The sequence below is a fragment of the Myxocyprinus asiaticus genome, chromosome 43, assembly GCF_019703515.2.
Source record: "Myxocyprinus asiaticus isolate MX2 ecotype Aquarium Trade chromosome 43, UBuf_Myxa_2, whole genome shotgun sequence".
Taxonomy (NCBI): domain Eukaryota; kingdom Metazoa; phylum Chordata; class Actinopteri; order Cypriniformes; family Catostomidae; genus Myxocyprinus; species Myxocyprinus asiaticus.
In genome coordinates, this window is record NC_059386.1 from 14,438,578 (window position 1) to 14,726,935 (window position 288,358).

The following is a 288,358-nucleotide window of genomic DNA, read 5'->3' on the forward strand; positions in this document are numbered from 1 at the left end:
AATCTTACTGATAAAAATCACGCCAAAATCAAACAAAGGGAGTCCAAAACAGACTACAAATCCATGAAGCCTTGCTCACTAAAGGATCGAACTCTCAACTCCTATTGGATGAGGCACACAACAGAACATCACCTCAAACCATGACATCATCAGGAGTTGAAATACCTCTGAAATGCTTTCGAGATTTGCTTCCAGCGACTTTGTTTGCAGCGTGTGGACGCAGTTCAAAGCTGCTCTCCGGTGCAACCTCGTGGCACAAGGAAGTAACTTCCGACTTGAAACTGTGGCTATACAATCTCCATCTCACTGGACGAGTTGAGATTACTCTGTGTTCAACCGAACACTCTAACGGATCCGAAGGAGACTGCCGAGCAATTCTCATCTTCATCTGTTTGCCTACAGAAGTGAAGAGATTAAAGATTTCTCTTCCATCTTCAATCAAGTCAACATTTCTGAGTTCTCCGCCAGCCCGCCGAGAATCAATAGCCGTACCGCCTGCCGACAGAGTGAGGAAACGGCCTCCTGTCATCACCCGAGCCTCAAGGAACCGGGTCAGAGTTAAAGGACGGAGAACAACACATTCTACCTGTGTCCTCATGCGATTCAAGTAAGAGGTTTACGTCTGGGCAGAGATAGAATATTATAGTGTGTTATTCTTGTGTTTCAAGGTTTTTGCTTGTACAGTTTACGGACCGCCATGTCCGCTCATTATTAATACTCAGGGTATTAATTATCACAAATTTGTTTTGTTGTATTGTGGTCCAACCAATTTGGATTGTTGTGCAATTTCACCATCGCGGTTGAGACAGCAACTGAGTTCATCCATTAAAGAGTCAAATAACGCGGGACTGTTTATGAGCCGTCCACCGCGTCTCTGAGCGATGAACTAACAACTGTTTGCTCTCCCACGATCGCGAAATCGGCTTTAGGGCCATCACTTCTCTCTCTCGTACTAACCACACACGCACACATACACGCACGCGACCCCTCACAATCATTCTGGCACACATTTATGGCTCGTAGATAGCTTAAATGCTAAAGCCCAGCTTTGTCCCTAAGCTATCGTACAAGCGGATACACGCGGTAACTGGTAGACGCCATCTCCGCCCCCATTCACGGTCATATTCCCTGGCCGGAAGTCTCACGTGACATACTCTCCACGAGAGTCGTGTCTGCCATTTTGTGCGCGTCCCTCCTTACACACACACACACTGTCACACACACACCTTATGTGTTACAGGATTATTTTTATTTCCATATCTAATCATATCATTGTTTAGTTTGTAGTTGTAAGTCGGAAGTTTATTGACTGCATTGTATTAATTATTAATTGATATTACCGCATAAATAAACTTTGTTTATATTACAAAGAGAAGTGTTTTGGTTTGTTTTGCATACGCCTGTGTCATGCTGACGGGATGTCAGTGCTCGGATTCAAACCTTCATTCATTGTTTTTTTTTCCCGAAAATCGATATTCTTCGGATATCGATTTTCCTAAGAAAACAATCTAATATTGAGACTGTTTTACTATTTGGTTATTAGTCCCTGATTTCAGGGTGGTGCCCCGTCAACATTAATCCTTATTAATATTCTATTGATTTTTGATAATTGATAATTATCTTTGATGATTGAATTTGAATGATCAATAAGCTAGTATTAATTTTAATGATTGTTTCATCGATGTTAATAATTAACGATTATCTTTGATAATTGTTGATTTAAAGGATTTAAAAAAGCTAACATTGATTCTCATCAATGTTCTATTGATTTTAATAATTAATCATTATCTTTGATAATGATTAATTATTGATTATAACCAAACTTTCTCCTAAACGTAGCACACTACATTTACTGGAGCCCCATATGAGGTTTTAATGAGTTAGAGTCAATTAATTAATTTAAATATTAATTAATAACTACATAAATAATTATTAATTATTTCTGATAGTAACACTGATCTAAACAACCAGTAAAGCCCTACAATTAATATGTAACTATGCAGGAATTAATGGAGGACACATGAATAGTACTACTATAAATTAACCCTACTGTCACTATTAACTAATCAGTAAGTAATAGCTATGATGACGGTGGTAGATCACTAATAAAAAATCAGTAATTACTGAATTTGATTTGCCTCATTGAGAACTATTAATTAATATGGGAAAATGTAAATAGCTACTAATAATTAGTAGCTAATTAGTAGTTAATTTTAAATTAGCCATAGTTGGTTAATAGTTCTCCGTGAGGCAATGAAAATTCAGAAATTAGTTAACACTTTACAATAAGGTTCCATTTGTTAACATTAGTTAATCCATTAGGTATCATGAACAAACAATTAACAATATATTTTCTACAGCATTTACTAATCTTAGTTAATGTTAGTTAATAAAATACAATTGTTCAATATTAGTTCATGTTAGTTCAGTTGATTAACAAACAGTGAACTACCACTGTCATCAGTTCTTTATTACTTACTGATTAGTTAATTGTGTTTCCATATAAGTTAATAGTAGTTACTAAAGTGTTAATGTAGTAATACTAATTTGCTCTGCAACTATTAAGTACGAAACAGTATTCTAAAGTGTTCTCTTCAAATACATCCAAACATCAGGATGACACAAGATAATGGCACTTGACACAACTGACATCAAAGCTGTCATCACTATGTAAGATTTATTTGGTGAAAAATGAACATATTTCTATTATTGATTGAGTACATAAATAATCAGTGTTTAAAACAATGTCCTTACCTCAATTCACTATGGTAAGCCTATAAAAATGATTTGTATTTTGAGCTGTTGGGTTCGATTTGCCACGAAATTGCTGGCTTATGATGTTCATCCTTGAGTCATTACGTCATGTCTGCACACACAGGAAAGAAGTACCAGCTGTCTCATGTTCCGGCTGGAGAAACTAATCGTGCGTTCCATTTGTCTTGGAAGTCAGAGCTCCGAGTTATTTTCCGAGTTCCGAGACCAGAACTGACAAATGGAACGCCCCCCGATATCGGAATTCCTACTCGGAAAGTCGGAAGAACTCAGAGGACCCCGAGTTCAGAAAGCAAGATGGCTGTGAAGAGCATCGACTGTAGTATGCTGTGGGTTTAAAGTTTTTTTTTAGCACTGTCTTTTTTGTGTCCAATTTAGTAAGTCGTATACACAATACTGTTGCCTATAGGCATGATGCTACGATCCTGTTATGCGTGAATTACCAAGTAATGTGTTGTTTATAAACTGGTTCAGCTAAAATTGGCTAGGTCGCTGCTGCTAACAATAACAATGGTTGCTGCTGCTACAAGAACAATGGTCAATGTTGCTACAACAACACTGCCTAACATTATAAACCGTAAAACCGTTTATACATTAGGCAAATTTATATTGCAAATATGCGTTTGTACTTCCATAGGGCATTGCCCTTTGTTTACACTGCTGGTTCGATTAAAATGTGGTTAACATGTTTTGATACAATCAAATACACGGAAACATTAACATACCTTCTCCGCTTTCTGTCATCTTCCTCGAGGTCTCTTAGGTGAAGGGCATACTTATTTTGTAGCTCTCTGTACTCCAAAAGAGCTAGTGCAACAATTACTTTCCTGGAGGCGTCCATCTTTTTTTACGACTTGTCGTGTTGTGTGAAATGGAACGCATCGAACTCGGATTTCTTGTTTTTTTTTAATGGATATGATGTCGATCCGAGTCCTGAGCTCCGACTTCCGAGACAAATGGAATGCAGCATAACTACGTTGTTCAGCTCAGTTCAGTATCACTTACACAGTTCAGGACAGCATCGTTGCAGTCTAGATGGATGTTTATCTGTTATCCGTTTGCCGAAGTTGTTTACCTGCTATAATGCTTTCTGGTATATATGTTTTCTGGTAGTGTCACATTTAGATGTGTTTTTGTTCATGTTTAGTGTTCATGTCTTTTATTTTGAAAGTTTAGTTCCTGTTTCATGTCATGTGGTTTCCTGGTCATGTGATATCCAGTTTCCCTCCATGTTCATGTGTCTTGTATTCATTGGTTTATTGTCTTGTTAACTCGTTATCAGTCTTGTTGTGTCATTGATTCATGTTTTAGTATCTTGTTATCATGTTCAGTAGTTTAGTCTCATCATTGGTTGTCTATGTCATGTGGTTACCCATGTCCATGTATTTAAGCCCTCATATTTGCCATTGCACAGGAGTGTTAACTTGCCATGTCAAGTTAAAAAGGACTTCAACTGATAAAAACGCGTCTCGAGACACCTGCGTTCTGCTCTGTTCGTTGTGGTGCATTTTGCTTTTTTTGGAGCGAGAACGCGTTTGTTCTGAACGGTTCCTGGAAGATATGCTTTTGCCAGTAGTTAGATAAATGCTACTGATATTTGTGAAAAAAAAAAAAAAATGCTTCTCTCAAAGTCACCATAATTGAATGCTTTGGTGCTGTTTTTGCAAAAAAATTATCACAGGGGAACATACCCCTGGACTCCTCTATATAAGGTTGTATTATGCAGATTTCTGTGCGTACCCTCAGATGAAATCCTGCAGGTGCCCATTGAATATAGTATACAAATAATAAAGTCTTCTATTGAACTCGTATCAGCCATATCACGAGATTAACCTCTTAAATTGAAAATTGTAGTACAATTCAGGTTTATTATAGTTTTGGATTTTTTTATGTACTTTTTAATTCTGTTTTATATTCAATTTGTCATTACAATTTAGTTTAGTTTTTGTTAGTTTTCACAGTTAGTCTGTTAGTTTTAGTTTAGTTTTCATTTTCTCTGTTTCAGTTTAGTTAGTTTTTATTTTAGTTTTAGTTTTTTTATGTATGCCAAAGCTGAGAGTTTACTGATGTAATTTAAAAAGTCTAACATCATTAAATTTCTCTGGGCATTCTTGTGTTACCTCTATCTAGTGGTATGTTCACGTTTAATGTGGATTGTAAATGTTGCAAATTTTGTTCCCCATTGTATCCATATATATTTCCTTAATTATTATAAATCATTACTAAACTAATATTTGGGGAGTAAACAATAAAAAGTCTAGTTCACCCAAAAATTCTCTCTTCATTTACTCACCCTAATGCCATCCCAGATGTGTATGACTTTCTTACTTCTGCTGAACACAAAATGAAGATGTTTAGAAGAATATTTCAGCTCTGTAGGTCCACACAGTGCAAGCCAACAGGGTCCAGAACTTTGAAGCTCTGAAAAGCACATAAAGGCAGCATAAAAGTAATCCATAAGACTTCAGTGGTTTAATCCATGCCTTCAGAAGTGATATGATAGGTGTGGATGAGATTCAGATAAATATTAAGTCCTTTTTTACAGTAAACCTCGACATCAGCAGTCTCCTTGGCAATTATGATTTCAAGCTTGATTATATTTTCCAGCACTATCTAGTGCTCTACAAACTCTACTAGTAAGTATAATTGAGCTTGAAATCATGATCCTTCCTGTATACTGCAATTGCAAGATGTACAGTGAAAAAGGAGTTACATTTTGGTCTGTTTTCACCCAAAACAGATTAGATCACTTCAGAAGACATGGAATAAACCACTGGTGTTTTATGGATAACTTTTATGCTGCCTTCATGTGCTTTTTGGATCTTCTAAGTTTTGGACCCTGTTGACTTGCATTGTATGGACCTACAGAGCTGAAATATTCATCTAAAAATCTTTATTTGTGTTCAGCAGGAGAAAGAAAGTCATACACATCTGGGATGGCATGAGGGTGAATAATAGATGAGACTTTTAATTTTTGGGTCAACTATCCCTTTAACTTTTTGAGGTTTTAAATTGATGATTTTATGTGTGGCAGAGTTCATTTCATGACCACTCATGGGAAAAGCAATAGTCAAGAAAATGACAGAAATTTGAGGTAAATCTTGTTTAAGTTAACTTAATGTTATGTTGTGAAAGTGTAGAAGAAATATAAAAATTAATTCCAAATACTGTTCCACTTTACCAGTACTGCGTAAAAAAAAAAATCTGGGATTTGGTCAAAAGAGGGTCTTCAAAGGTTCTACTTCTCATAATTGAATATTTCTTCATTTTTCTTTTGACTAAGGTAGAAGACATCCTAAGCTTTCTTCAAAGGTATAATGTCAGGTTATGTGGCGTTTGGATCATAATTCAAAGTGTCAATAAATATAACATTTCCAAAAGTGTCCCACTTTGCCCACATATTCACCCTAGTATATCAAAAACTAAAATGAATTTGAAATCATTTTTATTTTATTTTAGTTCGTTTTGGAGTTATGAAAAAGTATTTTAGCTTAGTTTTAGTTTTTTCCAATAATTTTAGTTATTTTTTAAAAAATTTAAGTTAACAAAAATTATTTTAGTTTTAAATTTCGTTAGCTATAATAACACTGATACAATTCAAACATTAATAGTAGATAAGACACTTGAATAAACATATTTAGATATACTGGTGGTGGTTGAGAAGAGTCCCCTGTTCTCTATTTAAAAGTGCTTTGAGTGTAGTGTCAGAAAAGTGATTTAAGTGTAAAATTCATTCAAATATGTAAATAAGAGTGTTGTTTATCTTCATCAAAGCAAGTAATATTTCTGTTTCAAATGTTTAAACATATAACATAATATCAACATGAAAATAGCACATTATGATTCCGGCTCCAGTCATGATCACATACAGGTGATTTCCAGGTAAGCTCAAATTGGGAGATTCATCCGGCAGAAGACCAGTGCCAGAACACGACTGACGTAACGTATTCTTCTGCAAATTGCTTGCAATTTTAAGCTTCAACCACAGATGTCGCTTGAGAACACAAAGTTACGTAGTGCAGCTTAAAATGAGTGCAGGATTTGAGTGTTATGGCAAATGGGACGATGATCGTTGCATTAAGGCTTAAATTTAGATCTGTTCTTCACACAATGGCTTTACATGGCATCAAAAGATCCAGAATATAGTGCAATAAAAGCATGGATTACTTTTAAAAAGTGATCATATTTATGGAGCTTTTTATTTTTTTGAACCGCATCTCATTCTGAAAACTCCCTTTGTGTCCCACAGAAAAGTTAAATAAAAATGTTTTGATAAAGCAATAAATAAATGAAGACTGAATTTTTCTTTTCCTTTTAATGAAAATTTTTGCCTTGGGTAACGTATTGAAATCCTCTGAAATGAGTTGAATATAGCATTAAAATACGGACCAAGGGTGATGTTTTGGGGGTGCAGGCAAATCACTACAATGATGTATCCATCATTATGAGAGTGTGTTGGATATTCAGTACAATAGTAGCCTTGCTTGTGGTATATTGCTTAATCATTTTGCTTTACAATTCCCTTTAAAGGGAATATTTTAAAGAAATGAACAGGCAGATCCAGCATAGCTAATCTAAGTTTGAATACATTTTTTCTGCTTTGCATAGTAATTATTAGGTTTCTTGTGTTTGTATCCGTTGAATTCCAGACAGCTTTACTACTTACAGTATGTCCAGTGCTAAGCATGATTGGGTGTCTGTGATTATGGGATTATGCAATGCAATATCCGGAAGCAGTGCCCCTGCGCAACATCTCAGCACGTAGTGTTGCGGAGGCACTCTTCAAAATAATCTACTGGGTGGGGATTTAGAAAGAAATCCTCACCGATCAGGGCACGACCTTTATGTCACGGACACTACGCGAGCTTTACGAATTATTGGGCATTAAATCGATCCGCACCAGCGTTTACCATCCACAAACAGATGGCCTGGTGGAACGATTTAATAAAACCCTTAAAAACATGATTCGTAAGTTCGTGAACCTTCAAATGAAATTCAATACGTTCTTGATCTTAGAGCAAAACTCCACACTCTGGGGCAACTAACACAGGAGAATTTGCTCCAAGCTCAAGAACGACAGAGCCGACCGTATGACAGGGGAACTCAGCTGCAGGAATTTGCACCGGGAGATAAGATACTCGTATTACTCCCCACATCGAGCGCCACATCGCCAAGTGGCAAGGACCCTTTTAGGTCACACGACAAGTGGGGGATCTCGATTATGAGGTAAAGTGAACCGATAGAGGGGGCGCATGTCAAATATATCACCTCAACCTCCTGAAATTGTGGAGGGAGGCAGTCCCTGTGACGTTGGCTTCGGTAGTTCCGGAGAGGGCGGAGCTCGGGCCAGAGGTGAATACAAAACACAATCATTTTACCCCGGTCACTTGCGGAGACCACCTCTCTCCGGGGCAACTCGCAGAGGTTGCCAAGTTGCAACAGGAGTTTGCAGATGTGTTTTCCCCTCTACCAGGTCATACGAACCTTATACAGCACCACATCGAGACAGAGCCAGGGGTGGTGGTATGTAGCCTTCCCTACCGGTTGCCCGAGCACAAAAAGAAAATTGTCCAGGAAGAACTGGATGCAATGCTTGATATGGGGGTAATAGAGGAATCCCACAGCGACTGGTCCAGCCTGGTTGTTCTAGTTCCTAAGAGCGACGGGTCTGTACGGTTCTGTGTGGATTATAGAAAAGTCAACGCGGTGTCTAAATTTGACACGTACCCAATGCCTCGCGTTTATGAGTTGCTCGATCAGTTGGGCTCTGCTCGATTTTATTCAACACTGGATTTGACAAAGGGTTATTGGTAGATCCCCTTGACACCTATTTCCCGTGAAAAAACAGCCGTCTCCACGCCGTTTGGATTATACCAATTTGTGACGTTTCCGTTCGGTTTGTTCGGAGCCCCGGCTACGTTTCAGCGTCTCATAGACTGAATCCTCAGACCGCATACGGCTTATGCCACTGCCTACTTAGATGATATCATCATTTACAGCAATGATTGGCAGTGGCACATGCAGCATCTGAGGGCAGTTCTGAGATCGCTGCGACGAGCGGGACTCACAGCAAACCCCAAGAAGTGCGTGATTGGGTGGGTGGAGGTACGGTATCTAGGGTTCCACTTGGGCCCGAGGCCCAAGACCAAAAAGTGGGGGAGACAGTTCCTAGAGCTGGCTGGCTATTATAGGAGATTCGTGCCTAATTATTTGGATGTCACCAGCCCACTGACTGATCTCACCAAAAAGGGGGCTCCAGACCCGGTCCAGTGGATGGAGCAGTGTCAACAGGCGTTCATGCAGGTTAATGCCACACTTTGCGGGGGGCCACTTTTACATTCACCCGATTTCTCTCTCCCTTTTGTCTTGCAGACGGATGCTTCAGACAGAGAGCTGGGGGCCGTACTCTTGCAGGTGGTGGAGGGGGAGGAGTGCCCGGTGCTGTACATCAGCTGCAAGCTCTCGCTGAGGGATACTAAGTACAGCACCATAGAAAAGGAGTGTCTCGCCATCAAGTGGGCGGTCCTCACTCTCCGGTACTACCTGTTGGGGTGGGCCTTCACCCTCTGCTCGGATCACGCCCCACTCCAATGGCTCCACCGCATGAAAGATACCAATGCGCAGATCACCTGTTGGTATCTGTTTCCCCAGCCTGAGTTGGGCGGTGGGGATATGTGGCAGCGGGGGCATGGTCAAGCGTCTGTCCGGAGAGAGAGAGAAAGCGGTAAGGGCACTTGCACCTGAGCTAGATTATGTGTAACACCTGTCTCTAATTCCAGTGAGCATGGGGAGAGTGGCATATAAGCAGCCACGCCACAAGCAGAGAAGAGAGAGTGTCTGGCACAAGGAAGGCCACGGTGCTCCTGAAGCTGTTGCGTTCATTCTGTTGTATTTGTGAAGCTGATGTGTTTAAGCGACTAAGTGCCTGTGAAGCTGATGAGTTTGTGAAGTTGTAAAGCACTGAAGCGGCCGATTAAAGGTCTTACCTGAGCCTGGAAAACCCGCTTCCCTGTGTCCTCCTTCCCTTCTGGTGTGAAGTTCGTTACAGTGTCCTTGATGCTATTATAACATTCTCTGCTAATTAGATAAACCTTAATGACAATTCCTCTCACACATCCATGGCTGTATTTTTTGGATGATCTGTGGGTAATTGTCATGCATAACCTGTCATGGTTACAAATGGATTTACGGGCTCTCTGGGCAGTTGTCTTGCAATTAAAACAAAATTACTATGTAGAGTGGTGATTGACTGGGTGGCCGCACAGTACAACAAGCAAGGTAGTTTAATGGCATGGTAGTTATTAAACCTATTTCAGGAATCACTGGGGGAATTGCTAGGGGCGTGAAATGGAAAAAAAGAAAAGAAAAAAAAGCTATTTAACTTTATCTGACAGTTAGAAAACAACTTGTGGGTCTTGTGCTTACACTTTTATACAGATGTGCATTTTTAAAGGAAACAACTTTCCAAGATAATAAGTAACTATTATCTTGTCATTTATGTAACATTTACAGTCAAAGTCTCAGACCATTAGTGAAAATGTATCTATTTTGCATTCTTATTTTATTTTATTTTATTATCATAAGATTTTGAATGAACAGTTGAATTGTTGAACAGCCTTTTGCTTTAACCATTTTGGTTTGGAGAAATTTCTAATCAACCATTTTGCCTGCAATCAAGAAGAGCTGGTAGAGAACAGTAAATATACAACACACCTCCCTTTTAATTATAAACATGAACATTTCCATTTGCTTGGTTTTAACACTAAACCCAAGCTTTTTAAAATAATATTTCACCTGGAAAAAGTGCTGCCTATATATCAAAGGTGGCACTATTCTTTTACAGTAGATTTTGAGTAATAAATAAATAAATATGATAATTAGAATACTTACAAATTGTATCAGTATGAAACAAATGTAAATAAAAAAATAAAAATAATCACCCCAAACCACTGAAATTTCATAAAAATAATAAAAGTATCATAAAAATACAATATTTTTAACTGTTAATTTTTTTTCATTTTTGTGGAGGATCGAAAGACATTTTGACCAAATCGTTTTTCCACTTTTAACTCTGAAATTATCCATGTTTTATTGGTGTGATTTGAGAATGTTCCAAACTTGTGTGCATCAGTGTAAGCAAGAAAATCTGACCTTTCGTTCTAAGGAGTTAACACAGTAAATGGAACAAATTTGCTTATTTGTTTGGTGACCTGGAAGAAGTGCATAATCTTATTTATTTATTTATTTTTATATTTTATGTCATAATTCTTCTTAATAAAACTTTGTTTTCCAGGTTAAAATGAGATTTGGAATTCCAGATTTTCGATGTGGACTTTTGGACCCCTATACGTACTATTCATACTGCAAGCACAATACGCGCAGGCCCGGTTCCAGATCAAAATCTCTGAGGGTGCATCTGAAAATAATGGGGGTGCTCTTTATAAAGTAGAGATGTATCATAATTACACATTTGTTAATAGATTAAACCATGTTTGAATGCTACTAAAACAACGTAAAGAAAAGGGTTTTTTTAACGTACAAAATATTTATTGCTTCGATTTTCTTTTCACATGATCTGTCGCTGAAAATGACAGCAAAATTCTGCGCCTGCAGATTAGGTCATACTGATTTGCAAAATCATTCACGTTCATAAGTTTTGATGCAGCATTTTGTGCATTCACAAAATGCAGGGATTTTTGTGTGTTTGCTGGGATTCAAGGAAATCTGCTTGTCCATTTACAGTATTAGTCTTACATATTCAATTGAGCAGGGGTGTGCAATTATTTTGGTAAAGGGGCCACATCAGCCGTAGAACATGGAAGAGAGAAGATAAAAAGCCCAGAAGTAGTAGTGCACTCATGCACTCAATGAATGATGCACACATTTCTGAAGTGTATACTGATGGGACCATTCTGTGATTGCTTGAAATTTTGCTGCTACTTTTGTATCATGTGTTAGTAAAACTGAATAAAGGTTGAATAAAATAATTAATTGTTTATTTTCCCATACTTCACTGCAGTGGTAATTTAGTATTCAATTTAACACTCTACATCAGGAGTCTGGTTTAATAGTAAAATAAAATATTCAGAAATTATAGATTCTAAAAGCTTATTTTAATGTTGGCTGCAAAGTGGACAAAGATGTTTTATTCTGAAAACATTATCAACCTGTTTTCACGCTCATGGGTCATGATGTGAGTCTCGTCAATGGTATGTTTGGCACCCCATTCAGCACACAACTGAATAAAACAGGCTGCATAACACTGATAAATGATTACTGCCAGAGTAACATTCACATACAGGTGTGATTGTGAGGGACTTCAGCATTTTACAAATAATACAAAGAACAAAAATGTTCCTCTCTTGTGTGTCCCCTCTGTGTGCAAATGATGTGAAGATCTATTGAGATTTTACTAAAATCATCACTGAAAAGGTTTGCTCGCAGATTTGGCACTAAACAACAGACGCAGCCTCACGAATGGACACGGAGTGGCTGCGTCACACTTTTCTTTGAGCATAATATTGCACTGTTGAATGCAGGGTTGCCATCCGTCCCGTAAAATAAAGGATCGTCCCAATTTTAAAGATGAAATGATGCGTCCCGTATCGAATCAATACGGGACATGATTTGTCCTGTATTTAAGATGGTCAGATGGTGTTACAGTAAAATTGTTCCAGAATATCCAGGAAATTTGGTTTGCAGTACAGTTTTGAGAAGACACCATAAATACAAAAAACACGCAATGGTCACAATCATAAAACACACCACATATAAAATAATAATAATAATAATAATAATAATAATAATAATAATAATAATAAAATATATATATACTTATAAAACAATAATACAAAAATAAATAATAACATACTACCCTACTTCCACTATTTGTTCTGCAAGTTCAACATGGTGTAAATCACACCAGGACACAAAATCATCCAGTTTAGCACCATGCTCATCTTCCCCTTCTTTCAATAGATGCACAATGACACAGACATCAGCAAACTTAATAATATGCCTGTTATCATAATGGCTATTGCAATCATTGGTATACATTATGTACAACAAAGGCGAAATTACACAACCTTGGGGAGAACCAGTAGATGACACTGCAATCTCTGAAAAAAAACACCATTCACAATTACACGTTGATACTAATTTGTTAAAAAATCTACTATCCACCCCACTATATTTGGTTCCAACTTAAAATGGGACAACAGTTTCTTTGCAAGTATATGTATGTATTGTGTTCAAAGCTGAAGGAAAATCAATAAAAAACAAAATCAATAAAAAATAAAAACCCTAGCATGGGAATGTGTCCCCTCCAAGGGACCATACACAAAATGAAGTAAAGTAAGCAGAACATCCTCCACTCCCCAACCAGATCTGTAGGCTAACTGCAAGGGATCTAAAGCCCTTTCTACCTGACTTAAAACTGAATTTTTAATCAGCTTCTCAAAGGCCTCCATTATCAGTGATGTAAGGGCTACTGGCCTAAAGTCATTTAGTTCTCTAGGGGTGTTCTTCTTTGCAACTGGTACAATAGTTGCACTTTTCCATTGTGCTGGAATCTTCTGAAGCTGCAATGATAAAAAAAAAAAAAAAAAAAAAAAGATAGAATAAAAAAATACAGCTCAACTGACACAGTATGCACATACACTTAAAACCTTACCACTTATCTTGTCCGGACTTGGTGCTTTTCTAAACTTCGTGCTTTTTAGTAACTTGGCAACATCCTGCGTATTAAAATCTATGGACACATCCACCACAGTCCCCTTAAAAATCTCTTTAATTTCAGCACTAAGTTCATGACAAAGCGACAATAAATTCTGTTTAATGAATTTGCCAACTGTATATCTGAATTAAAACCACCTAGAATAATCCTCTTTTTGCTCAATACATCCTGAGCGCCAGATATGGTTTTCACACCCTTCCACACGGCCCTTAGATTGTTACTGCTAAACTCTGTCTCCATCTTATCTTTATACTTTAATTTGGGCCTTTTGATCTCAGTTCTAACCTCTTTTTTAATTTCTCTATAAAGAGACACATTTCCCTCAAGAAAAGCCACCTTCTTCTTGTCCAGTAAATTCTTTAGTGAGTTTGAAACCCAAGGTTTGTTATTGGGATACATTTTTACCTTTTTAGTGGAAATTACAGAATCAGCGCAAAATGATATATAATTACAAACAGTTTCAGTCAGTTCATCAATACTGCTAGCTGATTCTTCAAACACAGTCCAATCCGTGCAATCAAATCAACCCTGCAATTCCATTGTGTTATCTTCTGTCCGAGTTAACCACTGGCGCACCACTGGCTTTTCTCTCTTTAACAAGTGACTCGACATGGAGGAGAAGGTAGAATCCAAATGCAGGAAGTTTAATAAACTCAGCAGACAAATCCAAAACACAAGGCAGAGACGTAGTCGATGAAGCAGGCAAAGAAGTAATGACAGGTAATCAGTCCAACCGGGCAAACAAAGCAAAACAGTAAACCAACAATCGGTAATCCAACAAGACAGGCACAATGGTCATAACAAGAAGGCAATGAAACAGGCAATGGAAAAACGCTCGGTAAGGCAGTGAAATAAGTGGAAATACTTTGCAAAGTAAAACTGTTCATGGCTAGTATTCGGGAGAGGGCTTCCTCTGGTGGTCGGCTGAATGGATACCAGCCTCATTTGTTACAACAAGGTTGTGTAAGTAGGCAATAAATAAACAGTACTGTGGTCTGAGGACCCTAATGGAGGACCCGCCTTTTTATGCCCCCTTAATTAAACCATAGCACAAGTCCAGGGTCCTATTCTTGCGTGTAGGACGTCACATACTGAAAAAATAATAATAATAATAATAATATTTAGGGACAGTGAACAATGGTTAAAATCCCCTAAAATAAAATGTGGTGCATCAGGAGAAATTGATTGCATCTTCTGAACAACAGAAAATATTTTATATAACCACAGTAATAAATATTTGAGAAAATTCTCATGGAAGATAAAAGGTCTTAATGAGACAGTCAAAAGTTAGATATCGGGCAGGCATAGCCGTTCCCTTACAGTAACATTCCCAGCCCATATTTGACTAATGTACAAGCAGACTCCCCCTCCAAGTAACTTCCCCGTTATCTCTGAATCACGGTCCAACTGAAAGGGTAGTCCAATGCTATCAGTTTCTAGGGAAGAATCCACGTCCGAGCCACTAAGCATACATCCCTGAACTTGTGTAGATACTTCACGTTTGCCTGTAACTCATCCAGTTTATTCCTTAGTGACTGAACGTTGGATAAGATGATAAATGGTAAGGGAACGTGGTTTCTTCTCAACTGCTTTCTTAGTCTTTGTTGAACACCACCTTTCTTGCCAAGTTTTCTTGTGTACACCGAACGGTTCTTCCTTAGTATATGCTCAGTAAAATCATCATCCTCTGGAAAATGGGCCAAAGCTCCATCACTGGGAGATGGGAGACTCCACCGAAATCCTTGTAGGAACTCACAAGAAGTTGTGACTTGTGTTGATCAAACAGCCCCGCAGTCAAGTCCAAAGATGTATTAAATATGTGTTAAAAATATCTCAAAACATTATTATGAAAAAATGAGGCATCAATAAATCTGCAAAACTTTTGTGAACCATACTAAGAAAGAGCAAAAGAAAAACTAAATATTTCTCATGTGTCTCTCAAATATGCGTCTTATCCTTTAATTATCAATTTTCTTTAATTTTTCTGTTGACCCTGTGACCGCACACCAGCTCTGGTGTTAAAAGAGTATGTTGTGGTAATGAGCTGCATAGCTATAGTTGATTCAGTGATCTTGCCAACGGATCTTGCTGATGTGAATTTGCAGATGCAAACCTCCAATGTGTTGCTCACTGTCTCTTATCACCAGTGCAGCCTTCTAATCAAATAAACAGCAGATAGGTTGAAAGGGCCTGCCGTGCTATTGGCCCAAAGGAACTGCTCCAATTCAGCTCTGCAGTAGACCGATGCCTGTGAATCAAATAGCAAAAATAAACTTTTGATATGGTAAAACCTTGTACAATTGATTCAGCATTTAAAATAATCTCCCATTGTTTTTATGCTCTACAAGATCCAAAAACAGCCAAACTGAAATGGTCAGTTATGCTTAATAATTCTCATATATGCTCTGTTACAGTAAATTGGAATATTTTGATGATATTAGTTAAAGGGATAGTTTACTGAAAAATGAAAATTCTCTCGTCATTTACTCACCTATCATTTATTCACTCATGCCTTCTGCTGAACACAAACAAAGATTTTTTGAAAAATATTTCAGCTCTGTAGGCCCATAAAATGTGAATGGCAGCCAGAACATTGAAGGTGCAAAAAGCGCAGAATAAAAGTAATCTATATGACTCCAGTGGTTAAATCCATATCTTCAGAAGACATATGACATGTGTGGGTAAGAAACAAATCAATTTAAGTCTGTTTTTACCATAAATCTCCACTTTCACTTCCACATTCTTCTTCTTCTTTTGTTTTTGGCTATTTGTATTCTTTATGCATATCGCCACCTACTGGGCAGAGAGGAGAATTTATAGTAAAAAAAGGACTTAAACATTGGTCTGTTTCTCACCCACACCTATCATATCAATTTTGAAGATACAGATTTAACCACTGGAGTGATTTGGATTACGTTTATGCTGCTTTTATGTGCTTTTTGGACCTTCGAAGTTCTGATCTTCACTTGCATTATATGGACCTACAGAGCTGAGATATTTTTCCAAAAATCTTCATTTGTGTTCAGCAGGAGAAAGAAAGTCATACACATCTGGGATGGCATGAGGGTGAGTAAATGATGAGAGAATTTTCATTTTTGGGTTAACTATTCCTTTAATGAGATACATTTATTCTATACAATAAGTTATAGCACCTTTAGTGCCTGTAACATTTCACGTAAATGTAAGTAATTGTACATCAGAGATCATTGTTGTAAATGGTGTTCAGATTGCATGGATGGGAAATTCACTCTAAAGGACATGCCTTAAGAACTAACATGAGCATAATTATTATTACAGAAAATGTTCATGTGGAAATGTCATCATGCCCTTACATAATTTTTCAGCTCTTCAAAATTAAACATTCAAACTACACTATCTTCAGGCTGTGAAATTCTTATGTTACAAATAATCACATAAACCAAAACACATAAGAGACTTTTGATCAGCATTACTTATTACGGTCTTTTCATAAACTGGGTTTAAATAAACACTGCAATGTAGTTTAGTCTTAGAGTAAAATAGTTTTAGTGCCTCAAAAAATATTATTGCAAAAAATTGTATAGCACTATATTGAAACTATATTGAAGTGCATTTTCAAATAGGCTGCCACAGTAATTAATGCCTTTATAAATGTATTATTTCTCATCTAATGGTGCATTAGTTAATTAACTGAAAGCATTAGTCATAAAGCATGTATTGTGTAATATTTTAGCAGTAATAAGCAGATCTTAGAGATAGTCTTACAATTTATTAAAAGTTAAAGACAAAGTGTACAATTTATTCAGTTCAGTTTGAAAAAGTGTAAACACTGCGGCGCTTTCAAAACATTGCTTTGTTTGAGCATCCCGACCAATGGCGTGAGATTGGGGACAGGACAATTTGTTTGTAGACCAACAGCAAATGGGGGAGTGCTTGGGAAATCTGTTTGAAAACAGAAATCTTTTACTTTCATTCTGTTTGTTGAAGCTAGTGGTGCAGAAATTGCACGCTTTACCCTTAAATTTTTGAGTCCCTGTCACGCATGAACACTGAGAGGGATGCAGTTTGAACCCAAATGCAGAGTTTAATGATGAACTGCCGACAAATATATATATATATATATATATATATATATATATATACACACACACACACACACACACACACACACACACACACAGAGAAATATAACTAGGAAGATGATAGGTAAAAGAATAACTACAACAATGAGACAAATGTTACATGCTCTTATAGATGAGACTAGACCAAGAGTGAGGAAACAACAGAGAATATATACAGACACAGGCAATATCAATACAAGGAACAGCTGGGAACACTGATGGGAAACAAGTGAATGTAATAATGATACCTGGAAGGTACATGCTGGGAAATGTAGTGTGGGTAAAAACTACAACATAAAAGTCAATGAAAGTATCAAACTAAGAGTCCGTGAACATGAAGGGATGATGACGTGACAGTCCCTAAAAATTAAAGCTTTTTTTGAACAGATCCCAGTCAAAAAATAAAGAAATAAACCACTGATTCTTTTTTACAATCCTCACAGACACCAAATGATACTTTTTCCAAGCTCTACAGAATGAATGAGATGAGATGAAATCAGAAACCAAGGTCGAGCTATTTGGAGACTCAGTGCTTAAAACACCTGTTGTCAATATTTCATCTTTCAGTTTCTTTCCAGTAGTAAATGATACAATATGACATTAATACAAAAACGACTTACCTACCTAGACCTACCTCAGTGCAAAACCTCATCTGTGTTCACAGGATCAGGGCTGGGACTAAAATTCACGAGGCACAGGACAAAATATTTATGGGTCGACAATGAACAATCAATGAGCAAACAAACAAAATTAAATTATTGCAAGTTAACTGAGTCATATGCTTGCTATAAGTCAAATCAGAAAGTAAACTGTACTACTTTTTTGTAGACTTTGAATGTATACACAATACTTTGTTTAGTTTATTTTTTGGTATGACAGTTTTTCTGGCAAACATCAGAAGGGCACAATTGTGTTCAGTCTCCCATAAGTGCTTTATTTTTTTTATAGTAAGTGCTTTATTTCTTTATTAAAAATATTTCTGCCTCTGTGAGACTGTAGTCTAATACGCAGGGGTTCATGAAAGAGTTGCAAGTGCACATCAAGTACTTGCGTTAGAAATAATCTAACGACTCTAAACAGATCATAAATCTTATACAAAACAGGACATGCTCAGTTAGAATTGCTGATTGAGGGATCATATAAATTGGCCAGTGTAGGCCTTCCTCTTGGGTTGTTTCTTTTTATCTTAATTTTTCATTCAAGTTAAGATTAGACAGACTGGATGTGATTATCTACAAAGCGCTTCACCAGGCTGAAATAATACAGGAGTCAACTCATTGTGCTTCTTGTTGAGGTCAATTAGCTTCCCACTGGCTACAGAATTATGTTCATAACACTTGCTTGCCTCTGAATGGGGAATTTAGTTTCCCTCTTTCTAAGAAACGATTCTATTTTTGTTGATAATCTTTAGTCAGTTGTTCATCTTCTCCCAAGGATATGAAAAGACCACAAAGAATCTGCTTGTACTTTTTTTTATACTGTACTGTATGCACAGAAAACACACTGTATGTTTTATTTCTAAATGTGTACCTTATCAACTTTATTTGAATATATATGGTATATGCTGCCTTAAAGTTCTCCTGGGAAGTTCCTACTTACGAGTTCAGAAATTATATTCTGCCTTTAGTCAGAATGATTGTAATTATGACCATTGTTATTTGTACCTTGGTATGTAAAACCAGTTAATTGACAGATGTGCTTTATTTTTTTTTTTTTTGCATGACTGCATGTGCTTTAAGATAAGTCAGAATAGTGAAATGCATTGTAACTGTTAGCAATAACACAAATATGATGAAAAATAAAGGCAATCCAATTGGATGCCAATTTTTATTCAGCTATGACTGTTTAAATACATTTTGAGGTTAAAAACATAAGTATTTCTATAGTATTTGCACTTCTAGATCTCAATAATTTCTGGCCTTTAAACACTGAATGATGAATGTGATATTTTTCAAGCATTAGGTCTTACAATAGGATCTTATAACAGCCAATGTTGGTGTGAAATGACAGCAGAAAGGGACTTTTTATATGGTTTAAACTAGGGATGCACCGATATGAAAATTGTGGGCCAATGCCAATACCGATTTTAACAAAAAAAACAAAAAAAAACATAGGCCGATACCGATACCAATGTGCCACTTAGCCTATTTTGTCATTAGATCACTGTTTTACTTTGGAATTATGCTTTACAAATGTACAAAGAGGTACAAAAGCTTTTTCACTGTTCTAACAATAAATCATTTCCATTGATATCTGTTTTTAAGACAGCCACAATGAAAGATAAATAGAAGATAAAAATATGTTTTTTAAGCAAAAATAAAAAAAAATAACTAAATATGATAACATGATGATTGATATGAAAAAGGTTATTTTCTACTGTTTTTATTTTGTTAACATTTTTGCATTTCTGTTTTTGTAGTTCAAAACAACAGAACTCACATTTTACATGTACTGTACTGTTCTGTATATGACTGAATATTAAAAATTAATAATATGCATATGTTGGGAAATTCCACAAAAATGTCAACCACATCATGGAAAAAAAAAAAAAGTTTAAACCAAAGGAACGATTCTGATTCTGTTCTTTTAAATTCTGTATTATATTGGTATAATGGACAATGCATACTGCCATTCAGACTGCTAGAGGGTGCCACTTGCTCACACATTGCTGACTGAAGCACCTAATGCAGAAACGCAAGGTTTAATAATCAGGCATGGCCATATTGAGATTGAATTCTTTATTCATTCAATCATGCAATATTAAGTGATATCATACCAATGTCTCAGGAGTCAAAGTCTGCTGATTTGAAAGCATTTTAGATGGTTCCCCCCATCATTTAGCCTATAGGTAAGTGCCGTTTTCACAACTGTCACGTCGGTTTATGGTGTGCCACCCCTTCTACATATTGTGGCTATTATTATTTCTGGATTGTGCATTTAAATTCACAGAGTTTTTACAAAGTGTGTTCATGCTTATAACCGATATGCGATGGTTTTAATGTGGTCAATAATTGGCAAATGAATATCGGCGCATCCCTAGTTTTAACCTTTCTTTTAATTATATCTCAAAATCATAGCATTCTATGGGAAACATTTTTTTTAATGTATTTCTTAAATGGGCAGACAGCTTTGGATGTCTTGTGTGATATCGTTTTTATTCGGCCTACGTTTGATGCACTCATTTTCTTAAAACAGTCTGTTGGAGTCAAGCCCATAAGAAACTGTACATCTGAAGGACAGGGGATAATGCAAACATCCAACATCTTTTGAAGCGAGCACAATTAAATAGGCACTGTATCTATTTATTGTGTCTCTTTGATGTATTACCTGTATATGTAAACTCATTTTTCTTGTCACTGAAAGCAAAATTCATACATCATCTTTCTAGACCTACATTCTATCTTATAATTGCCTAATTCTTTCACGTGAATATTGGGCATGGGATATGCCCATATCTACTCCTCAAGCAGCTCTTAAAAATGTGATCACCCCAGGCTTCTTCAATCATCAAGCAGAAAATGCATGCATACTGAAATATTTCTGTGTTTTCCCCTGTTATTAAATCAAAGAAAGCCCCAGTTGGTGGGCGTGAATTTTGTCAGAGGCAATGGGAGTGGTCAGGACAAAAATAAGGGAAAAGAGCAAATTATTATTGTATACAATTGTTATAACAGGTGATTGAACCAGCCAATTGTGTGGCAGCAGTGCAGTACATAAAATCATGCAGATACAGGCCAGGAGCTTCATTTAATGATCACATCAACCATCAGGATGGGGAACAAATATAATCTCAGTGATTTCGAGTGTGGCATGATTATTGGTGCAAGACGGGCTGGTTTGAGTATTTCTGTAACAGCTGATCTCCTGGGATTTTCATGCACAACAATCTCTAGAGTTTACTCCGAATAGTGCCAAAAAAAAAAAAAACATCCAGTGAGCGGCAGTTCTGTGGACAGAAACGCCTTGTTGATGAGATCAACGGAGAATGGCCAGACTGGTTTGAGCTGACAGAAAGTATACGGTAACTCAGATAACCACTCTGTACAATTGGGCATCGATATGCAGAAAAGGATAGCAACTTTTGGGCCAGTTAATTTGTAAAATCCCAGGCCAATTTCTCTTCCCAATCCACCCCTGCTAGCACGTGTAAATATACCCTTCTTAAACGTGTGGTGAAATCCAGGAAGATTTTGCTCAAACTCAATATGAAGCAGTCACTATTTTAATTATCTGTTGAATAATGCTTTACAAAATGTCTGGAAATTGTCTCCAGCACTTTTCAATTTAGATGAAATCTACTTGAAACATTTATGTTCAGACTGATCTGTTCTGAGTGACATAGTCACTTTCACTTCTTATTGAAAAGCAATCATTACCCATTTAATTTTTCAGCTCCAAACTGTTCATACAATTGGACAAATCGATAAAAACCATCAGATGACACATTCAGAACCATAAGTAAAGGTGGGTTGCCTGTCTATGCCATCGAACAGCAGAGTACTTACTGTGGCCATTTAGATAATCTTCCTTTATATAAGGTTTATGCTCTGCAGATTGTGCAGACAGAAAGAGCTATTTTACACAAATATGAAATCCTCTAATATGTGACACTGTAGTCCAGGCCTTTTGTGGCTTTGTGCTTTACAGAAAGGTTGATGAAAAGACTAGATCAGTGTTCATTTTGGTAATGCCTTCAATAACTTTTCATTTTTAAGACATGCCTTGTGTGTCCATTTTTTTTTTTTTTTTTTTTTTTTTTTTTTTGCAGTTTCAGACAGCATATGCATGAAAGAATTCTCTCTTTCCACACTGACAGCTAACTTTATTAGTATAAGAAAGTCTTTTGGCATCATGCTTACACTTATATCATAACTAAAGCAACGAATGTACTGTAGAGACACCAGATATTGACTACACTGTCTGAACAAATGGATCAGATTTCATCACTTGCCAAATGACAGTGTGGACTGTCAATCCTGTAGATTGAATTTGAAAACCAAATTGGATTTGTGTGCATTGTGAGCAAAGATTTAGAGGGAAATTGCGCTAATTTTTTCAACAGAATTAGCGTAGAATGACTACGTTTACATGGCCACAGGAAAGCAGCTTTTTGCGAGAAAGTGGTTTATTGTGAGAAAGCAGTGTTCCAGTTTACAGGCACTGTATAAGTGGCGTACTCTTTACTCCCATATACTGTACATGCGGCTCGGTCAGTAAGAATCTTTCTCCACAGCAAGTTAATTTACCCGCAATGCTTGTGTAAATAACAATTTTATTGCTTTTTTTCCCCCATTGCTTCGCTTTATTTCCAGTTATTCCAGAGTTGTTGTTACATTTGTTTTCTTAACTTTCTATTGCGAACTGCAGCGAAATTGCACTTCAATAGTGGAGTTTCCTCTTACGTAAAAATCCGGGATTTCCCAATGTACAAGCGCATATACGCGAATGAAAGGGAGAGTCGATATTTTACATTGGTGTATATAAATGGCTATAGTCAATAGTGTATGTGGATTTCACACTGTACTCCCAGAAATTTTGAATTCTTTCCACTGTGTTGACTTGTTGTTGGGCTCCATCCTAAGACGTTTGTTATCCGGTCTGTTCACGCACATGCACACTCTTCAAACACCCATCAGGACGCTGCTTTTGTGTTTACATGGCCACATTAAGCAGCGTTCTCTGGGAGAAACATGGATGTGTTCAACCGCTTTCTCTTAATCCCTTAAATGGCGAATGGAAATCTGTGTTTTTTTAACCTGACATTTCAGAATGCCGTTTTCTGCAAAAACCCTGGAATAAACAGTTTTCTTAAGTGCAGGTAAACGTGGTGTATACTATGCTAAGACTATGCTGAATAGTTTCTGAAGTGAATGAAGGGCAGCCACTAACACTTGTTAGAAACTCTCTGCTAATCAAACAAATGACTCAGTGTAGGTGGATGTGAGAGTGATTTTTTTACATATATAAATAGAGAACTTATGAGAGCAATTTCTCATCTTAGTTCCATAACTCATGTATAAAGTGTTAATTTGTTGCAGAGAGCTTCATTAAATTTGAAACGTAAATGTCTCCAGAACTGGCTCTAAAATTGATTGTTTGGGCTTTGTAAGTTTAGACCTCATGGAGTGTTTTTGGTGTTTAGTTATGACGTTATGGTGGCTTTGTGACAATGTGGTGGCCAAAGGCTTTTTATTTCAATTATTTTCCCACATGCTGTGTATTTGCCTCTAATCAGCATCCAGACTTATTAAGCACACATTTCCGTAGCTAAAGTTTAGTGTTTGTTGGATGCGAACCAATCCATTTTCTACTGTTTGCAGAGTTCCCTTTAGCTGGCAGCTAAATGTGGCATTTTGACTCCTGCAGGCGGTTTATTCATCAATTAGTCATTAAGTCCAAATTAATTAATGGAATTAGCAACCCATGTAATCATTGTGTAGTGGGCAATCAGGTTGTACAGAACGACCAATGTGATCTAATTAGTATTCATAGGTATTTGTATGTCAAATGTGGTTCTATCACTCATACACTATTGTATCTATTGCACTAAATGAACAATTTTAATGTATTAACAGCATCTAAAATGGAAATTTTACATTCGAAGAACTTAGTACAAATATTTACAAATCCTTTGGGGTTCAAAGAATCATTTAGGAAATTTCAAAACAATTGTAAGAGCACACACATACTGTAGTCTCATGACAATAATTAGTACAAGATGACGAAATCACAAGATATCATATGCCTTAGCTCTTATGAAATGGTATGACTTTTATTTTCATAGAGACCAAGCAATCACCAAACATTATTTCAAATTGATACAATACAGGCATTACATTTTAGTTAGCCTCCTATCCAAAACTTTATTTTAAAAAAGGAAACGTCAGTGAACAAATTTGGTTACTCTATATTTATTCATGCCATTCTAATGACTGCTGTAACTATGTCAGAAATCTGTAAAGCGCTTCCCTCAACTTGTTCTAAACCTCGATGTTTTCTTGCTTCCGTGGAATACAAAGTTACTTTCCTATCATAATTATGGTAAGGATTAGGGTTTGGCTAAGGGTTTAGACAGTTTAGAGCTCGAGTCAAGCCTCTTCTTCGAGCCCCCCCTTTGCGGACAGCAAGCCACATACGTTTACCCTTTATCACTCAAAGATTATATGGGCAGGCGAACTTGTGAATGCTATTTTAAAACACTGAAATTTTGCACAAGATTTCTTTCCATCCATGTTTCTGGATAAAGCTAACAGACCATTCTGAATGCGTTTTGAAAGTGAGTCACTGAAAAGTCACAAGAGCACTTCGGGTAGTGCCTGTATGCTAAATAAGAGCATAATTATAGCCTTAAAGTTAGCAGTATAGGCTTGAAATCCTTGGCATATTCAATAATAATAACCATAATGAGTAATAATTTTTGACGTCATCGTTGAAAGCATGCTGACATTTATAAAATCGGTTTGTCATTCCTATCAAGAATCAAAAATCCTAAGGGAAAGAAGACCTTCTCCCTTATTAACACCTTTTCACTATAATCAACTCTGACGGAGCGACTATGTGCAGTCTACAGCATCCGGCATCAAAGGACTGCAGAGGATCAAACAGAGTCCAAGGCAAGCGAACCAACACAATCATAACCAGCTCTGCAGGGAGTAAAATAAAGAGTCTCAGCAATTTGCTGATGGAAAAAGAAAAACTCGCCAAATTCCAAATTCACTGTTTAAGTTTGGGGAGATAGGGATTTTTTTTACAAGTAATGTGTTGTAATAAGTTAGGAATGGCATGGGATCAATTTGATTCAAGCTGTTTGTTCCCTTAGTGAGGCTCATTAAAGGGGAGCTGCATATTTGGGCCCATATGCTTATATTATGTAGGTTTACAACTCTATGCTGCTGCAGTTGGCTTTGGTCAGATGAATTATTGAATCGGTTAACAAAACTCATTAAAGCATGCTAATATATTTTGCTTCATCCTCTGAGCTGTTTGAATAATGAACAGCAGAATCTATCCAGAAGAGCTTGTAAACGAGTGAGTGTACAGGATGCCAAGGACTACTCAATTCTTGTTCATTTCTCAACTTTATTGCTTTGAAAATTGTCCTTCTGTATGTTCCCTGCTGCCTATAAGTGCAGCAAGGTCATTCCTACTATGTGGAACATTTTCATGTCCCTATCCTTTTTTACTATAAATGTCCACTTTCAGTTTCTTTGAATTGTTTTTAGCAATTCACATTCTTCATGCACATCACCAACTACTGGGCAGGGAGGAGAATTTAAAGTAAAAAAGGACTTAAAGGAATAGTTCACCCAAAAATGAAAACAGGCCATCCAAGATGTAGAGTTTCTTACTTCATCAAAACAGAATGTAAGATTTTAAGGATTTCATTTCAGGCCTCCTCCTCTAAACAATGCAAGTGAATGTCCTCCATTTTTTGATGGTCTAAAATGCATATTTAGGGTGCATCAAAATAATCCACACGACCCCAATCGACAAATAAAGTTCTTCTGAATGCAAACGTTTGATTATTTTTTAGAAACAAAACAATACTTATATACTTTTTAACTACAAATGTTCACTTCCGTACATCTCTGTGACGTGCGCTCATGAGAGGGATGTCGTAAGCTTGTTGGTAAGGTCACACGTCACGTGGAGGAGGAGTCAGGAAGTGCGTCATTGTTTACAAGAGAAACTTGTGCTGTTCACAAACCAAAACAGTCCAAAACAATTTCAAAACAATATAAAATAAAATAAAAATAATTTCCAAATAATAATAAAAAAAAAAAACAAAAAAGAAAACAATGTAAACAATGACGCACTTCCTGACTCCTCCTCCACGTATGGTGAGTGTTTTGTGCCACGATTACCTACTGAAGGAGACAGTCGTGTACTTTTACGTGAGAGAAGGATACGCCGCTGCAATAGACGTGTGACTCCAACGTCATGGATAAGTACATCGCCGCTATAGAAAGTCGTTGGTAGGTACATCAACTTAATGCAAAGCTAGTATCAGAGCTTTCTAACAAAGGGTTTAGTTGAGGTTGTAAAAAGAGTGACAAAACTCAGAAAGTGTAAATGTATTGACAGCTGAATGGGTCATGGACTTTTATTTCATTCAGGAGGCTGGAGTTCCTGTCTTATTTGTAGCCAGAACTTATTGATATTTTATTTTCGGTTTTCAGTCGCAATTTGGTTAGTTTTAGGTACTAGACCCTTTCACAATTTCAACCATGTGTTAGAAAGTCTTTCTGCTAGAAAGTCCTGAAGGCAAACTGATGTGCTATTGTCACATCTGGTATATACTATAAGTATATACTGTACATAGTCACAGGTGACATTGCGAATTATACATCTTCAGCAGAGCTGTAATTTTACTAAGTAATATACAGTAATTAATATGAGCCCATCATTACTAGCAACAACTTTAAAGATGAACACATAAATTCAATAATTATAATCCAGTAATATATAATATTCTGGAATGTGCCATTCTGAACTTTTACTCTTGATGTTTTAAGTATATGATGCTAATACTTTTGTACTTTTACTTAAAGGGATAGTTCACCCAAACAAGACGATTCTGTCATCATTTACTCCTCTTCATGTCGTTCCAAACCTGTATGACTTTCTTTTTCTGTGGAACATATATTTTGAGACTTATTATACAAGACTTTTCCAAGTCTCTCAAAGATATGATTTTTGGCTTCCTTATGATAAATACAATGGCTAATTTCATAGATTTATAGGAAACTATCAAAACCATTAATATTTATAATACATATCACATATTTAACAATTTTCAACCTCTACCATGTCAAATTTATTCGTTTATCTATTTTATTGTGTCTTTTTTCCCCCAATTCTAATTTATTCTTGTTGACTCAGTATTTTGCTGTTTTTAAATGTCATCACTTGAAGGCACTGTTTGTACTCTTCTTGCTCAATTTCAGGAATAATGTTAAGAATGAAAATAATGAGTGATTCTTTTTGCTATTTTAACTGTAAAAAGTGGTATATAAACTGCTGCTGCTGTACTTCCACATTCTGGATCCTTTGATGAGGGTTTATTCAATGAATAGTGCATTCAGTGAACATGTATGAGTAGGTTTAGCATGCATTTAGGGAAAATAGTTTTACAAAATCTTTACTCTTTGCTCTGTAAAAGACTGCCTTCAGATTTCAAAATCCAAAAGTAATTCTCCTTATTACAAGAAAAGAATAATAATAATAATAATAATAATAATAATAATAATACAAATAAAAGCATCTTGCCTTTAAGTGAAAGGATTTTAAAATACTCATATATAGGCTTTCTCAAAGTGCAACTTGAAATACTTGTTGGCTGTGTTACAGTATATTTGTTTCAAGTATGACCATGTTACCATGTCCTTTAAATACTGATATTTTTTTGAAAAACTGATGCATTGTTAGCTGCTTTTTTCCAATTTAAAGGAGGCAGATTGCAAAAGAAAGGGACTGCTGATTTGTTTTTCTTCAATTATTTCAAGTTGCACTTAGAGAAAGACAGAAGTCAACGAGAATACACTTCAAAAGTCCACAAAGAGACCACACAGATTCCAAGGGTGGTCTTGCGCATAGAGGTTAGGGCTTCATCATAGGAAACATCCTAAAAAAAAGGTCAAATACAAATAGAAAATTAACAACAGACCAGGGGTGAAAGGGGGAGTTTGTTTTAGGGAAACATACAATTTTAATTTAAATAACTTACCATGTACTCCTTCACGAGTTTTGAGGGGACTTCATTCAGGTAAGCAGCAAGTGTTCTCTAGACGCATTCACATTTTCTTTTCGATGGTGGCATTCTGGAAATGTGACAAATGAGCAGTGTTCAGCGGAGTTAACACACAAGTTAGCATTTTGATTTTCAGACTTACACTAGGGGATGCTTTCTTTAAATAGCATCTCACAGAATATCCCACTGCGTTATTTCTACAATAGTCAAATTTGTCAATCTATTCATTGGCTGAAATTAATTCTACAACAGCATCTTTGATGGCCCCAAAATACCAGGAACCAGTACAAGAAAACAAACAAATGGTCCTAAACCAGAAGCTTTGCTACAGAAAAGCTACAAAATAATCTTGGATGTCAGAGTTGTGCCTACTGCATGAATGACAACTCTGATGCTTCTGAGAAATGCCGTAAATTTACAAACAGGCCCTGAAATTAAAATGGTATGAATCATGTGCATATTAACATTCCATTAACATCTGATGGAGGGAACGAGACGTTGTGTCAATGTAGTGACACTAGGGGTCACTCTTGGGAGCCCCAAACACATCTACTTTTTTGAAAAAAGGCCAATACGAATTGGTGAGTGGAATTTGCATGCCACTCCCCCGGACATATGGGTATAAAAGGAGTTGGTATGCAACCACTCATTTAGGTTTTGTGCTGAGAAGCCGAGACCAGGTCCCGGCCATTTCAGTGGGTAGTTCTGCGTTGTGTCAATGTAGGGACACTAGGGGTCCCTATACAAAATGCCACAACTCTCTGAACTGTGTTACATGAACTGGCGGTGTGTGACGGGCAGACCGCAGTGTGCCTCGTAACCAGCGCAAAAGGCCATCACGTAATCTCCCCCAACGCTCTTATGAGCGTCGAACGGCCCTTCAGGAACAAGTCGACTGCCCAATGATAGGGACAGGCTAGCCCAGCCGAGGCCTCTTTTCCTCTCTTTTCTCCCCAAAAAGAGTGGAATTTGTTAACCGACTGGGAGCCATAAGTGTCTGCGTTGGTGGGTGTCCCTCCCAAGGGGAAGACACCGCGGAGACCACACCCTGCCCAAAAAGAGGGTGGGGGGGGGGTATTTTGAGTGGAATACGTCACATGGTCTTACCGAGTCTTGTTGGAAGTTTGTCATGTGGAGAGGTCCCATGGTAGGTCCTAACCAAAGGGGGAGGAGTTTATACCAAGCATGGCGACCGGGGGCAGAGGGGCCACCAGACACAGCAATGCCAAGGCTGGGTTTGCCTCCTCCTGGGGCAGCGCTTGCAGGTTCACCACCTGACACCTAAAAGGGGTCGTGAGAACCTTGGGCACATAGCCCGGTCGGGGTCTCAGGATCACGTGAGAGTAACCTGGACCGAACTCCAGGCACGATTCTCTGACAGAGAACGCCTGCAGGTCCCCTACCCTTTTGATGGAAGTGAGTGCAGTCAGGAGGGCAGTCTTCAAAGAGAGTGCCTTAAGCTCAGCTGACTCTAAGGGCTCAAAGGGAGCTCCCTGTAGACCCCGAAGTACTACAGAGAGGTCCCACGAGGGGACAAGGCGCGGTCTGGAGGGATTCAACCTCCTAGCGCCTCTCAGGAACCTGATGATCAAGTTGTGCTTCCCCAAGTACTTACCATCTACTGCATTGTGATGAGCCGAAATAGCGGCTACATACACCTTCAAGGTGGAGGGGGACAGCCACCCCTCCAGCCTCTCCTGCAGGAAGGAAAGCACCGATCCGGCTGCACATCTCTGGGGGTCTTCGCGTTGGGAAGAACACCACTTAGCGAACAGACGCCACTTCAAGGCATACAGGCGCCTCATAGAGGGTGCCCTGGCCTGAGTGATCGTGTCTACCACCGCGGGTGGTAGGCCACTTAGGTCTTCCGCATCCCGTCCAGGGGCCAGACATGGAGATTCCAGAGGTCTGGTCGTGGGTGCCAGATGGTGCCCCATCCCTGAGAAAGAAGGTCCTTCCTCAGAGGAATTCGCCGGGGGGGAGGGGCTGTCGCAAGGAGTGTGAGATCCGAGAACCACGTCTGGGTGGGCCAGTAGGGTGCTACTAGGATGATCTGCTCCTCATCCTCCCTGACCTTGCACAGGGTCTGTGCAAGTAGGTTCACTGGGGGAAATGCGTATTTGCGTAATCCGCCTTCAGACAGTTCAGCACCGACTGCACGCGCTCGTTCGTGAGGCGCGCTGTCATCGAGACTGAGTCCAACTCCAAACCGAGAAAAGAGATGCTCTGATCCGGGGAGCGCTTGCTCTTTTCCCAGTTGACCCGAAGCCCCAGTCGGCTGAGGTGCCGGAGCACAAGGTCCCTGTGTGAGCAGAGCAACTCCCGAGAGTGAGCTAGGATTAGACAGTCGTTGAGATAATTGAGGATGCGGACGCCCACTTCCATTAACGGAGCAAGGGCTGCCTCTGCGACCTTCCTGAAGACGCGAGGGGACAAGAACAGGCTGAAGGGGAGGACCTTGTACTGGTACGCCTGGCCTTCAAAGGCAAACCGCAGGAAGGGTCTGTGTCGAGGTAAGACCGAGGCGTGGAAGTATGCGTCCTTCAGGTCTACCGCCGCTAACCAATCTTGATGCCGGACCCTCGCTAGAATGCGTTTTTGCATCAGCATCTTGAACGGGAGTCTGTGCAAAGCCCGGTTCAGTACTTGCAGGTCCAGGATTAGTCGCAACCCACCGCCTTTCTTTGGTACGATGAAGTAAGGGCTGTAGAACCCTTTCTTCATCTCAGCTGGAGGGACAGGCTCTATCGTGCCCTTGTGCAGAAGGGTAGCGATCTCTGCACGCAAGGTAGCGGCGTTCTCGCCTTCACCGAGGTGAAGCAGATGTCGCTGAACCTGGGCGGGTGCCTGGTGAACTGAATCACGTAGCCAAGTCGGACGGTTCGGGTCATCCATCGCGACAGGTTGGAAAGCACGAGCCATGTGCTCAATATCCAGGCGAGTGGGACCAAGGGAATGATCACGTTGGACGTACCGGCGGGTGGGGCCTCGCAGCGGGGCAGAGCTTGAGGTGCCACGTCGAGGGGATTCGAGCCCCGTGGCCATGCTGAGTCCAGGGACATCGAAGCACTTACCTGGCTCCTGCCACCCACCATAAGATTGGCCGAGGAGGGGGGAGGAGGAGTCTCGTCCCCGTAGTCCACCGGAACCAATCTCGTGTGAGTGTGTTTGTGTCACAGCTGGGCACACAGGGGCGGGGGGTCTGCCGCTGAAGCGCCATACCTGCAAAAATGGGACGGTGGATGGTGGTCGTGACGACAGCCGTGCGTACCGGACATGTGACCCAGGAAATGAGAAAACCAATCTTTTGTTGAACTTTTGGGTACCGCAGCCTCTTGGGCATGCGGCAGAAAATAAACAAAGGAGTCTCCTCCTGGCCCTCCACTGGGGGATGGAGTGGTCTGCTCACCAGCTCCAGAGAAGCAGGTCTCCTCGCCCCTGGGTTGCCTGTCTCAGGGGTGCTTCGAAGCCTTCCTCAGATTCTTAGTGACCAGCCGTGAGACGGGTGGCGTCTGCTTCCTGCATTGGGATCCAGGCCTGGGCCGGGCCACGGGGGTAGGCTGCAGCAGAGCCAGTGTTGTTGCTGCAGGAGGACGCCCTTGGTGACAAGCAGATGGGGTGCGGGGTCTTGAGCCACGCCAGGGCAGGATGTGTTGTATGGCCTCCGTCTGCTTCTTCACCGCCGAGAACTGCTGGGCAAAGTCCTCGACGGTGTCGCCGAACAGGCCAACCTGGGAGATGGGGGCGTCAAGGAACCGTGCCTTGTCAGCCTCTCACATCTCAACCAAGTTGAGCCAAAGGTGGTGCTCCTGGACCACCAGGGTGGACATCGCCCGCCCGAGAGACCGTGCCGTGACCTTCGTCGCCCGGAGAGTGAGGTCGGTCACCAAGCGCAGTTCCTGCATCAATCTCGGGTCAGAACTACCCTCGTGCAGTTTTTTTAGCACCTTGGCTTGATGTACTTGCAGGAGAGCCATGGCATGCAGGGCGGAGGCAGCTTGTCCAGCGGCACCATAGGCCTTAGCCATCAGGGACGGCATAAACCTACAGGCCCTGGACGGGAGCTTCGGGCGCCCAAGCCAGGTGGCGGCTCTCTGCGGACACAAGTGCACCGCGAGCGCCTTATCCACCTGGGGGATCACCGAATACCCCCTGGCCGTTCCACCATCGAGGGTAGTGAGAGCAGGGGAGCTGAAAGACCGGGACCGGGCAGTAAAAGGTGCCTCCCACGATCTTGTCAGCTCCTCATGCACTTCCAGGAAGAAAGGAACGGGGGCGGGGCATGGCTCGGCACCCCAAGCCCAGGAACCAATTGTCGAGCCGCGAGGGTTCAGGGGAGAGTGGAGGTTTCCACACTAGCCCGATGCTTGTGGCCGCACGGGAAAGCATGTCCGTCATTTCCGCGTCGGCCTGGGACTGGGCGACCATTCCCGAAGGAGGAAGCCCAGTCGAAGCCTCTGTGTCCGACTGAACGAGCCCGCTCTCCGATGCTGCGCTTGATAACTCGTCATCTTCCCGGGCTCTGAAGAAGAGGTCGAACTCGCCCTGAGATGAGCCAGCGGTCTTGTCCGAGCGCCGAGCCGGGGCAAGCGAGCGTGCTGGGGAATGGGAGGTCCGTGGGGGGATACCCGGCAGAGGTGGTCCCATTGATGTCCCCAAATCAGAAGAGGGATAAGCCGCTGAAATGCACCGTAAAATCCAGCAGATGAGGTGAATGAACTCACGGATGAATTCAGCTTCAATGTATAGAACCGCTCGGCTCCGAAGAGACAATCTGAATGAGTGGTTGCATACCAACTCCATTTATACCCGTATGTCCGGGGGAGTGGCATGCAAATTCCACTCGCCAATTCTCATAGGCCATTTAAAAATAAAGCAGAGGTGTTTGGGGCTCCCAAGAGTGACCCCTAGTGTTACTACATCGACACAACATCGAGTGAGTGACAGATAGGGAACCAAGGTTTAAAGGGATAGTTCACCCAAAAATGAAAAGTTCAGAGGGATTGTTGTAATTGTACTGAATTCCACAGATACCTAATAAAATTTAAAAATGACAAATCAAATTGGTTGCTGATAAATTTGTTTAAATATTATCATATACCACAGTATTTCTTTATCAGCACTCACACACAAATGAAATACAAAATTGTTACAGATGAACAAACCTGAATTACATCCAAAGGACTTCAATTCAGAATTTGGATTTACATACAACAACCATCACAGCTGACATTACATCACAAAGATTACCTCTTGCTCAGTAAAGAGTGCTGGTCATCTGTTCTTAAATTCCACGAGGAAAGGCAGACCTCACGCCTCCTGTGTGCAAATGCAGACTAGTAAAATTATGAATGATCTAACCTACAAGTTTAGTAAGCAAGATGACATCTTATTCAAGAGTCCAATGTATTTATTGCGATATGTGTAGTTAGAGATGCCAAAGTTGGAGTTAACATTTGATATTAAATAAAAATGCTCAATGCCATTATTAGTATGCACTATTGCCACTTGTTGGGAAATAACTAAATAAAAGCAATAGCCTATAACAAATAAATCTAATGCAAACTTCACACACACAAAACACACTGACGTAGCTACCTGGAGAGTACGTATGTGCCAGATGTGTTTTAAGGCGACGTACCTGGAGACGACGTACTTAGTACACATATAATTTTTTTAAATACATTTCTGATATACGCCGCCGTTACGTCGCCACCGGTAGATGTTCCTTATGTGCACTCGGCGTGACGTCGCCTCCGGTCTTACGTCAGCAGTCCCAATCAATCCCATTCAAAACTCAACATGGTCTGATGGCGACAGAAGGGTAGACTGCTCCTTCTCCCGGGAAGCCTTTAAAGTGGCACTATCCACTCGCCATACTCCACGTGACGCGTGACCTTACCAACGAGCTTACGTCATCCCTCTCATGAGCACACGTCACAGAGATGTATGGAAGTGAACATTTGTAGTTAAAAAGTATATAAGTATTGTTTTGTTTCTAAAAATAATCAATCGTTTGCATTCAGAAGACCTTTATTTGTCGACTGGAGTCATGTGGATTATTTTGATGCACCCTAAATATGCATTTTGGACCATAAAAAAATGGAGGACATTCACTTGCATTGTTTAGAGGAGGAAGCCTGAAATGAAATCCTAAAAGTCTTAAATTCTGTTTTGACGAAGAAAGAAACTCAGATACATCTTGGATGGCCTGAGGGTGAGTAAATTATTAGCAAATTTTCATTTTTGGGTGAACTATTCCTTTAAATATTTATTTGTTTCTCACCCGCACCTATCATATTTCTTCAGAAGACAAGACTTGCATCACCAAACAACACTGATCTAAGCATAGCCAAGCATATCTAATAGGATTCGCATCTTTGACGTTTAGTGAAACACAGCGGGCCATGTCATTTCAACATGGGAAAACACATTGAAGGGGGTGACCCGCACCATGTATAATAAAAACCTATTTATAGAAAACTTTTATGAGTATAGTCTTTTTCTCATGTGCATGTACACCATTCAGATCACTCTTCAAAAAAACACAATTAATTCGATAATGTGTAAATCTTTTTAAATTAGCACAAAATTGCGGCTGGGGTAAGGGAATGAAGTAGGGGGGGCGTTCATCAAAAAAAGGCTGAGAACCACTGCTCTAAAACATTCAAACCATTATGAATATTACAGAACTCAATATAAATAAAAATTTGCAAAGACAAAAAATTTACTTCAAGGTGACACCCTCATTTAAGCTAACTGTCAATCCATCACTGAGTAATGACTAAGTCTACTTTAGGTCTTGTTTTCATCCTTTTAGGCATCTTGTTAATTTTCTTGCCATTGTATAACTAATCAAGTTATAATTAATACATATTAATGCCAATAAATTCAAGTGCTTGAGCTTGACCAGAGCATGAAATTCTGTTATACCATTTTAAATACTGACTTATATTACAACAAAAACAAAGTGGCAAAGTGTAGATCTGTATGATGACCTGTGCTAGATGTTGACAGTGAGTGACAAAAGAGATGAAGCTCAACAAGACAAGTGTTCAAGCTGATTGCATGACACTGCAGCAGAAGTACTGAAAAGTCACCATGACACACTCACCTCAACAATATTTGGTGAATAAATGCTAATATAATTGATGAGCTAACCTGATGTGTGGAACATTCATGCCTACTAAAAAGCACTGTAATTACGCATGATTAGCATTACAATTGCTTTAGCTTTTTTCACTATATTGCCAAAAGCACCCATATGTGCTTGTGGAGCATTACATTTGAAAAGGTGAGTGTGTTATTTCTGCCTCATGGTTATTAAATGGAATTGCAAAAATACTGGCTTTTTCAAACAGGTTTCCCAAAAACTCACCCCATTTGCAGTTTGAAAAACAGGTAGTCCCATACCAAACTCACACAAACAGAATGGCCAGACTGGTTCGAGCTGACAGAAAGGCTACGTTAAGTCAGATAACCACTCTGTACAATTGTAGTGAGCAGAATAGCATCTCAGAATGCACAACATGTCGAACCTTGAGGCAGATGGGCTACAACTGTAGAAGACCAGGTTTGGCACTTTGTTAGGACCATAGTTTTCCTAATAAAGCGCTTAGTGAGTGTGCATATATATATATATATATATATATATATATACATATATACAGGTGCATCTCAATAAATTAGAATGTCATGGAAAACTTCATTTATTTCAGTAATTCAACTCAAATTGTGAAACTCGTGTATTAAATAAATTCAATGCACACAGACTAAAGTAGTTTAAGTCTTTGGTTCTTTTAATTGTGATGATTTTGGCTCACATTTAACAAAAACCCACCAATTCACTATCTCAAAAAATTAGAATACATCATAAGACCAATAAAAAAAAACATTTTTAGTGAATTGTTGGCCTTCTGGAAAGTATGTTAATTTACTGTATATGTACTCAATACTTGGTAGGGGCTCCTTTTGCTTTAATTACTAACTCAATTTGGCTTGGCATGGAGGTGATCAGTTTGTGGCACTGCCGAGGTGGTATGGAAGCCCAGGTTTCTTTGACAGTGGCCTTCAGCTCATCTGCATTTTTTGGTCTCTTGTTTCTCATTTTCCTCTTGACAATACCCCATAGATTCTCTATGGGGTTCAGGTCTGGCGAGTTTGCTGGCCAGTCAAGCACACCAACACCATGGTCATTTAACCAACTTTTGGTGCTTTTGGCAGTGTAGGCAGGTGCCAAATCCTGCTGGAAAATGAAATCAGCATCTTTAAAAAGCTGGTCAGCAGAAGGAAGCATGAAGTGCTCCAAAATTTCTTGGTAAACGGGTGCAGTGATTTTGGTTTTCAAAAAACACAATGGACCAACACCAGCAGATGACATTGCACCCCAAATCATCACAGACTGTGGAAACTTAACACTGGACTTCAAGCAACTTGGGCTATGAGCTTCTCCACCCTTCCTCCAGACTCTAGGGCCTTGGTTTCCAAATGAAATACAAAACTTGCTCTCATCTGAAAAGAGGACTTAGGACCACTGGGCAACAGTCCAGTTCTTCTTCTCCTTAGCCCAGGTAAGATGCCTCTGACGTTGTCTGTGGTTCAGGAGTGGATTAACAAGAGGAATACGACAACTGTAGCCAAATTCCTTGACACGTCTGTGTGTGGTGGCTCTTGATGCCTTGACCCCAGCCTCAGTCCATTCCTTGTGAAGTTCACCCAAATTCTTGAATCGATTTTGCTTGACAATCCTCATAAGGCTGCGGTTCTCTCGGTTGTTGTTCATCTTTTTCTTCCACACTTTTTCCTTCCACTCAACTTTCTGTTAACATGCTTGGATACAGCACTCTGTGAACAGCCAGCTTCTTTGCCAATGGATGTTTGTGGCTTACCCTCCTTGTGAAGGGTGTCAATGATTGTCTTCTGGACAACTGTCAGATCAGCAGTCTTCCCCATGATTGTGTAGCCTAGTGAACCAAACTGAGAGACCATTTTGAAGGCTCAGGAAACCTTTGCAGGTGTTTTGAGTTGATTAGCTGATTGGCATGTCACCATATTCTAATTTTTTGAGATAGTGAATTGGTGGGTTTTTGTTAAATGTGAGCTAAAATCATCACAATTAAAAGAACCAAAGACTACTTCAGTCTGTGTGCATTGAATTTATTTAATACACGAGTTTCACAATTTGAGTTGAATTACTGAAATAAATGAAGTTTTCCATGACATTCTAATTTATTGAGATGCACCTGTATACTGCTGGCCAAAAGTTTGGAATAATGTACAGATTTTGCTCTTATGGAAAGAAATTGGTACTTTTATTCACCAAAGTTGCATTCAACTGATCACAATGTATAGTATGGACATTAATAACGTGAAAAATTACTATTACAATTTGAAAAAAAATATATATATATTTTTTTAAACTACTTCAAAGAGTTCTCATCAAAAAACACTCCACATGCAGCAATGACAGCTTTGCAGATCCTTGGCATTCTAGCTGTCAGTTTGTCCAGATACTCAGGTGACATTTCACCCCACACTTCCTGTAGCACTTGCCATAGATGTGGCTGTCTTGTCGGGCACTTCTCACGCACCTTACAGTCTAGCTGATCCCACAAAAGCTTAGTGGGGTTAAGATCCATAACACTCTTTTCCAATTATCTGTTGTCCAATGTCTGTGTTTCTTTGCCCACTCTAACCTTTTCTTTTTGTTTTTCTGTTTCAAAAGTGGCTTTTTCTTTGCAATTAGGCCTGCACCCCTGAGACTTCTCTTTACTGTTGTACGTGAAACTGGTGTTGAGCGGGTAGAATTCAATGAAGCTGTCAGCTGAAGACATGTGAGGCATCTATTTCTCAAACTAGAGACTCTGATGTACTTATCCTCTTGTTTAGTTGTACATCTGGCCTTCCAAATCTCTTTCTGCCCTTGTTAGAGCCAGTTGTCCTTTGTCTTTGAAGACTGTAGTGTACAACTTTGTATGAAAACTTCAGTTTTTTGGCAATTTCAAGCATTGTATAGCCTTCATTCCTCAAAACAATGATTGACTGACGAGTTTCTAGAGAAAGCTCTTTGTTTTTTGCCATTTTTGACCAAACATTGACCTTAAGACATGCCAGTCTATTTTATACTGTGGCAACTCAAAAACAAAGACAATGATAAAGAGCACCTATTATGGTTTTTCAAATATTACGTTTCATGTAGTGTGTTATATAGCTGTTTGTGAATGTAAAAAAAAGTCTGTAAAGTTTCACAAATCAAAGTGCACGACAAATGGAGTTATTGACTCCCAAAAGAAAGAACCGATTCTGAACACCTGAAACACGTCGTTAGTAATTCCAGACTTACTTCCTGTACTAACCTACGTAATTTGGGCTATGTCTCGTTTGGAAGGCTGTGTCCTACGAAGGTCGCGTTTGTCGGCCGCATACGTCATTGAGGCTGTCTCGTTTCAGAAAAGCGAGTAGGACACTTCGAAAGCAGCCTTCGAATGCGACCTTCTTTCACGGGAATTCGGAGGATGCATGATGTGTATCCTTTGTGGGCACTCACAACCCACAGTTCTTTGCTTCAACAGAAATGTCTAAAAAAAATTACACTAATTTGCCCATAAATATGATGTTCAAATGCAAGGAATGTTAATTCCCAAGTTGAAGTACCTCAGTAGATGGGTGCAGAGTATACAATATGTATAATTATATTAATATATAATTAAAATAAAGTATTAGACTAACAGTACACCTGTATAATCTATTTTCTTTTCTCTTTACATCATTATAACTCTCCTAAAATGTACCTCATGCATTCCCTTCCAGAGGGACTTTGTTCCCTTCTCACTCAAAGTGCTTGCGCTTGTTAAAGAGTGGTGTACTCTCATAGCAACCATGTTGTGTTACGTTTCCATTTGTCCTACGAAGGCTGTCTCGTTTAAACGAGGCTTGTTTTTTTTATGATTTACATTTTTATTTATTAAAACACAGGAAAACAAAACATAATTATAAATACACAAAATCAACTTTTAACACCCACTACCACCCCTCCTCCTCCCCAACCCCACCCCAAACCTCAACAAACAACCCTGTGGTCTTAGATGAACACATATAAAAGAATACAAAAACAAAAACCAAACAACTAAAAGAGGAAAAAAGAGAATAATAATAATAATAATAATAATAAAAAATACATATATATACAAATATAAAAATCACACAAACTGACAATTACCCCTCTCTCTCCACTATTCCACCCAAGAACCCTCCAAGAATGCTAAATATCCACCCCATTTTCCCACAAACAGATCCGGATTCCCCAGTCTTCTGTAAGACCCCTCCTCTAAGGCCGCCACTCTCCCCATCTCCGAGCACCACTCCTGAAACGGGGGTGCTCCAACCGACTTCCAACCCCTCAAAATCACCTGCCTGGCGACCATAACACAGGTCAGGACCCAATCCTCCACATGTTTATTCTCCACATTAATTTCTGCCCCATCTCCCAAAATACAGAGTCTGGGGCAAAATGAAACCCGAGTGCCCAAGACCTCACATACAAAATTCTGAACTCTCAACCAAAACCCCTGGATCTCAATGCACCCCCAAAAAACATGGGTTATATCTCCATCCTCCGATTGGCATCGCCAGCAGGTAGGTGTGTCTTTAAGACCAAGCCTATACAGTCTAGAGGGGGTCCAATAGAATCTATTTAAAATCTTGAACTGAATAAGGTGAACCCTTGCATCTCTAGATACAGACTTGACATTTTTCAGAATCTTAGTCCACACTCCATCCTCCAATACCAAATTCAAATCTTTCTCCCATAATCTCTTAATAGAAGTTAAGGCTCCATCCTCCATACTCTGAATTAACAGGGTGTAGTACACTGATGCCTCATGACCTTTTCCAAAAGCCGCAATCACCTCACCCAAAGCATCTGCCTCCTTAGGGGGGTGTGTGCTACTCCCAAAAATAGTACAAAGCAGGTGGCGCAATTGTAAATATCTATAAAACTGAGGTCTGGGGATCCCAAAATGTTGGACCAAGTTTTCAAATGATCTCAACACTCCACTTTCATATAGGTCACTGAGTGTAGCAACCTCCCTCACAATCCACTCTGGCCAGCAGAAAGGGGACTTGCCAATACGTAATCTTGGGTTCTGCCATATACTCGAGGCAACATTTAAATAAGTGTCCAATTTAAACAATCTGGACACTTTAGTCCATACCGAATGTAAATGCGAAATAACGGGGTGTAACTTAACTTTTCCGATTTGTTTGATAGAGATATTTTGTAATGGCGAAATAGGGGCAAGAACTGCCTGTTCAATAACAAACCAGGGAGGGGCTCTCTCAGGTGGAAGTGACCAATGAGCCAAATGTCTGAGACTGAAAGCATAGTAATAAAGCAAAATCTTGGGTAGGCCTAGCCCTCCTTTGTCAATCGGCCTATGTAACTAATTAAAATGCAATCTGGGACATTTACCATTCCAAATGAAGGACTTCACTATGCTATCAAATTGCTTGAAATAAGAGAGGGGGACATTTACAGGGATAGATTGTAGCAGGTAGTTAAATTTTGGAATACAATTCATTTTGATAACATTAACCTTCACAATCATAGATAAATGTAATGAAGCCCACCTGCCCACATCGCTCAAAATCTTTTTATTAAAGGGTCAAAATTAACACTAACTAAATCAGACAAATTTGCTGGGAATAAAATCCCCAAATACTTAATGCCCTGTTTGGGCCATTGGAAGGTGCCCGGCTGAAAAGCCGTTACTGGACATTACGCTGTCAAAGCCAAAGCTTCGGATTTAGACCAATTGACCTTGTATCCTGAGAACTTGGAAAAGGAATTAATAATTCTGTGGAGGCAAGGCATAGATCTAGTAGGTTCAGAGACAAATAATAAAATATCATCTGCGTAAAGCAGAAGCTTATGCGCCACACCTCCCACCACCACCCCTGGAAAATCATCCTCCCCCCATATCGCGGCTGCTAATGGTTCCAGGGCAAGACAGAACAATAAAGGGGAAAGAGGGCAGCCCTGCCGAGTGCCCCTATCCAGAGTAAAATAATCTGAAATTAATCCATTTGTTTGTACCGCTGCTACAGGGTGTCTATAAAGTAACTTAATCCAACCAATAAATGTACTTCCGAACCTGTATATTTCCAAAATCTTAAAAAGATAATCCCATTCTGCCATATCAAACGCCTTTTCGGCGTCAAGTGAGATGGCAGTGACCGGAGATTGATCATTCGCTACTGACCACATAATATTGATGAAACGCCTAATGTTATTAGAAGAGCTATGGCCCCGAATAAATCCCACCTTATCTATATGTATAAGAGATGTCATAACCTCACTTAATCGGTTAGCCAAAATGTTTTTCTTGTGTCATGGTTGGTGGAATCTTTCCATTCTTTAATGATTCCGTATAAACTTCTAACACAAGTGGAGCCAGTTCTGTAGCATAAGATCTAAAAAATTCAGCAGCAAAGCTGTCTGGCCCCGGAGCCTTGCCTGTAGGCAAGGCCTTAATTACCTCGCCAAGCTCCTCCAAGGTTATCTCAGAATCAGGAGAATTTTTTGCTCAGTAATCAGTTTAGGGAGTTCTAATGGGTCCACAAAGTTTCTAATATCTTCATCAGTAGACGAAGACGTGGAACTATAGAGATCAAGATAGAATTCTTTAAAAGCATTATTAATATCAACGGCTGAGGTAAAAATTTCACCACCAGCAGATTTCACTGAGGGAATGATAGAAAGAGACACTCTCTGTTTTATATATCTAGCCAAAAGCTTCCCTGCTTTGTCACCCGACTCAAAGCATGACTGTCTTGCCCTGAATAACCAAAACTCCACTTTCCGCGATAAAATAGTATTATATCTATATTTCAATCGGGTCAATTCTTTGAGGCCATCAGATGACATACGGCACTTCAGCTCTGCCTCGGCACTTTTAATATTTCCTTCCAACTCCACAAGTTCTTGTGCTTTGGATTTTTTGGTGAATGAGGCATACTCTATGATCCGACCCCTAAGGACCGCCTTAAGTGCCTCCCAAGCCACGCCCACAGAGGATACCGAGGACCAGTTGGTCTCCATATAAACACTGATTTCAGTCTTTAACATTTGTTGGAGATCAGGATTTTGCAAAAGGGACACATTAAGGCGCCAACTATATGATTTATTTTTCTCTGTATATGGCAACACCTCTAAACTCACCAGGGTGTGACCCGAGACTAAAATGTTTCCAATTGAGCAATCAACAACAGATGCAATGAGGGATTTGGATATAAAAAAAATAAATCTATTCTAGAATAAATCTAATGGACTGATGAAAAAAATGTATAGTCCCTACCAGATGGGTTCAAAAGTCTCCAAATATCCATAAGACCAAGATTTTTACACATCCTGTGAAGCGTCAATGTTGCTCAAGGGGGTTTACACACTTTTGCTTCACTGTGATCAAGGACCATCAAAAGATTAAAGTCTCCTCCCAATATTATATCATGAGGGGTGCCAGCAGCTTGCAGCATCCCTTCAAGATCTATAAAAAAGCCCTGATCATCAGCGTTAGGTGCATAAATATTAGCCAAAATCAACCTTTGCCCTTGAATTTCAGCTAAAACTATAATGACTCTCCCTAATTTATCTTTAGTCTGTTTGAGACATTTGAATTGTAAATGTTTATTTACCAATATAATGACTCCCTTGCTCTTACTTGAGCCAGCACTAAAAAAAACATGTCCACCCCATATCTTCCCAATTTTTTCAGCTTCCTGCAGGGAGAGATGTGTTTCTTGAAGAAACACTATATCATATTTCTTACGTTTAAGAAAAGAAATAGCCTTCCTTCTTTTTATGGGGTGCCCCAACCCATTTACATTCCATGTGGAGAGAGATAGTACACTCATATTAACAACTGACATATTGATATAATAAAAATAAATAAACTGTGTGTCAAAAACAACATTATACAGACCACATTCCCCATTAGTGAAACAATCAAACCCCGAAATTCCCCCCGAACAAACCCCGCGCATGAAAGCACCAACCGGCGACAATCCCTCTAAACTCAAAAGGTCCATGAACGCCCATGAGCCCCCATGAAAACTTTGCCATCTGATCGCTCAATTGATCTTCCATAAAACAAATTCCAGCTGATATAAAACCATTCAGATTCCTCGGACAGACAGACGAATTTTAAGTGAGCCAGCTGTCATGAGTTCAGCGGATGACATAATCATTCCAATGTCCCGTAAAAAAAAACTCAACAAAACAAACTACAGCCAGCAGGAGGAATAAGCACGAAGAATGAACAGATTAATCCACAGCTGTTCCAAAGGAGTGTTATTCAACAGAACAAGCTCCAGCTGCTAGGCGGAGCCAACACAAAAAGAAACAAAACCGGCATCACGGTTCCCCGGATGGTTGAATTCACTCGGAGGCTGCATAAAATTATATAACATGACTTACATAATCCATCAACTTTATAAAAGACATCCTTTGTGTGAGCATGTAGATATTTTGCGGTCATCTGTAGTGTCCAATCTCAAACTGGCCGGGAACTTCAATGCAAAAGTAATCTTCCGTCAATGCAAACATTTCTTTAAGGAAAAGTGTTATTCACAAATCAAGCTCCAGCCGCACGGCGGAGCCAACGCAAAAAAAAACAACAAAATATCGCCCAGCTTCCTCAAGAGTAAGTACAGTGAGTCGACCCACTCACATGAGAAACATCCAATGGTTTACTCAACCATTGATTCAATAAAAGACACTGCCTGATTGGGACATGTAAATACTTTGCAACCGACCTTCGTTTCTATTCTCAGTTTGGCCAGAAACATCAGAGCAAACGAGATCTTTTGCTGATGTAAGAATTTATTACATTCCTTGAACCGATCGCGTTTCTCTCTTGTCGAACTCGCAAAGTCCGGGAACAAGAAAATATTATGGTTCATCCAAGAAAGCTTTCCTTTGCTCCTCGCCTGGCGCAACACAAGATCTTTATCGGATGATCTCAGAAATCTGGCCAGAATCGGTCGGGGCCTGTCTCCCTCAGCAAATCTGTGAGCTGGGACTCTGTGAGCTCGCTCGATTTCCAGCTTGTGGCCTGTTATGTCAAGCAGACTCGGGAAAAACTCGTCTAGGAATTTCACCATATCTCTGCCCTCCTCATGCTCAGGAATTCCAACAATTAGACCGTTATTCCTGCGGCTTCTATTCTCAAGATCTTCAAGCTTTTCAAGGAGATGTTCCAAATCAACTTTGGTTGTGAGTGGATTAGCAGTTAATTCCCTCTCTCTCAACATCAGTCACTCTTGTAACTAGCTCAGAGAATTTTATTTCCATCACCGTAATCGATCGATGTATTACAGCGAGATCCTCCAAGTCAGCAAGAATCTTCATCAACATCACTGACATGTTGGACAACTTACACTGGATTCCTTCTCCCACCGCTCCATCCACATCGAGTCCCCGGTCTGTAGGCCTGTCGGGGCTTTAAAAGACACTTACGTGTTCAGGATGAATGTCTCCAGAGCCCGAGGATTTTGACTTCTTTGCCATGTTTTGCATCAAAGAGCAAATGTGTAACTGGGTGTATCAAATTTCACCAGATTATAACATGAAAATAATAAAAAATTTAGTAAAGTGTGCAGAGCTCATCACTCACACGTCTGCCCCTTGCATGGCATCACGTGACCCCCCTAAATGAGGCTTGTTTAAAGGAGGACACTCGGTATACTGCAGCCTTCAAAGGACGCCTCCTACCTATCACGCAGCCTTCGAAACGAGACACAGCCTTGGTAACAAAAAACCCGCCTCTGGTCTTCATTGGCTGCTCGCGAACAGCTTTGACCTGCCCTCAAAATGATGTCCCAGTCTGTTGTGATTGGTCTACCGCTTAGTGTAGTGTTTGAGGGCAGGTCAAAGCTGTTCGTGAGCAGCCAGTGAAGACCAGAGGCGGGTTTTTTGTTACCTAATTACGTAGGTTAGTACAGGAAGTAAGTCTGGAATTAATAACGACTTGTTTCAGGTGTTCAGAATCGGTTCTTTCTTTTGGGAATCAATAACTCCATTTGTTGTGCACTTTGATTTTTGAAACTTTGCAGACTTTTTTACATTCACAAACAGCTATGGAACACACTACATGAAAGGTAATATTTGAAAAACCATAATAGGTGCTCTTTAATTACTAAAACCAAGTTATCATATAGATACTACAGTAATGCTGTAGTAAAACCATGGTTACTGCCAAAAAGAAAAACAAAACAAAAACATGGTTACTACAGTTGTGGTTTCAAGTCATGGTTAATACAGTATTACTACAGTAAATCCATGGCAAATTTTCATAAGGGTATCATTTATTAACGAGGGTTTAAGATCATTATCAATGTTTTAACAACTCTGAATTTAAATAAACCTGTAAAAATTGTCGATCAAGCCCATTATAATAAATGTCACATCTAGGTTTGTTATTACTTAGTGTGAATAACTCCAGATGCTGTTTTTCTGTAATTACCTCAGAAAAGCACTGCTCCCTCTTTGAATGAGTGCTATGACTGAAAGGGTGAGCACTGTCTATGACTGCTAGTGTATTTTAGCATTTCTGCACATCAAGATGAGCAGAAGAAAAAATAGTTCCGGTGCCATGCAACAATTCGCTAATACAATTCTTTTTTTTCCCACTTGGAAGCTTATGATATATATAATCTAAATAATAATATCACTTGTAAATAAAAATTCAGAATCTATATTTTTATGTGAGGATCGATATTCTTGATACCACATCAGTATCTGAAGCCGCCTATCCCTAACTGTAATTGAAATGCGTAAATCTTAAAAATAGACTAATACAAGTGTTCATGTCTGACATTTCTACTTTAGCATTGCTACCTATCTAGTCCAGTGTGTAAACTGCTATTCTATGTAGAAGCTGTGCTTGTGCATCTTGTCTGATAATTTGCAATAGGAAGATTGTGGGAAGTGAGAAATTTGAGTGGTTCCATTCTGTCACTATGCAGTTGGAGCAAAGTAACTGCTTAATGTGTACTTGGATACATCAGTATTTTGAAAATGTGTGCAATGAAAATTCATGCATTAAATCACAACTGTGCCCCAAACACATCAGCCGTTTAAGGTGACACCATCAATATTTAGACTTCCCTTTGCCATTGCACATTTCACAATATTTCACTTATAAATGTGTTGCTCACTTCTACTGTCTCCCCTCTCGCCATGTTTCTAATTTCAGTCGAGATAAGCAATCATGTGTTCTTAAGCATAGCTGAACATGAGAATAATTCATGAGTAGTTATGTGTCTTATTTCATCTTGTCATAGCTTTAATGCAATGCTTCACTGAAGAGACAAGCCTCATTATCATTATTCTGTTGCCATGGGATCCTCCTCTGCTCACTACCGTGCTATTTTTGAAGGAGAGAAAATGAGTTAATAATATGTTCAGTTATTGATTTTCTAAGTCATTGATCAGTCTGAATAACAATTGTTTCTACTGGAAATTAACTTGCTGGTGTAATAAATTCATTAGGATAAAAGGAGGATCATTAGAATAAATTAAGTTATTGATGTTCTCATTTACTTTGTCTAATAATGATCTGTGAAATTATGAATGTATATGTTTGGGCAATTATAGAAACTACATGATATGAATTATTTTATGTCAAAATTATCATTTACTGTTTTATTAAATAGTCTATAAAATGTATTAATCCGGAGATTAGGTCTGTTATAGAGAATTTGCTAATTTTAAGGTCAAAATGGAAATGCAAATATTTATTTGCAATTAAATGTTTAAATTACATTAAATAATTTATAAAATAATAAAATACTAAATAAGATAATAATAATAAGATAAAATCATTTAAATAATTTTAAAAGCACATTACGTGGCTATTTATTCATTTATTTATTTTTTTATAAAAATAAAAATAAAATTTCTCATTACACAGTCATTTGAGGGAGCAATTAAACTAATGCAAGTGCTCAAATAAACAAGATACACTACCGGTCAAAAGTTTTGAAACACACTCATTCTTTATCATAATTTTTTATTTTTTTATTTGTACATTTTAGAATAATAGTAAAGTCATCAAAACTATGGAATAACATATGTTATATTTTAGCATCTTCAAAGTAGTCACCCTTTGCCTAGAATTTGCAGATATGTACTCTTGACATTTTCTCAACCAACTTCTTGAGGTATCACCCCGGGATGCTTTTTAAACAGTATTGGAGTTCCCATCTATGTTGGGCACTTATTGGCTGCTTTTCTTTATTATTTGGTCCAAGTCATCAATTTCAAAAACATTTTTTTTATTATTATTAAATTGTAGTTTTATAATGAAATAAATTAATATGGTGGCACAATTATATTTTTGTCTACAAAACTAATTTCAAACATTTAAGCATACACCTTCAGATCAAAAGATTTTTAAGATGATGAGAAACATTTCAGTCAAGTGTTTCAAAACTTTTGACCGGCAGTGTAAATATTATCTTGTAATATATAAATATAACTTCATCCTTACATCTTCCAGTGTTAGTCCAAGAATATTGTAGGTCAGTGAGTAAATGTATAGATTAACAGTAAAATAGTAGATATGATTTGGTGGTCTGGTGGTGTATAACGAACTGGCCATGTGGACGGAGTTAGGATCCATGTGCAGGAAGTTTATTAAAAGAGACACAAGAAAACAATCCAAAACAGCAGGTAGAGAGACATAGTCATAAAACAGGCAGATAAATCCAATAAACCAAATAGACAGACCAACCAGGCAAACAAAACAAAGGGTTATCCAAAAAGCAATAAATCCAGAAAAACAGGCAATGGTCAAAACATGAATCAGTAAATAATGGCATTGGAAAAACACTCGGTAAGGCAGGGTAAACTGGCAGTACTTCGCATAGAACAATGGAACTGCATGGCTATATATACATGTTGTAAACAGGAAATGAGCAGTGAAGAAATGGGTGAAGATCAGTTTTCGGGACAGGGCTCCCTCTGGTGGTTGGTAAGATGGGTAACAACCTCAGATGTTACAGAACCCCCCCTACGAACTGATGTTCTTCTGCTGGGATGTCCCCTTGGTCGTGGTGCTGGATGATTAGGATGAGCTTGGTGGAACTCTTGGATCAGGGACAGGTCCAGTATGTCCATGGCAGCTACCCACGATCTCTCCTCTGGTCCGTAGCCTTCCCAGTCCACCAAGTATTGCATCTGGCTCCCTCGTCACCTTGAGTCCATGATCTCTCTGACCATATACGCAGGTGCTCCAACCTCCAATGGAGGCGGAGGTTCGGGATTCATGATTCCAGGGCCAGATGACGGGTGGACCGGTTTCAGCAAGGACACATGGAAGGAAGGAGAGATGCGGTAGTTAGCAGGAAGCTCTAATCGGTAAGTAACTGGGTTTATTTGACAGATAATTATGAATGGACCCACATACCTTGGACTGAGCTTCCTGCAGGGTAGCCGCAGCTTGGGATCCCTTGTGGATAACCAAACCCTCTGTCCAGGCTGATAGTTGGGGTGAGGGCAGCCTGAAAGTGTTGTGCTCGGACCGCTCACTGTAGCCGGACATCTGCACTGTCCCACACCCTTGCTCCGCCTAATCCAATCGTCCACCGCTGGCACTTTAGATGGTTCTCCTGACCAAGGGAACATCGGGGGTTTGTAGCCCAGCATGCATTGGAAGAGGGTTAGTCCTGTAGAGGTATGATTGAGGGAATTCTGTGCGTAGGCAAGAAGTCGCTCCACTTTTCCTGTTCATGGCTATAGTAGCTCTAAAGATATCTGCCAATCTCCTCATTTAAATGTTCCACCTGTCCGTTGGCTTGGGGGTAATAGCCTGAGGTTAGACTCACATTGATGTCCAGTTGCTTACAGAAAGCCTGCCAAACTTGGGACGTGAACTGTGAACCTCGATCGGACATGATGTCTTCTGGTAATCCATAGACTCTGAATACTTGGTGAAATAGAGCATTAGCAGTTTCCCTTGAGAGGGACAAGTCTACATGATTTTGAGAATCAGTCGATAATTACCAGTATGGTGGTGTATCCACTGGAGTTTGGCATGTTGGTGACAAAATCGATGGACAGGTGGGACCATGGTCTTTGGGGTATTGGCAGTTGTAGGAGTAATCCTGTGGGTAGTTCCCTGGGGGTCTTAGATTGTGCACACACTTGACAAGACTTCACATAGTTAGTAACATCACAAATCACAGATGGCCACCAGATGGAATTATGTACCAGTGTGATTTTTCTGTGGATGCCAGGGTGTCCTGTGCTCAATGAAGTGTGGACCCATTGGATAGTTCTCAGATGTAGAGCTTGTGGTACAAAGTGCTTGGTTGGGGGGCAGTCAGATGGTGACGGTTCGTGCTGTTGTGCTTGTTGTATTTCTTCCATGATATCCCAACTAATTGGTGCAATGATGACAGATGGTGGTAGGATTGATCCAGGATGAGGTTGGATGTGGGGTGGATCATGCCTGCATGAAAGTGCATTTGCTTTGCTATTCTTGCTGCCAGAGTGGTAAGTGACAGTAAAATTTAACTTGTCCCCCACATCATAGTTTCATTCAGCAGAATTTAAATTTCTGGAGAAAAATGCACAAGGGTAAAGCTTGCCTGGGGTACCGTGATGTTTTGACAGGACCGCTCCAATCCCACAATCAGAAGTGTCTACTTCAACAACGAAAGGAAGATTGGGGTCGGGGTGTTTCAGTATAGGAGTGGTCGTGAAGCTTGAATTGAGGGAGACAAAGGCTTGGTATGCAGCGTCGTTCCATGGCAACTTATTGGGTTTTCCCTTGAGCAATGACGTGAGTGGTGCTGCAATGATACTGTAGTTTCTGGTGAAGCGGTGGCAGAAATTGGCAAAGCCCAGAAATTGCTGTAGTTCTTTGATTGTGGAAGGTCGAGGCCATTCGATAACTGCTGTGATTTCAACACCTTGGTGGCTGATATTGTAACCTAGGAACGTGGTATGGGAGATATGAAACTCACATTTCTCTGCCTTGACAAATAGCTGGTGTTCCTGGAGATGTGATAGGATTTTCCTGACATGCTGGATATGTTGTTCTTTGTTTTGAGAGTAGATGAGGATGTCGTGAATGTAGGCCACCACACACTGATTCAGTAGGTCTCTGAAAATCTAATTGACAAAAGACTGGAAAACAGAGGTGGCGTTAGCAAGTCCATACAACATGACCAGATATTCAAAGTGCCCCCTGGTGGTGATGAATGCAGTTTTCCACTCAACTCCTTCTCTAATTCTGATGAGGTTATAAGCACTTCTTAGATCGAGCTTAGTATAAATCTTTAGTATAAATCTTGGACACGGAGTTGTTCAAGGGCTGAGGGGATAAGTGGCAGTGGGTAATGGTATTTCAAGGTGACAGAGTTCAGGCCTCGATAGTTGATACATGGACGTAGACCTCCATCCTTTTTCTCCACGAAGAAAAAACCTGTAGCTGCTGGAGAGGTGGAGGGATGGATGTAACCGGAGGCAAGGGCTTCCTCAATGTACGTTTCCATAGCTAGGGTCTCGGGGCATGACAATGGATAAGCCTTGCTTCTCGGTGGAGCTGTATTAGGCAGAAGTTCAATGGCGCAGTCCCATGGACGGTGAGGAGGAAGTTGAGTAGCTTTGACTTCACTAAAAACTTCATTGAATTCTGCATACTCCTTGGGAATCATGGTTACTGTTTGGAATTCAGGGCTTTCAATGCTGGTGGTAAGACAAGGCATGGAGACAGCAACATGGAGACAATGTTCATGACAGAAACTTGACCATTTCATGAGCTTACCCTGGTTCCAGGATATAGAAGGATTGTGGATGGCCAGCCAAGGATGACCCAGGATAAGAGCGTGATTGGGTGAGTTTATGACATACAGTGAAATGTTCTCCACATGAAATAGTCCAATCTTGATGGTTATGGGAACAGTCTTGATTCATGATAACTTGATTTTATGTGTGGGCATGCAGCATTGAGATGACCTGGTTCACCACAGTAATAGCAAACTTTTCGTTACGTCGATGTTGGAGTTCCTCCATAGAAACACGGGTGTAAACAACTTGCTTAGGATCTGGTGATTCAGTGGATGCCTGTGCCTGTACTGAGACTGTAGACTTAGAAGCAGAGTGAAAATGGGGCCGTGGAGCATTACGAAGCAGGTTATCCATCTTTATAGCCATGGTAATGAATTCAGACAGAGTAGAACCCTAACACTTGCATATCAGTTCAGCCTTGAGTTCTTGGTGAAGCCCCTCACGGAAAACAGTTTTCAGAGTGACATTGTTCCACCCACTTTGAGCCACTAGCGTCCTGAACAGAACTGCATAGTCTGTTGCAGATCGATGGCCCTGGCGTAAATGTAGCAGCTGAACAGAGATATCTTGACCACCCGCTGGATACTCGAAGACTTCGTGGATCTGTTGAATGAAGTAGTCAAACGAGGTCTGGATTTGAGGATCTTTGTCCCAAAAAATGGCGGCCCGATCGAATGCTTTACCGGTAAGCAGAGCCATCATAAAGGTACATTTCTTGGCATCTTGATTAAATGATTCAGGTTGATTAGAGAAATAAACTTTCCACTGTTTAGCATGGGGAACTAGCAGTGAGTGAATATAGTGAGTCAAACATTCTTTGGCGGATTGTAGGTTGTTCAGCTGGTCTTGATAACCCTTTAAAACCTTGCACTAGTGTGCAAATGCAGCCTGGAGCTGTGAGACTTCCGCTGGATCCATGGTAGGCGAAGTATTCTGTAACGAACTGGCCATGGAGACGGTGTCCATGTGCAGGATGTTTATTAAAAGAGACACAAGCAAACGATCCAAAACAGCAGACAGAGAGACGTAGTCGTAAAACAGGCAGATAAATCCAATAAACCAAATAGACAGTCCAACCAGGCAAAAAAAACAAAGGGTTATCCAAAACGCAGTAAATCCAGAAAAACTGGCAATGGTCATAACAATAAATATAGCTGCAAGCAGAAATTACAGGGCCAAGCGCCAAAATAGCAAGCATTACACAGCATTAACCACAACCCAAAGATCACTTATGACATAAAGCACAAATACACACAACATTACAAATCACCACAGGATGGATTTAAACCTGCAACTTTCTGTTGAACAGGTCACTGCACAATCCACTGCACCATCAAATTAACAGTCACCAAAAGGACATACCAAGCATAGAGCAATCACAGCCAATCATCGTAGTCACCATAATCAACTTCGTATTCATGAAACTTAAATCAAAATGAAAATTTTATAATAGAATAGCACAGCAACCATTTCGTAAGCACAATGCAAATATCTCCCCTGAAATTTTAAACTAGTGTTTTAACACACTGAGCCACTCAGCTGACATGTCAGGCTGATGGCAAAGAGACATCGCAAGGTTAGAGTCAGCACACAAGTGTGGATTATATTTTGGCGCTGTCTCAAAACTGCTCTGATATCCTCAGGACATGATATTTATGATGCATACATTTTTTCTTTTAAATTCTTTTAAATGCTGCCAATGCTTTTAAAATATATCACTTTATAATAAAATTCAGTGTGGCAGAGGGACAGTATGGCTAAAATGAGAAAAAAATTGTATAGTTGAAATCCGCATGACCTAAAGAATCCACAGACACCAACCCCATGATTTTAGGACATACAGTGCATCCAGAAAGTATTCACAGTGCTTCACTTTTTCCACATTTTGTTATGTTTCAGCCTTATTCCAAAATGGATTAAATATATTATTTTCCTCAAAATTCTACAAACAATACCGCATAATGACAACGTGAAAGAAGTTTGTTTGAAATCTTTGCAAATTTATTAAAAATAAAAAATGAAAAAAATCACATGTACATAAGTATTCACAGCCTTTGCCATGACACTCAAAATTGAGCTCAGGTGCATCCTGTTTCCACTGATCATCCTTGAGATGTTTCTACAACTTGACTGGAGTCCACCTGTGGTAAATTCAGTTGATTGGACATGATTTGGAAAGGCACACACCTGTCTATATAAGGTCCCACCAGTTAACAGTGCATGTCAGAGCACAAACCAAGCCATGAAGTCCAAGGAGTTGTCTGTAGACCTCCGAGACAGGATTGTATCGAGGCACAGATCTGGGGAAGGGTACAGAAAAATGTCTGCAGCATTGAAGGTCCCAATGAGCACAGTGGCCTCCATCATCTGTAAATGGAAGAAGTTTGGAACCACCAGGACTCTTCCTAGAGCTGGCCGCCTGGCCAAACTGAGCGATCGGGGGAGAAGGGCCTTAGTCAGGGAGGTGAGCAAGAACCTGATGGTCACTCTGACAGAGCTCCAGCATTTCTCTGTGGAGAGAGGAGAACCTTCCAGAAGAACAACCATCTCTGCAGCACTCCACCAATCAGGCCTGTATGGTAGAGTGGCCAGACGGAAGCCACTCCTCAGTAAAAGGCACATGACAGCCCACCTGGAGTTTGCCAAAAGGCACCTGAAGGACACTCAGACCATGAGAAACAAAGATTGAACTCTTTAGCCTGAATGGCAAGCGTCATGTCTAGAGGAAACCAGGCACCGCTCATCACCTGGCCAATACCATCCCTACAGTGAAGCATGGTGGTGGCAGCATCATGCTGTGGGGATGTTTTTCAGCAGCAGGAACTGAGAGACAAGTCAGGATCAAGGGAAAGATGAATGCAGCAATGTACAGAGACATTCTTGATGAAAACCTGCTCCAGAGCGCTCTGGACCTCAGACTGGGGCGAAGGTTCATCTTCCAACTGGACAACGACCCTAAGTACACAGCCAAGATAACAAAGGAGTGGCTCTGGGACAACTCTGTGAATGTCCTTGAGTGGCCCAGCCAGAGCCCAGACTTGAACCCGATTGAACATCTCTGGAGAGATCTGAAAATGGCTGTGCACCGACGCTCCCCATCCAACCTGATGGAGCTTGAGAGGTCCTGCAAAGAAGAATGGGAGAAACTGCCCAAAAATAAGTGTGCCAAGCTTGTAGCATCATACTCAAAAAGACTTGAGGCTGTAATTGGTGCCAAAGGTGCTTCAACAAAGTATTGAGCAAAGGCTGTGAATACTTATGTACATGTGATTTTTTTCGGTTTTTATTTTTAATAAATTTTCAAAGATTTCAAACAAACTTCTTTCACGTTGACATTATGGGGTATTGTTTGTAGAATTTTGAGGAAAATAATGAATTTAATCCATTTTGGAATAAGGCTGTAACATAACAAAATGTGAAAAAAGTGAAGCGCTGTGAATACTTTCCGGATGCACTGTAGGGTTCAAAAGTTACAGGCAAAATAGCCATTTTTTTACATCTTTTGATCCATAGGTGGCGCTGTCTCAAAAATTTGCATGTAACCTCAGATCATAGTCCAGATGAAGCATACCAAGTTTCATTTCAATAGGACAAACCATTTCCGAGATACAGCCTCACATCCAGTTTTACATCGTCTGTACAAGCACTGCCGTAACTTTTCAACAAGGCAAAAAATACAATTTGTTACTCTTATTTCTGTTTGGCTTGGTCTGGAGATTACACTGACCCACTGTTTGGACAAATCGGAAAAAGTTTGAAGGACTTGAAACTTTTAAACTGTAAACACCATTATCCAAGATAGCAGCTACTTTAATGGGCGGAGTTATAATGTATGGGGGTTCATTTAGAGGAGAGTAAACAGACAAAAATAATTTTGTTTCTAGGAAAAACAGTTCAAAAGATACACACATATTTGAATATTTGGACTGGTGGTGGTGCTATGGAGTTTGTCCTTTATGGTCCCAAATTTGCTTTGGGGACTATTTATGACCACCCCTATCACTGTACCAAATTTCATAATTTTCCTACAAACGGTTCAATGGGCTGCCATAGACTCCCTTTGGGAGGAAGAAGAAGCAGCATAATAATAAATGCAGCTGCAAGCAGCCATTACAGGGTTAAGCATTAGCATGGCAACCACTACACAACACAGCCCAAAGATCTCTCAAAGCAAATACAAATCACATCACCTCAGGACAGATTTTAACCAATGACTCTTTGTTTTAGAGTTCAATGTGCTATCCACTACACAACACAGTAACTTTTCAACAAAGGGGAAAATAAAAATTTGCTTGGGGAAAAGCCCAGCAACCATTCAGTAAACAGAATTCAAAATCTCCGATATGGTAAGCATTACACCATAGTAAGCACAACACATTGCATGAATATGACACAAAAAGCAACCCCACACAAGTCACCAAAAAGTTAGAGAAACAGAAAAGATTCACAGGTGCTAAAGTGGCATACCAAGCTGAGAGTCAGCAGGTTTTGAACAAAAAATCTGTTTAAAATGGTGATGTGCAGATATGGCTGATATCAAACAGAACAGAAAGAAAGAACAAACCAGTCATGATGTATTTTTCAATTATTCAAAGTTTTTCCAGTTGCCCCAAGCTGGTCTCAAACCAGCAACCCTTTGATCTCCAAAACACACCAGTATGGTACACCTTACCACTGGACCACAGGTGTTGAAGAAACATACCAAGCTTAGAGTCAACAGGTTTTCAATAAAAAAAAAAAGTATTCAAAATGGTGGTGAGGTGATATGGCTGATATCAAACACAGCAGAAAGAAAAAATAGACTGGTCATAATGTATTTTGAAAATACTACAAATTTTGCACCAAGCTGGTCTCAAACTGGCAATCTTTTGATCTCCAGGGCACAAAGGGATGACACACTGACCACTGTGCCACAGAAGTATACCCAGATAAATAACAGCATGTTTTAAATTTAAAAAGTATTCAAAAGGATAAAAATAAGGTGCATTTCGAAATGTTCTGAGACCAATGCAGACAGACAGCACACTGGTGGTTAAGTTGTTTGATAAATAGGGCGCAAGGGAACATTCTATAGATTTCCTATGCAGCTAAAATCCAATCAAAAGTTCAGTTTTAGGCTGCAGATGATGTTTGAACCACTCAACATGTTTGGCAGACATGGGAAAATGGTAATCAGAACATAGATTCAGAATGTATAATTTTATTTTAAAATGGTTGGCAGTGATTGGATGATGCTGGCCATTACTTTGAATCAGAATTAATTATGCTAATTTCTGATGTAATGTCTGTAACATCTCAAAAACACAAATTACCAACACTCCTGGAAACATAAACTATTTTTTTTTTTTTTTTTTTAATTTTATTTATTTTTTTTGTGCATGTTTATTAGGTGCTACTAGTTACAAATCAAAAAGGGAAATGGAAAATGCAGTCACTCTCAGGTCTCATGAGCATATATTGCCTTCTTATGCTACTTTTTGTATTGCCTAATCAATTGCCACAATAATGTATTTAAATGATCTGCATTTATTATATTTATTATTATGTACAGTGCATCCGGAAAGTATTCACAGCGCTTCACTTTTTCCACATTTTGTTATGTTACAGCCTTATTCCAAAATGGATTAAATTCATTATTTTCCTCAAAATTCTACAAACAATACCCCATAATGTCAACGTGAAAGAATTTTGTTTGAAATCTTTGAAAATTTATTAAAAATAAAAACCGAAAAAAAAAAAATCACATGTACATAAGTATTCACAGCCTTTGCTCAATACTTTGTTGAAGCACCTTTGGCACCAATTACAGCCTCAATTCTTTTTGAGTATGATGCTACAATGCTTGGCACACCTATTTTTGGGCAGTTTCTCCAATTCTTCTTTGCAGGACCTCTCAAGCTCCATCAGGTTGGATGGGGAGCGTCGGTGCACAGCCATTTTCAGATCTCTCCAGAGATGTTCAATCGGGTTCAAGTCTGGGCTCTGGCTGGGCCACTCAAGGACATTCAGGTGATGAGTGGCGCCTGGTTTCCTCTAGACTTGACGCTTGTCATTCAGGCTAAAGAGTTCAATCTTTGTTTCTCATGGTCTGAGTGTCCTTCAGGTGCCTTTTGGCAAACTCCAGGTGGGCTGTCATGTGCCTTTTACTGAGGAGTGGCTTCTGTCTGGCCACTCTACCATACAGGCCTGATTGGTGGAGTGCTGCAGAGATGGTTGTTCTTCTGGAAGGTTCTCCTCTCTCCACAGAGAAATGCTGGAGCTCTGTCAGAGTGACCATCGGGTTCTTGCTCACCTCCCTGACTAAGGCCCTTCTCCCCCGATCGCTCAGTTTGGCCAGGCGGCCAGCTCTAGGAAGAGTCCTGGTGGTTCCAAACTTCTTCCATTTACGGATGATGAAGGCCACTGTGCTCATTGGGACCTTCAATGCTGCAGACATTTTTCTGTACCCTTCCCCAGATCTGTGCCTCGATACAATCCTGTCTCGGAGGTCTACAGACAACTCCTTGGACTTCATGGCTTGGTTTGTGCTCTGACATGCACTGTTAACTGGTGGGACCTTATATAGACAGGTGTGTGCCTTTCCAAATCATGTCCAATCAACTGAATTTACCACAGGTGGACTCCAGTCAAGTTGTAGAAACATCTCAAGGATGATCAGTGGAAACAGGATGCACCTGAGCTCAATTTTGAGTGTCATGGCAAAGGCTGTGAATACTTATGTACATGTGATTTTTTTCATTTTTTATTTTTAATAAATTTGCAAAGATTTCAAACAAACTTCTTTCACATTGACATTATGGGGTATTGTTTGTAGAATTTTGAGGAAAATAATAAATTTAATCCATTTTGGAATAAGGCTGTAACATAACAAAATGTGGAAAAAGTGAAGCGCTGTGAATACTTTCCGGATGCACTGTATATTAATGTAATTATTGTATATTGAAATATTTGAATCTGGGAGCCTTGCGAGGCAAATGTTGATTTACTGTATGGGATTAATTATGTTTAATTTGATTAATTAATCAGCATATCAAAAATGTTTAAAATTTTTAATCGACTGACAACCCTAAAAACAGCATTGGCCAACAACAGAAAAAGGCTGTGCTGCACATAGAGTCTGTTGCCCATTTTCAGCAGTATTGTTGGTTCTATAAAACATCCTTGCAAGGGCAAAAATCATAGATGGAACTACTTCCAGTCTTTTGTGAACAAATTTCAAGAGCAGATAAAATACAAATTTAAACTGAAATCCTCTAGCTTGTAGGATCTTTTCTCCTTGAGAATTATTATTTTAATACATAACAACCTCTGTTTAGCCTCTGTTTCAAAAAATATTTTTGCCTTTTATTCTGATGTCAAGACGGGGACCCTAGTATATACTTCGACTATCCGCATGCCGTTCCATCTTGGAAACAGTGCAGCTCTCTAGTCTTTCAATGTATTCTATTTTGATTGCGAGATACGGATATGTTCAACGTATGCATGCTTTGTTTTGTGATACTCTTTACTACAGTCAATGGCAGGTGCATTTGCAGAAGACACTGACTGTCTGCCTGTCTAGAAAAACTGGGCTGCATGAGGACAGTGCGAGAATAACTTGCTGATGGCTAAAATTGCATCATGCACACAGTGCGTGTGACCTAGCGGCATAAGCTGAAGTATACTTTGGCCTTGTGGCCTATTCTATACCATGACTATATATATGCAGAGACAACTACAAGTAAGCAACTCTGAGGTTGATTTCAGTGTAAACACTGTCTCTCTGGCACATTCAAAACATTGCTCTGTTTGTTTGAGTATCCTGACCAGCCTAACACAACAACAGGGGCTCATGTTGTTCCTAACCAATGGTGTGAGTGTGAAAACAGACATTATTTCAATTTCCGTGTAATTACGCTAGTGGTGTTGAAATTGCAGTGTACCTTTAAGTACCTAAAGCGTTTAGCTATTCTAAGTCACTCACCACTCATGAATTCACTCATGTAATGGCAAAAAAGTTTTCCATTTTCCATTTTATTTCCCATATTGGATAAAAGAACAGACTGTTCCCGGTTAAATTCCTTAGTAGCAGACTTCCTATTAACCACTTGTAAGAGGACAGAAAGCCACTGGCGAATAGTGTAAAGACCATAGTTATTTGTGCTAAGATTAAAGCAGTCTATATTGAACAAGCTGTACAGACTCAGCATTACTTTATGTAATTAAGTGGTCAATAAGAGAGAGAGAGAGAGAGAGAGAGAGAGAGAGAGAGAGAGAGAGAGAGAGAGAGAGAGAGCTCTGCAAAAAAGATTGATCTCCAAATCCCATTTGTCTTGAGTGACTGCTGTCTTAGCAGCTGTAGTCTGAATGGAAAAAAGAACTCAGGCAGGTACAGTACAGCTTTACTTAACCCAGCGTCACCCGCTGTAGTCCTGCATGGTAACTGATGCTATTTGTATGCTGCTGTCGGCGGTTAGGAACCATACACATCATGGAAGGACCATTAAATTGTCAGAGTTTGTCAAAGGAAAATACATCTGTCTGTAATGGTAGAAAGACTATGATACAGGCAGGGGTGCTGCTGATGCACACAGGGAAAAATCGCATAAGGGGGAAAACTAATTTGGATTACCAGAAAATGTAAAACAGTAGATCTTCTACCACCTCATTTGCACTGAATTATTTATTTTTATCACCTAGCAACTGCTAGTTTGGTTTTGTTCTTTTATTGTACTACAGTCATTAGTCTCTTAATTCCTGTAGATTTCATGGTTTGTATTGATGATGCGTTAGTTGTATCATAATGTTATTGTGTTATAACTGAATTACCATAATGGGAACAATGTAATATCTTTCCTAATGGAAATGCTTAATGGAAATAAGCATCTTGTGTCAAACCAGGAACCAGACTAACATTTATTTGTTATCCATTGCTTCATTGGATCTACATATTGTGAAACATCGACTCACACCTGTTCTGATAATTGCATTGTCAAAAAGTTGAACACAAAATGCAAGTTCTCACATGAACACGTATGCCACTGTGAATGGGCTACTCTAATAGCGTTCATGAAGGCACAGTGTCTATACAAAATTAAGGTATATTTGAGAGCAACACTGTGCTGACTTCAGTTTGACAAGGCACAACACATGCAAAATACTCTGTCTAGTAGGGTTGCTCCGATACCAAAATATTGTCTTCAGTACGATACCAGCCCTGGTACCTCGGTATCGATACTAACTCGATACTTATGCAGCAAATAAACAAAAACTCAGATTTTTGATGAAATTACACCGAATATTATTGACAAAAAGAACTGCATAAAAGTCTTATAAATACAAATTATGCCTTTTCTGTTTTGTTTTTTTTCTGGATACCATGTTAAATGTTTTAATTAAATGTTATGATCAAATTGTGTTTAATCAAATACATACTGTACAGCTTTAATCAAATGAATGACTTCCTTTCTTCCGTAGAACACAAATTAAGATTTTTAGAAGAATATTTCTTGCTCCAAAAAGCACATAAAGGCAGCATAAAAGTAATCCATAAGACTCCAGTAGTTAAAGCCATATCTTCAGAAGTGATATGATAGGTGTGGGTGAGAAACAGATCAATATTTGTCATTTTTTGATAGACATTCTTCTCCCTGCCCAGCAGGGGGCGAATGTGAATCACCAAATTACTAGAAGTGTTTCCAAACCTCTCTTCTTACTGACAAATTCATCCAGATCTGACAAGAGCCCTTAAAGGGATAGTTCACCCAAAAATTTAAATGCTAATTATTTACTAACCCTCATGCCACCCCAGATGTGTATGACTTTCTTTCATCTGCTGAACTCAAATTAAGATTTTTAGAAGAATTTCTCAGCTCTTTTGATCCATACAATGCAAGTGAATGGGTGGCAACATTTTAAAGCTAAACAAAATCAAATAAGTCAGCATAAAAGTAATCCATAAGACTCCAGTGTTTAAATCAGTATCTTCAGAGGCGATGTGATAGGTGTGGATGAGAAACAGAGAAACAGATCACCTTCACATTCTTCTTCTTGTGTATTACGGTGAAAACATGAAAATGTCCCACAAGAACATTACATATAATGCTGAAATATAAACCAAAGCAAGATCATGCTTTATTAATGCCCACTTTAGCTATTTCATCGCTTTTAAAGTCCTGCGTGGATTCTTATTTCAGTGTAGTTACAGTTTTCAGTGTCAAAATAATTTAGATCATTAGTTCTGTATAACAGTACTGCCGCTCTCTAAATGCAGAGTACGCAGACTGCGTAGGGCACCAACCCTGGTCGTGGAACACTCGCTGTGTCTGAAACCGCCCCTATCCACTATATAGTGCACTATTTCGAGTGTCCACCATTTTGTGGGAGTGTTTAAATTCTGAGTGAGCCACTTGTTCACTCGTTCTTACACACAATGCACTCTAATTTCGAGAGTACATTTGATGTACACTCGACAATGGTAAATTGCCCACAATCCACCATGGGGAAGACATACCAGCTGGGAGTTTACTGCTTCCTTCACTCCTGCAATGTTTTATTTTATTTTTGCTGAATGTATTAAATTAATTTTTTACAAATAATTTCTTGATTAAAATAACACAATAATATATAGAGAGGCAAAACATACAGATACATTTTAAAATGTACTCTTTATTTGATAAAATGTGTTTACTTTTTATATTAACATACAGTATATATTAAAAATGACAAACAGAATGAAGATTTATTGTATTGATACATTATTTAATAAGAATAACAAGTAAGGCCCAAGTATTTTAAAAGTTTATAGGTGACGTTGTTTCTGTGACAGCCCCAGAGCTCTGACACTTGGTGTATACATCAGCATCCGAATTCACTCACTCATTTCGTTCACTCACTGCTGAGATATAGTGCACTAACTGCGATTCACTATATAGGAAATAGTGAATGAGTGAACGATTTCGGACACAGTCACTCTCTTCGCCATACGATCGCCTCGCACCCGCACATCTCTCACACGCCTACCTGCTGTGCACATGCAGAAATGCTGTCTGTTTGCACTTCAGTTGTCAATCACGCAAATGGCAGAGCAAAAGGCATTTACACTTAACTTGGATGCTTACATTGATTTATACAGTTAATCTGCCCAAAGTAGCTGCAATAGTTTCCAGTAAATGCGTAAATACTGCTCATGACATGCGGGATGTGGGACAAAGCGCACTGATATATTGCTGCAGATTTAAAAATGTACACTTAAAAACTGATGTCATAAGAGCCCAGTTACATTATCACCCTGAAAATGACCATCACATTACACAAAAAAGCCCGTGCTAGCAATAGAGCCAAAACTTACCTCAGCGTGCTGCCTTAAATTGAAGCTGAGATTTTAATCTTGAAATATCAGCTTGTCTTGGTGTTAAATGAAGGCATTGCATGACAAAACTATTCTTTTTTTTCACTGTGTGGAGCGAAGAAAGTGTTTCAATTTGAAGAGTTTGATGCTGCAGCATTGATGACTTGAGTGACAGTCTGTGTCAGCGGCACCCCGCGCAGCTGTGTAAACTTCTGCTCTCGTAAAAGTCCCATTCAATAATCTCTCAATAAATTACACATGAACTAAAATTAAACCCAGTAATGTAACAACAGGAACGCCGCCCATTGTAAAGAATTAAAAGTAAAATAAATTCATTAGAAATTTACTTAGTAAAAAGTAGAGTAAAAAGTACCCACTTTTAAACCTACTCTAAATGTAATTTTTTTTCTAAAAGTTACTCAAATAAATGTAACGGAGTATGTAGCGCATTACTACCCATCTCTGCTTCCATTTCATGCAATCAGTTGAATTGAGCTCTCATTTCAGCAGGACTTTTATTTTGAAAGATCTTTGAAGTTCTTCCTGTATCCACCTTATTTTTCAGCAAAAATAGGGTGCCGCCATTTTCAACCTTTAATGTGGACTATGGCTATATATGGCTAATGGCTATTTTAGCTATACAAAAATACTACATTATGCTGCTTTATATTACAGGCTGGCAATAAATGTCGACATATTATTATCTTTAATTACAATTTTCATAAACTCGTTGGTTTTGAGCACATATAGTTTTAACTGTTTATCGCATTTTGCCATCGTTTAATCACACACACTGTTGCACTGGCAGAATGAATGAAATCAGGCGCTGTCTTGACATGCCTCTACAAACTTTACACAACCAGCAGAGAGAAGAAAGATGCAGGGAAAATGCTGCTTCAACTTTCTTTGCACCAAATCTGCATCTTGTTTCATCTTGGCAAAATAATAAACACATTTTACTCTCTGTTCTTGTCAGAGAGCATTCTCTCTTTCTTAGCGGTGCATAGTAAACAAACACAGGTGGTGGTTGAGGAGAGTCCCCTGTTCACTGTGTAAAACGCTTTGAGTGTAGTGTCTATAACGCTATATAAGTGTAACATTCATTCATTCATTCATTCATTCATTCAAAACACAGATCTCGCATTCAGCATGACTTATGAAACATCGCCTTTGGAAATAAATGAATAAATAAATAAAGGCATCACTGGAGGTAATGCAGGTACATATGAATGGAAGTTTATATGGAGACAAGAACGACTACATCGTCACAATCTTGGTAAAGAAAGAAGCAGATTTTATTACTGTCTCTTCAATGCAACAACACACAGCAGCAAGTGAATGATTTACTTGCTCTTTTACTATAAATGCTGACCTTAGAAAATTATCTGACATTGGCACATAATTCTGCTGTACATCCCGTGGTTGTGTGATTTATAAGCCCAGATCACTAACTCTGGTATTATAACCATCTAGTTAATTACACTGTGGTCAATGCCAGCGTAACTTTCTCACATTTGCTGGAAATGCAGCCGCTGCTTACTTCCGCATTTCAAAATAAGGTGGATAGGGTTCCTTATATCAACCTTCCCGCGACTCGCGAGCTGAAATCTCCAAGCTGCAATGGAGAAAGAGTTCATTTGAGAGTTCACAGCTGATTATCCACTAAACACACTGATTTGTGGCTCTGCAGATGGATACTATTGGACACACTGCATGAAAATCAAGCATTAGTAGTGTGTGTTGCGTTTGTGTGTGTATATTTGTGTGTGTGCCTGTGTGTGTGTGTGAAGGAGATGACAGGGCAGAGAGGCGCCTCTTATACTGTGGTGTGCAGCGCATGTGACTATATTATTTAATTAAATCTTCTGCTGTTTAAAGATCACACTTGGCCATAAAGAGGCTTTTTTATTATTGTTTTCAAATGGTCTTTGATTTCATCTCAAAACTCTCACATTACATTACATTTTGCTAATGGCAGCATAGTTGAATATGGTACCGAAATTAACAAGATGATATCGTACCGTTTTAATTTTTTTGGTATCGCGATATTTCGTTAGTACAGGTATACCATGCAACCCTACCTTCTAGCTCTTATTTACACAGAAAAACAATGGATAAAGGGAACAGAAGGACACAAAAACGATTTCAGTGTGAATGGCCATTAAGAAGGTAGGCTGTTTTATTAATCAAATTAGTTATTTGCAAAACTCAGCCCTTATAAATGTGCCTAAATTATGTCATTCTGAATTCAGTCGACCAAAACACGAGGAATGCTTTCAAATGTATCACGCAAAATCCAGTGTTGAATATCTCACTTGAGGTCAATGGCTTGTTGTGGTGTTAAAACCTCTCTAAGAATGTGAGTGTGAGGGCTGAACTTTCAAATGACCTTGATGTTGGCCACACCACAGGAGAAACCGACCTCATGTTGCTGCCCTGAAAATGAATAAAGAACTCCCACTGAGCACACAGTCATTCCTGTTCAGTGTTGGCTCAAATTACACAAAAAGTAACAGATTACAGATTACTAATTACTTCTCTAAAATTATAATCATATCAAACTACTAATTTCTTAATAGAAAATGTCTTACACATAAATAAGATTATTTTAGAAATATGTGTAACCCAAGTAAGGTACTTAAAAGTAATTAACATACTCGTAAGGCCATAATTGTAATCTGATTACAAGAATTAAAAATGTATTGCATAACATTACTTTTTGAATTACAAGTAATTTCATTAAAGTAACTAGTTACTTTGTAATGAAATTACACCCATCACTGTTCCTGTTAAGATCTGAAACCTTTAAAAAAATGTAAATGCCTCTTGCAATTTAAGAAAGTGTTTCTGTAAAAGGGTATACCAGACTTTCTGAAAATATGCTCTGATCAAACCCAGACACTTGAACTTTATTAGTTAGTCATTGGTCAATGAGGCAAAAATAGCTAAATCTACTCAAACCAAAGTAGGAAAATATTTCAGATGTATCCCTATGTTCATGTAATTGTGATAAAAGAAAACACATATGATCTCTATCTTTAAAATATGTAAGATTAATATACTGTACAATCCAATGCATGATTAAAATGTACTACATGTACAGGATAGATAGATAGATAGATAGATAGATAGATAGATAGATAGATAGATAGATAGACAGATAGATATATTTGGGTATTCAAGACGGATTTAAAATTTAATCTTTGTGTATTTCGACAGAAAGAAGCAGCAAGTTTATTGAGTCTGGAGTGTGCCCATCTCCAGAGCCCCTCCTGAGGTGCTACTCCCCAGTGTTTTTGAACCACTGCTCCTCAAGAGACTTCACTGGAGTGGTCTAGCACTGATGACTCATACCATATGTTAGCATCTTACCATCACACTCTCTCCAACAGAAAGAAAGGTGAAGGTTTATATCTTTCTTGACCCTTTTTATTCTTTAAAGATGTAGTTCCAGTGAGGTTGAATGTAATTTTATGGGACCATAATTTTTCAAATGTTCATTTGAATTTGAGTTTTTGGATTTTGTGCCACCTCGAATGTAACACTACCAGTATACTATGGACTTGGTGGCTCTGGTGTTCAATAAACAAACTTTAGATACATTTTTACAATATCAACCACTTCCTTAAAAAGTTTTCTGTAAACTATTTAATGAAATATAAATCAAAGTACATTATTCACTTCATTATTGTCCTGTCAACCCTTGATTACCAAAGTTAAGTTTAACCAAAACAAAATTCTCAAATGTTCAGAAGTAGATTCAAATTAGAATTAGTTTGAAATTTGATTAAACATCTTATGCCATTCTCAGTGCTCGGTAGTAACGGATTACATTCAATCTGGATTACGTAATCAGATTACAAAAATAAGTATTTGGATTTGGATTACATTACATTTTATAATGTGCTTAATCAGATTATAGTTAAATGATTTGTAGATTAACTGATTACATTCTTGATTACATCACCAATCAGTTAAATTAAATAACTAGTGCATAATTGACTAATTATACTCCTAAATGTAAAAAAAGTGGTTAGAGCAGTTTGTTTTTAAAATATTTTATGTAGTATCTAGCCATATAGCTACCAAAATTTATACAATCCACAAATACACACAGGGCATTTGGTTTCTGTTTAAAATGTAGTTTCTAAATGAATGCACAACTAAAATAAACTGTATGTATTTGCATACAAAATGATGTATTTGAAACAATCCTTCATCCACCTGTCAATAATTCTAGACACTCTTCTGTAAAAACACATGTTGCAAACAAACATTTTAGAGGTGTCGGTCAAACGCAACTTTGTTCTTTTGCACCATGTAAATGCACTTCGGCCCATGCTTCAGAATGGTTGAAAATTTTTTTTGTTAAGGCCACAACTTCTCATGAATAATTATGAATAGGTACAAACATCCTGGTTACTTTCGTAACCTCCGTTCCCTGATGGAGGGAACGAGACGTTGTGTCGACGTAGTGACACTAGGGGTCACCCTTGGGAGCCCCAAACACCTCTGATCTTTGAAAAAAGGCCAATGGAAATTGGTGAGTGGAATTCGCATGCCACTCCCTGGGACATACGGGTATAAAAGGAGCTGGTATGCAACCACTCATTCAGGTTTTGTGCTGAGGAGCCGAGACCAGGTCCCGGCCATTTTAACAGGTAGTTCAGTGTTTTGGCAAGAAGGACACAATGTCTCGTTCCCTCCATCAGGGAACGGAGGTTACGAAAGTAACCAGGACGTTCCCTATCTTTCACTCACTAGACGTTGTGTGGATGTAGTGACACTAGGGGTCCCTATACAAAACGCCACAACTAGCTGAACTGTGTTACGTGGACTGGCGGTGCAAGACGGGCAGACTGCTGTGTGCCTCATAGCCAGTGCACCAGGCCGTCACGTAACCTCCCCCAACGCACTTATGGGCGTCGAACGGTCCATCGGGAACAAGTCGACTGCCCAAAAAATAGGGACAGGCTAGCCCAACCGTGGCCTCTTTTCCTCTCTTTTCTCCCCAAAAAGAGTGGAATTTGTTAACTGAACTTACCTGTTCGTACTTGACAAAACACTGGACGAAACCGACTCAACCTGGAGATTGGAAGAACACCACTTAGCGAACAGACGCCACTTCAAGGCATACAGGTGCCTCATAGAGGGAGCCTTAGCCTGAGTGATCGTGTCTACCACCGTGTGTGGTAGGCCACTTAGGTCTTCCACGTCCCATCCAGGGGCCAGACATGGAGATTCCAGAGGTCTGGTCGCGGGTGCCAGAAGGTGAATTAACTGGGAGGGCTGTTGCGAGGAGCGTGAGGTCTGAGAACCACGTCTGGGTGGGCCAGAAGGGTGCTACCAGGACAACCTGCTCCTCGTCCTCCCTGACCTTGCACAGGGTCTGTGCAAGTAGGCTCACTGGGGGAAATGCATATTTGCTTAGTCCTGGGGGCCAGCTGTGTGCCAGCGCGTCTATACCGAGGGGTGCTTCGGTCAGGGCATACCAAAGCGGGCAGTGGGAGGACTCCCGGGAAGCAAACAGTGCTGAAGCGGACTCATATGCATCCACCCAAGTGGTGTGGCCACATCTGAGGATGCCATATGCCCCAGGAGCCTCTGAAAAAGTTTCAGTGGGACCGCTGTCTTCCATCTGAACACCTTCAGACAGTTCTGCACCGACTGTGCGTGCTCGTTCGTGAGGCGTGCTGTCATCGAGACTGAGTCCAACTCCAAGCCGAGAAAAGAGATGCTCTGAACTGGGGAGAGCTTGCTCTTTTCCCAGTTGACACCAGGTCCCTGTGTGCACACAACACATCCCGAGAGTGAGCTAGGATTAGCCAGTTGTCGAGATAGTTGAGGATGCAAACACCCACTTCCCTTAGCAGGGCAAGGGCTGCCTCTGCGACCTTCGTGAAGACGCGAGGGGACAAGGACAGGCCGAAGGGGAGGACCTTGTACTGGTACGCTGGCCCTCGAAAGCAAACCACAGGAAGGGTCTGTGTCGAGGTAAAACCGAGACATGGAAGTACGCATCCTTCAGGTCTATTGCCGCGAACCAATCTTGATGCCGGACGCTCGCTAGAATGCGTTTTTGCGTCAGCATCTTGAACGGGAGTCTGTGCAAAGCCTTGTTCAGTACTCGCAGGTCCAAGATTGGCCACAACCCACCGCCTTTCTTCGGTACGATGAAGTAGGGGCTGTAAAACCCCTTCTTCATCTTGGCCGGAGGGACAGGCTCTATCGCACCCTTTCGTAGAAGGGTAGTGATTTCCGCGCGAAAGATCGCAGCGTTCTCGCCCTTCAACGAGGTGAAGCGGACGGCGCTGGAACTGGGCAGACACCTGGCAACTGAATCGCATAGCCGAGTCGGACGGTCCAGATCAGCCATCGCGATGGGTTGGAAAGCGCGAGCCACGCGACCCAGCTCCGGGCGAGGGGGACCAAGGGGACATACCAGCAGGTGGGGCAGAGCCTGAGGCACCACGTCGAGGGGACTTGAGCCCCATGGCCGTGCTGAGTCGAGGGACATCTAAGCACTTACCTGGCTCCTGATACCCACCATAGGATCGGTCGAGGAGGGGGGAGGAAGTATATCGTCCCCGCAGTCCGTCGGAACCATCCCGGTGTGGGCATGCTTGTGCCACAGCTGGGCACGCAGGGGCGGGGGGGCTGCCACTGGAACGCCAAACCTGCCGAAATGGAATGGTGGACAGTGGTCGTGATGACGGCCGTGCGCACCGGATATGTGACCCAGGGAACAAGAAAACCGCTCTTTTGTTGAACTTTTGGGTACTGCAGCCTCTTGGGCATGCGGCGAAATTAAATGAAAATGAAACAAAAGATTCTCCTCCTGGCCCTCCACCAGGGGATGGAGTGGTCTGTTCACCAGCTCCAGAGCAGCGGTTCTCCTCATCCCTGGGTCGCCTGTCTCAGGGGCAGTTCGAAGCCTTTCTCGGGTTCTTGGCGGCCAGCCTTGAGACGGGTGGCATCTGCTTCCTGCGGTGGAGCCGATGCTGTTGCTGCAGGAGGACACCCTTGGCGATGAGCAAACGGGGAGCGGGGTCTTGAGCCACGCCGGGGCAGGATATGTTGAATGGCCTCTGTCTGCTGCTTCACCGCCGAGAACTGCTGGGCAAAGTCCTCGACGGTGTCGCCGAACAGGCCAACCTGGGAGATGGGGGCATCAAGGAACCGTGCCTTGTCAGCCTCTCTCATCTCGACCAGGTTGAGCCAAAGGTGGCGTTCCTGGACCACCAGGGTGGACATCGCCCACCTGAGAGACCGCGCCGTGACCTTCGTCACCCGGAGAGTGAGGTCGGTCGCCGAGCGCAGTTCCTGCATCAATCCTGGGTCGGAACTACCCTCGTGCAGTTCTTTCAGTGCCTTGACTTGGTGTACCTGCAGGAGAGCCATGGCATGCAGGGCGGTGGCTGCTTGTCCAGCGACGCTGTAGGCCTTATCCATCAGAGACGACGTGAACCTACAGGCCCTGGATGGAAGCTTCGGGCGCCCGCGCCAGGTGGTGGCGCTCTGCGGGCACAAGTGCACCGCGAGCACCTTATCCACCTGGGGGATCCCCGAATAGCCCCTGGCCGTTCCACCATCGAGGGTAGTGATGGCGGGGGAGCTGAGAGATCTGGATCGGGTCGTGAAAGGTGCCCTCCACAATCTTGTCAGCTCCTCATGCTCCTACGGGAAGAAAGGAACCGGGGCTGGGCGTGGCCGTGAGCGGCGCTCCGAGCCGAGGAACCAATCGTCGAGCCGCGAGGGTTTAGGGGAGAGTAGGGGTTCCACTCTAACCCGACGCTCGCGGCTGCCCTGGCAAGCATGTCGGCCAGCTCCACGTCGGCCTGTGACTGGGCGACTGTACCGGAGGCAGGAAGCCCAGCCGAAGCCTCCGCGTCGGACTGAACAAGCCCGCTCTATGCGAGAGCCCGACCGGGGCAAGCGAGCATGCTGGGGAATGGGAGGTCCGTGGGGGGATACCCGGCAGATATGCTCCCATTGAGGTCCCCAAATCGCCCCCAGTGCTAACTGCCGTGGCCTGGCTTGCTTGGGGAGCCGCTGGGGTGGCTTGCTTTCTCACGAAGGCAAGCCGCGACTGTAATGTTGCCATGGTCATGTTCACGCAGTGAGGACAAGACCCATCCACGAATGATGTCTCCGCATGGGCAGCGCCCAGACATGTTAGACAGTGATCGTGGCCATCAGAAGCGGAGAGATAACGACCACAACCAGGAATAACACACAAACGGAAAGGCATCTTTAAAAAGACGTTCCGTGTGTGCCACTCTTCTAGAAGAAAATATACTCTTTTTGTTTTAGTTATTTCTGCCGAAGCGCCCAGGGGCGTTCTCTGCACTGCACTGGTGCAGAGGGGGAGAAGCCGCTGAAATGCGCCGTAGAATCCAGCAGAGAAGGTGAATGAGAATCGTGTCAAATTCAGCTCAATGAATAGAGCCGCTCGGCTCCGAAGAGAAAATCTGAAATGAGTGGTTGCATACCAGCTCCTTTTATACCCGAATGTCAGGGGGAGTGGCATGCAAATTCCACTCACCAATTCCCATTTGCCTTTTTTCGAAGATCAGAGGTGTTTGGGGCTCCCAAGAGTGACCCCTAGTGTCACTACATCGACACAACATCGAGTGAGTGACAGATAGGGAACTTTTACATCATATTTAGATACATTATTTCATTATTAATTTCCGATCCAATCCTTATTTCCTAAATAACAACAATTCTTTAAATATAAAAAATACAATCATCTTCTCAAGCATGTCTTTTATCTTGAGTAGCATTATTTTTTATGACCCTTTAAACATTTTATTTTTGCTCAGCAACTTATAAATAGCAAGTTTCTGTTTGTTTTTATGTTTAATGAAATGTTAATTTGTAATTTTGTTTAGATTTTAATCAAAATATAAAATGGTTGATCCAAAAGTAATTGGATAAGATTACATAAAAAGTGTCATCTAAAATATTACGTAACAGATTACAATTTAAACGGTGTAGTTTTTAATCAGTTCCCAATTACATTTCAGTAGTAATCTATCCAGCACTGGACATTCTCAAAGCACAGCTCTCCCATTTGTTATTGTACAGAAGCAATCATCTGAAACTAGTGACTATACTGACATTTGTGACTATACTGATGCTAATGATGTTTTGATAGTGGACCCATTTCAATAAAATTACAATGAAACCTCCTTTGAACACATATATTCTAAATATTACAAATATTTGGCCCATCTGCCGCAATTGTGAGGGATAGAAAAGATCATAACATCTCACTGAGTGAATGTGTTATGATTAAATCCACAACCGCCACCAGACCATATTATATTATATGCAGGAAGCTGAATATCTCTATTTTGTATCTTTGTGTTTTGTCTATTGACAAGTTACAGTAATCACACAAAGGATTGGGAGGGGGGGGATGGGGACATTTTTATGAAATGATGAAAGACAAATAGTCAGGCTTTGCTGCACTGCAGGAGCTATACAAACCCAAAGGCATTTTATGCATGATAGATATTAAAAGTATATGCAAAGATGAGCAAGCAAGCAAAGATTTGTTGGACTGCAAGTAATTGTATCTGGGATTACATTTTTGCATATTATATGGAACCAAGAAAGTCTGTGTATATGAGCTGGTACATTCAAACATGAATAATATTATATAAACCTGCAAAGAAAAAAAAAAAATATTTTAAGTTGAGGCTGAAACTTTCTGCCATATTAGTGTCCCCAGTAATGTTACAGCAATGCCTAGTTAATCCAGGGCTTGGAACGACCTTAGGGAGAACCTAAGTGTGCTAACACAAAGGTCCAGAAAATTGGAACAAAGGTGAGGTGCTTCTGAATATTTAATTCCACTTTGGTGTGAAACTACTATAAATGTTAGTGCTGTATTATTAAAATATATAATATAAAAAATTATTAAAAGACATGAAGCAAGGCTCTGAAATGCAGTTTAACAACTTATGCAGTTGTTAATTATCTCTGCCATCCAGCACATTCTCAGAAACCCAGTTACATTACTAAGGCCATAATGTTTCTCTGACAGAATATGTCCAGATGATTCATGTTGCTTAACATCGCATTGAAATAATGATATCTGTCTAGATGGTTTTACAATATTGATACAAAACCACTTTAAAAACAGATGCAAGCATTTTTTAGGTGCGTTTAAAACAGGATGTAAGAATAGGGTTCCCATGCACTCAATGCTGCCCTGCCCTAATTTTTATAAGTCTCAAACAGTAGCCTTTCTTGCTAAAACCATTCCTGTGCCAGTGGTGCAGATTTTACACACTTTAAATGCATAAGAGCAGATTCGTATCTTTTCATTATATTAAAGTATGTACACATTTGTTTTGAGCATAATGACAAATAATTTATTTGAATGCTGTAGTGTTTAGGTCAAAACTCTTATCCTGCAGTAGTGGAAACAGTCTGGCTTTTCTATTGATCTCCCAAGTTAACAAATCTCATTATCTGTAAAAATGATCTCAGTGATACACGGAGGATAAAAAAGCTGCGAGTCTTCCTTTCAACATGATAGGGTTATTTCCAGTGTTCTGTCTGCCTCTGATGAAAATCATTAGATGAATGCCTTGTTACGAGAGGACATAGTGTTCTGTACATTTAACTAGATTGTCTAACAAATGCATAGAGTTGTTTCCTACAGCAAGATGTGAGGATTTCATTTATGTTGGGCTTCAGAGAAAAGACTCCTAGATGGAGTAACAGTTTTTTTTTGGAGTCACACTCGCATCTTCCTTATAGTGTAAATCCCTTAAAAAACCTAAAATCTTTGTTGAAGAATTTTTTTATTTGTAATTTTTTGTTAATGATAATGAAGATGAGACAAAAAAAAGATCGTTACGAAAAACATTTTTTTTAAATAAAACATGCTGTTGAAATATAATATGACGAGAAAAAATAACACTGCAAGATTGTAGCACGGAGGAGGGCGGGTCCAGGCGTGCATCATTCCGGCCCAGCCCCACACTCCTCCACGCTACACTCCTCCCTGTGATGCCTCAGGCCGGGGAGCCCCCGGCATGACGTACATCCCCCCCTCCTCTTCGACCTGGGAGGAGACAGGAGGAAAAAAAAATACAGGCGAGGGAAAGACCAACACGGAGCGACAGTGAGAGAGAGAGAGGAGAGAGAGAAAAAAAAACTCACTCACCGGTTCTCTGATGCGCCGTTGCGTGGTCCTCGGCCACTCCTCCACCCTCTAGTGGACGACAGCCGCACCTCCCTGGGTGGATCGGAGGCAGTCCTCCAGCTCCTGGCGGACAGAACGCCCTGCCATGTTTCCGGTGGACGGAAGGGGTCTACCCCACCCCTGGCAGTGGTTCTTCCGCTCCAGGCGGTCGGCCAGGAGCCCCTCCTCCCCTCGCGGTCGGTGGACGTTCCTCCACTCTCAGGCGGCTGGGCTCCTCCATTCCCCCGGCGGATGGTCGTGGCTGCTCCGATTTCAGTGGACGGTAGTGGCGAGGACTCTACTACGGCGCATCCCTCCACCTTCCTGGGTTTCGGCACCAGTGTAAAGGAGTTAGAGGGAAAGGAGGAGGAGAGAACTGGCTTGACAATATAAATAATAGTTTAATAATAAACTTAAAAACACACAAACCTAAACACATACAGGGCAGCTGCCTGTAATTCTCTCTCTCTCTTGAACTGCCATCTCTGGTCACCTTTATCCCTCGCTCACCCCATCAGGCTGATTGGGGTCCGGGCGTGCATCATTCCGGCCCGGCCCGCCCTCTTCCGCGCTACAAAGATATTAACAATGCACTTACAGGGCTTTATTTTCGTGAACGGGCTAGGCGCAGAATTGCGTCTAACGGCCGTGCGCTGAATCTTATCCAATTTTCGTGAGAGCACTAATTCTAAGCATAGGCAATGTCTGTTCTTGGCGCAAAGTCTAAACTCTTTGGGGTTTCCACCATAAGATGATTTCAAAAAGCTATTGGTCACTTTTAATACAAGCCATGATTTGTATGTCAGAAGATCAATATGATTAATTATACTTACGTTCTTTATAATTTAACGCAGTCTATATCCAATTAGGGCTGCAGCTAACGATTATTTTGATAATCGACCAATCTAACGATTATTAGAACAATTATTCATCTATTTGGTGATTATTTCAACAATTAATCATTAGCTCTAAACCGACTATTCAGCTTGTGCCTGACTTAAAAGGTTGTATTAAACATGCTTGCTAACATTAAAGATGACAAAATTATCTTTTAAAAGTACTTCTAAATGACATTCACTGAATTAAAGGGAAAAATACTTTTTATTAAGTTTAATTCTGTAAAAAATAAAATAGTAATAATAATAATTATTGCAAAAAATCCTATTGTTATCAAGTATTTTTATCTTGTTTTCCATTTAAAATTGTCTAAATATCTTTAAAACAAGATACATTTACTTGAGAAGCAACATAAGATATTTTGACTTGCTTTAAGAGAATGTATCTTAAATATAAGTGTATTTTTTTCACTTGGTTATACTACTGCGAGTGCAGTAAAAACAACATATACTTATACTCAAGATCTATTCTCTAAAAGCAAGTCTAAATATCTTATATGCTGCTTCTCAGGTGAATGCAACTTTTTTTTTAAAGGATTTTTAGATATTTATAAATATGATCATTTTTAATATTATATTCAACATCCTCAGATAACAATTTTTTTCTTCTGCAGTATAGCTGCTAAAGTAAATGTATGTTGTTTTAAAGGAGTTTTAGATATTTATATTGGAAAACAAGCCAAAATAAAAACAAATCAAAAACGTATTTTGTTGCAGTGTATAACGGGGCAAAGACTACACTCTCTCACCTTCTTGTTAATTTCAATCCATCTTTAACTCACAAAGAAAAAAAACTCTCTTATTAATTAAGCTGCGTATTGCCAATTTTCTGCACGATAAGAAATGTACAGTGACACATATATTATAATTCAATAAGTCGAGAGCCATCATGTTATAATCTAGCTGCAGCAAGCGCACGCTCGAGGGATGAGCGTCCCTGCGACAGAGTGTGCCTCAGCTGGATGCAGTTTCAGTCTCTCCCCCTTAGATTGGGACATTCGCGCAATTCATAGAAGAGGCGCTGACCACACAGAGAAATGCCAGTTTCGGAGTTTGTAGTTATTTACATGACCAGCTTCCTTATTATTTGAACTTTAATAAAGCTATAATGCATTAAATAGAATGGCATTAAAGATGTAACGCTGGGGTGTTTCCTTTAAAGATGTGTGACACGCAGGTTTTGCTTCAGCGGAGCGGCAGCTCTGGCTCCGCTTATTCCACAATGAGAGTGCTTCTGTATTTTGTATAATTCCCTTATACTTTGCGATCTACATCACCTGAAGCTGGTTGGAAAGTTTGGAGTGTGTCTGTGAGCTGTCTTCTTCCTCTCCTCAGTCAGGCGCAGAATTGCAGTATTGCTCTCTTGCCATCATTAGAGTTTAATATGATCTCATGTTAGGTTAACTGAGATCAAAGGACTATTCGACAGCGAAGATTTTTGTTGACAATTTTTTATTGTTGACATTGTCGATAACGTCGACTACTATATCCAATAAGTCCTGACGAGCACCACATTTTCCATATGTATATAAGGAGCCAGTGACTGACATAGAAAAATACCTGACATTCTACAAGGACGTAGTTAATGCGCAAAAGAACGTAAGACACAAACAGTCCATATTTATATTCTTCTAATGCACTGCATACAGCCCATTAAACTACCAACATATTTATGAATGGGTTATCTTAATTTATATTGATGTCACTTGACAGGGAATGGAATATATTGTATAATAGGATGCAGATGGTGCAATAACCAGAAAAGATTGCTCTTGACCAAACCCATTTACGTTTTGCTACATAAGACGTAACGCCTGCTTTCATGAAAATATCTAAAGTTGCACTGCCTCCAGTGGCCGAAGCTGGAAGCGTTGGGCACGTGTGAGCTCCAGTTTTTGAAGAGGGGTCTGTCTGCATCCTGCAAGACTACTACAAGACACGCCCACAACAAGTTACACCCCCTCCAAATAACCAGCGAAATCCTGAAGTCTTGGAACATTTCGATGCCACATTCATACACTGTTTGTTGTGTTTATTTGGAGTCACGCAGCAACCCTACACCTTCACCTATCACTAACTAGATTTTAAGATTTAAAAAATGAAAAGTCTGTAAAATCATTAAATATACCACAAATTAAAAGTTGTTTTGAACTCAATCATACCACTGTGTCACTAGGTGGTGACAGTGAGGAGAAATTTAATGAAAGTGAAGAGGAGAAGAAGCTAGCAGTATGCTAGCTAATAGGCAAACCGATTAGCTTGTAAACTGACTGGAGAAAACAGAACAGATAAATAAATCTTACATTTATATCTTTTATTTTATTATTGAACATGCAGATCACCTTTAGGAATAGAGTAAAGAGCACTTCCACAAAATTTTACATTAAACAAGTAAGTTCAGTTTACCATTTATATCTTCCATTTAATAATATGCTATGTGCAGGGTAAGGGAGTAACGGAATACATGTAACAGGATTACGTATTTAAAATACAAAATATAGAAAGTAAATGTTCCACTACAGTTACAATTTAAATCATTGGTAATTAAAATACAGTTACATTCAAAAAGTATTTTGATTACTCAAGAGATTACTTTGCATTTTATTGTCATTTGTTTAATTTAATATTTAGTCCTTTCAGATGGAAAAATGTATTCATATAAATGATGCGATCCAAAGTGCATTTGAACAGCGGTGAAACACTTTCTTATGATGTGTTACATTCATATGAGCAGACAGAGAAGTAAGTTTGAAGTAAGTTTGGAGCAGAAGAAATAGAAATAAACCTTGTGTAAATTGTCAGCTTTACGCTAACGCAAAATGCTATTTCTAGCCATTTTACATGCACGTTACCAGGCATGATCATATTTGTTTAACAAGAAAATTCACGTTAGATTATAATTTCTCTTTTTCTAGTAAGACCATTGATATTAGAGCAAAAATCATATTCTTGATAATAATTTTTGTATTGTTTTCCTGTAAAAATATCTAAAAAAATCCTTAAAACAAGGTCAATTTGATTGATCTTGTTTTAGAAACAACACTGCATAAGATATTTAGGTTTTTCAGAGAATGTATTTTTAACATGTGTATTTTGTCTTACTGCACTGGCAGAGTTTTTATAGTCAAAACAAGTTAAAAAAATCTACCAGTGCTGAAGAAGTAATCCAAAGTATTTAGAATATGTTACTGACCTTGAGTAATCTAATGGAATATGTTACAAATTACATTTTACAGCATGTATTCTGTAATCTGTAGTGGATTACATTTCAAAAGTAACCCTCCCAACCCTGGATATGTGAGAGATAATTTAAAAGTTATTCTTTGTCATATTTAAAGAGTTAAGAAAATGAATCATACAGCAATTGCATAGGATTTGAAAAGTTATCGCAGCCAATAGAATCGCTTGATGATCCAAGGGGGGGCATTAAGTGTAGTGGGCATGTCGGGACAGCAGACAGATACACTTGAGTTTTTGGGTGAAATGTCCACAGAGTGGTGCCAAAAGCAAGTTATATTTTTAGTTGTAATGATGTAATACTGTCAACAGGAATGCATATTTTACTAACCATAAATTAGCTAATACATGCTTAAGCATATTTATTATTTGCTATTATTTCAGAAGCTCAGCCTTATACAAGGACAGTTTTCACGTGCTGTATTTTGTATTAGATCCTTTATAAGTTTGATACGTTTAAATTAATAAATGTTAAATGATAAATAATGACTAAAATTTTTTATTTTTTTTTGATCAAAAGATGAAAACCATGACTAATATAAAAACTTGGTAAATACTTCAGCTGAAGTGTGTAATTTCTGGCCCAGTAGCATCACAAAATGGAATTGCAAAAATACTGTAACTATATGGGATTACATTTCCAAATTGAAGGCAGGAACGGACGGCACTTCTATGAGATGTGAATGGGAGCGGGCAGTCAGAGAATAGCCTGAAAAATTAATGAATGCAAAATAATAATAATAATAAAAATTCTAGAATAGTTTTTTTTAATAACATAAAATAAATGTGCACCCAGCTTGTGCATTAAATGTTCCAATATGAAAATCAGGCAGGTAGTCAACGGGGCTTTAGAAGAATGGCAGAGCAAAGCGAATTGTCAGTTTAGTATTAAGAAACCAACTTCAGGCAAGTCAAATTGGCGTCATTTTCACACATCATCTGATAACAGCAATAACAGAAAAATATACCATTCTTTGCGTACACTTGTTGTATGGCTTTTGCACTATGTGGAAAACAAATGTGGGGTTTCGGGAACGGGAGTGGTCAGGAAGAAAATCACTGCGGGCAGAGGGTGGTGAACATGGAGTAAAATTCAGTGGGAACGTTCGGGTGCGGGATAGAAACTTGCGGGAGCAGGATGGAAAAACAGTCTCATGCAGACCTCTACCCCCATGTCTCTACATTGTTCTGTTGTGGAGATGTGGGTGTTGCTATACAATTGCTAGCATGCTTTGGATGGTTGTTTTGACGTACAGTAGCTAAACATTTAGCAGGGAGAAACTTACAGGCTGATTGCTATTCCAAGTCAAATGAGCAAATCCCAATGTCTCTATGATATTCTGATCCGGATATAACCCTCTGACCCATATATTTTTAATGCAAGTCTATGGGGTTTGGTTGCTAGGGTGCTCCAGATGGTTACTAGGGCGTGGATAGGCAGTTGCATGATATTTCCCTTTTCCAATGTTTCCTAGAGATATGAGGGTTTGGTTGTGGTATCTCTACAGTAAGTCAAGGTACATGTTTTCCCCAGAATCTCAAAAACTCCTGTTTCCTGTGTGCAACATGACCTGATGTAAGTTGTCTTTCATCCTATTTGTGGAGCACTGTGTTAAGACACTGAATGCAGCACGCACAAGTGCTGTAATTAATACTTTGTGCAATATATTTGGTCAGTTGTGATATTAAATCTTAGGTGTAATGTGTATCAATCAGTTGATTCTTTTTGACCTACAAGAACTTGGTGAACATTCAAAACACTCTCTCTATAGTTGTTGAACATTTGTAAGAACAAATACATGGCTGATTAAATTGAGTTAAACTCCAGCAGGGTCAAAGAGGTTCAGCTCTTGCACTCACTCAAATAAATAAGTTCTAATTTAAACTTTCTTATTTAATCTATAAAGGCAACAGAGCCCAGTACTGCTGAAAAAAGCATTGTATTGCTCTATTGAAAAGACAAGGTTTTCTTTTAATTGTGTGATTTTTATTTTTTGTATGGATTAGTTCACTTGAAATTCATTGAAATTCTAAGTAATTTACTGGTCACTCTTTTCCATGCAATTACAAAGTATGGGGACTTGAGCTTCTAAGCTTCAAAAAGGACACAAAAGCTTATTAAAAGTCCTGTATTTTGCTGGTAGAAATTTGGCAACCCTAAAGTATGTGTGTGCTGTATTCCTTGTCTTCAGAAGTCATACGATAGCTTTGTGTGCGAACAGACCAAAATTTAAAGGAACAGTTCACACCAAAATTTAAACTCCTCTCTCATCATCCTTTGAGAGAAAGCACCTCTTCCTGCACCTCATCACTTTTTGTCACCCTCTTAGACTTCTGTCTGTCCCCACCTCTTGTCTCTGATCTGGCCATATGAGAGCAGCTGTCACAATCTAACCAGATAACTCATTAACAGCCGCTGACATGGCCGGGACTCTCTATCGGCTCCTCAGCATAAATCTGAATGAGTGGTGCACGCCATCTCCTTTTATACCCATATGTCCGGGGCTGGAGAGTGGCATGCAAATTCCACACGCCAATTCTCATTGGCCTTTTCTATTTTAAGCAAAGGTGATTGGGGCTCTCAAGATCGAACCCCTAGTGTCACTACATCGACACAACGTCTCGTTCCCTCCATCAGGGAACAAAGTTTACATCAGTAACCAAGACGTTCTACCACACAAACAATAACATATGTTTGCATAGAAACAAGAATGTTCAATATTGACGTAATGACAGCATCTAAAATGTAAATCATTTTACGTATTAACAACTTTAGAGACGTACAGATGTTTACAAATCCTTACTAAATCCATGAATATTCAATTTATGGAATTAATTGGTTGATTTTATTGTATTTATAATCAATGAGATTAAGGAAGTGTTTAATGCCAATATGTTTATTTAATGCAGTTGACACATTTGCTTAAAGGTGTTGTAAGCGATTTTAGCCATTCTACTTTCCTGAGACTGAGCCATTGAATTAGCCTTGCCCCCTCTTTCCAAAATTTCGCACTCCAAAGATACCAAATTAACTTTATTGAGACCAACATCATGCAGAAACGGTTGTTAAAAACAACAGCAGCAAATAGCGGCCTCAACTGACAACTTTTATGAACAACACAGCATTAAAATGGCAGTAAGCCTCAATAATCTGCTGCAGCTAGAACACTATGAGAATGTGCAAAATTATTGACAGGCAGAAAGCGTCAGAGACCGCGGCCTGTGGACACATTTTTGTTTGCTGTTTACAGAGTCTATAGATCTGCTTTGTTCTTTTAATGCTTAAACACTATAAAGTCTCTTGGTAGATTTCGGTCATGAATGACTCAAAATGATTCACTGACTCACTCATAGCACATAAGACCCTCATTTGTCGCCAGCTATTGACATCTCCAGAAGGGGTCACTGAACTAATCAGTTAATAAAATTGAACAAATTTGTGAAACAGAAGCAAGCCTCACCAAAATACTCTTTATTTTTGCAGCTAATTCTGCACAATTGTGCAGTTAATTTGATATTCTTGAATCACAAACATCACTGGAATTGGTGCTTTTAGCTTATTCTTTAAAAAAAATATATTTCCAGAAAACATTTTCGTGGACCAGTGATTGTCTCAACTTTTTCACCCCTCATGAGTGTGCATGAGGGCACTGCAAGAACAAATTTGCAAGAACAAATCTACAAATTAGAAAAGAAGCAATATTGTTGTTTTTTCATTACCCAATTACCTGTGACCTCATACAGCGTACCTATATGACTTGTGTTTTTTGCATAGTCAAATTTCCAACATTACAAGTAAACATGCTACTAAGACGGACAGAAAACATGGACAAGTTTTGAAATGGAAAACTATTGACGATGGTTATGTGGGATAGTGGTGTGCCATGGTATTTTTTATTCGTAAAAAGTGTACATGCATGACGGACGAAGTGGAACTACAATCACACTGTGTACAATTGTACTGGGAATATTACCACTGTCTTTTATATCAGTCACCTTGTTGTTAAACTCTCACGTTCATTTGGAGCACGCCACACACGTGCAGCTGATCAGATCGGGAGCGTCATTAAGACAAGCGCTATGAATTCTTTTTCTCTTCCTTTTTCAGCCTTTGGTGGATTTACAACATATCTAACTTTAGTGTTTGCAATATTCTTTGCAAAATCTCAATTAAAAAACAAAAAACAAAAATCATGTCAAAGTGCAAATTCGAATGAATCGGAAAAATAGGAAAACCGCCCAGCCCTAATTACAGTAATTAATTACTTTGCAATTAGATTACACTCAACACTGACAAACAGTCATTTACTACTGGGATGCTACCTATACTAGCACATAAACGTTCAATGATTTCCTTGAAGCCAACATTGGAGGCATCCTTGAACTCCACTTCTTTTTTATCAAACAATGTAATTTTACCAGGCTTCAGTGTTGGCATGACAAAACCATTCTTCTGCAGGATGAGCCAGGCCAAAATGATCTTGTCCTTACACATACGTGGTCAATTATTCATCTGGGCTCAGCATCATTCAGATTCAAGTCTGCTGATTACTCTAAATGCTTAAGCCCTTGGGGTTGAGCAGTACCCTGACTACTCACATTATTGAAAGCTAATTAATGGAAGGGTTATGAGAGCAGTATAAGAGTGATGAACGATGGTTAAGCTCTGATCAAATACTCAAAAGTCATCCTCCACGATCACAGTAACTGTCATGCCATTGACAGACTACAAATGGAGCACTCTTCTTTGAACATATTACAGGAATAGAAGAGCACTGGGAGTGAGAATAATCAGGGGCGAGTTCACTAAGCAGTTGTAGCCCCATTTTGTGTGCGGGATTTCAACATGATCTCATGAGAATTCGTATGTATTCTTATGTGAAGTGTGGTTCCCTGCCTGTCACTCATTCGACGTTGTGTTGATGTAGTGACACTAGAGGTTCGATCTTGAGAGCCCCTATCACCTTTGCTTAAAATAGAAAAGGCCAATGAGAATTGGCGAGTGGAATTTTCATGCCACTCTCTGCCCCCGGACATACGGGTATAAAAGGAGATGGCATGCACCACTCATTCAGATTTTTTTCTACGGAGCCGAATGCATGTATTGTGTTCGTCCTCTCACCTTTCGCTTACGCTGCTGAATTTTATGGCGCATATCAGCGGTCACCCTCGCATGGTCAAGTGTTGTGCTTCCCCTGGGCGCTTCGGCGGCTGAGTCTGCGGGTGCTAAAAGAGTATATTCAAAATAGTACATTTCCTTCTAAAAGAGCTCGCGCAAATGCTTGCAGTCTTTTTAAAGATGTCCTTCCGCGTTTGCGCTACTGGATGTGGCCGTTATCTCTCCCTTCTGGACAGCCATGAAATCTGTCTCGAGTGCTTGGGGCACCAGCACACCAAGGCAGCTTTCGTGGAAGGGTTATGTTCTCATTGTGAGAACATGCCTATCAGAACGTTGCAGTCGCAGCTCACTTCCTTCTTCAAGAAGCAAGGAGCCACCATGGCTGCTCCCCAACCCGCTCCGTCCTGGACTGATGCTCAGCCTGCCGGGTCGGCAAGCACCGCAGGCGATCTGGATGTGAATATGGCAGCGTTTCCACTGGCTCAACCCCCGCAGACCTCCCATCCCCCAGCATGCTTGTTCTATCCGGAAGAGAACAGGAGGCCCTCACGACAGCGCGACCTGATCAACAGGTTCCTCAAGGGTGCGAGGAGGTTGATTCCCTCTTGGGATCTCTCTGCGGTCCTACCTGCCCTATAGAGAACCCCCTTTGAGCCCCTGGAGCAGGCCGAGCTCAGTACTTTGTCTCTGAAGATGGCTTGCTGGTGGTGCTCACTTCCATCAAGAGAGTGGGGGACCTGCAGGTGCTCTCTGTTACCAGCGAATGCCTGGAGTTTGGAGCCCAGTTACATGCCCAAAGTTCCCACCACTCCTTTCCGGGACCAGGTGGTGAAACTGCAAGTGCTCCCTTCAGAGGAGGAAGACCCGGCCTTGTCGTTGCTGTGTCCAGTTCACACCCTGCGAATCTATCTGGACCGCACGCAGAGCCTTAAATGCTCAGAGCAGCTCTTTGTCTGGTTTGGAGGACAGCAGAAGCGGAAAGCTGTCTCCAAGCAGAGGCTAGCCCATTGGATTGTGGATGCCATTTCTCTTGCATACCAATCTCAGAACTTGCCGTGCCCCCTGGGAGTCCTGGCGCACTCCACTAGAGGTGTTGCGTCCTCCTGGGCACTGGCAAGAGGGGGACATATGCAGAGCTGCGGGTTGGGCTTCACCCAATACCTTTGCGAGGTTTTATAATCTACGCATAGACCCGGTTTTGACCCGAGTGTTACGTGGTAACAGCAGGTAGACCGAGCGGCTGGTTGGGTGTACCGCTTGCATTGCGCCTTTCACCTTTTTTCAAAGGTGATAATGTGCGCCTTTTTGTCCACAACAGCTCCCCGTATCCGGTGAACCTCGGACACCTCTTTAATTCTTAAGCACTATTCAGTGACGAACTCGGCGGAGGAGTAATGACACCAGGCCCAGTACTCGTGGTATGCTCCTTTTCATGTGAGCCCGTGTGCTCGAGCTCAGTGCTCCATGCATGGTGATTCCCCATTGGTAATCCCATATGATGAGTTTCCCCTTAGGTGAACCCTGTGTTTCCCCTCGCCAGAGCTTTCTCTGCCTCGGCCACTGTGGCTGCGTACCCTCTCTGTAGATAGGGTCCTCCGGTGGTATCATTCCATATGTGAACTTCCCCGTTGTTAAATCCATGTGAGGTATTCTCCACATGTTAACCTTCCTCTGGTAGGATGTGGTCTCCATAGTGCTCTCCTTCCTGGAGAGGGAAGAGCACTTCCCAGTGCTATTCTAGAAAGTGCTCGGTGGGAAATTGCTTAACAGCAAATCAGGAAAGTCACCGCCAGTAGCCTACTTTGGTAAGTGCCTCCTCCCCCCCTTAACGGGACTAGGGAGATGCCTTACCTAACTCGCTGGAAGGTCAACACGTGGTTGAGCGCTCACTGCGAGGCACGCGGCAGCTTGCCCGTGTCCACTCTTCTGTACCTCGTGACATGGTTCAGCGCCTGCGCAATTTCCTATAGGAACCCCTAGTGTCACTACATTGACACAACATCTCATTCCCTCCATCAAGGAACAGAGGTTACATCAGTAACCAAGATGTTCTAGCACACAAACAATAACATATGTTTACATAGAAACAGGAATGTTCAATATTGACATAATGACAGCATCTAAAATGTAAATCATTTTACGTATTAACAACTTTAGAGACATACAGATGTTTACAAATCCTTACTGAACCCATGAATATGCAATTTATGGAATTAATTGGTTGATTTTATTGTATTTGTAATCAATGAGATTAAGTAAGTGTTCAATGCCAATATGTTTATTTAATGCAGTTGACACATTTGCTTAAAGGTGTTGTAAGCGATTTTAGCCATTCTACTTTCACTGAGACTGAGCCATTGAATTAGCCTTGCCCCCTCTTTCCAAAATGTTGCACTCCAAAGATACCAAATGATCTTTATTGAGACCAACATCGTGCAGAAACTGTTGTTAAAAACAACAGCAGCAAATAGTGGCCTGATCCAGTCCCTGCCCTGTGGCCGCCTCCCAGGCCTTCTGACCCAGTCCTGGCCCTGTGGCCACCTCCCAGTCCTGCCAACTCTATCCCAGCCCTGAGGCCACCTCCCAGACCTCCTGACACAGTCTCTACCCTGAGACGGCCCCCCCAGACCTCTGGACCCAATCCTTACCCTGGGGTCTCCTCCCTGGCCACCTGGTCATCTTCCAGGTCCCCTTCCTCACCTGTATATTCCTGCCCTCCTCAGCCATCTTTGAGGCACTAGGAGTCACCCCTTAAAGGGGGGGTTATGTCACAGTCTGTCTCCCTCATGTTTCCTAGGACTCTTATTTTGAAGTGTTTCCCCCGGTTATCCAGTATGCACTGCCCTCATCACTGCCATCTGTTCCTTATTGTTGTCACCTATTTTCCATTTCCTCATTAGCTTTTGTTTGTATAAATACCTTTTAGTTTTTGCATTCCTTTGTCATTTCTTGTTTGTTGTTGTTTTGAGTTCCCGTTTGTTGTTTCACTGTCATCATTTTTATTAAAGCCTGCAAACAGATCCTATGCCTCCTGTCTCATCTCAGAAACCATTTGTTACAATAGTGCTGTTCTTAGCGTTAGCACTCTTCAAATAGGGCCCAATATCTTAAGCCATTTTACGTGTCAAGTAAATATATCTTGTTTTCAGAATATTTAGATTTATATTTTTACTGGAAAACAGACAAAAATACTAATGAAAATGTTTTTTTTTCTTTCTTTTTTCTGCAGTGTATGATAGATTTGTGTGAGGAACAGATCATAATTTTAAAGGTGTCATGTTATGAGGAATACATTTTTCCTTGAAATTTTGACATATAAGAGGTCATTCTACTATAAAAACATACTGTAATTCCAGAACTCGACTTCCCTACACCATTTGGGGTACTCATTTATTTAAGATGGCCTCTACAGCAACAACATCAATGCCTATTTGAAAATCATCGCACCCATGGTCCCGCCCACTGGTGCTCACTTGGCCTGTAAACAGAGACAGAGGGAAGGACAAAAGACCTACTGTCTGTGGCATAACTACACCTGAACACGAAAGGGGGCCCATCTGGACTATTTTGAATTATTTTTGTATACAAGCGTGTACTACACAGATGTCTTTGACTGTTGTCATGTCTCTGGCATACTTTTAAAATACGCAATGTCAAGTTTCAACTCTGAAGAGAAGATGCATTTCATCAGCTGCTGTGGCTCCTCTTGTTTTGTTGCTTAATCTGCTCAACAAACTGTTCGTTCGCCTATCAGCGCTACTTTTAATTGTTGGTGTATGTTAACACACACTATATGGATGTCTTTGATCATTTTGATTTGTTTCCAGTGATGTGCATCTCAGTGCAAGATGATAAACAGGATGTGTGTGTCTTGTGAAGCAGTCATAAAACAAAGGAATTGTCACTGAAGGATATGGGACAGTTAAAAACACTACTGGACCCAATCAAAAATGTAAGTAAATTGTTCCATTCATTAATATTTCAAATGGCATGATTGTTTATGATGCTGACGTGCTGTCTACACCAGGTGTGTCCGTTGATACGACGCAATGCAACAGCTTGAGTCTGTGTACACTGGGTGCGTCGACACAAACTTTCTGAAACGTTTCTTTGTGTTGTTGTCAGTAGAAGGGCCAGCACAAATGGGACACCTGTTGTTTACTGTTGGAGTGACACGTGGGAACGGATGCTACCATGGTAGGAAGCATCATTGATTATAGTGTCCGGTGTAGACAGGGTGTGAGTGTTAACAATTGTGCTTGAGATGAATAGTGTAAAATAGTCAGATGCAATGTGTTGGATGTGCATTATGTATAAAACGTGAATAAAGGGACTGCACACTGTTAGCCAATCATAACAGAGGGCGATTACACTGAAGTTTAAAGGAGGAGTTGAGGCAAAAATCAAGCTTTTCAGAAAGATGGTCAGAGACAGGGTGGAAAATGATCATATATTACAAAATTGACTGTTTTGGTGAAAAATAAACTTTACTAACATTATCAGTGGACCTCAGGGAAGATAATGAAACTATAAAAAAGAGCATTTCATGACCCCTTTAAGTCTTTATTTAATGATCCTCGATCCTTGCTGAGAAGTGTTACGGTTTAGAGGCAGGTTTCAGAGATCTAAAATATCTATAAAACAGTAAAAATGCACCTATGCAAATAAAAATGTTTACTTTTTAGATGCTGTCGTTACGTCCATATTGTACATTTTAACGTCTGTCCAAATGCAGAAAACGTTCATTTAAAAGTAACTGCATAGGTAGACTGAGAATCGGAACCACTATAATCACAGTCGCTAATGTATGATCTGAATAACCAATCAGAGCTCAAGACCGATGTTAGACCGTTAATGAATATGCATCATAAGGGTAAAAAATGCAGGCCCGCGTTATGTTTTAATCATTCCCACTCTACTGGGATCCATATACACATTTATTCTTTTTTTGATCCTCTGGAATGAAGTGGATGAATCAAACCTTAAAAGTCAATGCCTTTTAAAATCTTTAAGTCGACACTTTCCCTGCAAGGACTGCTGTAAGTTTGCTGCCACTATGCCGTTTTGTGCAGCTCGAAGGTTGAGAACCTCTTTAAGGCGAGATCTTTCTTGAAAAAAGCCGTGCCATGATGATAATTACTGCTGTCATCCCTTAGGGGACCTTTGGTTGCCCAGTGCACTACCAGAAAAGAGCTCTCACTGACCTGTCAGTGCAATGTGCATATCTCTATCAAGCAGGACTATATTTATGTTTTTCCCACTCACCTGCTCTGATAATATTTGCTCTCTGTGTTTGTGTATGCTGTCCTTCCTTGAGGACACCCTGACTGCTGTTGATTTGATTTTCTGAATTAGCATTTTGCACCCTACTTCTGTTTTGCTGCACCCATTTAAGACTGCTAGGGCTCAATATTTCTGTCAAAAGCCCATCTGTCTACTGAGCTGGGTAATTTCTAGCTTATTGTGTTCTTCCTCATGTGTCACGTCCCCATAACAGAGGACCTAATATAATTGTGTTTAAGATTTCAGCACACAGGGACTCCGTTTTAATGGTGACAGAAATGTTTGCAGTTATTTAGATGTGGTGCTTTCATTTAAATTTGCTGCAATTTCGACCAAAAGCCAGACTAAAGATCTGTACCAAATCCTAGTGAGATGTCTTACTGCCTACTCTACATGCCTAAGCGGGTTTTCTGGTCTTGGTTGATTTTAGAGTGTAGCCAAGCTGGGAGACCAACTAGACCAGCTTAAACCTGCTAAGACCAGCAAACCTAGGCTGGTTTAGGCTAGATTTTGTCAGCAGGGTAGGCAGTTGTCTTCTAAGACAATATCCTAACCATCATAGAACCTCGTAAGTGAACAGTTTGAAACAGAGCCCTTCTACCAAGTGGAGCCTACAAGGTTAGCATAAAATAGCATACCACGGCGGTCTCATAGACATTCTACGGGTAGTACACTGGCGAGGAGACAAGATGCTTCCCGAAGCTTAATAAATTGACCACCTTTATGCTCTCTCCAATGATAGAGATGTGCCGGTTGTTATCTCACTAAATAAATGAATCTCTGGTTTGAAACACTCTACATAGACAGCGACATGCGCCACACAAATAACACTCCTCACAGGAAACTCGGCATGCAAATTGATTTCAACAGAGTTTGGCATTAACATGTTGCTATGCTAAAGACACAATACTCTAAGCATGAAAAATGTTGCTATGGTGACAACACAAAACTCTAAGCATGAAAAACAGCACACACATTTTGCATTAAATAGTCAATTTTAAATTAGATATTATTTTAACATAGCTATTTTTATCAATACTTTTCGGTGTTGAATTAATTATATAATGTACAAACTGTAATTGACATTTCTCGTCCTTGTCTCGTCCGCCATCTTGGATTTCTTTTTCACTAAGCTTGTTGCAATAAATTCTGGAATTACCATATCCGTGAAGGAAACATGCCATGCTTCCTATAGAATCTGGTCAAAACAAGGTTCCTTAGAAGGTACAGTAGCATATTTAAAATGCCTACCTTTTGGAACAGCCCTTTGGGAGTGCATGTCTCATGCCTTAAAATGCTACATTTTTGTAATCAGCTTGCTAGGTTTTGGAACAGCGCATAACTGTCTAGCTGACACATTTGAATGCTTCTGATCATCATACTTTTTTTATTATTATTATTTTTTTTTTTTATTATTAAAAAAAGTGTACTATCCTTTAACCATAGATCAGCTAACAAAATCAGATTTTACATTGTTTTGATTATCAATATTTAAGTCCTTTTTTACTCTAAATTCTCCTCCCTGCCCAGTAGGAGGTGATATGCACAAAGAATGCATATCGCAAAAAACAAAAGAAGAAGAATGTGAAAGTGAGAGTCTTATGGATTACTTTATGTGCTTTTGGCTCCGAAATGTTGGTACCCATTCACTTGCATTGTATGGACCTAAAGAGCTGAAATATTCTTCTATAAATCTTTGTTTGTGTTCAGCAGAAGAAAGAAAGTCATACACATCTGGGATGACATGAGGGTGAGTAAATGATGAGAGAATTTTAATTTTTGGGTGAACTATCCCTTTAATTTTACTCTGAACATCTTGTGTCAACACGCCCCAAGATCTGGCAGTAGTTTACACCACATCTTGGCCTAAGTGTGTATACTGTATTCTCTATTTCAGCCACATTTGTCTGTCTGAACTCCCTCAGGTTATCAAGATGGTGCAGTTGCATGGATTAGACAATTACTATAATCCTTGTGTTCTTGTTACTTAGCAATATGAGGCAAAATTGAGTTTTCCCTGACTACAGAGTGAAGCTGTGTTACAGTATTAATTTAATATGTCAAAAAGACATTTAAGCAGACATAAGGTAACTTAAGTAAATTAAAAAAAATAAATAAATACAATTTAAGAAATCCATATATTTTCAGCATTTTGAGCAGTAAAACTGAAAACAAATCAGTTAATTAATTAAATAAATCCATGAATAAGTAAATCATACTCTTTTTTTTTTTTCACTTCAGTTTCAGTTTACAAATACGTTTCTGGGTAGCAGCCTTTCAGGATAGCCTTAGGCAAGATTCTTCCTTTTTTTTTTTTTTTTTTTTCTAGTTGAGGTCAGTGGTATAAAAAGACTGCCAGTCAACAAAATTGTGCATATCTCTCCCTAAGGGACACTCTGAAGTTCACAGACAGGTTGAATGCAAGCAGAGGGACTTGAGTTGAACTCTACACTAAGTTGACGTATCCATAATTTACTTTTTCTCATTTTTTTGAACGACAAGTGGAAAATTCTGTATCTTTTTCATAGAAGTGCTTTTTGGTAATGTTATATATTCCTTGACTCAGTAAGTTTCAAACAGTGAGGATGCACAGCATTGTGTACAGTAAATTTGTGTGTACATTGTGTACAATCCTGGTGCAGCACATACAAATGCATAAAATATATGTATATATTGAATCATATTGAATATATTTATGAATTTATATATATATATATATATATATATATATATATATATATATATATATATATATATATATAAAACAGCAGATGGGAATATTTTTAGTGAATAACGGCTTAATTTTGGGTCTGATCCTCACACAAAGCTATTGTATGCACTGTAAAAAAAAAAAAAAAAAAAAAAAAAAAATGTCCATAATTTTAATGGCAAAAGAGTGTAAAAATGCTACAGTAATAAAAAAAAAGTTCATTGGTTAACGATTAGTTACCTTAACATATATGGTAAAAAAGAAATATATTTAACAAGACAATACATGCAATGTTACAGTAAAATATTGTAAAAAATATTTTTTTAGATGTAAAAAGTATAACTGTACCGTAAAATTAATGGTAACAATGTAAATTATGTTTAACAAGGGAAAACATGCTCTTTTAGGGTAAACTATTGTTAAAATGACAGTGGAAAACTATAATCTGACTATTATGGGAATAGTTATGTTTCTTCTTATTTTTAATATCAGTTATGTACATTGAGGTGTTCTATGTTATATTTTATGTAGTTTACTTAATGTTTATTACATAATTTTATTGTAACGTGTTACCCTGATGATGTTTTGTGTATGTGTGAGTGAGAGTGCACTGTCTCAAAATGTGTATTGGTCATAGCTCCTGGAAGGGCCACTCTTGATGAACTTAAAGTCATCATGTGGCCTTTTGTAATTACAATGGTGATACAACCACAGCTGCCAGTATTTTACCGTAAATGTAATGGATTTTTATTTTTTTATTTTTTTGTATGGAAGAGAGTTGTTTGGACATTCTACATAATATCTCCTTTTTATATGTCAGGAAAAAAGAAAATATCAGGCTACTACTGGGTTGAAAAAACAACAGTCCGGGTAAATTATGAAAATGTAAAAAAAATTTGGTGAACTCTTTAAGACTTGATTTTAGTGATAATGTGATTGTTTTTTTAATAAGAGGAATATGCCACTATGGCTGGCAAGCTAGCTAGCTAGCAGGCTACATGTCGAAGTATGAACAATGGGCTTAATACCCTCTACATGTGTAAGTAGAAAATGCTATATTACTGTGCCTGATAAATTATTACTTAATGCATATTAATAATGTGAGATCTTGCATTAACATCCCCGAGTTATTGTTGGACATTTGCTTGTTATTCTTTTATATTAGCTCTATTTGACACTTTATTATGCTGTGCAATGCAAATCTCAACAGTATGTTAACCAGCAGGTATGATGAGCTCCCAGAGGGCCGCAGGCACGCCGGGCAGTCCTTGTGGCTGAACGGAGACTAAGTGGATGAGTGCGCACATATCTGAATATGACTGTGCAATTACAACCATAGTAAGGCAGATTTGCTGAGAAGCTTTATGGGTTTTCATTTTCCATGCAAATACATTCACTTTTTACGCCTATGTGTTTTCCTTGGACAGCTCATTGGACTGTTAAATTTGCACAAGTTTGAGCTAATAATATAAGTACTTATTTAGTAAGACAGCATGAATCAATGTTAAAGGTATAGTTCTCCCAAAAATGAAACATTTTACTCACCGTCATGTTGTTCAGAATTCATGCTGTTCTAAGCTGGTCCATTTAGCAAGGTTTAGGTTTGATTACAAAACATATTGAAAAGATTGAGTTTTGCTGCCATATGGATCTATTTCTGATCTGCCCTTGTAGTTGAACAGCAGATGTGGCCTATAGAACATATTAATTAGCTGTCATGTTTTCAGACAAGTTAGAGAAGATAGATAGACACGTGATTGGCTGAATGATGGAGGGAAGAGGAGCAGATGGATGTCAAGATGGCAAACAGGAATTGGCTAAAAATACACAGCAACTCATGGGTATAGATTGTGCACAAAGAAATAGTTCTGTCAAAATTCTGTCATGATTTACTCACCTTCATAATTTTTTTGTGACAATTTGTGAAAAAATTAATTTATTAAGAATATCCTGGCTACTATTTTACATATAATGCAAGTAAATGGAGACTGGGACTGTCAAGCTTTAAAAGTACAAAAAAGCACAACAAAAGTGGTATGACTTGTGCACTATAAACCAAGTCTTCTTAGGCCATATTTTACCTTTATATGAGGAACAGACTGAAATGTAATCTTCCTCTTCACTCTTGCAAAGCATGTGGGCCAAGCATTTGCATCTGTGTTTGTGTACTTGCAAAGTGTATTTTTGTGGCCTAATCACTTTAGGAAAAGGCATGAGTTAAATGACAAATAAGTCCGTTAATATGAAGTAATGATCTTCGAGAAACAAACCTGTGAAACTCAGCAGCCAGCTGATAAGCGGAGGCATGATAAAATAATACAACCAGCTGAATTGCTACAGCTGGCAGGCACTGTGACAGCAAACATCTTGCAGCGACAACACGCCCATGTGTTTGTGTGTTGATTCCATCCATATTCAGTAACTGCAAAGGATTATCATTAAAACTTGTGCTGATTTCTTGGAGGCATTGGTGCTTTTTACAGCTGTTTACTATAGTGTTTTGAGGTAAAGGGGGTTTTACACAGCTTTGCACTACACAAAAAAAAATAAAAATAAAATCAGGATATTTTTTTTTTTTTTTAATCATCCTTAAAACTAAATCCATTTACATGATAAGCCAGACTGCATAATATTTTAAGGCCTGTTTACTGCAGATAATATATTTTGAATTAAAGGAATAGTACACCCAAAAAAAAAAAAAAAAAAAAAACAAACAAAAAAAAATTATAATAATAATTGTGGCAGTATATACTCTCCCTTGTGCGAGAAATTGCATTGTTTGGCACTAAAAACAATGCAAGTCCACTGTGAGCTAGATTAGCATTGATGAATGTGCAATGGACAATTTCACTGAAAAATGACTTGAATTACATTTTTATGATAATTTTATCTGCTTTTTAAGCTTTAAATTGAGCCACTATCCACTGCTAAATAAATATCTCATTTTGTGTTCTGCAGAAGAAATTTTCATTTTGGGGTGAACCATCTCTTTACTTTGATTTTTCTTACCCCATTGGCAAATATACTTTTTGTCTTTTAAGTATAAATCTCACAAACTTTAGTGAGGTTTATGCTTAAAAAAAAAAAATGAATAACGGAGTAAGAAAAATAATTACATATATTCTCTGAAAACAAGTTTGATTGTTTGATTTTTGCTTCTAAAGAAAATGAATCTTGTCTTAAGGTTTAGATATTTTTACTGGAAATAAAGACCACAATTCTGATTTAGTATGTGATTTTTTTTTTTCTCAAACAATTTGCTTTTATTTTTCTCATAAAGTCCAATCCTTACAATGCAGTCAATCTGACTGTTGATACTTTGTTTGTACTATAACAAGAGAATGTGAAAAAAGTAACATTTAACCCATTTCATTTGTTGTTCAAATGTGATGAGTAATACATTTAAATACACTCACTGAGCACTTTATGAGGAAAACTATGGTCCTAATAAAGTGCCCGATGTGGTCTTCTGCTGTAGCCCATCTGCCTCAAGTGTCGAAATGTTGTGCATTCTGAGATGCTATTCTGCTCACTACAATTGTACAGAGCGGTTATCTGAGTTACTGTAGCCTTTCTGTCAGCTTGAACCAGTCTGGCCATTCCCCGTTGACCTCTCTCATCAACAAGGCATTTCTGTCTGCAGAACTCCCACTCACTGGATGTGTTTTGTTTTTGGCACCATTCTGAGTAAACTCTAGACACTGTTGTGCATGAAAATCCCAAGATATCAGCAGTTACAGAAATACTCAAACCAGCCCATCTGACACCAACAATCATGCCACGGTCAAAATCACTGAGATCACATTTTTTTCCCCATTCTGATGGTTGATGTGAACATTAACTGACGCTCCTGACCTGTATCTGCATGATTTTATGCATTACACTGCTGCCACACGATTGGCTGATTAGATAATCGCATGATTAAGTAGGTGTACAGGTGTTCTTAATAAAGTGCTCAGTGAGTGTATGTCATTTTAGGCTAAACAAAGCCTTTAACTTACCTCAAGATAATTATTTCAGACAGTTTATAGGCCTAATTCAGACAAAGATGCTGAAAAAGTCTTGACTCTTAAAGACATAACTAAGACGTTTTTTATTAGGATTTAGACAAATATTTCTGACACATTCTTGAGCTTCAGTCTTGCTTCATTTTAAAGCATCACAAATGAACCAAGACATTTTTGAGTAATAGGAGCTGCTATTTTTGAACGTCTGAAATCATCTCAGTCAGCCTTGGTGGCACTCAGCAAGTGGTACAGTGTCAGATCATTACATAAGAGGGAGCAACATAGCAGAGACAAAAAAGTAAGGCCACACGATAGATTGCACACTATAAAATACACCAACAATTGACCCTCTCCGCAAATGGATCTTTTGTTCCGTTCTCCCTGGAAAACTTTTCTTTGACTATAATCCAAGTCTTTTTGCAAGAAAGAAATGATTACACATAATAACAGCCTAAGACGAACATCATGAGCACTGACAGCTCTCCATGGCGATACGTTTCACATGGCACTCCCTTTTTGTTCTAATTCCATGCATCTCCCTGCTTTCCAGCACATGCTTCGTTCTTCAGAGATGAAACAGGAAAAAAGCTCAACATTTTCTCAAGGAATCTCATATACTTACAAACATCATTATACACATTGTACACAGGGCATTATGGCCAATTCAATATGGTCCAATTTTCGTCAATTTTAAAAACGGTCGTGGATAAATCCTTGTTGGATGAAAAGTATTTCTAAAAATGAAAAAGTTCACGTAATCCATGTGATCTATTTTTTTTTCCCTTCTTCAAACAAAAACATTTACATGAAATTATTTGTAATGACCAATGCAGTGGGCACTATTGAACTGATGTGCACAGAGGAATAGCGAAGAATGTTTTTTTTTGTTTGTTTTTTTTAAAGGACTAGTTCACCCAGAATCGAAAATCTGTCACTCATATCCCTCATCTTCATGTTGTGCCAACTGCATATGATTTTCTTTCGTGGAACACAAAAGGAAAATTTCTGGAGAATGTACTGGGTGTTTTTATCCCATGCAAATACAGAGAATGGGGACTAGAGATTCCAAGCTTCAAAAGCATCATAAAAGTGTCATAAATGTAGTCTATACGACTCCTGCATTATAAATATACATCTTCATAAGCCTTCTGATTGCATGGTGTAAAGATCAGACCAAATTTAATGTCACTGTTTATGAAAAAACTTGACATCTGCCCTAGCTCTCTTTTGTGCATTCTTGAGAGAAGTAACAATGTCCAATCCGTAAAAAATTCAGTGATCTTTTCAACAAATTGGTTGATTCAGTTCATAAAAAAACAGAATTATTTGTTCACTATTGATCCAGTTCTCAAGTTTAACTCACTAACTCAGTGATACAATTGCAACGGTTAAAAGCTCCCTGGAGAGTTCAATTATCAATGAATAACAACTTAAATTTTGTCTGTTTCTCATACAAAGCTATTGTATGACTTGGAAGACTTGGAATATAGCACACAAGTCAAAATGACCACTTTTATGATACTGGAATAAATCTTGGGCATCATTTTTGACATTTGCAAGCTTTAGTCCCCATTCATTGTAACTACATGGAAAAGAGTGACAACAAAATTTATGTCTGTATTCCACAGAAGAGATAATGTTATATGGGTTTGGAACAACATAAGGGTGAGTAGATGATGACAGAATTTAAATATTAAGGTGAACAAACCCTTTAAATAGATATTCTATATCTGATCTCAAGGTAAATATACAGAGAGTTTATCAAAGGGTCACTGAAAGCAATCAAAAGATTGTCCGTCTTTGCTGCAATGCATGGCTGCATTTTGAAGCATGTTCTCAATCAACTGTCAGACATCACATTAGAGCACATGGCTACTTCCTTCCTTGCAAGAGAAGAATTCCACTGAGTTTATAGAAGCTCTCTTTTTGTCTTTCTCTTTATACTAGTTCTCATTGTTGAACTGTCAGCTTCACAACTTCCATATCAGTTCCAAACCACTGGTGGCTTCCTTAGTCTCTCTTTGATGGGGCACTGGTGTTACAAGCAGTTTTTTGGAAACTCCTCCAATGGATTTGTTGTTTTGACTTGTTTTTAAAGATGGCGTGTGATACACACATACACACACACACTAATAGAGAGAGAGAGAGATCAATGTCACTTTTGATTGAGGTCAGAAGATTCCATCAGATAATTCCTGGTGTTGTGGAGTCAGGCTGTGTTTACAGAACTTGACTGACCAGTGCAAAGGCCAGCGTCACTGTGGCAGCTGAAACACTGATTGAAGTCACAGATGAATGTCTGGCACAGTTGTTGTCTGCCTGCTGAGAGTCCACTGAGTCAATGGATCCCTCCATTTTGGGATTTAGCACATTCTGCTGAAAGATTACAAGCTTTTTTATTTAGTTGTTTTGTATTCAGATTTGAAAGAATCATTTTAGGTTTTTTGAAGTCAAGTGAAATGTGGCTCACCTCATCAGCACATTCAAAACTGTTGGAGGGAGAACACTTCTGCTCACTGTCCTGTGAAAACATAAACAATTAATATATTAATTATTATTTATTATTACATATAATTACACAACAGTCAGTTCCAGTCCACTAATCTGATGGGATAAGCAGTGTTGCTTTGGCTTTGTTTGAAACTATTTTTGTAAGTGGAGAGACCCCTCCAATAATCAAAACAAGCAAGTACAACCCCCCAATTTTTATACCATGATTAATGGAAACATGTAAATGCCTCACGGCACAACCCCCGCAATGTTCAATCCAATCCTACGCCCCTGTGTATATATATATATGTGTGTGTGTGTGTGTGTGTGTGTGTGTGTGTGTGTATATATATATATATATATATATATATATATATATACAGGGTTGGGAGGGTTACTTTTGAAATTTATTCCACTACAGGTTACAGAATACATGCTGTAAAATGTAATTTGTAATGTATTTCGTTAGATTACTCAAGGTCAGTAACATATTCTAAATACTTTGGATTACTTCTTCAGCACTGGTAGATTTTTTAACTTGTTTTGACTATAAAAACTCTGCCAGTACAGTAAGACAAAAAACACATGTTAAAAATACATTCTCTGAAAAACCTAAATGTCTTATGCAGTGTTGTTTATAAAACAAGATAAATCAAATTGATCTTGTTTTAAGGATTTTTAGATATTTTTACAGGAAAACAATACAAAAATTATTATCAAGAATACGATTTTTGCCCTAATATCAAAGGTCTTACTAGAAAAAAGGAAATTATGATCTAACGTGAATTTTCTTGATAAAAAAAATATGATCGTGCCTCGTAACATGCATGTAAAATGGCTAAAAATAGCATTTTAGCTTAGTGTAAAGCTGACAATTTACACAAGGTTTATTTCTATTTCTTCTGCTCCAAACTTACTTCAAACTTACTTCTCTGTCTGCTCGTATGAATGTAACACATCATAAGAAAGTGTTTTACCACTGTTCAAATGCACTTTGGATCGCATCATTTATATGTATAAATGTTTTCCATCTGAAAGGACTAAATATTAAATGAAACAAATGACAATAAAATGCAAAGTAATCTCTTCAGTAATAAAAATACTTTTTGAATGTAACTGTATTCTAAATACCAATGATTTAAATTGTAACTGTAGTGGAATACAGTTACCTATATTTTGTATTTTAAATACGTATTCCCATTACATGTATTTCGTTACTCCCCAACCCTGTATATATATATATATATATATATATATATATATATATATATATATATATATATATATATATATAAGCCTTTTGATAGCATGGTGTGAAGAACAGACAGAATTTAACGTCATCATTCACAGAAAATCTTGACATCCACCCTAGCTCTCTCTTGTGCATTCATGAGAGAAGCAACAATGTCCGATTAGTGAAACGTTCAGTGATTTGAATCTATTCAACAAATTGGTTGATTCAGTTCATAAAAGCCAGTTGGAATGATTTGTTTACCAATTTTAGTCTGTTCCTCATACAAAGCTATTGTATGATTTCAGAAGACTTGGAATGTAGTGCACAAGTTAAATTGACAACTTTAATGATACTTTTATAATTCTTGGGCATCATTTATGAAGTTTGCAAGATTTAGAACCCATTCATTGTAACTACATGGAAAAGAGTGACCACAGCCTGACACAGCAAGATAGACTCAACCAATGGAGTGAGTTTGGGGTGGGACAATCTATTTGACCGCCAATGGCAGGATGAGTGTCAGTTTTGCAATTCTGTGTAGTGATACAAGTGGTGCACAACTTACACACTTCACTGTTAAAACTTGGTAAATAATACTCTTCATAAATGTCACTTACATTCCACGAAGCAGGAGAAACCCATCAGATTCTGTTTAATATTTGAAAGATATGATACAAACAGAGAGGTTTAAAAAAAACTAGTATAGTATCTATTATTAAAAAAAAAAAAGGAAAGTATCTATTATAAAAAAAAAGAAAAAAAAAAAGGAAAGCAGTGCTTTAGAATGCCAACAAACAATGAATAAATAAAGAAAATCAAGCCTGTGTGATTAACATCAAAGTATAAAGAATTCTTAAAATAAAACCCTTACTTCCGAGGGGTGACAAGCTGCTTTAAAGAAAAACAAACGAAAACTCAGGAAAAACTACTTAGGCATCCATGGTGACACTAAAAAGTAGAATTAATAACTGATAAAATTCCACAGTTAGTTTTGTTTTTATTTTGTTTTTTCAAGGAAAGATGAACTACTTTTTCAGTGAGAAACATAATTAATTACAGAATTACAGATTTTACATTCTGGAGTACGGCTGCTTGCTTACTCAACACATTCAACTTCTAAGTGCACCAAATAATCAAACAGATATGAGCAACAATGTCAGATACTGTAACCATTCTCACAAATATACTATTGCCTCCTACTACAGTTGCCAGAGACACAAATTAAACTTAAGCGACTCAATGATATTCCTGTCTGTGGAGTTTTCATAATTTGTTTCAGCACGGATGAGAGAGTGCAGTCATTTACGTCTGTACCCAGGGGCTTATAACTCCTCAAGACTTAGGACAGAACTGCAAGACACAATGTGATGGAAGTGGCCACACAAAGCCAGATCTCTATAAGGCAGCTCCTTTCAAACTCGGATTAGCTAACAAATTATTATTTATGATGACATCACTTAGATGGAATTACATAGCTTCCTGTATAAATGCCAGTGCATACTAATCAAGCGTCTTCTGTCTATGCAGTCATACTACAATTAATGCACACAATGTAGTTACATTTAATTTTTTTTTCTTTGGAAGTGGGTGTGGGATTTTTGGCTGACTTATTGGATAGAGACAATCAAGAGGAAACTTTTTGGGCAGAAAGAAAGGAGGAATGGGAAAGGGACATGACAGACCAGATTCAAACCTGTGTTTCCCACCTGAGCACCTAGGCTCAACATCTGTGTATCGTGTGCATTAACCACTATGCCACGGCTCCAGACACTTCAATGCAATGTGCAGTCATTCAGCATTCATACACCTCTTTTTCCTGCTGAAATAAACTGCTTTAACCTTTAAATGCATGAGAATGTCACCAAACACTGTTACATATTTAGATCTTTAGAGACCCAGCTCTTATATCTGTCACAAATGGATCTACAAAATGCCCAGGGCTGCGTTTCCCAAAAGCATTGTAAGCTTAAGTTGATTGTAGAGACCATTGGCAACAATTGTTTCTACGATCTACAAAGGCTTACAATGCTTTTGGGAAATACTGCCCAGATAATGTCAAATTTTCAAAATATTTTCAAGACAATTAGAAAATAATAGAATAAAATATATTTTTATCTATTTTGATATTTAATTTTTCATATATCATAGAGAAAAAGCAACAAATCTAGAACAGGATTCATTACTTTCACAATGAAATTTCCTGAGACGCAACTGGCTTTTAAAAACATACTGAGCTCACTGATATACACTGTGTATAGGACTGGATCGCTGACACAATGGTAAACTTCCAGCATGAGGTGAAGCCACCGGAAGTGTTCGAGCAGCCATCTTGGTGTGCCCCAACTGCCATAGAGCCTCAATGACTGACAGCTGATAATGCCGCCATTTCAACGTCTCCGACCTCTGGTTTCGCTCTCTATTGCCAATCGTGATTAATGTTTAATTTGCTCCTTATGGATTACATTTGTTACGAGGGAGACAATATAAGCGATCACAATATCAGAGCACTTGACCCGGTGTGCAGCTTATCAGTGCAGCACAACGATCATCAAGGGACATGGCAAAACTCTCCACAAGTTGTAATGTAAGTAGGAAAAGCTGTAATATCTGCTTGTTTTATTGACGGTTCTTAAAGTCATAACGGTATTTCTAAATCGCCTATAATGCCTGGGAATTGCCTGTTTTCCTATTGAAGTGCTCTCTGTAGTCATACATTGATACATGTCATACATTATGTGTGCCATTTGCCATTTAAACCTAGTCAGTATAATAATGTTTGCTTTGCTTGTCTCCCTAATTCTCTGTGTGCCCGCTGTGTGTGTGTGATAGAGAGAGGGAGAGAGAGAATGCGCTCTCTCAGGCAAGTGAATAAATATCTCTGAAAATGTTTGCTTGTGTCTTACCTCAGTTTCGTTGAACTTGCTTACATTCAGCTGATTTGTTCGCCACTAAGTTTGTTAGAGGTACCTTATGCGTTTGATATAAATACACATAAATTGCTCGGGCTTTAAAGAATCAATTACCAACATTACATAAATAAATAATTACATGTGTAGGATGTTTTCTTTGTAGGGATGTACAGGTACATTTTAGACATAAAAATCTGTATTTAAATGGCCTATGTTTATTCAGTGAAATTAGATGATTTTCTATTAAGTCAGTTTGCACATTGGAATGTTTGGGCATTGGCATCACTGTTATGACATCTTCAGCAATACAGTTCTATATACACTCACTGAGCACTTTATTAGGTACACTTGTACATCTATTAATTCATGTGATATCTAATCAGCCAATCGTGTGGCAGTAGTGTAATGTATAAAATCATGCAGATATGGGTCAGGAGCTTCAGTTAATTTTCACATCAACCATCAGAATGGGGAAAAACAAGTATTTCAGTGATTTAGACCATGACATGAATGTTGGTGCCAGATGGGCTGGTTTGAGTATTTCTGTAACTGCTGATCTCCTGTTTTTTTTGTTTTTTTTTGTATGCGCAACCGTCTCTAGAGCAGGCATACTCAAATGGCGGCCTGTGGTCCATGTCTGGACCCAGCAAAGCGTCAATACAGACCGAACAGCACCAAACTAAACAATATCGAAGTCAATAAATTAATTTCAGACAGCTTTCAAACATGATCGACTGGGCGCCGTTTACCAAGTAAAGCGCATTGCAGCCTCTCTGTCTCTAGCAGTGGTGTAGAAAAACCAGCCTGGGGCCGCGTCTTATCCAATCATGTGCGTATATGCAAATCAGTCTCATGACGAGATCTGCATCCTATCCAATTGCGTGCATTTATGCAAATTAGTCTCGTGACGAGATCCGCATCCTATCCAATCGCGTGATTTTATGCAGATTAGTCTCGTGAAAAGATCCGTGTCTCATCCAATCACATAAATATATGCAAATATCTTCGACCCTGTCACTTTCTGGGGTTTCTGGGAATAGGGTTTCCCTATTCTAAACAAAATGGCACTACACATCCTGACCATGTTTGCTTCCACATACTGCTGTGAGTCAGCCTTCTCCACAATGAACATTATTAAAACCAAATACCGCACCAGGCTCAGCAATGAACACCTGCACCATGGTCTTAGAATTGCACTCGCAACATTTTTGCCATAGTTCAAAGTATTGGCAGGAGAAAAAAAGTGTAATTTATCTCATTAGTCATAGATTCAAGGTCCAGAGTGACTGGTGCATGCATGGAACACAGTCTGTGCACTCAGATTTTCTTCTGTATTAGACTCTCCTTAGTCTGATTGGTCTCATTTAATGTATTTAATAATAGTTCTAAAAACATTTGATATAAAACCATGGATCCTAAATCATAATATGGACAATGGTAAGTTTGTTACTATGCTGTACTAGAGCACCGATAAATGACGATATCTATCCGGACTTTTCCCACTTAGGAAATATGTGTGACTGGACCTTCTCAAATTGTATTTGAATACCCCTGCTCTAGAGTGTAAAGAGAATGGTGCAAAAAACAACCAGTGAGCGGCTGTTCTGTGGACAAAAATGCCTTGATGAGAGAGGTCAACGGAGAATGGCCAGACTGGTTCGAGCTGACAGAAAGGCTACAGTAACTCAGATAACCCCTCTGTACAATTGTAGTGAGCAGAATAGCATCTCAGAATGCACATGTTGAACCTTGAGGCAGATGGGCTACAACAGCAGAAGACCACGTCGGGTTCCACTTCTGTCAGCCAAGAACAGTAAACTGAGGCTGCAGCAAGGTTCCCACTCTTTTCTAGGCACAATTTTCCAGGACATTTCCAGGACATTTTATGTGCTGGTGTAATATTTAAGCAAAAACACAAGAGGTCATGATGAATATTGTGGTTCTAAGGGGTCAAGCCCTGAAGGGGCAGAGACCATATTGTTTTCATTAGTGTTGTTATTATTAGTTTATATAGGATGTTTTTGAATGAGGTAATTAACCCATTTTAAAATTATTTATTTTGTAGTGTTCAACTGATGAAATAAAATAAAGATTATTCGTCAACGAATGTATTTGTCAATGATTTCATTGACGAGATTAACACTGTATGTAACAAAACATCCTGGTTACTTTCGTAACCTCCGTTCCCTGATGGAGGGAACAAGACGTCGTGTCGATGTAGTGACACTAGGGGTGTCTGCTTTTTGAAAAAGTTTACGAAAGTAAACAGGACGTTCCCTATCTGACACTCACACGATGTTGCGTCGATGTAGTGACACTAGGGGTCCCTAAACAAAACGCCACAACTAGATGAACTGTGTTACGTGGACTGGCGGTGCGAGACGGGCAGACCGCTGTGTGCCTCGTAGCCAGCACACCAGGCCATCACATAACCTCCCCCAACACTCTTATGAGCATCCAACGGTCCTTCGGGAACAAGTCAACTGCCCAACAAATAGGGACAGGCTAGCCCAGCCGTGACCTCTTTTTCTTTTCAAAAAGAGTGGAATTTGTTAACCGACTGGGGGCCATAAACGTCTACGTCGGGGGGGTGTTACTCCCAAGGGGAAGACACCGCGGAGGCCACACCCCACCCAGAGAAGGGGGGGAGGTATTTTGAGTGGAAATACGTCACATGGTCTTACCGAGTCTTGTCAGAAGTATGTCATGTGGAGAAGTCGCATGGTAGGTCCTACCTGAGGGTGATGGAGTTTCTACAAACATGGTGACCGGGGGCAGAGGGGCCTCTGCCCAAGGAAGATGCAGTTTACTGACAGGGAAACGATTTAGCAGAAGATATATCACATGGGGTCACCTATGGGGAACCAGCACATGTGGAGCACATACCCCAGTACAGGGCTTAGTTAGTACGTGTACTGGGTTGGCAATGAGTTTCTCCACAAACTCGTCTGCCACAGGGCTAATGAGGAAAGTCATCCAGGGATCACAACTTGTGAACACGACTGGGAGTCAAAAGCGCATGTCTTCACCTCATGGGAGGGGAAAGGTGCTATGCGCAAGCAGTACACCCGGCCAGCTGTCCCAGAACTTACCTGCTCGTACCTGACAATACACAGGACGAAACCAGCTCAACCCGGAGATTATAGAACCTCGCAAAGGTGTTGGGTGTTGCCCAGCCCGCTGCTCTGCAGATGTCTGCCAAAGAGGCGACACTGGTCAGGGCCCAGGAGGCCGCTACACTCCTAGTAGAGTGGGAACAAGAGGTCGAACTCGCCCTGAGATGAGCCGGCAGTCTTATCCTTGTGTCACTACATCGACACAATGTCGAGTGAGTGACAGATAGGGAAACCTTGTTAGTGCCGCATATTAAAATAATTTACTGGATAAATAGTTATTTTCCAGGACATTTCATTATTTTTTCTCATTTTCCATGACTTTTCCATGACTGGAAATCTGCATTGCAAAATTTAAGGCTTTCCAGGATGATGTGGGAACCCTGTGCAGTGGGCCAACCATTTGTGTACCTCAGAAGAAATCCAGATTTGTCAGACCAGGCGATGTTTTTCCAATTGTCTACTGTCTAGTTTTGTTGAGCCTGTGCCCACTGCAGCCTCACTTTCCTGTTCTCAGCTGACAGTAGTGGTACCCCGAGGGGTCTTCTGCTGCTGTAGCCCATCCGCCTCAATGTTCAACGTGTTGTACGTTCAGAAATGCTTTTCTGCATAGCACTGTTGTAATGCGTGTTTATTTGTGTTACTGTCACCTTCCTGTCAGCTTGGACCAGTCTGGCCATTCTCCTCTGACCTCTGTCATTAACAAGCCATTTTCGCCCACAGAACTGCCACTCGCTGAATGTTTTGTTTTTGGAACCATCTGAGTAAACTCTAGAGACTGTTGTGCGTGAAAATCCCAGGAGATCAGCAGTTACATAAATACTCAAACCAGCCCGTCTGGCACCAACAATCATGGCACAGTCTTAATGATTTACCCATTCTGAAGGTTGATGTGAACATTAACTGAAGCTCCTGGCCCATATCTGCATGATTTTATACATTACACTGCTGCCAAACTATTGGTTGATTAGATAATTGCATGAATAAGTAGATGTATAGGTGTACCTAATAAAGTGGCTGGTGGGTATATACTGTTTATCAGTGACTGAGCTACACATAACACATTAGATACACATAAGCTACACATAAGTTACATAAGTATTTTCTCAGGCACTTATTGAGTCTAAATATATGCAAAACTTACATAATTTCAGTAGTACACCCAATAACAAGTCATATACTACTCATGTGTTGTACTTGCTATAGTTTACTTCCATGTTTTTTTATTTTCATCAAATAGCAATGTAAAATGTAACAACAGCGCCTTGAGTAAGAAATAACATGTATAAAATGTATGTGTAGTCATGTGTAACGCATATGGATACTGATAAATCACCACTGTTGTTAATTAATTGTTGCACAGAAAATCAAGGTGATATAGTATTTATTTGTATGAATATAGTACTCATTCCTCTTGTAATAAAGAAACAGATATCCTGTGATAGTAGACTTATATAGATGTGAAATAGTCATACAAATATAATTTATGGAAGTGCAAAAAAAAGAAGAAAAAAAGGAGAAAAAAATACTTAATTACACACCTAGGTTTGTTGCAATTTTGGCATTTTTACACTATTTATAAGAGAGAGATTGAGGAATACTAAAGAGGTATGGGCACAACTCCAAAAAATGGATAAGGTACAGAGAGTGTAATAAGGTCCTGGGTCACTAAAGATCTGAAGTATGTGTTTAAGGGTTAAGCTGGTCTAGCTGGTCTCCCAGCCTGGCCAAACTGGCCTTTAGCTGCTTTAGCTGGTTGACCAGCTGGTCTCCCAGCCAAACAATCTAACAAGTGCCCAAAATCACTCTGAACCCAGAACAACTAAAACCAGAAAACCATCTTAAACTGGTTTAAGCTGTTTTTTGAGCATCAACATGTGATTGCTCAATAGTACATAATTACCAGTGTGGAGAGCAATGCCGCAAGTCCACACTGAATCGCCCTGCATGAGCTGACAAATGCTCTCTTTTTATGAATTATTAACATGCCTACTAAATTATACAAAAGTATTTTACCTTCCACTAGACACCCCCCAAAGAGAGAGTCAGCTTCCCTCAGTAATTGTAATGATTGTTATAGTTGGTATCCTCAAGGTTTTCCCTAGACTGAACAAGGGCCAAATGGAATTTGAGTGTTTTATCTGCATACACAAAGATCAATGTTTAGCACTAATCTTGACATTCAGACAAAGTTTGGGTTTTAGTAGGGAACACAGAGAACTAGAGAACTGTAAAACTAAATGTTGGCTTTTTTTATACTGTATGTGGTTTAGCAAGAATATTTGCACTATTATCCATCACACTGACTACAGTAACACAAAACATTGGTTTCTTGGAGAATACTGGATGATGTGTGTTTTTTGAGACTAACTCTAAAGGTGAAGTGTGTAATTCTGTGCCACCGAATGGAATTGCAAAAATAATGACCACTCCTCCAATCCTCCATTTGGACAAACAAATAGCACCACCCCAAACTCACAACATTTTTTAAGTAAAAAATAATTTTGATAGTGCCACAGACCTTTCTTGGAAAATAACCAATGAATGCATTACTTATTGTTGACTCTGCATATTAAACTGTAATATGAGAAAGTATTTTAACATCGAAATAATCTGCACATTAAAATTGAAGGTCACCATGAATTTAATTTAAAACAATCACCTTTAAATTGCCTAATTTTTAGCCTGGTTTAGCCTTGCATTCACCACGTAAGAATTTAACACTACAACACACTGCAAAATTGTTCAGACCCACCTGCAGGTCAGCGCATGTGGAGAAAACGCATGCACTGTCTATTGGCTTCACATCATTTGAGTTGATGACATGCTTGGTGATGATAGCCGGCTGCAGATTGGTTCTTACTGATGGTGCTGCTGAATGAGACTCAGTGATGGGAACAAGACCCGCATCCGTACCATAACCAAACGCCTGGATTGCATTTCCTGTGCAATGAAAGAAGCATAAACGTATGTAATGTAGCCCCAAAAATTATTTAGACACTTCAGCTTTATATAAGCTTTATATGTAGAAAAAAATATCAAACCAACTGGCATTTCTTTTAAAGAAATATACGGTCACTGAGCACTTTATAGGGTACACCTTTACACCTACTTATTAATGCAATTATCTTATCAGCCAATCATGTGGCAGCAGTGCAGTGCATAAAATCACACAGATATGGGTCAGGAGCTTCAGTTAATGTTCACATCAACCATCAGAACGGGGAAAAATGTGATTTCGACCGTGGCATGATTGTTGGTGCCAGACGGGCTGGTTTGAGTATTTCTGTAACTGCTGATCTCCTGGGATTTTCACGCACAACAGTCTCTAGAGTTTATTCAGAATGGTGCCAAAAACAAAAAACATCCAGTGAGCAGCAGTTCTGCTTACGGAAACACCTTATTGATGAGAGAGGTCAACGGGGAATGGTCAGACTGGTTTGAGCTGACAGAAAGGCTATGGTAACTCAGATAACCACTCTGTACAATTGTAGTGAGCAGAATATGCACAACACATTGAACCTTGAGGCGGATGGGCTACAACAGCAGAAGACCACGTCTGGCACTTTATTAGGACCATAGTGTGGTCAATGTGAGTTTATATGAAACACTTTTTGATTTTATTTTTTATAGTTTAAAGCATTTTGTTGTGCATGGAATCTCACTGTAAAGTGTGACTTAATCGTCCAAAAGTCGGAAAATACTTTTCGGGACCACTGTACATAAAGACAAAAAAAAAAATTCCTTAACGACAAAAATAATAATAAAAAAAAAAAAAAAAAAAAGACAGACTTAAAGCAAGAGAGATCAAGCACCCATAAGACATAGCTTTTCTTATTTATATGCTATTTCGGTTAAGCCCATAAGGATGGATTTTCAGGGCATGAGTCGTGAGGTTACATGAGGTTTGGTGCCACTCACTCAGGCAAGTGTTCTCTCTGAAGTCACGGAGGAAGGCCTCACACTCAGCTTCATGATTTCCACTGCCTCGACAGCCACACCAAGGGGAGATGGTTATGTTGGTGTGGCTGGCATCCATGTAGTTAGGAGTCACATCTGAACCTGTAAGGCCAAAGATAAAGATTCTAATATAAATGCATGGGCTGGTTTATAGATCTCACTGTTTGGGGAATGTAGTGTTTGGCTGAGTATAATCACCAGATGTTGTTGGTCTGCTCTCTTCTTGAGATAAATGTGTTAACATAATAACCTTGGGTTTTTAATCCCCCAGGATTAATCCCAGGTAAAAGGCTAAACAGATACAATTAAATATTTTCTTTGCTGTCTTACAGGCCTAGTTCACCCAGCAGCTGTCGTAATTGGTTATTTTTGATCAATTATTAAAAAGGTTCAATACAATCCTGGTTCAATGCAAGTTTAGATTAATTGACAGCATTTGTGGCATAATGTTGATTACTACAAATATTTATTTCAACTTGTCCTTTCTTTTCTTTAAAAAATCTGGGTTACTGTGTATGGAGTACGAAACCTGCAAAAATAATAAATAAATAAATACACAAATACATATATAAGTAAATAAATCCATATATTTGTGCAGAAATAAATATATAAATAATTAAATGTGCGAGGAGATATGCAAATAATTAAATAAATACGTAAATAAATAAATGCACCCATTTATGCAAAAAATACAGTATAAAATGGTTGAGGAATTGCAAAAATGTTGAAGAAAATGTAAAATTGAAAGTTAATTTTTAATTCTGCATTTCTTTAATAATTTTTTTAATTTCTGTTTTTATTTTTCCTTCGTGCAACATGCTAATGAGAGGAAGTCAATCAAACATCAGTAGGCAGACTTTATGACACCACTGGCTGATCATTGTAAAAGTGGTTCGCTTGACTATGACATTAATAAGGACAATACCGAATTTTCACAAACAATCAATTAATAAAAGTTTAGCAAAGGATCTCGTTTTTACGATTTTCCAAACTATTCGCTGCCTCTGCTATCGACCTTCTCTTCACCCCGGTGAAACTGCAAACTCCCACCAAAAACTGTTGCACCTGGTATCATAGTTTGACTGTGATGCCTGAACAGCTGTTGACATCTTCTCATTAGCACGTTGCACGAAGGAAAAATAAATATGGAACAGCATACAGAAATAAATGTATGATTAAAGAAATATAGAAATGTGGAATAAAAATCAACTTTCAATTTTGCATTTCCTTTAACAATTTGCATTTCCTCAAACATTTATTTATGTTTATATTGTATTATTTTGTATAACACGATTTTAGTGTGATATAATCGCTTACTAACCTTTTCTGTGTCAAGTTATATTAAATTTTACAACTTTGTTGCCATGATGACGTAATGCTCTAAACCCTTAAACGACTGTAAAAACATTGATTTAAACAAGTTTACAGCTCAAATAATACACAAGTTTTTACAGAAGACTTAATGTAAGTCCTTTATAAAGTTATAAGCTTCATATTTTTTCCTTTTAAAGCCTCCAAAAATGGGTCCCATTCACTTCTTTTGTAAGTGCCTCACTGTAACCTGGATTTTTTTTTTTTTTTTTAAGAACAGTAAGAGAAAAAAAATAAAATGACAGTCAACATTATGCCACAAATGCTGTCGATTGAGCTTAACTTGTATTAAATCCGAAATATTCCTTAAAAAAAAAAAAAAAAAAAAAAAAAAACCTGACTTAGTGTATCTGGGCAATTTAAGGATTGCCTAAAGTTCATTATTATATTTCTTAAACACTCTTTATAAAATTTCAGGGAAATTTGAGATGCATTTCTAAATAAAAACTGCTAATGATTGCAAAAATACATGTTGTAAACAGTTTTATAGTCCATTCCTTTAAATGCAATTCACAGTTCTCTTTTCTTATTGTTGTGAAGCCAATTTGTCCCATTATCACTCACCAATGAGTCCAACATAGGACACCAGACAGCCGTGGTAGTTATCATTAGGACAACTTGTTATTGAATGCGGTGTCGTCTGGCAATTCATGTGGAAGTCTGCCAGTCTGGATCTAATCCAAAAACAAAACAAATTATAGAATTTAAGAAGACTGGAACATTTTAGCACATTTGATGGAACATGATTTAAATGCATGAATAAATAACCCTTCCATATTTATAAAGCACAATCATATGATGCTGTAGAAAGCAAGGGTTATCATTTACGCATTTACACAAATAAGCACTGTCAGAACTTTGCCCTTCACATTAGGGCTGGGTGATATGGCCAAAAATGCTATCACGATATTCTTTTTCAATTGTTCGATATCGATATTTATCACGATATACATTCACATTTACACACTGCACATTTTTTTTTTTACATTTTCAAGTTGGCGGAAGAAAAGAAGAAAAAAAATGAATTCTAAACAGTCAAAATAGTCACTTCAAAACTGCACTGGGGGCCCAGAGACAAAAACAGTGAGGTCTGAGGGATCTTTTAACAAAATATTAAAATATTTTATAGTTTATCAATCGAGTGCATTTGAAAATGAATGTTAAAAGATCATCTGTTCATTTTGAAGCATAATGACAGCAGCCCAGTATTTATTTGAATATTTTTACATTAAAATGCATTTTCTTTATATATATATATATATATATATATTTCTTTAGATTTAGATACCCAAGTATGGGGGCATAGAAGCCCTTGTGACTGTGGAATGATGCTGTATGGGGTTCAGGGGTATCCCCTGAAAGAAAATTTAGAAAATGTAGAAGTCTGAATGGAACATTTTTATATTTTCATTAAAGTGACCAGGTTACCAACTAGTAATTTTCTTGTCTTTCCTTGTCATCCATTCCAGAGATGATGACATCTGATTCATTTTCACAAAATCAGATCATAAATTATTTGTTTATTATTAAAGGCTCGTAACATGCTGATTAATAAAGCTAAATTTAGAAGGAAAAAAATGTTATGGTCTAAAGGAGCTTTGGAACCATATTAACTTATGCGGAGCCCCATGGCAACGCGTGCAGAGTGGGACAGGGCATAAATGAAGCATGTTAGGTGCTATAGAAAAATATTCAAGACTACACTGCAGAAAGATCAGAGCTGGTGTACACAGCACTGTTGTTGTGTCGTGCTTTTCACTAGATACGATGAGAGGGCGCAACCATCGTCATGAAGTCTTGCAGTGCGGATGGAATCAATCCAGTGTCTGATGTAGCCTAATCGTTAGCAAGGCAGCCAACATTAGCAAGTTCATCCAATCTGACCCTACATTTCCATTGGTGCATTGTGAGCGAAGCTGAGATAGCATTTTCAATTTATTCCTACAGAAGCTGAGCGCCACACTCACAAGGTGGATTGTACGATTGAGAGCGGTGCGGAGCAAGCTCTTTCCTAGTGTTGTGAGTGTCTTTGAGCGGATTTCTTCTGCGCCAGTGGAAACGCAGCCTGAGAAATCCTAACTGCTTGCGTTTTTAGCGACATGCACTAAATATTGAAAATTCCTCAAACGCTTACCATCGATATCGTGGATTTTTTTATCATGATAAATATCGAGATTGTTTTATCGCCCAGCCCTACTTCACACACACAATGCATCTCATTCACTAATAAATGTGTAGTTGCATAGTTATTTGCACAGAAAAAGTTCATCACAACAGGTGCGCATGTCTGCAGTTAGTAATTTGCATTAACCATGCCTAAGTGATCTCCATGTAAGGGCTTTCTGCACAACCATTGCTGTACAGCGATTTGTCACTCTCTGCATACATACCACACTCTTTGTAAGTATATGCAGGGTTGGGAGGGTTACTTTTGAAATGTATTCCACGACAGATTACAGAATACATGCTGTAAAATGTAATTTGTAATGTATTCCGTTAGATTACTCAAGGTCAGTAACATATTCTAAATACTTTGGATTACTTCTTCAGCGCTGGTGGATTTTTTAACTTGTTTTGACTATAAAAACTCTGCCAGTACATTAAGACAAAATACACATGTTAAAAATACATTCTCTGAAAAACCTAAATATCTTATGCAGTATTGTTTCTAAAACAAGATAAATCAAATTGATCTTATTTTAAGGATTTTTAGATATTTTTACAGGAAGAAAATACAAAAAATATTATCAAGAATAAGATTTTTGCTCTAATATCAAAGGTCTTACTAGAAAAAATAAATTGTGAATTTTCTTGATAAAAAAATAGGATCGTGCCTGGTAACGTGTATGTAAAATGGCTAGAAATGGCATTTTAGCTTAGCGTAAAGCTGACAATTTACACAAGGTTTATTTCTATTTCTTCTGCTCCAAACTTACTTCTCTGTCTGCTCGTATGAATGTGACACTTAAGAAAGTGTTTCACCGCTGTTCAAATGCACTTTGGATCACATCATTTATATGTATACATTTTTCCATCTGAAAGGACTAAATATGAAATGAAACAAATGACAATAAAATGCAAAGTAATCTCTTCAGTAATCAAAATACTTTTTGAATGTAACTGTATTCTAAATACCAATGATTTAAATTGTAATTGTAGTGGAATACAGTTACTTATATTTTGTATTTTAAATACGTATTCCCATTACTTGTATTTCGTTACTCCCCAACCCTGAGTATATGTGTGGTTTCAGTTGGTTCTAAATTTGATCATTAATCTAAATGCATAAGTGCAAAATTATTGAAGAATCTTGATTCCTATGTGAAAACGTTGGCCCAATGACCCTATTTACACCTGATATTATGATGCGTCTTGGGTGATCTGATCCCATGTAATCAGACGAGACACATGGCTGTTTACACCTGGTCATTCAAATGTGTCTCCTGTGACCACTTGAGTTCGGATTTCGAGGGGAGGGTCATTGATTTCATGACGACAGACATCAGTCACTATGTCACTGTGTTACTGCATGTTAAGAATAAACCACAAATAATTAATAAAAGACAAAGAAAGCACACACGCACATACACACACACACAAATGCCTCACAGTTTCTCCTATATGCAGTTGAAATTAATTTAAGCACAAATGTGACATTTCGAGAAGAATTATCAGTGCCTGTATTACTGGGTTTCAGATGTGTGTACTTCTCATCTGCGTCACTGCATATTTATATCAGACACACTGAAGAAGACCTGTGAAATTCTCATGCTGGTATATGTATTTGCTTTTTACATTTTTTTAGTTATTTCCTTTTAAAACTACTCAAACCGGCAAAGTTTAAACTCTTATTTAAGCACAGCAGTTGATTGACAGGTTGGTACTTCACTGCTGTTCGGGACATATTCAGGATGGATTAGCATTTACACCTCAAATGTGACATGGTCACATGGTCCCTTACAAAAATCGAGAGTTCATGGCAAATTTGCCACAAACTTCCTGAAAATTCACCACTGATAATGTTTTACATGCAAATGAGCTTTGCTGCAAACTTGCAGCAAATTGTACATTGTTGCCAAAGGTTTACTGCAGGTTCACCACTACCGGTGAAGAGCTGCAAACTGCTGGCAAGCATTTGCAGGAATCACAAGCTCATTTGCATGTGATAATAATGAGTGGCATATTTGTGGCTAGTTTGCAGCTAGTTTGACAGTACACTTTATTTTTTGTAAAGGGGTTTTGCTCCCCTTTACACCTGTATTTAATGCTGACCACTTGTGATCAGAACACCTGAAATGCATCTTAATACCAGGTGTAAATGGGGTCAATGTGTTCTCTGCAAGGTCCTCGAAAGGTCAAACGCCTTTTGATAAAGCTATAAGGAAAATATTTATTCTCGCAGTTACTTATTGGTGCTGTTGCATCTGCTATTATGGACACTCTAATAAAAATAAGGCAGACACAGTACATGGCTGTGAATGTGCAAGACGAGATGCATTCTGCCAGTCCTAACTAGTGTCTAGTGGGGTTCCAATTCAAGGCCATTTTCTGCTTGACTCCATGTGGTCTTTCTCAACTCAAGCAGTCTGCCACAAACAGCCTTTAACTAGGGGCCTGTGCGCATTCAGAAACAGATTGCTTGCAGCATTAGACCTGAGGTGGGCAGGGGGTTACATTAGCACTTATTCTTGAGTATGAACTCTCTCACCTAGCACTTTGCACACACATAAACTCTGAATAATAGCACAGCATAGCCTTTCCTCAATATATCGCAAGCGAGATGGAGATCTCGGGCTCGGTACCCTCCTCTGAGACCCTGATTAATAGTGAATCGTCCTACATGGTGTATAGACCCCACTCACCGACCTGGATCAGGCCGGCCATGGTGTGAATATTAGCCAAACGCTACTGACTCTTGGGCCCACAGGTGTTGTCTGCTGGGTGTTTACCTCTTAGAACAAAGAATGGTGTATGCGTTGCTCTCATGGGCACTGGCCGATAAGGTCATCCTTTCTGCTCTGCTTTATTGACATTGAAATAGATGTTCCTCATGCTTTCTTGTGTGCAGTTATTTCACCCAGTTCTTTATCTCTAGATAACTGCAGCAGTGACTCACAGCAAAAAGGCACACGAAGCAAGGTGTGTAAAATCAGCAATCAACGAAATGTGCATGCTGATAGGACTGCAATTCAAAGTCGACCCCTCTGAAAGGGCATAGTGAAGTGTTCCTGGACTAGATGGTGCTAGGAGTTCAAGGATATTACTTAATTATTTAAATTCCCAACAATGATCTAACTTAATATTCCAGAGTAGGTGCATACAGACTTACAAATATTATGATTAAATATTTCACAAGATCTTTTCACAATGCCTTTAATTAAAAAGGCAATATATACAATAATATATATATATATATATATATATATATATATATATATATATATATATATATATATATATGCTTGGCAGATGAGAAAGGGGTGAAAAATCCCATACAATTCCATTGAAAAGTTCCCCATACATACCTTGGGATTAGGATGCCATAGAGACTTGAGGATGGTCTCATTTAACTAGTAAGAAACCATCTTGCAACCATTTAGTAGAGTCCTTACAACCACCTAGCTACACTCTAGCAACACCCTAGTAATTACCCAAAACACCCTGACATTGCATAAATATAAACAAGTGTCATAAAAATGTAACACAATAGTTTTAATTTTTTCAGTGTTATTGAGAATACAGAAGCATTTTGACCAAATACAAGAGTAAGGTGCAAGAATAAGATGTGTTTTTCACTGTTATTAACTTTTACATTTGTAAAAAATAAAAATAAAAAATGGCCCAAACATTGAAGAAAAGTTTGTTGATTCAGCATGTCTCCTTACCTATGTCAAGTTCAAAAGTCAAAACGAATATTGTTTCATTTTCCATTCACATTTCAACCCAATGAACTTATATAGTCATGTCCTAAAGTAGATATGAAAAGCTTGTAGATGTGACAGTTAATACACTGTAAAAAGTCTAGTTGCTACAGTTCTAAGAAAATGTGCTCCAAAAACTTGACAGCTTCCATAGCAATGAGGTCAACTCCACTTTTACTCTTACTTTAATATTTGCCCATATTCCTTAGTAAAACTTGCTCCTTGCAGTTTTGTGAATCAGTTTTAAGAAAGAACTCTTAGATAGGAACTCTGTGGAGAATTCCTAATGGTATGATAAAGAATCTTTGTGAGTAAAGGCCCTGATTCATATATATATATATATATTCTGTATATATATTGCAATGATATGATGCATATTGAACACCTCTTTTAGTAAATCTGGACATATTATCAGAGAAACAACAATCAAAACAACAAACAAATAATGCGCTCGAAAATATATTACAAATTAACTACTGTACATGACAAAACTGGCCCTGAGGAGCATTTCCACAGATAAGTAAATATTCTTATTATGATTGTGGATTGTGAAATGAGGACTGCATTTTTTGAATGGCAAAACAAGAAAGGTGCACATAAACCAACTTGTCTTTCTATTAAACCCAGAAGCAGATAACGCTGCTTGCCTAAATTAACAAATCCATCAGTGGAGTTGATGATTTACATTGTTAATTACATTCTGGCTGGCTTAAGGAAGGAGAAGGGTGGGAGAAGTGTAAATGAATGCCCCATGTAAAAGTAATAAACCGTCTTCAGTTTCTGCAACAGCCAGTTACGTTACAAGCTGCCAGATTCAAATTGGCTCTTGCGCCGACATAGGCTGCACTGGTCAAGCGTCTGATATTTATATTCACTCAAACAGTTACTCATACAGTCTTTTAAACCAAAGAATAAGTTTATTTTATATACATACATCCAACTCGTCACCAAAGAACCATGATAAAAAGTTTACAGCTCTTATACGCACAGTCATCAAACGCAATCTTCCTTCGATGCGTGCTGCCATTTGATTACATTAGTAGCGGTTGTCATTTGTCAAACAAACAGCTACTCAAAGAGTCTTTTCAAGGACATATGTTTATTTTATGTAACAAACAGCCAAATTGTCACCAAAGGACCACAATAATAGTTCACAGCTTGTATATGCACAGCCATCATATAAACGTGATCTTCCCATGCACGCAGCCATGTCTGCTGATTAGGTGCAGATGCAGTTTTCATTCACACATACAGCAACTCAAACAGTCTTTTCAGGCATATAATACATTTGTTTTCTGAAAGAGACAGCCAAACTATCACAAAAGCACCACGATAACAGTTTAAAACTCATATATTCACAGTGAAAACATGCTGATTGAATATGATTATCCATGCACGCAGCTAAGTCTGTTTACATTAGCGCTTGGCACACACACACACACACACACACACGTTTGGGATGTCAAAAAGTGAATAGGAAAACTGGACTACTAATATTATTTGTTAACTTGTTCTTTACAGCTATAAAAACAAAATAAATAAAACATAAACAGTACAGCAGACATAACCCATTTGTTCACATGATTACTATATAATATAGAGTATTTTTTTTTATGACAAGAAATAAAAAATTTAAATAAAATAATAAATAAAATACTCGTCTACACTCTGCCCCCCTCTACCGGCTGTGCAGTGTCACATGCAAAAATAACTCACTCCAGGGGGCACTACAGAGGAATTTAGACACTACTCATGAAAAGGTTAATCTCATGATTTTTCATTGTAATTAATCACAGATTTTGAAAGTGCTGAAATTTGACACTATATACTGTATTCTTCTTTTCCTGTCAAAATGCATCTAATTGCTTCTTTGGAAAGAAAACAAAACACTATGTAAAATAATGCTTTATTAAAGCATTATTTTATTTTGATTGTAAACAAAAACTTAGACAGCATAAAGATAGAAATGTACTAAAATAGCACCAATTCAAGTAACATTAAACATTTCCCAAAGTCTAAGTGCGAGTTTGACTAATTGAAAACTATTCCATATGTTCATTGCAATGTGTAATCGGCCAGCAAATTATCTGATTTGCTAAAGCAATTGCAAACCCGCATTCATGATCCACATTAGTTCGTCAACGGCAGCATCAAACGGTGCATAGAACTCCACATGAAAGGCGCTTAAAGACAAGGTCTCATTCTGCGTTTGCGTAATAGTTAAGACGTGCTTCTGTGGTAATTAAATTGCACCTTACAGAGGCTTCATAGTACTTGATATCTGTCTCAAGTACCATCTGGTCTTGTTTTGTACAAATAGCATTAAGAGGTCCTTTCTGCTTTCACTTGATCAGTGGCACGTAATCGCTGTTGTGAAGTGTGTGTGTGTGTGTTCTGGTGTGTGCATAACTTTAATGACCCTGGGCGTACACATCGCAAATGTTCTGCCCTATTCCAGGCCGAACTCCCACGGAGCTGATTCAAATTTCAGAATCTAGTGTAAAATCGGTAAATGCGCTAATCGCAATTAAGAAAAACTAATGTGTTAAACGTTTTAAAATAATCGTATGCGTTAACACGTTTCTTTTAACAGCTCTAATCTTAATATTTGTTACATTTTGCAGGTGTCTTTTGTCGGCACATATTAGGGTTACCGTGATACAATCTGACCACTTGCTTCACTTGCGCTTGGGGGGCATAGGGATAATTTGCAAAGCCCACCCCAGTACCCTCCAAGATTCCTCCCTGGTTCGTGCAAATGCTCATAAAACACCAGACAGTGTTTTAGTATTCCTGATACTGATATGACTGGTATGATTACTTTTATATTTTAGTATTGACTTGGTACTGAGTGTACTTTTGACATCCCTACAAGATGATAAAACATTCAGGGCTTTACTAAAAACATTTGAGGTTTAAGCCCCAGAAGCCTGCCCCCAGCACCACCCATGTTCCAAGCCAATAATGTTAAATACTTCTTTTTTTGTGTGTAGTCTACCTCTAAACACTTTTAGACTCATTCCAGCCCCCCATGCAGCATTTCAGGTCAGCCATATCTGCTTAAGATGGCAAATATGTTTCAGTCTTCTGCACAGAATCATGGCAGCCCACTCATTGCCTAATTGAAGTGCTCATCACTGATGATTTAGGAACAGATGGTTGTGGAACTATTCCTCTTCACACTCTGGCCCCAGCCCAGCAGGGATATCCGCAAACAATAGACAGCATGCATTTGGACAAGCAAAGTATCAAGGCCAAATATTTTAGGCAGGAAATTTTGAAGGATAAGTCTCTTATAGCTCATTTGTGCCATGACCGAAGATGTTAGAAGAGATACTGTCAGTACACTTCGACTTTTGTCATGTCCTTTTTTGTCATTTTTATATCCACATAGTTTCAGAACATTTTAACCTGTGCTAATTCTGACTGCCCTTAAATAATATTTCATGGGACATTATGTATTTTGCTGAGTTTAATGGAATACTTCTCACAAAAATAAAAATTCTGTCATCATTTATGCACCCTTATGTTTTTCAAAACCCGTTTTCTTCCTTGGAACACAAAAGGAATTATTTGTGGCAGAGTGTCTAAGCTGCTCTTTTCCATACAAAGAAAGTAAATGGTGACCACTGCTTTTCAAGGCAAGATTTTTAATGAATAAGGACTTAAATTGCAATCCTCACACAAAGCCATCGAATGGCTTCAGAAGACTTCATATATCAGTAGTTCATGATGCATATGGGTGACTTTTATGCTCCTTTTATGATGCTTTTTTGTCCTGTCTGGAGCTAGCTCTGACATTCTGCTAAACATCTCTTTTTGTGTTCCATGGAAGAAAGTCATTTGGCTAGGAATGCATAAGAGTGAGTAAATGACTTTATGTTGATGTTTTTCAAATTTTCAGCAAGATAATTAAAGGGGTGTGAATTGTGACTGGATTTTAAGCTGTACCTATTTTCTAATGTCATCTTCGAGGGTGTGTAAATATTTTTCCCACCGCTTGTGAGGATAAATTAGCAACTTTTAAAATGTCTGTGGAGGCCCAGAGGGATTCAAGACCTTGACCAATGAATAAATAACAAACCCACGAATCATTTACACAACTTCTGATGGCACACTGACTCTAATCAGCTGATCACAATGTATAGTCAGGATATTAATAATGTGAAAAATTACTATTACAATTTGAAAAAAAAAAAAATTCAGAACTTCTTAAACTACTTCAAATAGTTCTCATCGGAAAAATCCTCCACATGCAGCAATGACAGCTTTGCAGATCCTTGGCATTGTATCTGTCAGTTTGTCCAGATTCTCAGGTGACATTTCACCCCACGCTTCCTGTAGCACTTGCCATAGATGTGGCTGTCTTGTTGGGCACTTCTCACGCACCTTACAGTCTAGCTCATCCCACAAAAGCTCAATGGGGTTAAGATCCATAATTTTCTTTGCAATTCTTCCCATAAGGCCTGCACCCCTGAGTCTTTTCTTTACTGTTGTACATGAAACTGGTGTTGAGCGGGTAGAATTCAATGAAGCTGTCAGCTGAGGACATGTGAGGTGTCTATTTCTCAAACTAGAGACTCTGATGTAATTATCCTCTTGTTTTGTTGTACATCTGGGCCGTTCACATCTCTTTCTGTCCTTGTTAGAGCCAACTGTCTTTGAAGACTGCAGTGTACACCTTTGTATGAAATCTTCAGTTTGTATGAAATCTTCAGTTTCTTTGCAGTTTCAAGCATTGTATAGCCTTCATACCTCAAAACAATGATTGACTGATGAGTTTCTAGAGAAAGCTACTTATTTTTTGCAATTTTTGACCTTATTTTAACCTTAAGACATGCCAGTCTTTTGCATATTGTGGCAACTCAAAAGCAAGCTTCATTTAATGAACCAAATATCTTTCAACTGTGTTTAATATAATGGCAAGTGATTTTCTAGTACCAAATTAGCAATTTAACATGATTACTCAAGGATACGTTTTTGGAGTGATGGCTGCTGGAAATGGGGCCTGTTTAGATTTGATCAAAAATGTATTTTTTTCAAATAATGATGGTGCTGTTTTTTACATCAGTAATGTCCTGACTATATTTTGTGATTAGTTGAATGCCACTTTGGTGAATTAAAGTACCAATTTCCTTCCAAAACAGCAAAATCTGTACAATATTCGAAACCCTTGGCCACCAATATATATACAGGGTTGGGAGGGTTACTTGTGAAATGTATTCCACTACAGATTACAGAATACATGCTGTTGTAACTTATTTCGTTTGATTACTCAAGGTCAGTAACGTATTCTAAATACTTTGGAATACTTCTTCAGCACTGGTAGATTTTTTTCACTTGTTTTGACTATAAAAACTCTGCCAGTACAGTAAGACAAAATACACATGTTAAAAATACATTCTCTGAAAAACCTAAATATCTTATGCAGTGTTGTTTCTAAAACAAGGTAAATCAAATTGATCTTGTTTTAAGGATGTTTTGATATTTTTACAGGAAAAAAAATACAAAAATTATTATCAAAAATATGTTTTTTTGCCCTAATATCAAAGGTCTTACTAGAAAAAATTAATTATGATCTAACATGAATTTTCTTGATAAAAAAATATGATCGTGCCTGGTAACATGTGCATGTAAAATGACTAGAAATAGCATTTTAGCTTAGAGTAAAGCTGACAATTACACAAGGTTTATTTCTATTTCTTGTGCTCCAAACATACTTCAAATGTACTTCTCTGTCTGCTCGTATGAATGTAACACATCATAAGAAAGTGTTTCACCGCTGTTTAAATGCACTTTAGATCGCATCATTTATATGTATAAATGTTTTCCATCTGAAAGGACTAAATATTAAATGAAACAAATGGCAATAAAATGCAAAATAATCTGTTCAGTAATCAAAATACTTTTTGAATGTAACTGTATTCTAATTACCAATTATTTAAATTGTAACTGATTTAAATACGTATTCCCATTACATGTATTCTGTATATACTGTATGTATATCCATATATATATATATATATATATATATATATATATATATATATATATATATATATGTGTGTGTGTGTGTGTGTGTGTGTGTGTGTGTGTGTCAGTGTACCATGAGAAATGTCTTGATAAAATATTCAAAAGATATTGCAGAGGTGAATTTTGTGTGTGAATTTTCCTTTGTTTTCTATGAGCAAACAAATACAAACAAACACTAAGGAGCTGAAATCAATTTAACCATCTTTATTCAACACTCCTTTGTGTTGAATAAAGTGTGCAATTTGCTAACCACATAGCTAAATCTAGAAAATAGAACAAAGAATACCAAACATAAGCAAAGCAGCCTATTTAAAATGTAAATTTTTCATATAAGTGGAGGCGCATTACTCGGTCTCTCTATCATATCTCTAGTTCTCTCACCCAAGTGAGAGAGCATTACTGCGGCGTGTAGCATTTATGTCGGAGCTGACATTAGCTAACGTCGATGTATCGTAACTTTATATACATTAGCTACATAGCTTTATGTGGCCTGTCTCGTCATTGTTTATCACAAGCAAAAATGTAACTTGGGAACAACAATTTGTCACTACATGCCCTGTCCCCTCTATCTCTCATAAAGTTAACACTGCAATAGCTACATCCCTCAACTAAATTAGGTAGCTTGTGCACATAGCTAGGTGGCAAATAGCTGGCAAGCAACTGAAACTAGTGCCCTAAAAACAGTAAATACATTAGGTAGCTAATATGTATAGCTACTACTCACTAAATCTCTTTGGGTGACAGTCCAATACAGTCCATCTCAGCTGCAAGTTGTTTTTTTTTTTTTTTTTTATAGCAAAAGAGTAGAGGATTTAGTTGGGTCGTCAAGCAAAATTAAAACTAGGCAAGGCAAGCAAAATTAGAACTATTGCAAAACATTTTTCTGTAGTTACTGTGTAAATGTACCATTGTTCCGTGTTGTTACAGTGTAAGTCCAACTTGTTACCCCCTTTTTCCATGTAGTTATAGGGTAAGTGCAACATTTGCGGGCTGTAAATTGAAGTGGTGCTTGTTACCCCCTTGTTCCATGTAGTTACAGGTAACTCAAGTATCCTGTATTAATAGAGTATGTACCCCATAGTTAAAAAATACCTACAGTAGCCTATATGTGTAGGTACACTATTATCATAAAAAGGTACGCTGTGTATGTTCTTGCTTAATTGATCTCAAAGTAAGATTGTTGTTTAGCATAGTATAAGGTCATATACCATGTAAAATTAGAATAGATACCCCTTAGTTATAAAATACTTATAGTATAAATTATTTGTAATTTTCCAGGTTGTTACCCCTTTATTCCCCAAACTTTGCATATTGTTCCCTTATACCTACAAGTACGTACTGTGTAGTTACGCTATTAATACAAAAAAGGTACGCTGTAAATTCTGTGTACTTTCACTATAATTGCGGATTGTAATCTAAAGCGTTACTGATGAGTTTAGATAAAGATGCTGCGTTCCATTCAAATCGGATATGGGATATTCCACTTGATACCTTCGAACACCGACTAAAGGCATTCCAATGCCAGATGCTCGGAAGATGACGTTAAAGGTAACAAAACTGCAATGCTACTGTTGGCTTAGCAGGTCTTTGACTGTCACCAGAGATGTCTCCTAGCAACCCAATTCATAAACAGTCTGCAACTAGCATTTGTGCTACAGGTGATTATCAAAAGAGAGTATAATTTACCATGTTTTGAACACCTGCTACTCTGCTAACGTTTGTTAAAGAGGACCTGTAGCTTCACCATTAACAAAAACCCTCCATAAACATAAACTTCTTAAAAGACATGCAGCTTTTTGACATTCAGGACACACGCCAACACTGGACTGACGTGTCGTTCTCTCTCTGCTTCTGATGGTGGTGTGGCTGTTTATATGCCGCTCTCCCCAGCTCACTGGAATTAGAGACAGGTGTTAGACATAATTTAGCTTCGGTGTAAGCGCCCTTACCGCTTTCTCTCTCTCCAGACGGGCACCGTCTTTTTTTCAAAAATGTTATTCTCAAGCATGGATTAGTACCAACTGTTCGTGTTCCAGCTTTAGTATATCGCACTTTATATTTTGTTAATGTTTGCAAATCGCCTTTCCGAATGCGCTTGTTAGCTGATTCCATGGCTAATGCAGCTAAAGTTACCATTGTCTCTGATTGTATTCACGGAGAACAGAGCTATGTAGTTATTTTTACGCTTGCTGTCTGCATAATAATAGGGGGCGGGGAGCAGCAGCTCATTTGCATTTAAAGAGACACACACGAAAACAGCATGTTTTTGATTCCACCTAAAAAGAGGCATTTACAACATGGTATAATAAATGATCCATGGGGTATTTTGAGCTGAAACTTCACAGACACATTCTGGGAACACATGAGACTTATATTACATCTTGTAAAAAGGGCAATAATAGCTTTAATATCATGTTAAAAGCTTTAATATCATGTTATGTAGGAACTTTTACTAATTTATCGATATTATTTAAGTTAATGTTTATCACTTATTTTGTACATCTTCCTGGGTGACGACAAGATTGTGTGACGTCATGCACTGGCATCTCGTCTCCCACTGTGGGCGAGATTAAAATTTCCACATGACTTTCCAAGTTGTAATTACCAATTCAAGTGGCATTCCGTTGCACTTTTCCCAGTAGGAAGTTGGAAAATCTGACTTTCTGAGTTGAATGGAATGCAGCAAGTGGCAGACTGCTAACGTTAGCTAGCTTTGCTAGCATAACTTACACTTAGCTTACCTTTCTTTATGCTTCCTTTCTAAGTGCCAATAAAAGTTTATTGTGGTCCTAGCTGTCTCGGTAAGCATTGCATTGCAGAATTTACATTCTGCTGTGTGTTTTCTTTTGAACACTTTTTTGCAGATGAACTCTTTGTGGTTTAGGTCAGTGTTTCCCAACCTTTTTTCTGCCACGGCACACTTTTTACGATAAAAAATCACCACTATCCCACATAACCATCTTCGATAGTTTTCCTTTTCAAGAACTTGTCCATGTTTTCTGTCTGTCTTAGTAGCATGAACTCGTAATGTTTGAAATTCAGCTATGCAAAAAACACAAGTAACATAGGTACGCTGTATAATGAGGTCACAGATGCCAAGAGCGCTAATTGGATAATGAAAAACCAACGAATTTGTGTCTTTTCCAATTTGTAGATTTGTTCTTGCAAATTAATTCTTGCAATGGAACAGCAAATAATTTTATTTTATTTACTGTTTTTTCTGGAAATAAAGTCACACCAGACTATAAGTTGCACCGGGTCAAAATCGCATTGTTGATAGAGAGAGAAAAAAAAAACATAAGTTGCACTGACGGAGTTTGGATCCGGCAAGCACGAGGACAAGGAGCAGCCACCCGGCCTCCATTCACCGGTTCAGATGTCAAACATGCTCCGTGAAGTTTACAGTACCTCAGAATCTACACATCGTATAACTATGTTTTTGGATTTGTTGAAAACAGGAGAATTTGCTTTTAGTAATTGTATGTAACAGTTTCTCATATTCTTTTTATGTTTCATGAGACAAATGCGAAAAGAAAGCCACATCTGTTCATAACATCTGTAACTCTATGCTGTGCACAAATAAACAGCTTTTAGTCTTAGTAAAACAATACACCTGTTGTATTCTATTCATTCATTCGGTTCACTGACTGAATGTTTTTACTACAAGTGTGATGATGAAGCATTATTTTGTGGGCATGAGAGGATATGAGTTTGACAGCAGACTAGAGTTTGTTAGAACAATAATGTTATGATGGACAAAATATTTAAACTGGTTGCATTAAATACTTTGTAATGGAAAATATACTGAATTGGCAACTTTAAAACTCTTCTACCATCTCTATGCCTTCACTAAAATACCAGGAAAAAACTGTATTTATTTATTTTGAGGAATTTTCCATGGCACACCTGACAATCTTTAATGGTACACTAGTGGGCACAGTGGTTGGTAACACTGGATTAGGTAGCCAAATTGTATTACAGAAGATTTGGCTAACATCTGTCAGACAGCCACAGTTTCTTCTCCTGTCTCCCGCAGTCATTTTCTTGGAGTGCGTGTGAAGGGGCGGGGAGGGGTGACAGCCGTTAACAGTAACAAAAAATTCAAATTAGAAATGAGTCAAGTTATTGCTTGCATTTGAAGCAGGAAGTTTTACATCGAATCACAATATTGATGTTATCAATTTAGTGATATCCCCGCAGTTGTCTCAAGACCAAGACGGGAGGAGGAGTGGTGGTGGTGTAGTGGGCTAAAGCACATAACTGATAATCAGAAGGTTGTTGGTTCAATCCTCACAGCCACCACCATTGTGTCCTTGAGCAAGGCACTTAACTCCAGGTTGCTCCAGGGGGATTGTCCCTGTAATAAGTGCACTGTAAGTCGCTTTGGATAAAAGTGTCTGCCAAATGCATAAATGTAAATGTAAGACCGATCTTGAGAACTACAACACTGGTTGTAACTGTACAAAGAAAGACTAAATATTTTCTTGAACTGTTCTCTTGGCCATTTTTGAAAGTGCGTGAAACTTTTGAAAACTTGCATTACCTTCAGTGGCGTAAGTTTCATGTGAATACTAGGAAGGACAAGTCAACCCTTCGCTAAACTCCAACATACCTGTTTGCCAGTGTTTTTTTTTAAACGGCATCTTTCCGTAGTGGAGAGAGAGAACTTAAGGTTGCCAGATTGTGTGACTAAAGCATCGCACTGGCAGAATATTTCCAAACTGTACAAGTGTCAAGATCTAATTGGGTGATTTTACCTATTGAAATCTGGCAAATCTAGTCGAAATCTGGTCGAAATCTAATTCTGATTTCCTTATTTAAAGTCTGTTATCAAATGTAAAAAAAATTATATTTTACATGTATGATTAGTTCTAAGTAATGCATGACACAATTGATCTAAAGGGGATGGAAAGGGAGGATGGCGGTTTTACAAGGTGGATGGTTTTTGGTATAACAGTACATATCACTGTGTCTTTCTTTACTGTGTACTCAGTCTGTGCACTTCAGTAAAGCAGTTCTGCTGTTGGATGTCCTCCAGTCTCCCACTGTGGGCAAAGGCAAGGTGATTTCTGGAGGCAACAACAGACAGAGTGGGCAGCCAAAGTCCTCACTTTGGCCTGGTGGGGGCTCTCACTTTTCTCTCAGTTTATACATCATATAGTGTTTGAGGACAAAGAGTCTGGAGCCCAGCCACCAAACAAGTAATAAGTGCAGAACTTAAAGACCCCATGCAATCAAAATTGGAGTTTTTTGGCTTTTATTCCATGTGTGTTAGCTTTGAGTAAAAAGGTTGCAGATATACTTTTTACATTTACAGTACTCTTCCTCCTGCTGGAAAACCCAGCTTAAGATGGTAGCTGTGTTTTGGCACATGGTAGCTGGTTTCCAGCTGGTCAACTAGCTACCATGTTCCAAAAACCAGCTTGTACCACATGAAGATGGTATGACCAGCTGGTAGGTGGTTTGCTGCTGGTTCAAGATTACCTACCAGTTGATGACCTACCAATTGGATCAGCTTATGACTAGCTTTGACCAACTAAAGACTAGCTTTGAAAAGCTTATGACTAGCTTTGACATTCAAATGACAAGTTTGGACCAGCTAATGACCAGCTTAAACCAACTAATGTCTTGCTTGGAACAGCTTATGACCAGCTATTGACAATATTGGACCAGCTACTGGCCAGCTTTGGCCAACTAATGACCAGCTTGGACCAGCTAAAGACCAGTTTTAACTACCTAATGGCCTGATTGGGCCAACTAATGACTAGCTTTGACCAGCTTATGACTAGCTTTGACCTTCTAATGACAAGTTTGGTCCAGCTAATGACAAGTTTGGACCAAATAATGACCATCTTTGACCAGTTAATGACCAACTTTGAAAGACTAAGGTTTTTGCTCAGGCAATCTCTTGAAGTCCCAGGTAACGGGTGATGAATGACACATGAACTGGGCAGTTCAGGCTCAAAAGAGAAGAGTTCATTTAATACACAGCCAGTTTATTTTCTCATAGTTCACAATACTAGGTTTATTAACTCTCCCCACTCGATAAAACACCTATTCTAAATGTTGCTTATTACTGCAAGTGTTCCTTGGTTGCATGATCACACAATGAACTTTGTTCTCTTGACGTTAGGACATTAACTAATAAGGCATGGTCAAGAAATGATCCCTGCTTGGATACACTGTATACAGCCTTTGGCTGTATAGATAGTCAATGCTGTGCTCTCTGTCAGTGTGCGGATCAATAATAAGCTTCTAATGGGTTGTGTGTCCTTGGCTATATAGATTAATGTACATATTGGTTACATTTGTAGTGAATTGCTTTTTGACCACCTACTTATTTAGTCTCTACAATGTTTTTGTGTGTATGGATCTCCTGCTGATCCATGTGTTTGAGTATATAGATTAGCTACTGATCCAACCTCTTCAGTTTCTGTTGTCCCTTCTACAATCATTTGTTTCCAGTAGGCCGACTTTGATTAAATATAAGGGACGTTCAAATCTACGTATTTACAGGATAACTTTCGGTAGGTTGTCTGAATGACTAGTCGACAGTTTTAAGGAAACACAGTTTATTAGGCTGATTTTGGATCAGGTCCACCAGACAATAATCAGATGTGTTTCTGAGAGGACTGTCACACAGCCTAACATTTAAACAATTGCACAGAATTCACAGCCCTTCAGTAGGGTAAGTGATTACAATATTCATCAAATATATAGGCTAAATATTTATAACTTTTTATCGTACAAAACTATCATAGTCCACACATAAAATGAAGACCTTTGGATTATTACAAATAATAGAAACATTCCTTTAAAGTCATACAGTAATTGTCTTAAAATGTATTGTTGAATGCGGTGGATTTGCTAAAAAAAGCAGTGTTTTAATGGGTGTAGTGGCAATACTATGAAAGTGATGAATTTAGACAATGCGAGTGTCTTTTTTAGAATTGCTGCTTAACCTCCTGGGACCCGAGCGTGACTCCTGTGTGCATTTTCCATTTCTCTTTTTGATTTGTAACTAGTAGAACCTAATAAACATGCATAATAATAATAATAATAATAATAATAATAATAATAATTTCTAGACAAAATGTTTCCTAAAAATGTATGTCAACATATGTGGACAGTAGTACTAAGTAGTGAAATTTTAAATAATACCAAGCTATAGAAAATATTTTTTTTTAATCAAATTGTTTATGTTTTCAGGAGTGTTGGTTAGTCATGTTTTTGAGACATTACAGACATTACATCAGAAATTAGCATAATTAATTCTGATTCAAAGAAATGGCCAGCATCATTCAATCACTGCCAACCATTTTAAAATAAATTTATACATTATAAATTCAGAATCTATGTACTGATTACCATTGTCCCATGTCTGCCAAACATGTTGAGTGGCCCAAACATCATCTGCAGCCTAAAACTGAACTTTTGGTCTGATTTTAGGAGTGAATACACTTAGCTAGATAGGAAAGCTATAGGATGCTCCCTTGCTTCCTTGCTCCCTATTTAGTAAGTGACATAACCTCCAGTGTGCTGTCTGTCTGCACTGGTCTCAGAACAGTTCGAAATGCACTTTATTTTATAAGGTGCATTCCTATCTCCATATAAAGCCTCTGAAAGCAAAATTTTTCAGCCTTTGAATGAACCCATTGATTCTCCATGTGATTATGCACAGTAAATATAAGATTTCTAAGGAAAAAATGCACTAAAGTACACATAGTGTACATTGTGTTTAGCAGCATGGTGTTTTGCGATAAATAGCTCAAATTTTAAAAATGGCATATCAAATGAAACTATAGACTCTAATATTATGACTCAAACAGATTGCAGTATAAAAACTTTCTTACCATATGTAGTTTTGTTGGCATTTCTCCCAAAGAAAAACTCTACTGTGATCGGCGCCATGTTGTTTTGTCACATGACTCCATATGTCGAAAGCTTTACTCTTTACTGACAGCAGAGAGTTTTCTGAACAAAGATCAGTCAGTTAAAATGAAATTAAATTATGCGTTGCATATAGTGAAGTCAAGATACAATGTCCACGCATGTGTATGCAGGGTCGCACAAGGTTAAAATATTAAAGCTATGACAAAAATTTGAAAAAAATATCTAGAAAAAGTAGTTGACTTTAATCGTCAGTTCATGGATAACTAGTTGACTAGTCAAACATCCTGACCCATCCCGACTAAATTATAAGTCTGTTCATCAAATTTCTGGTGACGTGACTTAGACTTTATAACCTTACCTGCAGAGCGGATCTGAGCGGCAGGTCCTTCTCAATTCAAGGCAGTTGGGCTTTGCCTTCTCCTCGAAAGAGCAGGCGGGCATGATGGTTTGCCGCCGACGCTCAGCACATGCTTTATCCCGACAGGAGCAGAAGAGCAATGGGTAGCTGAATTCCGTCTGGACACGGTCGAAGAACTGCCGCAGAGCCTTATGGCAGCGCTTCCGGTTGCAGGGTTCCTGAGCTTGTTGTATGGGAATTGCACGGTTGCAGGTGGCCATATACATTGCACGCTGCCTCTTGCAGGTGTCGTTAAGGTTGCAGGCCTTCGCAGCATCCAGGCAAGGGTTACAAGGCTTGCCGGTGTCAGAGCACGGATTCTCTTTAGCAGAAGCTGAGTCCATGGCTGTCGACAGAGTTGGAAAGAAACAGTGAGGGTCAGCATGCTTGGTTAAACAAAGACAAGTCAGAGTCAAGTGGAAATATTTCTTCATACATGCCTACCCAGGCACATAGGCAACACGCTGTCAGGTTTCTTTGGCTGAGGAGGAAGATCTACCATTTGACTTAAATATAAATCCACATGTATTGTCGCAATTTTGGTATTTTGCATGACTTGTATAGGAAAATAATCAAGACAAGCACATTTTCATGGTGTAATAGCCATTTATCATATATTACCCTGACTGTGCATTCTCCACATTAGCCTCTTCTCACATCTCAGCATGAAAACCATTATATATTATGACCTTTTCTGACTTTTTGATAAGAGCTAACATGTGCTCTAATGGCTTTTTTCAACATGCACAGGTGGTTTCATGGCAGTCAGGCCTTTGTCTTTTGAAGCATGTTTAATTAGATTTTACCGAATTAGAACTGCTGGATAAGCCATTGTTAGAATCTTTGGGTGGCTCAGTGAGGAATTGCTCCTGCTCGTCATTTAAGAGATAATGCAGGTTTCTTTTTCTCAGAGGTACATTCAAGAGCAAAATTATTTCCTGAATTTTAAATGCGACTTATTGAGACAGCTCTGTCATTGTCATGCTCTAGGCTGAAAATGGTCACACTTGCATGATATGAAAAGATTATTGTGGGGATGCGGGTGTGGTCGTGTGTCTGTTCGCAGAAGAGAGGGAGTGGTGTGGTTCGTCAGAGCTTGGCTGGCATAATTTCTAACAGCTGTTTCTTGTTACAGTGATAGTGGAGGGAGACCTATTTTGTGCTCTGTAAATATGTTCAGTTCTAATGAACTTTAATTGAAAGTAAAGGTTAATTCAATGATTAAGAGCCTGATGAAAGATCAATATCAGTTAAGAAGTCCTACTTTCAGAATATTTCTAACATATCCCTACATAAATTAGATGTTAATGAAGTTTTTACAGATTTTATCATTCTTCATATCAGTAAATTTACCTCTGCATTCCAACTCAAAATCATTGTTTTACTGTCAAATGTGCATTTTTGTGTGACAAAACATTATGCAATATTAATATTATTAACTGTATTTGCTATTCAAAAGTTCAATTATTATTTATTATTGATTCTATAATTATTTAGACTTCAGATGGCAAAATGTTCACGGGTGAACATGTGGGCCGGACAGGGCAGATTTTTCCAGGGCCAACTTTTAGTCCCAGCCCTGCCTCAAACCATCAGATTCATCCACGCAGAAGAGCAGTGACGAATCACTACTGACATAAAACAAAACAAAACAATGTTTCTCCACAAGTAACATGCAATTTTATGTTTCAGTCTATGTTGATAGATAGCCCAGAATTCAGTAGTGAAACTTTTAAGATGTTTGACAGCTCATCTCATCTGAGTTCTCCTTTTACGTTCAAGTATGTCCCTTGCTTTCCATTCAAATACCAGAACAGCTGAATCTTTGGATTAAATCAGGATGTTCCCCCAGCACTGGGACTGTTATCTGAAATGAGTAAGCGTGTCAAGGTTCTGATTAAATCTGACCAGTGTGTGCTTGTTAAGGTGTCTTAACCTCCAACCCCAACGGAACACCGGCCAACATTTCCTCATGTTTCCAAGACTCATTAACTCATTTCTCATCTTCAAATACGCCAATAAAACTCACAGTTTGGAAAGGGTGAAACTGTTCATGTGGGGGAAAAAGGAATACACACAATAGGGCTGCTAGAAGTGATAAATATTCTTTGCATATAAACGCAATGGCCAATTAGCACTATACCAGAGCCACCTTGTTATCTCCCTGACAGACAAGGTTTTACAATATCCCCAGCTTAAATTGCTCCCTTGTAGCGTGCTCACACACGTTTTATTAAAGCTGAGGGAATCAGGCAGGGGCTTCAAAAAAGATCTCAGTGAGCCTTCGCTTCTCACAAGGTCATGTAAGTGGAAAGTGTACCTGTATACTGATTGCCTCTCTGGCAAAAAAAACAAAAAACAAACACCCTTGCTCTATTGCCAGACAACAGCTCCTCGTCCGGTCTCCCACTTCTAAGCACAATGATTGAGGACTCAAACACAATCTCATTTCTTCTCCATAACCAATAGGAGCAGAGATACTCCTACAACATCTTGCACGATGATTGTCTTCAAAGCACATGAAAAAAAAAAAAAAAAAAAACACCCAGAGGGAAATTGTAAAGTTTAAATGCAGATCTGAAACACATATTAAATAAATATTGTTGGTCTAAGATTCCTAGACCCAGAATAACATCACCATATAAGATTGCTACATTTAAACTGGCAATGAGGAATAAACAACACTACATTGTCAAAAGTATGTGGATGTGTTTGTTGATTATTTTATTTCAACAGTGTGTTTCTATAGGGGTACTACTCTTTAATACAACCACAAACTGTCTTTCCTTTTTTATCATTCTCACCATAAACCAGTTAAGTTAAATCTGAATATTATGCATCCAGCACTTGCTTGAAATAAAAAATTAATCCATGCTACTCAGAACCTTTGCTTGCTTTCAAATCCGCTACCAATCGCAGAGCATAAACACTCTTTCAACATCACTCCCTTCTTAGCTGGCTGTTCCACAGTAATCAATTGGCAACACTTGTGGGAAAAATCCTTTAATGTCACACTGCTCTCTCTTGTGTGGCTATTTTTTTAAAGTCCCATTCTATTATCCTCTTATCTCGCCTTCTTGTCTTGAGAATCTATCATACCTAGGTTCAACAGCAATTCTTCACTTTAAAGGACCAAGCACATGTGAACGGTCATTTGTTCTCTGACAAATGAACAGGGAAGCCATGCAACAAGATGTCTGATTATTTTTATGTTTTAAGTGCTTTTTCAGTCTTTCTGCTTTTGAAGCAAAAAGAGTGCTTGGAGGAGTGTTGTTTTGATCCTGATATTCATCTTCTCTTGTGACAGAGGAACAGGAAAGCCTCTCTCTGTTCTCTAACAAATCTTCAAGGAGAGCCAGCTTATGGGGGCTTCACCAGAGATGGAGGGAATTGTGGAAGAAAAAATATTAGATTTTGTTTTGGCTCCACCACCGAATGGAGAAAATCTGTTGATTTCAGAATCCTTTTAAAAATAAAATGCACTTGATTCACCTCTTTGTCTTTGTGTGTAGACATAACTGGTCAGATATATGCAATTCTAGTTGGAAATACATATTGCACATACTATTTGCAATTTAACAAAGTCTGTGAAGCTTTCTTAATCTGAATAAACACTACTGCTCTGTTCCAAAAAAGACATCATAGGCGTACTCCCGATGCAAAGGTTGTTCCAAAACGTAATTGCAGCTTACTAAAATACCTTGTTTTTGCCAAATTCTGAGGCAACATTGCATGTTTCCTTTGTTGAGTAGGCAATAAATGGAAAGTTGGTGAACGATGCGAGAACAGTTATGATTTTAAACATAATTCATTTAATACTGAAATGTAAAAACGGTCAATTTAACCCCAGATTTGTGTGTTCTATGTTTATTTATGCTTATTAGAGTGCTGCATTGTTCCTCTCGCATCACCTGTATTTAAATCATTGCAAGTCATGTATCCCGTATGTGGACTTCACATGTGGAGTTGCTGCCTATGTAGAGCATTCCAAATGAGTAACTTAAGAGGTCGCATTATATTTAGCCAATAATCCTCTCAGCATTCCGAATTGTCGTTTGTAGTCTTCTGATGTCTGATTTCGTAGCTGAACCAAACCAGACAGTTATTGAAGTGCAGAGGAGAGACTCAATGACTGCTGAGTAGAACTGTATCAGCAGCGCCTGTGGCAGGTTGAGCTTCCTCAGCTGGTGAAGGAAGTACAACCTCTGCTGGGCCTTTTTAACAATGGAGTCAATGTGTGTCTCCCACTTCAGGTCCTGTGAGATGGTAGTGCCCAGGAACCTGAATGACTCCACTGCTGCCACAGTGTTGTTTAGAATGGTTAGGGGGGTCAGTGGGGTGTTCGTCCTAAAGTCTACAATCATCTCCCCCGTTTTGAGCGTGTTCAGCTCAAGGTTGTTTTGACTGCACCAGACAGCCAGCTGTTCAACCTCCCTTCTGTATGCAGACTCATCGTCATCTCGGATGAGGCCGATGACAGTGGTGTCATCTGCAAACTTCAGGAGCTTGACAGAGGGGTCCTTGGGGATGCAGTCATTGGTCTAGAGGGAGAAGAGTAGCGGGGAGAGCACATATCCCTGGGGGGCACCAGTGCTGATAGTACAGGTGCTGGAAGTGAGGTTCCCCTCTCTCACAAGCTGCTGCCTGTCCGTCAGAAAGCTGGTAATCCACTGACAGAGAGACATGGGAACAGAGAGTTGGAGCTGGGATGATGGTGTTGAAAGCCGAACTGAAGTCCACAAAAAGGATCCTTGCATATGTCCCTGGTCTGTTCAGATTTTGCAGGATATGATGCAATCCCATCTTGACTGCATCATCCACAGACCTGTTTGCTCGATAAACAAATTGAAGGAGATCTAGAAAGGGTTCAGTGATGTTCTTCAGGTGGGCCAACACCAGTTTCTCAAATGATTTCATGACCACAGACGTCAGGGCGACAGGTCTGTAGTCATTAAGTCCTGTGATTTTTGGTTTCTTTGGGACAGGAATAATGATTGAGCGTTTGAAGCAGCATGGGACTTCACACTGCTCAAGTGATCTATTGAAGATCTGTGTGAAGATGGGGGCCAGCTGGTTAGCACAGAATTGAAGACACGCTGGTGAGACGGCATCTGAGCCTGAAGCTTTCCTCATCTTTTGTTTCCGAAAAACATGGCTCACATCATCTTCACAGATCTTAAGTGCAGGTTGAGTAGGGGGGGTTGCAGAAGGTGTTGGTGTTTGTGTGAAGTGAAGGTCAGAGTGGGTGTGGGGTGTGAGATTGGGCCTTTCAAATCTGCAGTAGAACACATTCAGGTCGTCAGCCTGTTGTTGGTCCACCACAGGGTTGGGGGTAGGAGTCCTGTCATTTGTGAGTTGTTTCATGCCACTCCACACTGATGCAGGGTCGTTAGCTGAAAACTTGTTTTTCAGCTTCTCAGAGTATCATCTTTTAGCCACTCTGATTTCCTTGTTTACTGTGTTCCTGGCCTGATTGTACAAGACTTTATCCCCACCCCTGTAAGCATCCTCTTTGGTCTGACGAAGCTGCCTGAGCTCTGCTGTAAACCACGGTTTGTCATTGTTGAACTTAAAATAAGTCCTAGTAGGAATGCACATATCCTCACAGAAACTGATATATGATGTAACAGTATCTGTGAGCTCATCCAGGTCTCTGGCTGCAGACTCAAAAGCACTCCAATCCATGCAATCGAAGCAGGCTTGTAGTTCCCGCTCTGCTTCATTAGTCCATCTCTTTCCAGTCCTTACTACTGGCTTGGTTGATTTTAATTTCTGCCTGTAGGTTGGAAGAAGATGAACCAGACAGTGATCGGAGAGTCCCAAAACTGCTCTAGGGACAGAACGATATGCATCTTTTATTGCTGTGTAGCAATGATCCAGTATGTTCCTGTCTCTGGTGGGGCATGTAATGTGCTGTCTGTATTTGGGCAGTTTACGTGTGAGATTTGCTTTGTTAAAATCCCCAAGAATAATAATAACTGAGTCCGGGTATTGTTGTTCCGTGTCTGTGATTTGATCAGCCAGCTGTTGCAGCGCCGCATTCAAACATGCATTTGGCATGATATACACACTCACCAGAATAAACAAAGAAAACTCCCGCGGCGAGTAGAAAGGCTTACAATTAATAAAGAGTGCTTCCAAATTAGAACAGCACATCCTCTTTAACGTTGTTACATCTGTACACCAACTTTCATTGATGTAAAAGCATATTCCACCGCCTCTCGTTTTTCTCGTTAACTCCGCGATGCGATCCGCTCTGAACAGCTTGAAGCCCGGCAGATGTAACGCACTGTCTGGGATGGCTTCACTCAGCCAGGTTTCTGTGAAGTGCAAGGCAGCAGAGGTTGAAAAGTCCTTGTTTGTGCGGGTGATGAGATGTAGTTCATCCGTTTTGTTAGGAATAGAGCGGAGATTCGCAAGATGAATGCTTGGCAGCGTTGTTCGAAAGCCCCGCCAACGGAGTTTGACCAGCACACCGGCTCGTCTTCCTCGCCTGCGTCTCCTGAACAACAAAGCTAACTCCAACTAAAATGTCTAGCAAAACATCTGAATATTCAAAAAACGGGAAAAGACTGTCTGGTATAAGCTGTCAAATGTTCAGCAGTTTGTCTCTGGTAAAACTGACTGGAAAAAGATTACAAAACACAGGACAAACAAACAAAAACAACAAAGCAATTGGAGCGCTCCACACCGAGGCGGCCATCCGCGGCGCCATCATGATGTATCCAAACCAACTAAGTATCCAAAGAATATTGCCTGTTTCACATATTATGTGTGTGCAAGGGGTGAGCAGAGTTGCTGCGTGACTTAAATGGGAGACACGCTTTGAGTTTTTATTGTTTCTGTACTGTGTGACTATACAGAAAATAGTGATTTATAAATTACTACATTGAAATTTTCCTGGTATAAAGGACTGTGGCAGCGGGGGCGTGGTCAAGCATCTCTCCAGAGAGAGAGAAAGTGGTAAGGGCGCTTGCACCTGAGCTAGATTACGTCTAACACCTGTCTCTAATTACAGTGAGCTTGGGGAGAGCGGCATAAAAGAGCCACACTGCCAGCAGACGGGAGAGAGAGAGAGCCTGGGTCCCCAGAGTTATGTTTGTGAAGCTAAGAGTTTATTATAGTTAAGTTGCAGAGATTGTTATTCAAACATGGAAGAAGTTATTATTGTAAAGTTGAGAGCAGTGTGGTCATTAAAAAACCTAACCTGTGAGTAGAAAAACCTGCCTCCTGCCTCTTCCTTTCTACGGAACATCCACACTGGTGTCGAAACCCTGGAAAAATTTTTGGTTGAAGATGAACGGAAGTCGCCCCGTAGAGTCCACCCAGTTGGCTGAGATCCTCCAAGCCCTCGCTGGCCTACATCAGAACCACCAGCAAACCCTGCGTGAGTTCCGGCAAGATCAAGATCGCCAGTTTGTGGAGCTCCTACGTGCTCAAGCAGAGGACCAGCAGGTGATCCAGAGCCTCCTCATCCAGGAGGCGTCCCCAGCTGCGACCCCGGACACCCACACGCCATTGCTCCCACCTGCACAGAACAGAAGATGGGGATGGCGGATGACCCCGAGGTGTTCCTGGATTTGTTTGAGCGCACCGCCGAGTTCTGGGGCTGGTCGCTCGGCCAGTGGGTGGCCCGACTTATTCCGCTGTTGTCCTGGGAAGCCCAGCTCATGGCTCAACAAATGCCGGCGACGAGCCTCCTGGTTTATGGTGACCTGAAGAAAGCCATCTTGCAACGGGTTGGTCAGAGTCCGGAAGAGAATAGTCAACTCTTCCGGAGCCTGAAGCTGGAGAACTCCGACCGCCCGTTTGCCTTTGCCCAACGTCTCCGCGACGCCTGCCGAAGATGGCTGCTAGCGGGGGGCTGCGGCGTTGATGGGATCGTTGACCAGGTGGTACTGGAGCAATTAATACATCGACTGCCAAAAGGGACGGCGGAGTGGGTCCAGTGCCACCGCCTGGCGTCGCTGGAGGAAGCCGTCCGGCTTGCAGAGGACCACATGGCGGCGATCCCGAGGGCGGAAGAGCCCTCCTACTCTCTCTCCCCTTCCCCTGTGTTTTCCCCTGTCTCATCCCCCTCCCCTCTCTCCTCTCGTTCTGCTCTTTCCCCAGGGCCTGTTCCTGCCCCATGCAGGCGAGGAGGACTTCAGCCACTGAGACCAGCTCCCTAGGCGTGGGATGCGACACCTCCCCCTACCCTGATGCCCCGCCGCTCTCCCTCTCAGGTGGGGGCACCCGCCGACGCAAGTACAGGCGTAGCGCCTGGGCCAGGCTGCTGGAGGTGCGGGGACCTGGACTACTTCCGGGATCAGTGCCCTCTGATGGAGCTGGGGACGGTGGTATGGGTCTCTGACCTCCAGCAGGCTGCCCCTGACTGGGCCGGAGCATACCGGATACCAGTTAGTGTCAAGGGGGGTACTCACCAAGCGTTGGTGGACACCGGGTGTAATCAAACCACTATCCACCAATGCTTGGTTCAACCCGAGGCTTTGGGCACAGCTATAACGGTGAGGGTGAAGTGTGTGCACGGGGATATTCACAAGTATCCTGTGGTGATTCTGACGATTAAATTCTGGGGGAAAAAGCATAGAGTGGAGGCCGCGGTTAGTTCCCGCCTCACCCATCCGCTGATTTTGGGGACGGATTGGCCTGACTTTAGAGATTTATTGAAGGGAATTTGTGTGGATGGGACCAGTACTAAATTAGGGAGATGTGCAATGTGTGATGCTCTGGCAGGGGAGGCGGAGCCGGGGCAGTCCTCGACAGCTCCATGTCATAATGATGAGAGAGGGGGAGAGGCTGCAGCCCCTCCCCTTCTCAGGGAATTCCCTGAGGGATATTTCCCTTTGGAGCAGTCGTGAGACGAAACCCTCAAACACGCCTTCGACCAAGTGAGAGTCATTGATGGTCAATGACTCCTTTCATAACCCTATTTTGCAATTATAAATGAGCAGTTGTATAGAGTGACACAGGACACTCAGACCAAAGAAGATACAACCCAACTTTTGATACCACGGAGCCGTCGGGAAATGGTATTCCAGGCGGCTCATTATAATCCCATGGCGGGTCACTTAGGAGAAAGGAAAACACTGAACCGTCTACTAGCCCGCTTCTACTGGCCGGGCATTGGTGGCGATGTCCGCAGGTGGTGTGCAGCATTCCACGAATGTCAGCTGGTTAACCCACCGGCCACCCCAAAAGCGCCGTTGCGCCCACTTCCGCTGATCGAGGTCCCCTTTGAAAGAATTGGAATGGACCTCGTCGGGCCATTAGAACAATCGGCACACGGACATCGCTTTGTATTGGTCCTAGTGGACTATGCAACACGATATCCAGAAGCAGTGCCTCTTCGCAACATCTCAGCATGCAGTGTTGCAGAGGCACTCTTCAAAATAATCTCCCGGGTGGGGATTCCGAAAGAAATCCTCACCGATCAAGGCACAACGTTTATGTCACGGACACTACGCGAGCTGTACGAATTATTGAGCATTAAATCGATTCGCACCAGCGTGTACCATCCTCAGACAGATGGCCTGGTGGAAGGATTTAATAAAACCTTTAAAAACTTGATTCGTAAGTTCGTGCACGACGATGCTAGAAATTGGGATAAATGGCTCGACGCCCTGTTATTCGCAGTACGAGAGGTCCCGCAAGCCTCCACTGGCTTCTCCCCATTTAAGCTGCTGTATGGGCAACGCCCACGCGGTGTGCTTGATGTATTGCGAGAGGCCTGGGAGGAGGGACCTTCAAATAGTAAGAATGAAATTCAATACGTTCTTGATGTTAGAGCCAAACTCCACACTTTGGGACAACTAACACTGGAGAATTTGCTCCAAGCTCAAGAACGACAGTGCTGACTGTATGACAGGGGAACTCAGCTAAGGGAATTTGCACCAGGAGATAAAGTGCTTGTATTACTTCCCACATCGAGCTCTAAATTACTCGCCAAGTGGCAAGGGCCCTTTGAGGTCACACTACGAGTGGGGGATCTCGATTATGAGGTTAAACGAACCGATAGAGGGGGCACACGTCAAATATACCACTTCAACCTCCTGAAATTGTGGAGGGAGGCGGTCCCTGTGATGTTGGCTACGGTAATTCCAGAGAAGGCGGAGCTCGGACCCGAGGTGAATTCAAAACATAAACAGTTCACCCCGGTCACTTGCGGAGACCACCTCTCACCGAGTCATCGCAGAGGTTGCCAGGTTGCAACAGGAATTTGCGGATGTGTTCTCCCCTCTTCCAGGTCGTACGAACCTCATTCACCACCACATCGAGACCGAGCCGGGAGTCGTGGTATGTAGCCGCCCCTACCGATTACCCGAACACAAAAAGAAAGTCGTTCGGAAAGAATTGGATGCAATGCTCGATATGGGGATAATAGAAGAATCCCACAGAGATTGGTCCAGCCCAGTGGTTCTAGTGCCTAAGGGTACGGGTCTGTACGGTTCTGTGTGGATTATAAGAAAGTCAACACGGTGTCTAAATTTGACGCATATCCAATGCCTCGCGTTGATGAGTTGCTCGATCAGTTGGGCACTGCTCGATTTTATTCGACATTGGATTTGACGAAGGGTTATTGGCAGATCCCCTTGACATCAATTTCCCGTGAAAAAAACACCTTCACACCGTTTGGATTACACCAGTTTGTGACACTTCCGTTCGGTTTGTTCGGGGCCCTGGCTACGTTTCAGCGTCTCATGGACCGAATTCTCAGACCGCATTCAGCTTATGCCGCTGCCTATTTAGATGACAACATCATTTACAGCAATGATTGGCAGCGGCACATGCAATAACTGAGGGCGGTTCTGAGATCGCTGCGCTGAGCGGGACTCACAACAAACCCAAAGAAGTGCGCGATTGGGCGGGTGGAGCTACAGTATCTGGGGTTCCACTTGGGCCATGGGCAGGTGCGTCCCCAAATTGATAAGACAGCGGCGATTGCGACCTGCCCGAGGCCCAAGACCAAAAAGGGGGTGAGACAGTTCCTGGGGCTGGTCAGCTATTATAGAAGGTTCGTACCTAACGATTCAGACATCACCAGCCCGCTGACTGATCTCACTAAAAAGGGAGCTCCAGACCCGGTCCAGTGGACGGAGCAGTGTCAGCAGGCCTTCACGCAAGTTAAAGCCGCACTTTGCGGGGGGCCGCTTTTACATTCACCCGATTTCTCTCTCCCTTTTGTTTTACAGACAGATGCTTCAGACAGAGGGCTGGAGCCGTGCTTTCACAGGTGGTGGAGGGGGAGGAGCGCCCGGTGCTGTACATTAGCCGCAAACTCTCATTGACGGAAACTAAGTACAGCACTGTAGAAAAAGAATGTCTTGCCATCAAGTGGGCGATCCTCACTCTCCGATACTACCTGTTGGGGCGGGCCTTCACCCTCTGCTCAGATCACGCCCCACTCCAATGGCTCCACCCCATGAAGGATACCAACACGCGGATCACCCATTGGTATCTGGCTCTTCAGCCATTTAAATTCAAGGTGGTCCACAGACCAGGGGCGCAGATGGCTGCCGCCGATTTCCTTTCCAGAAACGGGGGGGAGTGGTAGGCAGGCCGGATGCCTCCCCGGCCTGAATCGGGCAGTGGGGATATGTGGCAGCGAGGGTGTGGTCAAGCGTCTCTCCGGAGAGAGAGAAAGCAGTAAGGGCGCTTGCACCTGAACTAGATTATGTCTAACACCTGTCTCTAATTACAGTGAGCACGGGGAGAGTGGCATAAAAGAGCCACACCGCCAGCAGATGGGAGAGAGAGAGCCTGGGTCCCCAGAGTTATGTTTGTGAAGCTAAGAGTTTATTATAGTTAAGTTGCAGAGATTGTTATTCTAACACAGAAGAAGTTATTATTGTAAAGTTGAGAGCAGCGTGGTCATTAAAAAACCTACCTGTGAGTAGAACAACCTGCCTCCCACCTCCTCCTTTCCACGGAACATCCACAAGGACATAAATAATAAGATGTTCGAGAGTGGGTATTTGAAATCTATTATAAACCTAACCATCATGAAATCAAATTTACATTAGGGAAGTGTAGCGTGCATGTTACTGCATGTTATACTCGTGTCAAGACATCTTTTTTTAAGTCAATGGGTGAGAAGTTCAATTCAGTATTTTATGTTGAGTCATACAAGACTTAATTGTAAAAGATCGTGTTGATAAATAGGTGTATAATGCATTTTCAACATGATTCCGCTGAGTTTAGCATGTACTGCATGGTTGAAACATGGTTCTCACTGTGGCTTCATGAACGCATTATTGCATGCACGGCTCACATGCCCAGTGTAAAGACTGTAACCTGAAGACGCGTTTTGTGTAAAACAGCCCTAACAAAAGTGTAACAGTCCATCGCTGTTGTTGTTTTTTATTTTTTTCTCCTTTTTCTTCCAACTTGGAATGCCCAATTCCCACTACTTAGTAGGTCCTCAAAGTGGTGTGGTTACTCATCTCAATCCAGGTGGCGGAGAACAAGTCTCAGTTGCCTTAGTTTCTGAGACAGTCAATCCACGCACCTTATCACGCGGCTTGTTGTGCATGACACTGTGGAGACTCCGCATGTGGAGGCTCATGCTACTCTCCACACACAACTTTCCATGCACCCCATTGAGAGCGAGAACCACTAATCGCGAACACGAGGAGGTTACCCCATGTGACTCTACCCTCCCTAGCAACCAGGCCAATTTGTTTAGTTAGGAGACCTGGCTGGAGTCACTCAGCACACCCTGGATTCTAACTCACGACTCCAGGGGTGGTAGTCAGCATCATTACTCACTGAGCTACCCGGGCCCCCAGGTCCATCGCTGTTGTTGATTTTGTTGTTGCTATTAAATCGCGCATGCAAACAACTTCAGAAGAAAAAACACTAGATGAAGTCACGATGGGGGTTCCTTTTGTGTGTTCGAATGCAAGAGGGAAAAGTCTCCTCCGGTGTGCAGTTAATTTTAAGAGTTCTCATCAAGAAAGTTCTTAAGGGAAAAGTATCAGACCTGTATGTGGGAAAGGGGCTACTGTCCGCTAAACAGGGGCGGGGTTACGATTTCTGAGGCCCAAAGCAACTGTCTAGCTGGGGTCCCCCTGTCGGTGTACATCTAGGGAAAATTAAATAAAAGTGATTTTAAATCATTATTTGTAAATCAACTCTAACAGTCATTGTAGCCAAGTACAATCAAAATGTTTAATTAAATAAAAATCTAGTTAAAGATAATTAATGCATGTTTTCCACAGTTTTTCCACTAAATGAACACAAGGAACAATAGTTTTTAATTTATAATATAATTCATATAATTTATGCACACCAATATAATAATAAAAAAGCAATATTTACTTATATATATTTGTAAACAAATAGGGTGTGCAAAAACTACAACTTCACTCACTTATATTTTGGAACCCAGATGAATATGTGAGAGATAAATGTACAGTCAGCCAGTTGTTAATGCAAAATAAACCCCAACAGGGTGATCAGGTCTTGCATCACCCTGAAATGGTTTATTTTGCAATAACAACTGGCTGACTGTACATTATCCCGCTTATTACACGGCTACTACCAAATACATATACAATATTGATTTGCGTTGAAAATATGTAATTATGTGAGAAAAAAATTAATCGCTTAACAGCTGTAATCCACCTCTGGTTTGCATTCTGTTGGTGTTTACAGGTGCATCTCAATAAATTAGAATGTCGTGGAAAAGTTCATTTATTTCAGTAATTCAACTCAAATTGTGAAACTCGTGTATTAAATAAATTCAATGCACGCAGACTGAAGTAGTTTAAGTCTTTGGTTCTTTTAATTGTGATGATTTTGGCTCACATTTAACAAAAACCCACCAATTCACTATCTCAGAAAATTAGAATACATCATAAGACCAATAAAAAAAACATTTTTAGTGAATTGTTGGCCTTCTGGAAAGTATGTTCATTTACTGTATATGTACTCAATACTTGGTAGGGGCTCCTTTTGCTTTAATTACTGCCTCAATTTGGCATGGCATGGAGGTGATCAGTTTGTGGCACTGCTGAGGTGGTATGGAAGCCCAGGTTTCTTTGACAGTGGCCTTCAGCTCATCTGCATTTTTTGGTCTCTTGTTTCTCATTTTCCTCTTGACAATACCCCATAGATTCTCTATGGGGTTCAGGTCTGGTGAGTTTGCTGGCCAGTCAAGCACAACAACACCATGGTCATTTAATCAACTTTTGGTGCTTTTGGCAGTGTGGGCAGGTGCCAAATCCTGCTGGAAAATGAAATCAGCATCTTTAAAAAGCTGGTCAGCAGAAGGAAGCCTGAAGTGCTCCAAAATTTCTTGGTAAACGGGTGCAGTGACTTTGGTTTTCAAAAAACACAATGGACCAACACCAGCAGATGACATTGCACCTCAAATCATCACAGACTGTGGAAACTTAACACTGGACTTCAAGCAACTTGGGCTATGAGCTTCTCCACCCTTCCTCCAGACTCTAGGACCTTGGTTTCCAAATGAAATACAAAACTTGCTCTCATCTGAAAAGGGGACTTTGGACCACTGGGCAACAGTCCAGTTCTTCTTCTCCTTAGCCCAGGTAAGACGCCTCTGACGTTGTCTGTGGTTCAGGAGTGGCTTAACAAGAGGAATACGACAACTGTAGCCAAATTCCTTGACATGTCTGTGTGTGGTGGCTCTTGATGCCTTGACCCCAGCCTCAGTCCATTCCTTGTGAAGTTCACCCAAATTCTTGAATCGATTTTGCTTGACAATCCTCATAAGGCTGCGGTTCTCTTGGTTGGTTGTGCATCTTTTTCTTCCACACTTTTTCCTTCCACTCAACTTTCTGTTAACATGCTTGGATACAGCACTCTGTGAACAGCCAGCTTCTTTGGCAATGAATGTTTGTGGCTTACCCTCTTTGTGAAGGGTGTCAATGATTGTCTTCTGGACAACTGTCAGATCAGCAGTCTTCCCCATGATTGTGTAGCCTAGTGAACCAAACTGAGAGACCATTTTGAAGGCTCAGGAAGCCTTTGCAGGTGTTTTGAGTTGATTAGCTGATTGGCATGTCACCATATTCTAATTTTTTGAGATAGTGAATTGGTGGGTTTTTGTTAAATGTGAGCCAAAATCATCACAATTAAAAGAACCAAAGACTTAAACTACTTCAGTCTGTGTGCATTGAATTTATTTAATACACGAGTTTCACAATTTGAGTTGAATTACTGAAATAAATGAACTTTTCCATGACATTCTAATTTATTGAGATGCACTTGTATTTTGTGAAAATGACCGTCTGACTCCTCATTGTCCAGCTTATTACAAGACTACTTGCCAAATAAATAAATAAATGGACTTGAAACATAAGATCCGAGAAGCATGAAAGATGACTCGCAATATCCATATGACCGGTCAGATAAATTTTAATCCCTGGATGTACGGTTGTTACTCAGAGATATCAGACTGCTAGATGGCACCATTGACCAATCAGAATTTAGTATTCCAGAGCACCATGTAATAATATTTATTACAGTCCAGTCAAGTTTATTATTTTAATATGATACTGAATTATTATTATTTTGAGAATTTTTTTATACAGTCGTATTTTCTTCAACTTCACCTGAAGCTTTTATTTTGTTGGAACAATGATAGTGCACTACAGTGTCAAACTGTTTGACAGTTTGCAATGTTCCTCATTGAAAATCTGGTTAAACGCTGTCACCTCTGACATTCCTATGATACTTTGCCACATTTTTAGATTTGTATAATAACTTTAAGCAGCATCAAAGGTTTGAATCGCTAATGGGTGAAACTGTAGCACTTTGCCTTCACAAAGAACGTGAAATGTTCCGAGACGGCTGAGAACATCGTATCCACACGTGAACACAGAACAACGCTTCTGGATGTCTGAGGCCCCACGCAGTTTGGTGTGGTTTGCACTGCCACTAAACTGCCTCTTGCAACAACATTGTAAATGCAATGTGTTTTATGAATTGTGGTCTGACACATTTTGGAAAGCAAAAACACATGAATTGAGCTTGCATCACTAGAAGTGTCTGCGTCCACATACTTGCGTAGAGTATGTTTCGGCTTTAAAGCTTGTGCCCGTTCTACTGCCTTCTTCCCCAACCACTGTCTCATCCTTATTTTTGGCTGTTTTTCTTGTTCTGTGAAAAGCCCTTCCTACATGTTTTATGCTGACATGTTGTCAAGAATGAACTCTCTTGTTGCTATGAGTGAATTTGTGTAAGAATGTTATTGCATGATCATAATATAGTTGGAGAGGAGAATGATCTTGTAATTTGTGCACCTAGTCTGTGATAAATTGTGTACAAAGCACACCAACACAACAGAAAACAGTTTCAAAATAAATCTTCAAATGTGCATCAAGGCGACGACCTTCAGGTTCGTAGTGTGCACTTGGCCTATGTGTTAAATTGCTTAGTGTGTGTTTTGATATCAAGAAGTACATAGGGAAACAACACAATAAATGTGTGAATCTGTTAGAATGTTGGGTAACATTTCTGTATATCGATGTAAGGAAGTGTGAAGTAATAATTCAAGTATTTATTTAGAAGCAGTTTTTATTATCGTTTACAGGCACTTAAAAAGTAATGCATGGTCTATGTGCATTATGCAAATACCCAAGGATCAGTGCCGCCCCACAATATGTATTCAGGTCACTTTGTAGATTATCACCACAAACTAGATCTTGAGTGTGGTTGTTGTTCCATGTATTTAGTCTTTTCATTTTTAATTCTTGCAAAAAAATCTATTTAGAGAGTTCAGATGCTGCTAACTGTTAATTTATAATGATTATGGACATTCAAGGAATTGGCTATATCAATTCTGTAGATTCTGAGTTTGAGATCAAGGTTTACTGCATTAAACAAAACTTAAAATGAAGTGTGGCTACATTTACATTTCATCATCCATCATTCCTGGCAAAATAAAAGATAGGAGAGCAGCAATATAAGACAAATACTCCAGAAATAATTGAAACTGCTATCTTTCTTATGAAATATGTCCTTGCCTATCACGTAAAAACATACAATTTCCTCACTATGCATCCACTATCTTAAATGTCCCTGACATGCCAAATGATTTTCAATATGGATGTGCATGGTTCTAAAGCCTCATCAACCAGTAGAGGTGTTACCTGTTGTGTCAGTGTAGGTGACACTAGGGGTTCGATCTTGAGAGTCCCAATCACCTCTGATATATTCAGAAAAGTCCAATGAGAGTTGGCGAGTGGAATTTGCATGCCACTTCCCGCCCCGGACATACGGGTATAAAAGGAGATGGCGTACACCACTCATTTAGACTTGTTCTTCGGAGCCGAATGCATGTATTGTGTTCGTCCCTTCACCTCACTTCACGCGCCGCTGGATTTAATGCGCAAATCAGCAGTCTCACTCTCGCACGGTCGAGTGTTGTTTTTCCCCTGGAGTAATTTACTCTAAAAGAGCTCACACAAATGATTGGTGTCTTTTTAAAGATGTCCTTTTGCCTTTGTGCTACTGGGTGTGGCTGTTATCTCTCCCCATCAGACGGCCACAAAATGTGTCTCAAGTGCTTGGGTCGCCAGCACTCTGAGACAGTATTTGTGGATGGAAATGTTCTCACTGCGAGAATATGCCCATGAGAACATTGCAGTCGCAGCTCTCTTTTATCTTTGTGAAGCAGAGAGCCACCGGGGCTGCTCCTCAACCTGGTCTGTCCTGTGTTGAAGCACAGGCGGCAGGGGCGGCAAGCGCCATGGGCGATTTGGGGGCGGCTATGGGAGTCTATCCGCTGGCTCAGTCCCCGCGGACCTCCCATCCCCCAGCAGACTCGTTCTGCCTGGTAGAGTTCACGAGCGAGACAGGCGGTCCACCTCAGGGCGGATTTAATGTCTCGTTCGGGGCTCGCGATGATGATGAGTTTTCGGTCGCAGCATCAAAGGGTGGGCTGCTGCTTTCAGAAGCGGATGAGTCCATTGAGCTCCCGCTCTCGGGCGGTAGAGCTCAGGATGAAGCAGATGCTGAGTTATCAGCCGTGCTTGCCCTGGCAGCTGCGAACTTCGGGCTTGGAACCCTCTGCCCTGCCCTAAGCATTCGCGGCTGGATGATTGGTTTCTGGGCTCCGGTTCCTTTCGGGCCTGAAGTGCACGAGGAGCTCACAAAATCGTGGAAGGTGCTTTTCTCCACCCGTACACGCTTCGTGGGCTCGTCCATTCTGACTACTCTTGACGGTGGGACGGCCAAGGGATATGTTGAGCTTCCCCAGGTAGAGCGTGCTGTGGCAGTGCATCTGTGCCCACGAAGCACAGCCACCTGGAGGAACCGACCAAGGCTCCCTTCCAGGGCTTTTAAGTTTACTTCGTCATTAATGGTGAAGGCTTACAATGCTGCAGGCCAGGCCATCTCCGCCCTGCACGCCATGGCCATCCTGCAGGTCCATCAGGCCAAGGCGCTTAAAGATCTGAATGAGGGCAGGACTGACCCGGGGCTGATGCAGGAACTGCATACCGTGACTGACCTCGCTCTACGGGTGACAAAAGTCACGGTGCATGCCCTGGGTCGGACGATGTCAACCTTGGTGGTCCAAGAGCGACACCTGTGGCTCAACCTTGCGGAGATGCGTGACGCCGAGAAGGTTCGCTTTCTCGATACGCCCATCTCCAAAGGGGGGCTTTTTCTCGGCATGGAGCTGGACTCAGTCACCATGACGGCATGCCTCACGAACGAACGAGCATGCACAGTCAGTGCTGGCCTGCCCGAAAACCTTCAGGTGGAAGACAGCAGTGCCACTGAAACAATTTCAGAGGCTCCTGGGGCATATGGCATCCTCGGCGGTGGTATTTCCCCTCGGGTTGATGCATATGAGACCGCTCCAGCACTGGCTACAGACTCGAGTCCCGAGGTGAGCGTGGCGCCACGGCTCCCCGTGTGTGTTAATCACACCAGGGTGCCGCCACACCTTCAGCCCCTGGTCAGACCTGACATTCCTAAGGGCAGGGGTTCCCTTAGAGCAGGTCTCAAGGCATGTTGTTGTCATGATAGATGCCTCGAATTCGGGCTGGTGTACCGTGTGCAATGGGCAGGGTGTTACAGGGCTCTGGACAGGGCCCCGCCTGCAATGGCATATCAACTGCCTAGAGTTGCTGCTAGTATCGCTGGCCCTGTGGAGGTTTCGGCCATAGATTCAGGGCAAGCACGTGTTGGTCCGGACAGACAACGCAGCGACCATGGCATACATAAACTGCCAGTGCGATGTACGCTCACGTCGCAACTCGCCCGCCGCCTCCTCCTTTGGAGTCAGCAGACGTTGAAGTCTCTGCAAGCCACTCACGTTCCAGACGACCTCAATCATGCAGCGGATGTGCTCTCACGACAGGTAACACACTGCGGAGAGTGGAGACTCCACCCCCACATAGTCCAGCTGATTTGGGAGTGATTTGGGGAGGCGCAGGTGGACCTGTTCACCTCCCTAGAGCCCTCTCATTGCCCCCTTTGGTACTCCCTGTCTGAGGCTCCCCTCGGTACAGATGCCTTGGTGCACAGCTGGCCTCTGGGTCTGCGCAAGTACGCATTTCCCTCAGTGAGCCTCATTGCACAGACATTGTGCAAAGTCAGGGAGGATGGGAAGCAAGTCCTGATGGTTGCGCAGTACTGGCCCAACTGGACTTGGTTCTCAGACCTGATGCTCCTGGCAGTAGCCCCTCCCTGGCATATTACCATGAGGCGGGACCTTCTCACTTAGGGGCAGGGCATGATCCTGCACCCGCAGCCAGACCTCTGGAACCTCCACATCTCAAATCAAATCAAATCAAATCACTTTATTGTCACACAGCCATATACACAAGTGCAGTGGTGTGTGAAATTCTTGGGTGCAGTTCCGATCAACATAGCAGTCGTGACAATGATGAGACAGTACCAATTTACAATTACATCAAATTAACACAGCACAATTAAACATCTGTTATACACATAATTACACTCAACAGTATACAAATAATAACATACACTGTACAGTATAAAATACGCACTATATAGATAAACATTAATCAATAAAAATAAAAATATATAAAAAAGTATATATATATATATATATATATATATATATATATATATATATATATATATATATATATAGAATGTACAGTATTGTACTTTATTGACATTCAGGCTGTCGGTTGATAGTCAGTTGTTAAGAGAGAATATAATATAATAATAATATAATTTATGACAGTCCGGTGTGAGATATAAGAGTAAGGGTAATAAAGTGCAGTGCTGATGTATTTGATTGTGGGAGATCAAGAGTTCAGAAGTCTGATTGCTTGGGGGAAGAAGCTATCATGGAGTCGGCTGGTGCGGGTCCTGATGCTGCGATACCGCCTACCTGATGGTAGCAGTGAGAACAGCCCATGGCTCGGGTGGCTGGAGTCTCTGATGATCCTCCGAGCTTTTTTCACGCACCGCCTTGTATATATTTCCTGGAGGGAGGGAAGCTCACCTCCGATGATGTGTCTGGCAGTTCGCACCACCCTTTGCAGTGCATTGCGGTTGTGGGCTGTGCTATTGCCGTACCAGGCGGAGATGCAGCCAGTCAGGATGCTCTCTACAGTGCAGGTGTAGAACCGTGTGGGGATGTGGCGGTTCATTCCAAACTTCCTCAGCCGTCTCAGGAAGAAGAGGCGCTGATGAGCCTTCTTCACAATGACTTCAGTGTGGATGGACCATGTGAGTTCCTCAGTGATGTGGACACCCAGGAACTTGAAGCTGCTGACTCTCTCCACCGGTGCTCCATTGATGGTGATGGGGCTGTGTTCTCTGTCTTTTCTTCTGAAGTCCACCACAAGCTCCTTTGTCTTACTGACATTGAGGAAGAGGTTGTGCTCCTGACACCAGTGTGTCAGAGTGTGCACCTCCTCTCTGTAGGCTGTTTCATCATTGTCAGTGATCAGACCTACCACCGTCGTGTCATCAGCAAACTTAATGATGGCATTGGAGCTATGTGTTGCCACACAGTCATGTGTGTACAGGGAATACAGGAGTGGGCTGAGAACACAGCCCTGCTGGGCTCCAGTGTTGAGGGTCAGTGATGAGGGGATGTTGCTGCCTATTCTAACCACCTGGCGTCTGCTTGACAGGAAGTCCAGGATCCAGCTGCACAGCGAGCTGTTTAAGCCCAGAGCCCGGAGTTTCTCATCTAGCTTGGAGGGCATTATGGTGTTGAATGCTGAGCTGTAGTCTACAAACAGCATTCTCACATAAGTGTTCTTTTTTCCAGGTGGGAGAGAGCAGTGTGTATTGTAGATGCAATGGCATCATCAGTGGAGCGGTTGTTGCGGTAAGCAAACTGCAGCGGGTCAAGAGAGAGAGGCAATACAGAGCAGATGTAATCTCTGATTAGTCTCTCAAAGCATTTGCTGATGATGGGGGTCAGAGCAACAGGACACCAGTCATTTAAGCAAGTTATTTTGGATTGTTTTGGAACAGGCACAATGGTGGATGTTTTAAAGCATGTGGGGACTACAGACAAAGAGAGGGAAAGGTTGAAAATGTCCGTAAAAACACCAGCCAGCTGGTTCGCGCACGCTCTGATGACGCGGCCCGGAATGCCATCTGGGCCCGCGGCTTTGCGGATATTCACCTGTTGGAAGGATCGGGTTACATCCGCTACAGAGATGGAGAGTGAACTAACCTCTGTAGCTTCAGCCGCGAGAGCTCTCTCCGTGAGGGCGGTGTTATTTCCCTCGAAACGAGCATAAAAAGTATTTACTCATCCGGGAGAGAGGCAGCGGTGTTCATGGCGGAGTTTTTATTCCCTTTAAAGTCCGTGATGATGTTAATTCCCTGCCACATGCTTCTAGAGTTGGTGGTGTTAAACTGTCCTTCAATTTTGCTCCTGTACTGGCGTTTTGCGGTTCTGATGGTTTTTCGGAGGGCATAACTGGCTTGTTTATGCTCCTCCGCGTTCCCGGAATTAAAAGCGGAGGTCCGCACATTAAGTGCTGCGCGAACATCGCTATTAATCCATGGTTTCTGATTCGGATAGATCCGTATTGTTCTGGTCGGAACAACGTCCTCTACGCACGTTCTGATGAAACACATTACGCTATCAGCGTAAAGCTCGATGTCGTCATCAGAGGCGGACTGGAACATCTTCCAGTCCGTGTGATCAAAACAGTCTTGTAGCATAGAATCTGATTGGTCCGACCAGCACTGGATCGTTCTGAGGGTGGGTGCTTCCTGTTTCAGCTTCTGCCTGTAAGCGGGCAGAAGCAGAATGGAAGAGTGGTCCAATTTGCCAAATGGTGGGCGGGGGAAGGATTTGTAGCCATCCCGGAACGGAGAGTAGCAATGGTCCAAAACCCGGTCCCCTCGTGTGTTGAAACTAATGTGCTGGTGATATTTTGGTGCGACTGATTTTAAACTGGCTTTGTTAACCGGCCTCAGGGTGCGCGGTTTGCTGCTCACTTATAATTCCATACAGTTCCTTGAGTGCCCAGTCTGTGTCAGCTTGTGGGGGAATGTACACAGCTGTGATAATGACCGCTGTGAATTCCCTCGGTAGCCAGAATGGTCGACACAGAAGCATGAGAAATTCCAGATCAGGAGAGCAGAAAGACTTGACAGAATGTATGTTCCTCTGATCACACCAGGATTTGTTGATCATAAAACATACACCACCTCCTCTAGTTTTACCTGAGAGGTCTTTCGCTCTGTCCGCTCAGTGCACGGAGAACCACGGAGTCTGGAATCTCCGCAGACATCCAAGTTTCCGTAAGGCAGATAATGCAGCAGTCCCTTGTATCTCGTTGGAAAGAGATCCGCGCTTTCAGCTTGCAGAGCTTGTTATCCAGAGACTGAACATTTGCCAGTAGAATAGTGGGTAGCGGGGCTTTGCACGGCGTCTTACTCTGATGAGAACGCCGGCTCTGTTTCCCCTTTTCCTCCTGCGTTTCCGCGGCTGTGCTGCCCAGACAAAGGGCTTCACTTGCGTGTTTGTAAACAGCGGGTCGGCATTGAGGAATGTGAAGTCCGGTTTACAGTGTGAGATTGCTGAACCAATGTCCAAAAGTTTTTGTCTGTCATAGACAATAAGGCAGACAACATCCAAGACAAAAAAACATAAGAATTGTGAACAAAACAAACAAAACACTACTATATTGTGTCGGAGCTCGCAACGCAGCAGCCATACTCGTCGCCATCTTGAGTTCAAAAGGCTCCTGGATGGGATGAGGAAGTCCTAGCAGGCCTTTCGCAAGTGGTATTAGACCCCTCTACGAGGCGGCTGTATGCTCTGACGTGCCGTCTTTTCACGAACTGGTGTTCTTCCCATGGGGAAGATCCACAGAGGTGCGCGGTCGGGTTTATGTTGTCCTTCTTACAGGAGGGGCTGGAGAGATGGCTGTCTCCCTCCACCCTGAAGGTGTACGTGGCTGCCATAGCAGCATATCACAATATGCTTCACGATGCCGGTTGGGTGTATCATTTGCATTAGCGCCTTTCCCCTCTCAAGGTGATAACGTGCGCCGTCTTGTCCATAACAGTTCCCCATAACTGGTGAACACTGGACACTCTCTCGATTTCTTAAGCACTGTCTGGTGACGAACTCGGTGGAGGAGTAACGCCACCAGGCCCGGTACTCATGGCTTGGCCCATTTCAGATGAGCCTGTGTACTTGGGCTCAGTGATCCATACGTGGTGATTCCCTCCTCGGTAATCCCATATGATGTATTTCCACTGTTCGGTTTCCCTGTCGGTGAACCCTGTGTCTTCCCCTCGGCAGAGCTTTGCTCTAACTCGGCCACTGTGACTGTGTACCATCTCCTTTGATAGGGTCCTCCCCAGGGGTTTCGTTCCATGTGCAAACTTCCCGGTCAGTAAGTCCATGTGAGGTATTCTCCATATTTTAACCTCCCTCCGGTAGGATGTGGTCTCCGTAGTGCTCTCCCTTCAGGAGAGGGAAGAGCACTTCCCCAGCGCTATTCTTTCATGTGCTCGGTGGGAAATTGCGTAATACAGAAAGCATGGTAAGTGCTCCTCTGGTAAGTGCTCTCCTCCCACCTTTAACGGGACCGGGGAGGCACCTTACTTAACACGCTGGAAGGACATGACGTGGTCGAGCACTCGCTGCAAGGCACGCAGCAGCTTGCCTGTGTCTGCTCCTCCATACCTCGTGACATGGTTCAGCGCCTGTGGCATTTGCCTTTTCTGAATATATCAGAGGTGATTGGGGCTCTCAAGAGCAAACCCCTAGTGTTACTACATCGACACAACGTCGTGTTCCCTCCATCAGGGAACAGAGGTTACATCAGTAACCGAGTAATGGTTGCATAAGGAATTGGAAAGAACATAGCTTTTTTGTGTGTGGCAGTGTGGGTATAGCTTTTGTTCCCTCCCATCAGCAAAACACCAGAGCATGTATTGTTTCCTATATGTGTGTTTGCTGTAATCCTCATTTACTTAAAACCATGCGAACTGGTCTCCCATCAAACCATAACCCAACAGCCGAGCATGTCATTGTGAGGCAAAGAAAATACAATCCGGTTGGAGTCGACAATGAAAAACTTTTTTGAGGTGGAACCTATGAATCATTGAAGCTGCTATTCAGAACCGTTCTCAAAGCTGCAATTATAATTAATACAAAGTAATTGAATTCTCCTTGGTGACCTTCTTGAATGGCCATCATAATACTAATACACCTAGTCCCTTTGACATTGTTTAAAATGAATTGAAGTTGAAATTGAAATTGAAATGACAGCAACCACTGTGTAAATACCATATAGAGCATAATTTCCCTTGCTATTAGAATGTATTTTTTATTTGTTGGAAGGTGTTTAATTAAAACATCTGTACTTCTATTTCTAAACTGTTTAGTAGAAGTTTGTTTAGTTTATATGCTTCATGTTTTTCTCATACACTGATTTAAGAACCGTGTAGATCTGGTGATTATGAATTAATATGATAGTTTAAGAATTTGACATTTCAAAAATAAAGAGGTTTTATTGAGACTTATATTTGTGTTTTCAGTCACATATGCTACAGTATACTAACATACACTGTAAAAACTGATTTTAAGATTTAGTTGTATCAGCTTGCTTTTTTCAGTTGACACAACTAAAATGTCATGCGAAATTAACTTGTTAGGGGCAAAGCACTGAAGGTACATAGCCCCTATTGTATCCGTTAGTATTATTAGGGGACAGGCACAGGAGGTGCGTAGCCCCTATTGTATCCGTTAGTATTTTTATTATTTTTATTATTATTATTATTAATCCCCAATTGGAGTCTATGGCAGCCCATAGAACTGTTTGTAGGAAAATGATTACATTTGGCACACTGATAGGTGTGGTCATGAATAGTCCCCATAGCAAATTTGGGACCTCTAGGACAAACTCCATATTGCCACCACCAGTCCAAATATTCTATAAACAAAATAATTTTTTTTTGTCTGATTACTCTCCTCTTAATGTTTCAAATTAACTCCCATACATTATACCTCTGCCCATTACAGTAGCTGCCATCTTGGCTAATGAAGTTGTGGCAGGGCGGAGGGCAGGGCCGGGTCATGATTCCACACACCCGGCCCCTAATTAGGCTGATGAATCCCGAGAGGGATAGAGGCGACCGGAGATGGCGGTGCAACAGAGAGAGAGTTACGGACAGCTGTCCGACACCTGTGTGTGTTTGTCTTTTTGGTTCAGTTTATTATTAAAATATTATTTATATTATCAAGCCGGTTCTCGCCTCCTCCTTTCCCTTTTACCCTTACAGATGTTTACAGTTTAAAAGTTTCACATCCTTCAAACTTTGTCCAATTTGTCCAAAACAATGGCTCAAAATATCTCCAGACCGAGCTGTACAGAAATGATAGTAAATCATTTTGATTTTTGCCTTTGTTGAAAAGTTATGGCAGTGCAAAATTAACGAGGTCGATGTAAAACTGGATGTGAGGCTGTATCCGTTTTGATCCGTATGTCCTAATATCATGGGGTTGGTGTCTGTGGATTCTTTAGGTCATGTGGATTTCAACGATACCATTTTTATTCATACCAGCCATACTGTCCCTCCGCCACATTGAATTTTATAAAAAAGTGATAAATCTTTTAGAAGCATTGTCAAATTTAAAAGAAAATTGTTATGCATCATAAATATCATGTCCTTGGATTACCTGAGTAGTTTTGTAAGGAAATTGAATAGTTATTATGCAAGCAATAGTTCCTTTTACTGTTGATTGGATCGAATTCCCTGTTGAGTGAGTACAATTTGAGATTTCCAACCTGTTAGATGTGCTAATATAACATTCCGCTGCAACCTGAAGGTCTAGTGAAATCAATTAATCACACTTACACTTTCCGAGGGTATGAAAAGATAGATGAGCATAAAGGACCATGATAACCTTGAGAGGACAGAGAAACTGTGCTTTCTATAACCACTGACCAGCATAGAAAAGGTTGTAATATTTCTTCACTTACCAGAAATAATGGAGGCAAGTCGGAACTCATCAGAGAGATGCATTGGCTCATATGGGGATGTTTCATACAATTCTTCTCCTTTAAAAATAACAAAACACATACAGTGAAATATTAGACATTGACAATGTTGGGTTTTATCATAAATCTACATCAAACACAAGCTAAATGGAGAAATACAAATACTAAATTATTTAAAACATGGGGTTTTCGAACTGGGGTCCGTGGATTCCCGGGGGCTATAAAGGGGTGCTAGGGGTTCTGTGGAAATTTCGAGGTTTTGTAAAATCTTTATTATTGTTGTCTCATTCTGCTTTCTAAAGGCTGGGCAGATATCATGAGAATAATCCAAATTTTTTTATTCTATTGACAGTTTTTAACAGTAAGAAACAAACAAAACAAAAAAACAGCCTTTTCTTTGCAGCCGAAATACAGTATGTTGAAGTATAGTTTGTATTTGTGTTGTATCTTTCAAGGGAGTTTCTCCTCACTGTCACCTTTTTTTTTTTTTTTTTTTGCTTGCTGAGGGTCGCAAGGCCATATTTTCTGTAAAGCTTCTTTAGAACTATATTTATTGTGAAAAGTGCTATATACATACATTTTAACTGAATTGAAGATGTTTTTCTTCATCTAAAATTACTCTATAAATAGTGGGTAGAAAAAGATATTCTGTGAACGCAATACAAGTAAATATTTTCCAAATCAAATTTTTAACAATTTGATTTGGCTTTAGTACAATGACAAGCCCATTTATATGCAGCAATACAGTGAAAACTCCTAAAAATCAGCTTATTTAAAAAATCCGACAAAGCGAGAAAACAGTGTTGACATGAGATTTGAAATAATCAAATTATCCTCTGCTTTGGACGTCAAGCCGTAAAGGACATGCACACAACTCTCGTGTAAATTGGATAAGCCAGTAAGAACGGCAGTAAAGATGTTTACATGCAACACGAAATCTGGGAAGGCTAATGGGCAAAAATCTTTCACTGTTGATCACATTTACATGACCGCACACGTTGTCGGCTTATTAAGCATAATTGGTGTAAGAATGTGCATGTAAACGCGTTCATTATAAAAGCCAATTATTTAATTTTACAAACAACATTACTTTTTTTCTTACACAGTATAAAATATTCTTCAATTAGTCAAAATAAATAGCTGTATATTTATATTTTAGGCAGGGGGGCCTTCGCAAGGGGATCATCATTTTTGAGGGTCCTTGGCATCAAAAAGTTTGAAAACCCCTGCTTTAAAATGGTACTTTCAAACGCTCAGACTCTCACAAACTCTAACACTGTTTCAAGTGTACATGCTCTCTCAAGAATTAGAGCCTAGCAGTCTTTTGCCCAGATTTGTACTGGCAAACAATCACAAATAAGCTCCCAAGTGCTGCATCCCATTGGCTGTGTCCAGAAAAGCTGCTGTTTTTTAATCCACGCCTTGAGTTGTAGCCCTCAGAGTGGTGCAACCAATCTGTTAACTGGTCCCAGCAGAGCTGCAGCTATAACAATAAAGGTATGACACTGGACCTTCCATAGACTAATGTGATACAGTCAAATGAAGACTTCCTGTGTTACAGTACCAAGAGGACTGTTCTTTTCACTCTCATCCAAAGAACAGTCAAATACTTTGAGCCATGGTGCTCATATGGGAAATGCAATTTCGAATCTGGCCTGCGTTGCGTTCCAGTCCTAGAGGTCTGCTTCCTTCCTGGGAAAACCTGGCAGTGTTTGGGTCAGATTTTTCCTGCAAAGCTTTACTAACATTTCTCTAAGAAAGACTCCTTTTAGTGCGGTTTATTTGTATGCATGGTATGTACGTTTTTTCAGCTCCAGATTTACTGAATGAATTATACAAGTCAGGTAATGCTGCAAACACACCCCAAAAAAATTGTGCTGAACACAATTTCTCTGGTGCAATGTCCCATCTTGCAGGCTCGTTCAGAATGCTCACTTGTGGAGGATGCAGCAGACTGATATTCTTTACAGGGACTGTACAGCATCACATTACCACTGCAATTTAGACATCTGAATTGTCTCTTTGAAATGTCGAAAGTGTGCACAACTGCACGGCAGTTCTTCATCATTTGAATATCATTTGATGAGTTACTGCTGCAATGACCACTAGAAAACATCTCTTTTAAACAAAATTCTGTTTAACACTGCTTTTCCAGACTGATCTCACTGTGAATACTGTGAGAGTAGGTCGGAAGTTCTTCAGCTGACATCGGTCTGTGCTTACTAAAATTCTAACCGCTCCAGTCGCACATGTGAGCTCGTTTCCAGGTGAAATGGTGTCCACAGAGTGGCGCCAAAATCAAGTTGTTTTTAGTTGTAAATGATGTGATACAGTCAACAGGAATACATGTTTTATTAACCATACCCCCTAACACAACCCTACACCTAACCCTCAAATTTTTATTTTAGAGGGGAAATGCAACCACCGAAACACGCTTATTATTGCTTGCGTGAACACGATTACTTCCTGGTTTTCATGGGACCTAGAACCCGTGTCTCTGAGGTTCCTTGCATAACACGCTATCAGTAAACACATTTGAACTGATTAAAAAATGTCTGATGGGAGATGGCACTTTTAAGTAACTCAGCAGAATGGGGTCGACGTCAGAGCACAGGTACATTGGGTAGCAACATGTCAATTTTCTGGGATTATGTTGGCTTTCCGCAGCCAGTAATAGTTAGTAAATAGCCAGTAAATGTTAATTACACCTGGCAAATAGCGATGACTTCTGTCAATTAATATCTATTATAAGCCTAATTTACATAGAAAGGATGTGTGTTTACTCTGAAGGGAATGATAATGACTTAATTTAAATGCATATAGTGCAGCATTTTACCACCGTAGATATTGCAGAGCCTTGTTAAACTGGAATGCATGCAAAAAGAAACAGATACATTGCACAACTGTTAAGTGAATTCGCCCCACATTCCTTTAACTATGTCTCAGAGCTTGGCGAGCGGTCATCTCTCCATGTTTGCTATCAAAAATCCCCAAACAAATATAAAAAAAACTTTTATGTATCATTTCACAGACATGTACTGCAGCATTTATGGTGTGCATTAAAGTTATAATTTACCAAAAATGATAATTCTGTCATAATTTACTCACCCATATGACTTTCCTTCTTCAGTGGAACATGAATAGAATGTATTGGGGGGGGGGGTGCAATGAAAGTGAATGGTGACTGAGACTAACATTCTGCATAATATCTCCTTTTTTCCATTGAAGAAAGCAACATGAGGATGAGTAAATGATGCAGAATTTACAATTTAGGGTGAAATTTTCCTCTACAAGTCAAAGATGAAGGTCACATCAGTCACAGCGTCATTGAATCCAGCTGTTAACAATGACCTACTCAGTGTGCATTGGTAGGTATAGGTGCCATTCACCTGTCAGATCTCCACACTGTGATGCCAGGTGCACTTACGTTGCCCTGAGATGCACCCCAACAGGGTTCTCAACATCATCAGCCCCAACTCATTCCTCCCTATTCCCAGTCTGCTGGGCTCAGATGCCCTTTGGTCTCTGCAGTGCCTTTGTGTGCTCCCCAAATGTACCCCTGGCTGGGCATTCATTTAATGGATCATCCTGGATCAAGAATTTATCTGCCGTGTCACTGTAGCTCTGTGCTATCTGCATCCCAACTCTGCTACTGTGTGGCCACCTTCATGTGCTTTTCCTCAATGAGTCAATCCTTCACACACAGCCTTAAACTCTGCAATGCCAGCCCCACTGCTCCTGCTTTGGGTGAATAGTGCAAAGGTCCAGGAGGGAACCAGAAGTGGTATAAGATAAGTTGTCACATGAATTTTGAGTTAGAGGTATTTGTCCCAGTTACATTCATAGAGTGTACTAGGCATGCATTTAGCATAAATTAGGTAAATGCAATCTTAAAAACTTGACACCACTGTGAGTTTTTAGCAGGGCATTAAAGAGCACAGATGCTGACATGATGAATGCAAAAGAGCAGGGAGTTACTCAAGTAAGCAGATTTAACAATTGCACCTCACCAATGCAGAGACCATAAACATTCATAGACATTGTCCTTGCCGCTGATTGTGTCCGTTGCACAGTTAAAAACTGCTGTCTATGGACACTTAAAGAGTTTAACAGATGGAGAAAGCTCCCAAGATACTGAAATTAGACTCAGCACTGGGATGCTGGAAAGATTTCAGATTCAGAAACTGTCATATTTTAGAGTCATATAAATGACCTATAAGGATTTTTACTCAGTGTATGGCACTAATGAAATGTTTATAAGACATTACAACCATAGTGGCCCCAAAAAGTATTTGCTACACTTAAAAAGGTATGAATGTCTTTGGATTTTATAACAAAATATCAAACATGTGGCATTTTATTTAAAGAAAATCAAGCCATTTCACAAGCTGATGTTTTATGGCTACACAATTAATCAGGAAATGAATTGTGGTTATGGCTGCCATGACTATATAATCAAGAAAATTGATGATTACAGCATTCCATTTAAGTCTACTCCTGTTGCAACCAAGGTTTCTATTTACAACGTGTTTTTGCAGCAGTTGAGTATTCTAACCTATCCCAGACATGTCCTTTGATCAATGAAACGGCAATGGCGAAACAGAGATTCTTACATTAGTCTATAGGCAGCGCAGTTTCTGAACACTTTGGGGCACTAGATGAGATTGCTGTTGTTGACCGGGTGTAATTGCCGACTTGGGTAGCAACCTCATTATTGGTGCTCCCATCTACAAGATCGATCTTATCATTGGTAATCTTGTCAGTCCAGGGGTGTGGGGGTTGCAGCTGATGGAGCCATAAGCAAATGCTTAGTTTGCCTGTGCCTAGAAATGTCCCTGTCTATAGTCCTATCAGAAATGACAACCTATCTTAATGCGCAAGTTTTAAAGTACAGTCTGATGCCCGAAATTGCTTTGTTTCACCTCTGATCATGGTGGCACATGAAAACGAATGCTAAAGAAACAACACCTGACACTTGAAAAGAAGCTTTAGAACAAAATGAAAAGCATAGTCAATAATTTTGAATTATTTTGGACTCGTTACGTGTTGTGCTGCTTGCTTGCAATGTGGACCGTAAAGATAGCAAAAGAGCAACGTGACAACGTTCCCATTATAATCAAGGCATCGACACGGTGTGAAAAAAAAGCGATTCATTGTGCCGTGTAGTAGACATTAGTGGTCGACCGATATGTTTTTTTTTAATGGACGATGCCGATACCCAGAGAGCAGGGTTGCCGATAGGCAGATACAATGCCGATATACTACATATATTAATTTAATATAGTAAATAACATAAACATAAAATAAAAAAAAAAATTATAATAACTTATTTAGCACTATATTTACTCAATTTCACACAAAACTTCGTAAAAAAAAGAATATAAAAATAATAATAATGTGTTTTAAATGGTAGATAGCACTTTCTTCTGATTTCTGTTTAGTCATCAAATTTTTGTAATTTATTTGCTCATGAAGAAATTGTTAATATATTAGGAAGAAGGAAATAACAGTACACACAGTAGTCCAGCAACCATGGATAGCATGTCCACATTAGCAATCACATTTACTCAAAAAATACAGAATCAAACCAATTGTACATACAGTGCATAGTGAATAAGACATATCGCACACGTGAAGCACTTTTACCTTGAAGTTGCACCAGAGAATATTTAGCAGAGATGGGCTACTTCTATTAAAATGAATGGGAGAAATTAGAATGCCCAACTGTAGCCAACGGTCAATGGATGTAGATAGGAAGTCCTGCCTTACAGGTAAAAGAGCCAATCACCTTTTAGATACAGACATCGCCTGTCAATCAACTCAAGAACGCGCATGCGCATTAGCTATAAAAGCTGGGAAAATTGCGTTTTTTAACGTAATCTGAGGTAAAGAAGCTCCATTTATGATAACGATGTTGTCCGATTTTACTGCTGATTTGAAATATGTTCTTTGATCATAATCTTGACCAACCATTTTGGAGATTTCGGTCTTTCACCATTCAAGTAGATAGGAGCTGCACTGTCATGACTGGAAATAGCCTCCCGAGAGCGTTCCAAACATGGCCGATAGTAGACTGGCTTTCTAGAAAGACTTTGGTTGCACTCACATGCTCATGCGGATCCAGTGAGCAGCAGCAATCTCCTGACAGTTTAAACAGCCTGGATCACCTGCTTGGATTGTGACCACTGACCCTCATGAATTGTGATTCAGAGGAACTTGATCCTGATCCTGAAGTTTTGATTCTGGCTGATAGAATACACGCTTCAGAGGAAGATATTAGATGAGCGCTCGGCGGGAAGAAAACGATGGATTTTCCTGAGGTTCGTGAATGACATCTGTTTAAATGAGATATCTGCATATTTGCAAATGGTATATAATAGAAGTTTTATTGATATTTGCCTTTTATCATTACAAAAGAAAGTTAAAAGTGACAGGGAACTGCTGAGGAGAGGCTGATAGAACACATGCTTTAGAGGTAAATAAATGAGCACTCCTCAGGATACTGGATTTGCTCAAGTTGTGAGGTTGGTTTATTACATCTGTTTAAACGAGATATGTGCATATTAGCAGATAGTATATATGATATTAGTTTTATTGATATTTGCCTTTTTATCTTCAGACAAGACTGTTAAAAGTTACAGGGAACTGTTGAGGAGAGAGGGAGAATGAAACTGGCGAGCACTTTAACATTATGAGCTGAAACGCATCTGCCATGGCTCTTAAATGCGGACCATATAAATGATGCTGTGTTGGACACCGGTCTAATATTGCAGTAACACGATGCCGATAGTTAAAAAAGTCAGAATATCGGCCAATTCATCGGCCTCGGCCATATATCGGTCGACCACTATTAGACATCTTCATTTATAGCGAGAGCATTTGCGAGAGTGCAACACTCTGATTATAATGAGCAAGTTCTAATATTGTGGCATGGCTAAGTGGACCATGCTAAACAGCCAAACCTTGAACTCTTGGGTAACAGTACATCAGTGAGATTGGTCTGTCATTTTTTTACCAGATCAGGTAGAGATAGCTCCTTATGGCAAAAACGGCATGTTTTCACTTTTGTAGAGCTCATTGAAATAAAAATTGGATATTAAAAATAACAATACTTTTCCATATTCTACAGTCACGTCAATAGTTGTGTTATCTGCCATGCAGATAAAGGAGCCAATGAGGGTTGTGGGTTTTTAGTAGCCAAGTTGAATATTAAGTTCGTCTTGGATGGATGCTGTCACCAGACATGTAAAAAAAAAAAAAAAAAACTTGATTAAGTGTGCCATTACATTTTTATACTGTCTTTGTGTCCCCAATAAAGTCGGCATAATTTCTAATTAACCTCTCCAAAGACAGGACCTTTGTTGGGGAAACATCTTCAATCGTGCATTTGAGACTCTTTAGGGGAGCATGACTTTCAGAAAAAGACTACCCCCATCTCAAGGTTTCAACTGCCTCTGTCTTCTCTTCAGAAGAGGGGGAGATGTAACAGCATTGAAAAATCCTCTGATCAGCCTGTCTGTTCTGTATTTTCCTCTTATCGTATTAAACTTGAACTTTGAAGATGTCTAGAATATGACATTTATATTCTAATGGAGTCCTCATGTTTCATTGAAGTATCAAGCTGAGTATTCCAAGATCAGATCATTTGTCTTAGAAGAACTGGATGAGAAATATTTGAGTTCATAGTGAAATCTCTGATGTTTGATTGCAGATGTTGGTACTTGGGAAAATCTTATCACAGTCTGTTACATCGTTGAGATCTCTTCTGAAACTCTAGAGGAGACACAAAAATCTGAGAGAGAATTGAGCACAACAGCCTGGTTCTAGAAGTAAAAATCAAATTAATTTCTTCCTTAGATGTATTGATTTTCTATGCTAACTTATAAAACTTTAAAGACAGACATACCATGAGCTCCGAAGTTGTTCATCGGAGGTATATGCTTTCGTTGAAGCCACCCATCTGCGTTATTTTAACTTCCTTGTTAAAAAATCATCTTTTATAGCGGAATTCCTGTTGAACAACTACATTGCCCATGATCCAGCAGAGAAAGCTTCACCAATCAGAGAACTGCTGCCAACATGCCCGTGAAACATGCCTCAGAGCAACCGCCCACTCCCATGACGCACTCGGAATGACGCATTATGTCAGTCTCCCTGCACTCTCAACTTCTTATATGTTTGTGTATATCCAAATATTTTGCAATAAACGTAAACTATATTCTTTCTGTTCTTATAATCTGCAACTTAAAATCAATTGTTTTATATACTTCAATTTTTTTATAATCGATTACGTCATTCCCAATGCTTCATGGGATTGTAGTCCGTGCCCTCATGAAAGATGATAAGTACACAGACTTGTACCTTTGTCTTTTTATCTGATTTTCAAATACTTTTTTGCCTTAAAACAAAGTCTGTAATTTTGCGATTCACTTTAGATCTGGTTGGTTTGGTTCATGCTTTACAACACTTTAATGAATGGGAAAAATACTTCTGGAACCCAGACAGCTGAAAAAGTGGGCGGACACTGTTGCCCTCTATAGACTTAAACAAAAGTCTCAACTGGCTCTTCATTTAATCCCAGCTGCCTAGGAAAACATTAGATATTGAGAGATTTTCCTCATCTTAGCTTTCCAAATATGTGCATATACAGTAACTCTATTATATGACCATATGGGGTAGCAAAAACAGTAAGTGTCGTTAGGATAATGTTTCCCTGCTATGATTTTATAAAAGGAATCCATTAGTCAGACCCATTATTGAGAAGCACAGGGGCTGATTGAATAAAGCATTTCAGCTTTTGAAACCATACAATGAATAATTACTGCCACTACATGCACTGTGTTTAGATTTTATGCAAACAGGCAAAGTCACATTTAGGCTGACTTGTATTTATGGACTATATCAGGCTGACCAGGGTATGCATTATCAGGTGGGTACATACAATGAAAGAGTAATGTCTATCACAAACAGCAAGAGAGGCTTCTGTGGTGTTGAGTTGAAGTGTTTGTGCATATATGAGCTTGATCTATTATTATCACTATCAGAACTGGTTCAGTCTAGCTGAGCTCTGGTTAAGGCTCTGTCACTGCTTTTCTTTTCTCTTACACCCACAGATATTAACCAAACCAGTCAGCAGTAATCAAAGCAACAAGAACGCTTTGCAGAATGAGGACTTTCGGGGTTGCCTTTGAAATTGCTTTCTTCTTAGAAAATCAATTATGCAACACAGAACACACAATTCCCTCCTCGAACTAGTCTAGTAACCGACAACTTTGCATTACGCTCACTACACATAATATACTGTATTTAATTTCATAGTAAATATATTTTAGTGAAAAATATCTTAGTTTAGAAATAATATATAGGGGAGATCGGGGCTAGTTGTCACATGGAGAAGGGTTATATCTCATTAACCATAAGATTTGGAGTCAAAAGTCCAAAAAGTAAATGTGTGTTTTCTTTAGCAGTGGTGTTGTATGCTATTTTCAAATGCCTAGTTGAAACTCCTCTTAAATTAGAATAATTTTGTGAATTATACCCTCCAAAGTTAATTTTCACTATCATCATATTTTTGTTATTGCTCTTGGGTAAACAAGCAGACATAATTAAACTACGCTGGCATACATTAATGCAACTATATTATAAAAGCAAATTTTTACAAAAGTATTTTCATGAAAGCCATGTAACATTTTTATTGGGGCAGGCTGTCACATGTTTTAAATGTCATGAATTTATCAATAAACATATTTGTTAGCAAAAAAAAAAAAAAAAAAGAAAGAAAAAAATGCTTTTTATTTTTTTGTACATTACCTATTCCAGTACTGTTGTTACATAAATCGTTTTGTGCCTAATAATTGTTTTAATCTTTGAATTCTTCTGAAAAGCCTATAATAGGCTTTTCAATACATGTGTACTTTTAAAGCGAGGCATAGATTTTGACAGCCTGATCTCACATTGAAATCGGAAGGAGTAGGTTGACTCTTCTTTAGCAAAAATCGGTATATGCTGACCAAAATTTAAAACACTTCCCCCAGTGGCCAAAGCGGTAAGTGTTGTAGGGCAGTGAAGCTCCATTTATGTCTAGAAGTGGTTGCCAAAAGCTAGTTGTAAAGCGGGTTCTTTTTAGCTGTACTGAATGTAATATAGTAAATAGGAATGCATATTTTATGGACTCCCAACCACCCAACCTAAACCTAACCATTAGTGGAGTACAAATGTAATGTTAAAGCAGGGGTCAGCAACCTTTTTGACATGGAGTGCCATTTTTTATTTTCCTGGTCAATGGCTGAAATATGTGCAAAACCCGATGATTATGATAATCATGATCCTGCATGTGAATTTTCACAGAGCATCTTGTGAAAGTACTTTAATGAAAGAAAGCCTGTCCTTTTGCACAAAATGAGTAACACAGTTCATGTCACAAATTTCCTTATTTGATTACTGATCATAAAATTGTGTGGAATCTTAAATATTTCTTATATAATGTCATACATTTTTCAAAATCACACAAAGGGGTAATCACTAGCATGTAAGCAACAGCAAGAGAGTAGCAGGCTTATTTATATGACATTTGTCACACCTGCATTCCAATCTACATCTTGATGTAATCCTTCCTCATGATCACGCAGCATGTTTTCATCAGCTGAATGGGAGGCTAAACACTATTGAAGTGTGACGAGACTCGTGGTTCGCATGCAAGCCATTTGCGCATCACAAGCCTTTTCTGTGAATTGCACCCGCAAAATCCTAAAACTTTATTTCCAGGTTTAATTTATATTTTGAATAGACTCAGATTTTTATCAGATTATGTTTTATCTTTTAATGTAATTTTGAGTGTGACCATGGTTTAAGGAGGGTGTACCTGTATGCTGGGTTGGAAATCTCAAGGATTAATAGTGGTGTTTTCCTTATTACAACATGTGTTGTTCTGAAAGCAAAAAGAAACAAATGACACAGAATGTAGACTGTCATCCGCGCAGCCCGACTGAAGCAAAGTGTGTGCATTTACTCCCACGATTAACCGAAAGTGAAGTGCTGCCGGCTTGTGATGCATGAATGGCTTGCACGCGCTACACGAGTCTGTTGGGTATACTGCAGTCTCGTCACATTTTAACTTTTTGTTTAGCTTCCCATTCAGCTCATGAAAACATGCTGCGTGGTCATGAGAAGGATTATATCAAGATGTAGATTGGAATGCAGGTGCAGAATTTATATGAATAAAATAGTCTACTCCTCTCTCGCCATTGCTGGTGTGCCAGTGATTACCCCTCTGCTTGCAGTGCTGGCACGTGTGCCATAGGTTGCCGACCCCTGTGTTAGAGGGAAAAATGGAACCTCTGAATCGCGCTTCACACTGAATATTGAAATGCGATTACTTCCTGGTGTGAAACCAGTGTCCGAACCTGAGTCTCCCATGCTCTTGATGTGACGTGCACCCGGTCGCACCACAGGGTAAGGTAAACTTGTCGCAAGTAGTTGCTGAGATGAGATGGAGGATCTGTTTGCAGGCTTTAATAAAAATTATGACAATGAAACAATCAAACGGGAACTCAAAACAACAACAAACAAGAACTGACAAAGAAGGAACTAAACTAGAGGGTATTTATACATACAAGGCCTAATGAGGGAATGGAAAACAGGTGAGAACAATAAGGAACAGATGGCAGTGATGAGGGCAGTGCACACTGGGTAATGTAGTCTGGGGGAAAGAGTCTTAGGAAACACGAGGGAGACAGACTGTGACATAACCCCCCCTTTAAGGGGCAACTCCTGGCACCCCAAAGATGGTTGAGGAGAGCAGGAAGATACAGGTGAGGAAGGGAACCCGGAAGATGACCAGGTGGCCAGGGAGGGGACCCCAGGGTAAGGATTGGGTCCGGAGATCTGGGGGGGCCGTCTCAGGGTAGAGACTGGGTAAGGAGGTCTCGGAGGCGGCCTCAGGGCTGGGATAGAGTCGGGAGGCCTGGGAGGGGCCACAGGGCCAGGACCGGGTCAGGAGGCCTTTGATGCAGCCACAGGGCCGGGACCATGTCAGGAGGCCTGGGAGGCAGTCACAAGGCCGGGACTGGGTCAGGAGGCCTGGGGGGCGGCCACAGAGCCGGGACTGGGTCAGGAGGCCTGGGGGGTGGCCACAGGGCCGGGACTGGGTCAGGAGGCCTGGGGGGCGGCCACAGAGCCGGGACTGGGTCAGGAGGCCTGGGGGGTGGCCACAGAGCCGGGACTGGGTCAGGAGGCCTGGGAGGTGGCCACAGGGCCGGGACTGGGTCAAGAGGCCTGGGGGGCGGCCACAGAGTGGGGACCGGGTCATGAGGCCTGGGGGGTGGCCAAAGAGCTTGGACCGGGTCAGGAGGCCTGGGAGGTGGCCATAGGGCAGGGACAGGGTCAGGCGGCAGAGCTGCTGGAGGAGGGGCTGGCAGAACAGACCTCCGTGGTTGTGAGTACTGGCAGTGACTGGGAACGGACATCTATGGTTGTGAGCACTGGCAGTGACTGAGGAATGACCTCCGTGGTCATGAGCAATGGCAGCGACTGGGGAGAAGGTGTCCTTTTCCTTTTCCTCCTTTTCTGGACAGCTAGGAGCATAGTCACGGGAGCGGGCAAGGCCACAGGCATTGGCACTGGCTTGTTGGCCATGGCAGGCGTGGGTGTTGGCTTGTTGGCCGTGGCAGGCATGGACGCTGGCTCGTTGGCCATGGCAGGTGTGGATCCTTGCTCGTTGGCCGTGGCAGGCGTGGGCGCTGGCTCGTTGGCCGTGGCAGGCATGGGCGCTGACTTGTTGCCCGTGGCAGGCGTGAGCGCTGGCTCATTGCCTGTGGCAGGCTTGGAGCAAGGAGCTGTGGAAAGCTTGGAGCAAGGAGCCAAAGATGCAGGTTTTGGCCCAGGGTTCTCGCCATAATCCACTGTGTAATGGGAACCGCAATGTTTCAGAGCCTACTCCACATATTCACAGAGGGTCCAGTGAGCATCAGTTCCTTCAGTGCACTATTCTGACTAGTCCAGAAGAAAACCACCAGAGAGCAGTCTGGATAGTGCACTAAATTCGCTAATTCTAAAAACTCATGGATGTGATCCTCAACTGGACGGTCCCCTTGCTTGAGTAGCAGAACTTGTACAGCCTCTAGATCCATGTGGGTCAGTTCTTCTGTCACGAGTAGTTGCTGAGATGAGACGGAGGATCTGTTTGCAGGCTTTAATAAAAACGATGACATTGAAACAAACAAACGGTAACTCAAAACAACAACAAACCAGAACTGACAAAGAAGGAACTAAACTAGAGGGTATTTACTTAGAAGGCCTAAAGAGGGAATGGAAAACAGGTGAGAACAATAAGGAACAGATGGCAGTGATGAGGGCAGTGCATACTGGGTAACGTAGTCGGGGGGAAACACTTCAAAATAAGAGTCCTAGGAAACACGAGGGAGACAGACTGTGACAAAACTTGCTGAAGCCATTGTAAACATGTCTGAAAGGAGATGGTGCTTGTCACTGTCACTTGTACACTGTCGCCAGTCTTAGGGTACCAGAACTTTTGGAAATAGCATGTTGACGACTTTGTGATCATGTTGGATTTTGACATGCAACATCATAGATGTTCACATGAAACCTATGCCACTGGTTTAATGGCAGGTTCCATTGTGACAACTTACCCCATTTAGTGTGACATGATGTCCCAACTTTTAGGCAAGTTGTCTCAAAATGTCAACATGTATTCAATGAACTGTATCTTTTTCTTGGGCAATAATGGTGGAAATGTTTCATAGCTTTTTTGTAGCCAAGAATTCAATGTGGCTATGCAGAAATTGATTTCCAAAAATAAACATGCCCTAAGAAATATTCACTGTAGTAAAAAGTGTGACAACTAGCCCCGATCTCCTCTCTCTTATATATATATATATATATATATATATATATATATATATATATATATATATATATTTTAGGTTATGAAGGTCAAAACAATTGACCTTAATTCTCTATACAGTTTTAATTTTGCATGGGGTGGGCAATTGAATATTCAAGCCAAAGTGAACTGCTCAAGGTGGGTATGATGAAAAATGGTTAGTTATGGCTCCCAAAGAATCTGGGGTCAGTTATTATCTTATTTTCTTGAGGTAGGTAGGGCTTACATTTCCCCCATGTTGTGCCTGGTGGAAATCAAAAGATGCAATTAGTAGACAAAGAACAATTGCCTGATACATTGCCTCTACGGAGCAAAGTAAATCTGTTGTAGAGCCTAAGCATATTCATTAATCCACAAATACCAAATGACTTGGCAGCGTAGGGCCCGATTTTGCTTCACAATTTGTCAGGTGCACAATAGCTAATGAATTCTACCCTTTTCCCATCCTCATTTCTACACACTTGCTTAATTAAAGCTTTGAGAGAGGATGGACTACACTAATATTTGATTAAGCATGCTGTTTTAAAACACGCTCCTATATTGCGCTGAAATCTTGGACTATCAACGGTACTTGGTTAATTTCCTTCTATCAATTTAGTTAATATAAAATGTTTGGTTGGTTAATACTAATCTTCGGATAAGCTGTAGGAGTGTAATTAGTACAGAATCAGCATAAGCAAAGCTCGTTAAATTTATAACAGTGTTTTGAGGGTTTTTTGGTCTCACTGACTCAGTGCTCAAATGGGGTTGCTAATGAATCATTATAATTCACTGAGAATGTTGCTTGAGTACTATATCGGAACAATATTTTCAATATTCAACGTCTATATTTTGATGGCCAATGTAATTATTGAATGAAGCACTCAAGTATGCAGATACTATAAAGGAAGATCACTGACTACACAAATGAGACTGCATATTCAGCAGGAAACTTCTGTAATCTGATGTATTTCTGAGTGAAACCAGATATTCAAGGAGAATATTTTAGAATGGGACTTCATCTGTATTTTACTAGTTAATTAAAAGTGATCGTTATATACAGTACCAGAATGGTAGTTAAAGGAAAGGGGTTGAAAAGTTAAAGGGATTCATGATGTTAGTGGAACACAAAGTTGCTTCAGAAGCAGTGCAAGATATTACATTTCGATAAATTATTACAAAAAACATTCTTTATTTGGAATAAAATGCTATGGTTAATAGTAGTAAGACAAGGAGCATGCTTTAAGAAAATAAATAACGTAAATTTTGATTTCATGTTGACTTAATTACATGTGTATTTTTAAATCCATGTGACTAATTTTTGAAATAATTAAGGGTTTCTTGATTTTACTTGTTTTATTTATTTATTTATTTATTTATTTATCTATCCTATTTTATTTTATTTTATTTTATAACAATTATCACAGTGCAGGGATAGCAGGTAATGTCTCCATGGTAAGAACACTACTGTACTACAAGCTGTTTACCTCAGATAAAAACAGACAAATAACTATAACAATTTTATTAAAAAAACAAAACAACAAAAAAAAAAACATTTCATTATTTTTGCTATAAACCTTTGTCATCAGTAACTGCAGTTGTCTCACTTCATTGAGTTTTGCTTCCAAAATATTCTCAATTTACACACTGTAACCACAATAGTTTACTAATGTGCTTGTATTGTATAGGTTTTATTTATTAGATGTAACAGGAGTCTTGGTATTAGAGTAGTTGCAGGCTTTGTTATCTCAGGGGGGAATTCTGTGTTGTTTTATTTAAAGTCTAATGTCTCCTGACTCAAATTGTAATTTAATCTCCTAATTAACATGGACAGCTATAATAAAAATTTGCATAGGCTCAGGCAAGGTTCACAGGCTGCAGACCCTTTTAATTACATAATTACCCTCAGTGTTCACTAACAGAGATACAGGCAAACTACATGCAAGCAAAAATGTGCTATCAAACGTTTGTCATGAAACCATGACAGAGGGGGAATTCACTAGGTTGAGAGTATTACTGTGTTTTTACCCAAGCTGGATCTCACATGGTTCTGAATATGTATGTTTAATTTACACTTGCATTTTATGGTGTTCCATTATTGCAGTTCATGTTTTGTTGATACTACATACACTACACTATGGCCCTAATAAAGTGCTCGACGTGGTCTTCTACTGTTGTAACCCATCTGGCTCAAGATTCGACATGTTGTGCATTCTGAGATTCTGTTCTGCTCACCACAATTGTACAGAGTGGTTATCTGAGTTACCGTAGCCTTTCTGTCAGCTTGAACCAGTCTGGCCATTCTCCGTTGACCTCTCTCATCAACAAGGCGTTTCTGTCCACAGAACTACATGATTGAATACATGATTTTATGCATTGCACTGCTGCCACATAATTGTCTGATTAGATAATCACATTAATAAGTAGGTGTACATGTGTTCCTAATAAAGTGCTAAGTGAGTGTATATTTTTATAATATAAAGATATATACATATGTAATTTAAAATACTATGTACTATATTAAACTACCTGTATGTGTATTTAAAATACATATATAAAGAAATGTAGTGCAGAAAGTGCAGTGCTTCTTCCATAACAAGAACAAATATGCTTAATTACTCAAAATTATTTGCTATATCAGCATCCATTATCTTTCCATTAGCACAGCCTAATAATTACATTTTGAAATAATCACTTCGATGTTTCCATTTTATGTATTCATTAGTGTTCCTTTTAGTTTGTTGTTACTTACAGTGCAAATAAGGCCTCCAGCTTACTTGAACAAGTACAACTAACAAATATTTGTTATTTTAAAAACAAAGCAAGTGTAGACTGAGGTTCTGTGGACACCATGGGTCTTTTGACATTTACAGAATATTAGAAAGATTTCCTGTGCTGATATATATCTTTGATCAAGGGTGCCGCTTTCTCCACCTGACATTTGGCCTCACAAATCCTGTATGCCTATAGGTTTTGTAAATCCTACATATCGGACTATTACTTGTCAACATTTGATTTAGAGGAGACGGAGAGCTTCATGTGAATCGCAAAGCACAACCGGGGCTTGTGTTTCTAAATCTGTTACACACATCCCAGGCATCCTAGTTGGAAAACCGCCTGTTGGTGATTTTCTTTCAATGCCACAACATGCCTGTCTGTGTCATGGATCAGACTGAATATTGCCCATGCTGAGAGGGCTTTGACACTGCAAGAAGGAGCAATAGAGTGGAAGGGGTTATGCTCCAACAGAGCGTGGAGTCGTTTCAGAATCGCAATGAGGATATCTCCAGCATCCTGCTTGCTTTGGAAAATCCCACAAACTTGCTGTAACTTCAATAGATCTATTCCAAAGCCTAGTGAGCTGGGTAGGGTTGCACCAGCTGTGCGTAAGGTCTCACGTAAGTTGGGATGTAAAGTTCACACTAAGGGCTTAGTAACTACTAGTTAGTTTGTAACTAAGTCAGTGCTTAATTTGGTTGCACCACCTGTTCTTAAGGCAAGACTTAAATAGTAGGTTGTAAGCTCTCCGTAAAGTAATTAAAAGTTGTATAATATGACGTTTACCTGTATTTATCCAATAAGCAGCCTTCAAATTTGTACACAGAAGTGTTAAAAAGCCATGAACTTCAATCTGATCTTGTTACGGTTGATGTTCAAACCTTGTTTGCTCATGTAACTGTCAGCTGTAATAAATTATATCCCCATTGAAATACGATACGTAATAAAAGTAGATTTGATAAATAGTATATTTGCCCTGTGTAAATAACAATACAAAGGAACTGTATCTAAAATAAATGTGGGGTGATAAATAAATACTAATACAACAGGTTAGAAAAACAGACATTTATTCATTTTAATATCCTATATATATTTTTTTTTTTTTGAATGTGTTGAAACTTGACACCGGGTGACTCACCCTGAAAACTGCACTGTTAGATCAGTTTCATGCTGAAGAGCCACTTAAAAGTACGTTTTTCTCTCTCTCTCGTAACTGTAAACGAGTGTATATGTCAACATCATATGTATGTTGAAATGATTGATGCCTGTCATGAAAAACATGAGCTCATTGATGTCAAAATATCAGCCTGATTTTTTATTCCAACCATTACTGTTGGTTGGAGGCTTCCGTAAATATGTAGTTTATACTGTATGTAGGGTTACGTCCTACCTAAGTTTAATGGTGCAACGCTCAAATATTTAGTAGTGCGTAAATTGTGACTTAGTGCCATTTACGCCACTACTAGGCTAAGTTTTAACTTAAGCACAGCTGGTGCAACCAGCCCCAGCCTACATAGGCAGTTGCCTTCTAAGTCAGCATCCTAACCCTTATGGATTCTCATAAGTCATCGATATGGAACCGTTTTCATGGACAGCCACACAAACAGTGCTCTGTACAGGAGGTTTTACTTGCAATTGAATGCAATAGAGTTTGTAGTTAGCATGTTGCTAAGCTAACCTCATTTAAAGTAATCCATTTTTTATTACATTGAACTATTTTCATACATAATTTTCAGAAGTGAATTTTCATTTGCTCACCTTCAAGTTTTCCAAAACTTGTAGGTTTTTCTGTCTTCCGTGGAACACAAAAGGAGATGTTAGGCAGAATGTTCAGTCTCAGTCACCATTCAATTTCATTGTATGGAAAAAGGTGCAATAAATGAGAATGGTGACTGAGGTTAAGTCCTTAACTTTATGCCTAAAATGTTCTTATGTGTCCCACAAAAGAAGAAAAAAAAAAGTAATACATGTTTGGAACAACATGAGGGTGAGTAGATGATTACATAATTTATAACTTGCACAGTGTAACTTTACACAGAAAAGGTTAGTAAGTGATTTTATCACACTCAAATCATGTTAACACGAATATTGTTTCTGTCTTGTGGCTATACTTTTGAAACAGTTTTCAATTTTATGGATTGGCCCCATTCACTTCCATTGTAAGTACCTCACTAACATAGATATTGGCTTTTTTTTTTTTTTTTAAGAAAAGGAGGGGCAAGTCAAAATGAATTTTTGTGGTAATCAATATTCTGCCACAAATGCTGCCGATTGAGCTTAACTTGAATAGAATCCGGAATATTGTTTAAGATGTCTACCTTTCATGTTTTTTCTTTTCTACACATTCTTTATACATCCTAGTTCAATATGACAAGATTGCCCTGTTTTTTTTTTTTTTTTTTTTTTTTTTAGGCCTATTTCTTTAGAAATAGAAAATCCCTACCATTCTATTCAAACAGAACGACAGTAAGATAAACCTGTGATGAGGCTGTTCTTAGTTTGGGTGATTATTGGGTGTGCTTGCTGGACTAGCCAATTGTGCACCTTCAATGGATTTGATAGAGTTCTGTCAAGGTACAATCGTTGCTGCATGAACCCTCGCCACTTGAGAGCAACCTGTGTTTTCCTGAACGGCACAATAAAATAGCTATAGTGGATTGAAGAGCAAAGTCACAAGAAAACATCTTAATGAGGGCGGATGCTGCAACCATCCAAAGTAGGACACAAAATTGGGTCCATCCATTTTCAAGAGCTACAGCAACTTCAATAGAGAAATACCTTTGAGCAAACAAAGAAAGACTGTTTGTCTAGGTATGGAGAATGTTTTTGAGTTTAATTTGGAATGAGTTTATTTGGAATATGTTTTACATGATCACCATACCTAATGCTTGCGAGTGTGTGTTCATATCTATAAACTTCTAGAACACACCAACAAATTCTTGTTCACACAATCATGAACATTATGTAATCACTTCCTCACCTTTATGTTGTTCCAAACCTGTATGACTTTGTTTCTTCCATAGAATACAAAAAAGAGATGTTAAGCACAATGTTCCATCTTAAGGCTTATTTATACTTACTGGGCAATCAGGCTTCTTTTAGTTTGCCTAACAATGATGATGAAATGCAGTGACGTTTTTGTTCTGCCAAGGCGCTCGTTTGGTGATATTTCTCCTGTTCATGCACATCTCTGAAATTCTTGATCTAGGAGAACTGTACAGGTCGAAGAGTGTTGAAGACTGGTTAAAATTAATTGTGGGTGTGGTTTGGACGTGACGTTTTTTTATTATTATTTACAATCACACGTGCCAGCTGAGGAGTACTTACCTACTATTGTTAAAAATGGATAACTTTGAAGCCCATATTTCAAATTTTGTGCATAAGTACACTTTTTTATATATGATTCACAACACAAACTCCACAAAGTCAGCATGGCCACGACAAATGCGTAGAGAGAGATTGTGGTTTTTATAAAGTCAGATCTGATAACTTGTCACCAAAAGTGGAAGGGGCTTTGTGACAAGTATAATAAGGCAAAGAAGCAATGCAGTACTAAAATGGGCGACCCACGGAAAGACATGTATTATTGGCATTACTTCCATGACTAGAACAGTATGCTGAGCATGACCTGAGCATGACTGCTGTTGACATTTTCCATTTCCCTTTTTTATTTGTAACCAGTAGCACCCAATAAACATGCAAAAAAAAAAAAAAAAAAAAATTCTAGACAAAATAGTTTTCCTATAAATTGATGTCAACACATGTGGACAGTAGGACTAAGTTGTGAAATTTTAAATAATACCAAGATATAGAAAGTCTGATTTTTTTATTTTTATTATTTTTATTATTATTTATTATGCTTCCATGAGTGTTGGTTATTCATATATTTGAGATGTTATAGATATTACAGCTGATTTTCTGTAAAGCTGCTTTGGAACAATGTGTATTGGAAAAAGCACAAATTAAAAAACTATTCAAATAAAAATTATTTGACGATTTGACTTTTGTTACAATGTTTTTTTTTTTGTTGTTGTTTTTTTTTTCTAATTTGTCAACAAAATCTCAAAGTTCTCTCTTTGCACTGTCAAACAAACAACTTAAAGCCAGTGCTGAAGCATTTTACCAATCAGAAATTGGCATTATTCATTCTGATACAAGCAATGGCCAGCATTATCCATTCACTGCCAACCATGTTAAAATAAACTTATACATAATACATTCTGAATCTAAGTACTGATTACCATTGTCCCATGTCTGCCAAACATGTTGAGTGGTTCAAACATCATCTGCAGCCTGAAACTAAACTTTTGATAGGAAGTTGGATTGAATGCACTTGGCGTCATAGGAAAGATAAAGGATGCTCCCATGCTCCCTATTAAGAGAATGACTTATCCTTCAGTGTGCTGTCTGTCTGCACTGGTCTCAGAACAGCTCGATATGCACTGTATTTTCATCCCAATTCCATATAAAGCCTCTGAAGCAACATTCTTTTCTCTCTCAGTGTGATAATGCACAGTAAATATAGGATTTCTAATGAAAACCTTGTGCTAAAGTAAACAATAGTGTACACTGTGTTTAGCAGCATGGTGTTTCTTGATAAATAGCTCAAAATTTAAAAATGGCATTTTGGATGAAACTAGAGACTCAAATCTTTTGACTCAAACAGGTTTCAATGTACAAACTTAATGAGGTTTCTTACCAGATGTAGTTTTGTTGGTGTTTATCCCAAAGGCAAACTCCACTGTGATCGACGGCATGTTGTTTGGTCACATGACTCAGTATGTCGAAAGATTAACCTTTTACTGACAGCACAGAGTCTCATGAACTGAGAACAGTCAGCGTAAATTAAATTAAATTATATGCTGCATATAGCAAAGCCAAAATACAACATCCACGCCATGTGTACATGGGGTCGCACTTGGTTAAAACGACGGCTTTGTTCATCTAGGTTGCTTTAGTTCGTTCAGGAGAAAAAATTTGGCTTCAACCATAGTATAAATCAGGCTTTAGTCACCATTTATTGTATGGAAAATAGATGCAAGGAAAGTGAATAGTTACTGAGGCTGACATTATGCCTAACATCTAATTTTGTGTGGAACAACATAAGGGTGAGTAAATAATGAAAGATTGTTCATTTTTGGATGAACTATCCCTATAGTTCTCTAAATGTACCTTTATAACGTCATATAAACAAAACATTTCAAGTGCATCCTTTATTTTGTGTCTGTCTCCATTTCCTCTAACATGACTGGTTATAATGTAGCCCATTTGCATGGAATTAACTTTCTACAGTACCTAATCTGTTTGTACATAGCTTCTGATAAAAAGGAAGCTGTGCAAATTTTATTCTTCCCCCTTACCTAAGCAGGCAGTAAGCAGGCCCAGCAGTCCACAATACCTCATTGAAATGCCAGGCTTGAGAGGGCCAGTTGCTTTAAAAGCGCTCTCTGATTACTCCCATCAATAGGACCCTATTTACTGTGGTTCCTGCAGCAACTGCCAAAGCACATGGGTTATAATTCAGGCCTATTTGCGCTGCTTAAATCCTATAATGATTCCCCAATACTCCCCAAGGCAAACACTAACTGCCATCTCAGAAGTCGGAGCACTCCATGTTGAATTGACTGCAAAGAGAGCAGGTACAAACTTCCCACGTAATCAAGCTAATTGTTAGCTTTACACACCAACAAAACAGCGTGATTTTTGTTTAAATGCCCTAAATCTACGCTGCAGTTTTCCATTGTGCCAAGTTAAAAGCAAATCATCTATTATGCAATGCTTCTAAAAGCAACCCATAGCCATTTGTTTACAGGAACTAACCAAGAACGCTTTGAAGCACAATGTTCGTTGATTGCAAAGATAATTTAAAGGTGAAGTGTGCGATTTCCGTGCCACTAGCGTCACCAAATGGACTTAGGTGACTGTTTCAAGTGGATTAACATTGGTCAGGTGGTCCAGTCCCAAACTTGTTTCATCTCAGATTTGTCAGGTGTCTACAATTTTCAGAGGAAACAACCAATGAATGGTTTACTTATAGTTGACTCTCTGCATACTAAGCAGCCATAAGAGAAAAGATTTTAACATGGAAATAATCACTCACATCGACTTTAAGGTGAAACTCACAGTTCCTCTTGTTAATAACCCTTAGCAGCATCCCAAATGATGTGCCAACCTCCCTGTCCACTTTTTAGCCTTGCAACCTTACCTTCATTAAGACCCATATGAATGCTCCAGTAGCTCTGCAGACATTGGAGCTCCCTCTTCATGCCCCTCTTGCAGCGGCAGTCGTACAGGGGGCTGTCCTGCAGCACCTCAAGGGCTGCCTGACACTCCCTGTTAGCTAGCATGGTGGTCCGGTCACGACCTACCAGGCACTGGCGCATGATGCGAAAGCGTGAGCTGCACTGTGAGTTTTGGTTGCACACCTCACTGGCCCGCAGGCAGTCCATAGGGGCTCTCCAGCCGTGAGTTTCCAGCCCTGACAAGGCAGAATGGCTGGCCATGGAAAGTACCACCTCATCTGTGGGAAGGGCATGGGCATTATTAGACTAGGTTAGAGACAGTGTGAAAGACTTTTGCTGAATAATAAGCCTACATATACACCCAAAGCCTTGAAATGGGTATATACAGGCATATCTAGTGTATGTACTGTATAGCCATGCACCACATCTGTCCAACAGCTGTTGGAGTGGGAATGGTATTTTGGTATTTTTCATTTTAAATTATGACTTAAATTTTTTGGGGAAAAAAGAAGAATTGCCTTTTGAAATTATTTTGCCACAGCATTTTAAAATGGAGTCCCAAGCTTTCTTCACAGTGATTTATAGCCTAAGTGCCTAAAGCAATAAGCAAAAGTAATGAGGTCTAATGAGAGCGACTCCTGTCTATGGGGCAAAGAACTACTCCAGCTGGCAGTGAATTGAATTACTCAAAACGACTAGATATGACAGCTTTAAGTTACATTTGAAGACATGTCAAACATGATCCATCTTCATTTTAAGAAAAAAAAGAAAACATGTTTCGAAGCCTCGTTCACCATGCACAGTTTCATACTGAATTGTAATGTGATGTGGATGGGTCTATGGGGGAAATCAGTTTGATGAGTCATATGAAGAAAAACATATATATTTTTAAACGTTTTAAAGCAATGTGACAACACGACACACGCCATTACAACCTAGTAACGTGAAAATCAGAATGTAATTTTATTGTATGAATAGTTTCCCGCGCTTTTTCCTCGTGTTTTCAGCACCATGGACAGCTCATTTATGTGGTTCTTCGTTAAATAACATTTTCTCTAGTATTATACAGGTTAATTTAGTCATTTTTAGATATTTCCTCTTACTGCGTGATGATGTGTGTAAAGACTATCAAAGTATGTAAGGCTGCCAATATGGGATCAGTTTTAGTTCATTTTGTGAAGCGTCTCTTTAACCGACAATATGAAACTCTCTCACGATGATTTATGATTGTCTATATATTCTTTTCATCATTCTATCCCATTTTCTCCTCGGGTTATTACTTTTCGTCCCTCGTGTCATGCAACATTAGCTTAAATACTCACCCAGTATAAACAGGACGCTGAGAATATTCAGTAAAATCATGATAGATCCCATACGAACAACCAGTGAGCAATTACGGTCCGTCCGCCGTTAAAGCAGATAATTTCCGGAACGCTCGAGCACAATTCCAACGGTTATTTAACGGTCTTTTTCACACCACAGGTTCATTTCCAACAAACAGTCAGTCAAAAGGTGGCTGAAACCTCACAAATCCAAGGCGTGAATAGCTCCACTTGCAACTTTTGAGAAATAAGTTAATGAAAAATTACTAATGGGTGTTTATTTGAAGAAATTGCCCAAGATATCATCCTTTCCACAAGAGCGTTGAAGCAATAGTCCGTATCTAGTCCCCGTTTCCAAACGTGAATAATGTACTGTTTTAAAATACGACCGTTTGATAACCTTGAAGATATGCAACTTTTGTTTCAGAAATTTTACGGCACTACCGACTAAAACACTTTAAGGCAAAATAATATCTATAAGATAGGCTATAGATAAAACACAAGTAGTTGTTTTCTTTCACATTACTCCCGATTATCCCTGTATTGTACAGACATCATATTTCAAACAAGTTGAAACTACACATCGTTCAGATCTGTGTGAAATCCTGTTAGGAAAGATTATTCTTCCTGGGTAGATAGCTGGACAACCTTGACTTTAATCAGAAATCCGTCACTCAAGCTTACGTGTCCACCCGCGTGCCTGTGGCCGTAGTTTCTCCGAGTGTAACGCCTCTATGACACTGAAGAAAATAAACAGATAGAGGGCACTTCGAGTTCGACTTGTCGTCCTCTCTGTGGCGGAGGAAAATGCTTTTCTCCCACGGAACTGAAGTTACATGTCCAACCCAAGGGGCTCTGTCGCTCTTCACGTCAGAGCGGACACAATGAAAATAGCTTTCCACATATCACCGCACGAATCTGACCGCTGGGGTGCAACAAGGGCATCGACGTACCTCATAGGACGGTCATGACTGTGAGACGACCTTGTGTACACTATACAAATCTGACTTGTTGGCACGGCCGGTGATTTTTTTTTTTTTTTTTTTTTTTTTTTTTTACTCCTCCCGCAATTGAAGCAGCTTGCGTCCCTTGTATGTTTTTTTCTTTCTTTTTTCTTCTTCTTTTCTCATCTTTTTTACGTATTATTTAGGATTGACTTGTCAGTAAATAAACAGTAACATTGTTAAATATGAGAACAAATTACCTCAAAATCAAACTTTAGAAATTGCACGCAATGATCTCATTGATCAGGAATATTTTGCAGTGTATTGTGACAAACAGGTGTTGAGGAAAGTATTGTGTATGGTAGTTTTTGTTCCTATTTAGTGTTTTGGGAGACAATAAAATAAAAAGTGTGTTTTACCCAGTGGGGACATTTAGCCCCGTTGTACCCTACATATCCAGAGACAGCAAAATAGACAGCAAATAGAATGGGATTTTCTAACAAATACATTTCCACTGCTTAGTATGAAATATGTGTGAAAAATAAGTGCTTGAACGAGTAAAAACAGTGTTACAATACAGTACATGTGTAGCTGTGTCTATTAAGTTTAGTAGACATCCTTCTTTAATGTGACACCGTCTTTTAATGTATTTTTTATTATTACTACAGTTAATCATGGATATAAGGCAAATCTAACTTATGTTTGAACAAGTCAATCTGAATGTCTAAATGTAAAAATGAGCAAAGTCAGGAATCAATGGTGCAAATGAGTTCAGCTAATTAACCATCAAACAGAGATAATATTTTTAATTGCACATTGCCATCAAAAACACACTGTATAGCGTCTTGCATAATAAAGACCAAGTAGAGGCTCAATCAAATATATTATTAAAAATGAGTATGTAATATCTTGCATTATGAATAAATCCTCATCTGTTATTCAGAAAATGCTTGTTGCAAATATGATTCTCCCCATTAAATTCATTTATTGAGAATCTAGCTCGTAACATCTATAACCTCCTGAGACCCAAGCGTGACTGCTGTGTGCATTTTCCATTCCCCTTTTTGATTTGTAAATAGTAGCCCTTAAGAAACATGCATATATATATATATATATATATATATATATATATATATATATATATATATATATATATTTGTTTTTTTGTTTTTTTGACCAGTTTCTCAAAAAATGTATGTCCACATATGAAGACAGCGGGGCTTAGTTAGGAAATGTTAAATAATACCAAGCTATAGATTTTTTTTTATTTTTATTTATTTATTTTTTTTTATGTGACAGGTCTCTAGCTTTCTTCTTAAGGAGGAAGTGAGGGCCAGGTAAATGTTCAACACAAGTCTTTATTTTTCACACTTTTCAGTATACACAAACAGGTTGCTTTTCATCGACATAAGCACACGCAGCCGCTTTGTTTGTGTGTCTCTCTCTCTCTCCTCCGGTGGTTTGGACTGCCCTTTTAAACCCCAGCAGCTCTCACTACAACACAAAACAGCTGTTAGAGGTGATTTCCCACAGGTGTCAATCCTTACCGCTCTTCTTCTCCCGGCCTCTCTTTCCATAGACGTCGCTCAGCCACACCCACATCACCACAGTTTATTATGTTTCCAGGAGTGTTGGTTATACATGTTTTTGAGACATTACAGACATTACATCATAAATTAGCTAAATTAATTCTGACTCAAAGTAATGGCCAGCATCATCCAATCACTGCCAACCATTTTAAAATACATTTTTGAATGAAAAATTCTGAATCTATGTACTGATTACGATTATCCCATGTCTGCCAAACATTTTGAGTGGTCCAAACATCATCTGCAGCCTGAAACTGAACTTTTCACCGGATGTTAAAAGTGAATGCACTTGACTACATAGGAGACTTATAGGACGGATGCTCTCTTGCTCCCTATTTAGGGAATGATGTAACCACCAGTGTGCTGTCTGTCTGCTCTGGTCTCAGAACACTTTGAAATGCACCTTATTTTCATCCTTACTCTGTGTAAACCTCTGAAAGCAACCATTTTCAGCTTTTGGATGTATCCATTGATTCTCAATGTGATAATGCATAGTGAATATAGGATATTTTAAGGAAAATTAGCCTATAGCCAACATACGGGATCATTGTGTTTAACAGCGTGCCGTTTCGCATTAAATCGATGACATACATGGATGAAACTAGAGACTCTACTCTTTTGACTCAAACAGGTTTTAATTAAAAAATTTTATGAGGTGTTTTACCAGATGTAGTTTTGTTGCCGTTTCTCCCAAAGACAAACTCAGCTGAGATTGGCGCCATGTTGTTTTGTCATATGACTCAGTGCGTCGAAAGTTTAACTCCAAATATAAATTATTATATATAAATTCCAATACATCATCAAATAGCTATGATAGATTAAAATACATAATAAAATTAAGTAACATGGCATGTTTCAAAAAGGAAAAGTGGTTAAGCAACAAAATGTTGTTTACCTGTCAAGTGAAAAGCATATTAATTTTCATGAATTAACTTGGTATTTGTAAAGTCATTGGTCTGCATTACTCTGCAATAGTTTGTGAATGATATAGATAATGATTATAATGGTATTTGAAATTGACAGTCAAGATGAGAAATTTGTCTGTTTGTCACCATAATCATTCAGATTTCTTCCCCTAAGCTTTTTATACTTGAGAGGGAAACAATCAGTCAACATAAAAGACCACATCCTGGGCCCCTCTTAGTGGCTCAAAGTTGCCTTTGACAAGCCCATTATGAGAAAGAAAATAATTGTCTCGTTTCTCGATGTGCAGAACCCTTCAAGGTCCTTCAGAATCTCACACAAAGCCTTGCCGTTTCAATGTAGTTATCTAACGCAGTCATCAGTAATGTACTTTTCATCCTATCTGCTCTGTTTACTTCAGCAGTGCTTAACAGGGCCACTGCATACCAATGTATTCCTTTCACCTGGATGCAGCCATCTGTGAAATATAAGAATCATTTTACTCTAATGGGAAATAACTGTTTTGAGCTATAAGCGATAGTTTAGGATTTCCTGTTTTCAAACAGCTAAATGCTCATTACGGATTTGTTGTCTTGAGAACTAGATGTTCAATAATTATTATGTATGGCACAGTGTTTTGTTATATGTAAAACTGATGGAGGTATTCAAATAAGCCCAAATGAAGCAGTCTTTTACTGCAGAGGAAGATAGAATATCATTATCTCTGCAGGCTGTTGTGCTGTTTTCATTTAAGTGCATGTATATATATATATATATATTTGTGGCTTGTCTCACATTCTCTCCACAGGATCAAACTGGCACGCACGGTGGTCTCATCAGTCTGCTAGTCCATAAAAGTGTGACTGAGTTTGTCTTGGTTTCTTTTATCTGATGCAATAATCATGTCCTGTTTCACATTTCACACAAAATAGCATAAGCCACCATCTTCGCCACTCTACGTTATGCAGACTGAGTCATTCTGTGACTCAACTTGTGAGTTTCTCAATGAGCAACCCTAAGCTGAACTGGAAGAATCTGTGTGGTATAATGGTACATATACACAGTCCCATTCCAAACCCATATGACTTTCTTTCTCCCATTAAAGGAACATGAAAGTAGAAGTTTTGATGAATGTTCATGGTGCTCCTTTCCATATAACAAAAGTATATGGTGACCAGGGGCTGTCAAGCTAAAAAAAAAGTACAAAAAAGACCCATAAAAGTAGTTAATTCGATGCCTTATATTCCAAGTTTTCTGAAGTCATAGCTTTGTGCGAGGAACAGACTGAAATTTAAGTTGTTATTTACTGAAAATCTTGCTTAAAAGCCATTGGACACCATTCACATTCAGTATATGAAAAAGAGCAGCTTGAACATTCTGCTTTAAATAGAGTAACTTCATTTGTGTTCCATGGAAGAAAGAAAGTCAAACATTTCTAAAGATATGAAAGTGTGCAGAGATAAAAAATAAAAAAATAAAAATCACAACTGAGATACGTTTCATTTCTCAATTGTTTCTCATAGATCGCCATGAGAATAAATGGGGAGTAAATAAGTCATCTAGCTTCTAATGTGTCTCTACTTGCCTAAGTCTGCAATCAGAAATCAGAGATTTTTAATATGAACTCAAATATTCCTCTACAAATTAATCCAAAATCTAATTATATGAATTATGCATTCCACATTTAAGGGATAGTTCTCCCAAAAATGAAAATTCTCTCATCATTTACTCACCCTCATGCCATCCCAGATGTGTATGACTTTCTTTCTTCTGGTGAACACAAATGAAGATTTTAGAAAGATATCTCAGCTCTGTAGGTCCATACAATGCAAGTGAATGGTGACCAGACCTTTGAAGCTCCAAAAATCACAAAAGGCAGCATAAAAGTAATCCATTAAACTCCAGTTGTTAAATCTATGTCTGATATGATAGGTGTGGGTGAGAAACAAATCAATATTTAAGTCCTTTTTTATTATTATTATTTTATTTATTTTTTTACTATAAATCTCCACTTCACATTTATAGTAAAAAAAAATAAATAAATAAACATTAATCTGTGTCCCACCCAAAGAGATTGCATTTCTTCAGAAGACATTTAACTACTTTTATGCCGCCTTTATGTGATTTTGGAGCTAAAAGTTCTGGTCACCATTCACTTGCATTGAAAGGACCTCCAGTGCTGAGATATTCTTCTAAAAATCTTCATTTGTGTTCAGCAGAAGAAAGAATGTCATACACATCTGGAATGGCATGGGGGTGAGTAAATGATGAGAGAATGTTCATTTTTGGGTGAACTATCGCTTTAATTAATTAAAGCTCTTTATTACTGTATGTCAACAATTGTCTCATTAGATTTTTTTTTTTTTCTTTTTTTTTCTGAGGCATTTCAGGTGAAACTTTGGAGACAAAGTTATACATAAATGAGAACATAAATGAAGTCTCCTGAAAATAAATAAATGAATAAATAAAAACTTGGCTGATTAAATATTGACAGAATAAAATTTTTTGGTCTAGCAATTCCTGTACATCTTCATGCTGCATGCAACCTCAAGTTGTTGTTGGTGTGTATGTTGTATGTAAATCAAAGACACAAGTCCTTCCCCAGCAATTCTCCTTACGGCTGACCTTTGGGCTCCCAAAAATCTGTGTGGGTTTGTCAGCTCAAACCAGATGCCCATAGATTGCATGACAAGGTTATTCTCCAAGACAGAGCAACAAAATCAATTACATATTTAAACAACACATATCACCCACCGGTCGCAAAGCAACAGTCATTGCCCATGCTCCAAATGTGAAAGCACTGACCTTGTCATCAGCCGAGACCAAGTTGACTTTAAAGAGAGATGAAGTAGCACACTCTGCCTCCTAATCTGTCATCAGTGTTGCGGTGATGATAAAGAAGGAAATTATGTGACAGACTTTCCTTGTGGAAAACAAAGACTGTCCACAATGTTCACATGTCAGTGGGGTGGCACACGCTGTTTGGTCGCTAATGAGAAAAAAATCGCTCTTTTTTTTTTACATCAACTTGACTGCATTACAAATTACAAATAAGACGCTAACAGCTTACAGATGGTAGGCAATTAAGGTCACAGTTATAAAAACTTAGGACACTAAAGAGACCTTTCTACTGACTCTGAAAAACACCAAAAGAAAGATACCCAAGGTCCCTGCTCATCTGCGTGAACGTGCCTTAGGCATGCTGCATAGAGGCATGAGGACTGCAGATGTGTCCAGGGCAATAAATTGCAATGTCTGTACTGTGAGACGCCTAAAACAGCGCTACAGGGAGACAGGAAAGACAGCTGATCGTCCTCGTAGTGGCAGACCACATGTAACAACATCAAATATTACACCTGCGGGACAGGTACAGGATGGCAGCAACAACTGCCCGAGTTACACCAGGAATGCACAATCCCTCCATCAGTGCTCAGACTGTCCATAATATGCTGAGAGAGGCTGGGCTGAGGGCTTGTAGGCCTGTTGTAAGGCAGGTCCTTACCAGACATCACCGGCAACAACGTCGCCTATGGGCACAAACCCACCTTCGCTGGACCAGACAGGACAGGCAAAAAGTGCTCTTCACTGACGAGTCACGGTTTTGTCTCACCAGGGGTGATAGTCGGACTCGATTTTATCGTCGAAGGAATGAGTGTTACACCTAGGCCTGTATTCTGGAGCGGGATCGATTTGGAGGTGGAGGGTCCGTCATGGTCTGGGGCGGTGTGTCACAGCATCATCGGACTGAGCTTGTTGTCATTGCAGTCAATCTCAACCCTGTACATTACCGGGAAGACATCCTCCTCCCTCATGTGGTACCCTTCCTGCAGGCTCATCCTGACATGACCCTCCAGCATGACAGTGCCACCAGCCATACTGCTCATTCTGTGCGTGAATTCCTGCAAGACAGGAATGTCAGTGTTCTGCCATGGCCAGCGCAGAGCCCGGATCTCAATCCCATTGAGCACGTCTGGGACCTGTTGGATCGGAGGGTGAGGGCTAGAGCCATTCTTCCCAGAATTGTCCCGGAACTTGCAAGTGCCTTGTTGGAAGAGTGGGGTAACATCTCACATCAAGAACTGGCAAATCTGGTGCAGTCCATGAGGAGGAGTTGCACTGCAGTACTTAATGCAGCTGGTGGCCACACCAGATACTGATTGTTACTTTTGATTTTGACCCCCCCCTTTGTTCAGGGACACATTATTCTATTTCTGTTAGTCACATGTCTGTGAAACTTGTTCAGTTTATGTCTTAGTTGTTGAATCTTTTAATGTTCATACAAATTATGTAGACATGTTAAGTTTGCTGAAAATTAAAGCAGTTGAAAGTGAGAGGACATTTCTTTTTTTGCTGAGTTTATATATACATATATATATATATATATATATATATATATATATATATATATATATATATATATATATCCTAATTATTAAAGTAAATTTATAACATTATTCGTTGTGTTGTAGTCCCTTGGCATTCATCGAAAAAAGTCAACACTGGGTTTCAAATACAGCTGCTTAAAAATAATTTAGGATGTACACATTTCATTACAAAATTAATTTTTAACAAAATAAAAAGCTTAGTTTTATTAATTTAAGTCTTTACAAAATTACACAATTCAAAGTCTTAAAAATAGGCTAAAATATTTTAGTGTACATTTTGCATTTTTCTCTCTCCTTTCTGCCCCCCCACCCCCCAATTTGTAAAGCATTAACCCCAAGGCCAAGGTTGTTTTCAGTCATGTTTTGGTAATTTTAAAAAGTCCTCACTTATTTCCACTTTTTACCTGTATAGGTAAAAATCAGGCAATGTATAAACATTGTTATTTTGTGATTGCCACAAAGGGCAAAATGCAGTCTTACCTGTAAAATTGCCAGAAAAACACACATCCTCATTTCTGCATTGAAGAGTATGCCATGCAAAGAAGAGCTTCTTAAGTCATTTTCAGCAGTACTGTGCTTCAGGTAGATTGATTACTGAACAACTCACAACGTATGTATGCAAGTGTGTGTGTGTGCATCAGAAAGAGAGAAGTTTCTGCAACTCTTTGGGGAGATTTGCACTGTAGTGGCTAAGGTTTATATGTCAAAGATGATTAAAGTTTGGGATGCCCAATACTGTTCTGTGAGTGAGTTCTGATGGAAGATCAGAGCAGGGAGATTGTAGAGAAAAGTGTAGCTGCGATTGCAGGACTGCTATAATGAAAAACCCAGAGCAATTTACCTTTACTGACCCCTTGAAAGACTCTGTGGAAATTAACCAATCATATTTTGCCTTATCAAGAGGCTTTACTTTTGCATAAGGGTGCAGTTTTAGCAAGCAGTTCATTAAGTTTGATATATAGATGTCTGCGAGGAAATGTACTGATGCAGTTAAACCATCTGCCTTATCCCCCCACCTTTTCAGCTAGAAACACTTAACACTCATATACATGTACATTTCTGGAATTCTCTTGGAAGCATGATTTGTCCATTGATACCCTTGATTAACACCCAGGGTAGTAACAACCAACCTACATGCAAGATATAATGTACATTTAGTCACCTACCACTTATTACACAGCTCTCTGGAATGCATGATTCTGATTTGTCAAGTGTGGCATTCCACTGTCAAATATTTTTGTATCGTGACCACTAAACTGTGTAATTGACCATTGTCCCAGGCAATTACTTCATATGGGGATCCTGGTTATTCTGTTCTGTCTTTAAACAACGTTACAGTTCAAATAATAACATTTTTAAGAGAAAAAAAATTACGCAAGTTCTTTTATAAAATGATAAGCGTCACATTTCTGCCTTTGAACTCTCCAAAAAAACTCCATTCACTTTCATTTTAAGTGCCTCTGGCACACATATGAGCCACAGAGAGAGATGCAGTTGAACCCAAACGCAGAGCTCATTCAAGATGAAGGCAATACACAAACAGAAATAACATTTGGAACACGCAAGACGATAACAAAAGCACAGTATTAGCTCAAGGCACAATCAATGAGACTAGACAAGGAATAACTGAACATGAAGGTATAAATAGAGGCACAAATAAAGGTAAACACAAAACAGCTGAACACAATGATGATGGAGGACAGGTGAGGATGATAACCAGGCATCTTGGGAAATGTAGTGCAGAAGGTGATTTCAACATAAGAGTCTCTAGAAGAAAACGGGAAAACACATTATGCTACAAATGCTGTCGATTGGGCTTAATTAGTTTTAACCCCAGAATATTCCTTTAATAGTATAAAGTTCATTCTAAATGTAGGCTGTTTATGGTTGCCAAGCAATGTAGCAAATTGGCACATGAAAATAGACTGTACAGCCAAATATATGGAGTTTTCTGATTTTTACGATGACTTTGAAATGGCCATCCAATCAGAATTTACAGTTGAGACTAACTGTTTTATAATTTGTGATGATGACCAGCTGACTGTACATTAATCTGCTTATCGAATGGCTACTTGCCAATTAAATAAAAATAAATGGACATGTGGAAAAATAGATTTGAGTAGATAGAGAATGAAACTAGCACAGCCTCAGACAATGGCCAATCATGCAGTTTTTTCATCAATATAAAAAAAATATTTGAGTGCAGATAGACCAATCAGAATCAAGTATTCCAGAAAGCCTTGTAATAAGTGGAGAGTCAACAGTTTCTTGAATCAATAACATAAAAGACAATTACCCTGCAAATAGGAAGAGGACTTTAAACTTGATATGTTACTTAATTAGAAATTGCCAGCAGTAGCACTGTTACATGTTTCACTAAGCATGCCAAGAGTTGCAAACTCAAATTCACCGTCTGTGCTGTTTAATTACTGGTAAGCCAGTTTGAATAGACTGTCCCAAAGGATTACTTCTCCCTCTTAAAATTCTGCAGTTTGCACACATCTCTGCTCCCTCTCTCCTTTTCGCTCTCTCTTTCTCTTGTTTTTTCATGCTCTCCTTGATTGCAGTAAACAGATATTATATGGTGATATTGTTAATTTTTTATATCAGTGACTTCAGGAGAGCATATGGTGGGATATTGCTAACTAACAGACATCACACCTATGCACAGCCTTGCACCAAAATTTTGAGTGGAGAGACTCTTAACTGTCTCATTAGCAGCAATCTCAGAGTCTTTATTTCATTTTGTGATGGCATAAGGGACTTCACACGGAGACCTTATCACATAATGTGTAAAATAATATTCGGAAAGGAATAATTAGATGTGATATTTATGACAATACTGTAAGTATGAAAGCATTAAGGGCATGCAGTGTGTATCCTCAAGAGTAAATGTTGTATCCTAACTCTTCATAACTTTGAACAAACCATTTTTATTTATGTTTTAAATATAGGTAGTATCATATGTATACATTGCCTTAACAATTAACTATTTTAACTAATTAACAAATATCGAAATAGTTAAATCTTAAAAACGTCTTAAATGTTTTTTTGTGTTGTTAGCTTAGCAACATGCCAATGCTATACCAGAGACTATTTAGCAGTGACGGGCCACTTCTATTAAAATGAACTGGAGAAATTGGAATGGTCAGCGGTCAACAGATGTAAAAAGGAAGTCCTGCCTTACAGGTAAAAGAGCCAATCACCTTTTAGATAATTTTTTGTGTGTGTGTGGGGGGGGGGGGGGGGTAAAATTGTGCCCCCCTAGGGAGTGGGTGCACAACGCAGACTGCGTAATATGCGTATAGGGAGCGGCAGATGAATATGTGACGGGGGGGTGTGGTCGAGCGTTCGTCTGGAGAGAGAGAAAGCGACAAGGGTGTATACACCTGAGCCAGATAATGACTAACACCTGTTTCCAATTGCAGTAAGCTTGGGGAGAGCGGTATACAAGGGACCACGCCAGCGACAAGAGAGAGTGCTCATCTGGTGGCACTGGAGCTCTGCGTCAACCAGCAACCGAAAGGGACGGCTGTGGGGTCCAGTGCCATCGCCCGCCGTCACAGCGAGCTGAGGGCCAGTCGATGGTGTGTCCGGGGCCAGCGGGGCCAGTGAGCCCATCTCTCTCTCCTCTCTCTCTCCTCTCTGCTTCCTCCTCTCTCTCTGTCTCTTGTCGCTGGTGTGGTCCCTTTTATACTAAGAAATGTATTTTACCACATCCTTGACAGTTTTAGCAATAAATGCTTTTTGAGTTATTAATAATAAAATGTATAATTTTTTATATGCTGAGAACTTTCCTGACCCATGACTTATGAAAAATAATATTCCTTTTATTTCTTCAATTATTTATCTTTATAATTATGTATACATCTGTGTTGGTTTATATGTATTTTTATGTTTGTTTGTTTGTTTGTTTTTTTTCCCTTCACCTTGTGGCAAGATGAATGAGGCACAGACAGACAATTCTCAAGTGCACGGTCCCACAAGGGGGTGTTTTATTGTGATTGTGGCAATAGTGAGAGGTTTAAAACTTAATAGTGTGAGGTGTCCTCAGTGCAAGGGCGGGGTGAGCATGCCGCGGTGTCTGTGTCCGTGAGTCTCGTGCGTAGTGAAGCTTTTCCCGGAGTCCACGCTGCGATCGGCACTCACTTGTCGCTGGAGCCTGGAATTTAAAAGAGACAGAGAAGAGGATTAGTGACATTCTCTGGCGTTTAAATCCTCTCCAGCTGATTGATTGCATGTGAGTCCGATCAGCTTCTGTGTTCCAGGATTTATTGGATAATGGGCTCCAATTCCAGGGCAACGCTGAAGCGAACGGGATACTCGCCACAACCTGTACTTCTTGTCTTTATGACTCAGTGATTGTATTCATACATTGTTGGATCTGTGTATATTTGTACATTTTATTGAACATTTAACATTCTTTTTTTAAATAAAAATATCCACCGTTTTAGCACAATGTGTGGACTGTTCAGTTGGTCCCTTACCATACCCTTCACAGTATTAGCACATTTCAGCACAATGTGTGGACTTTTCAGAGAACCCCTTACTCACCATATGAAAAATGTCCAACTTCTATCAATGTTAAATTAACGATCTGGAATAATTTCGTCGTGACGTCATCTGACCAGCATTAAGGGACAAAATGCATCCTGTATTGATTCGATACGGGACGCATTATTTCATATTTAAATACGGGTCGATCCCGTATTTTACGGGATGGCAACCAACCCTACCTGGAGGTCTAATACATTCTCATGAGCAAAGTGTGTATATGGAAAATTGTGAGTGTTGGGCCTCATGTCCTTTTTTGGACTCAAGATGGCGCCGAGTATGGCTGCTGCGTTGTGAGCTCCGACACAACATGGTAGTGTTTTGTTTGTTTGTTTACAATTCTTATGTTTTTTGTCTTGGATGTTGTCTGCCTTATTGTCTATGACAGACAAACACTTCTGGACATTGGTTCAGCAATTACACACCGTAAACTGGACTTCAAATTCCTCAATGCCGACCCGCTGTTTACAAACACGCAAGCGGAGCCCTTTGTCTGGGCTGCCTGGCCGAGGAAACACAGGAGGAAAAGGGGAAACAGAGCCAACGTTCTCATCAGAGTAAGACGCCATGCAAATCGACCCCCGCTACCCAGTATTCTACTGGCAAATGTTCAGTCTCTGGATAACAAGCTCTGCGAGCTGAAAGCGCAGATCTCTTTCCAATGAGAGATGAGGGACTGCTGCATTATCTGCCTTACGGAAACTTGGATGTCTGCAGAGATTCCAGACTCAGCCATCGAACCCGCGGGGTTCTCTGTGCACCGAGCGGACAGAGCGAAAGACCTCTCAGGTAAAAGCAGAGGTGGTGGTGTATGTTTTATAATCAACAAATCCTGGTGTGATCAGAGGAACGTACATTCTATCAAGTCTTTCTGCTCTCCTGATCTGGAATTTCTCACGCTTCTGTGTCGACCATTCTGGCTACTGAGGGAATTCACAGTGATCATTATCACTGCTGTGTACATCCCCCCACAAGCCGACACAGACCGGGCACTCAAGGAACTGTACGGGATTATAAGCAAGCAGGAAACCGCGCACCCTGAGGCCACATTCATTGTGACCAGGGACTTTAATAAAGCCAGTTTCAAATCAGTCACACCAAAATACCTCCAACACATCAGTTTCAACACACGAGGAGACCGGGTTTTGGACCATTGCTACTCTCTCTTCCAGGATGGCTACAAATCCCTCCCTCGCCCACCATTTGGCAAATCGGACCACTCTTCCATTCTGCTTCTGCCCGCTTACAGGCAGAAACTGAAACAGGAAGCACCCACCCTCAGAAAGATCCAGTGCTGGTCAGACCAATCAGACTCTATGCTACAAGACTGTTTTGATCACACGGACTGGGAGATGTTCCGGTCTGCCTCTGATGACGACATCGAGCTTTATGCTGATAGCGTAATGTGTTTCATCAGAAAGTGCATAGAGGACGTCATTCCAACCAGAACAATACGGATCTATCCGAACCAGAAGCCATGGATTAATAGCGATGTTCGCGCAGCACTTAATGTGCAGACCTCCGCTTTAATTCCGGGAACGCGGAGGAGCATAAACAAGATCGATCAGAACAGCAAAATGTCAGTACAGGAAAAAGATTGAAGGACAGTTTAACACCACCAACTCTAGAAGCATGTGGCAGGGAATTAACATCATCACGGACTTTAAAGGGAATAAAAACTCCGCCATGAACACCGCTGCATCTCTCCCGGATGAGCTAAACACTTTTTATGCTCGTTTTGAGGGAAACAACACCGCCCTCGCGGAGAGAGCTCTCGCGGCCGAAGCTATAGAGGTTAGTTCACTCTCCGTCTCTGTAGCGGATGTAACCCGATCCTTCCAACGGGTGAATATCCGCAAAGCCGCGGGTCCAGATGGCATTCCGGGCCACGTCATCAGAGCATGTGCAAACCAACTGGCTGGTGTTTTTATGGACATTTTCAACCTTTCCCTCTCTTTGTCTGTAGTCCCCACATGCTTTAAAATGTCCACCATTGTGCCTGTTCCAAAGCAATCCAAAATCACTTGCTTAAATGACTGGCGTCCTGTTGCTCTGACCCCCATCATCAGCAAATGCTTTGAGAGACTAATCAGAGATTATATCTGCTCTGTGCTGCCTCTATCTCTAGACCCATTGCAGTTTGCTTACCGCAACAACCGCTCCACTGATGATGCTATTGCATCTACAATACACACTGCTCTCTCCCACCTGGGAAAAAAGAACACTTATGTGAGACTGTTATTTGTAGACTACAGCTCAGCATTCAACACCATAGTGCCCTCTAATCTTGATGAGAAACTCCGGGCTCTGGGCTTAAACAGCTCGCTGTGCAGCTGGATCCTGGACTTCCTGTCAAGCAGACATCCTCATCACTGACCCTCAACACTGGAGCCCCACAGGGCTGTGTTCTCAACCCACTCCTGTACTCCCTGTACACACATGACTGTGTGGCAACACATAGCTCCAATGCCATCATAAAGTTTGCTGATGACACGATGGTGGTAGGTCTGATCATTGACAATGATGAAACAGCCTACAGAGAGGAGGTGCACACTCTGGTGTCAGGAGCACAACCTCTCCCTCAATGTCAGTAAGACAAAGGAGCTTGTGGTGGACTTCAGAATAAAAGACAGAGAACACAGTCCCCTCACCATAAATGGAGCACCAGTGGAGAGAGTCAGCAGCTTCAAATTCCTGGGTTTCCACATCACTGAGGAACTCACATGGTCCATCCACACTGAAGTCATTGTGAAGAAGGCTCATCAGCGCCTCTTCTTCCTGAGACAGCTAAGGAAGTTTGGAATGAATCGCCACAACCTCACACGGTTCTACACCTGCACTGTAGAGAGCATCCTGACTGGCTGCATCTCCGCCTGGTACGGCAATAGCACCACTCACAACTGCAAAGCACTGCAAAGGGTGGTGCGAACTGCCAGACACATCATCGGAGGTGAGCTTCCCTCCCTCCAGGACATATATACCAGGCGGTGCGTGAAAAAAGCTCGGAGGATCGTCAGAGACTCCAGCCACCCGAGCCATGGGCTGTTCTCACTGCTACCTCAGGCAGGCAGTATCGCAGCATCAGGACCCGCACCAGCGGACTTCATGATAGCTTCTTCCCCCAAGCAATCAGACTTTTGAACTCTTGATCTCCCATGATCAAAATACATCAGCACTGCACTTTATTACTCTTACTCTTATATCTCACACCGGACTGTCATAAATTATATTATTAATATATTATATTCTCTCTTAACAACTTACTACCAACCGACAGCCTGAATGTCAATACAGTACAATACAACCTACTGTACATTCTATATATACTATATATACTTTTTTTTAATGAATAATGTGTATCTATATTGTGTGTATTGTATACTGTACAGTGTATGTTATTATTTGTATATTGTGTTGTGTGTAATTATGTGTATATTAGACTTTAAATTGTGTTGTGTTAATCTGATGTTTATTGTAAATTGGTATATGTCTCATCACTGTCACGACTGCTATGTTGCTCGGAATTGCACCCAAGAATTTCACACACCATTGCACTTGTGTATATGGTTGTGTGACAATAAAAGTGATTTGATTTGATTTTGAGAAGACAAAGGCAGGACTAACCCAGTTGTAAAACCTAACTGAGGCCCACACACTCTGTCATAAATCTTTCTGATAAAAACCACGCCAAAATCAAACAAAGGGAGTCCAAAACAGACTACAAATCCCATGAAGCCTTGCTCACTAAAGGATCGAACTCTCAACTCCTATTGGATGAGGCACATGACAGAACGCTCCGCAACCATGACGTCATCAGGAGTAGAAATACCTCTGAGATGCTTCCGGGATTTGCTTCTAGCAACTTTGCTCGCCGTGTGTAGATGCAGCTCATCGCTGCTCTCAGGTGTCGCCTAGTGGCACAAGGAAGTAACGTACGACTTGAGACTGTGGTCATACATTCTCCATCTCGCTGGACGAGTTGAGATTACTCTGTGTTCCACCGAACACTCTAATGGATCCGAAAGAGATCGCCGAGCAATCCGCGTCTTCATCCGTTTGCCTGCAGAAGTGAAGAGAAAAAAAGATTTCTCTTCCCTCTTCAATCAAGTCGACGTCGCTGATTTCTCCGCCAGCCTGCTGAGAATCAGCACCCGTACTGCCTGTCGACAGAGCGAGGAAACGTCCTCCCGTCATCACCCGAGCCTCGAGGAACCGAGTCAGAGTTAAAGGACGGATGAACACACATTTGTCTGTGTCCTCGTACGATTCAAGTAAGAGATAGAGGTAAAAGAGGTTTACGTCTGGGCAGAGATAGAATATTATAGTGTGTTATTCTTGTGTATCAAGGTTATTGCTTGTACAGTTTACGGACCGCCGAGTCTGCTCATTGCTGCTAATAATACTAAAGGTATTATTGTAATATACTGTTATCATGAATGAGATCTGCTGTGTTGTGGTCCAACCACATTGCACTGTTGTGTATTTCCGCCATCGCGGGTGAGACCGGCACACTGAGTTTATCCATTAAAGAATCAAAGACCGCGGCACAGTTTACGAGCCGTCCACCGTGTCTCTGAGTGATAAACTAACAGCTGCTATCTCTCCCACGATCGCGAAACTGGCTTTGGTGCCACCACTTTCTCTCTCGTACTAACCACACGCACGCACGCATATGCGACCCCTCTCAAACATTCTCGCACACTCTTTTGGCTAGTAGATAACTTTGTGATAAAGCTCAGCTTTGTCCCTAAGTTATCGTACAAGCGGAGACACGCGGTAAACTGGCAGTCGCCATTTACTGGCTTCTCTCCACCCACATTCGTGGCCATATTCTCTGGCCGGAAATCTCGCGACGTACTCTCTATGAGAGTCACGTCTGCCATTTTGTGCGCGTCCCTCCTTACACACACACACACCCATTCTCTCTCTCTCTCTCACACACACACACACACCTTCCTCTCATGTGTTATAGGATTATTTTGGTTACCATATCTAATCATATCACTGTTTAGTTTGTAGTTGTAAGTCGGAAGTTTATTGACTGCATTGTATTGATTATTAATTGATATTACTGCATAAATAAACTTTGTTATATTTCAAAGAGAAGTGTTTTGGTTTGTTTTGCATACACCTGTGTCAAATGCTGACAGGATGTCAGTGCACGGATTCAGTCCTTCATTGTTTCTTTTTGAAAATCGATATTCTTCGGATGTCCATTTTCCTAAGAGAACAATCTAATATTGAGACTGTTATACTATCTGGTTATTAGTCCCTGATTCCAGGGTGGTACCCCAGTGATATTAATCCTTATTAATATTCTATTGATTTTTTGATAATTGATAATTATCTTTGATGATTGTTGAATTTGAAGGATCAATAAGCTAGTATTAATTTTAATCAATGTTTCATCGATGTTAATAATTGGTGATTATCTTTGATAATTGTTGATTTAAAGGATTAAAAAAGCTAACATTGATTCTCATCAATGTTCTATTGATTTTAATAATTAATCATTATCTTTGATAATGATTAATTATTGCTAATAACCAAACCCGCTCCTGAACGTAGCGCACTACATTTACTGGTGCCCCGTATGAGGTCTTTAATCAGTTAGATTCTATTATTTAATTTAAATATGAATTAATAACTACAGAAATAATTATTAATTGTTTCTTATAGTAACACTGATCTAAACAACCAGTAAAGCCCTACATAATAATTGGTGCCCTGTGTGAGGTTTTTAATGAGTTAGATTCTATTATTTAATTTGAATATTAATTAATAACTAAAGAAATAATTATTAATTATTTCTGATAGTAACACTGATCTAAACAACCAGTAAAGCCCTACATGAGCTTATTGGGAGAAATTGTAAATCAGGAGGACAGCGGGAGAAGGGGTGGAAAAACAGGAGAAACCCGGTAAAATCGGGAGTTTTGGCAGGTATGTTTTAGATACAGACTTTGCCTGTCAATCAATTCGAGAACGCGCATGCACATTAGCTACAAGCTGGGATTTTTTTTTTTTTTTTTTTTTTTTTTGCGTAATCTGAGGTAAAGAAGCACAATTTATGATTCCAGTGTTGCCAGATTTTACTGCTGATTTGAAATATGTTCTTTGATTGTAATCTTGAACAACTTTTTTGAGATTTCAGTCTTTCCCCATTCAAGTAGATAGCAGCTGCTCTTTGATGGCTGGAAATAGCTTCCCAGGAGCATTCCAAAGATGGCCGCCAGTGGACTGACTTGCTAGAAACACTTTGGCTAAACTCTACTGAAATCCATTGGAAGGTCAAGTTTGCTGTAAGCTTTGCCTTAGGAGCGCTATTAGGCATTCCCACCTCCGACTTCGTCTGGATTAGCAATATTACAGTCATTACAGTCTTGTCAATGGTAACACTGAATAAAGCTGTATAAAGCTTCTAGATCACATCTAATTTTCCACAACTCATTTTTTCGGGAGTGTTTTTGTCTAATGAAATTTTTTGGAAAGATGTTTATATATATATATATATATATATATATATATATATATATACAGGTGCATCTCAATAAATTAGAATGTCGTGGAAAAGTTCATTTATTTCAGTAATTCAACTCAAATTGTGAAACTCGTGTATTAAATAAATTCAGTGCACACAGACTGAAGTAGTTTAAGTCTTTGGTTCTTTTAATTGTGATGATTTTGGCTCACATTTAACAAAAACCCACCAATTCACTATCTCAAAAAATTAGAATATGGTGACATGCCATTCAGCTTATCAACTCAAAACACCTGCAAAGGTTTCCTGAGCCTTCAAAATGGTCTCTCAGTTTGGTTCATTAGGCTACACAATCATGGGGAAGACTGCTGATCTGACAGTTGTCCAGAAGACAATCATTGACACCCTTCACAAGGAGGGTAAGCCACAAACATTCATTGCCAAAGAAGCTGGCTGTTCACAGAGTGCTGTATCCAAGCATGTTAACAGAAAGTTGAGTGGAAGGAAAAAGTGTGGAAGAAAAAGATGCACAACCAACCGAGAGAACCGCAGCCTTATGATTGTCCAGTAAAATCGATTCGAGAATTTGGGTGAACTTCACAAGGAATGGACTGAGGCTGGGGTCAAGGCATCAAGAGCCACCACACACAGACGTGTCAAGGAATTTGGCTACAGTTGTCGTATTCCTCTTGTTAAGCCACTCCTGAACCACTGACAACGTCAGAGGTGTCTTACCTGGGCTAAGGAGAAGAAGAACTGGACTGTTGCCCAGTGGTCCAAAGTCCTCTTTTCAGATGAGAGCAAGTTTTGTATTTCATTTGGAAACCAAGGTCCTAGAGTCTGGAGGAAGGGTGGAGAAGCTCATAGCCCAAGTTGCTTGAAGTCCAGTGTTAAGTTTCTACAGACTGTGATGATTTGGGGTGCAATGTCATCTGCTGGTGTTGGTCCATTGTGTTTTTTGAAAACCAAAGTCACTGCACCCGTTTACCAAGACATTTTGGAGCACTTCATGCTTCCTTCTGCTGACCAGCTTTTTAAAGATGCTGATTTCATTTTCCAGCAGGATTTGGCACCTGCCCACACTGCCAAAAGCACCAAAAGTTGGTTAAATGACCATGGTGTTGGTGTGCTTGACTGGCCAGCAAACTCACCAGACCTGAACCCCATAGAGAATCTATGGGGTATTGTCAAGAGGAAGATGAGAAACAAGAGACCAAAAAAATGCAGATGAGCTGAAGGCCACTGTCAAAGAAACCTGGGCTTCCATACCACCTCAGCAGTGCCACAAACTGATCACCTCCATGCCACGCCGAATTGAGGCAGTAATTAAAGCAAAAGGAGCCCCTACCAAGTATTGAGTACATATACAGTAAATGAACATACTTTCCAGAAGGCCAACAATTCACTAAAAATGTTTTTTTATTGGTCTTTATGATGTATTCTAATTTTTTGAGATAGTGAATTGGTGGGTTTTTGTTAAATGTGAGCCAAAATCATCACAATTAAAAGAACCAAAGACTTAAACTACTTCAGTCTGTGTGCACTGAGTTTATTTAATACACGAGTTTCACAATTTGAGTTGAATTACTGAAATAAATGAAATTTTCCACGACATTCTAATTTATTGAGATGCACCTGTATATATATATATATATATATATATATATATATATATGTTCATTGTTCATTACCCTCAAAAATGAAAGATGGCACTACTGTGAATAAGATCCATTAAAGAGCGTTTTCAAAAGTCTTTGTTTTCTATGAAGGACAATGCCATTCTAGTGTGGATTAGGGGTGTAAGTGTTGCAAAATCAATGCATTTTCAGATGAAGACGTATTAGTGTGGATGTGGCCTTTGAAGGCATTAAACCATAATGTTGCCTATGTAGACAGTTGTAGGCAGCAAGGCAACTCATTAGGTTTTGAAACAGAGCAATTGTGTATTGTATACAACTGTTTTGGCATGTCTGGTTTGAACTAAACCAGGATATGATTTTGCTCAATAAACATTTGATCCCAAATGAACATTTGCCTTTATTTGTGAATATTGTGTTTGAAGTCCCAACAGCCTGTTTCCAATCTAATGAACATTTCTTTCTGCTGAAAAGCATTTTGTTCATCCTCTTAGATGTTCTTGCTTTTCTGCTGCTAGCTTTATCAGAACAGTGAAAATTACATTTAGAGGTGTCTCTTTAACAATAGGCAATTTTGGCCCTGTGGACCTCTAGAAAATGAACTCGCTTAAAATACACCTTTGATACTCTGACTGGCTTATTTAATTTGTCTAACGATGACAACAGTGAATATGTGTGCATCACAGGAGAATTCAGTCATTCTTTCCTGCAATGCCATTTTTCTCAACTAACAAATGTAATTTCCATCACATCTCAAATAATTTATTTTGTTGGTAACTTTATGTAGTAGAAATGATAACTGATAGCATATTTAATTCATGCATTTATTATTTTATAAAATTCCACGCATTACAACAAAACCGTGTATTTTTAACGACAAATTGTCATATAAGCAGTCAGTAACACAGGTCTGAAGTAAAATATGACATAACAGTTCCAGAGATAGTTGTGTTATGTAGTCTAATGTTTTACTTAATGCTTGTGAGACTTCAGCCGGATCATTAGAGTCATTCGTTTGGGAATCAAAATACAGTTGTAACATTGTAGAATAAGAGGGTTGTGCTGCAGGAAACACTGTCAGAATATTTTAATACAGTGTTCGGTCCGCATCTGCGGAAAATTGCACATACAGGAACCGTTACCAGAACCGATAGTCATGAAAATCATAAGATTCCAATATTTTTTTTAAAAATGGAACAGGCTCTGGACAAGGACCGGTTCTCTGTACCCAACCCTAATGCTAAATACAAACAGTTAAATAATATTTTTACACTTTTTGCATCATTTCACAAAAAAAATACAGCTTAATTGGAAATAGTACAGAAAAATATTTTGTTCACAAGTGATATATGTTTTCTTTGCACAAGAAGAGAAGATTCTTGTGTGAATGTTTTATTCTTGTCTCATATTTCATCTTAAGTATGCCCTCCACTTACATTATTGTCCTCTGGTTAACGAAGTACACAAACTTAATCAAAACTTGGTTACTTGTATACTAAAATCTTTTAGTCTAAACGAAAATCAACCACTGGGACATAAAAGTGCTTGTAGTTTAAGAAACACCCATATGTTTAGAGGCCAAGATACTTCCATCTGCCCGTAAACCTAGATAATTATGGGAGGGACGTATTTTTATACCAAACTTTGTCCCACCAACACTTCTGAAACTGGGTCTCTTTATCCAAACACTCACACAAAACAAAAACTTTCTCCAAGTCAGAAAAGAGATAAAGATCCCTTTTCTTAGGCCTTGAGTCTTTGCAACTTATTCTTCTAAATCTCCCCTTCAAGCTTGTTCACATCCCCAGAGTGCTCTGTCTGCTGCCTATCACTTAGCCCACTGTGCATTTAAGTTAGGGACATGCATTACATGAACCATAATAACCGCAATTTCCCTTGCACAAAATGTTCTTTTCCACCACTGCTGCAAGCACTATTTCACTTGTCAGCCGGCCTGATATCTTCCAACAATTCTTTCAGAATCCTGTTGCCAAAGCTTTTTTAGCCATCAATATAATTAGACCGTGCAAGAGCATGAACAGCAGCTGAGGGACTGCGGGCAGAGGTGGAAATATGAGCCGAGTATAAAGATGATGTTGGTCCATGGCTCAGAAGATACAGAACTTGTCTTGATAGAAAAGTTTTAATTAAAATGCATTTCATTGCACTTGCCTTGGTGACTGAGCTTTAATTTAATTTATCTTAACTCTTACACCACAGTGAGAAACTGATCAAATTAATTAGTTTTTTCTCTGTCTCCCTTTTTTTTTTTACAAATATGTAATGTATATAAATCTATACTCATTAATATATAGCATTTCTTGCACCAGAAAGTCATAATAGTTTAAGTCTTTCAACCACACTCAAAAAAAAAAGGACTTTTGCTGCTTGTTCAATGTACTTTATTAAAATGAACTAAAGCAGCACCATTCCAGAACATTGTTAAAACTTGTTTTCATTTCATTGTATCCATTTAAATTTGTAAAATGGAAGTTTACTTATTCCATTTGAGTTGGGACTACATGAATATGTTTTGTGCTAAACATAGCATAGTTATTAAACTACAGTCTGTTGTACTTCCAACCAGCATGTATTTTCACTTTTACTAGTTAGCATTTAAAGAAATAAAAGATTGATTTAAGTTACGTTGACTCATCTAATTTTGTTGGGTTTCCCCAATTCAACTAGGTTCTTTCTACACAAAGTGTTTGTAACGATGATGGCACTGCTGGCAATGGTGAAGTGTAGAGAACCCAAATGCAGTTTATTTACAAGTGCAGTAATCCAAACGTGATAACCAATAACCCTAACTATAAACGTGAAACATAAACATGACTATGGCTTGACATAAACATGAACTTGATTATGGCTTGACATAAACATCTACAATCACATTCAATACTTGACAAAAGACAATGGAAAACATGAGGGCTTAAATACATGGACATGGGGGAACATAAACCAGTGAACAAACAGAACTCTAACAAGATAATTAAACAATAAACCAATGAAAAGACAAGACTAATAACAAAGTAATCAAACAATGAACCAATGAAAACATGACACATGAACACTGAGGGAAACAGGAACTAAACATTTCAAAATAAAAGACATGAATCAACAAAATACACATGACAGTGTTGAGAATGCAAAGTAATTTAAAGTTAAGAAACTAACTTCAAACACGTGGAACCACTGTCCACGACTGAATCAAGTTCAGCAAAATAGCTATTTTATTTATTTATTTATTTATTTATTTATTTGAGTGCATGTCAATAACACGGTAATAAAAAGGGATTACAGTAACATTAAAATGTTGAAATATTCATTTGGAAAAAAATTTGTTTTTTTACACTTGCACTAAAAAGTTTTGCCTAGACTTTCAAAGCATCCCTCACATTTGTAATGTTGTATGCTCGAATGTATTTTTTTTTTTTTTGTAATTATATATTTTAAATAGTAATTATTTGCTCACTATAGTTTTCTAAGTGCATTTATATATATATATATATATATATATATATATATACACACACACTGATCAGCCACAACATTAAAACCACCTGCCTAATATTGTGTAGGTACCCCTTGTGCCGCCAAAACAGCTATTCTTCTCACCACAATTGTACAGAGTGGTTATCTGAGTTACCATAGACTTTGCCAGTTCGAACCAGTCTGGCCATTCTCTGTTGACCTCTCTCATCAACAAGGCAGGGCTCCAGACTAAAAAAATGACTTAGGAACCATTAGCTCCTAAACTGAAACATTAAGGATCCAAATAGCTGTTTTTAGTAGCCAAATCACAGATTTTCTCGATTTAGATTGCTGTTCAGAAACATGATAGAAAGCCAAAGAAAAGGAAGTCCGCTGATAACCCATTAATCGGCAGTTTAATAAACAGTATATATAGTTGAGGAGATAAGTTTGCATTCCCTTTTGTCTCATAAATGTTCACACCCCTTTCATAATTAAGACCAGGGTTGGGGAGTAACGGAATACGTTACGGGATTACGTATTTAAAATACAAAATATAAGTAACTGTATTCCACTACAGTTACAATTTAAATCATTGGTATTTAGAATACAGTTACATTCAAAAAGTATTTTGATTACTGAAGAGATTACTTTGCATTTAATTGTCATTTATTCATTTAATATTTAGTCCTTTCAGATGGAAAACATTTATACATATGAATGATGTGATCCAAAATGCATTTAAACAGCGGTGAAACACTTTATTATGATGTGTTACATTCATACGAGCAGACAGAGAAGTACGTTTGAAGTAAGTTTGGAGCAGAAGAAATAGAAATAAACCTTGTGTAAATTGTCAGCTTTACGCTAAGCTAAAATGCTATTTCTAGCCATTTTACATGCACGTTACCAGGCACGATCATATTTTTTTATCAAGAAAATTCACTTTAGATCATGATTTCTTTTTTTCTAGTAAGACCTTTGATATTAGGGCAAAAATCGTATTCTTGATAATAATTGTTTTATTGTTTTCCTGTAAAAATATCTAAAAATCCTTAAAACAAGATCAATTACATTTATCTTCTTTTAGAAACAACACTGCATAAGACATTTAGGTTTTTCAGAGAATGTATTTTTAACATGTGTATTTTGTCTTACTGTACTGGCAGAGTTTTTATAGTCAAAACAAGTGAAAAAATCTACCAGCGCTGAAGAAGTAATCCAAAGTATTTAGAATACATTACTGACCTTGAGTAATCAAACGGAATATGTTACAAATGACATTTTACAGCATGTATTCTGTAACCTGTAGTGGAATACATTTCAAAAGTAACCCTCCAGGAGAGACAATGTGCTGCGGTTTTCCCCCGATTGGTCTGAATAACTTGCTGCTGCACAGTGCTGCCTGCTCCGTCTTGTGCACTGTCAGTGTCCTCTTTGCTACGCAACATTATCAATGTGTGAGAATAGGGCCATGTGGCATGAGAGCGTGAGAACAGTGTCAATTGCGTTGTTGGCAGCCCTGAAAAGAGTCATTTGTTCATGACTCTCTTGCACTGGGTTTGTTGTTGCATGCAGTGCAGTGAGCTCGTCAGAAACAGAACGGGTGAAAAGTGGCGCGAGACACACTAGTTGTGTGTGTTCTAAAAATATATTCAGTAACTCACAAGATGATATCTGACGAAACTGCATATGAACACACACAACCCGACTGCCGCCAGTGGCGACTAGATTTTAAATTATTGTCGCAATCAATTATTTTTGGTTGCGTTTACGACCATTTTAATCGCAGTCTGGAGCCCTGCAAGGCATTTCCATCCGCAAAACTGCTGCTCAATAGATGTTTTTTGTTTTTGCCACCATTCTGAGTAAACTCTAAAAACTGTTGTGCATGAAAATCCCAGGAGATTGCAGTTACAGAAATACTCAAACCAGCCCATCTGACACCAACAATCATCCATGCAATTATCTAATCAGCCAATCATGTGACAGCAGTGCAGTGCATAAAATCACTCAGATAGGGGTCAGGAGCTTCAGCTAATGGTAACATCAACCATCAGAATGGGGAAAAAAAATATGATCTCACTGATTTGGACTGTGGCATGATGGTTGGTGCCAGATGGGCTGGTTTGAGCATTTCTGTAACTGCTGATCTTTTGGAATTTTCACGCACAACAGTCTCTAGAATTTACTCAGAGTGGTGCCAAAAACAAAAAAACATCCAGTGAGCGACAGTTCTGCGGACGGAAACACCTTGTTGATGAGAGAGGTCAAAGGAGAATTGTCAGACTGGAGCTGACAGAAAGGCTACGGTAACTCAGATAACCACTCTGTACAATTGTAGTGAGCAGAAAAGCATCTCAGAATGCACAACATGTCGAACTTTGAGATGGATGGGCTTCAACAGCAGAAGACCACATCGGGCCCTTCATTAGGACCATAGTGTTCCTAATAAAGTGCTCAGTGATTGTGTGTGTGTATATTTATATTCAGACCAATCGGGGGAAAACAGCAGCACATTGTCTCTCCTGGAGGGTTACTTTTGAAATGTATTCCACTACAGATTACAGATTACATGCTGTAAAATGTAATTTGTAACATATTCCGTTTGATTACTCAAGGTCAATAATGTATTCTAAATACTTTGGATTACTTCTTCAGCACTGGTAGATTTTTTTACTTGTTTTGACTATAAAAACTCTGCCAGTACAGTAAGACAAAATACACATGTTAAAAATACATTCTCTGAAAAACCTAAATATCTTATGCAGTGTTGTTTCTAAAAGAAGATAAATGTAATTGATCTTGTTTTAAGGATTTTTAGATATTTTTACAGGAAAACAATAAAACAATTATTATAAAGAACATGATATATATATATATATATATATATATATATATATATATATATATATATATATATATATATATATATATACTAAAGTACATATAAGTATAAGTTATAGTGTTTTTATAGTTTTAGTTTTAGTTATTGTTGTAGTTTTATTTTTGGATCATTATTGTAAAAATGAAATGTTTGGAGAAATAGAGGGTCTGTGATCACAAAATGATGCAAGCCAGAATTTTCTGTAGTTTAGTTATGACTTTCTATTTGAAAGCAAAGAGTGTGCAAAGTTTACCACAATATTATCTATTCTGTGTTCAATTGTGAAACTCAACCCTACATTATTTCTAACCAGACCCACATATTCAATTATTTGTGATTAGTCTGTGTGAGCAGTTTTATGCAGTGGATCATGTCCCTCTTGTTGTTTGCTAATGAGGTGCTTGGGTTAATTAGTGAGCAGTCTCTCTTGTGGTGGATTTGAAGAAAAGGGACCAAGATTTTCCACAACAATTTAATGGGTTCTTTTAATTCTCTAGACTAAAATTTGAAGCTTTGCTATTCTGATCTCAGAACTAGAACATATTCTCCAACTTCGTGGAAGATGAGTAATGTGCAGTTCAATTTGATTGCTTGTTTGTTCTTCTTTATGTACTTTCATGAAATGAGTTCAAACGGTCCACAAAGCCAGCTATGTCCTCAAGTTACTCAGGACTCAGGATATGCAGCAGGTCTATTTCTCAAGACAAAAAAATATTTCAAACTCGACTAGACAATATCTTTAGAATGTCCCTGAAAGTTTGCATGTCCTCTGTAGGAAAGTTTTTGCTGTCTTGGAGACTGTCCTCTGCTGTAAAACTTGAAGTCTTGAACAAATTAGTGTAGTTTCTTGAGCTGATATGTCAACGTCTGTGAAAAATGATCACTGTGAACAACAACTAATCAATTCTAACAATTACTTTGGGGTCACACAAGCATTTGGAGTTTTAAACAGTTGTAGAATAATCTTTACATAGAAACCAGCATTATAAGATTTCTTGTCTTTCTTGTTGTATTCCTAAATGTGTTTTTTAAAACTTGACAAAAGTAACTTTTAGTGGATATACACATTTCAGATTTGCTGGCTATCTCTACACCAACATTTTTGCAAAATAATTTTTACGTGACTCATTGTACATATCGTGCCAGTTTCCATAACAACAATAATAACTTTTATTCACACTCACACAAATCAGGAGTAAAACAGTCACTTTTCGCCAAGTTTCTCTCACAATGCTATCTTATAATGTCAAAAACATTTTTCTATAGTGCATGACTTGTATTTTCTGAAAGGCAATACTTTTTAACATTTGCATAGCATAACCAACTATATTTGCAAGGTTGTTCCAGCTCAATTAAGTTGCGCAGTAGCTCAACTGTTAGAGCGTTGCACTTGCAATGTCATGAAGGCGTCATAGAAGCACCATAAAATTACATGGTTGCTTCAGTAATTGTGAATTTCATCTCACATTTGCTGTTATGAAACTACCGGTTTGGTGAGTTTAGGCTGTACAAATTTCTGTCCAATAAAAAGCTCTCTAGAATATGAATGTCCCTCGCCCTAACGCCATGTGCCACCAGCTAGCATTAGCAAGTAGCATATGATTCTTGGCTGAGATGTTAACTTAGGCCTATTGGCTATGCATAGTTAAAAAAAAATGAAGACCCCATTGATATGTCCAGCCCTATCTTAGGAACTAGGATAAATCTTCAACACAGGCAGAATGTGCTCGCCAAGCAATTTCCTATGGGTATGACCATAGTTCTGCCATGCAACTCTATGTGGCACAAGCTACGGTTCTTTGACTTGTTATCTGTTAGCCAATCGGCTCCCTCACATGTGACATGTTAAGGCAATCAACTCGTGTAGGGTAAGCTGATTGGACTTGTTATCAGGTAGCCAATCATCTTGTGTCTCTCTCCTTGTCTTTTATTTAAATGATTCAGTTTTGTAGTTAAGCTGGTTTCTCTGCAGCGCGCTGCGAGAATCTTTTTCTCTGAAACCTACCTCCAACCCAACTTCCACCTGCCTAGATCTGCTTTTTGTTTGCTTGTTTATTTGTGCAGCAGCATGTAACACATGCTCGATGCAGCATGTCTTGCGGTTTGTCTCATTGTGCAAGACCAATATCCTATCAATATATCATATCCACATTCACATGCTAAATCTTTCCAAGAGTTGGCATGACTGAACTTTAATTCAAAGGATAGTGGTGAATTAACAGAAATGTAATGTAATGCTCCTTGAGAACGACTGGTCATTTTTCTTTTATTTATTTTTTGTATTTATTTTTTTTATGTTTTTTTAGAGAGGTAGTAGAAAAGAGAAAATAAATTATAAGGAAGCGAGATGGAATGAGATTGGTTAGATTCAATCCTGCATCTCCCACATGAGCACCATGGCTAAACATGGCTGGAACAAATGTGTTAATTGGTAGGCCTAAAGTTTTGACAATTGGTCAGTTACAGTATTTTATTTAATTGAATGAAAAGATTGGTTTGGGATTGTTTGAAAGGTAGCCACCCAAAGTTATCACTTGCCTAGGAAAAAGTCATTTGGAATTGTGCTCCCAAGTCACCACCCCCTGGATGCTTAGAGCCCATTTTCTTCATTTCAGTCTATTAAACCCTCAACATGAGCTAGAAAAATGACAGCTCTGAGATGTGTCCATCTCTCTAGTCCACACATTAGATGTGTCCTCTCCTGCACATAATTAACTCTTAGCACAGGGCCTAGTGGTCACTGTTAGGAATGGTTCATGATAGTCAACTAGTCCAGAAACGAACTTGTGATTTGTGAGATTGACTCGTTTATCTAAACATTTTTCTTGTAAATATTTTTACCTCTTGATATTTTTAGCTACTGAGACTCGGGTAAAGCTTCAACAGGATTCTTTATTGTAGAAGATCAGGAGCATCAGTCTACATGTTAGAACGTGCTGTCTTGCGCTGCAGTCATCTAGTCTAACTTAGGGAGGCATACATTGTATTTTATAGGCATTCAGTGGGCAGTCCTTCCAGGTGGTAACAAAGTATTCAGGTGAACCTTAAACAAAGAATGCAGTTGCACCCACCACAGACTGGGGTTTCTCCAGCCCTAATCCAATCAGCATAACTATATCACTCAGACGACATCTATGGCAATGCATTTACATTTGACTCAGACATTGATTGAATCATGAACATTGGCCACCAATTCACAGAATGGGGCTGGAGCACCTAGAGCCATCACAGACAAAAGGTGATAGCCTTAGTTAGCGTGAAAAACAAGTTTTCATTCACATAAACTCTTGTTCAAGTTGACAAACAGGATGCAGCTATTTGTGGACGATCTCACAGAATCACGATACCAAATACATTGAAAGCCCAATACAATTTGAAAACTACACTTTAGTTTTTCATGTGTTGTTATATTAAAGACAGTAGACCACCTGATCTTATAGTGACACTTAAATTTGCTATCACACACTACGATGCTTCTATTCAGACTGACTGCACTCAGAATTCAGGCAATTATAGGTTAAAAGTTCTGCTTTTGATATTGCTTTGTGCTTACCGAAGTTTGAGTCACTGCCCCCACTGGCCGAAGCTGGAAGTGTTGAATGTATAGGCACGTGTGAGCTTGTGTCTGTGTGAAATGTCCAAAGAGTGGCAACAGAAAGGGATAATTTATATTTATAGCTTTAAATAATGTAATACTTTGAACAGGAATGCATATTTTATTAACTCTACCCCCTAACCCAAACCCCAACCCTAAACCTAACCATCAGTAGAGTAAAAATTTTATTTTAGAGGAAAAATGCAACCTCAGGGTCAGGTGAACCCAAAACCAACCTACAGGGCTCCCTTAAGACAGATTAGTCTTCAGGCAACCCACCGACTACATATTTTGAAAATATGTAGTTCTGTGCATCCCTAGTCGCTGTCCATTTGCATTGGTAAAAATATTATATATTAAACAAGATTTAATTGCTAAATTTGCTACATTACAATTTCATCTATACATTTTTGATGTAACAGTTCTCGAAAATGATGCACCAACATAAGTCTAAGCTACAAAAGCTAATAATCACAGACACGTGTTAGGAATTGCTAGGCTAATTTATTATTAATATGAGAATTATATTATGGAAAAAGCAGTAAATTTTTCTCCTGAATGAACTAAAGCACCCTCGGAGAACAAAGCCTTGTTGTCGTTTTAAAATTAGTTTGTCGAGGGTGATGTAACAGAAGGTTGTCAATCATCAGGTTGTCAACTCAATCATGAACGCTCTTTGACTAGCCAATTTCTCCAAGGTCAAGAATTTCAGGGATGTAATATGAACAGGAGAATTATTGCCAAATGAACACAAATGTCAGTGCATTTCTTCACAAATTTTAAGAGGAACTGAAGGAAACCTGTTCGCATAGTAAGTATAAATTAGTCTTAAGGGCAATTAGGTCACTACCACTGTGCTGGACATTGTACATTAACTGTCCATTGTCCAGTTTACAGTTAATTGCTGGTCAACCCCCCAGGATTCAAACCAGACTCTATACAGTTCAGGTGGCTCATAAATCTCCATCATTAATGAAACAAGATTAATTTCTTTCATTAGATGATCTACATGCTTATACAGACCAGCAATCTTCAGTATCCTAAAATTATCCCCAAATGAGTCACAATGCCAGTGTGATCTAACGTTATAGGAGTGATTTTGTTTGCCGTAACATCATTGTACCTCAATGAGTCTTTAACTTTATATACATATGATAAGGTCTGCTAGTGTGCAAAATAGGGGAGACTGCGGAGTTTTGTAAAACATTATGTTTCAACGTATGTAACTCAATGATTTTTTTGTGCTTTGTCTCTAAAACTCTGGTATAATATTCCCATATTTGTCTGCTACACATTAAATTAAAAAACAAATTAAAAAAGGCATTTTTATTTGTATAGCGCTTTTCACAACGCACATCGTTTCAAAGCAGCTTTACAGAAAATCATGCATTAACAAAAAAATAAATAAAAATGAAACTGTAGTATCTATAAATTCTTAGAGTGATCATTGTGTAGTTTGATTAAATATGATTGTAAATTGTGTATAAAATTAAAATAATTCAATAATAACTGTATTTAGAACCCCTGTGAGCAAGCTGTAGGTGGCTGTGGTAAGGAACACAAAACTCCATAAGATGTTGTTTAATGGAGAAAAATAACTGTGGGAGAATCTAGGCTCACTGTGGGGGCCAGTTCCCCTCTGGCTAGCCAGCATGAATGTAATGCCAATTTTAGTTATTTATGTGCAGTGCAGGTCATGGTTTAAGATTATCAAACAAAGTGTTAAGGTCCAGTGTTAAAAAAAAAAATATAATAATAATAATAATAATAATAATAATAATAATAATAATAATAAAATAAAATAAAATAAAATAAAATAAAATTATGAACTGTAAGATTAATGTCTAATGTCTTTGAAGTCCATCCAGGATTAACTGCAGAAGTTCACATAGATGCATTGTCCTTTGTTAGTTGGCTGATGAAGGCATTTGTTGGCAATTAAATTATAGTCTATGTATTCCATCTCAAGAGTGTAGTCTATCAATATACAAAAGTGATGCAGGCAGAGATCAATGAGTTGCATCGCAGTTCAACCGGCAAGTCATTTCGGTGAGGTTCGGTGGGATCCATCCTAAGTCCAAGGTTCAGGCAGTGGCATATGAAGTATCCGATGTCTTACAGTTGGAGCTGGCATCAGTTCATCCTCTGAAGTCCATCATAAAAGACTGAAATGATGTCTGGCTAGCACCGGCTGCATTCAGTCACCATCACTCAGAGACACATACTGTAGCGGTGAAGTCCGACACCTAGCAGGAACGGAGCTGAATCTGGCCAGCTCTGGTAACCTCGGATATGAATCCCGAAGTTGAGACATGGAAACAAATAGAATAATATTAGCGTAGATGTCATTCAATTTTATGCAGAGTTATAGATCATGATAGATGTTTCTGGTTCCGGCAGACCTAACTAAAGCAGCCTAACTGTGAGTTGATGGATAAATTAGGTGTATGCCTGGCTAAATAGATGAGTCTTTAGTCAAACTTAAACTGAGTGAGTGTGTCTGCATCCCGAACAGTGTTAGGAAGACTATTCCATAGTTTAGGAGCCTAATAGGAAAAGGATCTACCTCCTTTTGTGGATTTTGATATTCTAGGAACTATTAACAAGCCAGAATTTTTTGATTGTAATGAACATGATGGAATATAGCATGTCAGAAGGTCACTTAAATACTGTGGAGCTAGATCATTCAAAGATTTGTATGTAGTTAACAGAATTTTTAAATTCATACGAAATTTAACAGGTAGCCAATGTAACGACTATAAACTGGGGCTAATATGATCATATTTCTTGGTTCTAGTCAGTGCACTGGCAGCTGCATTTTGAACCAATTGAAGTTTATTTACTGAACTTCCTGGACATCCTCCCAGTAATGCATTACTATAATCTAGTTTTGAGGTCAGGAACGTATGAATTTGTTTTTCGGCATCAGCAACAGGGAGCAAGTGTCGTGGAAGGTGGAAGAATGCTGTTCTACAGACACTGGAAATCTGATTTTCAAAGGACAGATTGGTATCAAATATAACATCCAAGTTCTTCGCTGTAGAAGACAACGTAACAGTACATCCATCGAGAGTCAAATAATATTTTAGCAGCTTATTTTTAGAGGTTTTTGGTCCAATAATTTTTACCTCTGTTTTGTCGGAATTAAGTAGAAGGAAATTTCTGGCCATCCAATCTTGGATTTCATTGATACACTGCTAATATGGAAAATTCTGAATTTTCGTAGAGTTTAGAAGAAATATAAAGTTGGGTATCGTCGGCATAACAGTGGAAACTTATTCCATGATTCCTAATAATATCTCCCAGGGGAAGCATGTATAAGGAGAAAAGCAGAGGCCCTAAAACTGATCCCTGTGGCACTCCATACTTTTGTTTGATTTGACAATTCCTCGTTTACACATACAAAGTGGTAGCGGTCTGATAAATAGGACCTAAACCATGCTAATGCAAGTCCACTAATGCCAACATAATTCTCAAGCCTATTCAAGAGAATGTTGTGATCTATCGTGTCGAAGGCAGCACTAAGATCTAAAAGCACTAGAAGAGAAATGCAGCCATGATTAGATGATGAGAGCAAGTCATTTGTATAGCTGATAAGTGCAGTCTCTGTACTGTAATGGGGCCTAAATCCTGACTGAAATTGTTCATATATACCATTTCTCTGTAGAAATGAACATAGTTGTGAGGACACTACCTTTTCTAGTATTTTTGACAGAAAGATTTGAAATCGGTCTGTCAGAAGCCAATTCTCCAGGATCAAGCTGTGGCTTCTTAATAAGCGGTTTGACAACTGCCATTTTAAAGTTTCTTGGGACATGTCCTAAGGATAGCGAGGCGTTAATAATATTAAGAAGAGGTTCTGAGATTACAGGGAATACCTCTTTTAAGAGCTTAGTTGGTATTGGATCTAACATAATGTTGTGGCTTTTGATTTTTTTTTATCAAAGTTTTAAGTTTTGTTAGCTCTTCATGACCTATGACAGCGAAGGATTGAAGTTGCTCGTGAGGAAAATTATGAGACACTGTTTTCTGAGATGCTGTGACATTTGATTGCATAGTTCCAGTTTTATTTCTGATTATTTCAATTTTATCAGTAAAGAAATTCATGAAGTCATTACTGTTGTGCTGCGACGGAATATCTGGTTCAGTTGATGTTTTATTCCTAACCAATTTAGCCACAGTACTGAATAAACACCTAGGATTGTTGTGGCTATTTTCTATGAGTTTGCTAAAATATGCTGACCTGGCATCTTTTAGTGTCTGTCTGTAGCTACAGCCACTATCCTTCCATGCACCACAAAATACCTCTTATTTTGTATTCTTCCACTTGCGCTCCATTTTCCGAGCTGCTCTCTTGAGAGCATGAGTGTGATTATTGTACCATGGTGTTGGGCTTTTTTCTTGAATTTACTTTAATCGAAGGGGGGCAACACTATCAAGAGTGCTAGAGAAGACTATATTTATATTTTCTGTTATTACATCAAGTTCTTCTAGACTTTTTTGGCTTACTGAGTATGTGAGACAATTCTGGAAGATTATTAGTGAAGCTATCTTTAGTGGTCGAAAGAATAGTTCTACCTGAACGACAGCGTGGTGTAGATTGAGTTACATTGGATGATCGCAGCAAACAAGAGACAAGATAATGTTCTGAGATGTCATCGCTCTGCGGTAGAAATTCTATAGTATCAACATCAACTCCATATGACACAATTAAATCTAGCATATGATTATGGCGATGAGTTGGTCCTGTCACATTTTGTCTGACTCCAAGAGAGTTGAGAATATCGATAAATGCTAATCCCAATGTGTCATTTTCATTATCTATGTGAATGTTGAAGTCACCAACAATTAAAGCTCTATCTACATTAACTACTAGATCTGATAGAAAATTTGCAAATTCACCAAGGAAATCTGAGTACAGCCCAGGTGATCTATATACTCTAGCAAGTGCAAAAGACGAGAGATTTTTTCATTTATATCTGATGGTGTCACATTAAGCATTATTAGTTCAAAAGACTTAAACTTATATCCTGTCCTCTGAGTAACACCAAAAACTTCACTGTAAATTGTAGCAACACCTCCTCCTCGACCCTTCAGGTGAGGCTCATGTTTATAACTATAAGCTGAGGGAGAAGATTAATTTAAACTAATATATTCATCCGGTTTAAGCCAAGTTTCAGTCAAACAGAGTGCATCCAAACTATGATCTGTAATAATTTAATTTACAATTAGTGTTTTGGTGGAAAGAGATCTAATTTAAAATCTAATTTAGTAGCCCTACCTTAATATGATGTTTATCTTTTATTTTTTTTTTTTTTTTTCAAGTTTGACCTTAATCACAGTTTTTCTAAATGATTTAGTGAGGGGTTTGTGTTTGGTAGTTCGGGGAACAGACACAGACACAGGTGATACCATCTCTATGTGTTGTATTTTATATCTCAAGGCAGCTAGCAGACATTCGGGTTAACTCGGAATATCTGCTTCCAGATCTGGGCCCCAATTAGTCAAATACTATCAATATGAAGACTATGAGCCAAATTACTAGAGAGGAGAGCGGCACCTTCTCTGGAGGGATGGAGTCCATCTCTCTTTAGCAGGTCAGGTCTACCCCAATAACTCTTCCAATTGTCTATAAATCCTTTGCTATTCTCTGGACACCACTCAGACATCCAGCCTTTCAGTAACACTAATCCACTCTAAACCTCATCACCATGATAAGCAGGGAGGGGGCCAGAGTATATTACAGTGTCTGACATAATTTTTGCAAATTCACACACCTCTTTAATATTAGCTTTAGTGATCTCCGACTTGCAAAGCCAGACATCGTTAATGCTGACATTAATAACAATTTTAGAAAATCTACCTTTAGCATTAGCCAGCACTTGTAAATTTGATCGGATATCAGACGTTCGAGCCCTGGAAATGCATTTAACAATGGTGGATGGAGTATCTATTTCCATGTTCCTTACAATAGAATCACAAATTATTAAGGCTCTTTCAACATGAATCTCAGTGGGTGCATCACTGAGTGGGGAGAATCGATTGGAAACCCTAACAGGAACGGGAGAGTGGTGTCACTTTGCTGAGCGAGTATGCCACCAAGACGTCACCCAAACGCCCTGCTGCGGGAACTCTACAGCCACACCCAAAGTGTGTGTGTTGCTCGCTGTACTACCCTTATCCGAAACAGTATCTACCGGCTTCTCTTTCTCACTGACCTCCACTAGCGTTCGGATGCGTGTCTCTAACTTATTAACCTTCTCCATCAGCCTGACTAATTCCTTACATTTATCACATGTCAATCCATCACTGATGGAAGAAGCTATAGTTAACATGTGGCATGCAAAGCAGGAAGAAATAACATGAGTGGGTGCCATGACTTACCGCAATTCTTTGTTGTTGTTGTTATTGTTGTTGTTATGGTTGTTCTTTAGTGGCGAGGGTTTGAGATCAATGTGGTTCGATGTAGTTCCTGATCAGTGTATGTTTGAGATTGATGCAATAATCTGTGTAAAACACAGTGGAGAGAACAAATGCATGCAGTTGAGACACGAGATGCAGACAAGCGGGAAAAGAAAAAGAGAGAGAAAATGGGTGCATGCGGTAAAATACACACAGTTGAAACTGAAAAACCAGAAGCACACGGTAAAATGGCAAAGGATAAAACGATGAACGTATAAGAATAAGAATAAGCAACTCTAAGCAGGCTAGCAAGCTACAAACACTCGTGCAGTGTGCCAGCAGCAACCAGAACGTCGCTTTCTCTCCCTCTGCACCTTCCTACCTTTATAAAGTAGTTTAGAAATCTACAACATGTGCCTAAATTGTGAAAATGAATGTCATGTACAAAGTGGGTTGTAACACTAATTGAAAACATGGGTGTTTTACATTTTGTGAATGAATTTATAACGGTAATCAAAAAGTAGTTGTTCAGTAAATTTTGTCATTTGACATTCATTAGCATAATCACAAATCAAATTATAAACCAGACATGAAATTTTAATTTCTTACTTCAAATTAACACAGAGACTTACAACTTCTCCTTTTAACACACAAGGGTGGTGGACATGTTGGATAGTGATTTCAACCGTCTAGCTAATTTCTGATTGGTTAAACTGATTGTGTTACAACACTTCCCGGTCTTTTCTATTTCAATAAGTTACTGTCCGGTAATTACAGAATAATAACAGCTTTGTCACTGCCCATTTTCTCTGCATTTTATAGATTCAACCTTGTCTCATGATGTGATGTGCCCATTTCCCATTTTAGGAGACCTCAATGTGTGCCCATTTAGAGAGCAACAGGGAACTTGTCATATTTGTGTGAACAAAGTGTACAGTGTAAAGCACAATTAGTGTTGCCATTTGTAAACACACTGTTTGTCCTAGCCACTGCGAGCCAATCATTGGGTGTCATGTACTGTGCAGGAAATAACTGGGTCTCAGTTGAGCTGTTTAAGCATTTGTACTATTACAACACAAACGCATGCAAATTGAAAGTTAGTAGGTCAGTTATTTAACAGAACCTTTTTCTGATATCAAATATACACTTTGTAGGGTATCAGTATTAGGGTCTCCACACAAAAGCAATTTCTTCAGGGCACTGGTTGAGCTACTGAATAAATTTGTCACATACTGTATAATGAGGATAGCTTTAAACGATACTTTAAAATGTAGCACACACAGGCACGGAGGACTGCGAGATGATTTACAAGCCCACTTACCAATTTTCTGTCATATTTTCTCACATTTTCTAATTAATTAACGAATTTATACAATTATATATATATATATATATATATAATTGTATAAATTCGTTAATGATATATATATAGTTGTGCTCAAAAGTTTGCATACCCTGGCAGAAATTTTGGCATTGATTTTGAAAATAGGACTGGTCTTTTATTTAAGGTTAGTGATCATATGAAGCCATTTATTATCACATAGTTGTTTGGCTCCTTTTTAAATCATAGTGGTAACATAAATCACCCAAATGGCCCTGATCAAAAGTTTACATACCCTTACATACACACAAGGTGACACACACAGGTTTAAATGGCAATTAAAGGTTAATTTCCCACACCTGTGGCTTTTTAATTTGCAATTAGTGTCTGTGTATAAATAGTCAATGAGTTTGTTAGCTCTCACGTGGATGCACTGAGCAGGCTAGATACTGAGCCATGGGGAGCAGAAAAAAACTGTCAAAAGACCTGTGTAACAAGGTAATTGAACTTTATAAAGATGAAAGGGATATAAAAATATATCCAAAGCCTTGAAAATGCTAGTCAGTACTGTTCAATCACTTATTAAGATGTGGAAAATTCGGGGATTTCTTGATACCAAGCCAAGGTAAGGTAGACCAAGAAAGATTTCAGCCACAACTGTCAGAAGAATTGTTCAGGATACAAAGAAAAACCCACAGGTAACCTCAGGAGAAATACAGGCTGCTCTGGAAAAAGATGGTGTGGTTGTTTCAAGGAGCACAATACGACGATACTTGAACAAAAATGAGCTGCATGGTCGAGTTGCCAGAAAGTGGCCAATGCCACAACAAATCCCAGTTACAATATGCCTGACAACACCTTGACAGGCCTCACAGCTTCTGGCACACTGTAATTTGGAATGACGAGACCAAAATAGAGCTTTATGGTCTCAACCATAAGCGCTATGTTTGGAGAGGGGTCAACAAGTATTGTGCTACTTGAAACAACCATACCGTCTTTTTCCAGAGCAGTCTGTATTTCTCCTGAGGTTACCTGTGGGTTTTTCTTTGTATCCCGAACAATTCTTCTGACAGTTGTGGCTGAAATCTTTCTTGGTCTACCTGACCTTGGCTTGGTATCAAGAGATCCCTGAATTTTCCACTTCTTAATAAGTGATTGAAAAGTACTGACTGGCATTTTCAAGGCTTTGGATATCTTTATATATCCTTTTCCATCTTTATAAAGTTCCATTACCATGTTACGCAGGTCTTTTGACAGTTCTTTTCTGCTCCACATGGCTCAGTATCTAGCCTGCTCAGTGAATCCACATGAGAGCTAACAAACTCATTGACTGTTTATACACAGACACTAATTGCAATTTAAAAAGCCACAGGTGTGGGAAATTAACCTTTAATTGCCATTTAAACCTGTGTGTGTCACCTTGTGTGTCTGTAACAAGGCCAAACATTCAAGGGTATGTAATCTTTTGATCAGGGCCATTTAGGTGATTTCTGTTATCATTATGATTTAAAAAGGAGCTAAATAACTATGTGATAATAAATGGCTTTATATGATCACTATCCTTATATAAAAGACAGTTTTTTTGCATGATCAGTCATATTTTCAAAATCAATGCCAAAATTTCAAAATTTCTGCCAGGGTATGCCAACTTTTTAGCACAACTGTATGTGTATATATATATATATATATATATATATATATATATATATATATATATATAATTTATAAAAAAAAAAAAAAAGCTTAATGGGATTTGAACTTGGCAGAATTTATGGCATTTGTTCTCACCGGGAACCTTCCGAGGCATTGTTGCAACTGATAGCACTTTTTCATTGCAGAAATAGTTTTTTTCTTTCTTTCATTTTTAGAGATATAGTAATTATCTTGAATAGGCTGATAGTTGTTTTCACGTTTGCATTTGTTCCTTTTGAATCTGTGCATGAGGCATGTGCCAATTTGCTTACAGAGATGTCGATTGCTGAGATTTGGTGGGGAAATATCACCCTGCATAATCATTCATCTGTGAAATTACTAATTATCTTTTGTAATTACAGAATTCAAACTGAAAGTTAGCTACACTTGTGGAGTAGTTTTTTGTTTTGTTTTGTTTTTGTTTTTTCAGGTTAAAGGGCTAGTTCACCCTAATGCCATCCCAGATGTTACTCACCTTAATGCCATCTTACTTCTGCTGAACACTAAAAAATATTTTTAGAAGAATATCTCAGCTCTGTAGCGCCATACAATGCAAGTGACTGGTGATCAGGCCTTTGAAGCTCCAAAAAGCAGATAAAGTCATCATAAACATAATCCATATGACTCCAGTGGTTTAATCTATGCCTTCTGAAGCTATCCAGTTGGTTTTGGGTGAGAACAGATCAAAATGTAACTCCTTTTTCACTGTGCATCTTCACAGCATTCTCCTTGGTGATCATGATTTCAAGCTTGATTACACTTCTTGTAGCGCAATCTACCACTCTGCGCATGAGTCAAGCTCTAGGAAGTGTAATGGAGCTTGAAATCATGATCGTGCCAAGAGACTGCAATGGCAAGGTGTACAGTAAAATAATTGTTATATTTTGGTCTAACCCAAAACCAACTGGATCGCTTCAGAAGACATTAAACCACTGCATAAATTACTTTTATGCTGCCTTTATCCCCTTTTTGGAGCTTCAACGTTTTGGTCACCATTCATTTGCATTGTATGGACCTGCAGAGTGGAGATATTCTTCTTAAAATCTTTGTTTGTGTTCAGCAGAAGAAAAAGAAGTCATACGCATGTTAGATGGCATGAGGGTGAGTAAATGATTTTCATTTTTGGGTGAACTATCCCTTTAATAGTGTGTCAGAGGTAACCCCAAAAGGGGCAAAATCACTAAACAGTTGCGCCACTTTTGTGCATGGTCTTTCAGCACAAAACCCTTAACTGTATTCATGAACCACAATCCAGTTTAAACTGGCATTAAATGGGCTGAATAGCACTGCTTTTTATGTATTTCAAATAAGTCATTTTAATTTTTTTCAGCTCAAACATGCATCCTTTCTAAGCAAATGAGGCTCGTTATAGAATGTGTTGTATTTACAAAACAGGCTGATCACACTGTGAATTTGGCGACAGGAGGTTGAAAGCTCTGCTGCTGAAATATGTGCTCACAAACATATGAAACCACTGCCCCCAGTGGCCAAAACTGGAAGTGTTGTTGAGGAGAAATGTCCACAGGGTGGTGCCAAAATCAAGTATTTTTAGTTGTAAATGATGTAATACAGTCAACAGGAATGCATATTTATTAACTCAACACCCTAACCTAAACCCCAAACCTAAACCTAACCATCAGTGAAGTCAAAATTTATTTTAGAGTGAAAAGGCAACCTCCGAATTGCACTGATAATTGTAATTACTTTCTCATTTCCAAGGGAACAAAACCAGTGTCTCAGAACGCTCAATCAGTAGCACCAGAGGAAAAGGGGATCACATTTGAATTCATGCATACATGCATAATAGTCTGATGGGGGATAGCGCTTGTCAGTTATTCAGCAAAATTGGATCGATTTCAGGGTACATGAACATTCGGAAACAGCATGTCGATTTCCTGTGTGATCATGTTGTCTTAAATGTTAACGTTATCTGCATGGTGAAAAAACCCTTGCACAATCACCACCTGTGGAAAGCAGAAGATTAGAAAAAATGTGTATATTTTCTGCCAATTATGGCAGTAGTAGTTCAGAGTATGATCAAATGAAGGAGAACATGCTGTATAACCGGGCATATATCCAGACCAGGGTGATGCTGTGCTGTGTCAGCAATGCACAGTATATCATATTGTGGGAGTCTGCTGCATCCTCTGCAAACTAGCACTCAGAAGTTGTAGCATGCAAATTGGATTTATCGCAAATGTTTTTGGTCATGTTGGCACTGTTACCTGACCTGCATATTTTATTTAGTAAATAGGGTTCTAAAATAATGCAGACAGCATGTGTAAATAAACAATGCTGTCAGCTGATGCTAGGGCTGGGCGGTATTGCGGTATATGAAGGTATAAAGTGTCAACCGGTAGAGATTCTTCTATACTGTCTATATTGCAGTATGTAAATATCTGTGTACGCAACATTCCACCTGGCTGCGAGTGAGACTGATAGTGAGAGCAACGAACAAACATAGAAAGATATAAACACAGAATGTGGGATGACTCAGAAACAAGTCAAACACAAAAGTAGGAATTTAGTTTTGCATTTTTCTCACGTTCTTGAATGAGAGTGCTCTTTCTGATGCGCGTGAACAACGCGCGTGGAGAGAGAGAGAGAGAGAGAGAGAGAGAGAGAGAGAGAGAGAGAGAGCTCAGCTTCTAATCACTTTACATTCCAAGAGAAAATGAGAAAGAGCTTGTTGATAAAGTGCGGCGTTCTCGGTGGTGTGAAACTGACCCTATGCTTAATCAGAGTTTTTGTCCTAACCAGCCACGACACATGACGAGCGAGAGCGACAGGGCTTTCTATTTTTGAAATGGTTTCTATTTCTGCGACATCACGCCAGGCTGCGCAGTCAACAAATGGGTCTAAAATTATTCTTATTACAGTATATTAAAACCAGCATCTCACTAGCCGGTTCACAAGAACTTGACTTTGGCCGAGGGTGTCACACACCTACCGAATGTTGTGCTTGAGGTCTTGTTCTCTTCAATCGGAGCACTGTCACACACACACCGGTTCAGAATGGCAGTGGGGAGACATACCAGGCTCATTTTGACTTTCTCTCTGCTTCCCTGTCACGTGAAGATCAGCGAAATAACAACAGGAGTACCGCATGACCATAAACAATCGTAACAGACTTAATAAGGATGCCGTAGAAAGCGTTACGGAGCTTATGTGAGAAAATGAGTTGTGTTCAATAAACATACTGTTCCATCTGTAATTTCTTTGTTTTCTACATTTTATTGTAAATTATCCTCATTTTAATGTATTAATATTGAGGTGTGGCATCGCGACTGGTGTGGAAAGACAGTTTACTTGTCGCTAGAATCGTATTGTGTCGCATCTGGTTAGGACAAGGTGTTAAGCTTTTAAGAGAGAAGCAAAATAACACTCTTGTAAACAGCACATTTATGTCTAGTAAGCTATATACAGTATTTGCCGAAAAGGTATCCAGTGTCCAATGGAAGGCTAAATCCAAAACAAATACATGAGAGAGAACTAGACTAGAGAGGTCAAATTTGTTTGCTTGGATTGAAAAATGATGCAGAGGAGATAAAACAGATCAAATATTACTGATAATGTTTTTTAATTGCAATGGACATACTGTTAGTCTACTTTGGACATCCTTTTAAATAAAAAAGGAATTTTATATATTTTTTCAGAAGTTTCTGAATCACTTTCCATCAAAACGTTTCGATATCGTCATATATATTGTTATCGACCAAAAATGTAAAGAATATCGCTGTATAATTTTTTGCTTATATCACCCACCCCTATCACATGGTTATTAAATATATAAATCTTTATATATATATATATATATATATATATATATATATATATATATATATATATATATATATATATATCACAATATATTTTTAGTTTTTTTTCCCTGGAAGACTGTTCCCGTCACATAAAATTACTCATACCGTCATATAGAATTTTGGTCATATTGTCCACCCCTAGTGCATGCAATTAATTCTTAGTAAATTCCCCCGTTTATCTTTTCCACAGTTTATAGCCAGTCTCGTATGTGCTGGTTTCATTTCAGTTTTGTCAAATAGTTGTTGCCTTGGGTGAATTTTTCAATGGTTCAGACGCAATAGCAGCTCACTGAAGTTTGGCTCTTAGCTACGTAATGACCGTTTATGTCAAACTGATTTTGTATACTGGCCTGTCATAGAAAGATAATCAAAACAGTTTTGTAGCAGTACGCTTCTTTTCTTGCCTCTTTGACAGGCTAGTAGTTATTTTTAAGACGTATCTCAAGTATAAGCCAAATGGAATGAGGTATGCCAGGAAATTAACATGGGAGAACATCGTGAAAGGAAGGTAGTTGAAAAGATTACATTTAAATGTATGTTTTTGATAAACACTTGCTCACTGAGAGGTGCACACATTGTGAAAGCAATGATCAGAACAGGTACTTAAGCTTTGAAAGATATAAAAGATTAGGATTCAGTACTCTTTCTCTCTTTTTATAGCTGCTTTATCAGACATTTACTGTCACTTACAGAAAGAGTCTGTTGACAGCCAGCAGCTGTGTTAAAGTCACAGATTTGCACAGAGTAAAGTCCCTTCATACTGTATGATTTGCATCAGGGCTTCAACACACCTATCAGCACAAGCAGCTACTGAAGCATGCCCAGGTTTGACCTCCACATGAAAACCATTGCAGATAGTGTAAGGAAAGAGCAAGTTTACATGCCCGCTTACTATAAGCAAGAAAGCAGGAATTGTACTCATTAAACAGTGAAAATGGTAAAAGCAAACAAAATAGGTAACATGTAATCAGTTTTTGTCCAGTTACTTACTAAAAGTACTTAATAGCTTCAAAACGGCTTTTCCAGTAACAAGCTCCTTTGTAAGTTGAGTAACGGTGTAATGTGACAAAACGCATTAGCAAGTCTGATCCCTTAGTTTGGACAATTCCGTTCATTCACCAAATCATTTCATTCACAAGTCCCTGTGCAGCACTTCATGCCTATTTACTAAATTACTAAATACAATAAACATCACAAAATAATAAAATTATATTATTTATAGGGCTGTTGATTTAAGGTGTTAATATAGTGTGATTGATTATATAATAAACAATGCATTAAATTTACACAATTAATCATACTGCCTAACCAGCACGTTATTCAAGCTTGAAGTACATGTAAAGAGCTGCGTCAGCAGGGGGCAGTCAGCACACCACAACAAACCTCACAAGCAGTGCAGCCACTTAAAAATTAGATGGTCACACAAGACGTGTTCTTGACAGATGGACGAAGCGCAGCAGGATGCAGTGATCTTGAGGCACGATTTGAGATGCTACTCTGCTCACTACAATTGTACAGAGTGGTTATTTGAGTTACCGTAGCCTTTTTGTCAGCTCGAACCAGTCTGGCCATTCTCTGTTGACCTCTCTCATCAGCAATGCATTTCCATCCACAGAACTCCCGCTCATTGGATGTTGTTTTGTTTTTGGCACCATTCTGAGTAAACTCTAGAGACTGTTGTGTGAAAATTCCAGGAGATCAGCAGTTACAGAAATACTCAAACCAGCCCGTCTGTCACCAACAATCATGCAACGGTCATGCTGCCACATGACTGGCAGATTATATAATCATATGAATAAGTAGGTGTATAGGTGTTCGTAATAAAGTGCTCAGTGACTGTATATTGTTGCTGTCCGATGAAAAACACCGAATTACCTCTTCCTACTGTTTGAATTGTTCATTGAAATGAACAATGAAAAGATTTTTAATCAGGCTGTCTGTTTAACAAGTATCTTGTTGAGATTGTTTGAGAAAAAGAGTTTTTCCATGCTCTTGAAAAATTAGTTTTTTGGAGATATGTTTTATTCATCATACAGTGACGATATATAATTATTTGAATTATTATGTATTATCTATGTTGAATTATCTTTATTTTGGGGCCTTTCTCAGCAAATATTGAAATGCGATTAATTGCGATAATTTCATTAATTAATCAGCATGTCATGCAATTAATTCTATTAAAAGTTTTAATCGTTTGACTGCACTAAATATTTATAAAACATATTTAATAAAATAATATAATATTTAGTTAAAAGCTGCTATTTATGTTTCCTATTCAGTCATATAATTTATGAAATGTTCTAGTTTTATTGGTAGTTTGTGGTTTAAATGTAACTGTTCAAATGCTGTTTAATGCATTAACCCTAATAGGGATCCTCACTGTTTTGTGCCAGATATCCTGACTTTGACTGTCATGACAGCCTTTCGGCCATGCATTTTTTCCTGTGATTTTTCTGATATGCCTTTGATATTTTGTGAAATTCACAACTCAATATAGTATATTAGATACACATGATTCTTCTTTTCTTTTTTCTTCTTTTTTTATTGCCGTATAACGGTAAGCTGCACACAATGTCAAAATTCAAATTGTCTGAACTTTGAATGCCACATTATAATGCTTGACCTGCATGTAACAGTGGGGGTAATGCGGTAGCTTGTAGCTTCACTCCACAGCATTAAATCTATTGGGAAACGTTGACAAGATTCAGGTGAAAGTGCCTTAAATTCAACATGAAATCAAAATATTATATACTGTAATTTTTCTTAATACACATTCTTTATAAACATACATGCTGTATGTTTTCTGCTAAGAAAGAAAGAGCAACCTTGGAGCAATACAATTTTCCTCTGGGATGGTGTAATTGGGCAGCACAGACTAGATAAAATTTCAGTTATGTAATCATTTGGCAAGGACTGCATGGAATTTCTCTTGATGCAACTTTTTTTCCAACCACTTGGTAGAGAATTGCTATTAGGACAGAACATTAAGCGGAAGAATAAGCTAGTTAAATTTGAGTATCTGTAAAAATAATGCATTATAGAAATAATGTTCATTCATACATGTAGTGGCCAGATATATTCTGTATGCACATACGGATATACAGTAGGCTGGCTATCTAACTTAAATATTTGTTTAGGTTAATGCATATTAAGTGGAGGTTAATCCCTATTGATTATTTTCAGATTCCTCAGCTAATTAATTGTATTGCACATTTCTCTGTGAACTTTGCTTGAATGATTTGAATATAATATTTATTTATTTATTTTTGGTTAATGTCAATTATTGAAGCCACAAAAGTTTAAAATATATGGTTCCCTTTCTGTCACTCACTCGACGTTGTGTCGATATAGTGACACTAGGGGTCGCTCTTGGGAGCCCCAGACACCTCTGATCTTTGAGAAAAGGCCAGTGGGAATTGGCGATTGGAATTTGCATGCCACTCCCCCGGACATACGGGTATAAAAGGAGCTGACTTGCAACCACTCATTCAGATTTTTTCTTCGGAGCCAAGCGGTTGTGTTCAGCGAGCTGAATCCCTCTGCCGTTCCATTCATCTCTGAGAAAGCTGTTGGATTTACGACGCATTATAGCGGCTTCTCCCCCTCGTGCACTGTTGAGTGCAGAGAACGCCCCTGGGTGCTTCGACAGTCTAAAAGAGTATATATTCTTGGGATAAAAGAGTATATTTTCCCTACTAAAAGAGTGGCACTGACGGAGAGCATCTTTTTAAAGTGTTTATTTCCTGGTTGCGTTCGTTACCTCTCTGCATCCAATGGACACGATCGCTGTCTTACGTGTTTGGGCGCTGCCCACGCGGAGACAACGTTCATGGACGGGTCATGTTCTCACTGCGAGAACATGACCATGGCAACGTATAAATATTCAATATTTTCATGTCCTCCAGCTAAAGTGTCAGTTATGCTAAACATTGAGCATGCAAAATTACTTTGGACACTGCAACAATGCAAACCAGGTTTTAGGTTTTAATAAGTCAATCTGTGATTTTAGAATGACATCTGATATAGATGGATTTTACAGTTCTGCTGCATCATGAGAAGTCAAAACAATGTAGATAACACTGCTGAAGTTTGCATACTTTTTTTTTTTCTTTTTTTTTGTGGGTTTTTTTTCACGTAAAAGATTTTGTGAGGTGTTGCGTATGACAGTGGTCTTAGAGTACTGGTAATCCTGTTTGTTAACACAATATTGTTATGGTGGAAAGAGTATTTAAACTGGTTGAATTAAATACTTTGTAAAAGCAAAATACTCTGAATAGGCTACTTTAAACACTACTCCCATTGCTATGACTTATGTTTTCATCTGTTTGTGTGTAAGCATGTTTTGGTGTGCAGTGTTGTTTGACCGGTCCATCAAGTATCTATAAATGAATTATTATTAATAAATAAATCACTTACTATAAGTCGCAGGACCATAAACATAAAAAAAATTAAAAATAATTCTTATACTCTGGAAAATACAGTAATTCTGTCAATAAGGAATTGATTGGATTGGGAAAATACACATTAAAAAGGTCGAGGGATTTATAACGTCAGCTGAAAAGGAACATCAAGTTATCATTTTTTGAATAATTACAAAGACAATGATTTTCTTAAACTTATATTTGAATTTGTTTTATCAAATAATTTGCACAGATGAGTCATTTTCAATAACACCAGTATCGTGTGTTATTTTATTTTAGTGTCTGCTGTCGGGTAAATGCTCCAATGGGTCATGTGAATGTAGCTTATCACAAGTCCCATTTGGGTTTGTTTTGTACATAAAGTTACAGTTAAGATGTCCTTTCTCCATCACTTGAGCAATGACATGGAATATATGTGTGTTTGTGGTGTGTATGTCAGTGTAATGACCCCTGACACATTGCAAAGGTTCCACCCTATTACAACCAGAATTAATGCTTTAAACATGTTAAATGAATCACATGTGTTAACACGTTAATTTCATGAGCTGTAATTGGTCCGTTTAAGCCTCTCATCCACACTGGACAACCTTTTTCCTCCTTTGAAAAGTAGATTTTCGTTAACACATTCTAGTACCACATACTTTATAAAATGATGATGTTAGGTAATAGAAAAGTATTTAAATGAAAATGGATTAGTGTGGACATGGCCTTAGATTGTTAATTTTTAATGGCCTTTTTCCAGTAGAATAGTCTTGAACAGACAGGAAAGTATAGAAATAGACAGTAGGAATGGGATTAGTCATGATCAGTGTTGAGTAAGTTACACTAAAAAAGTAATTAATTACTAACTACTAATTAAATCTTCTACAGTGTAATTATATTACTTATTACTCTGTCTGAAAAGTAATTGTATTACTTATTACTAATTACTTTCTAAAACCCTTATCAACCTCGACCAGATAAAAAAATACAAGGATAAACATGAAGCTGTTCTTTTAATTCTTTCAAATGATTCATATAAAATCAAATAAGGGGCAGTGGTGGCTCAGTGGTTAAGGCTCTGGGTTACTGATCAGAAGGTTGGGGGTTCAAGATGCCACTGCTGGGCCCTTAAGCAAGGCCCTTGACCCTATCTGCTCCAGGGGCACCATATCATGGCTGACCCTGCACTCTGACCCCAGCTTAGCTGGGATATGTGAAAAAAAAACAAAATTTCACTGTATATGTGCAAATGAGTGATAAATAATTAATTATTCATGAACTGGCCAAAGGATTTTAGGGAACAGCATTAAATTACAAAAAAATATAATTTAACATTAGACATTTTATATAGAATTGTTCTATAGTCTATACAGTATAGAAGTAAATGTAATTGAATTACTGAAAAATTAAGAGTAATCCCTTACTTTTTTCAATGAAAAAGTAATTTAATTACAGTAATTAATTACTTAGTAATGCATTACACCCAACACTGGTCATAATTCAGCCCGAATTCATACCTGCATCCCTGTGAACACAATTCAAGAGCACATACACTTCCTACTGTGCCATGCCTCCATGATATATTCATTATCTTACATGTTGTTCAGAATTCCAGGGGAGCTAAAGGTATGACAGCAGCCACTACATGTTAGTCACGTCTGCGTTTATTTAAACCACGCGAGTACTGCTATGTGTTGGTTAAAAACGCATTTGCATTTTAATGAGGGAAAGCCAAAGCATTTGTTGGGTGGCAGGCCAGAAGAATCGACAAGCTTCTAAAAATGCTGAGTTCATGGTGAATAGCGCATTAATCATTGTGACTGGGCTTCCATTACAGCAAGTGGACTCAAAGTAGCGTTCCACTTTATTATCCGCGTGGCACAATATGCTGTCATAATAGACCGAGGAGGAGCGTGAAGGCTTCTGATAGAGGAAGCAAAACAACGTTAGTCTCACTTCCCAACATTCCTTGTGGGGACTCAGTGATAGTCCCATAAACAATAGTACTAGTATGCCAACTTCATGGGTGGTAGCAAAGTTTCAAATGGAGAAGTCCTGAAGTTTTCTGAAGTCATACAATCACTTTGATGACCCGACTGAAATGTAAGTCATTATTCAGTCTTAAATTAAATAAAATCATGGATCAGTTTATGTATACAGAGCCTAAATCAAGTCAGTAACATCACACCTCATTGGTTCTTTTGTGTCTCGTGACCAAACAATAGGACACAAGAACCAATGAGGTTATTCCATCCTCTTTTTTTTTTCTTTTTTTTTTTTACATTTATTTACAGGATATGCTGATTAATCTAGTAATCACAATTAATTGCATATATAAATATTTTCTGTGACAAGTTAATCATTAAATAGACATACAAAAAGTGGCTTAAGAAGTCCATTTATTTTATTTCCATATTACTGAACACAAATCTACAGTCCACAGCAATCACATTTTGCAAGTAATGTTGTCCTTCTGTCCAAGATAGACTTAAGGTGCAGTTCACACAGGATGCATCTCTCTTGCATTTGCACAATTTTTTTAATTGTGGTTCGCGTTTAGCTGTTTTTCAATGTCTACTGGCGTAAATGTGGCATTTAAGATGCTGTTAAAAGCGTAAAAATAATAATAAAAAAAAAACATGCCTGAAAATCTTTGCGTTCTTTTCTGTTGCATGCCTCTGCATACACATTAGCCGAAGCAGCTTGAACATTTTTGTTTTTTGTGTGATTTTAGCTAAACCACACAATTTATAATATCACTGTTGTTCGATTTTATTGCTGATCTGAAACATGTTATTTGATTGTAGTCTTGAACAGTTGTTTTGGAGATTGCGGTGTTGACTGAATTTGCCCAGAGGCATTACAAATATGGCCACCAAGTGACCTGACATGCCTTAAAGGGACTTTGGCTCTGCCTACTGTAGCTGTTTTTGAACTGAAGAATGCATACTGTGTGAACTAGAGGTAGACCAATATAGTGGTTTTAGAGATTGATCACTGCCAAAAATGGCTTTTTTTTAATTATCGGTTAGCAGCAAAAATCTATGCCAATAGTTGTCGATAGTTTAAATATATATATATTATTATTCCTCCGGAGGCATGATTAATAACGTTATGTTTTATCATTTAAAAAATGTTTCTTTTTTACATTTAATTAATTTTACTTAACAAACATTAATTTGACAACCCTTACACAAATATTTTAAACTTTTCTTAGGCAGAGGTTATTTGCACTAAGTGCAATAACGATAGATGCTATTTTATACCCCGGTGCAAAAAGTGGCAATTACTATTTGCTCTCCTAATTAAATACTAACATACAGTATAACTGCAGTGTGTTTATTGTATTTATTTAGTCTCTCACAGACACCCTACACCTAAACCTACCCCAAACCTTCCCTTACAAAAATGAACCATGGTTTTACTACAATAATACAATATTTACTACAATGTTACTATAGTAAAATCATGGTTATTTTTACCCTCATCTCATTCTCTAAACTCCCTGACCTTCACTGTGACCAAGTCACTGCAAGAACTTTTGCAAGTAATGTTGTTCTTCTGTCCAAGATAGACTTGGACAGAAGGACATACGTACTACTCTCACTGTTTTTGAGAATCACAGATATGAGAGTAGTATGGTAGTAAGACATTCAGTACAAGGTCTATATGTTCCATGGAGCACCACAACACATTATCGGAACACACAGGACACATTTTTTCCGACACAGATTGGACACATGCTGAAATTAGCTCGGTAGACTGGTGCCCCTGAAGCGATGGCGTCCTAGGCAGTCGCCTATGTTGCCTAATGAGTTGACCGGCCCTGCACACTGTCGTTGCACCCCACGCCACTGGAGCAAATTAACTTCAGTTTCCACCAGACTCTTGGAGTGCAAAGAGCCATGCTGTGTGGCAGGGGCTATTTACACCTAGTGCAAATAGTCACTTTTTTTGACCAATAATATTGATTGACCAATAATACATCTTAGGAAATCTTAGGAAATCTTAGGAAAGCTTTTGTGATTTTTGTGACTGCGCTAATGTAGCGCAACTTGCAACGACTGTGCGCAACATCTCATCTAATTTAAGTGAGAGCACTAATTCTAAGTGCTATTTTTGTGCCAGTGCAAAGTGCAAGTGGGCATGGGTAGAAGTGTTTGCGCTATCTGTGGGTGTATGTGTGCAAACTGTGGGTGTATTATATGTGAGAAAAGAAATAGGTCATTGCGTTAAGACGCTTCAAAAGCATGTCTGTTTTCAGTGCAAAGTCCAAACTCAGTTTCTGCATTTGCAGTTTGGTGATACCACCAGCAAGTGGTAATAAAGTTCATGTCCAAACTCTGAAAATACAGTGGCACAACAAATTATGTCCATGATTATCACAATTGTATTTATGATCTAATTTGTATTGGTATTTTTCCACCTGTTGTCGTAAAGCTATTTTTAAGTCTGCAAAAGGGGCCGGTGGAAAAAGCTGGAGAGAGTAAAATGTTTGGATTTTGTATGATTGTTTTGACCACTTCTTTATTTTGATCATTTTTTAGTTTCATTTGAAGTGTAATTTGAATAAAGAAATATTTTTGTTAAAAAAAAAAAAAAATGGTGTGTCAGTAAATTAATTAAATTTTTCAAAATCAAATTCAACTGGTAGAAGTGAAGTGCATTCCGATACAATCACTGTTAATACTAGCCATGATTTGTGTGTAGGTAGATGAAAATGATTGATAATTGGCTACTTATAACTGAATGGAGCGTAAGTACAAACATTAACAAGGAAGCTGTTAATGCAAAAAAGTAGGGCTGCCCCCGACCAAAGATTTTCCTAGTTGACTAGTAGGAGTTAATTTAAGCCATTAGTTGACTAGTCACACGTTTATGATATTAATTTAATTACTTGGGGGGGGGGGGGGGGCATCAGAAAGTTTGTGTTCCAGTTTGAGTTCCAGGGCTGAGAAAGAATGTTATAAGTAACATTGCTAACACTGTTCTACACTACAGAGAAATACTAAACCGTAATAATATAAATATACATTTTACAAGCTTACACACGAAGCAAGCTGCAGCGACACCGGCAAAAGCTGTAATGATCCTGAATGTGTCGGAAAAACCAGCAAGGAGACTGTCTGAACATTTTGTTAATTTTTAGAGAGAAATGCACACTAGGATTGTGCCAACAGATGATGATCACGGGGATCGACGATGGTCAGAGTGATCGCCAATATCTGATGCCTTTGACGATGTCAAGACGATATTTGGTTCATTTTCCCATGTATTAAATTGTTATTGTTATTGTTATTGTTATTGTTATTGTTATTCTTATTCTTATTCTTATTCTTATTCTTATTAGGCTATTATTATCAAATTAATATTACAAATAATTTGCCCGTAGACACACAGACACGCACTTGAAGAAACACTTTATTATATTATTAAGAAGACAGAAAAGATGACAGAAAAGCCATCTATGTGCATGTATGACACGCTGTTTGTATGAAGGCATGCAGTCTCGTGGAACATGCGCATGTAAAAGGTTCTCACTCTTTCTTTGTTTCTGTCTTCCGATTTAAAAAAAAAATAATTGTTGCAAGAGCAATATCATCTATGAGTGCTGTAAATGTAAACTCTGCAGCCTGTGATTAAAACATAAAATAATACAAAAACACATTCACCTCGAACCGTGATTTATATTTCAGTGATTATTATCATCATTATAATGATTATTTTTACATTTATAATTGTTTTTATGTCTTCATTTGTGTAAGTAATTTTCCGCCATGATGTTAAGACGGATTCTTGCCTGATGGTAAATGGAAAGGTGTATATACAGGGTTGGGAGTGTTACTTTTGAAATGTATTCCACTACAGATTACAGAATACATGCTGTAAAATGTAATTTGTAATGTATTCCGTTAGATTACTCAAGGTCAGTAACATATTCTAAATACTTTGGATTACTTCTTCAGCACTGGTAGATTTTTTCACTTGTTTTGACTATAAAAACTCTTCCAGTACAGTAAGACAAAATACACGTTAAAAATACATTCTCTGAAAAACCTAAATATCTTATGCAGTGTTGTTTCTTAAACAAGATAAAACAATTTATCTTGTTTCAAGGATTTTTAGATATTTTTACAGGAAAACAATACAAAATGTATTATCAAGAATAAGATTTTTGCCCTAATATCAAAGGTCTTACTAGAAAAAAAGAAATTATGATCCAACGTGAATTGTCTTGATAAAAAAAATATGATCGTGCATGGTAACGTGCATGTAAAATGGTTGACATTTTACACAAGGTTTATTTCTATTTCTTCTGCTCCAAACTTACTTCAAATGTACTTCTCTGCTGCTCGTATGAATGTAACACATCATAAGAAAGTGTTTCACCGCTGTTTAAATGCACTTTGGATCGCATCATTTATAAATGTTTTCCATCTGAAAGGACTAAATATTAAATGAATCAAATGACAATAAAATGCCAAGTAATCTCTTCAGTAATCAAAATACTTTTTGAATGTAACTGTATTCTAATTACCAATTATTTATACAATTACCATACCGTTATATTAATTAATAATTTATTATTATTTTATCACTTCATTATTTTAATTGCTTTTTCGTTTCGTTTGGAGTGCAATTTGAATTTAGAAATGTATTTGATTTAAGCTTTTCGTTTTTTAAATAAATTAATTAAATTTTCAATGCAAAATCACTAAAGCAAGAATATTCATGGATCCCTCAGCCCAGGGATTGCCGATGTAATTGGATATTGCAATATGTGTATATATCGTGAAGAAGGGAACAAAACAAATTTATTCACACACATGATGTATTTTCCCAGATAATGAAATACCCGACCGGTAGAGAATGCACAGATGAAGTAGGTTCTTTGCCAGAGAGATGTTGACAGCTGTTGTAAAACCATCTTTCAACACACTTTTTAATTGCACTTATTTTTTTTTTTCCAGTTTCATTTGAATTTTTAGTTAAAATAAATAAAAAATAAAGTTCTAAGTTTGAAATCAAGGTGTCTTGCTTTATTGTGTAGGCTTAACCCTAACCCTGCTCAGGTGTTTTAGAGAGGAAGCTCCTCTGTGGATTGGTTTGAACCCACAGCTTTGATTGTTGTAGTTTATAAGAGAATTATTGTAATAATGGACACTTAAAGGCGCAGTCACATTTACCTCCGCATGGCGAAATTCCACAGACTAAATACAGTCATTTCGATGGGAATCCACGCAATCGTGAATTTTGTGCTTTGGACTTCCGGTGGTGAAAAATTTTCCCTCACAGATTTCATGTGGAGTTCAAGTTTGGTGAACTTTTACAGGTGAATTCGCCATGTTGACCAATAGAAAGTTGCTTGGTTTGTGTGTGGTGCTTCATACACAACTACACTAAATATTTACTATGCACAAAAATATAATTTTAGTCGTAAGTTTCTTTTTAACTTCACTCTCACAGAGTATAAAGTGCAGCATTAAAAAGAGGCTGCTTGGCAATTAATTTTTTGCTGGTTTCACATGTGCTCAACATCCGCCCACTCCTTTTTCGCCCGCAGAATTTCACTGTGCAAAGGTAAATGTGACTGCGCCTTAAAGGAACACATTTTTAGTTTGGTGTTCATGGAGTATGCATGTCTTCACTGCAAAAAAAAAAACAAAAAAAAATTAATGTGATTTATTTACTTGTCAAGCAAAATGGGATAAGATATTAAGTCTTGTTTTAAGATAAATCTGACACTATTTAGTGAACTTTAGACTTAAAACAAGAAAAACAAATCTGCCAGTGGGCAAGCAAAATAAATGTGTTTTCCCTTTGAATTAAGTTTATTTTTCTTACCCCATTGGTAAACATTTTTTTCTTGTTTTAAGCATAAATCTCATTAAATTAGATTAGATTTAAGACTTAAAATCTTATGCCAGTTTGCTTGACAAGTAAATAAATCAAGTTTTAATAATGTTTATATATTTTTACTGGAAAACGTGACACTAGGGGTCACCCTTGGGAGCCCCAAACACCTATGATCTTTGAGAATAGGCCAGTGGGAATTGGCGAGTGGAATTTGCATACCACTCCCCCAGATATACGGGTATAAAATGAGCTGGCTCTCAACCACTCATTCAGGTTTTGCGCTGAGGAGTCAAGACAGGGTCCCGGCCATTTCAGCGGGTAGTACAGCGTTGTGGCAAGAGAGACACAACGTTAACCAAGACGTTCCCTATCTGACACTCACTCGAAGTTGTGTCGATGTAGTGACACTAGGGATCCCTATACGAAATGCCACAACTAGCTGAACTGTGTTACGTGGACTGCCGGTGCAGGTGCAAGCAAGCCGTTGCGTGCCCAATAGCAGGTGCACCCAGTCTGCACGTAGCCTCTCCCAACGCCCCCCTGAGCACCAGGTCCCTGTGAGCACACAACAGGTCTCGAGAGTGGGCTAGAATCAGCTAGTCGTCGAGATAATTGAGGATGCGGATGCCCACTTCCCTTAGCAGGGCAAGGGCTGCCTCTGCGACCTTCGTAAAGACGCGAGGCGACAGGCCGAAGGGGAGGACCTTGTACTGATATGCTCGGCCCTTGAAAGCGAACCGCAGGAAGGGTCTGTGCCGAGGTAAAACCGAGACATGGAAGTACGCATCCTTCAGGTCTACCGCCGCAAACCAATCTTTCTGGGTCAGCATCTTGAATGAGAGTCTGTGCAGGGCCCAGTTTAGTACTCGCAGGTCCAAGATTGGCCACAACCCACCGCCTTTCTTTGGCACGATGAAGTATGGGCTGTAGAACCCCTTTTTCATCTCGGCTGTAAGGGACCGGCTCTATCGTGTCCTATCGCAGAAGGGTCATGATCTCCGCATAGAGAGCAGCGGCGTTCTCGCCCCTCACTGAAGTGAAGCAGACGCCGCTGAATGCGGGCAAGCGGCGGGCAAACTGAATCGCATAGCCGAGTCGGATCGTCCTGGCCAGCCAGCGCGACGGGTTGGAGAGCACTAGCCATGCCTCCAAACTCCGCGCGAGGGGCACTAAGGGGACGACCGCGTTTGACGTACCTGCGGTTGGGGCCTCGCGGTGGGGAGGAGCAGGAACCACCACATCGAGGAGCCTCGCATGCCGAGCTAGTGGCTGTGCTGAGGGAAACATCAAAGCACTTACCTTGCTCCATATACCCAGCATAGGACTGGTCAGCGATGGGTGAGGGGGTTGAGCGCCCTCACCGCGCATTATGACTGCCTGGCTGTGGGTGTGCCGCAGCCGGGTGCATGAGGGTGGGGGGCCCGCGTTCGTAGTGCCCTGGCTGCGAGTGTTCGGTGTCCGGCAATCGTGATAACAATGGCTGTAAACACCAGCTGTGTGACCTAGGCTGTGTGCAGCCCCTTGGGTGTGCAGCAAAAACAAAACAAAAGAGAATACAGGATTCTCCTTCCGGCCCTCCACCGGGGTACAGAGTGGTCTGGATACCAGCTCCGGGGTTCCTGCAGGCCTCTTCTTCCCTGGGTCATCCGTCTCAGGGGCACTTGGGGGCCTTCCTGGGGCTCTTAGCGCCGGACCGTGAGACGAGGGCGTCAGCTTCCTGCGGGGGCTCTACACCGGGGCAGAGCAGTCAGCTCGGGCTGGGACGGAGCCGTCTGAGTTGCTGCCACAGGGGGACACCCTCGGTGGCAAGCAGACGGGGTGTGGGACCTTGAACTGTGCCAGAGCAGGATGTGTTGTATCGCCTCCATCTGTTTCTTCACCGCTGAGAACTGCTGGGCGAAGTCCTCAACGGTGTCATCGAATAGGCCACCCTGGGAGACGGGAGCATTGAGGAAGCGGACCTTGTCGGTGTCCTTCATCTCGACCAGATTCAGCCAAAAGTGCCGCTCCTGGACCACCAAGGTGGGCATCGCCTGCCCGAGTGCCCGCGCCGTGACTTTCGTCACCCGGAAGGTGAGATTGGTCACTGAGCACAGCTCCTGCATCACTTCAGGGTCAGGACTACCCACATGCAGCTCTTTCAATGCCATGGCCTGGTGTAATTGCAGGAGGGCCATGGCATGCAGGGCGGAGGTGGCCTGTCCAGTGGCACTGTAAGATTTGGCCACCAGAGACGATGTAGACTTACAGGCCCTGGACGGGAGTCTCAGGCGATTCCGCCAGGTGGCGGCGCTTTGCGGGCACAAGTGCACCGCAACCGCCTTATCCACCTGAGGAATCTCCATGTACCCCCTGGCCGCCCCACCGGCGAGGGTAGTGAGAGCAGACGAACCCAGAATTTGGGTCCGGGCAGTAAAAGATGCCCGCTACAACTTCATGAGTTCTTCGTGCACCTCCGGGAAGAATGGGACCAATGTGAGCAGTGCTCTGAACCCAGGAACCAATCGTCAAGCCGTGAAGGCTCAGGGCAGGGTGGAGGGTTCCACTCCCGCCCAACACTCGTGGCGGCCTGGGCAAGCATGGCAGTCAGCTCCGCATCAGCCTCAGACTGGGCAGTCACACCTGAAGGTGGAAGCCCAGTCGAGTCCTCAGCGTCCGAATGTGCCAACCTGCTCTCCGATGCTGCGATCGAGAGCTCATCCTGCTCACGAGCTCCAAAAGAGACATTAAACTCACCCTGAGGCGAGCTGCCTGTCTCATCCCAGAACTCGACCAGGGCAAACAAGCATACCGGGGAATGGTAGGTCCGTGGGGGATTACACGGTGGAACAACTCCCATTGAGGTCCCCAAATCGCCCCCAGCGCAAATCGACCCGGCCTCGTACCTGTAGGTAGAAAGCCCGGGGAGGGGAGCAGCTGGAGTGGCTTTACCCCGGAAGAAGGAAAGCCGCGACCGCAACATTGGCATGGTCATGTTCTTGCAGTGAAGACACGAACCATCCATGAACGCCGCCTCAACATGACTACAGCCCAGACACGTGAGACAGCGCTCATGGCCGTCAGAGGCGGAGAGTTAGCGACCGCATCCAGGAATTAAACACAGACGGAAAGTCATCTTTAAAAAGATGCTCTTCGTCAGTGCGCGCTCTTTTAGAAGAAATATACTCTTTTATTTGCAAGAATATATACTCTTTCAGCTGTCGAAGCACCCAGGGGCGTACTCTGCATCAATCACGCAGAGGGGGAGAAAGCCGCTGAAATGCGCCATATATCCAACAGCATACACTTCTCGATGTGAGGTGAATGGAACGGCAATGGAACTCGCTGCTTAACACCACTCTGAAGAAAAAATCTGAATGAGTGGTTGCGAGCCAGCTCCTTTTATATCCATATGTCCAGGGGAGTGGCATGCAAATTCCACTTGCCAATTCCCATTGGCCTTTTCTCAAAGATCAGAGGTGTTTGGGGCTCCCAGGAGCTACCCCTAGTGTCACTACATCGACACAACATCCAGTGAGTGACAGATAGGGAAAAAGACAAAATTACTTAATAAAAAATTTATCATTTTTTGCAGTGTTATTGATGGGGCTGTGGGGGGTAAAAAAATAAATAAATAAAAATCAGTACACAGAACACTATTCTAGTCTACGCCTTGTTAAAAACGTCCTTCATGTAAAAAATTGATATTTGCCATTCTGGTAAATGAATGCAAGGATAATTGCTAATGGTATTTTGACCTTACTTTGTTGAGTTTATTGTTCTTCAAAAATGCATCACAAGTTTTGTGATAATTAAAGTGATAATTTCAATACATCAGTGGGGAAGCACTGTTGTGTGGCTTGTACAAAAGTTAATTGAGCAATCAATGCGTTTTTAATGAGTGACTGTCTACGGAATATTTATATCGTAATTTATCTCCCGATGCACCAAGGTGACAAGTTAGGTGTCCTTGTGGCGATCCTGGATGAGGGAACAAAGTGAAGTGCTGTCGTTTTCGGCCATTGTCGACACAGTCTACTGCTAATCTGATTGAGGAGCAAGACTTTGACCACAGGCCATTTCTGTACCACTGGAGAGACCCGTTTACAGATCTAGACTGCATCTAATGGGTTGCTTTAAATAGACGTGTCCTAAAACTGGTCCTGGGCAGTCCCTAAATATCCGTGTACCGATATCCTGACTGTAATAAATGACAGCTGTGGAGTAACAGCAATTAAAGGGGTGCATGTGTGGGCAGAATGAAGGTGACAACAAAGGAAACAGTCAAGCAGTTTCTACTTCCTATGTCAGGTACATTCATTTCATTTAAAATTCTAATTTCCTGGTATTTCTAACATTGGCTGATGTTATACTGTCTTATGTTAAGAAAAAAAAAAACACTTCGGAATATGTTGTCAGGGTAACAGGAATGGTTTGAAATTAAGTCAAATTACTCCAATAATAGGCAGGTAAGTACAATGCAATTTTGCTCTGTTGGTAGCCTCCATTTCGCAGTCACATTTTCATTAATATTTTAATTTTTTTCTCCAATCGCTTATTTTTCTCTTATGTAAGAAAACAAAAAAGAAAAACCAGAGAAAAACCAGTGCTGTTGAGTGTTGTTATCATTATAATAAATGTCAATATTTTGCAGCGCCAATGCAGAATGGGTGATCAGAATGTGATTCTGATATCTGTGAGAAACAGTTATATGTTAGCTTTCACCTATACATCGCCAAAGATGCAAATTAGCCTCCAAAGCACTGGTTCCATGGCAATTTCTTTATAAAAAGCTGTAACAAAAGTAAGTAGATATGCAGTTGGAAGATTTCGTAAATCAGTGGTTCCCATCTGGTAGTCGCTGGTCTGCTCTGATCAGACTGATCTCACAGGAAGATCTGTGACAGGAGGGCGATTGTTTTGTCTGCGCTTTCTTAATTTCTGAACTACCCTGGTAGAGATGGGCATTCCTGCTCTTTTTGTTCGGCTCAGCTCACCAAAAAGAGCCGGCTCTTTTGGCTCCTAAACAGCTCTTTAAAAAAAAAATATGTGTTGTATTATTTCAAGTCAAACGGTTTGCGATAGTTTGACTATGATTGGTGTTAAAACAATTCTAATTAAATTATTAAATGAAATCATACTCTACCTTAACCACAATGTATTTAAAAATGCATTGGTTTGTTATGAAATACATCTCCATGTGTGGAGGTGCTGGCTTCACCACTGTCACTAGCAGGCCCGCTAGCATCACATTTGGGTGCACAGTTCGGATATGCCGGTGTAGGTTGTGCGTAGAACCGTCTTTTATATGAGATTTTGTTTTGGCAAATTCTACACTGTGCTCTAACATTTTCTACATTATTAAAATGCATCCAAATGCTACTGTGCTTCCGACTCATTTTCCAGCTGTTGTTTTCACAGCTGTCCTTCCTCTCTCTCCACGGCTGCTAAGTGTGTGACTGTGTCTGTGAGTAAGTTGGCTCCACCCTCCCTCACGCATCTTTGGTTCATTGGTTGACACTGCATGTCTGATTGACAGGAACAACAGGTGAGGCTCTTAGTCTGAGCAGACAGTCAGAACGAATGTGTGTGCACTTGAGCATTTAGGCCTATATTATTTTATTTCTTTTTTTGTTCTTTGAATTAGTTAATTCTATTCATTTAAATCTTTTGATTATTCATATCTTAATTATTTTGTATTTTTATAAATAGATCCGGCTCTTCTGATATGCGAGCCAGCTCCCAACGTTCACCTACAAGAGCCGGCTCTTAGAGCGACCCATCACTATATCCTAGTGGCCGTAGCTGGAACTATAGTCATGCACATGCACAACAGGAATGAGTACAAAACTGCATTCTATAATTACATAAATATACTCCTAATCCTAACCCAAACCGTAAACCTAACACTAACAGTACTGAGACTAAATCAGCATTTTTGCAAATCTAGTATCTCTCTAGCTGGAGATCAAAAAAGATGTGATGTCAAAGGCACAGTGCAAACCATTTTTGGGGTGCTGAAGCAAAACCAGTTGAGAACACACTTCCTGAGTCATGTCCTTCCCTAACACCAGCTCTTCAGAGTTCAGACTAAGATCTAAATTATTTTCTAGAATGTAATATGAAATCAATGTGACCCCAGAGTGCTTTTACCCCCAGCAATGTAGGAATGATTGTTGCAGAAGACTGCTGCAAACATATCAGTCACATTCCAGTAAATCTGTGTGCATTTGCCAATATATGAATTTCTGGAACATAAATAATGACGTTTATCAACACACTGTTCACATAGTGTGAAGGCAGGCAAAAAGATACCATATAGCATAGAAATAATGATGAACCTTACATTTCATATTTGAAAATACAGTACATGGATTTGTACTTTAATTTATTAACATTTCTGCCTCTTGGCAGATTTTTTGTTTGTTTGTTTTAATGGTCAGTAAATGAATGAGCTATAGCCTACTTTGCAATAGTTCCTAAAAGACCACCTTGCACTAGGTATAACCTGTTATATGCAGTCACGAACAAACGCTAACAACAAAAGCATTTTGGATCCAGGACATCATCAATGTAGGCTACATAATTTTGTTTTTGCTAGTAACTCATTTATTTTGTGTGTTTAAAACTGTTTGGTTTGTACATACATTGTATCACTTGAAGGCCACCAGAAACTACTAAAAGTATTTTCCTATACTGTAGCTTGTTCTAGTCAACATTTTTACACAATATATGAAACTGAATAAGAAAGTAACTGCTATCAGAAAAAAAAATGTACATTTTCCTGAAGCTCTGAAATAAAAGACGGAGCCAGAGAAAAATGTTTCTAGAAAAATACATTAGAAAAAATACTATATAGAAACAACTGAGACAATTGTTGACATAGTTGGAGTGCAGAGCTACTAAATTAATGTGGATATCATAGCCCAGATAATTTGGTCATGAGAGAATTTGATGATAAATTTTTAGTTCAAATTTAAATTTGTACAGATTTTAGTAACTGAGATAGTAGCAATAGTGACTACTTTCCATTTAATTTCATAAGAGAAACAATTGAGATACTGTATTAAAGAGATCTCATTTGTGATGTTCCATTCCTAAGGACAGTTATTTGGAACAATTCTTCTTTGCTTTGAGAACAGTTGCTACCTTTATGGCTTATTGAAGAGCTTTGGGTTTAGCTTTTGAAATTTCACCAAATCCCTTAATCTTATTGTAGGTAGAAATGGTACAACATGTTGCTGCTTCATTTATCTTTATTTTTCAGACCAGGTCAAATATGTTCAAGTTACCAAGCATTTGGGCAAATTGTGCTATTCCTAAATCCTAAAGCTATTGTTTTGAGTCGCTGGGTGTTTGGCTTTGGTTCAGTCCCTTATGTGCAGGTGCAACACAACTACAGAAAGCCAGTGATCCTCAACTGGTTTCACTTCAGGATCCATATTTTAAATTGGACAATAAATGGCGACACAACACAGTATCAAAATTGTTTTTCGTTCAAGTAAACATGATCACATGGGAAATCGACATGTTGCTTCTGAATGTTCATGTACCCTTGAAATCAACCCCAGTCTGTCGAGTTACTGATAAGTGCCATCCCGTATCAGACATGTTTACATCAATTCAATTGTGATCACCTTTCCATCTAGTGCTACTAATAGTGTGTTGCATGAGCAACTTCCGAGACACGGGTTCCGGTCCCATAGAATCCAGGAAGTGACCACTTTCATATAAACAATGTTGAGCATTATTCGTAGGATGCATTTTACTTTAAAATTTCATTTTTACTCCTGACAGTACTCCTGCACAATGACAAATACAAATACAACACACTTTTGGCACCACCCTGTGGACATTTCACCTGGAAACTGGAGCTTACACGTGCCCATATGTTCAACAACACTTCTAGCTTTGGCCACTGGGCCCACCGATTCTGTGAGATCAGTCTATTGTCCGCAACCTTATCAGAATGGACCTGCAACTTATTTCTGAGAACAACAGCAGTAGGCTTTTATCCAAAATCCTAAGTAAACAGAAATACTCGATGCTTTTGTCTAATGTCAGTCTATTGTTTTCATTCTCACATATCGACTGTAGCACAAAAAATGAAGTCAAACTTGTTTCACCCTCTCTCTCTCAATCCCTTCCCAACTGTCTTATTACTGGCCCTTATCAATCATGGCTTCCTAATAATCCCCATCCATCCAATTGGCTCTATCACTCCACTCTCTCCTCTCCACCAATAGCTGGTGTGTGGTGAGCGTACTGGCACACTATGGCTGCCGTCGTTTCATCCATGTGGATGCTGCACATTGGTGGTGGTTGAGGAGAGTCCCCTGTTCACTGTGTAAAGCACTTTGAGTGTAGTGTCAGAAAAGCGCTATATAAATGTATCATTCATTCATTCAAAGCTCTGTACATGCATACTGGTCACGGGAAGCCCAAAGATTTCCATGATACACATTACTGTCTTATTCTGCCAGACTAATTTTCATAGCAGATGAAAAAAACCTGCTGTTTACTCCACTCTACCATGAGGATTACTGCAATATTATTTGATTATTTTGATGAGCAGAGCATATTAAACAACAGATGCATTATTGCTTAAACAAAACTGCATGTATAGAGAACTAATTTCACAGATTTCTAACAGATGCCTGTGTCTGTTTGTGTGAGAAGTTCATTCCCGAAACTGGTTCCCTGTTGCAAGAGCAGATGCATTTTTACAATGCACCTTTTCTCACAAAGATTAGACTTTCAATGGCATTATAATCTGTATATCTGTTTATCAGTGATGCTTTACCTTAAAAGGATAAGCTGTCAGTTTGGTTAATCACAATTCAAATTAAAACAAGATTTTTAATTATTTTAAAGGTAATTTGGCCCTTATCACCACTCTTATACAGTCAGTGTATCTTTATGGTTTTATTTGTTATTGACCAAGAATATTTCTCCTAAAGAGCCATTCTACCACCTTTGACTTCTGTGAATGTCATTTGCTTTTTATATACAAATATGGGAAGGGACAGATAAAGACCTTGCATCAAATGGAATTTTCAAACATGTTTATAAAAGCTTTTTGATGACAAGTAAATAGCAGAAAATTGCATTTTGAGCGACTGTTTGTCTTTGTTTTGAATTCCAGCCGAATAATGTGTGCCTCCATGAATGGCAAGAAAATTGCTTTAAAATATGCTTGTGGGGATATTGTATGTCTCTCAAGATACCTAGTCAATATTTTTTTTTTTTTCATAATAACCATTGTTGCCAAATGTCATTTGACAAAATAAGAACCAGTTAAAACACATTTTTCCCAAACTTTGGCATGTGTGCCTTTGTGTGTACAAGAAGAAAAAAACACTTTTTTTTACTTTTCCTAAACCTTTTCAGCTATTGTTATCCACTATAATTCTATGTAGTGTTGTGCAAGGGAATATTTTTTTTTTTTTTTTTTTTTGTATAGGTAGCAAGGGCAAATGGGTTTGAGCAACACAAATCTGTTATTTTCATGTCTTTGAAAGGATGTTAATTCCGGTGCAGCTCGCTGTCGCGATTAAACCTGCTTTGTGTGATTTTAAAAATGCTGACAGTGCCAGTGGGAAAATCACAATATCAGCCCAAACCTTAAACATGCACCCCATCCTCCTCTCTCCCACTCAAAAACACTCGGGTATGTGGTGCCAGCTAGGGCTTTAAACATTTTCTCCCATCAACATCATTCAGTGCTTCTGTAAGAGCAATTTAAAGCTGCAGAAATCTTTATAGTCTGTTTCTCAAAAGTTTACTGTAAATGAACTTTGTGCGACCCCACAGCCTCATGCGAGGACTCGCTATTTTGGATTCACTATACGCAGTGCATAATTTAAATTCATTTAAACCCATTGCATACTGTTCAGGACACTCTAAGGAGTCATTTAAGGGTAAATTTCTGACGGACGGAGTCACGTGACCAAACACCATGGCGTCGATTTCCGTGAACTGCCTCTATGGGTGCAGTGCCAACAAAAGTGCCTCTGGTAAGAAACCTCATCACATTTTTTTCACTGAGACCTGTTTGGTTGTAAAGAATAGCACCTCTAGTTTTGTTTGATATGCTGCTTTAAATATTTTGTTAATTTTTCACACTTTTGCACACTGATAAACATGAAGTACTCGGATGAGTGATGTGGAGCGGTTTCTGATAGAGGTTCCAAAAACATGTTCTTTATTTTGAATAACATTTCACAGTAACAAATCTGTGGGTCATTTTGCTTCATTTTAATCTAAATGTTGTTATATTTTTGTTTGTTAACACTGTACAATAAGGTGCTGTTCATTATCATTAGTAAATGCATTCCTTTATATTTACTCTGCATTTTCACATTGAGAATAAATGCATTCATCCAAAAGCTGAATAATTTTGCTTTCAGAGGCTTTATATGAAGTTAGGATGAAAATAAGGTGCATTTAAAACTTTTCTGAGGCCAGTGCAGACAGACAGCTTACTCTAATGATAATCAGTACATAGATTCAGAATTGTTTAATTAAAATATTTATTTTAACATGATTGGCAGTGATTTGTTGATGCTGGCCATTACTTTTATTCAGAATTATGTATTCATTCAAAAACATGAATAATCAACTTTCCTGGACACATAATAAACTATTTGATGAAAAAAACTGACCTTCTATAGTTTGATATTTCTTAAAATCTCACAACTTAGTCCCGCTGTCCATATGAGGACATACATTTTTAGGAAAACTATTTGCTCTAGATTTTATTTTTATTTTATTTTTTTGGCTTGATTGTTAGGTGCTAGTAGTTACAAATAAAAAAAAAATTAAATGGAAAATGCACAGAGAAGTCACACGGGGGTCTCAGGAGGTTAAACTTAAAAGAACTTTGTATATGCCTTGACAGACTTGTTGTAGTTGAAAGTAATTTTAGTGATGATGGGTCTTGATGGTCCCTGCTTTTATATCAAGGAGGTTTATAATACCTGGAGAAAACTATCCTTACACATTCCCATTCATCCCAATGGCAGATGCTTGGCTGGTGCATACAGCACTGGAACTACATGCAGACTGATGGTTTCTGAATGTCCGAACATGAATTTCGTCAGCTATTTTTGAATGGCCGTCAAGCACTGGCCATCAAGTCCAGGTCATATTTCACCTTAGAATCAAAAGAAATAGATAAGATTTAAAGATGAAGTGTGTAATTTCTGCACCATTACCACCACCAAACAAAAGGCAACAATGACATTGTTTTCAAACAGCCATCCAAAAATAACCCCGACTGCTGCTGATCAAACAAACAGATAGCCCCGCCCCAAATCCACACCGTTGGTTGAGTCAATGTTGTTGTGTCAGGCTAGACGGGCCACTCAAACAAACAGGAATTTTTTTATAACGGAGTGTTTACACTTCTCAAAAGAAACATGTACCTTTGAATGGCTTGTTGTAGCTGTCACTGCATATTAAGCTGGGAGAGGAGAAAGTACTCCTGTATGGTACATATTATGTTTTAATGACTAAATATATTTTTCCAGTCAGTGATCATTGGATAATCAACCCTCTTCTTCTGTGAAAATCTGGGAAGAGAGGGTAGAGACATGCAGGTTATAAAACCTGGAAAAGGTGTTAGGGGATGCTCAACCTATTTTTAAGCCAGACATGTGTCTTCTAATGACACGCCCTTTGCCCATGCCCAGGAGAAGGCCATACTCCTGGTGGAATGAGCTTTAATACACATGTGACATTGTATGCCATGCGAATCTTAAGCAGTGACACATGCATAGGGCTGAGCGCCAAGCATCACCAGCCAATCAAATTGGTATAGGGTTTCAAGGTCCGCCCTAGCCCTAACCCTACCCTTACTCCTTAGCCTACCCGTGCTGCAACCTCAGAAGCTGCGAATGTGAATCTTATGCAAATTTTGCAGAACTACATGTAGTTACACAATAAATACACTGTATTGTATGTATTTTAATGTCAGTACATAGTAGTTAAAGACACCTAATATAAAGTGGGACCATATCTTTGATTATGCATCGGGTGAAATGTGATCTGGAAATGTTTTCATAAGGTTCAACAAGTTAATATCAGCAAGACTAGACTGGTTGTACTTTTCCCTTATAACTTGTAAATATCAGTAATGGAATGGGCTTCCACCAAGATCCAAAAAGCCACAGAGGACAGATGGATATCTTTTCCTGTCAAAATGCATTTATTTCCTTCTCAGGAAAGAAAACAAAACAATATGTAACAATATAATGCTTAATTAACATTTTCCAAACAAAGCCTTCCACAGTATAAAGATAGAAATGCACTAAAATATCACCAATTCAAGTAACATTAAACGTTTCCCAAAGTCAAACTGGGAGGTTTTACTAATTTAATTAACTAGTCCCCACATAGATTGCATTTTCATTGCAAGGGGAATTAAATCCCTTAAACTCTCATCCCCCACAATATTAATCAGCTGGCACACTGTGGCTATTCGCTTTGTTACAGCAATCGTTCCTGATTTTGCATCAGGGCGTCTGCACCAGTGTCAAGTTGAACTCCACATGAAAAGCACTTGCAGACAAAAACAACTCATTCTGCATTTTGGTGATAATTAAGACCTGTTGTGCTTCTGTGGTCTTTAAAATGCACCTTACATATGCTGAAAAATACTTGATTTCTGTCACAAGTTCCATCTAGGCTTGTTTTGTACAACAAATAGCATTATGAGCTACTTTTCCCATCACTTTATCACTGACACTAAATCACTGCTGTGTGTGTTTGTGGTGTGCGTCAGTGTAATGGTTCCACGTGGACACATTGCAAAGGTTCCGCCCTTCCAACCAGTGTTTATAGTAAATGTGTTAATCGCGATTAAGAAAAATGTACGCGTTAATCTTTTTTTAATTATTCGCATGCGTTAACAAATTAATTTTGACAGTTCTCGTTATTTTATATTTATAACGTATGTTGCCATGGAAAAGTCTTCCAAAAGCAGCCCATCCATTACCTATATTTCCTTTTTACAGCTTATATTTTAATGCCTTTTCAATAAGTTATGTAAAATGAATGTAGTCTAATATTGGCTGGATAGCGATTCGAGACTCAAGTGCTGAACTCCATACTTTTGAATGGTGTATTAAATGAAAAGTTGTGTATTAAATGAAAAGTTTAAATGAAAAGAGTTTATAATCAGTCTATTAAGATCATTACTTGGCCAGTTGGAATCGCCAATTCGAACACACACACACACCAATAAAACGGTGCTTACGCATAGTCAAGAGTGTGCAGAAGGTGCGCACATACTTACACTAGGTTTATTTTTTAATAAGTGTGCATGTGCATGGGAAATTGCATATGCACATTTTCTCCTGTTCTTTCTCAAATTAGTGGTAGCTAGCAGCAATGAGATCATTCCCAGATGGTTTAGCTAGTCAGCCCCAGTGTTCAGTACACTCACTGAGCAGTTTATTAGGAACACTATGGTCCTAATAAAGTGTCTGTCGTGGTCTTCTGCTGTTGAAGCCCATCCATCTCAAGGTTTGATGTTTTGTGTATTCTGAGATGCTATTCTGCTCACTACGATTGTACAGAGTGGTTATCTGAGTTACCGTAGCCTTTCTGTCAGCTCGAACCAGTCTGGTCATTCTCCTGTTGACCTCTCTCATCAACAAGGCATTTCTGTTAGCAGAACTGCTGCTCAATGGATCTTCTTTGTTTTTGGCACCATTCTGTGTAAACTCTAGAGACTGTTGGGGCCAGGGTAGCTCAGCAAGTAAAGACGCTGACTACCAAACCTGGAGTCGCAAGTTCGAAGTCGCAAGTTCGAATCCAGGGCGTGCTGAGTGACTCCAGTCAGGCTTCCATAGCAACAAATTGGCCCAGTTGCTAGGGTGGGTAGAGTCACGTTGGGTTGACCTCCTCGTGGTTGCTATAATGTGGTTCTCGCTCTCGATGGGGTGCATGGTGAGTTGTGTGTGGATGCCACAGAGAATAGTGTGAGCCTCCACACCCGCAAGGTCTCCACGGTAACGCGCTCAACAAGCCACGTGATAAGATGTGCGGATTGAAGAATGGATTGGGAATTGGGCATGCCAAATTGGAGAAAAAATGTATCCAAAAAAAACTCTAGAGACTGTTGTGTGTGAAAATCCCAGGAGATCAGCAGTTACAGAAATACTTAAACCAGCTAGTCTGGCACCAACAATTATGCCACGGTCAAAATCACTGATCACAGTTTTTCCCCATTCTGATGGTTGATGTTAACATTAACTGAAGCTCCTGACCCGTAACTGCATGATTATATGCATTGCACTGCTGCCACATGATTGGCTGATTAGATAATCGCATGAATAAGTAGGTGTACAGGTGTTCCTAATAAAGTGCTCAGTGAGTGTAGGGACGTCATATTTACACATTTTGTCCTGAGAGTTTTGAAGCAACATTCTGTAGCTTCATTTCATCTCATGAGGTTCTGGCCTCTATTAACCAGCTGCCTTCACTGTCAACCGATGTGTGGTTTTGTGTGAAACTTCAGCCAACTTCAGTTTATTTCTGGAAATAATATCCATGCAGGTTTTGATGAATGCATACGGTACTATACAAATGGGCCGCATCTACAATAAATGCCCTTGAACACTTGACGAGACTGTCCACAGGCAGCGGATGTTCATTTTACTTTTATCAGAGCATAAAGAACTGAACTACCCTCATGAAACACTATGTTTAAAGTAACATTTTTGTTCCTGGGGATCATTTAAAAATAATATGGCTTTTTGTTCCAGGCATAATTGTGTGTAAACAAACTAAAAAGTGGAAAAATAAAAGACAAGCATCCTAATTACTAGGATTTAAGAATTTAGAAAAACAAAACAATGAGGATTTTGATGACTGACTCTAAAATAAATTGCAGGCATCTTCCCACATTAATTCAAACATTTGTAGCACCTGAGTCTGTTTATTATGCACTACAAAGAGACTAGAGCTCAAATGGCCTTGTGTGTTTTAATTAGAGGAGAGAGGGGGTTGAGTTGAGTTGAACACTCAACCCACTGCTTGAGTGTTTTTTGTTTTGTTTTTTTTTAGTTACACTTTGCTCAGATAATCAATGGTGTAATCACTCTGAATGTGGTCTTTAAACTTTAGCCATGATCCTCTGGCCACTTGGCCTGATCAAACACACGCCACTAGTCTGTTTGAAGAATTGTGTGCCAAGGTCAGACCTTTCATTTGGCCAGTCACATCAAGCTATAGCACATTCATAAATTGTGCACAAATGGTCAAAACATGTCATCGTTTTGTGAATAAACCGTTTCCGTTACCTTAATGTGCATTTTAACTAGCGCATTAAAGCTGCACTACGTAACTTTTGGCCCTCTAGTGGTTGAAGCATAAAACTGCAAGTTACTTGCGGAGGAACACTTTATGTCAGTTGTGATTCAGCACTGCCCCTCTGGTGGATGAATCTCATGGTTTGAAGACTCTGAGATTACCTGCAGAGCGCATTCATGACTAGCTATTTTCATGTTGATATTATGTTATTCGCTTAAATATTTATAACCTATATAATACTTACATTGAGGAAGATAAACAATATACTTAATAATATTTTAATATGATCATTAAAGCATTTTATCCACTACACAATACACATGTTTGTATTGTACTGCACATCAATTTAAGAGGTGAAACTCGTAAAATGTCTGATATGAGTTCAATTGAAGACACTCGTTTATATTACAATCTACAGCCTCAGTGGACAATGCAAGTCAACCGTCATACTAAAATAGCAGGTCTATGCACTGAAAGCAATAAGACTGTAACATAAAAACGGCATATGCAATATAACAATTATTATAATACATTTGTAATCGTTTATTTGGAAGTAAAGTTACATAACAGAGATGGTTACATGCTAAGCAAAAGAATAAACATTACTGCGTTATGAAATCGGTACATTAAAAACCACTTGAGATGAGCATACATTCACCACCTTGTACCTACAGTGGTTTTTAGATCTGTTTAATTGGCCTATCTGCTAAACGGATAAAATGGCAAGTGTCCGTACACTGATTTATTGCTCCAAAAATACTTTATTGTCTTACACTTGCTTGCAATGTTTTGACCATTAGGTCTTCGTCAGGCAAAATTTTATTTTATTTTTTACATTTTTCTGCTAAAAGGACAATGGAAAGTGACAACACCTTATGCTTGAACAATGACAAACTGAACAATGTTATAAAATACTCATGAAATACTCAAGTCATGATTATTAGTTAACATATAATAGTAACTTCACTGAGAAAAACAAACAAACTTATAAACACATTGCGATCGGTACACATGAGTAATGTTCGATTTATTAAATCATGACAAAAAATATAAGCTTCAACAACCGCACTAGAAAACATATCCAAGCATTATAGCAGGTAAACAACTTTGCCAAACAGTTCAAAACAGATTAATTAATTAGGAGAGTGATTTCACTCCGCTGCTGTCCTGACACCTGAAACCGCTACTTCACTGGACTGACTGAACAACTGTCGCACTCACTTCCCGCTTCTCGCAACACAGCCAGACCTTCTTTCTGAGCTTAGGGATATGATGTAAACATGCAAGGATGAATGACGTATGGCTGCGATTTCACAACAAATCCGAAACATCTCAAAATAAAAATCATTATTGTATGCTTACTGTAGTGAATCAGCATAAGACAAGGACATGGTTTTGAACATGGATTTTTTTATGTACTCACTCAATAATGAACTTTTGTTAATTATAACACAAAACAAATCGTACATAGTGCAATTTTAAATTTTAGCGAATTTAAAGAGTTTATTCGCAGTCCCCCAGCCACTGGGGGTTGCGTCAGAAAGGGCATCCTTGCGTAAACCTGTGCAAATTCAAATATGCGGATCATGGATGGTCCGCTGTGGCGACCCCTAACAGGAGCAGCCGAAAGAAGAAGAGAGTTTATTTGTGATCAAGGGTTTCCATTCAGGATTTTTTATGTGCAATTTCAAAATGCACATCAAAATAGTTGGATGAAAACCCAGCTTGTGTTTTTAAAGGTATCGCATGCTCTTAAGAACATATACTGACTTGGCTGACCCATAATGACCTATAGGATGTGTTCCAGAATCAAAATATTTTCTTGGTCCTGGTGTAGTCTTGCTTTTCACAACTTTTTAGTTGTGGCATGAAAAGTTTGGTCCACATTGCAGCTGGCCAATTATTGCATGCTTAGACAGGAAGAGTTTTGTTTCATTTTGTTTTTACATTGCTGTTTAGGGGTGGGTTTATTTGAAATAGAATGTACCACAATAATCGATAGGCATGGAAAAAATTGCTCAAATAATGCCATTGCATTCTCTGATGTTCACTGTTTTTTACCATGCATTCTAGGAATTTCTAGGGAGCAAACATTTCAGTGACTCCCTGGGCAGTGTACTTGCTACTGAAGTAGGAAGCAGATTGCGACACCCCCTTGGAGAATGGTTTCACTGTTTCCAGATGCCACTGGTCCTTTGTGTTGTTTATCCTAATAGAGGACAGGTGGGCATGTTTTTTTGCCCAATTTGTGCACATGACTGGTTGATCACCATTGCCCAGGGAAATGCTGATGGGGACAGCTGGCCATAACAAATGTCATCTTTTAGCCAAACACACTGATATAATAATGCCTCATTGATCTGTAATGATAAACTAATAAATCCAAAATTGTTAATAATATACAATAAGGTTATCACAGTCAGGTTTATAAGACATGAGTGTTGTCTTATACTTGAACATATAAAGTTACTTGGGTTTGCTGTGGTCTTTGGATAGTCCTACAAGCTCAACACTTTTTAAAACACTCTTTTTCTTTGGTGTGTGTGTGTGTGTGTGTGTGTGTTTGTGTGTGGACTGCATATATAATAGACTATTAAATAAGTTTAAATGCATTTTTGGCAGCTTAGAACCATTTTAATTCACTTGTTGCATAAGAAGGGGCCGTTGTGTTCTCTGGATATCAGTGCCAGGCTGCTGTACAGTAAAGCATATGGCCTGCTGTTTACTGTACCATATGCAACAAAGAGCTTTTTATGTGCTCATACATAACAAGAGCTACAGCAGTGAAGTGCCTCTTCACATCTAATAGAACTCTAAAAGACATGTATATGTGCATATTTGCATACTATTTTGTATTTTCCAAAGCTTGGCCAAATGTTTTGTAATAGTAACTTTGTTGCTTGAGGTGGAATATTGTTACTCTATGACCATGTGCTACATGAATGCATTTCGCTGTTGCGTAGCACCTCTATGTTTATATCAGCATCTCCCATTGAACACCTTTGCATATGCATCCACCCACAAAAATGTATTTCTTACATACACTGGCGGCCAGAAGTTTGGAATAATGTACAGATTTTGCTCTTATGGAAAGAAATTGGTACTTTTATTCACCAAAGTGGCATTCAACTGATCATAATGTATAGTCAGGACATTAATAACGTGAAAAATTACTATTACAATTTGAAAAAAAAAAAATTCTTAAACTACTTCAAAGAGTTCTCATCAAAACATCCTCCACATGCAGCAATGACAGCTTTGCAGATCTTTGGCATTCTAGCTGTCAGTTTGTCCAGATACTCAGTTGACATTTCACCCCACACTTCCTGCAGCACTTGCCATAGATGTGGCTGTCTTGTCGGACACTTCTCACGCACCTTACAGTCTAGCTGATCCCACAAAAGCTCAATGGGGTTAAGATCCATAACACTCTTTTCCAATTATCTGTTGTCCAATGTCTGTGTTTCTTTGCCCACTCTAACCTTTTCTTTTTGTTTTTCTGTTTCAAAAGTGGCTTTTTCTTTACTATTCTTCCCATAAGTCCAGCACCCCTGAGTCTTCTCTTTACTGTTGTACATGAAACTGGTGTTGGTAGAATTCAGTGAAGCTGTCAGCTGAGGACATGTGAGGCGTCTATTTCTCAAACTAGAGACTCTGATGTACTTATCCTCTTGTTTAGTTTTACACTTGGCCTTCAACATCTCTTTCTGTCCTTGTTAGAGCCAGTTGTCCTTTATCTTTGAAGACTGTAGTGTACACCTTTGTTTGAAATCTTCTTGAAATCTGTGTTTGATATAATGGCAAGTGATTTTCAAGTACCAAATTAGCAATTTAGCATGATTACTCAAGGATAAGGTGTTGAAGTGATGGCTGCTGGAAATGGGGCCTGTCTAGATTTGACCAAAAATGACTTTTTTCAAATAGTGATGGTGCTGTTTTTTACAACAGTAATGTCCTGACAATACTTTGTGATCAGTTGAATGCAACTTTGGAGAATTAAAGTAACAATTTCCTTCCGAAACAGCAAAATCAGTTTATATTTTTACTAAAACATTTCAGTACATCAAATATGCCATGCGGAGATTTCCATAAACATCATTAAAACAGACCGTTTTAATGTATTCATGGAAATGACACATCCACACTAATCTGTTTTAGTTTGAAACCTCCATTTCCAGTTTCCTAACATCATAGTTTTTATACAGCTGTGGAGAGTGTTTTCTAAATATTTTGTTTTCGGTGAAGGAAAACGCCATTCCAGTGTAGATGAGAGGCATTAAATAACTTAATGGCAAAATAAAAAACATTAAAAAAATAAAATAATTTAAATCAAAATCGTCACAAATATATTGTGAATATTAGCCCAGCCCAAGCATCCAGGTAAACAAAGGCTATTCTGTTACATGAAAAGAAACTAAATTTTTCCATGTGAATGTTTAGAGATATCTTTAGCTAATTTCTCTTCCTTTTTAATGCTGAACTGTCGAAGGGTCAAGGCAGTATGTTTTTTTAATGGTGTCAGAAAGTAGGTGCACAGTTGTGTCGTGGAAGAAATCTAAGTGTGGAATACAGAATAGAGCGAAATTCACCTGCAGTGCCACAGCAATGACCCCGAGGGCCAGATTAATTCACTTTTCTACCATTCACCGATCTCCTTTTGTTTCCTTTATCTCCTTTTGACCATTCCTCTTCATCCATGATTTTTGTCTCCATCATACATATCAAAGGTCTAGTAAATTGATTTACATTCATCTCTATCACATACACTAGTCCTTCACATGGAAAACATCAACAGAAGTGGAGATTTAATATCATACAGAATATATTATCATACACCAATATGTAGCCTAGTTTTGTCAGTGACTGTTACATTACCTGCTTTGAAGGACCTACACCGATCAGCCATAACATTAAAACCACCTGCCTAATATTGTGTAGGTCCCCCTCGTGTGCCAAAACAGTGCCAACCCGCATCTCAGAATAGCATTCTGAGATAATATTCACCTCACCACAATTGTACAGAGCGGTTATTAGAGTTACCGTAGACTTTGTCAGTTCAAACCAGTCCGGCCATTCTGTGTTGACCTCTCTCATCAACAAGGCATTTCTGTCCACGGAACTGCCGCTCACAGGATGTTTTTTGTTTTTGACACCATTCGGAGTAAATTCTATAGACTGTTGTGTGCGAAAATCCCAGGAGATCAGCAGTTACAGAAATACTCAAACCAGCCCGTCTGACACCAACAATCATCCATGTGATTATCTAATCAGCCAATTGTTTGGCAGCAGTGCAGCTTCAGTTAATGTTCACATTAACCATCAGAATGGGGAAAAAAGTGATCTCAGTGATTTGGATCATGGCATGATTGTTGGTGCCAGATGGACTGGTCTGAGTTTTCTGTAACTGCTTATCTCCTGGGATTTTCACGCACAACAGTCTCTAGAATTTACTCCGAATGGTGCCAAAAATCAGTTCTGTGGATGGAAATGCCTTGTTGATTAGAGAGTTCAACAGAGAATGGCCAGAATGGTTCGAACTGACAAAGTCTACAGTAACTCAGATAACCGCTCTGTACAATTGTGGTGAGAAGAACATCATCTCCGAATGCTATTCTGAGATGTGGGTTGGCGCTGTTTTGGTGGCTTGAGGGGTCCTACACAATATTAGGCAGGTGGTTTTAATGTTGTGGCTGATCGGTATATTAACTTGGCTGACCTATAATGAAATTTTTTGGCTGACCAGGATGAACATCTTTTGTTGGTCCTAGAACAACCCTCTTGTCCCTAGCCCTAGTCTTTGACTAATAATTGCATGAGGTCTGGTCCACAATGCAGCTTAGTCTTAGCCTATTGGAACATTCTGTCAGCAGCTGCGTTGCCACGATTGGGCCAAATGAGGCCATGCTAGTGCATGCCAGGGCCAGTTGCGTTCCATGCCAAGTCCCAGGAAAGTGTATACAGGTCTGGAATTAGCTCAAATAGTGCCAAATTTGACTTTTGCAGACATGTAAAGATATTTTATCCACAAAAATTCTCTGTATGCTGGTGAGTCTGATATGTGACTACACACGCCTACTGGTACATCATCGTAAACATCTCTCATTCAGAAGTGACAAATGTTTTTGTTTTGTTTTCTGGTCTGATTTCATCACAATATTACAAAACACAGAAAGCAACCGAGGCTAACATGCCTATGCCTACGCCTATGGAGTTTTACAACTATAGTATATGCTGTCATGCCTTGGAGCTTAGTTAATTCAAAAGTTAATTTAGTTATGGGTGAACTTTAAAATATCCATTAATTTCTAACTTGATTTGTAAATAAGACTAATATGTAGGGCTGTCAATTTAATGCGTTAATTCAGTATAATTACTTATAGAAAAAATTATGCGTTAAAAAATTTACACAATTAATCATGTCCGTAATAAGGAATAGTCCTACCATTGGAGCAATTCAAGCTTGAAGTACCACCTGTTTTCTCCAGGGGTCAGTAAGAGAAACTCCAGCTGTATAGGCAACGCATAGCTTACAGTGAACAAACCACATTTACTGACACAGCAGACAGCACAAGGTGATGAGAGACATGTTTTTGCTTTCAAACACAGGTTGATGGAGCACAAATCCGAACACAGGGATATCAAGACGTGTTTTTCTAGGTTTCAAACTATGTTTAACTTGACACAGCAACCTACAAATGATATGTTTATGATGCGACCAAAGTGAGATGCTCAAAAAGCATCCGTCTGACGCAGGTGTACATTCTTAGAATAAATTTTGCTGTCTCTTGCCACATCCCACAGCACAGCACACTGAAGGTATATGAGGTTTTGGTCACAAAAATGGTGGCGTAGTTTTACAGTGACATCATATGAAACAGGTCAGTTATGTGCCTCAGACAAACTCAGAGTATCTAACTTTAACTAACCCTAAAATCAGACAGAAATGGATGAGAATGTTATTCAAGCCCCAGCCCTAATGCTAACCCAAAGCCTAACTCTAAAATCAGACTGGCTGATTGGAATGTATTACATGCATACAATATGTCAAACATATGCCAGTCCTTTGCATGGGGGCTGTCGATAGTGAAGGAAATTTTATATCTTGTTCCATCCACAATATACTCAGCACCAACTTGAGCTGTTGACCTAAATTTTAAAGGTTGAACTTGCTAAATCCCATTGGAGGTTCTGCAGCCAACAAACGACATCCAAATTTCAACAGTCAGGAAATTTGAAATGCCTGACTGTGTCGTGATTCTTTGACCCAACTTTATATCTTTATTACAGCCTATTAAAAAAGCTAATTTATAGAAGTCTCCTGACATTGCGCTTTCTCCCAAGGAACCACGAGCCATGCTGTAACCTACATCTGTTTATCCACCTGTTAGCATCGTAATGAAATGTTTATACCAACTGAATTAATCATGTCAAATCCCATGCATGTAGGTAATTGTCAGGCAAAATTTGCCAAAGTCTTTGTTTGTGCTCGTAAACCAGGCGATGTTTGGCTGGAGAGGCAGTTGTCAGACTCAACAGTCTCGGCACCACTGCAGGCATACTTAATGATACAGTGGGGAATAGAAGGGCTGCCACTGCCAGTACTCCCCTTTATAAGACACATGTTGAGTGGATGAAAAGAAAACAGCACATGGAGGCACCAAAAAAGCATATGCACAAAAGAAGGGAATAGGTTAAAGAGAGAGGACTTGTTCACAGATTGTTTCCATAGCAACACAAATTGAAAAGAGGTTATTTAGTGTAAACAGTATCTGGTCATAGTTATTTTTTATATCCAGCAAATGTGGCATCTGCATTTAACTGCAAATACAAAATAAAGCTTGCATTTTGTCAGTTAATGTTTGACATGTTCAAAAGCTTTATTCAGTCCTTTTATTTTTAGTTGGTATAATAAATACCTGAGATGCTTAAATTAAGCCCGGTGGGATTATGGTTCCGGTGGCAGAATTTTTTAGATGTTATATTTAGCTTAATCTCAAACTCAAATTGTCAAACTTCCATGCTGTCCTGTCCATGTTTTTGGGATGTTTACATCAGTGTATGCCAAATAGTGTTGTTGTCCTTTTTCCAGCACACAAACATCTTCTTAATATCTAATGTTACACACTTTTACCCCTAGACCATTTTGGGGTTGCAACATTATTGGGGGCTCGTCCGTAAATAAACCTATCCCAAGACATTTAAAATCAGTTGTCCTCCGTGAGGATAAGAGTGAAATTCAGTCACCCCATTTGCTATTTTTCCCTGTAAAATCAACATCAGGTCAAATATTCAACTATTGAACTATTGGTTTCCAGGGTGTTGCTATGCAGTTGCTTGGGTGTTCTTGTAACACAGACTCCAGAGAACAGAGGTTAAGATCCATATGCGGTTTAATAGTAAATGTGCAACTCATTAACAGACAGGCAGGGTAAATCACCAGTAATGGAACAGCATAGGCAGATGAGAGACATAGTAATAAACAGGCAATGGTCAGGGCAGGCAGAAGACAATCACAGTAAGAGTCCAAGTAAACAAGGCAGGCAGCAGAGTATCAAACGGTGGGAAACAGGCAGAAGTCGAACACAGGCAGGCAGTATAAACAGAGGTAAACGCTCAGAAATGTTAGCACGAACAAAACAAGACTTTGCAATGATTACTGTTTGAACAGCGCTTAAATAGTCTATGAAACAGGGAATAGGTGTGAGTGTAATCAGTCCAGGTTGGTATGCTGGAAAGTGTAGTTCGAGGTGCCCTCAGAACTCGGGCGAGAGGGTTCTCTGGTGGTGAGCAGGAGGAGTCCTTGAGATCGTCACAGAGCTTTTATTTCTTTTTATTTATTTATTATTATTATTATTATTATTATTATTATTGCCTATTTTATCGTCAACCAGGCAAAAATCACAAGTCTAATCATCTCGAAACGTAATACCACACCTCTCCTTAACATGTCTGTAGCACAAACGGTACAAGGCGAGTTATGTGCCGAAGTTTAATACTTAGGATTATGAGGTTAGAACGTGTGAAAGTGCCTACTGTTATTATTGCTCAGAGCTATGAGCAATAATAATAGTAGGCACTTACACATACTGTAACTTTCACACCTTTTCCAGAAAATGAATAGCATTTTTTCAAATGTGTGTTAACAGTGCTCGTTGGCAAATACCGGTAAATCAGCTCTGGCAGTTTTTCCAAATTGAGAAGTTGTAACATTACTAATAAGTTCCATTCTGATGCTGTGTGAACAAAGATGTAAGATTAACGGTTTCAGCACCTATGAGATCAGGGCGCCCTGATGTAAAAAGTCTGCTTTGGGGCAATCACAATGTTTTGTCAGAGATTATGCAATTACTTTTTTTATCATAAATTCTCCTCCCTGCGCAGTAGGTGGCGATATGCACAAAGAATGCCAAAAACAAAAGAAAAAGTGAAAGTGGAGATTGATAGTAAAAAAGGACTTAATACTTAATGCTTCTTAAGATATTCATTTAACCACTGGAGTTTTATGGATTACTTTTATGCTGCATTTATTTGCTTTTTGAGCATCAAAGTTCTGTTCTCCATTCACTTGCATTGTATGGACCTACAGAGCTGAAATATTCCTCTAAAAATCTTTGTTTGTGTTCAGCAGAAGAAAGAAAGGCATACACATCTGGGATGGCATGAGGGTGAGTAAATGATGAAAGAATTTTCCTTTTGGGGTTAACTATACCTTTAAGGGGTTTAATGTGTGAAAGTGCCAAGTGATACTTGCCTTAGCAAGCACAACTAAATACAGGTGGGGGAAGTTTACTAATTTGATTTAATTTTTTCTAAAGATTTAAAGGGGCAGCCTGTAACTTTTGCACCTGGGGTTGTCAGTAGTAGTGCAACAAATAACTTTTAACAGCCCTTTCATTTACCTCCACTGTGACTCTGGCAATGTGTTTTCAAACAAGAACTTTAAATTGCACTTTAACCTCAGGGTGAGTTCTGGGTTCAAGTGGTGATATTCATTCCCTGGCTTGAGAGTGCTGCATGCCATTTTTAGAGTAATGAAAGTGTTACATTAGACGTGCAAATTGTCCTCTTGACAGTCAACATGGGGCCTACAATATACTGTACAAATGACTGTATGTTTAGGTTGTTTAAGAGCTTTAAATATTCTTTTACATTTATGCATTTTTCTGCTGAACAGACCATCTTAGACCTTAGAATTTCCATGCTGGTTCAGAATGGTTTTTGCTGGCTATTGCTGGTTTGGTGCTGGTCTAGTTTGTGGACCAACATAGCCATGCTGTTCACCAGAAAAACTTTGATGCTGGTACACTTAACATGATTTTTCTGGTGATGCTGATTGACCAAGGATGTCTTGTATGCAATGCAAGTGAATGGTGGCCTGAAATTTGAAGGTCCAAAAAGCATATAAACACAGCATAAAAGTATTCCATATGACTCCAGTGGTTTAATCCATGTCTTCAGAAACAGATTAATACTTAAGTCCTTTTTTACTATAAATCTCCACTTTCACTTTAACATTCTTCTTCTTTTGTTTTTGGCGATTCACATTCTTTGTATATATCTCCACCTACTGGGCATGGAGGAGAATTTATAGTAAAAGGACTTAAATATTTATCTGTTTCTCACCCACACTTATCATATCGCTTTAAAAGATACAGATTTAACCACTGGAGTCTTATGGATTACTTTTATGCTGCCTTTATGTGCTTATATGACCGTAAAGTTTTTTCTTTTTTTAAATTGGACATTCTTCGTTTGTGTTCAGCAGAAGAAAGTCACATACATCTGGGAGTAAATGATAAGAGAATTTTCATTTTTGGGTGAAGTATCCCTTTAAGTAACCTGGTTACTTAAGCAAGTTAAGAAACCTGGTGGGGACACCAGCACCCGCCATATTCTACGAGTTGAGATACAGGATGCTCAACAGCTCAACAGATTTGAAGACAAATTGTTTCAATTGTGATAAGCTGATAATAAAGTGCTAAATCTAAAATAAAGTGCTTTTACGAAACCCATATCATGAAAAGTGAATGATTGCCTTCTCAATTATCAGATAACATTGATGCAGAGCTAAAGGGCATTTTAAACTTTTTTCAGGTTACGGACATTGGTGATATTGTGCACCAAATGGCTGAGTCACAATTAGCATAGCAGAGCGTCTAGCGAAAAGATAAGCATCTGTTTGGCTAGGGGCGTAATTGCACACCACTGCAGAACTCCCTTTGAAATGATAGCCAGCTCTAAAAGCAAGAGGCACAAAAGATACAGCCAGAGGGTTTGTCTTCACACTTTGCAGTTTACACACACGTTTCATGGCAAACACTGAATTATTTCTCAGAAACCCCTTAGCAAGAACATGTGCACACATACTGAACAGGGAAAAAAAGCCACACACCAGGCAGGTCGGTTGCACCTGGTTTGCTCCACTGTTGCCATCGAGTGTTTGAAATTACAAATGAAGTCAAGCTGCAGGGAGAGAGAGAGTGCATCAAAGGAGTCTGGTGTCAGTAATTTAGTTATTATCCTGGTGGGGGGCAATGCACGTCAGCATGTCTTGGTACTTAAAAGCGTAACAGCAGGCGAACCTACCACAGGGACATAAAAAAAGCTCCCTTTCTGTAATTTTAGCCGGCTTAGAATTTAAATAAATTCATAGGGAACAAAAGACAAGTTCTCTGTCATCAGCTTTTAGCTCAATGGTTTTCTTAAAGACTCTTTCACGTTGTCTGATAGACACTTAGACTCAGATTTCAGTTTATGAATCAACACCTAAAATCCGGAAGAGACCTGTCTTGGGTAAGCACGAAATTCAGCATAGTCACATGGATCACTGAACAGACTCCATCACTGAGCTTGGCTTCAAAAGATCGACTACGCAGCGTTTTTCATCCCCAGTTTACTTGTCTTTATAAGAAAACCCCCTTCCCTGGCTTCAGGAGTGGGGAGCTTGGTCTTTCTGCATAATATCATAATTACTGGCCTATGCAATCATTCAGGAACACTCTTCTCCGGTGTAGTGGGCCTGGTGTATATATGACATGTATGCTGACTAAATGTTGAGTACATGCCACTTTTCACAGTGCATATCAGAAGGGAAAACTTTAATTTCTTTAATGCTTTCTTAAAGATCTAGATTCTGATTTATACTAAAGTTTCGGACATACCTGTATGATGTAATGGTAGACACATGCTTTAAGGAATATTATGGGTTTATCAAGTTTAAGTTAAGCTCAATCAACATTATTTGTTGCATAATGTTAAGTAACACAAAAATTAATTTTGACTCCCTACTTTTCTTTAAAAACAGTTACAGTGAGGCATTTACGGGGCAATTTTTGAAGGGTTTAAATGCCGTAATGTGAAGCTTATAATTTTATAAAAGCACTAACATTAATTCCTCTATTCAAATGTGTGTATTAATTGTGCTGTACAGTTGTTTAAATTGTAAATTTATGGTCGTTTTTGGGTTTACATGTTACGTCGTCATGGCAACGAAGTTGTAAAATTGGATATAACTTTACAAAAAAAGGTTAGTAAGCGATTTTATCACACTAAAATCATGTTAACACTCCTATTGTTTAAGTCTTGTGGCTATTCTTTTGAAACGTGAGTATTTTAATGTTTACGGATTGGCCCTATTCACTTGCATTGTAAGTGCCTCACTGTAACCCAGATTTTTGCTTTTTTTAAAGAAAAGGATGGACAAGTCGAAATAAATTTTTGTGGTAATCAACATTATGCCACAAATGCTGTCAATTGATGTGCTTGTATTGAACCCGGAATATTCTTTTAACAACATCTTACAATAATTTTTGTATTGTAATATCAATTTTTTACTAGTCTGCCACAAAAATGTAATGTATTTTAATTATCTGAATTATTATATTTACAATTATTTAAATATAATTATTTATCATTATTTATTGAATTGTTTTTATTTTATAAAAATAAAAAAAACTGACGTGAAAATACCAGAAAAGGCATCTGTGCAAGGACACTAATGAATATTTTTTTAAACTTCCTTAGGTGTTATATGAGACAGTGTGAACTTTTTAGGTAAGTCCGGTTGATAATTGCCTGAGTCAATTCGCTCTGCCACAAAGTTGCGTACACAATACAATGTGACAAAATTTATTTGTAGTGTTTTGTTTCTCGAAAACTAGAAAAAGTTAATTACTTTTAGCCTTGTAAAACACACTTAATTCCAGTGTTTTGGGAATCTAAACCCACTTTCTACAATAAATCAAGACTGAGCACATGCTGATTACATCTCCATGATTCAGGTAAAATTAGGCAAGTATATTGTAATATGTAAATTTTATGATATTTACATGGTCACTACTAGAAGTGTGTGCTGTTCTCATAAACCCAGTTTATTATGTATTATAATTAAGACCAAAGCCTTCTGTTAGTGCTGTATTATTTCAGACTAATAAGCTGCATATTTTCATCCTCCTCCAGTTTACATACAGAGGTACAGCATGCCTGGGGGAAATAAGTTTCCATAGCCATGAGGAACAACCAGTGCTTATTACATTTACAAGTCTTTTTTATATGGGCATTACATTATATACCACATTTGAGATGTTCCACAAATTGTATTAACCCATAACTCCATCACGTTCAGCTGCCCAATATGATGATGTGTAATCTGTGGGCATGGTAATTAAAATGAATCAGCTGTGTCTTTCTATGAGCTTTATTAAATGAGGGAGGTCAATAGTAAGCTCGTTTCCATTTACAGTGCCTGCCTACTGAATGCAGGGCACAGCCTGATGAAGTATAAGACGGCAACTATAGTCAATTCTGCAAGGATACACTGAACATATAGCCTGGCTGCTTTCAGCTGTGGGCATGTAATAGTCTGAAGGACATTGCATTGCGTCAACTTGGCTGTTCTTCACCTTTAATTAGAGGGGTCTCTTGGGCTTCACTGTCCCACTCTGATCGATCCTCTCGATACCTCTTTCCGAGTTCCTTTTTGGCTTACCACATTGAATCACAAGGATAATGTTAATGCAGAACATTTATTTAAAAGACTTTGTCATCATGTACTCACCCTTATGTTGCTACAAACCCAGATGACTTGTGAAGAATGTGCTGGCCACTCTTTTCCAAAAAATTAAATTGAATGTGGATGGGGCAGTCAAGTTCCAAAATAGCAAAGCACCATAAAAGTAAAAAAAAAGAAAAAAGGAAGACATGCTTTATAAGTCTTCTGAAGCCATATAATAATTTTGTCCGAAACATGTTCCTCAGTTGATGCTCTACAAAAACGGTCTACATAAATGGCACATCGACACCATTGGATGCCAAACGCCATTGGTTCTCACAAGACCTGCGACCAAACATCACTGACATCAATGGCATTTTGATTTGAGAGCTACAGCATGACAAGTCATAATAATTAGTAGGAAAAGGCAAAACTGTAAGATATTGTATGAGCTGGCTCAAATAAAAACATACGTTTACTCCAATAGAGAAAAATAAACCAACGAATGATGCTAATATGATTTTTTTCTAAGTTTAACCCCTAACATAAACCTAATCTGGACCATAAAGTTTAACTCTTTTCCCAAACCCTAAACCTAACCATTTTAACTGAAAAAATCACTGTTGTGTACCACAGAAGAATGAGAAACACTGGGGTTTTGAAGAGGGTTCTTATGATTGCTCTTAAGTTTAACCCCTAAACCAAACCTAAACCTAACCATATAGTCTAACCCCTTTCCCAACCCTAAACCTAACCATTTTAATTGGAAACATCACTGCTGTGTCCTACGGCAGGAAGAGAAACATTGAGGTTTTGAAGAGTGTTCTTATGATTTTTCTTAAGTTTAACCCCTAAGCCAAACCCCAAACCTAAACCTAACCATATAGTCTAACCCCTTTCCCAACCCTAAACCTAACCATTTTAATTGGAAATATCACTGCTGTGAACTACATAAGAATGAGAAACATTGGGGTTTTGAAGAGCGTTCTTATGATTGTTCTTAAGTTTAACCCCTAAGCCAAACCAAAACCCAACCATAAACTCTAACCCCTTTCCCAGACCCTAAACCTAACTTTTTTATTAGGAAAAATCACTGTTGTGTTCCATAGTGGAAAGAAAACATCAGGGTTTGAAATGAGGCGAGGGAAGTGTGTTACAGTTTGACATACGTAAATCAGTAATTTGTATTGCATAAATATTTACGGAATGTGTAACCAAACAAATATTTACTTTCTTAAAACTGTGGTGGATAGGATCCTAGCAAGAAATTGATGCCTGTATTGTATCAATTTAAAATTATGCTTGTTAATCAGAGTTGTACCCTTTTGTACAATCCAAGTTGTACGATATCTTACGATTTTGCCATGTCATACTAATTATTACGAGTCATCATTAAACTATGTTGGACCTGAAGATTTTAAGTGAATAAAAGTAAAACCTTTGGTCTGTTCATCACACAAAGCTACTGTATGGCTTGGAATATTGTGGACAAATTGTGTGGATTTTATGATACTTTTATGCACTCTCAATATGTGGAAAAGAGCAGTCAGGATATTCTTAAAAAATATATTTTGTGTTCCATGGTAGGATAAAAGACATACATGTTTGGAGACACATAAGTACGAGTAAATGGTGACACTATGGTCATAGTTTCGAGTGAACTATTTCTGATAATGCTAAATGAAAATGCTAACTCAAATGAGGTTGTTAGTTCTGTCTGTAGAAGTATGAATGGTCACATCAGTTCTTAAAGAGGCAGCTATTTCATGTTACATTTGAAGATATGAATATGCATATGCTTTGTGAAAAAACTGGAAAGTAGAAAAAATATGCAATTGTCATATTCCCGAATGTCTCATACATTTGTACTGTATGTCCTTTTGTGCTTCAATCCGTATGGACAGAGATGTTACCTAGCAACTGTGCTGTCTGAAAGGGGCTGCACTTTATGGTTCTGAGAATTGCTTTAATTGTTAGTATTAAGAAAATACAACCAATCAGTAAAGGTAGCACAAGGAAAGTGTTTCAACTATTGCTTTAGCTATTGAGACACTATAGAGATAAAAGACAAATGCACAGAGACGCTGAATGACAAGGATTTAGTTTTGCAAAAAGGAATAGAAACATTGACCATTTTTAAGGCAAGGCAGAATTTTATAATGGACAACACATTATAACCCAAGGCCATATATAAATGCCAAAGTAGATTACATTTTTCTCATCACATTGTTGTACAATCAGTTCTGACTCTCACCTTGATGATTTTACACATTTAATCCCACCGGTTTCAGTTGTGACCAAAATTGTGTTTGAAAGTGCAGACTGTCTTGATTTCATGTGAACATTTTTACATGGGTGATTACCAAAGTCATTCACTTCCACTGTGCTCCTCTGAAAGGAAAAATAAAACCTGTCATAAAATTAGTGATTCTCAACTGGTGGGTCGTGACTGAAATATAGGTTGCAAGTCTGTTCTGTTAGAGACATGGACAGCAGGGAAAATAAATAAATAAATGCAAATAATAATAATTTTGCATTGTTCGCATTTTGGCACAAATTCATCTGTCACTTGGTAGAAGCTACCTAAATTAAACAGATGCCAACATGGACAGGTTGTGTGACATGTTCTCATCCTCAAAACTATGATCAAAACACTGCAAGGATAAACAAATGTGACCCAGGCTGTACTGTATAAGGACATGATATGTGCCGACCACAATGTGCTTTGTACTGTGAATTACTGACTTCCTAAATAATATAAATAATAGATAGCCTCTTCCTCCACTGTCCTTGGTATTGATGTCATGCTTAATTTATATTTTAATCATCATAGAAGGTGACTGCATTCAACTGCATAACAAATTCCATTAGTTCCAGGCTTGTTGATGCCATGTTACTAAAACACATGCCTAATGTGATTTCTGACATTGTATGTAATCAGTTTGTTCTTTGGGTGGCTCAGAGATTTTACAGTTTGATTATGTTTGCCATTTCATTCCTCGACTTATTATTGCCAGATGAATGAAATTATGACATCCAGAGAACTCTGGAGAGTTTTAAATCGCATAAGTAAAGTCCAACAGAAGCTTACAAAAGTTGTACAGTGAGAGCAGCCTGCTTATTTCTGAAATAAACTAACCTAATTTATTCCATGGTAGAAATAAAGTCATAAAGGTTTGGAACAATGTGAGGGTGAGGAAATGATGGCAGAATTTTCATTTGTGGGTAAACTATCCCCTTTTTTTTAAAATAGTAGCGTAAGTGTTGTGACTCCTGAGCTGTAGATTGCAGTATTATGGGCCTTCATATTAACAATTTACTCCATTTGAATATGCATCAGTGCTGCATTGGCCTTGTTTGTTTAAGTATTCTCCTGATTAGAGATTCACCTCAGGTTAATGAGAAATGTAAGCTGTTTATGCTGTAGTGATTAAATTCAAGTGGTGTGCCATAATGTTTTTTGCCTACTTCCAAGTGCGTATTCCTGCCATGTTAGAGATAAGCACCAAGAGAGAGATAATTATTAAATCTATCTCAGTGCATTGGGTTTTCTTATGTTGGAATCAATTCTTTGCTTTTATTTGAGAAGTTGCAAATAAATGTTTGCCATCGTGCAGATGAACATTCATGTAATGCTTGTTAAAACAGTCCTATGGAAGTCACTGAGTTTGCACACTGGTGTGAAATGCTTTGTTGGTCAAGGCAACCCCTGTGTACCTACGTCGGTGTGTAAGTGTTTGTGTTTGCATTTACTTCTACTTAAAGGCCAGAGATGATAAGCCAATTTATGTGATATGGACTCCCTCTGAGAGACATTTAAGAAACCTTCTCATTAAAATTAAAAGATTTTGCACAGTTTTTGTTTGCACAACACAGACATATCCATATATGACCAGTATGGTAAATATTTATATATATATATATATATATATATATATATATATATATATATATATATATTTGGCTCTTAAATTTTGCTATATTGCCCAGAAGTGGCAAAATCTGTTAAAATGATGTGTGTTAATATGATTTTAGCGTGATAAATTCAGGGATTTACCAGCATTATTGCGTTTACCAGATTATAGGGTTTAAAAGCATTACTTCATTATGACAACAAAGTTGTAATATTGGATATAACTTTACACAGATAGGATTTTATCACACTAAAATAACACATATAATGTTTTTGTCTTGTGGTAATACTTTTAAAAAAAAACTCTAAAACTCTGTGAACCCGCAGGCGGGTCCAGAGGGGGTCACTATATCGAAAAGTAAGTTTATGCTTAAAACATTAAAGTCCCTGGATTCATAAATCAGGCATATGTGGTAACATTTGAAAGCGTATAATCTGAACATTTTACAGAACACCATCAATTTTGAATTTATGCTACATAAAATAACAAAATAAGGCCTGAAAACATTGTTTCGCAAATAAGCGCCACCTAGAGGTTGTAGGGCTTTACTGGTGGTTTAGATCAGTGTTACTATCAGAAATAATTAATAATTATTTCTGTAGTTATTAATTAATATTTAAATTAATCAATTTAATCTAACTCATTAAAACCTCATATGGGGCTCCAGTAAATGTAGTGTGCTACGTTTAGGAGCAAGTTTGGTTATTAGCAATAATTAATAATTATCAAAGATAGTTATTAATTATTAAAATCAATAGAACATTGATGAGAATCAATGTTAGCTTTTTTAAATCCTTTAAATCAACAGTTATCAAAGATAATCGTTAATTGTTAACATCGATGAAACATTAATTAAAATTAATACAAGCTTATTGATCATTCAAATTCAATCATCAAAGATAATTATCAATTATCAAAAATCAATAGAATATTAATAAGGATTAATGTTGACGGGGCACCACCTGAAATCAGGGACTAATAACCGAATAGTAAAACAGTCTCAATATTAGATTGTTTTCTTAGGAAAATCGACATCCGAAGAATATCGATTTTCAGGAAAAAAAACAATGAATGAAGGTTTGAATCCGAGCACTGACATCCCGTCAGCATGACACAGGCGTATGCAAAACAAACCAAAACACTTCTCTTTGTAATATAAACAAAGTTTATTTATGCGGTAATATCAATTAATAATTAATACAATGCAGTCAATAAACGTCCGACTTACAACTACAAACTAAACAGTGATATGAATAGATATGGAAATCAAAATAATCCTATAACACATAAGGTGTGTGTGTGTGTGTGTGACAGTGTGTGTGACAGTGTGTGTGATTAGTAAGAGAGAGAGAGAGAGAGAGAGAGAGAGAGAGAGATGATTAAGTGACAGCCCTAAAGCCGATTTCGCGATAGCGGGAGAGAAAACAGCTGTCAGTTCATCACTCAGAGACGCTGTTTTTTACGAGTGGGGCTTGTAAAAGTCCTGCGTTATTTGACTCTTTAATGGATGAACTCAGTTTCTGTCTCACCTGCGATGGCGAAATTGCACAATCCAATTTGGTTGGACCACAATACAGCAAAACAAATTTGTGATAATTACTACCCTGAGTATTAATAATGAGCGGACATGGCGGTCCGTAAACTGTACAAGCAAAAACCTTGAAACACAAGAATAACACGCTATAATATTCTATCTCTGCCCAGACGTAAACCTCTTACTTGAATCGCATGAGGACACAGGTAGAATGTGTTTTCCTCCGTCCTTTAACTTTGACCCGGTTCCTTGAGCCTTGGGTGAGCCTCTGTCGGCGGGCGGTACGGCTGTTGATTGTCGGCGGGCGGTACGGCTGTTGATTCTCGGCGGGCTGGCGGAGAACTCAGAAATGTCGATTTGATTGAAGATGGAAGAGAAATCTTTAATCTCTTCACTTCTGTAGGCAAACGGATGAAGATGAGAATTGCTCAGCAGTCTCCTTCGGATCCGTAAGAGTGTTCGGTGGAACACAGAGTAATCTCAACTCGTCCAGCGAGATGGAGATCGTATGGCAACAGTTTCAAGTCGGACATTACTTCCTTGTGCCACGAGGTTGCACCTGAGAGCAGCAAAAAGCTACGTCTATATTCGGTGAACAAAGTCGCTGGAAGCTAATTCTGGAAGCATTTCAGAATTATTTCAACTCCTGATGATGTCATGTTTGAGGGACATTCTGTTGTGTGCCTCATCCAATAGGAGTTGAGAGTTCGATCCTTTAATGAGCAAGGCTTCATGGATTTGTAGTCTGTTTTGGACTCCCTTTGTTTGATTTTGGTGTGATTTTTATCAGCAAAATTTACGACTTGGAAGGTGGGGCTTGAGTTATGTTTTTATGGCTGTTAGGCCTGCCTTTGTCTTCTATCTGAATACATGAGGCCCAACAAGGTCATGTGGTACGAATATTAATATGAATATAAAAGTATTTCACATAGCTCTTAATTAGACAGGTCATATATCAAATTAAATCTCATTCTCAGGAATGTGACTACACAGTTTATTTTCTTGACCTAATACGACAGTTCGAACGATTTTCAAAAGAATCACAAAGTTAAATATGATTTCCATTGGGTTCCAAATTCAAATGTCTCTTTTATGCACCAATCACTGCTGCTGTAAGCCCAGAGTGTTTTTTTTTTTAGGTTACAAACCAGTAATTACAAGGGTATTGTGCTATAAATGTGGTTTATGAGGACATTTCTAGTGTCCCCATAATTCAAATCACTTGAAAAACATACTAAACAATGCTTTTTTGAAAATGTAAAAATGCAGAAAGTTTTTTGTGAGGGTTAGGGGATAGAATCTAAAATTCGTACAGTATAAAAATCATTATGTCTATGGAGAGTCCTCATAAGGTTAGCACATAGCCGTGTGTGTGTTGGAGGCAACTGGTTCTACTCTTCCTTTCTAGTTATTTGCCTGCAGGGAGTGTTGGAAGAGGCTCCATTTCCAGAATTTGTTTTACATAATCTACACACACCTATTTGAATTTCTGTTCTCACCATGTCTGCTTTATCAGCAACAAGTAACAGCAGCAGACTGGGGCTGCAGCTTATTTCGGATGTCACAGTCAAAACTCAGCCTTGAGAGTAAACAACATCAACCAGAGCTGACAAAAATAAGATATGGAAGGGGAATCTGGCCTGCTGAAATTTTTTTCTTATTTGTCAAAATGAGAATTCAGAAGTTCCATCAGCTCATTGTCAGGCAATTTTTGATCACTGATTGTTAACAGAGGAATCATTGTTGGAAGCCTTACATGAAAGAAGAAGCTCCTGCTTTCCACTCCAGTGGAGGAACCGGAAAAATGTTTACATTCTTACAGCTGTCATGTATCGTACTGTGTCACGGATGGACTTAGTCAAACCAAAAGTATCAAAAGCTTCTTTTACATTTTGTTGAAAAATATAACACTCACTATAATATTACACTCACTGAGCACTTTATTAGGAACACTATAGTCCTAATATAGTGCTGAACATGGTCTTCTGCTGTTGTAGCCCATCCGCCTCAAGGTTTTAAGTGTTGTGCATTCTGAGATGCTATTCTGCTCAATATAATTGTACAGAGAGGTTATCTGAGTTACTGTAGCCTTTCTTTCAGCTCGAACCAGTCTGGCCATCCTCCACTGACCTCTCTCATCAACAAGCCGTTTCCGTCCACAGAACTCCCACTCACTGGAATTTTTTTTTTGTTTGTTTTTTTGGCACCATTCTGAGTAAACTCTAGAGACTGTTGTGTGTGAAAATCCCAGAAGATTAGCAGTTACAGAAATACTCAAGCCAGCCCGTCTGGCACCAACAATCATGCCACGGTCGAAGTCACTGAGATCACATTTTTCTTCATTCTGATGGTTGATGTGAACATTAACTGAAGCTCCTGACCCGTAAATGCTTGATTTTATGCACTGCACTGCTGCCACACAATTGGCTGATTAGTTAATCTCATGAATAAGTAGGTGTACAGGTGGTCCTAATAAAGTGCAAATATATATACAATGGTGGCCAAAAGTTTGGAATAATGCACAGATTTTGCTGTTTTGGAAGGAAATTGGTACTTTAATTCACCAATGTGGCATTCAACTGATCACAAAGTATAGTCAGGACATTACTGATTTAAAAAACAGCACCATCACTATTTGAAAAATTTCATTTTTGATCAAATCTAGACAGGCCCCATTTCAAGCAGCCAACACTCCAACACCTTATCCTTGAGTAATCATGCTAAATTGCTAAGTTGGTACTAGAAAATCACTTGCCATTATATCAAACACAGTTGAAAGCTATTTGATTTGTTAAATGAAGCTTAACATTGTCTTTGTGTTTGTTTTAGAATTGCCACAGTATGCAATAAACTAATAAGCATGTTTTAAGGTCAATATTAGGTCAAAAATGGCAAAAAAGAAACAGCTTTCTCTAGAAACTTAGACACAGACATTAGACAACAGATAATTGGAAAAGAGTGTTATGGATCTTAACCCCATTGAGCTTTTGTGGGATCAGCTAGACCTTAAGGTGCATGAGAAGTCCCGACAAGACAGCCACATCTATGGCAAGTGCTACAGGAAGCGTGGGATGAAATATCACCTGAGTATCTGGACAAACTGACAGCTAGAATGCCAAGGATCTGCAAAGCTGTCATTGCTGCATGTGGAGGATTTTTTGATGAGAACTATTTGAAGTAGTTTAAGAAGTTCTGAATTTGTTTTCAAATTGTAATAGACATTTTTCACATTATTAATGTCCTGACTATACATTGTGATAAGTTGAATGCCACTTTGGTGAATAAAAGTACCAATTTCTTTCCATATGAGCAAAATCTGTACATCCAAACTTTTGGCCACCAGTATATATATATATATATATATATATATATATATATATATATATATATATATATATATATATATATATATATATATATATATATATATATATATATATATATATATATATATATATACACACACACACACACACACACACCTGAATCAAGTTGTTGAGAGAACAAAAAAATGCAAAACAGAGAAGTCGCACCTGTGTATAAATCGCACCAACAGGCTGCATACGGATAAGACCTTCTGTCATGCCGATTTCTGATTGACTAATATGTTTAGGGGTAAGTGTAGGGGTGGGCTTTAGGGGTAGGAATCTGGCGGGGAGTCAGATTTAGGCATAACACCTGCCAACATCAATTACGTATAAATTATGTTATTAAGTTGCTTTGAACTATAAGGACCTTAAATTATATTTTGTATTTATATATACAGTATATTACTTAGATTTCTGAAAATGCGGTATATATATAGATACTGTATATACTGTGTGTGTATATATACTGTATATATATATATATATATATATATATATATATATATATATATATATATATGAGAGAGTCATATATATATACACACACACAGGGTTGGGAGGGTTACATTTGAAATGTATTCCACTACAGATTACAGAATACATGCTGTAAAATGTAATTTATAACATATTCCTGCGTTGCGAGCTCTGACACAACATAGTAGTGTTTTGTTTGTTTTGATCACAATTCTTATGTTTTTTGTCTTGGATGTTGTCTGCCTTATTGTCTACGACAGACAAACACTTTTGGACATTGGTTCAGCAATTTCACACCGTAAACCGGACTTCACATTCCTCAATGACGACCCGCTGTTTACAAACATGCAAGCGGAGCCCTTTGTCTGGGCAGCACAGCCACGGAAACGCAAAAGGAAAAGGGGAAACAGAGCCGGCATTCTCATCAGAGTAAGACACCATGCAAATCGACCCCCGCTACCCAGTATTCTACTGGCAAATGTTCAGTCTCTGGATAACAAGCTCTGCGAGCTGAAAGCGCGGATCTCTTTCCAACGAGATACAAGAGACTGCTGCATTATCTGCCTTACGGAAACTTGGATGTCTGTGGAGATTCCAGACTCAGCCATTGAACCTGCGGGGTTCTCCGTGCACCGAGCGGACAGAGCGAAAGACCTCTCAGGTAAAAGCAGAGGAGGTGGTATATGTTTTGTGATCAACAAATCCTGGTGTGATCAGAGGAACGTACATTCTATCAAGTCTTTCTGCTCTCCTGATCTGGAATTTCTTATGCTTCTGTGTCGACCATTCTGGCTACCGAGGGAATTCGCAGCAGTCATTATCACAGCTGTGTAAATTCCCCCACAAGCCGACACAGACCGGGAACTCCAGAAACTGTATGGGAGTATAAGTGAGCAGGAAACCGCGCACCTTCATTGTGACCGGGGACTTTAATAAAGCCAGTTTAAAATCGGTCGCACCAAAATACCACCAGCACATTAGTTTCAACACATGAGGGGACCGGGTTTTGGACCATTGCTACTTTCCCTTCCGGGATGGCTACAAATCCCTCCCCAACCCACCATTTGGCAAATCGGACCACTCTTCCATTCTGCTTCTGCCCGCTTACAGGCAGAAATTGAAACAGGAAGCACCCACCCTCAGAACGATCCAGTGCTGGTCGGACCAATCAGATTCTACGCTACAAGACTGTTTTGATCACATGGACTGGGAGATGTTCCGGTCCGCCTCTGATGACGACATCGAGCTTTACGCTGATAGCGTAATGTGTTTCATCAGAACGTGCGTAGAGGACGTGGTTCCGACCAGAACAATACGGATCTATCCGAATCAGAAACCTTGGATTAATAGCGATGTTAGCGCGGCACTTAATGTGCGGACCTCCGCTTTTAATTCCGGGAACGCGGAGGAGCAAAAACAAGCCAGTTTTGCCCTCCAAAAAACTATCAGAACCGCAAAACACCAGTACAGGAGCAAGACTGAAGGACAGTTTAACACCACCAACTCTAGAAGCATGTGGCAGGGAATTAACATCATCACGGACTTTAAAGGGAATAAAAACTCCACCATGAACACCGCTGCCTCTCTCCCAGATGAGCTAAATACTTTTTATGCTCGTTTCGAGGGAAATAACACCTCCCTCGTGGAGAGAGCTCTCGCAGCTAAAGCTACAGAGGTTAGTTCACTCTCCGTCTCTGTAGCGGATGTACCTCGATCCTTCCGACGGGTGAATATCCACAAAGCCGCGGGCCCAGACGGCATTCCGGGCCGCGTCATCAGAGCGTGCGCGAACCAGCTGGCTGGTGTTTTACGGACATTTTCAACCTTTCCCTCTCTTTGTCTGTAGTCCCCACATGCTTTAAAACATCCACCATTGTGCCTGTTCCAAAACAATCCAAAATAACTTGCTTAAATGACTGCCGTCCTGTTGCTCTGACCCCCATCATCAGCAAATGCTTTGAGAGACTAATCAGAGATTACATCTGCTCTGTGCTGCCTCTCTCTCTTGACCCACTGCAGTTTGCTTACCGCAACAACCGCTCCACTGATGATGCCATTGCATCTACAATATATACTGCTCTCTCCCACCTGGAAAAAAAGAACACTTATGTGAGAATGCTGTTTGTAGACTACAGCTCAGCACCATAGTGCCCTCCAAGCTAGATGAGAAACTCCGGGCTCTGGGCTTAAACAGCTCGCTGTGCAGCTGGATCCTGGACTTCCTGTCAAGCAGATGCCAGGTGGTTAGAATTGGCAGCAACATCTCCTCATCACTGACCCTCAACACTGGAGCCCCACAGGGCTGTGTTCTCAGCCCACTCCTGTATTCCCTGTACACACATGGCTGTGTGGCAACACATAGCTCCAATGCTATCAAGTTTGCTGATGACATGACGGTGGTAGGTCTGATCACTGACAATGATGAAACAGCCTACAGAGAGGAGGTGCACACTCTGACACACTGGTGTCAGGAGCACAACCTCTCCCTCAACGTCAGTAAGACAAAGGAGCTTGTGGTGGACTTCAGAAGAAAAGACAGAGAACACAGTCCCATCACCATCAATGGAGCACCAGTGGAGAGAGTCAGCAGCTTCAAGTTCCTGGGTGTCCACATCACTGAGGAACTCACATGGTCCATCCACACTGAAGTCGTTGTGAAGAAGGCTCATCAGCGCCTCTTCTTCCTGAGACGGCTGAGGAAGTTTGGAATGAACCACCACATCCTCACACGGTTCTACACCTGCACTGTAGAGAGCATCCTGACTGGCTGCATCTCTGCCTGGTATGGCAATAGCACCGCCCACAACCACAAAGCACTGCAAAGGGTGGTGCGAACTGCCAAACACATCATCGGAGGTGAGCTTCCCTCCCTCCAGGAAATATATAAAAGGCAGTGTGTTAAAAAAGCTCGGAGGATCATCAGAGACTCCAGCCACCCGAGCCATGGGCTGTTCTCACTGCTACCATCAGATAGGCGGTATCGCAGCATCAGGACCCGCACCAGCCGACTCCATGATAGCTTCTTTCTCCAAGCAATCAGACTTCTGAACTCTTGATCTCCCACGATCAAATACATCAGCACTGCACTTTATTACCCTTACTCTTATATCTCACAACGGACTGTCATAAATTATATTATTATTATATTATATTCTCTCTTAACAACTGACTATCAACCGACAGCCTGAATGTCAATACAGTACAATACTGTACATTCTATATATACTATATATACTTTTTTATATATTTTTATTTTTTATTTTTATTGAATAATGTGTATCTATATAGTGCGTATTGTTTACTGTACAGTGTATGTTATTATCTGTATATTGTTGAGTGTAATTATGTGTATATCAGATGTTTAAATTGTGTTGTGTAAATCTGATGTTATTGTAAATTGGTACTGTCTCATCACTGTCACGACTACTATGTTGATCGGAACTGCACCCAAGAATTTCACACACCATTGCACTTGTGGCTGTGTGACAATAAAGTGATTTGATTTTGATTTGATTCCGTTAGATTACTCAAGGTCAGTAACGTATTCTAAATACTTTGGATTACTTCTTCAGGACTGGTAGATTTTTTCACTTGTTTTAACTATAAAAACTCTGCCAATACAGTAAGACAAAATACACGTTAAAAATACATTCTCTGAAAAACCTAAATGTCTTATGCAGTGTTGTTTCTAAAACAAGATAAATCAAATTGATCTTGTTTTAAGGATTTTTAGATATTTTTACAGGAAAACAATACAAAAATTATTATCAAGAATATGAATTTTGCCCTAATATCAAAGGTCTTACTAGAAAAAAAGAAATTATGATCCAACGTGACTTTTCTTGATAAAAAATATGATCATGCTTGGTAACATGTGCATATAAAATGGCTAGAAATAGCATTTTAGCTTAGCGTAAAGCTGACAGTTTACACAAGGTTTTGCTTCTGCTCCAAACTTACTTCAAACTTACTTCTCTGTCTGCTCGTATGAATGTAACACATCATAAGAAAGTGTTTCACCGCTGTTCAAATGCACTTTGGATCGCATCATTTATATGTATAAATGTTTTCCATCTGAAAGGACGAAATATTAAATGAAACAAATGACAATAAAATGCAAAGTAATCTCTTCAGTAATCAAAATACTTTTTGAATGTAACTGTATTCTAAATACCAATGATTTAAATTGTAACTGTAGTGGAATACAGTTACTTATATTTTGTATAAGTAACAATACAAAATATATTTACTAAATCCGCAAATCTATGAAACTGGACTAGACACACCCAGGTCTGATACTGTAACTGCCAGCCCTGTTCAATCAAATCAGCACCTAAACAGAACTTTTTCAGCAGCATGAAGTTGGCTAAAAGGTCTCACCCAGTAGCACACTATGCCAAGGTTGAAAGAAATTCCAGAAATTCTGAGGAAAAAAGGTGATTGAAATACATCAGTCTGGGAAGGGTTGCAAAGATATTTCAAAGGCTCTGGGATTCTGAAGAACCACAGTGAGAGCCATTATATACAAATGGAGAAAACTTGGTACAGTAGTGAACCTTCCCAGAAGTGGACGACCTTCTAAAATTCCTCCAAGAGCACAGTGACGACTCATCCAGGAAGTCACAAAAAAGCCAAGTACAACATCCAAGGAACTGCAGGCCTCTCTCGCATCAATAAAGGTCACTGTTCATGACTCCACTATTAGAAAGTCACTGGCCAAAAATGACATCCACTGCTAACCCAGAAAATATATTAAAGGTGTCATGAATTGGATTTTTATTTCATTTTATAATGTTCCTTGATGTCCACTTATGATGTTAGTGTGATTTTTTTCATTAAAAGTAGTCATAATTTAGGAATTATTGGTCATTTTCTGTCCAGTTTACCCACACTAAATAATGACCCTGAGACGCCACTGTATATATATATATACCTGTGTGTACATATATATACACACACAGTGGGGGAAATAAGTATTGAACGTGTCAACATTTTTTTCAGTAAATATATTTTTAATGAGGCTATTCACATGAAATTTTCACCAGACATCAGTATTAACTCAAGAAATCCGCAAATGTTAAGAATTCACAACATTAAAGTCCATAAATAAAGTTATGTGTAATAAAGTGGAATGACACAGGAAAAAGGTATTAAACACGCAAACTGAAATTTATTTAATACTTAGTGGAGAAACCCTTGTTTGTAATGACAGCTTCAAGACGCTTCCTGTATGAATAAATTAATCGGCCGCAGTATTCAGGTGTGATTTTGGCCCATTCTTTTAAACATATTGTCTTTAAATCTTGAAGATTCCGGGGTGCCCTCTTGTGAACCTTGATCTTTAGCGCTTTCCACAAATGTTCAATTGGATTCAAATCAGGTGATTGACTGGGCCATTCTAACACCTTGATTTTTTTTTTCTCTGAAAACAATTGAGAGTTTCCTTTGCTGTATGCTTTGGATCGTTGTCCTGCTGGAAGGTCCACCCACATCTCATCTTCATCATCCTGGTGGATGGCAGCAGATTCTTCTCAAGAATCTCCCAGTAAAGGGCTCTCCATTCATCGTTCCTTCAATTATATGAAGTCTGCCAGTACCATGCGATGAAAAACAGCCCCACACCATGATGCTTCCACCTCCAAACTTCACTGTTGGTAAGTGTTTTTGGGGTGATGTGCAGTGCCATTTCTTCTCCAAACATGGTGTGTAGTATGACAGCCAAAAAGTTCAATTTTGCTCTCGTCTGACCAGACTACACAGACTACACGAGCTTCGACATGCCTTTTCTTTAGTAATTGAGTCTTGTGGGATAAGCGTGTGGAGTGCATTCCTATCATTTTCTCTGTGACAATGGTACCTGCTGCTTCCAAGTGTTTCTGGAGCTCTTTCTGAGAGGTCCTTGGCTCTTGGGCTACTCTGACTATTCTTTTGACTCCCTGGTCAGAAATCTTGCGAGGAGCTCCTGTGCGTGGCCGGTTAATGACGGAGTGATGTTGCTTCCACTTGCGGATAATGGCCCCAATGGTGCTTACTGGAAGATTCAGAAGTTTTGAAACACGTCTGTATCCAATTCCATCAATATGTTTCACAAACAATAAGGTTGCGAAGGTCTTGGGAGAGTTCTTTGCTTTTACCCATCATGAGATGTTTCTTGTGTGACACCTTGGTAACGAAAAGCCTTTTTATAGACCATCAATTTACTAACCCAGCTGATATTAATTTGCACAGATAGGAGGTATAATTACTTTCTAACTACTTATGGATTTCAGTTGGTTCCTTGCCTTACCTTGCCTTGGAGAACTGCTTTTTCTTAGCATGTTCAATACTTTTTTCCTGTGTCATTCCACTTTATTACACATAACTTTATTTATGGACTTAATGTTGTGGATTCTTTACATTTGCGGATATCTTGAGTTAATAATGATGCCTGGTGAAAATTTCATGTCAATAACCTCATTAAAAATATATTTACTGAAAAAAATGTTGACGCGTTCAATACTTATTTCCCCCACTGTATATATATATGTATATAAACTCAGCAAAAAAAGAAACGTCCCTTTTTTCAGGACACTGATTTTTAATTTTGTAAAAATCAAAATAACTTTACAGATCTTTATTGTAAAGTGTTTAAATAATGTTTTCTATGCTTGTTCAATAAACCATAAACAATTAATGAACATGCACCTGTGGAACGGTCATTAAGACACTAACAGCTTACAGACGGTAGGCAATTAAGGTCACAGTTATAAAAACTTAGGACACTAAAGAGACCTTTCTACTGACTCTGAAATACACCAAAAGAAAGATGACCAGGGTCCCTGCTCATCTGCGTGAATGTGCCTTAGGCATGCTGCATGGAGACATGAGGCCTGTAGATGTGGCCAGGGCAATAAATTGCAATGTCTGTACTGTGAGACACCTAAGACAGAACTACAGGGAGACAGGAAGGACAGCTGATCGTCCTCGTATATCAACACCTGCACAGGATCAGTACATCTGAATATCACACCTGCGGGACAGGTACAGGATGGCAACAACAATTCCCCGAGTTACACCAGGAATGCACAGTCTCTCCATCAGTGCTCAGACTGTCCGCAATAGGCTGAGAGAGGCTGGACTGAGGGCTTGTAGGCCTGTTGTAAGACAGGTCCTTACCAGATATCACCGGCAAAAATGTCGCCAAATCACCAAACCCACCTTCGCTGGACCAGACAGGACTGGCAAAAAGTGCTCTTCACTGATGAGTTGCGGTTTTGTCTTACCAGGGGTGATGGTCAGACTCACATTATCGAATGAGCATTACACCGAGGCCTGTACTCTGGAGCGGGATCGATTTGGAGGTGGAGGGTCCGTCATGGTCTGGGGCGGTGTGTCACAGTATCATCAGACTGAGCTTGTTGACATTGCAGGCAATATCAACGCTGTGTGTTACAGGGAAGACATCCTCCTCCCTCATGTGGTACCCTTCCTACAGGCTCTTTCTGACATGACCCTCCAGCATGACAATGCAACCAGCCATACTGCTCATTCTGTGCGTGATTTCCTGCAAGACAGGAATTTTATGTTAAAGCTTTGTGTTAAAGTTTGAGTAAATATAATGCTAAATAAAAGTCCATAATTGTTTTTAGACAATTTATGTATATACCATTTACTATTATATTAAATATAATAGTACACATGAAACTACAGAATAAACCAGTGCTTTAACATACTGAGCCACTCAGTTGACATTGTTTGAGTGACAGAGAGACTTCTTAAGGTTAGAGTCAGCACACAAGTGTGGGTTATCTTTTGTACTATACCTGTCTCCAAACTGCTTAAGTAGCATCAGGACATGATGTCGATGAAGCATATCAATTTTCTTTGAAATCCGACAATATCTAAAAAATATATATAATTTTTTAATCAATTTCAATATGGTGGAGAGTCATTATGGCAGATATGGGAATAACTTATATCGTTGAAATCTGACCCAAGAAATCCACAGATAACAACCTCATGATTTTTGGACATATGGTTCAGTTACGGGCAAAAAAAGCTATTTTTTCTATTTCTTGATCCACAGGTGGTGCTGCATGTACTGTCAGATCATGGTCTTCATGAAGCGTACCAAGTTTAATTTCAATACGACAAACCATTGCTGAGATATAGCCTTATATCAGGTTTTACATCAACCTCATTAAGTTTGAGATGCTGTAACTTTTAAACAAAGGCAAAAATTAAAACTCTTATTTATTCAATCTGTGCGGCTCAGTCTGGAGATTATGTTGAGACCTTGCTTGACAGAATTGGGTAATGTTTGAAGGAATAGTAATGAAAAAATGATAAACATCATAATCCAAGATGGTTGCTACTGTAATGGGTGGAGTTTTAATGGATAGTGGTCTGCTTGAATCATCAGGAGGAGAGTAATCAGATCCAAAAATAATTTTGTTTCTAGACCAAGCGATTCAAAAGATACGCACAAATGAAAAGTGAATTTTTGACATTTGAAATTTCATAATTTTCCTATGTACGGTTCTATGGGCTGCCGTAGACTCCCAGCCAGAAGAATAATAAATATAGCTGCAAGCAGCCATTCCAGGGCCAAGCCTCCTAAATTGCCAATATGGCCTACAGGACATATAGGACCCTCAGAGTGGCTATGGTGTATTTTGCAAATGTACACTGGTTTACAAGTCATCCCAAGGAGGGTCTGAACCTGTAACTTTCCATAGTACAGCTCTGTGCACAATCCACTGAACTATGCTGCCTCGTGGTTGACAGTCACCAGAGTGTCATACCATGCTGACAGTAAGCACAGCCAAACACAGCAGTTACCATGGTCAACTTCGTATTGAAGTTACTTTTCAACAAAGATGAAAATCAAAATTCAATTAACCCTGCAATCATTCAGTAAGCACAGAACAAAGAGCTCCAGTAAAAGTGAATTATAGAATTATAGTCCAATGCTTAACGCACTGTGCCACTCAATCGACATGCTCAATGAGTGGCAAAGAGACAAGCTGAGTTTAGAGTCAGCACACAAGTGTGGGTTATATTTTTAACTATATGTGTGCTGTCTTCAAACATCTCAGGTACCCTCAGGTCTTGATGTCGAAGACACATCCCAATTTTCATTCAAATTCGACAAAGCATTCAAAAGATATAATTTTTATAATATTATAATAACAGATACAATGTTCATTGCAACTTCTAAATTGTTTTCTATTTACATGGAACTGGGCTTGAAACAGCAACCTTTCAAGCTCCATGGCACACAAGTATGTTGCACATACCACTGCACTACAAAGCCATAAGCTGTAGAAGTGCCAAATAAACATACCAACCTTAGAGTCAGGAGGTTTTAAATAAAATAAATAAAACAATTTTTAAAAATCACATTTCTCTCTGCATTTTCTGAAAACTTAGAATAAGGACACAATGATAAACCAAAATTTTAGCTAAAATTGAATAATCATTTTGAACACTATGTGGCGCTGTCTCCAGACTGCTTAGGTATCCTCAGGACAAGATGTTTAAAAAGCATATACATTTTCTTTCAAATCCGACAATGCATTCAAAAGATATAATTTTTTTAAATATAATTCAAAATGGCGGAGATGCAATATGGCCGATATGGGAAAAAATGGTATCCTTGAAATCCTCATGACCCAAGGAATCCAGAGACACCAATTTCAAGGCCAAAAGATCAAAAGTTATGGGCAAAATTAATTTCTTGACCCATAGGTGGCGCTGTCACCAAACTCTGCATGTACTCTCAGATCATGGTCTTGATGAAGCATACCAAGTTTCATTTCGATAGGACAAAGTGTTGCCAAGATTTAGCCTTAAATCCTATTTCACGTTGACCTTGTTAAATTCACGATGCTGTAACTTTTCAACAATTGCAAAAATTAAAATGAAGAGAAGTCATATCTGTGCGTCTTGGTCTGGAGATTATTTTGAGCCATTGTTCAGGAAAATCAGACCAAGTTTAAAGGATGTGAAAGGTTTAAACTGTAAATGTCATAATCCAAGATGGCGGCCACTGTAATGGGCAGAGTTTTAATGTAATTAATCATCAGGAGGAGAAGAATCAGACAAAAAATTATGTCATTAGGACAAACGGTTAAAACAAAATGGCCAAAAGAAAAGTGCATTTTTGACATGGTGGTGATGCTATAAAGTATGTTGTAGAGATCCCAAATTTAGTGTGCCAAATTTCATCATTTTCCTAAGTACAGTTCAATGGGCTGCCATAGACTCCCAGCCAGAATAATAATAATAATAATAATAATAATAATAATAAATAAAACTAACGGATGCAATAGGGGCTTCAGCCTCTTTTAGGCTTGGCACCTAATAATAATATAGAAAACTAACGTATGCAATAGGGGCTACACCCTCTTCGAGGCTAATTAATAATAATATTATTAATAATAATAATAATAACGGATACAATAGGTGCCTATGCACCTTTGGTGCTTGGCCCTTAACTAAACCATTCATACAGTAGGCACTCAACCAGAATGAGCCTTATTATCACATGGATTTACGCTACAGTAAAACTTTAAATTCTCACACGTGAGACTCATTCGCAAAATCACCACCAGGAGGTGCAAAGGGACACTTTTGGCACCATTGTTTAGTGTGAAGAAAGTAAGTTATTATGATTAACATTGTTAATATTATTATTTGTATTGTATTTTTTACATTTCGATGTGTAGAACATGATCTAACAATGCAATATTAATGGCAGCATTAAAGTTATTGCTTAGCTCATGAATCGGTATATAGAAAAAAATGCTACAGTAGATTGATTCCCCTGAAAAGTGGAAACACTGGCTCTTTGGCACTTTCAGAATGTTGCTTTAATTTGAGCATCCCGACCAGCCCAACAAAGCAACATTAGCCGCGTTTCCACTGTCGGGCCAAATGAGGGAGTGCTACTGTGTGCCAGGGCAAGTTGCGTTCCCCGTCACTTTCGGGGCTTCATCGTTCCTCCTCAGGGCTTTCTTGGGTTAGGGTTAGACTGATTACACTTGGGCCAAACAAGGCCAACTGGGGACTGAGGCAGGCTCAATGTCAAAGGCAGAGTTTTGCCAAAATTACCGGGTTGTTTATCCAGCGCACCGCTGTACAGGTTCAAGAAAAATTGCAGGTACAGTACTGTTGTAGCCTCAGCAGTGCAACAAATGAATAGCCGTGCCCAAGTGTTGTTGGGTTACACTGTTGACTCTAAGATGTACCAGCGGATGGAGGTGTAAAAATGGGGGGCGTGGAGATGGTGTAAAGTTTAATGATATTTTATTTGTCCCAAGGTGCAAAAATAAATTCCAGTGCGGCATAGAGATATTTACAGTGCAGATAAGCAAAAACAAAAAGCTTAAAAAAGTAAACACTATGTACAAAAATAAAGTTATAGGCAAGTATTTTGGTATGTTAACTGGATTTGACCAAATACTGCACCAAATACAGCAATCAAGACACAACCAACTCACTCTGAAAAACTGAGGAGTTCCCTTAAAAAGATGAAGCCCCTCCTCCCTGGGTGAAAACATATTACACACCACAGGTGAGACATAAATACAAATGACCAAATATATACAACCTATAATCACCAAAAGTAATTGTTGTAACAATAAAGGACATACAACCATGAAAAACAGAAGAATTAACAAAGCATTAACATAAACATCACATTTACAATCATACTGAACAGACAGACATCGATCTCCCCCCTGACACAACAGACAATGGACTAGGCCTCTGTTTTGGCAGGAAAATGGAGGATAAAAGATGGTGGCATTACATTTTAAATGGTTTGACTGTTTAGGTTGAGCAGATGATCCAAGATGCAAGTATGACTGATGTAATGTGTATATGGATGTATAAACCAGAGAAATAAACATTTGGCTTAATTAACTGTCTCCTGTTATTTCTTAACCCATACATAAATTAATGTAACAAATACATAAGTTAATAAACGCATAACACCATGAAGACCAGAACAATCTTAGACAATACATACAACAAAACAATACAAACACATCTGAGATCTCTGATGTAAAATGCACAACAGATATACACTGTATTGCCAAAAATATTCGCTCACCCATCCAAATAATTGAATTCAGGTGTTCCAATCACTTCCATGGCCACAGGTGTATAAAATGAAGCACCTAGGCATGCAGACTGCTTCTACAAACATTTGTGAAAGAATGGGCCGCTCTCAGGAGCTCAGTGAATTCCAGCGTGGTACTGTAATAGGATGCCACCTGTGCAACAAGTCCAGTCGTGAAATTTCCTCGCTACTAAATATTCCACAGTCAACTGTCAGTGGTATTATAACAAAGTGGAAGCGATTGGGAATGACAGCAACTCAGCCACGAAGTGGTAGGCCACGTAAAATGACAGAGCGGGGTCAGCGGATGCTGAGGCGCATAGTGCGCAGAGGTCGCCAACTTTCTGCAGAGTCAATCGCTACAGACCTCCAAAGTTCATGTGGCCTTCAGATTAGCTCAAGAACAGTGCGTAGAGAGCTTCATGGAATGGGTTTCCATGGCCGAGCAGCTGCATCCAAGCCATACATCACCAAGTGCAATGCAAAGCGTCGGATGCAGTGGTGTAAAGCACGCCGCCACTGGACTCTACAGCATTGGAGATGCGTTCTCTGGAGTGACGAATCACGCTTCTCCATCTGGCAATCTGATGGACGAGTCTGGGTTTGGCGGTTGCCAGGAGAACGGTACATGTCTGACTGCATTGTGCCAACTGTGAAGTTTGGTGGAGGGGGGATTATGGTGTGGGGTTGCTTTTCAGGAGCTGGGCTTGGCCCCTTAGTTCCAGTGAAAGGAACTCTGAATGCTTCA

General features: G+C 39.3%; 1 protein-coding gene and 1 long non-coding RNA gene across 2 annotated transcripts; one reads left to right on the forward strand and one right to left on the reverse strand.

Annotated features, from left to right (window-relative positions):
* The first annotated feature begins 26,494 nt into the window (after positions 1-26,494).
* Positions 26,495-86,906, forward strand: LOC127433664 (uncharacterized). The gene is made up of 3 exons (XR_007895907.1): positions 26,495-26,582; positions 65,758-65,938; positions 86,821-86,906. It is a non-coding gene; the product is annotated as an uncharacterized LOC127433664 (long non-coding RNA).
* Positions 86,907-95,055: 8,149 nt separating this feature from the next.
* gfra2b (GDNF family receptor alpha 2b) lies at positions 95,056-181,739 on the reverse strand. The gene is made up of 9 exons (XM_051685717.1): positions 180,983-181,739; positions 179,624-179,938; positions 156,744-156,821; positions 130,276-130,660; positions 110,635-110,744; positions 108,661-108,801; positions 107,495-107,682; positions 97,464-97,514; positions 95,056-97,369 (listed from the first exon to the last, which is right to left on the reverse strand). Exons 1-9 carry the CDS (start codon positions 181,032-181,034, stop codon positions 97,214-97,216), a joined length of 1,476 nt encoding a protein of 491 aa, XP_051541677.1. The 5' UTR covers positions 181,035-181,739; the 3' UTR covers positions 95,056-97,213.
* Between the last annotated feature and the right edge of the window lie 106,619 nt (positions 181,740-288,358).

Coding starts and splice junctions, on each gene's coding strand:
- gfra2b (XM_051685717.1), bottom strand. CDS start 181,034: ATGGGATCTATCATGATTTTACTGAATATTCTCAGCGTCCTGTTTATA. Junction 156,822..179,623: donor TCATATGGGTCTTAATGAAG/GTAAGGTTGCAA, acceptor TTATTTTTAAAG/GAGAAGAATTGTATGAAACA. Junction 110,745..130,275: donor CGCTCAGATCCGCTCTGCAG/GTAAGGTTATAA, acceptor TTTTTGGATTAG/ATCCAGACTGGCAGACTTCC.